The sequence below is a fragment of the Eschscholzia californica genome, unplaced genomic scaffold (genome assembly GCF_041429995.1).
Source record: "Eschscholzia californica isolate CP2 unplaced genomic scaffold, dmEscCali1.0.p SCAF_4, whole genome shotgun sequence".
Lineage (NCBI taxonomy): Eukaryota > Viridiplantae > Streptophyta > Magnoliopsida > Ranunculales > Papaveraceae > Eschscholzia > Eschscholzia californica.
In genome coordinates, this window is record NW_028238461.1 from 47,004,198 (window position 1) to 47,276,677 (window position 272,480).

Genomic DNA, 272,480 nt, shown 5'->3' on the forward strand with positions numbered 1-272,480 from the left:
GAAACATAAAAGTCAATTTTATTTTACTAATTTTAAGAAAAGGCTTTATTCCCCGGAGAATTTTCTTTATTCCCCAAAGTCGCGGCCTACTGTAATAGTGTAAAGTTGTAACTTATGTAACTTCTAATTTTGTATTTTTTTGGGCCTTTTCATGCTTATACCCGATATCCGACCGCCCGTTGCCCGACTGGTCCGAAAGCCTTAATCAGACACGGACATACATTTTGAGAAAGAAATTTTCGTTTAGTCCGTACATTTAGTCCGCCAGTCCGAACAGTCATAGTAGAGTTTTGTCTGGACCGTCTGAACTCGGAGAAATGGCTCTCAAATCCAATATCCAATTGTTTTAAGTCAAATTTATTAAAATACATTGAAATTTATACATAGAACGACTAAAATAAAATTTTGATATTTGTTAGTCTCACTCCAACAACATTTAAGATCCTTCAAAGCACGACTTTGGTTTGTACGTTCGTTAAAGTGTTCGTTAAATTTGTTTCAAAGAGTACCTCATTTTTTATCATCTCTAATAATCGTATCGGTGACGATATGTAAATAGTCGTTAACGAGCACAATATCATCTATTGGATTATGACGCTCAACAGAAACGAATGAGTGTTGTGTCTCACTAAAATCAAAAGTTTCCTAAACCTCATCATTTGATAAATCAACTTGAGGACAATTGTTTAACATATCTAAAAAAATCTACTGTTATCATTTAAATTGGGATTTGGATTAGCTATTGAGGTGAATAGAGATGAAGAGAGAAGATGGATTGATAGAGAGAAGATGGAGATGAAATGGGGTGGATCCCCTTTGGGAACTCCCAACGACTAATTTGGAACATGGAGTCCACGAGGGCGGGGCTCTCTGCTAGGAGAAGGTCTATGTTTTTTTTTTGTTGAAGGGGAGCAAGTCTATGTTGGCAATGGGTTTCGAAATTTGAATTTCAAATTTGGGTGCCCAACCCCATATACATTGGATTGCACTTGAATTTTTTTACTAATTTTGTTAAGAACATTAAAACAATGTTTCACGTTTCGAAAATCTATTATACAAAACAGATCAATGTGACTAGGAAATATTAATTACATAAAATGTGAGTAGGACAAATGAATAATGTGATTAGGATATTACTAATGGTATTAGGACATTAACAAATACATATGATTGAGAAGAACAGCTAGGAAGATGACACCTTGTCCCGACCCTCCATTACCTGACCGAACTATTGAAAAGAACATTAACTTTCACCTTTATCTCTGTGTGGCTCTTCAATTTCTTAAAGATGTTAAAATTTTCAGCTTCTTCAATTGCTTTATCTTCAATTTCTTAAAGAAGACCCTAAAAAGCTTAACAGCTTCAAACTGATACAGATAACCAATGTCTTTCTTAACAAAAAGTATTTGCTTTTCTGATATTGCTCCATCTATTAATATTTCTCTCAAAATCTGATCTATCTTCAATGGTCATCAATATACCCCACTCCAATCCCTTCACAACCTAATCCGACTAAAACCTTACATGAAAATCGCCCATTACGTTCTTTTGTTGAACCCACTTTGATCAATCTGATAGTGAGAAATTCGATCTTCTGGTGTTGTTGATTCAAGTGGAAGTCCACTTTCTATTGTTACATCAATGGTTGTTGTTTCTTTATTACAACAAGTTCTTTTTTAATATATTTATTCATCTTGGTTGTTAAGAAAGTTGTAGAATTGCTTGAAAGTTCTCAACATCAGCAGCAATAGGACTCAAATTTGGCAGATGGAAATCATAATCAGAATAAACAGGTAAATTTTGTGTAAAGGGTTTATGGTTTTCTTAGTAGAATGCAGATGGTTTCGGTTTAACTACCCTATAGCAACCAACTCCAAGAGCCAAAGGTACATGTTTTCTGTCCATATATATTATGCACTTAAAATTTCCAGGTTGCGGTATATAACTTATGAGGTAATCATATATATATTTGGGTAATTTTACTATCTGATTCTAAATTTTATTAGTTTTCCACAAATTTCCAGCTTCTTCAATTTCTTCATCTTAGCTAAACCCTAAGCTAAAGGTTTTTAATCTTACTCCAGTAAAGAGTTCTGATAGTTCAACTTTCTTCCATCTGTGACCAAAACAATCCTTGTTACATTAGCCCATCACGCTTTCAACGTAATTTGGATTTCCCCCTTATCTTTTTAATCTTATTTTCCTGAAATTTGTCTCAATCATTTTTTTCGTCTCCAAAATTTGAAGGAGTCATAAGAATTGAGGGTGGAAAATTAAACAGCTGAAGTCATATTAACAGTAAGATGAGTTTTCATTTCGAAAAGAACTTTCACTGCAAGAGTATGAGCTTCTCGTGAAGGACATTGAGGTAATAATAATTCATTCTTTACTTTTTCATTCCCCTTATTTGAATTTCTATTGAGAATACAGGTTGGTTCCTATGCTCAGTCGAAGTATTCAGCGAATCAAGTACCTAAAGAAATGGTTTGGTTACCTTCCAAAGGTTTCGTTCTCCTCCAATTCAATGTAAGGGTTGACGTTGTCTATATTTCTTTTACAGAGCAAAAGAGTTAGAGAAAGAGAGAAGAAGAAGAAGACAAGTTTGCTTTTAATGTTACATAGGTAAGAACAACCAAAGAATTTCTAATTTCCATCTTGAACTTTTTTTTATGGTATTATAATTTACTGATTCGTTTCACTTTTGTTGATTTCTAGGCTCAACGGATTCTAAATATTAGCTTTTTCTTGAATTCGATTTGTGGGTGTTTGTAAGGTTATCTAAAAATGATATTTATGAAGTGCCTATACTTGTTAAGATCTTATTTCTATTCTTAATTACTATCAATTGGAGTTTGCTATCTACTTTACTTGCAAGACCTAATTTTCATGTGGTAGATTAAATATATTCATTAGTTAGTTCTATTAACAATTCTCGACGTGCTTCATGATTAGCTTCTCTGATTTAAGTTCTTTTTCGTTCTATTGAAGTAAGATATAATAATAATGCAAACACAGAAATGAAGGCAAATAGAGTTTCTAGATAGTAGTTTATTCCTATGCTAGGGCGGTGTCAGAGAGCATTATTGTTGTTAACAGACAAAAGACTTTCGCAAAAAGTAGAAAAGCTACAATGGCATAGTTGTGGAACTGAGGGCGGGATTCCACTTTCATCAACTTCTATCCAATTACCCTTCTTCCAATTGTAACAATAAATAGACAGACATTTCTTATTCTCCACCAGACCAAAAGTAGATAATGTTACTAAAATCTTGTCATCAGATCCTACAAAAGAGTGAAACTTAATTCGGTGATCCTTTCCCATACAAAAAGGTAATGTGATACTACTTACTTCACTCCATCTTCCATTCTTCTTGCAAGAAGAACTAGTAGACGTTCCACATATCTCCTCCCCCTCCTTTATGTCCTTGTAACCATCATCTTCGTATATAAACATCTTGAACATACATTTGTGCACGCTAACTACCATTGCTAAATTTCCATTCACTTCGAGTAACTCGGCGATATTTTCGGATTTGAAATGGTCGTTAGGAACCTGAGTGTGACTAGTAATGAAATGAGGGATCGTTATTGTTTTGAACTTCTCACTTCCTACATCAAATGCCACAAAAGTTACTGGAAGGCGACGTGGTTGCACTACCCAATTAGGAGGATTCCAGTAAATAACACCTTTCACATAAACAGAATCATTTGTTAGTCCATTATATGGGACCCCTTTGATTCTTCTCCATATGTTATTATTCTTATTACCTAGGCGCCCAATGGTCAAAACCTCACAAATAAAATCCGTCTTGTGAGTATGTATCTCCATCCACATACATAACAATTTGTATTCATTAGTAACAGGATCAAACCCAAATCCATAGTTGGATGTTAATGAGTTATGGTTCAAGCGAAACCAAGGTGATACTTCTCCCGTACTGATATTGCATATACGAGCACCGGGTTCTATATACTTATCAATGTGACATACTAAGCCGTTTATAGGTTTTGAAATGGTATCATAAGAAGACGAGTTTATCTCCCTTACCGTGTCAACTACTAATTTCAGTTTTGTGGCACGACTACCACTGGTCTGGCTGCCAACATTGTAGTAAACTTGTTCTTCTTCAAACACTACGAGGTCAGCTGTAATGTGGAGTTCCTTATATGGCCAAGGATCCATATACAAGTAACTCTGTATTCTCTTTAGCCCTTCTTCTGGATTGTTTGTAGGCGGTAAGGGAACAACTATAAATAAACGAGTAGGAAGGCGTGTTTTCGAACGAGTAAAGTGTAAATCAATAAAGTGTTGATCTTTCTGAATTAAAGAACACCAACTTCTGCAAACAGATTTGAAACGGAAAAGGGATTTAACTGGAAGCCTAGTTAGTATCTCAACTACTAACCAATCTTCATCACCATTACTACTAGTACTACTAACCTTCTTATTATTATTATTATTTGGCTGCTCCCATTGTTTAGATTTCCTTTTTTTCAACATGGTGGGTGGATATTGAGAGAAAGAGAGAGGTGAATAGAATAAAGGAAAGAGAACGGTTTGGGGTTTTTATAAGCTAATTAAACCGACTTACTGCAGGGGAAAGAGGGAACTTAGAAAAAGAGAGAGGAAGTGGGCCCTAGGGATGGATGTCAACTAGACGGGTTTGAATGGTTCAGTAAACGGGTTTGGGTAATTTTAAAGGCACCCCTCTGAAGTGGTACCTCCCTCAACACAAATCTTGGAGAGAGTCTGAGGAGAAGGGGCGGCAATAAAACTTTGGAGGGGCGCTAAAATTGCCCTAGGAAAAATAAGGAGAGAAATAAGGAAGAGATATTAATCAACTTATAAATAAGATGTAATTGGTGGAACAAAAAATAAGGAGAGAAATATGTGGGAAGTAGTTATCGTAGAGATGTTCTAACTAATTTTGATAGATTTACGCTAATACCCTTTTTTGTTTTAAGTCAATTTACACGAAAAATAGCTCTATGTCAGTCGTCTGATGTAATCTATATCAAACGTGAGGTGAAGTCAAAGAAGTTATTCTTAAAATAATCCTGATACCCTTCATTTAATGTAGACTTACACGAGAAGATATTGTATCTGTCGTTGGATCAAAACTCCCAATAGTAAATAGACGGCTGACTTATGAGTGTGAGTGTGTAGTGAACAAATGAGGATATACTTTCTTTACAAAACCTATTTGCATGTGACCCAGAATATTGATAAGCTATTATTGTCAGATCTATTTTAATTGTGATTACTTTTTCTTTTCCCTCCCAACTGAAATTTGAAATTTATAAAAAAGACAAAATGAGAAAAAAAAAATTATAGAAACACAGATTGATTTTTGTCAATTCCTTTGAACTTTATTAGTTAAAAATAAGAAGAAGAAACAAAATGTAACTCTAAAAACCCTATCAAGTTCAGCTAGGAGACAAATTATAATGGATCCACAAAATACTCAAAATTCAAAATTAAAATACTTTACTACCTCACGTCGTCAAATCACACATATATCTTCCAATATATCCCAATTAAAAAATCATAGAGACTAATTGATCCTCATTTTTCTTTCTAACATTATGTTTGTGATGTAGCTGACAAAATAGTGTTAGGGTTTTATAATTAATGGAACCGTGACAAGTCTGGTTGGATGACCTAAAAGAAGATTTTCTATTTTTGGTAGTTTTCAAATTCTATAATTTCTTAATAGTTTCAGAATATTAGTTGCTTTAGAGGAGATTTTCTAGTTTTTACTAGTTTTCCGGTTTTAATTGTTTTAGCAGTATTCAAAATTATAGTTATTTTTTAGTTTTAGTAATTTTATACTTCTATTATTTCAGGGTTTCAAACCTATAAATATTCATTGTTAAGGGAATTAGTTTATTGAATACAATTTCGTTTAACTTAAACAATAATAGAGGAGCGATCTCTCTACTTTTTATCTCTGACCTACTAGGGGCTGCATTAGTTTGTTTTCTTTTCGGTAAAATCTTAAATCTGATTCGAGACCTGATCTGATTCAAATTAAATTTTTGTTTACTCCTTGTTTCACACTACTATAATGTCTGACTCATCTAATTTAAGTCGATTTTGGATCACGTTTTCAGTCAGATGAGTCTAAACCAAACCCCAAAGTGAGAGAACAAAAAAAATCCAGCCAATTTATAACGTAATCTTGTAGATTTACCAGATTTCCCCCTTTAAAATCTCCCTTTCTCCCTCCCCCCAAAATCAAACTCAAAAATCAAATCAGATTAGGGCAAAAGTTCGAGAGAGAGAGAGAAAGATGAAAGCTTCACTGAAATTCCGAGATGATCAAAAGCCATTATTTAGGGCAAAAGTTCCTTTGAGTGTATTAGGGTATCCATTTCAATCAGGAATTGAAGCTGGTGATTCAAAAGAATTCAGCTTAAATTTAAGTACTTTTTTTGAATCAGGTCCTTCTTTTAAATTCTCTTATCGTCCTAATGATTCTTTTAATCCTTTTAGTATAATTGTTAAAACTGGTATTGGTTCATTTGGATCACCAATTTCTGCTCCTATGTCTATGAGTGCTGAATTTAATTTACTTGGTGGTGGTACTGGTGGGTCTTCTGGAAACCCTAATTTTTTTCTCCATTTTAAACCTAAATTTGGGGATTTCTCAATCAAGAAATCTACTACTTCTTCATCTTTATTACCAAAAACCCAATCTTTATCTGGTTTAGTTCAACCCAAGGTCGTCAAGGTATCTCCTTCAAACCCTAACGATTTAGATTCAGACACTGAAGATCATCAAATTGACGGTAATGGCGGTGTTGAAGTTTCATTAGATAACGGCGTTTACCAGAATCTAAACGAAGGGTTATTTATTGGAAAGAAATTTAATGGTTATAACGCCGTTAATACGATTGACAAGGTATTATTCAACGGCGTAGAGATGAACGCGACAACAATTTTGCCGGTGAGAAATCAAGCAGTGGTGAAGTTCCGATGGGGAGTCAGATTTCCATCAGAGCTTAAGAATTCTTTCATGGAGGTCAATGGGGTAAAAAATCAAGTTACATCAATTTCATCATCGTCTTCGTTAATTCGTAAGATACCCTTTCTCGTGATGAGCAAGATCTCGTTCGAGCATTTGACGGAATCCATGAAATCAAAAGATTCAAGCAAAACAAAACGATCTGATAATTTGGGGGAAAATACTGACCTAGCTGCTATATTGTTGACCGTTAAACGCGATTTGGGAGATTTACAGGTAGAAAATGGATTACTGAGAAAAGCGACGGAGGAGCTCCGGTCAGAAATAGGTTCAGGGAATTTTGGTTTAATCGGGGGAAGTCAGGTTTCAGGTAAAAGCCGGGATGGGAAAAAGTACATGTTGGGGAAGAATGGATTTGCCGGGAAGAAGGTAGGTGAAGATGGTGGGAGTGAAGAGTTGAAGAAGGTTGGGTCGCCGGAAAATTGAGGGGGTGGTGGTAAAAATTAGGGCAACTATGATGGGTAACTTAGGGGTTTAGTCTGGGTAGTCTTTTATAATGATTATGTTTTTCTTAGGTTCCTTTTTGTTATGATAAGGTTATTATCCATCCTATAATCTATAATCTAGTATTTGAGAAGTTCCAAAAGATTTTGTAATTTTTTTTTTTTTTTTTTTTTTTTTTTTTTTCTGTTGTTAAAAAATCATAACTCAGATCTCAAATATGATGTGTCGAGTGTAAATTAGAGATATCTCAAGAGGACACTCTATTTAGATCTCAAATATGATGTGTCGAGTGTAGATTAGAGATATCTGAAGAGGACACTCTATAAATAGAGCGTCCTCTTGAGATATCTCTAATTGTGCAACTTATTAATATATAAATTTCAACCAATAGAAATCAAATTTTCGTGTACTTCTAAAATAACTAATTATTCTTTTACAAAAATAATCATGTCACATAGGTCAAAAAAACAAGTTTAAAGTTTTGCATTAGAGACATACAAGAATCGAATATTTAAGTGAGAATCTCAATTGGAACTTGACAAATAGGACGAATAGAGACTTTATGACCAGCTTACTGCCTATACCTTTACTTTATCAAAAATACTCAGATGACCAGTTACCGTTATATGTACGTTAACTAGTCATCACCTCTCTCTCATCCATCTCATCACCTCTCTGTCACCTCATTGTCTTCACCAACAGATGTCGTTGGTCAACTAATTTTCCGACCGAAAACCTTCAAACATGAAAAAAAATTTCTTTTTTTCTCACTATTCTTTTTCTTCCTCTCTCTTCTCTCAAATCTCTCTATCTCTAACTAAGAGCATCTCCAATGCAAAACTCAATCTTAGAAATTCCGAGTGCCACTTAGGATATTTAGAGTTTTTTCTTAAAAATCATCTCCAATGCAACACTCTATTTGGATCTCTAAGATGACGTGTCGAGGATTGAATAGAGATATCTCAAGAGGACACTCTAGAAATAAAGTGTCCTCTTGAGATATCTCTAATTGTCCAACTCATCAATATTTGATTTTCAACCAATAGAAATCGAGTCTTCTATATTCTCTAAAATAACTAATTATTTATTTACAAAAATAACTATGCCACATAAGTAAATAAGATAAGTTTAGATTTTTGCATTGGAGACACAAAAAAATTGAGGATCTCTATTAACGCCACCTAGGAGTGCGAATCTCAATTGGAACTTGACACCTAGGATGAATAGAGATTTTTCTGAGTTTTGCATTGGAGATGCTCTAATCTCTCTATCTCTAATCTCCCCTCTCTCTCTCTATAATCTCTCTCTATCTATCTAATCTCTCTATAATCTCTCTGTCTCTCTAATCTGTCTCTCTCTCATCTCAAAAGTTGTCGCAGCAGAACCCAGGAGTACCCCAAATGTAGCGGCAGCAGCAGCGTTGCTCCGGTGCATATGGCCACTCATATGGTAATGAGACCGGCATTGTGGAGCCAATTTTTATATTTTCTAAACAATCACTGCAAGTTAATCAATTTTTCTAATTAATTAAACCATTAACGATTTTCCCTCGCAAATCTGAGATTCAAATCCACCTGAATGCTAATGATCTGATTCAAATCTAACCTCAGATACTCTTAATACGAAGATATAGAAGCCATTTCCGATAAATCAAAGAGGAGAAATGAAGAAGTTAGTTACCAGATTCGATCCCAAATGATGCGTTTGTCCGTACCAGCCGGAATTAACAAGAATATTATTGCTATTCAGGTCTGGAATTAGCTTGAACGTTGTTGAAGCCAGATCCCGATCTGGTTTGAACCCAGACCGAGTCTCTCTCTCTCTCTAACTATCTCTCTCTCTCTAACTAATCTCTAGTTCTTTCTCTAATTTCTCTCTCATTCTCTAACTAATATTTGCACCAAGTGATGAAGCTTTTAAAGCTCCTGGATTACCAGATTTGACGAAATTAACGAATGTTGAAGTGGTTATGACTTACAGTATCATGCATTAATAGGTTATAATCCGATCGGAACTTTGAAATCTAGTAAAGATCCTATTAAAACTTCAGCTTCTAATGGTGCCGGTAAGTATGGTCTAACAATTACTACTGCTGGTGATTCAGTTACTTTAAATACTGGTGTTGATGCTTATATGATTTCTGGTACAGTTAATGATAATACACCTTTATGAGGTGGTCGATCGTTGACATTCGACGGTGAAGACGATGAGGTGGCGAAAGAATGAGGTGGCAGAGAGAGGTGACGAGATGGAAGAGAGAGGGGTGATGGCTAGTTAACGAACATATAACAGTAATTGAAAAAGGGGGTCATGTAAGTATTTTCGATAAAGTAGGGGGCTATACATGAAGCTGGTCATAAAGTTGAGGGCTATTCGAGAAATAACGCAATTTGGTTTTAGGACAAATAGAAAGTGTTTCTCCTAGGATGAGCTGAAGGTATCAATGTCTTTCATATTTTGTCATCCATGAATATGAAGAACTTTGAACTTAGTCGGGAAGACTCCACTTGCTTTAGTCCGTGACTATAGGTCATACATCTTTTTGGTTCTCTAACTTGAATGGGAGTTTTAGCTGACTGCCAGCAAAAGTTTCGAGACTGACGATCTGGTTGTTAATTATAATTTGAACAAAAATCATTGGAAGAGTCAACAGTTGGTAGGCCAAGTGGTTCCAAGGTGTTGACATAAACTCCAGAAATCCCTGGAGGTCTCAGGTTCAAATCCCAGAGAAGGTGGAATCTTTGGTTATTTGAATTGGGATTATTAGGGTGTAAATAATGTTGTTGGGCTTTAGGCCATGTCTTGTTGGGTTATAAGCCCGGTTCTGTTAGTGTTTGAGTGGGCGGTTATCGAGCTTATCACATCTATGATGTATCAAGTGTCAAATGTTACGACATACGTAGATCGTAGTCGACTTCCAAAAAAAAAAAAAAATCATTGGAAGAATTTTATAATGGAATAACCCATTCAGAGTTGCAAGAATATCCCCTCAGCAATAGATGTTTAGGAGCACATCCAAAGCTTTCGACTTTACAAATTTTTGAACATGATGCTAATTCACCCATCGGAAGTGATAGAATCACAAATATTTTGACAAAGAAAGTTACCCAGCTGATGTGGCGGTTATGATAATCATCTCTAAATGGTCCAGATTTAGTCAAACTTTCAAACCACAACCGCCTCATCAGCTGGGTAACTTCTTTTGTCAAATTTTTTTGTGATTTTAGCTTTTCTCTTCACCCATCTGGTACCTCCCCATCCCCTCCTCAGCTTTACATTGAATGGTAAGATTCCTGCGTAATAGATGATAGTAAATGAGGAAAAAGATGGGCCTGGATCTACCCAAATGGCTTGTCTAATATTAGAGCATCTCCAATGCAATACTCAACAAAAACTCAATTAATCCAATGTGTCAAGTATGAGTTGAGTTTCTCTTTCCTAGGTTGCATTATTGAGATACTCAATACAAAATTCATCTCCAATGCAACACTCAAAAAAACTCAACATTTACTTTAGATTTACTTTTGGTTCTTATTTTATTATATAAAATGTTGGTGTGGACCAATTGAGATACAACAATAAATGTTGAGATACTCAAAAGAAAACTCAACAATTGAGTTTTCTTTTGAGTATCTCAATATTTATTGTTGCCACATCACATTGAGACTCTAGTTGAGTGTTGCATTGGAGAGTGTTTTTTGTCAAAAACTCAAGTAATCCTATGTGTCAAATTGAGTTTTGTAAATTGAGTGTTGCATTGGAGATGCTCTTAGGCCACTTTTAGTTACACCTGCCAATTCTTGAGTGGGATGGTATTATTGGAAGATAAGAACTAATAAAATGTCACTTTCTACATTGAAGTTTGTGTTACCTAACTTGTGATCCAAAGCAAATGTTGAAACAAAATTTTAATTATTGAAAAGAAAAAAAATTATCTTATACCCTTAAGGTTATAAGTTACACTAAAGATCGGTTGGGGTGGGACTAGAGCTCAAAACGACATGTTATTAAACCCAACAAAAGAATGTCTTGGTTAAACACGCCTCAGAAGCAATTAGGGAGGACGAAAGTAACAAACTAACACATTTAAGTGTCAAATCCTCGTTTCTCTACAAATTCTCATTATTTATAGAAAAATCACTTCATTGGACAACAATGAGAGAGTTCAATATTTTTTTTATTGTGCTCTACTCATTGGATAGTTTTGTTGTACAGAAGCCACATTTTGTTACAATGTAAGGAGCTAAAGTTTGGTCACTAACTATTCTAGACTAGGGGATTGAGACATTGTTGTATGATGTCATGATTAAGTTGAGTTTGTGCTATGTTTAGTCCTAGTGAAGAAATCTAAAGAAGAATATTTGATTTATAACTAATTTTCTAAAACTAATTGAGTATTTATGGAGTTCTAAGGTGTTTTAGTGGCACACTATGCTTCAATCGCAGCTACTTAGTTACATAATACACATTATCTGTCTAGCTCTAGCGTTAATCTGCTCTTGCACTTAGACCGTTCAAATTAACCTCCGATAATTCGTAGAACATTGAGGATATTATTGTCAAAAAGTAAAATTTCCTAGAGGATGATCATCCTAATTGAGCATTATCTTTGACAGGTGTGTTTGTTTTACTTGAATCAAAACAAGGTAAAAGTGAAACTTATCAACTACTGTTACAATTTGGAGAAGCATGATGAATTGAGGGCACAAATGTTAAAGACGATACTCACATTTTGACACTACTCACTCATCATATACTAATACAAACATGGAAACCTAAAGTAGATGGCCACTTATATTTGCATACTCTCTGGCATAATCTGATTCGATTTTCAAAGGAATGGTAATCGCAATACAGTTTACTCTCAAAACTACTCCATAAATAATATCGAGTCAATCTTCCTTTAGCCCCCCCAACGTGTGACTAACTCGTCAATTTTAACCTACATTTCAACCGCCATGTGAGAAAATGGCAAATATTTTTTTTATTCAGTTTTATCATTCTCATTTCACACAGTTTCGTAAGTTCTCTATTTGCTCCTATTATCTCTTTCTCTTCCGTTTTCTTCTGTTTCTTTTTCTCTACAATTGAGGCCTCCATCAACGGAAGTTCAGTTGGTTTTTGGGCCAAACAGACCAGTTGGTAACCTGTTGGGGGCTAAATGAGAATGATCCGAATAATTTCCCCTTCCTATAAAACACCAAGTAAGATCATTTATATGAAGGCAGGGAAGGCAAAAAAAAATGGCCCATCTTCTTCTTCTTCTTTCCATGAGAACACTCACAGCATTTCTCATCCTCTCCTTTTTCTCACCCCTCAAACCACAAGCCACAATGTTTTCGGTTACCGACTACGGTGCCATCGGTGACGGAAAACACTATGACACCAACCACATTCAAGCCGCAATTGAAGCTTGTCATGCAGCCGGCGGTGGGCATGTCAGATTTCCAGCGGGAAATTATCTGACAGGGACAATATACCTAAGATCAGAGGTAATCTTACAAATTGAAGAGAACTCTACTCTTTTAGCAGGTACCAACATTGGTGACTATCCAACTGATTCACAGAGATGGTACCTTGTTTTGGGTGAGAATGTGAGCAATGTTGGAATAATAGGGGGTGGATTCGGTGGAACAATAGATGGACAAGGTCCAAAATTTGTACAAAAAATGGATAAAAGAGAGAGTTTGATGGTTAGCTGGAACACAACTGGTGCTTGTTCTGGTCTTGATTGTAGACCTAAGCTAGTTGGATTCTATGATTCTAGTAATATAACACTTCGTGACCTCGATCTCAGAGAACCTTCTTACTGGAAGTACGTACGTCTCTCGCTCTCTCTTATTTTGTAATAATACGTGTATTTCTCTACGGCTAAAAAAACGCTCTTAACTTTTTCTTATTGCAGTTTGCACATAGTCAGATGTGATAACACAAAACTTGATTTCGTAATAATCGAAGGAGATTATGATATTCAAAATCACTATGGTATACTGATAGAGGACTCGAATAATACAATCATCTCAAATGGTTGGGTTGACAATGCAGGAAATGCTATAACTCTAGTAGCTCGTACAGGTCCAATATATAACGTAACTGTAACTCAGATTTCTCTACGTAGTAGATCTTCCGCTATCAAATTTGGTCCAGCTTCTTCTTTCGATTTTAAACATATTTTATTTGATAATATTAGCATTGACGATTGTCATCGTGGGTTTTCATTGGATATACGCGATCAAGGTATAGTACTTTATAATCTAAAAAGTTAATAAAGTTTTCACTAAACATCTCAAAATTCTATCGTACTAATTTATTAAACTTAAATGCAGGAAGTGCAAATGATATAATTTTCTCAAATATAGATATAAACAAACAACTATTCGACGACAACAATTTTTTAGGATGGTGGGGAAGATTCGAACCAATTCATGTAATAACTCACCCCCAAGGATCGAATTCGAAAGTGGGTTCAGTATCTAACCTTCAGTTCATCAACATAGACTCTTATACAGAATATGGATCAGTATTATCTGGTTCAAGTGAAGGAATTCTGAGAAACTTGAAGTTCATTAATGTGAATTTTACTTATACTGGTTTTAATCGTTCGGAGTTTGATATGACCGATCATAAACCAGATTCAGGCAAAACAAAAATGAGTCAAAATCTTGTGAATAACAGAGCTGGGATTAGAATGGAATATGTTGATGGATTAGAGATCGAAAATATGAACATGAGATGGTATCAAAATGGTCACTTGAAAGAATGGAGAAATGCTTTGGAATTTAGTCCCACAAATGTCAATAACATTTCTCTACTTAGTTTCAGTTCTGCATTAATTACCCCTCAAGTCTGAAGACAAATGCGCGAATGTAATCAATTCTGCTGTTATCCTTAATTACTATATGTCATCTTTGGATTAATGGAAATTATATTGCTAACTACTCTATTGTCGCATTTGTGAGAAGAGTCCCACGTAGGAGAAGAATGATCTAGTAACCAAGAATACAATGTTTAAGTCCTCTTTACTCATTGTCAAATGGTTTTAAATTGAATTACTATAAACTTAACATGGTATCAAAGCTAGACCACACCGCCACACGTGATATGTTTAAAAGCGACACGCGCTCCAAGGGACAAAAAAAATGTTAAATTAAAAGAATACTATATGTGAGGGAACGTGCCAGAACACTTCCACTTGGAAGAATTATTATTTAGTAAACAATAATATAATATATGTGTCTTTTACAATCGTTGTCAATTGGTTAACGAGAAAAACTCTATAAGTCTATTTGCAATCTTTTTGCCCCCTATGGTGGTAGAATGTAGACTGCCTGGTCAAAATTGTTTGTGAAGTTTAGGAACGATAAGAGAAAGAAAGAGAACTTGAGTAAGGGGGAGATAGAAATAGATGCATAATTCTAACATATATTCAATCAAGCTCTGCCAAACCCATGAATTTTGTGAAATTCTATAAACACTAAAATTGTTATTCACTCGGTTATATGCACACAACACCCGTCTACTCCTTTTAACTATAAACACATACCACTTCTCCAATTTTGGTTGAAAAATTGTACTGGTGCATTCGGTCTCTCGAACCGTTGTGGCGGTGGTTAGGGGAACATCTCCTCCCTCGTTCTCTCTCTCTCATGCGCTACTGTTAAGGTCACTTATCAGACTGTTTATGGACATTTCGGTAACCAACTATCAAGCGCCCATCCACTTTCGAAATGATGGTGTGGGTGTAGGGTTTTACCACTACCTATTGTTGTTAGCGGAATCTCGGACATCTAATATGTCTAACACTAGGTTAACGTTTCTAGAATCACATGCATGAATTAATAATGAACTAAACTTGAAAAGAAAAATACCTTATTCGTTTTCCCTCGAACTAGATTCGTTGTCTTTTCGGAAGATCAAGAGCTTCAAAAGAGTAGCTCCTCTCCTTGAGACACCGAGTAGGTTGACTTGAACTCCCTACCTTTAAGTCAGCTAGGACCTTGATGAAGGCTACGATGTCTGAGAGAGTTGATTTTCCTTGAGAAAATTCCACACCTTTTTTGTTTGTCTAACTGGTCCATATATAGAGAAACCCTAATTAGAATCCCACTCATATTAGGTTACAATATGGGCTACAGAAAGATAATCAAACTTAAGGAATCCTAGATGGGATGGTTCTCATATAGGGTTTCTTTCTTATGTGGTCGGCCAGAGTAGTCTACTAATGGTCTTCTCCCACTCCTATTAGGTTTCAATATGGACTACAGAAAAGATAATCAGACTTAAGGAATCCTGGATGGGAGAGATTCCCATCTAGGATTTTTTTCTTATGTGGTCGACCAGAGTAGTCCACTAATGAGCTTGGCCCACTCCTATTAGATTTCAATATGGGATACAGAAAAGATAATCGGTCTTAAGGAATCCTAGATGGGAGGGATTCCCATATAGGGTTTCCTTCTTATGTAACCGGCCAGAGTAGCCCACTAATGGCTTGGCATGGCCGGCCATTACCTTGTTATGGCTGGTTCGATCAAGCCTTAAGTGGGCTTGATCTTCCCGACCTAAAACTCCCTTTAAACCTTTCCGGGCTTCCCTTTCGAGCCCGGTTTTTTTTTTCTATTTGGCACTATCAGACTGAATCACATCCATCTATAGGCAAGCTCCCACTAGTCAAGTCTCTTTGTTGAAGACACCACTCTTATGTGTAAGTCGTTGTAGGATTCGGTCTATGCTAGCAGGCCCGTGCGGTACCCAGTGCGGGCAGGGCGCCCGCACTGGGCCCCGCACAAATGAGGGGCCCAAAAAAAATTTTAATACTCTTGTAGTCTTGTGTTCCGTGTCCCATACTCCCATTAAAAAACAAAAAAAGAAGTTTGAACAAGTCAAACTCTATAAAAAAACCAGGGTATATATATTTAAGTAAATGAAGGGGCCCACTCTCCACTAACATTGACGCAAGAAGCCAAGAATATCTCTTTCTCTCTCTACTTTCTTTTTCCTGGCTAGTTACTAATTCTCTCTCTACTTTCTTTTCTAGATTATTACCCTTTCTCTCTCCAGATTCTTTTGGCAATTTTCTTTTACTCTTTCCTTTCCTTTCCTTTCCTTTCTTTTCCTTACAAGGGAATCAGCTTTTTTATATACTAAAATTGGTTAGCCGGTTTTTTTTCTTAGAAACCGGCTTGTCGGTTTAAGACTTTAAGTTAACTTTTCTTTTTATAAATTGTTGGTGCAAAATAATTTTTTCATTATTTTACTTAAGTCTTCTTCCAAATATCACCGGGTAACGTATCGTTTTTCCTATTTTCTCTTCTTGTTGTTATAATTTAGTTGTTAAATTTATGTTGAAGTTGAAATAATTGCATCAAAATCACCTTAATTTATTAACTATTAGAACAATAATTCATTGTGGGTACATCAGTCGCTTTAATTTAATCGTTTCTTTTTTTTTGGAATTGCTTTAATTTAATCGTTGTAATTGCTATATCAGATTAAGTCTTTAGAATTTTTGTAAAGAAATATCCAACTAGGTTTACGATTTTATATTTCAATAATTTTTATTATATTATTATTGATAAGCTATTTTATTCATGTAGTTATAATATATGGCACCAAAAAAACACAAATCTGGAAATTTCAAGAGGCAAGAGAAAAAAAAAGAAGAAAAATTGATTCAACCACAAAGAGGAGCTCTTGATAAATTCATTATAAGAGAACAACAACCGATTTTGACTGAAGAGGCAGTAGCTGAGCAAAATAATGAAGAATCAACTGAAGTTCGCGTTGAAGACGAAAGTAATGTTGATCATAATATGGTTCATGGGGGGAGTTCCGAAAACGTGGATGTTGATGAAGAGTTTGACGGTGGTATTCCTAATCATGATTTGAATGAGTCAGTTGACGAACCAACTGATGAAATTCCAGATAATATTTATGATCCCAAAATTTGGGATTGTCTTGCTGGAAAATGGAGAGATCTATTAGTTCAAAAAGGTCCAATTAGAGACTTATCACTAAAGAAAGGTCCTAAAGATAAGGCAAATAGATGTTTTTCGTCAAAATTTTACACTAGACAATTACCAAACGGAGAAAAACATGATAGAATTTGGCTAGTGTACTCAAAAGATGACGATAAAGTTTTCTGCTTTTGTTGCAAATTGTTCAAGAAAAAACTCTCAAAAAATCAGTTAGCAAATGATGGTTACGGAGACTGGAGACATCTTAGTGAGAGGCTTAAAGAACATGAGCTTAGCAGTGACCATATATCTAACATGGCCACCTGGATTGGATTGCAGCTTCGATTTCAAAATAAGCATACCATTGATCAAGCTATACAAGACTCAATTCAAAAAGAAAAGGATCATTGGAGATTCTTATTACAAAGGTTGATTTCAATAGTAAAATATCTTTCGAAGTATAATATCGCATTTCGTGGAAGCAACCACAAGATTGGTCAAGAATGCAACGGAAATTTTGTGGGTCTTGTTGAGATGTTGGCAGAACATGACCCGTTGATGAAAGAACATCTTCGTCGAATTCAAGACAATGAAATTCGACATCATTATCTTAGTAATCGTATTCAAAACGAATTGATTCAATTATTATCTTCTAAAGTTAGATATGCGATTCTTAAAAAGGTGAGAGAAGCAAAATATTATTCCGTTATACTTGATTGCACTCCTGATGTCAATCATCAAGAACAAATGACTTTAGTTTTGAGGTGTGTTGATATGTCTGCAAGTCTTGTGAAAATAGAAGAATACTTTGTACAATTTTTGATTGTCAATGATACATCTGGATCAGGACTCTTTGAAGAGTTACAAAAAGCATTAAAGAGTTTAGATCTTAAGATTGATGATGTGCGAGGTCAAGGATATGACAATGGATCAAATATGAAAGGGTGCAACCACGGTGTACAAAGAAGACTTCTAAATATAAATCCGCGAGCATTCTATACTGCATGTGGTTGTCATAGTCTGAACTTAACTCTTTGTGACATAGCTAATTCTCATGGTAAAGCGAAAGACTTATTCGGAGTAGTGCAACGAATTTATTCTTTGTTCGCAAATTCTACAAAGCGTTGGCAAATTTTAAAAGATAATTTGAAAGGCGTTACTCTGAAGTCATTGTCGACTACACGTTGGGAGAGTCGTGTTGAAAGTATTAAGGCAATCATAACCCAACCTCTACAAATTAGAGAAGCTTTACTTCAACTCGCAGAAAGTGACACTGAACCTAAAATAAGTAGTGAGGCAAGATCAATAGCAAGATTTGAATTTGATAATTTTGAATTTTTACTAAGTCTAACAATTTGGTACAACTTATTGGTAGCAGTTAATAAGGTAAGCAAACGTTTGCAGACAAAGGACATACATATTGACGTAGCTATAGAGTTAATAAAAGGTTTGATTGATTATCTGAAGATGTATAGAGAAACCGGATTCGAAGAGGCCATGGTTGATGCTAAGAGAATGGCTATTGAAATGCAAGTTGACCCAGTTTTTCCTGAGAGGCGTGAAATTCGTCGAAAAAGACATTTTGATGAGACTGGTGATGGATCATCACAATTAGTTCCACCATCAGGTAAAGAAAGTTTTAGAGTTCATTATTTCATCTTATTAGTAGATCAAGCATTCAAGCTATTGGTTCATTAGAGAGAAGATTTGAACAATATCAAAAATATGAGAAAATTTTTGGTTTTTTGTTGAGACCGGAAAAATTAAGTGGGTATGGTGTTGAAGAATTAAAATCTTCTTGTCATAATCTTTCAAATAGTTTCAAGAAAGAAGAACATTTTGATGTTGAAGCAGATGACTTGTTTGTGGAGTTAAAACTCTTGCAAACTATTTTGCCAAGAGAGATTACGAAAGCTACTGATGTATTAGATTTTTTGAAGAAGATGAATTGTTTTCCAGCTAGTAGCATTGCTTACAGAATTTTATTGACTATACCAGTAACAGTTGCATCAGCAGAAAGGAGTTTCTCAAAGTTAAAGCTCTTAAAATCATACTTGAGATCAAGCATGTCGCAAGACAGACTAAATGGATTAGCTTTGCTCAGCATTGAAAGTGGGTTCTTAGACAAGATTGATTACGAACATTTAGTTGATGATTTTGCTTCAAAAAATGCAAGGAGAACAAATTTTAAGTAATATTTTTTGCTTCAAATACTTTTTAAATACATTTTGAGTTTTTCTTTTATTAAATAATACATTTTGAGTTGATAAATAAACGATCAATTATCTTTATAGTCAAATTATTTTGAATTCGTTATCATTTTGTGCCTAATTTTTTTATATTTTGATTATACGAAGGGCCCAAACTAAACTTTTGCACTGGGCCCCCAAATTCTCAGGCACGGCCCTGTATGCTAGTCGTAGATAATCGTAGTGATCCAACGATCGTAAACGGCTTCTAGTTAAGCATTACGAAACCTAATTGGACCGAACTAGATGATCTTCCAGATAAGGTCATCGTCATCCTATTCGTAAAATTGCACGCATTGTTATATTGGTCGAAGGACAGTCATTCAGAAGGATATCTTCCTTCAGACTGAAGACATATATCCTTCAGTCTCTCACTTGTACTTTGAACAAGTGCAATGCTCGATTTCCATGTATTTTCATATCTCATCTGATACATCATGTTCATCAGACTTTCTTGATCTAGAGAACAAATTGTCAAATCAAATGATTAACTCTTAATCCATTTGAGCACGACCATGCATTTCCAATTGTTACTTTTCAAGTTGCCTAGAGATATTTTATCCTAATTTTACTTAGGAAGACATCTTTCATTCTTGTACTCCCACTCAACTTCTCTATCGTGCCTAACTCGATTTCCGTTTTTATAACCTCCTTTCACGTCGCGACGTTTAACAGAACCAGAGTTCGACGTTCTTTACATAAGATGAGCAGAACACTCATGTTTTGAGGAATCTCTCCAATTTGCTAAATGAGAGTTATGACGTTCATATCTTCAACTCTTGAAGTACTCTCACTTTGTGAATTTCCAGTATATTATGCACCATGAAGTCGACTCGAATACTCGTTATTCCTATAGTCCAAGAAACAACGCTACATGTCTATCACTCATGCTAGTCTTCATTAGTAATTATTGTTCAACTAATGACCTGGACTAGGGACAATCATAATGAAACGCACGTATCTAATAATCCTACCTGGAACATTCCATTATTTTGGATTGCCGTCTAAATTCTAAACAAAATTTAGATGACGAAATAAACTAATTTTATTTTAGGTTAACAAGAGTTCGTAAGAGGTGAGTACCCCACGTAAACTCCTTTACGTGCTCAACTTTACGAGTCTTTCAGGACATTTTCCTATGACCCTAATTCCTTAGATTCGTACTTCTTCCATGTTTGTTCTAAGGTGACAGTTTAGATGTGGATTCGGTTCATTTTTCACTTTGTTTATTATCTCGTTGAGGAACGCTTTCATCAACTTTTATGATGATATCAGTTTTTCAAACTGAAATTAGTACTTCCTAAGTTCTAAATTTACTTTCCTTTCTTAGTAGAGTTTGCAACAACTTCCAGCAAAAAACTTTTTTCATCCGGTTGTTCTTCCCTTTTCATATCTTTATTTTCGGAAGATTGCATTTTATGACTTTCTTCAACCTATGCTTTTAGAGTTTTTCTCCTAGACGCTCTCAGCATCCAAGGACGCTCTCTGTATAGTATTTCAAAGTGTCTATTTTGAAACTTATGGGCGACGGCATCTAATACTCCAAATATTTCTAGATGTTTAGGTAAATGTCAATCATCTCCATGATCGATCTCATGCTTCAAAACACAAGTGTTTCTCTCACGTGTGCTTTTGCTCATCTGGGCCTTTTCAGATTCGAAATCTTGCTAAGCAGTGTGCCATGAGAGATAGGTAAAATTTCTCTCAAAGAGTATTTCTAGTTAGACGTCTTCAAGATCCTCTTGAACGAATCCTATCATCTTCTTTATCTATTACAATAAACTTCGATGCCCAAATTATTTTACCTTCATCAGTGTCCTTTTATTGAGTCAGTTCTTTGATTGTTTCAACATTCCTAATGTTGTTCTCAAATTTTAGTATGTCTCACATACTTGAATATAAAATATTTTTGAAGAAGGCCCTCAGTTTTACATTGAACCGTAAGATTCCAATAGAGGATAGTAAATGAGGAAAAAGATGGGCCTATTGATCTACCCAAATGGTTTGTCTAATATTAGGCCACTTTTATTTACACCTGCTGCCAATTCTTGAGTGGGATAGCATTGGAAGATAAGAACCAATAACATGTCACTTTCTACAAAGAAGTTTGTGTTTCTTAACTTTTGATTGAATGGCAAATGTTGAACTAATTATTTTCTTTAAATTATTAAAATTTTGGAATTAGTAAAATCAATGAGAGTAGACTATGATATGCCCTTAAGGTACATCACAGAAGCATCGGTTGGAGTGGATAGTTTTTGTTGTACATAAGCCACATTTTGTTACTTTGTATAGTGCTAAAGTTTGTTCACTAACTATTCTAGACTACGGGATCGAGAAGCTGTTGTATGATGTCATGATTAAGTTAAGTTTGTGCTATCTTTAGTAGTAGTGAAGAAATCTAAAGAATAATATTTGATTTATAACTAATTTCTAAAAGTAATTGAGTGTTTATGGAGTTCTAGGGCATTTTAGTGGCACACTATGCTTCAATCACAGCTACTTAGTTACATAATACACATTATCCGTCTAGCTCTAGTGTAAATCTGCTCTTGCACTTAGACCGTTCAAATTAACCTCCGGTAATTCATAGAACATTGAGGATATTATTGTCCAAAAGTAAAACTTCCTAGAGGATGATTATCCTAATTGAGCATTATCTTGGACAGTTGTGCTTGTTCTACTTGAATCAAAACAAGGAAAAAAAGTAATACTTATCAACTACTGTTACAATTTGGGAAAAAGCATGATGAATTTAGGGCACAAATGTTAAAAACCATACTCACATTTTGACACTACTCACACTTTGGTATTACTCACTCATCATATACTAATACAAACAAATCTAAAGTAGATCACCACTTATTTCTGTATACTCATCTGACCTAATCTGAGTCAATTTTCGGAAGGGACAGTGGCTAAATTTACAAGTGTAGGGAAATCTTACTTCTTGAACTAGCTTAAGGGTAAGAAAGGCGCAAGACCACTCAACAAATTTCACTACAGAGAAAGGGATCCCTTTTTCGGAGTTCATGTGTTTCTTATTTTCGGGGCCAATTGGACGAGTTGGTCATTTGTTGAAAGCTAAATGAGACTGAGCCCAATAATTTGCACTTCCTATAAATAAAAGAATAAGATCATCATGAAGCTAGGTAGACAGGGGAAGTTAAGAACAAAAAATGGCACATCTTCTTCTTCTTTCCATGAGAACACTCACAGCATTTCTCCTCCTCTCCTTTCTCTCGTCTCTTAACCCACAAGCTTCATCAACTCAACACAAGCCCATCACCTTCTCTGTCACAGACTACGGTGCAGTCGGCGACGGAAAACACTATGACACCCGCCACATTCAAGCAGCTATTGAAGCTTGTCATGCAGCGGGCGGTGGACATGTCAGATTTCCAACCGGAGATTATCTGACAGGGACAATATACCTAAGATCAGGGGTAGTCCTAAATATTGAAGAGAAGTCCAATATATTAGCAGGTCTCAAATTGGGGGATTATCCATCTGAGTCACAGAGATGGTACCTTGTGTTGGGTGAGAATGTGAGTAATGTTGGAATAATGGGGGGTGGAACAATAGATGGGCAAGGTCCAAAATTTGTGAAAAAAATGGATAAAAGAGAGAATGTGATGGTTAGTTGGAACACAACTGGTGCTTGTTCTGGTCTTAATTGCAGACCTAAGCTTGTTGGATTCTTTGATTCTAGTAATATAACAATTCGTTACGTCGAGATGCGACAACCTGCTTACTGGAAGTACGTCTCTCTCTCTCTCTTTCTTTTACTTTCTCTCTCGTTGGGTGGTAACATGTGTATCTGTCCACATTTAAAAAAAAAAACTCGCTCTAACTTTGTCTATATTGCAGCTTGAACATAGTGAGATGTAAAAACACCGTACTCGATGGGGTAATAAATGAAGGATTTTTTGTAATCCAAAACTACCATGGTATACGAATAGAGGATTCAAATAACACAATTATCTCGAATGGTTGGATTGAAAATGCTGGAAATGCTATAACTCTAGAAACTCGTACAGGTCCAATATATAATGTAACTGTTACTCAAACATATATGCGTACTAGATCTTCTGCAATCAAACTTGGTCCAGGTTCTTCCTACGATATTAAACATCTACTATTTGATAATATCACCATTGATGATTGTCATCGTGGATTCTCACTGGATATACGCGATCAAGGTACTTTTTTAAATAAAATTCTTAAAATTTTGAAGTTTATTTTGTGAAATAGTTACATAGTTTTGGCTTAGGTCGGGACATTTTGTTTTTCGGTTTGAGTTTGGAATCTTTGGATTACGGGCTCACGTTTGACTGTTGATGATTTTGCACTACACCTACGTATGTGACCAAACTCACCATCTAGAACACTTTCTGGACTTGTTTGCAAAAAAAATCCAAACTAGAAGAGCATAGATAATTTGCAAATGATTTGTAGAAATGTTGTAGGCGATGGCTTTGGTTGGCAAAAACAATATAGTAGTTAAAATTGACGTCAACTTAACTGTTAAACGTGAATTGACGACCGAGACTTACAAAAACAAATATCATGTCCTAAACATAAATGGGCGGCGTAGGCAAAATTTTCCCATGTCGTCAGCAGTTTTGCCTGCCAAAAATTCTATTCACCCCTCCATTTTGATCCCTCTCCCAGCCCTCCGCTGATGTGGCGACATATCCTTGGGTATATTTTCTCACCATTCTCTCTTCAATTGCTCCACACTCAAGTGATATGTCGCCACATTGAGGGAGGGCTGAGAGAGGGACTAAAATGGAGGGATGAATAGAATTTCTCTTTGCCTGCGAGAGCCATTTCTCGTCATGTAGCATAGTTTTAAACATTTTAAAATTCTATGGCACTAATTTATTAAACTTCAATGCAGGAAGTGCAAATGATATCATTTTCTCAAATATAAATATAAACAAAAGAGACGAATTTGACACGTATTTGGGATGGTGGGGAAGATTCGAACCGATTCATGTAATAACTCGCACCCGGGGATCAAATTCAAAAGTGGGTTCTGTTTCTAACCTTCAATTCATTAACATAGACTCTTATACAGAATATGGATCAGTGTTATCTGGTTCGAGTGAAGGAATTCTGAGAAACTTGAAGTTCATTAATGTGAATTTTACTTATACTGGTTTTAATCGTTCGGAGGATTCTATGACTGATCATACACCAGATTCAGGCGAAAGCGAAAAGGGTCCAAATCTTGTGAATAACAGAGCTGGAATTAGAATGGAATATGTTGATGGATTAGAGATTGATAATATGAACATGAGATGGTATCAAAATGCCAATGGTCACTTGAAAGAATGGAGAAATGCTTTGGAGTTAAGTCCTTCAAATGTGAATGACATTTCCCTGCTTGGTTTCAGTTCTGCTCTTATTACCCCTCAAGTCTGAAGACAAATGCATGAATGTAATCAATTTGGCTGTTGTTATCTTTATTACTACTATGTGTCATCTTTGGGTTAATGGAAATTATATTGCCCTAAACTACTCTGTTCTCGCATCTGTGAGAATAGTCTCACATAGGAGAAGAGTGATCTAAGTAACCAAGAATACAATGTCTTAGTCTTCTTTACTCATTGCCAATCAGCTTTTAAATTAAATTATCACAAAATTAACATGGTATCAAAGGGAAGGTGTGAGAACACTTACACTTGGAAGAATGTAGACCGCCTAATCAAAATGGGTTGTGAAGTTTGCCAACTGTATGATAGAGATAGATGCAGAATTCTAACATATATTTAATCAAGCTCTGCCTAACCAATTTAAAGTAGCACTAGTCTTACAATGAATATTGTGAAATTCTATAAACACTATAACTGTTATTCACTCGATTATGTGCAAGAAAGATGAGGAATCAAGTTCGCACTTTTTTATTCACTGCGATATATCCTACAATGTATGGCGGTATTTCATTGTCTCGTTGGGGGTATCGTGGGTTACCCCAGCTTCAGTTTCAAATCTCTTGGCTGCTTGGGGAGGGTATAAAGGGAGAAATCCGATCATAAACATGATCCCTAAGGCTATTCTTTGGGCAATATGGAATTCTAGGAATTCAATAATTTTCTCCGACAAGACAGGGACTGTGGAAGATGTAATTTTTTCAGCTAAATGTTTTGTGTTTCATTGGAACCGAAACATTCCAAGGGCTAAATATAGATCGTTTTCGGACATAGTGGGGAATTGGGGGGCGTTTATTTCATCGATGTAATCTCGCTATTGTCGGGTCTTGTTTCTTGTTTTTTGTTTTTTTCTATTGGTGTGTCGGCTTGTGGGCTTTGTCTCCCCTGTCGTCGTTTTCGCCTTTTAGGCTTGTACATTCCTTTCCCTTTTCCTCTTAATTCAATCATCTTATTCAAAAAAAACACCCATCTATATACCCATATCACTGTGATAATAGTCTCACAAGAAAGACAGGGTAACTAGCAACCAAGAATATAATGTATAAGTCTTCTCCACTCATTCCCAATTAGTTTTGAGTTGGATGACCACAAATTTATCATGGTATGAGCGCTAGGTCATACGTGATAGGCTTAGAGCCACACGTGCTCCACGTCGCCCGAAAAAAACACGTGTTAGGCTAACCACGCCACACATGATGGGGCATGTGAGAATATAATGTGCGTTCTAAGTTGTGGTACAAGAATATAGTGTAACCTACTGATGAAATCTTAAGTAAAATCGTCAGTATGATGCTACCAAAACCTTAAAGGCCTTAAATAGCATCTTGCCGACGAGTTAACTTACCGTTACAGTAATTGGTTACCGAAATTTTAAAGGACTTGATAGAAACAAACTAGTGGAATCCACCAACACTATTCTTTCTTTTTCTGGTTTAGAAAGGATATAGAAAGAGGGAAAAACCGAACTCGGATAGAGAGAAACACGAATTTTTTCTACTGAGTATTTGGTCAAAATTAGGCAAAAATGGTACGAGAGTATAAGGAACTTATGCGTGGGTATATAATTTCCCTTTAAAATTTCAAGTCAATTTCAATTTAACTGTTAGGAACATATTTTTGTTAGTCAAACTTAACGCTCAATATTTATCTTCCCATTTTGCAAATTCTATAGTCTCAAGTCTGCAGGCAGGGTCATTGTTTCTTACATTTCTTCTACCGAAGGCGCAGATATAGTTCAAGTTGTAGTGTAACGTGTAATTGTTAGCTATGGCCAAGAAGATAAAAGATGCAGTTTTTTGGTAGGAGATCAAAGTTGATGATAGTAAATGAGGAAAAAGATGTCCCCAGATCTGCCCAAATGGTCTGTCTAATCTCAGGCTACTTTTTAAATAAACCTCACCATTTTTCAGATTGTCACAATCAGTGTTTATTGAGTGGGAATCTGGGGAAGGAATGAGAAAATGAGAACCAAATTCTGTATGTCACCTTCCATATTAAAGTTTAGGATTGAGAATTCTGAACTTACACATTATTACACCTAACAATCGAATCTGCAGTATTGACGAAACCCTTAAATAGTAGAACCCCTATTGCATATGCTGAATATAGTGATATGCCCATACCATTAGATTATGAGACGGATAAAAGAATCGGACTTTTTGTACACCAAACTACATGCCCTTGGAAGAGCTAGGTTTTTAGTGAAATTTTTTGGACGAAAAAGAAAACCTAGACAATGCTTCAAAAAAAATATACATTTTCTAACGTATAGAAAATTTTGAAGCTCTCTCAGACGCCTCGTTCCTATGTAGATTTGTCTTTCTGAGTTGAAATGGAAGAAAGGAGGATATTATTGTCTAAAAATAAAATTTCCTAGAGCATCATCCTAATTGAGCATTATCTTTGCCAGTTGTGTTTGTTCTACTTGATTCAAAACAAGGAAAAAGTGATAGTTATCAACTACTGTTACAATTTGGGAAAAAGCATGATGAATTTAGGGCACAAATGTTAAAGACCACATTCACATTTTGACACTACTCACTCATCATATACTAATACAAACAAATCTAAAGTAGATCGCCACTCATTTCTGTATACTCATCTGACCTAATACGAGTCTATCCTCAAGTCTTATTCGCAAGAGAAAATTCTGTTGAGATAATCCCACATTAGTTTTGGAAGGGACATTGGCAAAATTCATAAGTGGGGAGAAATTTTATTTATTGAGCTAACTTTTAGGGTAAGGTAAGAGAGACCCAAAACCACCCAGCAAATTCTACTGCAGAGAAGGGGAAATCCCTTTTTTTGAAAGTCCTTTGGGCCAAAGAGACGAATTGGTCACTTGTTGGAAGCTAAATTAGAATGACCCAATAATTTCGCCTTCCTATAAAAGAATAAGATCACCATGGGAGCTAGGTAGGCAGGGAAAATTAAGAACAAAAAATGGTTCATCTTCTTCTTCTTTCCATGAGAACACTCACAGCATTTCTCATCCTCTCCTTTCTCTCATCTCTGAAACCACAAGCCTTAACTCAACATAAACCCACCAACTTCTCCGTCACCGACTACGGTGCCGTCGGTGACGGAAAACACTATGATACCCGCCACATTCAAGCAGCTATTGAAGCTTGTCATGCAGCCGGCGGGGGACATGTCAGATTTCCGACCGGGAATTATTTGACAGGGACAATATACCTAAGATCAGGGGTAGTCTTAAATATGGAAGAGGAATCCTCTATTTTAGGAGGTACCAATTTGGGTGATTATCCATCTGAGTCAGAGAGATGGTACCTTGTTTTGGGTGAGAATGTGAGTAATGTTGGAATTGTGGGTGGAACAATAGATGGACAAGGTCTAAAATTTGTGAAAAAAATGGATAAAAGAGAGCATGTGATGGTTAGTTGGAATACAACTGGTGCTTGTTCTGGTCTTAATTGCAGACCTAAGCTTGTTGGATTCTTTGATTCTAGTAATGTAACACTTCAGGGCATCCAGATGCGGATTCCTGCTTACTGGAAGTACGTCTCTCTCTCTCTCTCTTACTGTCTCTCTGACTAGTTGGGTGGTAACATGTGTATCTCTCAGCATTTAAAAAAATATCTCTCTAACTTTGTCTGTGTTGCAGCTTGAACATAGTGAGATGTGAAAACACCATACTTGATTGGGTAACAAATGAAGGATTTTTTGAAATCCAAAATTACCATGGTATAAGGATAGAGGATTCAAATAACACAATTATCTCAAATGGTTGGATTGAAAATGCTGGAAATGCTATAACTCTAGAAACTCATACAGGTCCAATATACAATGTAACTGTCACTCATACGTATATACGTAGTAGATCTTCTGCAATCAAACTTGGTCCTGGTTCTTCCTACGATATCAAACATCTTGTATTTAATAATATCACCATTGAAGATTGTCATCGTGGGGTTTCACTGGAGATACGCGATCAAGGTACTATCATAGAAAAGCTTAATGAAGTTTTTAAAACTTTGAAGTTTATTTTGTGAAATAGTTACTGAGATTAGGCTTAGGTCGGGACTTTTTATTTTTCCTTTTGAGTTTGGAATCTTTGGATTATGGACTCGCGTTTGACTGTTAAGTTGAGTCTAAATTTTCACTGCACCTAATTTTGTGACCTAAACTCAACATCTGAAACATTTTCACGATTCGTTTGCAGAAAAATCTAAACTAGATGAACAAAGATAATTTGCAAATGAATCACAAAATTGTTCTAGGCTATGGGTTTGGACTACAAAACCAACAGTAGTTAAAGATTAACATCAACTTAACTGTTAAACGTGAGTTCATGACCCAAACTCATAAAAACAAAAATCATGACCTAAACATTAAATCTGCTTACCCTTTCACCAAGGGAAACGTCATTAGGCCCGGCAATAATATGGACCGAGAAGGCAAAAATTTTATCATAACGTCAACAATCTTTCCTGCTCGAGCCATTTCCGGGCATGTAACGTTGTTGTTTCACTAAACATTTCGAAATTCTTTGTCACTAAATTGTCTACTTATTAAACTTCAATGCAGGAAGTGCCAGTGAGATAATTTTCTCAAATATAAATTTAAACAAAAAACAGTACACCTATTTGAGATGGTGGGGAAGGTTCGAACCAATTCATGTAATAACTCGCCCCCGAGGATCGAATTCGAAAGTGGGTTCCATTTCAAACCTTAAATTCATTAACATAGACTCTTATACAGAATATGGATCGGTGTTATCTGGTTCAAGTGAAGGAATTCTAAGAAACTTGAAGTTCATCAACGTGAATTTTACTTATACTGGTTTTAATCGTTCCATGTATTATATGATTGATCATATACCAGACTCCGACAAAACCGAAAAGAGTAGAAATCTTGTGAATAACAAAGCTGGGATTAGACTGGAATATGTTGATGGATTAGAGATTAAAAATATGAACATGAGATGGTATCAAAATGGTCACTTGAAAGAATGGAAAAATGCTTTGGAATTTAGTCCTTCAAATGTGAATGACATTTCCGTGCTTGGTTTCAGTTCTGCCCTAATTTCCCCTTTAATCTAAAGACAAATGAATGAATGTAATAAATTCTGTTGTTATTTTTAATTACTGTAGTTCATATTGTCCTTGTTCTGTGATTATACTGAGAAAATTGAGAGGAAAAAAAATCTAAATGTTTAGCTATGTACATCGCTTCTCTTACATATTTTATATTTATGTAGCAAAATGCAGACTTTACCGAGATCGAACTATTATCTCATCTGATAATTAGTAGACGTTTATTATTTTAATATTATCATGATGGTCTAATAATTTAATATATTAGCACGGAGACTTTGGAAGATGTGACTATGACCTATAACATATCCATATGCCTTTCAATTCTTAAATCGACTAGATTGAACTGTTACAATAGTATACTCCGACCAACAAAATAAATGGCCGACGATGATCCTCTTCTTTTCCGATTCACTCTTCTTTTTCTCATCTTCTTTTTCTTATCCGTCTACCACCAATCAGAATCTACCACATCATCATCATCGGCCTCAATTACTACGGCAATATTTCCCCGGTCCCCACTGAATTTCTCCGTCACTGACTACGGTGCAGTCGGGGACGGTATACACTACGATACTCTACAGATTCAGGCAGCAATTGATGCTTGTTATTCCGCCGGCGGAGGGTTTGTTGTATTTCCGGCGGGGGATTACTTGACGGCTACAATTTACTTAAGATCAGGGGTGGTTTTGGATGTAAAAGAGAAGGCAACTATTTATGGGGGAACGAAGTTGGGCGATTATCCGGTGGAGTCACGGAGGTGGTACGTGGTGGTGGCGGAGAACGCGACGGAGGTTGGGATAGTGGGGAAAGGAATAATCGACGGTCAGGGTAGGAAATTTGTGGAGAAGTTAAATGATCGGAAGAACGTGATGGTTAGCTGGAATCGTACCGGAGCTTGCGATGGAGATGAGTGTAGGCCGAGGCTTGTTGGATTTCTTGATTGTCGTGACATTAGGGTTTTGGATGTCCATTTCAGAGATCCCGCTTACTGGTGGTGAGTATTTGTTTTCTTTCTGACTCAGATATGAAATATCATTTCAAGACCCAAGTTGAATCATGTTTAGAATGTTTGTTTCTAACTAATGATGTTTGACTCATCTGAATCGATTTTAGGTACACGAAGTTTACGCAATAGGTTGAGTATAGATGAAACATTCCCTAAAAGCTACAACCTCGCTAGAAAGATTACGGCCACCCATAAACTCGAACCAATAATATAATGAGTATCTGTCCTTAAAACTTGGAAGTGAAGATAATAACTATGACAAAGATAAAGAATCGGTAAACTTGTGACAAAATGAAATTTGTGGCGAACTAGTTTGAAGTCTAAGTTCGAGCATAATCATCGATGAGTTGCTTGACAGATCTTACTGTCACTAAGAGGGTTTCTGTAGCTCTATTCTCTTTCCTTTTGTTTTGTCCCTGTTTTCGATTTTATATATATTGTCAAGCTCACCGCCTCACATACAAAATATGTCATCTGTCATCTTTAAGAAGAGAAATCGACATAATCAATGGCAACATATATATTGTCTAAAAACCCAATCTTATGTTTGCAGCTTGCACATAGTGAGGTCTGAAAACACATTGATTGATGGTATATCAATAGATGGTGATTTTAATATCCCAAATAACGACGGAATCGATATTGAAGATTCTAACAATACATTCATTACAAGATGTAGAATCAACACAGGTGATGATGCTATCTGTCCAAAAACATCCACAGGTCCTGTATATAACTTGACTGTCACAAACTCTTGGATTCGAACAAAATCTTCTGCCATCAAACTTGGTAGTGCTAGTTTCTTTGATTTCAGAGGTTTCTTATTTGACAACATCACCATCGTCGATTCTCACCGAGGGCTTGCATTCCAACTACGTGATGGAGGTAATTACATGTACTCCTTGAATTTGCATATAGTGTATCTAGTTTTACGATTTAAAGAGGGATTTTATGTGAGCAATGGATTTACATGTGTCAATCGGCCCGAGCCAGGCCAGGCGAGGGGTGGTTGGTCTCATGACGGGCTTGGCCTGGCTAATAACATGACTAACTTGGTGCAGGAAATGCAAGTGATATAACATTTTCAAACATAAATATCAGCACGAGGTATTACGATCCTTCGTGGTGGGGAAGAGCAGAGCCGATTTACATAACAAGTTGCCCAAGAGACTCAAATTCGAGAGTGGGTTCTATCTCTAATCTAAACTTCATTAACATTTCGGCGAATTCAGAAAACGGAATGTTCTTATCTGGGTCAAGTGAAGGAATCCTAAACAACTTGAAGTTCATAAATGTTAATCTTTCCTACAGTAGATGGACGAAATTTGAGGATGGGTTGATCGATTATCGACCAGGATGCTCAGGACTTGTAAATCATAACACAGCTGGTATTATGATGGAGCATATTGAGGGTTTAGAGATTGAAAACATGAATATGAAGTGGTCGGATATTCGACAAAGAGGTTGGAATAACCCATTGGAGTTCAGATCTTCAACTGTGAACAAGATTTCTTTGAACGGGTTCAGTTCTGACCTCATCAGTGACACACAGAAATCATTGTAAGATTGTTTATTATTTGAAAAAGATAGATTGTTCTTCAATTTAAATAACTTTGCTAGATATGAAGGAAAGAGCAGAATAAATCTACTACCACTTGAACAAAAGTGAGACCATTTCATTTTCATAACTAGTTGAATGTGGATGTATATGTTAAGATAGAAATGAGTTGAGATGGTTTGAAACAATTCCAAGCTATTATTACAATGTTTTTCAAACTACACACATTCTAAGACATTCTTTTGCAGGCAATTTCTCGTTTTGTCTCATAGTTCATGACTAGTTTTCTGTTTTTCGCTCCATATATCTTTGCAAATGCTTGACCTCCTCTCGTGAGTCTTGACACCGTGACGGCTCTCTCCTATGGGTTCTCTCTTTAACATGTTTGCCTCTCTTATTTGCTTCTCTCTTCTCTTTGTCTATATCGTGTTCTTCTGCTTATTCTTTCTTTGTAGTCTCTTCTCAATCTGCAGAAATTTGCATTTGATGAAATTTTCCGCACAAAAGGAATGAAAAACGAAATATTTGAACGAGACTTCCTCAAAAATACTTGCCCAAGTTCGGGGAGAAAGAAGGTGGATGATGATTGATCTTATATTTAACCAAAAATGCTTTGCCACATGACACTTTCACCAATTTTCACTTAAAAAGTAAAAAAGAATGTACTAAATTCACATAAAAATTGTCATATTCGTTCAAATAGGCTATTGTTTACACCCTAAAGCAACTAAAAAGATGATTTAAGTAGGCACATGAGATATCAATCATGTACCTATTAAGACATACACGAACCGGCCAAGAATAAACTTTAACAAAAAAAAAAAGTAGTTGACACCCAAAATGACCAATTCTCCTTCTAGAGGGTTAGCTGCCGAATATAGTCCCACCATGTTTGACCGTTGACTTTCCTACCTTTTGGCTTCATACATTATACTACTATACAATTTTGGGTGACTTAAACATATGATGCGTGTCACAATGTGAACCCTTCCTCCCCCTTTTGATTGCCCTAACTCTCCTACACTTTAGTCAATCCAATTTAATTCAATCATACTTAAATTCACTCAATCCCACTAATTATAATCATGGAAGTTAATTGAAGTTAATGGAAGTTAATTGAGTACTACTTAGCTTAGAAGGAGAAGGAATTCGAGTAAAAGTTTTTCTTCAATTCAACAAAAAAAAAAAGAGTAAAAGTTTTTCTTCAGTGGTATGCTCTGGTTCTTTCTCTCTCCCCTAGGCGGTGTGTGTGTTTATAAGAATCTGAGTGTAGAGTCTGAATATAATTTGTGTCTAATTCTTGTGTTCTTCTATTCTAATAAAGTATGATGTTAAAACAATTTGTATACAATAAATGTATTTTCAAAGAAAAAGAATAAGTTTGAATTTGAGACAAAAAATTTGTTTTAAGATATGATTTTACTAAATAAGTAAATAAACACATTAACTCAAAGTATATAAATAAACTAGCCACAAATAAAACTCTCATTCCGGTTCAAATTTTGAAACGAAATACCAATTCACCCTCGTAACTTTTTACTTGTAAATACAAGAAGTTTCATATCTAAGTCTTTCATTTTCAAAAGTGTTTATTTCGTCCGTAGAAAAACCAACCTACTTAACTTCAATTTTAATAACTATTAAGGAATTACCTCAAACGTTACAATTTTATCAAAAGTAGAAGACAAATTTTTACGACGACTAACACGATAGATGAACATGGAACAAACAAATATCCATAAAACTGCACATATGGCATGAAATCTTGAAACTCTCTTTGGTAAGGTGGTAACATAAGGGGCGTTCAATCTTTGGTGGTGTTTTTTTTAGACGGATTACAAGAGTCATCATTACAAGACATTAATACGTCACGAAGAAATAATACAAAGATACATCAAGATTTGTGAATTGAATAAGCTTTATAATTGTCTAACCTGAAGCTTAAAGGTCGTTCCGGGTTCCAGAGTACGTGTCTAACCACTACAACAAGAGGGGATTCAATAAGAGGGGATGGGTTTTCGGTCAAGACATTCTAACAACACAAAAAGTTGGGTAGAGGTAAGTTTACCCCTTTCTCCAAACAAGAAGTGGGTGGGTGCCTAAAAAATTGGTAAGGTAGTTTGAAGGCTATTACCGTCCATTTCTATTGTTAGAGAAATAGTGTATGTTCATTTTCCACGATTGAGGAAAAAGAAGAAAAGAAGAGGGAGAAAAGAGGAGAGTTTATTCTCTCTCTCTTTTTCTCTGTTTAATCGTCAAGACATACAAGGAGAGAGAAACAAAGAAAGAGAAAAAGAGAGGAAGGTGGCTCGCCGGCAAGGAGAGATAGCTTTGACCATAAAATCACTAATAAATCTCCATGTTTGGTAAGTTTCATACCTAAAATTCTCTTACTTTTTAATATCTCTTCTTTGTATTTTTCTCTCATCTTCAAACTTTTGACATTTCCTTCCATTTTTGGTGATATAATCTCTAATAGTCAACCTTCTCCTTGATTTTGATTTCACCCTTTTTTGTATCTTTGATTCTTATTTTGGGTAACTACCCAAACTTGATTTTGTTGTTTTCTGATTAGGGGATCTGGTTTTTTAGATCAGAAGATTTGAAAGTTTGAAGCTTTTTGATCAGATGGGTAATTGTTGTGGAACTCCTGAAGTTTCGGGTGGGAAGAAAAAAGGGAAGAAAAAGCAAAACCCATTTTCAATTGATTATTCTGTGAATCATGGAACAGGAGGTGGTGGTGAAAATAAGTTTTTTGTTTTGAAAGATCCAACAGGTCGTGATATAGGAATCACATATGAATTAGGGAGAGAACTTGGTAGAGGTGAATTTGGGATAACTTATTTATGTACAGATAAAGAATCAGGTGATGTTTATGCTTGTAAATCTATCTCTAAGAAGAAGCTTAGAACAAATATTGATATTGAAGATGTGAGGAGAGAGGTTGAGATAATGAAGCATTTACCTCAACATCCTAATATTGTTACCCTTAAAGATACGTATGAAGACGATCATTCGGTACATATTGTTATGGAGCTTTGTGAAGGAGGTGAATTGTTTGATCGGATCGTTGCTAGGGGACATTATACGGAACGAGCTGCTGCGGGTGTTACTCGTACAATTGTCGAAGTTGTTCAGGTAAAGATATATGGGTAATAATGTTATCCGAATTATATTATGGTTTTGTGGCTAATTTATTTAATTTATCGCCTAGATCTCATTACGGATTTTCGGTAGCTTGTTAGCTTGAGTTGGATGGATTTGCTTCTGGTTAATTGCTTGCTTGATATATTTTGCTTGATTTTATTGTTACAACTCTAACAGCATCTCATTAATGATATTCAATACCAGAGTTTGAGTATTTCACTATTCGCTAGCTCAAAATATCTCAAAATGGTTTGCTTCATTTTGTTCTTAATAAATATGAACTCCAAATTTATTGGGCCGTTGACCAACTTTAGTGGTTGGTCTTTTTAACACGACAAGCTACGGGAAATAGTATTTGTCGTAAGCATCATTTATCCCAACTCCACGGAGTACTTTGTGGTAAAGGAATGCTAGTTTAGTTTCCATGGAAAGTTTTTCCTTGAATAGCTAACTATGCAAGTCTTAATTATGACTTTTTTCATTCGTTCATTCTCGCTTCTGTTCCCTTTCCAACTCTTTCTCAAACTGTTTCTTTTCCAGTTGCTGGTATCTTTCCTAAAAATGCACCCAAGTTTTATATGCTTTAACTGCTTGTAATTCGATTGCATGGGTATAAATTTAAAGTTGTTTTACCAGTTCTGCTAATGATCATTATTACTGCTATTATCACTTATACTCATTAAAAGTTTATTGTACTCTATTTCAGATGTGCCATGAACACGGAGTTATTCATCGAGACCTCAAACCCGAGAATTTTTTGTTTGCAAACAAGAAAGAAACAGCAGCTCTAAAAGCAATTGACTTCGGTTTATCTGTATTTTTTAAGCCTGGTAATGATCTCTACTGAATAATGCGTTTAATTTTCTTTACAAATATGGGTCCTAGTCTTCATTAGATACAGGCTTTTTAATCAAAACTCGTGCTTAAATATTTTTGCAGGTGAGAAATTCACTGAGATAGTTGGCAGCCCTTACTACATGGCACCAGAGGTCCTTAAACGGAATTATGGACCAGAGGTTGATGTTTGGAGCGCTGGAGTTATCCTTTACATCTTACTTTGTGGTGTCCCTCCGTTTTGGGCTGGTACGTTTCTATACTTCACGAGGACTTATATCATTTTTTGGCTCACGAACTCATCAATGGACCATCTTGACTTGGAAGTTTGAATTTTGAAAACCAATTTGGACCTTTACTCGCCTCGTATCTTATCCTCACTTGATTTGGAAGTACTACCTTTCTAGTTAAAACCCACAAGGGTAATGTTTGAATCCTTGATCCCAATTTAAACATGAGTTCAGAGTCTTTTCTTTCGAGGTTTTACCCTACCCTTGATGAATTGTTGTTTACGAAATTCATTCGGCTTATGTGCAGAAACTGAACAAGGAGTTGCGCAAGCAATTATCCGGTCAGTTATAGATTTCAAAAGAGACCCTTGGCCAAAAGTTTCTGATAATGCGAAAGATTTGGTCAGAGGAATGCTTGATCCCGACCCAAAGAAGCGGCTTACAGCTCAAGCAGTACTTGGTAACTCTTCATTTATATTTAAATAGATTTCTTATGCTTGGTTTCATGTAAATTTAAGCGTGATAATGAATTTTCTGTTTTTTCTCAGAACATCCTTGGATACTAAACGCCAAGAAAGCTCCAAATGTTAATTTGGGTGAAACTGTTAAAGCAAGGCTCAAACAATTCTCTGTGATGAACAAGCTCAAAAAGAGAGCTCTACAAGTAAGGCTGGAATATATTGACTTATGTGATTGAGTTATAAATTTTTTGTTTACGACTGACGAAAGTAACTTGCTCCGGAATTTCTCGTCTTTATAGGTAGTAGCTGCACATTTGTCCTCGGAGGAAGCGGCTGGCATAAGAGACACTTTTGATATGATGGATATTAACAAAAACGGCAAAATCACCCTTGGGGAGCTGAAAGCTGGTTTGCATAAAATTGGTCATCAGATTGCCGATGCAGATCTTCAGATTCTAATGGAAGCTGTGAGTAACAGTTTTCAATAGATTTTTTATACTGGTACCAAAATTTGAAGGATGTCTTACATTATGCAAGTGTGATCACATCATATGTCATGGTACATCATAATAATAGAATAAGCACATAACTGCCATGAAATAAATCCTAAAGCACCATGAAAAAGAATCTTTAATAGGATACCAGAAAGAACCCTAGCTGGGCCGTGAAACTACAGCTAGATGTCCTTTATTTAGTACAATACGAGATAAATCTTTAAGGTAAAGTGCGGTCCTCAAGATTCGAACCCACGACTTGATTTCGAAGGAATGCACAACCAACTGGCTACAACCACATGTTCGATAGTAGTCCTTTTCCTGAATAGTTTTTTCACATCTTAAATGTAATATAATACTTTCTTATTCTTCATCAATGTTTGCAATTTTTGGATGTGAACTGAATGCTGATTTATCAGGCTGACGTCGATCGAAATGGAACACTGGACTACGGAGAGTTTATTGCACTTGCAGTTCATATTAGGAAGATTGGAAATGATGATCACTTGCGCAAAGCATTTGAATTTTTTGATAAAAACCAGAGCGGGTACATAGAGATAGAAGAGCTACGTGAAGCTTTGGCTGATGAAGTGGATCCGAACAATGAGGAAGTTATCAATGCTATTATTCATGATGTTGACACGGATAAGGTTGGTGCTTTTCGTTGATATGTCCTCGTATATACACACACACATATATATATATATATATATATATATATATATCCTCTTACATAAACTAGAAAAAACACATTATGTACCTACTTGATTTGGGCCCCGTATCACCTTGGCAAACTCTTCCCATCTAACTTCTGTCATTGTGAAAAGTTGATTTCATAACTAACCACGTTTTGCTCTCCATCTCTCTCTCTAAGTTTTGTTATTCAAATGTATATGCTTTGTTTCCCATCTTAGTTTTCGTTTCACATTTGCAGGACGGACGCATAAGTTATGAGGAATTTGCTACAATGATGAAAGCTGGAACTGATTGGAGAAAAGCATCAAGGCAATATTCAAGAGAGCGATTTAATAGTCTGAGCTTAAAGTTGATGAAAGATGGGTCGTTACAGATCAAGAATGAGGGTAGATAAAAGAAACAACCACATTAAAAAAAAAAAAGTACATAATTTCTCCAGTTTTATCTTTATTTTTTACCCGATTCTTTCTGTACCCAACGTTTTTCTCTTTCCTTTTCTTTCTTGTTCTTTTAACTGTCTACGACTAGGATGATGGGTATTCAAGACTGGGAGGCACTTACTCCTGAATTCCTGATCGGGCACAGGCAATGGTGGCATCCCCAGTCATCACGACACAAACAATGCTTGCTTTATAAGTAGTAGTATATGAAATGAATGGTTGGGATGACGATGTTGAAATTTGTTCACAAATTTGCCATGTTTATCTCTTTTGTTTTGTGACTTTGCAGAGAAACAAGTGTATTGAGGTGAATATGAGAAAGTTGTTCTTATTTGTGGATGTAAATATAATATAATATAATTGATATCTATATTTATATGTTTCTACGCAAAAATTGCCTGAAAAATTGATTTATGTTCAAGTCCAAGCCAAAAGCAGGCTTCTACTTCTGTCTATATCGGCACGCAGCTACGAGATGGACAGAGGTTAATGTGATGGAATTGAGGGTTAGATACCATAGTACTAGTTAGTTACAGACTAAACAAAAAATCTTTATTGAACTAAGAACAAATCAAATGTACTTCTTAATACAGGCAATTCCTTTTGAAGTCTAGATTTCAGAATCAAAACCAATATTCCAAAACCCTTCAGGAGTAGATGGAGGAACAAACCTATACCTATGCCTAGAAACACCATCAAGATGTTCACAACGAAAATTACCATTATTGCCGTTGTTTTTATCTCCATTAGGAAGCACAGCATCATAGAACTTCTTGCATTGCTTGCATTCGATTCCTTTCAGATTCTCCCTATCAGCTTTCTTTCGAACAGGTTCTATATACTTGAAACCTCTGTCTTCGGGCCTTCCAATCGAGATGGGTTTCTTTGGAGGAGGTTCTCCATTCAGATCCTGTGTTTCTTCATCTGAATTGTCCAATTCCATGTCTTTTGGAGGTGGAACTGGATGGTGGTCTTCTGCTGCTTTTGGATCTCTGATCAAGTTTTCTCTAATATTCTCCAATGGAGTGTCCAGAAAATCATCATGTGGGTCTGCTCCCCCAGGTTCTTCACGAGAACGGGTAGCTCTCCAACAAGAACCTGTTTTCTTTTCGCTAGACGATGCTTCCGCCTTCAGACTAACAGGGGATTTGATATGGTGTGCAGATATGGAAGTAGGAGATTTAATGATCGAATGGGGGCTTGCCTTCTGAATAATTGTTGTTTTCTTTTCACTAGACGATGCTTCGGCCTTTATACTAACAGGAGATTTAATATGATGTGCAGATATGGAAGTAGGAGATTTGATGGTCGAATGGGGGCTTGTCTTCTGAATAATTGGCGTTCCTCCTTCGTAACAATTAACTTTTCCATGTAAACCGATATCGTCCTTCTGTTCGTCTGCCTTTGGGCTAATCTTACAGGTCTCTGGTACTCTATTTTCAGGACCTATATTATAATAAATAAGAGTTTTCGATAAAGGGTTCTACGTGAAACTTGAACTCATGAGATGAACTGCATATAAAGTAAACGAAAGATAAATGTAAGAGCATTACCATTGGAGGTTCCTGGAATCTGACAGGGTCTCGATGAATAGCTATTATCTTCCATCAAGTTGCTCGGCTTTTCAGTAGTAACACCAAACTTGTTACGGAGGAAGTTGTATTGTGATTTCAACCTTTTAAAAGAGTCGACTACGTCTCTGTTTTTCTTCTTCTGGAGCATCATCTCATAATCTTTCAATTCAACCTGGTGCAATAGTTTTTCATGTAATCTCTTTCCCTCAGCCATTTCTTCAGTTATCCGCTTGAGTTGCCCTTGAAGCTCACTAGCCTCTTCATGCTTCTTCTCCAGAGTTTCTACTCTACCCTGAAAAAGTTTCCTCTCGATTCCAAACTCATTCAATAACTGTTCCGTATTCATTAACTTTGTATTCTCCTGTTTAAGAGAAGCAACCAATTGCTGGTTTTCTGTGTGGACCTTGTGATTTTCAAGCTTAAGCTCATCTATTTGGATTAAGAGACTGTCTTCCTTCTTTCTCCAGACATCCTCTTTAGATTTGAAGGTATCCTGGTCCATAATTTTTTCAACCCGGAGCTCCTCTATTACTCTTAAATAGCGATTTTCCTTCTCACTCCACTCATTTTCAGCTTCTACCCTAGCTTCAATATACTTCTTATGAAGGTTCTTAGTTTCAGCCTGAAAAGTTGGGAAGAGCTGGCTGCAAAATATATATTCTATCTGTGAAATCCTATCTTTCGCTTCTTGGATAGTAGCCACGAGTACAGTGCTGAGCCCGGAAAAGGACTTCATGTCATGATTGTCGATGAAATGCCCTAGCTTTGGAGAAGTCTCTGGGTTTTTCGTCATCATTGAACGGACGAATGAACTGCACAAACACAAAAGTTAAGAACATCATCACCGACAAGTTACCAACAAGGGGAGATCCATGATGATTGATAAAATTGATCAATGAGAAAATCCCCCCAAAAGAACTGAATTGTACTTAATCCATAAAACAAACAATTCAGACCTTTCCGATATATACCACTTAAACGAAATTGAGATCTCTTGAAGTCAGATTAGTAGAAAACTTAGGTTTTTGAATATCCCAAAAGTTCCAAAATTTATACTTCAAACTACAGTAGAAAATGAATTTTCCTATTACATGGAGCTGAATCAACCATGAAAAGGTAGAAGAAAATTTTCTTAAAAGAAGAAGAACAAAATGAAAGTTATGGAAGTAATTTCACACAAAATAATTAAGATCAAATCAAAATCATTTTCTTCCTCATTATCTTTGTTTTTCTCTTCTTTTTCCCTTTTCCCAATCAGTAAACCTAATTTGGATAGTGAGCATAAGTAAGATTAACCCTTGATTAAAAAACATACAGGAATTGGAAATGGTACCATAATTTGGAACCCTATATCCCAATTTATCTTATTTATTAAACCCTTCAACTAATCAGCAAAGAAAAAACGGTGGATTCAAATAAGAGCAAAACTATCATAATGTTGTTCCAAAAATGAGGGTTTTTCAAATATGTAACACTGAGGGAAAGAGAGAATGCCAGTGAAAATCTCTAACCTTTGGGGTGTGGAAGACCTAACTTGATCAAATTTGTGGAAACAAAAACGTCATCGAGATCGCTGTTGCCTGCCGATGAAAACGAAAATCCCAGAGAGAGAAATGTCTTCAAACCTAAAAATGCAAATCACACAATGAACTCCCTCTCTCTCTCTCTCTCTAGGGTATTTGTCTGTCTTACTGAATAAGCCTTTTCAAGATTTCCCTCTCTAATCTCAAAAAGAAACTTGTTTTTCCCTCCATGGCTCTTTTGGGCGGTAAACATAAAATTTGGTCAAAATTATTTTGACTTCAGTCAAACAAAATTGGTATTGATTGCCAGAGCAAAAACGGGGTTCCCTATAGAAAGGAATCATTTTACCATTAGATTTCTGGGGTTAGGGTTTACGTTTCTTTCTCCACTACAGAAGTACAGAGAGAGAGAGAGAGAGAGACGATCAGGAAGTAAAAGAGTCCGTGAACGAGCCGAAGAATCCAAGATCTTAGAAGGTATTCTCATAATTCCTTCTTCTTCTTCTGTTCTCTTCACTTTCAGTAGCAGAAGATACTGGATAATATGTATAGAAGAGAGTACTTGATTTGCTGATACTAAAGACATAATTGATGATTTTTGGACTTGGAAGTTTCATATCGGTTTTGGTATAGGTGTCCTTTAAATTCATGAAAAAAATGTTAGGTTTAAGATAGGAATTAGATTAATTTTTTCTTGAAAAGTTTTAAACTATGATACTCTAGAAAGTTAGGTCATGAATTAGTTTAATGTTCTTGATTACACAAAATTTATATGATTCTGGTTTTTCATAGACATAATTTGGCTTGATCCTTCTAACTGTTGTATAACTCTGAATTGCTAATTGGTTTGATTATCGCCATTTTTAACAAGTATACTGACTTGCCCTTGTGTTGATTATTTGTAGGTATCGATCGGTACTAGTGAGGTTGGAAATATAGTTACTGGCTCAGTGATCAGTGCTGCTTAAAGAACATGGTAATCATTCATTCATTCGTTCTGTATGACGATTCACTAGTTTGTGATACTGCATCTTAGTGATACATAGGATTAGTTCAAGTTAGTTATCGAAAATTTTATCTACCAAAACAATGTGCAAAGTGCAAACGCCTTTTTTATTAGATTCCAGAACCTTTACCGTTAAAGAGTTTCTTGTTATTCTTTGTCAATAATCCCTAGGACAAAAAAATAAGTGGAAAAGACAGAAATTGAGAAGATAAAGAATTTACTTTTTGTTAGATGGAACCATTGCTTCCACAGGTCATGACACTGGTCAAGTCTGGGGTTGTAGCTTTAGTTGTTTTAAGCGGTCTCTTAAGAAAATCTCCTTATACCAGAAGCAAAAAATGTTTAGCTAAAATACGAGATAATGCATCTCCCTCCTAAATAAGAGAAACACTCGTTCGTAGCTACGAACTAGTTCGGCATTAAAGACCATTTCCAACATAGAACACCTTTAAAACCTATCGTAGATTGCTAGTATGGAGTACAAATGTGTTGTTAATATCCTAGGTGGATGCTAACAACACAGTCCTGGCTCGACTAAATATAAATAACCGCAAGGTGTTTACCAACCATGTCTATGTCTTCTTTGCACATAAACTCGGGTGAGTGATTTGACTCGGACTCGGGGCTAGTCTGGGCCGAGTTCCCGAGTCTAGGGTTTTCTCGAGTGATTCAGCTGACTCAGCCGTGTGACTCGAATACTCGGGTGTGAATCGGAATTTTAAGAGTACAAACAAGTCAATGACATAGTCGTTCTTCTACTTACCAACTCGTAGACAAAGTTGATGAAAATTGTTATAACTGTGAACTACATGTGGGACAAAGTGGAGTCAACATAGAATAAATTGATGATGGTGTCGATGGTGATGAAAATATGCTGACATTCAGTACCATGAATTTCTGCTTACACTGTTTTCTGTCTTTGTTGTTTCAGTCAGGCCGTAAAGAAACTGTATTAGATCTCGCGAAGTTTGTTGACAAGGGTGTGCAAGTAAAACTAACAGGTGGAAGACAAGGTGAGTCGTTATGTTTTAAAACTCAAATTTTCCTGGAAACAAAAGCAACTAAAACACAGCATGTTGCTTCTGTGAAATTACTTCTCATCAGTCTTTATTTTTGTGATAGAACATTTTCTTATCTATTGGTTATAAGAAAACGAAACTGTTGAACAAAATATTGAATCTATTACTCAACTAAGCAGTTGATTGCCATTTCGATTCCTCTTTGGATCAAGTCGCACCGAAACAAGTGAAATTGAACTTCGATTATGGCTAAAAGTAAAACTTCAGTTTATGATAAAAAAAAAAAGTTCAGAATAACTGAACAAGTGGTCTGACTTTGGCCTATGGTCTCCATATTGAATATCTTTTCAACCTTCACTAGAGTCACTACAGCTCGCCGGCTTCTTCCACACATAGGATAAACACTTCTCATCCTCTAGTCTCATTTATCACATTTTATTCCATAGACATCCTGTAAGGCAATATTAGCTTAGGTTTCTGACAGTACGTAATAAATTAGATATTGTATTCTGACTGTGTTGGTTAACTTTACAGTTACCGGAACTCTGAAAGGATATGATCAGTTGCTTAACCTTGTACTTGATGAAGCTATTGAGTTTATAAGAGGTATGGCATCAAAACTTACAAATAGAACGGTGTTGATTATCTCCAATCTATGTTCTTTTTTATGCAAAAAGTTTGAGCTATGCTGTTCTTTTTTCTTCTTGCAAAATATCATCACATTTCAACATCGTCGTTGGCTTCTCAACTTTGAAGCTGAGAAAACAACTTGTTTACACTTAATTTTTCCAAATAGATTTTTTTGTCAACAATATAATTGACAAAACAATTATGTATTTGGCCAACCAAATATATTTTTGACAAAATTTGCAAAGTTTAAAGTGTTCCGAACTTCATAAAACGAGCTCTAGTGAACATTTTCACTTGACCAAAATCGCATTTTTCTGTTCAGCACAACCTACTTTTGATGTTCGTTGAGTCTTTTTGCTAATTATCTTCAAATATTATCTACTAATGATTAGTGTCATTGTATTTCAGATCAAGATGATCCATTGAAGACTACAGATCAGACAAGGCGTCTTGGCTTAATAGTATGAACCTATCTGATATCATCTTGTTTAGCTTCTTTCATCCTTTCTTCTTTCTTTTGAATGGTCACCATTGGATGTTCTATTTAATACCTATAGTTTCTTCTCTGACTGCAATTAGTAATCTGCTGCTTTATCATTGAGAACATATTGAATTACCACTTGTCTGGATCCTGCAGTTTTGTGGTAGCATTATTGTCTCAGTAGGTGTAAACCCGTGTCTGTAGCACCGACAATTCCTTCGAGCACATTAGGTGTGTATACATATATCTCATATCAAGGTAGTTGATATAAAGATCTAGATAATTGATGTGGGATCATTAGAGGCCTTATTGCATAAATCTTTCCCTTTTGTCAAGAAACAAAAAGATGCCGTCCTGTTGTGTTAGATAGATTATTATTTTTCGTGCCAGTAAAACAAAAAAGCTGATGATTGTCAATAATTATATAAGTTTAGCTTCTGACTAACCCGTGGCTGCCTCTTCACAGGTTTGTAGGGGGACTGCTGTGATGCTTGTTTCCCCAACCGATGGTACTGACGAGATCGCTAACCCATTTCTCCAGCCAGATGGGGCTTAGTAAATACTCTTGTATGATCATTAGATTTGGTGAAGTACTAGGTGCTGTAATGAAGTAGATTAATGGGGTATCTTCTTCTGATTCTTGAAAGTGAATTTGGTTTATGTTATGAAATGTGTATTGATGATTTATAACTAAAACTAATCGATGGACGAATGAATGGACATGTTTTTTGTCATATTCAAGAATGATATATATTTGGAGTTTCTTGATTTATCATTGATATCATATAGAAGGTATTATATGATAAAAAAAAATCCATGTTCATGCCCAAAAGAGAGAAACATTTAGGTTTAATACGAATTAATTAAATTTTGAGATTTAATAATTTTAACTTTTGTTTGTTTAAATTTTGAGATTTAATACGAATTAATTACCTTTGGATGAACAAAAGAAACAACACGATCATTTGCACTTGAAGGATTAAAAGAATTATTTTTAATTATAGTCCCATGGCTTCAATAATTATTTTGTAAGTAGGAAAGTGGACAGAGACTGTATTACTATTCCTATTTAACACCGATTCAGACTAGTGATCCACTGATCCGTCTGGATTGATCCAAACCGATCCAATAGGATAGTCGGGCCATCTTCCGGTAACCCTAGTGAAGATGAAGGGTTGAGAAACTGATCCGTCTTAGGTCTCACCCTTGCCTAATTTTCAAAAGTTTGGCCAACAAAAAAGTAAATGTCTGTTGAAGGCGCGGCCAGTTCCATATTTTAAAATGATTAAAAAGGTATCCTCAAAACCCTAAATTTAAAAGATCTTTAAAATAAAGAAAGATTAGTGGGTTGGAAGTAATAATAGTGCCATGTGATCTGTCTACTTATTTAGACCCTTTGTGCTTATTAAATTAGACCTCTCATTCTTTCACAATTTAGTTTCACCTCCTTTGACCTAATATTATCAAAAGGTAACCCCTCAAAATAAGCAAAAACAAAAGTCTCTACAATTCATTCTCCACCATATTGTGCTTATTGCTTTTTTAATTGTTTAAGTACTTTTTCTTTTTTTTAATTAATGTAGTATGATATTAAGTCTCTAGTTCGTGTGCTCAGACACGAGCGAGGATTGGTAGAGATGTTAGCTTGAGCCCGCCCAATAAAACTTGGTGGTCCAGACAGGTTCTATCCCAAACTGGACAATGGGACCTATGGTCAGATATCGACTCAGGTGCTTGTGGCCATGATCGGACTAGTGAAAGAGTGCAATGGTGCCAGATAAATACGAATGAGAGGAAGTTACCCTAAATGATAACTCCTCAAAATTTATTTCGGAAAAAGATGCGTTCCGACAAAGAGTTAGGTTTGGAGGAAAAACTCATGTATTATATGGCCATGCATATACTAAGCTAATATTAGGTGCGAATGAATTTTCGAAACAAAAAAAAAAATGGGAAATTTGGTCAAAACATCTGATTCAAAAAATTGAGAATAGGTAGTTTGTGCAATCAAATTCAAAGGCAATCTTTAAAATTGCTAGTATTTAATTTTCCCAACTTCCATAGAACTACTAGGGGGTCGCACTCACATTCATTTCACTAATTTAAAATTTTGGAGGAGAGCGGTCTTTTTGAGATTTTCACTTTCAAATTTTCATTTTCAAAATTTTTTCAAATTTTAGAGAATCTTCTTCAAACCTATTTCTCTCCCACCAAAACCCCAAAAATTCCTCTTCTCATTTTCTCATTCTCACTGGAAATCTGAAATTCACCTAGTTTTCCACTTCCCCTTTTCCACTTTCTTATCAAGTATGGCAGAACCAAGAGACAGGTTAGTCAGAGATGAAAACCCATTAACACCGATGATGTTAGGTCGAAGATTTAGTGATGGAATCTGGCAAGATTTCAGTTTAGAAAGGAGTTCTCACTCATCATCTTCAACGTTCAGTGTGGGTAGTGGGCGTAATCTGTTCCGGTCATCGATTCAATCTGTACAAAGATCTACTATTATGTCATCTTCTTTAGGTATTCCGATGAGAAGAGGTACTTTATATAGTACTCCACAAATCAGTAGGAGTGGAAGTGGACGTAGGGAGAATTCAATGTTTTCCGGTAGCAGTCGTCGGCGTAACGGTAGTAGCACCAGCGGCCGGGGAGGGCGGAGAAACAATACCCCATTGCCGGAATGGTATCCGAGAACCCCACTTCGAGACATCTCTTCAGTAGTTTCTGTATGTGATCTCTCTCTCTCTCTCTCTCTCTCTGTTTAATTCATATTCATAGCTAAAATGGGGGGTTTTTAAAATGAAAAAAATGAAGTTTTTTAGTTCATTTCCATCAAACCCTGATAAGATGGCTCGAAAAACAAGCCAAATTCGCCCAATCCATCAATAGAGCCAAACTCCAATGGAAATCCGGCAGCCCACATCAGATTTCAGACGGATTTGGCCGGAGTTTTGTTGGCCATCCGAACATTATTCTTTTCATATTAGCTTTCCTTTATTATACTCCATAGGAAATCAGCTGTGCACTTTTGCATCTTGACTTGAAATCATTGGATAAAACATGATCATTAACAAAACATGATTTCCTGTCTACTTTTTTGTGACTCATGGGAATCAAAAGCAAGAATAGTGTGAGTATTGAGAAGTATATTCGTCACGAATCTGGCCTTGGATTATGATGAATCTGCATTTGTTTGTGTTTTTCACTTGACTTTTACCTTTCTTTCTTATGATTTAAATTTTGTTACCCTTTAGGCCATTGAAAGGAGAAGAAACCGATTGAGAGAGGCTAAACGTCACCGTCTTCCCGACCCTTCGCCACCAGAATCTAGTGCTTCCGTCGATCCTAATGTATCCTCTCTGACTACCCCGAATTTGAAGGCTTCAATCAAGTCTTCCTCATCAGAAGTCCCACTAAAGATTTTCCTTGGCACTAATGCTACTGATGGATCTGATTTCTTGACTCCACAAAAGAAGCTGCTGAATTCAATAGATGAAGTTGAGAGGATAGTACTGGATGAACTTCGGAGGATAAAGAGAACACCTTCGGCTAGGAGAGCTGAGAGAGAAAAGAAAGTACGCATATTAATGGCTATGCGTTGAATATCATCTACTAGTCTCGTTTTCAATTGGCAAAGAAACAGATGAAAAACGAACAAAAGAAACATAGTTTCCCGAAGATCAGAGAAACTGTATATCATCCACTGATGATTTGTTTAGGTTAGTTTGTAACTTGTTATTCATGTTCGATGAATCTGCAGAAGGTCTTGGTGTAAGATAAGTAAGCAATTTTGTTTGTTAATGTCTTCTGCTGAAGATCTTGGTGTAGTAGGATTAGTAGGCAACTTTTTTCTGTAACCCATGTATAGTGGAAGAACTCATAATAACTCAATGTATCATTTCTTCTCTAATGGAATAACAAAGGAAGGTTTTCAAGTTTGACTGGTCTGACTTGGGTTGATTTTGGATCAATTTGATTCAGACATTTAAATTCAAGAGAATAAAAAACACCACCTAAGATACAAATTAGTTGAATTTTAGCAATCATAGGACTGATTCAGTTACTTAAAATGTGAGGTTGGTAGCGAGTGTCTCCGGGCGATGAATATCAGGAGAGTATTTGGAATTTCAGAGAAGAAAAGTAAACTGAAATACTACTATGCACTAAGCATTTCAAAATTTATATAGACGCATTCCAGAAACAGTACAGAGATTGAACAACAGATACATACTGACAGAAGAATAATTCTCCCCTCTTGTTATACACGAAAGCACAACATTATACAAAATACTTCTCTTCCAAGTAGAACCCATTTCTCTGATAAAGAGGTTCGGCAACTTTCTCCTCTGGTTGTAGTCATGTCGGTTTGGCAACTTTCTCCGATAGCTCTAACTCCCTGACTCAAATGCAGTCACAGTAGCCACCGCAAAGAATAGATTGACACTAAAACAGCCATCCAAAATCTCAGCATTTGGAGCTCTAAACTTAGCAGCTCATGAGCAAGTAAGAATGAATTTGGGATCCTGAACCTTACCCAAGTTAAATTATGATGAATGATATCTTTCTGCATCTTTCATAAGATTATAGAGTCTCTACCATCAAGTTTGATTTAGAAGAAAGTGGCCATAGTGGTGATAGTGCAACAACCATTCCGATGATGATCAGTGTTGGTGATACGAGCTCTGCAGATGTTACTTCATCTACCAGATCCTTCAACTCTGCAAAAACCTGCATCCACACCAACAATACTTTAACTTGTTAACAGAAACTATATAAATGTAAGCTCAAAAAATGTTTGAGCAGCACTTTTCAGTGGTTTATATCTGCTTCATGTCTTTATGATGAGTCACATCAGTTTGTTTCACTCCCACTCTTTTACGGTTCCCATATCTGATTTTCCTAGGGTTTTATTTATATAAATGGAGTCAAAAGCCAGCGAAAGTAGTAGGTTCAAGTATCTGGAGTAGCAGTTAGTAGGACTACTCCTTGGGCTTTTAATTTCTTACTGCGACCATAAACCTTATGTTAATCCTACTGCCACACTGATTTCTAATAGGTTTTCGAAGATTATTTTCTCATGTAGTTGTCGAGGAAGCTGTATATTTTTCTCACAGTTGTTAGGAAGCTGGGGAAAAACCAACTGCCACGGCAACTTCATGATTCGAAACTGAAGTCCCGAAATTTGGAGTACAGGATTGTTTGAAAAGAGTTGGTCCTATGACTATCGTCAACATTTAGGGTATGGAAATCTGAAAAGTGTGTGAAGAGATAAAACTTGCTATGTATAATAGCATACAACATTGAGAAAGGCGATAATGATTTGATCTCACCCACCATCCGTTGTTGAGCAGTAGTCCCGCGTTCCACTGCAACAGCCGGGGTATCAGGTGGTAACCCGTGATGCATTAATTTCAGAGAAAGAGACGGAAGAGTTGACAATCCCATGTAAACAACCAAGGTTGAATCAGGGTCCGCTGCATTTTCCGCTACAAATAGAGGATCACTTCCTCCTTTCCTTGAATGCCCAGTCAAAAATCGAACACTATTTGCAACACCACGGTGAGTCAATGGTATTCCAAGCTCTGCTGCTATTCCTGAAGCAGCAGTTATTCCTGTACAATCGTGAAAACAAAATGATCACTCTTTTTGCTCCCACAAATTCTTATTTTCTTTTAGCCGGAGAACAAAAAACCTGGATGATCAAAACTGTATCATTAGTTTAAGTATACCTGGTATGACTTTAACTTGAATCCCTTTTTGTTGCAGAAAATCCATCTCTTCTCCACCCCTCCCAAATACCTATTAATCAACCGAAGCAATTTCAGGATATTAGCCTATGGTCGGAAACCAATTCTTAGAAAAGAGTAATATTTCATTAACTCTATTATCACTCGTATCATCTACTGCAAGCTCTCATTTACTAGTAAATATGCACGATAAACAGGAATAACAAAACAAAGCCATCGTTACATTAATTATCTGCTAAACCACAAAAGGTTTTGTGTATGCTGCTGATTTGTGGGTGAAATGGGTCTCGGAAAGTGCTTCGACAGATTGTGATATTTGAATGCCCAAATCGAAACGATTTCAAAATGATGAAAATTTCATAATGAGTTGGGGGTTTCTTAAATTTGTCAAATGGAAGTAGCAATATAGATGATATTAGACTAGTAGAAATTACTAACCAGTGGGTCTCCTCCTTTAAGCCTGACAACTGTAGCACCAGCTTCAGCAAAGCTCAGGAGCAATTCATGAATCTCCTCCTACAAGAACAATCAATCAATCTCATTTAGAAGATAACCCTTTTTTCCAATCCAATCCAAGACTAGTAAAATTGAAACCCCACAAACAAATAATAACTCTTCAAGTTTAGAAACCCAAATTGCAGAAATAGGTACTCCTAAAATCTGAAAACTCCCACTGTGAAATGACATAAATTTCTCAATCACAGACAACCCAATGTGCAGAAAACCCAACTGAGAATATGAGAATAAGAAACAATCATGAATTGGAAAAGAAATTTGGTAACTTTTGGATATGAAATTGTACCTGAGTTCGACTATGGTATCCAGCAGTTTTTCCAACATAAAGAAGCCTAGCATCATCTCTAACTAAATTCAAAACATCATTAGAAACCAATCTATCATATAAAAGAAGATCAGCACTCTCAATAGCTCTCAAAGCTTTCAATGTCAAAAGATCAGGATCCCCAGGACCAGTTCCAACTAAGAAAACATTACCAGGTCCTCTATTAGAAGAAGACCCATCTTCAATTTCCCTCTTCTCTTTCAAAACCTGAAGCAATTTCTTCAATTCAGGTAGTTGTAGAGCTATATCAGTCTCTCTAATTGAAGTTGGTTCAATTGGGAGAGAACAAGTAATAGTATTAAGAGATGATGATGATGGGTCGTCGTTAGATGAGTATAACCAATTATCTCTTTGGTATCTTTCAAATGAGTGTTTCTCTGTGAAAGGAGATGAGGTTGAAGAGGTGTAGGATAAGGAACAAGAAGAGGGTTGTAGAGAAAGAAAACGGGGTTTTCCAAAAGTGGGTGTTGTTGGATTAGAAGAAATTGGTAGAATTGAGGGAAATCGATTAGAGACAGCCATTAGAGAGTAGTAGGGGAGAAGAAGTCAAGAATGTGAAATATCTAGAGAGAGAAAGAGAGGATATTTAAGAGAGAGAAAAAGAGATGGGTAATGGGTATGAATGATGTTTAGAGAGGATGAAAAGGCAGATTAGCTATTTGAGTAGTGAGAGAGACAGATTCGATTTTGAGGGTTGAGAGATGTTTTCTGTCATTTTTTTTTTTTGTATTTGAGGAGGGTGGAGAAGAGTCATTTTGTTTTTGCTTGGATAAAGACTGAAATTACGTCTACCTACATAACTAGGGCTGACTACTATTTCTTAACCTGGGAGTCAGATAGCTATCTGAAAATGAAGTAGTCAAAACAAATTTTGTTTCTCTCGAACTCCACCGTTTTTCTTAGCCTCACTCAGGCTATGGTCTTTGGTGTGAAGAGGTATAAACCTCTATAGATGTTCGTCTCGGATGAAGCCGAGATAGAGAGGTGAACTCGCTGAAGCCGAGTGAGGTGGTGATGTGAGCTCGGATTGAAGCCGAGAAGGAAAGAGGGAGATTGAGATCGAGTGATAAGAGATGTAAACATAAAGTAAATAACACCATATTTTACGTGGTTCGGTCGGAGGATCACGACCTACATCAACGGAGAAAGTCATTAATGGCTACATTATATTATCTCCACAATCGTGGGATTGATTGGTTACAAACTCGAAGACTCAATGCAACTCAATTCAATGTAAAATACATAGAGGTCACTTCTATTTATAGAGTGATTCGGGTATCTTATTTTCCTAGGACTCTATCTAGGATAAGTATAAATAATATCTTCATATATCTTGGACGGTTGATACGGATATCTACGGATCTCGATTCATCTCGATCTTTGTACTCTAACATTTGGTAGACTATCATCGTCGGAGTTTCGAAAATTATCGTTTTCTTTCTCTTCTCCTCCCACCACTGCCTCCGATCACCATCATCATCTCTTTCTCTTTTGGCAAAAAAGATGACTTCTTCGATGGAAATCGTATTCTGGCTTGGAATCCCCAAGTCGGAACACGATCTGGATGGGGTAAACCTTAAAACAAAATCGGTATTCCAGTGCTCCGACGATTCTTTAAAAAAATTGTTATCATTTTCTTCCTCCTCTCCTACTACTACTACCTCAGATCATTATTTTATTCTCTCTATCTCTTCCGGCGAAGGAGACGTCCCTTTAAATCTCCAACCAGATCGATGCTTCAAAGGAAGCTCTCTTTTTTTGTCGGAAGAGAAAAAAAAAAGAAAAAGGAGGAGAGATACAAAGAGGAGAGGTAAATGGTGGTGATGTTGGTGGGAGGAGGAAAAAAATGATTTGATTTTTCGAAGTGTTGTCTATGATCGAAATTTGTCAACCATCCTTGCCAGTGTGAAGAGAAGTGGTGGTGGATTGAAGAAACAAAAAGAGGATTACATGCCCACATTTTGAAAGCCCCAAAAAGTTTTTCCTTTCCCGACTGGGAATAGTTTCAAGCTAACTGCAAATAAATATTTTGTGAGTTACATATAAATGTGCCATATAAGAAATGGTAAATACATTATGTTTTGTTATTAAAATATGTATTTATAACTACTAAAGAAATAAGCTTATAAAAGTAGTTAGGGTAGACTTTAGTGCAAAATATTTTCAATTTTGTTTGTCCCAGGCAGGAACAGAAAGTTGTAGTAGACCCATGGTGTGTTATGTGCCTTGTGACATTAAGAAAACATAGAGACCTTGTACATACCAAAAGTTTCATGAAATTTGAAGTCAAGCATCATCTTGATGGAATTTGCTTATAAGTGTCCTAAAGTTTTACACTTGTAAATGTTAAAACCCATTGGACTTTTGTTTACATCTTTAATAAAACAAATCAATAAACGATGAATTTCTACCTTCAACCAAGTATTGATCTTATAACCTCTAAATTTTTGGCGTGTGTGCACTATCACTTGAGCAAGACCCACGTGTTCTAGATTTTGTAGAATATGGATTACTTTGATGTAAGCATGTAAAATACTATTTCGGTTGGTGAAGTCATTGCATCAGCCTCCTGGAATCTAGTCTTTCAATGGGTGAAGAAATTACATACTTTTTAACACAATGGATTTGAAAATCCTATCTCAGAATTCAGAATCCATTGCGACTAAAACATCCTTCACCCTAAACACAACTTGTGGTTGTCAAACACATAGAGTTTGCCATGTAAACTTTCTTCATTTTGGTATAGATGAAGGGCAAATAAGTTGAAGACACATTTGAATATAACAATCTAGCTACTGACTCTCAGATCATTAGGTTTCAAAAACTTAGTATTTTTAGGTAACCAGCACAATCCCATCATGTGCTCTAGAGCTAGAGGAGTACATGCAACTCATTCCACTACAAAAAAAAATGAGAGACAGAAAGAGACTCCAAAGGAACATTTCTTGAACTAACCCTCATCATAACTGTATCTTAATGGTAACAACTGGGCCAAGCGAGGCCAGGCCAGGCCCACCCAAAACTCCTCGAGCGTGTTCAACCAAAGTAAACAAGTCATGCTAGACTGGCTTAAGCCACACGTAAATGGCACTTAGATCTCAGTGTTCAACCAAAGTTAAAGGATCTTGCTCCAACATTCATAGGCCAAACAGCAAATATAGTAAAATGTCAAAACCAATTTATTAACTTTGTGATACAGTAAAAGGAGGATGAAGAAGCAGATGAAGGTACCACCAAATCTAAAATACATGTCAAAACCTCTATCTTAAAACAAGACAACTAAAAGCCTGTTGATTTTTCTAGTATAGGTATAAAGATAAGTTAGAAGAAGCAACCATTGGTTAAAATTATGATAATAACTTAAGAGCTACCTGCTGCATATAAAGATATAGTTTAGGGCTTTATGTACAGTGCTTGCCGAACTGTGCAGTAATATGATTTCAAAGGGTCGCCTTTGCAAGTGTTGAAGTCGCCGATAAAGTGATATCACCATAAGGTTCATCTTGCTTAACTTCGACAAGTCCATGGCTCTTCAGCACCTATAACCAAATCAAGTATAAGTATTCACATGTCCATTAAAAACATAGATAATTAGATACCATCAATTTCCAGTTATATGTCCGAGAGCTATTCGACGACATGGTGAACTCGGGGACCTTTTTAGATTTCGGTGACTACAAAACCAAACCCAACCAAAAAACACGGAAAAGAAAGCCAATATATAACAAGAATGATAAGGAAATGAAGTATATGATGTGTGATTACCAATGTTTCAAAGAACATCCGAGCACATTGTTTCCTTGATTTCCCTTCTAAGATCTTGTTCAAACTTAGGTCGGCTGATTGATCCTCCAACATTCCAGGTGCAGGAGATTGCTTCTGTAAGTATTGAGCCACAGCTCTGCGAGATAAAAGATGTGAATCTTAATAAGCGGCAAAAATACTTGAACAAGAAGTACTAATGTAAATGTATTTACCTAGTCCTCACAGACAGGGAACCAACTTCTTCATTTTCACCATTACCTGCTATAGGAACAGATGTAAGTTCGTAAGAGGAATCATGTTTTGTTGTAAAATTGATTTAACCAAGAAGAAATGTTCTATGCAGATAGTATAATCCAATTTGTTTAGCTTACCTGTTGGCGTAGTATCTGCTTCCAGGAAACGAAGATCCTGAATAATGAAAAGAGCATCGTATTAGAATTAGACCATAGAGAAAATAGGAAATATTAGATGACTAGGTGAAGTGAGAAGGCAAAATGGGTTATGAAAGAAATCAGCTCTAGAGGAAGTGCGAAAACTAATGTGATGTCACTAAAAAAAAATACTGACTTCTGCTTCCGGAGATCTTGATTCAGGAATGTCTGAAAAGCCTGTTTCCTGTAAACCAATTTGCTCCTCCGACTGGAATGTTTGTGCTTCCGTCTCAAGGTCAACCTGCTGGGTAAGAGGTGTCTCTTCAAATGTAGGTATTGCTTCAGTTTCGACCACTTCACTCTGAGGCTCAGGTCCTGTTGGAAAGGTAGGAGTCTCTTCTCTTCCAGATGGAGAAGGCACAAAGACATGTCTAGGATAGTTGTCGGCATGGTGTTCCTCGTCTCTGGGAATCTCAATTTCCATATCAGGGTCAGGCATACGTGTAGGAGTTCTTTCATTCACAGGTTCATCCACAGAAGTTTTATGAAATTTTGAAGAAATGAACTCTTTATCAAACATAGCTTGGAGTATTGGAGACAGCCCTGCAACAGAAAAATGCGAGCAGTATTACGCAACTTGCTGTGCCGGAATGATGTAAAATACACGATTCATGCTCCATCCAAGAACCAAATGTACCTGATATTGTTCGTTCATTGAAAACATTATCCTTCTTCGACCTGTTGTTGAACTTCCAACAATCTAAAGCCGAGGTAGGAAGCTTATTTCGCTTGCACCTGAGATTGCTAGTATTATTCAGGCTTGCCCTGATGATTCTGGAAATGAACACACAGCCGTATCACTGAGTAACAACTAATTATAATAGTATAGATACCCACTAAAAACTCATGATAGTGATGATCTAAAATCAAACCGACTTACAAATTAGACAACACAATGGGCTGGTCAAAATATTGTTTTCTCTTCCTTAATTTAGGTCTTCTATTCTCAACCTGTGGAGTTGGTTGAACAGCCATCTCTGTTGAAACACCTCCTTAACAAAGCAGAAAGATAATCACAAAAGACATGAGATAGATTAATAACTAGCACAAATTCTTTGTTAGATCAAGAAGCCTGAAGCATGGGGATAGAAGTTGTCATTTGACATTGAAGGCATCCAAATGAGGAAAAATTTAAATAACTAAAAACAAGATATAGGAAAACAAACGCCGAAAAATTGTTCACAGACAAAGAAGAATGAAGAACAAGAAAGGAAATCACAATGAAAAAGATGAACTTACCCAATGAAGCATTTGAACGAGAATGAGGGAGAGACATTTCTGCTGCAACTGTTGTTGGATTTGAAAGCAACTGAAATTCTGCAGATTGTCCTCCAGAAATCGGCATATCCTGCCCCATCGGGGAAATGTTCTCCCTGTTTATGTTGTGTTCAAGGGGTGATTGTTGGTCACTGACATTGTATTGATCAGTAATTCCTAAAATGTTGTCTGAATTGAAATCATGGACTACATCGCGCATAACTTCAGTTTCTGGAAGGACATTATCATCAGAAAGTCTCTGAGTAGTTTCTGCTGATCGACTACTCTGCCCAGCTTCACGCATGATTTCGGGTTCTGGGAGGACATTATCATCAGAAAGTCTCTGGGTAGTTTCTGCTGATCGACTACTCTGCCCAGCTTCTGAAACGCCCACAACATTCTCTACTTGTACTGAAGAGGTACTGCGAGATAATAATATACTTTTTAGTTGAAATCCTCAAAGCATATATATGACAAAGCTCTTCACTGCGAAAATGAGGCTTACTCCATTTCCATTGGTGTAGGCCCGAATTCGGGAATGCCTTCAGGAGGAAATCTTTCAATATCAATATCCTGTATAAAGGAGAAATTTTACGAAATATGACAAGTTGGCATCAGTCCCAAGGCATTGAAGCATCAGACAAAATTAGAAGAAAAATTCAGAACATAGTCAAACCTCGTTAAGGAAGAAAGCAACATAAGGATCTCCTTCGACTGGGACCTGATCTGTACACATGACGAAGGTTGCATCAACTAATAAGTCCATATATATAGTCTTGAATTATTTGTAACTCATGAAGAAAGAAACTACTGTGAATCTAAAAACAACCAATGAACCAAACCTGTGATTGTAATTTCCTCTTCAGTCCTGAGATTGTTATCCATAATCCTGTTACATGATATGAACATAACATTATAATGTATACTTGGTCCCAGTGTGTCAAGAGCAAAAAGGTCTTACCCTCCCAAAAGTAAATCATCATCTAACTCCATGGAGTCCAAATCAAATGTCAGTGGCAAAGTTATATCCTGAGATTGCGCGCATCGTGCCTCCTCTGGTAGATTTACTTCTTTTGATGAGGCAAAGGTAGCAATTCTAGTTGAAATATCATTACAGTCTTGGTAAAGATAGTCAACCTTCTTTGAATATATTCGAACAACACCCAGCAGAAGGTGCCCTGACAACCGCAGTGCGATAGGTACTTCTGGGAACATAATGCTGTCTAAAAGGCAGAAGAGAATTTTAGAAGAGAAAAGAGATAATTTTAAGATTAGATTTTGGAGAGAACCAATCTTATCAAAATAGTTAGTAATTTGAAAACAAGGACTGAGAAGAGAGATAGGGGAACATAAAGACTGGATTTTGGAGAGAACTACTCTGATCAACACAAGCAATTCTGTGGAAGTAAAATTGCCGTATAAAGAAACCTTCAAGTACCATCTCAACTTATAATTGGAGAGGACAATATGGTAAGTAGTTTTTGACAACGACAAAAATAGTTAGAAACTACAAACAAATGGTATATATAGAATAGACAATTTTCTATTCTATTGACATTCATGCAACATGATACTACACTTAAGAATTATAGGCGTCCTAATACTACGAACCATTAGCTCATGTCGGGCACTTGGACACTAGTAGTAACTTCAATGAGAATAATGTGAGATTTTGTATGCACATTCATGTGTAGATTGCACCACAAATACCATTTCCCATTTAATGTCTTTTGCGTAGCGCAAAGAAGGTCAATCCCACAATATAAAAGATGTGTTTAAGAATAAAGAATCGGGTCTCTACGATAAGAAACAAGCATACAGTTGTATCCTTATTTTTGCCTTCTTTCAGGAGATATACTAAATAAGTCAATAGTTTGTGGTGGTATGTGTTGTCAGATATCGATAGTACGATAAATATATCCGTGCCGCAGACCAATGCCCACATATTATCCGGACTTACTGAACCGAACTCGGCCACCTCCTACATTAAAGAATTACCTCAAATTGTAGTGTTAACTCTTGAAAACTACATCATATTTTTGTAAAAACTTGAACTTGCCAATTGCCATACTTATCAAAAGGTAATTTTAGTTTTGTTGGCTTGGATACTTGGTTTCAACTAGAGACCTAAATCAGTATTGGGTATTGGTTATGATTTTTTGCTTTGAAAACAAATTTTATTTTACCAAGGCAATTCTAGGTCATGGGTTGGTCTAATTAACTACTTGTAATTAGTGAGAAATTTTCAGTTATAGGTCTAGAAACTTCAAACTCACAAAAACTCATAATCAATTAAAATTGAACAAAGATCCCACCTTTAAACAAATTCCAAAAACTAAATTAAAAAAAAAAAAAAAAAAAAAAATTGAAAAAGATTTCTACTAATACGATTACTTAACAACCCTGAATCTAAAAAATAAAATAGCATAAGGAGGAAGAACAAACCAACAGTTTTAGGGATATCAGTGACAGCAACTTGAGATTTCCGGAGCTTATGTTGAAGATGAGCAGCAATCCAAACAGTTCCAAGAGGGCTTTTCCGAGCAAGAAAAGTGTGAGAGTAGAACATTGTTAATCTCTCTCTTTATCTAATCTGTGATTAGATTTTCTATCAATACTACAACAATTATAAGTTTTAGAGAGAGAAAATAAATTAGTGATGATGATGATGATGAGGGTGTTTTAGGTTTTGCAGTTTCGGGCATACCCTATTTCAAATCTAGTACTAGTAGAAGATAAAATTCCAAACGAAATTCTAAAAATAAGAGCGGGAAGGGAAATACACAATCGGCGCCAAAATCATTCGTTTCAAGGAAGGAAATTGTGCCATATTTACCCAGTCAGTCCTAAAACTTCGAGTTAATTCCTATTTAGTCCTCTATTTCAGGTCCATGTGCCAGGGTATGGGTATGTCTACCTTGGACATCAGTTTAGAGAAGTACCTCATAGTGCCTATTTAGTCTGCTGCACTCTCGCCCGCCGTCGCCGGCTAACTCTGGCCGGCGACTTTAAGGGTATGTTTGGTTTATGCGTTTTGGGATTTTCATATTTTTTTCCGGATAATTTTCTTATTTCTTCAAATCAGTGACCTTTAAATGATTTTATTTTTCAACACGTTAATGAATTCTTTTGTTGTGGTCATGTGATTTTATAGAATCACATAACTAGTCATCTCATGAATTTGTCGACAACTATAGTCAACAAATTGTAAATAAAAAGATGAGTAGTAAATAGAAAGTGAAAAGTTATATGACTACGATTATTTAGTCTTCTTTTTTGTCAGGTGAACGTGATATGTATAAAAACTTAATTGTGCATTAAAACAATGAGCAAGTCTACTTTTACATTAGTTTTTTTTTATGAAATTACTTTTACATTAGTTGAGAGAAGTACCTTTATCATTCCCAAAAGTCCATTGGACCGGGAAACTTTGTTTCAATTTTCAATTCATTTTGAATGCTAAAATGTGTATGATTTCAGTCTCTATCTAATAAAATTTTGTTTTGGTGACAAATGGATCAAGTAATCATCAAATCTATTCACTTTGAACGCTAAATTGTGTATGATATCATAAAAGCAAATTGTCGAGATAACAAATATTAATTAAGGCTTGTCTAAATTTTGAACATGTTTAACATGCATTGATCAAAGATAAACGTCAAAAGTGAGAAAAATGAAAAAGATTGAGAAACCAAAATCATAAAAGTAAATAATTAAGATCGATCCAACCTGTTATTTTTTCCTTACAACTTTAAGTTACAACTTTAAGATTCAAACTCTGGTCTCTCGTCACCTGCTATCTCAAAACAAAGACTTAATCTCGAAATTTTTTCCTTTGTCAAGATAATGGCGATCAAAATGTTGAAACTCTTAGCCAGTTAGCCGCTATGTGTTCATGTAGAAGACGGTTTGGGACCAAAAAGCTAGGGAGGCATCTAATTAGAAAACCCTAACCCTGTATAGAGGTTCCAATAGTGTGGTTATGCGCATGTAGCTTACTCGTCTCCAAGTTTATAAACACAAAATAAGCAAAGGAATAAAGTTATACTCTTAGGATCTATAAGATTGAGGTATTAATAGTATTTTCTCGTACCAATATTAACCCGAACAAAATATTGCTCAGCATGGACATGTTTTATTACAAGAAACTAATATTGCAGCAAAATCGTCTACTACCATCAAAACTTGATCTGTATTAAAGTGAAATAAATTCCTAAGTTGATTTAATTTCATATCTGTCAATATCTACATCTAGGTATTTTGTAGTGAATCTTGCATTTATAGGTGCTTTTTATTTACTGGGAAATAATCTCTAGGCCATTTTCGACAACAATTTTATCCATATCTCTGTCATATTTCAAGCAAATTCCATCACTTCAATTTCTTGTTTGAAGGGGTGATTGTTGTCACCTCATTAAGCCTTCTCAAATACGACCCCTCGATACATTCGCACCCACGTGCAGGGGAGATGTGTCTATGGTTGATCAAAACCCATCAAGGTTGGAATCCTGGTGCAGGGGAGCTTAATGCTTGCAAAGCTCTTGGAGCATTGGCAAAATCATGAATTTACGTGGGGCAAAATGGAAGTTAGAAACCAACAAAAACACTTTCGATTTAGAGCTTCATTTAGATCATAGATAATATAGGTCGAACGTTTGATTTTTAGCATTGAGATTTTCAAATTACAGTTGTCATCCAGCATGTTAACAAGTGGTTGAGGAATGTTATAATCTGCGCATTACGAAGTACCCCATTGCAAACCTACCTCCCATTGGCAACCTCAAACAGTGTTTTGCCGGTGGCAGCAGAAACCATCACCAAGTAAAATTGACAAGATAAGAATTTCAACTAAAGTAGTAGCTGTCTAACTATTGCACAAGACATATAATCAAACGTGAACCTTTTTTCCTTTTCAATTTAGTAATACATGAGGAATTCACCACTTCCATAACTTAGAAACACATGGAAGTTTTATTCTTAAATTTTACGACTCACATCATTACTACTGCATGATAGTGGCATCTCGACTGAATACATATAGTCCAATGGTGTTACAGAATCGGGAAAATAACTTTTCAAGAAACAAAAAAAGAAAAGAAAAGATGTGATTTATCCCTCATACGTGACAACGGTAAAAACAAAAAACAACAAAAATATCGGAGAGAAAAGATGGAGAACCATACACCTTAATGTACAATCTTGAAACCTTATTAGTCAGCTTGTAGGCAATAAAGCTGACGGATATTACCTGAAGCTGCAACCACCAACAAAACCAACTCAGAATATGAACATTTTTTACTTGCTAACTTAATACAAATCCTACAAACAAATTTCAAACTATTTTAAGTGTTGGGTATTTGAATGTTGGGTAATCTAGTGATAAATGATAATCGTGAAAACAGGAACGTGATGGTATACGTGGTGGTAACCTAGTGGTCCTACTCCTAGGTTCTCAGATAGGAAATTTATATGCTTTTGTCTAACAAATATGAATGTCGAAGATTGTAAATAAAATATCAGAGAACATCAATCGGCACAGGAAAAAAGATGCAACTTCGTAACAAGCCTTACCGTATAGCCAGTCTTTGAAGAGTACATGGAGAGCACTTGATAACTCTTGTTTCCGGTTCTCTTCAAGAGGAGTATCTCGTAAAGCTTGTTTGATCTCCCCTAGACTCTCATGCTGGAGAAAATAAATACTTTTTTCAATTATATGAGGAAATAATAAGTTTCAGCTACAACATTGAAAATTATTGAAACTACGAAACAAAGACATGCAATCCTTGGCCTTGCTTAATTCAAGGAAAGGAATTCGCCTTTAGAGACAGTTTTGAGGCTTGTAAATGTATGTTCCCTATTTTTCCCTAATTAAATAAAAGTTAGTAAGATTATATGATTTTTATTATTTTGTAGCCCATATAAGTATAAAACAAATGTCACATAATCAAACCTATCTAGGCAAAAAGCAAACTGGGAAGGATTGGACTCGTCCATTACATGGATTACGGGTACTATATTTTAGATACTATTATAGAATTATATATGATTATGAATTGTATAAATTATAAATCATAGATTTCGCCAATTACATCGACAAATGAACAATATATTATCTGATTAGCAATTATAGTTATTTTAAGAACTAGATACTAAGGTTCACGGTGGTCATTCAGGAAGGCGTTAAATGTTTACTGGTTAAAACAACTACAAGGCAAAAATCTGTAGAAATGCACTTAACATTGCGAGAGTTAGTGGATCATGTAACCAACATATGTTAACTACATCATTACCGTGTTAGCAAGTTTCTATAGATCTACTTACATTTTTTTGCTGAGATGCCAGGTAATTGTCAGGCAATGCAAATGGGTTGTGTTTTGTTGAATTCGGTGGTTCATCTCCATACCAGTTAGGAATCTGTAAAATTGCAAGAAAGAAAGTTAGGACTTGGGATCAAAGCAATTAGATGACTCAAAACACTATAACAAATTATGGACCATTTGAAATAAAAGGGAAGCATCTTTCATGGTCCATTTGCCCAAATGTGTTTCAATATTTGACAACTAGAAGTACAACAAATGAGATGGGCCGCAAAAAAATTGTAGAAAAGTAAGAGCATTTGACCCTAAAAGACACCAAAAATAAAATTAGATCCGAGCATACCAAAAAGTTGGTGAATTGATCAGGGTTAAGACATGTAGCAGATTCAGCTTGAACACCAGACACTCCAGCTGGATGAGATAATGAATCGTGTGGATCCACCACGCCTAGAACAAGTGGGTCATTCCACCTATTAATAGCTGGATCAACGCCAACTTGAGCCATGTGTTCCTCCAACTGTGAATAAAATGTGTTGTATGGAGCCACCTGATGCAAGGAATACCATAACTTATTTCAACAATTCTCAGAATGAGAAGATAACTGATGGCCAAAGAATAGCATGATATCCATCCAACTGTAATTCTAATATAAGATTGGCAGCTTGAAGGCGGACTTCGAGGACTGTTAAAGGATTTAACACAAGGATTGTATATGGTTAAATAAACGGAAGATAACAGCAATATTCACCTGCAGTTTATGATTATCCCCGAGAATTAGTGGTCGCTGATTTACCCCTACAAAGAACATACACTCACGACAATTGGCGATGCAGATTCGTTTTGCTGCTGTAATCACTTGTACCCGCTCACAGTGCTCCACTCGTACAGCCTTTACAACACATCAAACCCCCTAATCAGTCAATGTATAGATTTATAGCATATAAACTCAAATAAAGTAATAACTTAAACAATAAATTAATGTAATTAATTTCTCAGATCCACCTGCTCGGTTATATATTTTACTACAATTACTTATCCAGAAATCAATCACATGGAGTACCGGTGATCACTCATAATTTACACATAGCATCGCTCTGAAGGAGAGGAAATGATTAATTAAAGCACGTTTGCCATGAGTGAGCCACAGAGTGTAAGAATCTAAAATTAATGGATCAAAAAGACTGGGGCACCAAGATGGTTATATTACATCTCATGTTATTGGATGTGGCTATTTGATAAACTCATATACATATTATAGTAATTTGAATCGTCAAACACCTAAGTTTCGAGCAGAGGCTCGTCACATTTGTCGAAATATAATTGAAATAACCAACCAGTGATACATTACTCCTATCAGAACAACTGACAACTGTACAACCTACTTGTTTTTTTCCTACACAATTCAAGGAACAAAGCAATACAAAGGGATGTGCAATCAGCTAGTGCCTAGTAGTATCCCCAAAAAAGGATGAATATCACTTTGGAGGAACTGCACTAATAAGGAGGCACTAGACTCAAAACATGTTACAACATGTTAAACCACTTGGTGGTTGCCAAGCCATAACAGCTAAAATAAAAAGTTTTATGGCGGAGTAAGCCAACCGTAGCATCGAGGAGAAATAGGATTAAAAATGCATTTAAAGTGAGTTGAGTTGTATATGCCACTATGCTAGAGTATCAATTACGGATACCAACACAACAAAACGATTTATACGTAGTTAATAAATAACCCTAACAAATTTGGGAACAAAAGAATCAACAGAAGCTACAATGAAGCACCAATGCTGGTCTAATGTTTAAAGTTGTTAACTTGACACTACTACTAAAATCATTTGGATGAGCGCGCCTACCAAAAGAATCAATGTCTGAAGACTAGGAAAGGCAAGCCAGCACCACAACCACAAAATCTAAAAGCTAACCAAAACAAATATAAATGTCGTGATACGTACATTGCCAACTGCTCCAAGAACTATAGTAGCATCAGAACATCCATAAACAGTAGCATATTTTAATGGTGCTAGTATGTAAACCACCGAGTCTTGACAATTTAGAACCTGCAGGAGAAATTGTATCTTGAGATATTAGAAATAACGTAATTTCAGATATTCACCAAGTTAAGGCTGCACATGGAACAATAATTATTCAAAATTCAAATGAAAACAGAGCTTGAGTAGATGGTCAGCAAACTCAATCAAAACTAAGTATCACAGAAGATATCCTTCTTAAGAGAAGCATATTGGTTCTGAACTAGACTAGATATTTTTCTTTTACCACTTCATTCAGCTTGATTGGTCTTGATTAGTTCCATATGAATATGATTTGAATCTTTCTAGACCTGGCTAAGATACTCCAAACTAGGAAGCAACTGAACAATTCAGTTGGTATTTACTCAATTTCCCATTCTGTTCACACAAACAATTTCCATTTAAATGAATGCAAGACTGCCTCTTCAAATCCAAGCATAAAAGTGGCAAAAAACAAAACCTTTAGAAATAAATAAAACACAAGTAAAAATAAGACAAAGAAACCATAACAATCACAATTTTTATCCAGTCGTGTTTCATGTGATTCACATTTAACTTGCACTAGCACATAGTAGCATCAAAAGTTATCATTTTCATCATTTTATTTCCTGAAGCTATAGATTCTTTAACCATGAGGCAAGTATTTACCTCAAAGCTATTGACATAGGAAGAACATAGAATATCACTTCAAATTATATTTTTGAAGTTTATAACATAGGAGACAGGCCTTTTCATCTTTAATGATCTTCTAGGATTGTTAAATAATTAGGTACCATTCTCGAATTAAAATTTCATTTCAATAAAATGTTTGGGACCTTTGGGTATGATGGAAAATCTGGCCCAGTTATCAGCAAACATTTGGATACAGCTGAGGCAAGCATGAATGAACAAGATCATATAGAACAGACTTAAACAGTTATATTCTGGTAAATATCAAACAGGATACGAATAGGCAAATAACTCCAAAGTATTTTTCAACCAGCTCCCAAAATGATTTTGTGTCCTACCCAAGGTAAAAAAAGATTGACGAAACTGAATCAGTTTTATTCTGGTACTACAAACTATAAAGGAAATCTAAAGAGGTTCAAAGTGTTTTGGCAATTTGAACCATGACATTGCTACCAAAATGTTTCATCTTCTTTGGGTGGCAATTTGAACCATAACATTTATGGAGATCTGTGATTGACAAAGTAAAATCCGACAAGAAAAATGCCTGAGTTATAGCTAGAACCAGATAATGAACAATAAACCACCAAATCTGAGAATATGGGTAAGAAAATTCGGTAAATTGGTGTATTTTCTTGACCTTACCTTTATAGATGAACCTTTAAGGTCAGATGCTTGCTTTACAACTGAAGTTTTGGAGATACCCTCCACAAAACTCGCAATCCTGGCCTCACCCAAACTTGTACCAGAATCAGCCATTGCAACATCAGGATCAGCATTGGGCGAGTTACCTTCTTTTGGAGAAACTTTTTGTTCTAAAGCAGCCTCTATACTCTGTAAGACCCAGTCATGAACTTGTCCAGCAGGAACAGGGACCGCAGGCATGTCTGGATCAGAGTTTGCAAAAAATGGAGTAGCCTGGCTCAACGGAATTCTGTCAGACCCCTTTTCCCCAAACTGAATAAGAAATCCAAGGCGCTCAAACCTTTCTGCTGTAAGAATCTGCATTCATGAGCAAGTATTAGCAACTTCTTGTCACTACTAGAGACAAGATAATCTTTTTATATTAACAAAAAATGCTGCAAGAGAGACAATTACTACAGAAAATCCCGATGACATGTGAATGAACGAAGTATATAGCATATTTTGATCCAATGTATGCTTACACAAAACAACAGATGATATCTACAATGTGAATATACAAAATTGAAGAATGGAACACTAAATTAACTTATTTCGTCAGAAAAATTAAGAGTATACTAGTTAACTAGAACAGGTTCTTAGAAATAGGCACGGAGGCAAAGTTAGCGATTAAGATATCCATGACATCGTACGCTTGATTTAGAAATGTTAAATAGTGAAAAACTTCCCACATCATCTTGTTCTTTATTTGAAATAACAATGGTCAATTGTCTTCTCTATTTGCCTCATCACTAAATGTATATTATAATATATTATACAACATATGATATGAGAAACGCGAGATTCATAACTATTAAAGGTACATAACAAGTCTCTCAGATGCATAAATACATTAGAAATAAGTTATTTTAATTTGCATCAAACCTTTGTTTACACAAAAACAACTAATAGAAAAACATTCAATTAATATAAATATCCAAAATTAGTCCACTTGTGAAATCCCTTCATGTACCTGCTCTTGTTTTTGAATTTACCATAACCTTTAAGAGTATCCCTAGTGAATGTATCGGGAATCAAAAGAGGATAAAACTCGGGAACAACTTAACGAAACAAATGAGCAAGTGTGCTAACCAGAGATTCCTCTTCCTCCCCTTCAACAGAATCTGCTAAAAGAGAAAGTATGTTGGCTAGGTGCTTCTGCAAATACGACAACTGATGAGCCTCCTCGTCAGACTGTGACGGCACAAACCGACGGCTGTTGCTACGTACGAGCTACAAATCAATGGACACATAGTTTAAATAAGTGTAACTCAACCAACATATTAGTAGCCCTAAGTTAGAATGCCCAAAACATATAAATCAGGTAAATAGTAGGTAGCCAACTTATTGCTTATCGCCAATGGCAACCTACATTTTAACGATACAAACATCGAACTTCAGTTAAAACAACATAAATCACATCCTTTCAGATAACAAAATTGAGGATAGATCACAACTATGAAAAGATCTCTGTGAAACTAACAGATAGCCATTATAAACAAGCTATCAGGAAGAAAAGTAAGTAAAGATTTGAATTTTACCTGTAATGGTGATAAAGCTGAAAGGCAACCATCAAATGCTGAAGTTGAAGGCCAAACATCAGAAACAGATGCAGAATCTTTGTGAGTTCTAGGCAAAAGCTTCTTATAAGACTGAATATAAAGAAATATAATCAGATCATAAACATCAACACCGATCGAACCGACATCATTAGAAGACTTGTTTTCTAAAATCGGATCGGAATCCGATGGGAGAACAGAAACAATAGTATCAATTACAAGATGAGCGTAATCAATGGAGATATTAAGAACTTCAGAAATTGATACTGCATCGATCCGTACTGAAGAAGATGAAGGAGAAGAAGAAGAAGATTTTTTAAGAAGTTTATCCTTGAGAAGACCTAATGTTACAGTTCCATCGGAGAAGATGAGTTTCGGGATTGGGAGAAGTCCGTATTCAAATGGTTCTCTTCTAATACGAAGCAAGATTTGTTGTTTTAATGATGAAGATTTGGGAGACGGTTCTGCTACTTCATTCATCTCTGATAGAGAGGGAATTAACGAGATCTCTGTTGAATGAGATTTTAGAGGGAGAGATGGAAGAAGAGATTATGCCTAATAAAAACGGGCCCCGGGTAGGGGTGGGAATCTGGCCCGCCGTCGGAGACGCCCGTCCGTCTGTCGTCCGAAGTGTCTATAGGCACCCGACGACCCAGTTGGACAAAATCCAAATAAAATATTGAAAATGATTTAGAAAGATTTGAGGTGACAACTGTGTGAAGGATATAGTCCACTACCCTTTGGTGTAACGGTTGTACACCCCTCTTATGCCCATGAGGTCGTGGGATCGAGTCTCGGTGGAAGCAGTTGGCATCAAGATTTATCCTATGTAATTTAGGCTATAAATATTGTAATAATTTGTCGGGCTTTAGGCCTCTTCGTTGTCGGGCTTTAGGCTTCTTTCATTCTCGGTTTTAATTAGGCGGTTATCGTGCTTATTACATCTCTATGATGCATCAATCCCTTGTAACGACGAATGTAAATCGTTGTCGAATTCTCAAAAAAAAAAAAAAAACTGTGTGAAGGATAATTTTGGAATAGAAAATCTGTGACCATTGGAGAATAACCCTTATAATTTTTTTTAGTGAGTGATCCATTAAAATAAGTGAACATCAATTAACATTTTAGCCCTCAAATTAACTGTCGGGTACGAAAGACAGAGTCGCTAGATTATGAGTGTCTTGATTGCCATTCCTGTAACAGTTAGAGAAATGAACGCGTGTCTGTTGTATCCTTCCATCAAAGTTGTTAGCCCATTTCGTAAATATCAGAGAAATTTTATATACATTCACTATTTTTACCTCTCACACTATGTTCGAGTTCACTTGATTTAATTTGCCTTGATCGAGTCAAATTTCACTCACGCTCACTACCGAGTCAATATTGCCTTGATTTAATAGCTTAAGTCTTCCTCCAATTCCATAACTTAGGAATTCCTTCATTAGTTCTTCAATTTACCACACTCACTGCCTCACCCACTTAAAGCTTTTTTGTGGACGAAAACATCTCGAAGTCAGACAATTATCTTCCTTTGAGATCATATCCATATTGAAGTTTTTTATTGACATTTAAATGGCAAAAATCATGAAAAAGGGAGAAATTTCAAATTCTTATTTCAATCCAGATAAAACTATAAGGATTAAAGAACCACCCCTTAGAAAAGTATATAAATATCAAATGAATATTTGTATCAAGTTTTTCTTTCAAATAAGTGATGTTATTTTTTAAAATAAAAAAAAGTTCACTGTTGTAACTAGGGGTGGGAAAAAGGCCCGTGAGTCCGGATCCCCGCGAACCGCCCGAGTCCGATGTGACCGTGGGCGCCCGGTGTCCGAGACGGACACTACTCGACCGGACCGGCAAATTTAGTCAGACGGACACGGACAAGGACAAGAAGTTCTAACCGGCATTCCGCCCGAGTCCGACAGATAAGCCTGACTGATTGATATTTTCGACTTACTTAGACATTTTAATCATATATAGATAGTTATAATCAATTAATATAGTTAACATTTAGACTACACACTTACACGTGTATGTGAATCAATTGATATAGTTAACATTTAGACTACATACTTACACGTATATGCATGGAAATACTAAGTTTACAATGTGGGATTATGTTTTATGGACTTTGCTTGGGTGAAATCTTAATAAATATCTTTTATAGGCATTCAAGTAAAAAAAGAAACATTGTGCCCGAGTCCGACCGATCGGGCACCCAGATTGCCCGACAATTTAGGCGGACACGGACGGGCAACGGACAACCAAATTTTGTCAAGTAACCGCCCGATTTGTCCGGATGTCCGAACGGATAAATCAAGAATTTGTCCGTTCCGCCCGGACCAGAAGAGTAAGTGACCGTGGACTACCCGTCCGGTCCGTTTCCCACCCCTAGCGGTAACCTATAGGATGAGCAGTCGGACATATTGCATTATAGGTAGACACGAATCTATCGATCTGTAATGAAACATATCAGTTTTATCTTTCCTACATAAAATTTGTCAAAATTTAGCTTTAAATATTGCTCTCTGTTATATGTTGACTGTACCGATGTCTAATGTTACACATTGGTTTCATCTTCCTGTCAGTGTGAGTATAACAACTGTTTCAACTTACCGACGAAAATTTATTAAAATTCTTTTTAAATGTTTCGCTTTGCTATTTGTCGGTATAACTGTACCGATGTCTTATGTTACACATCTGTTTCATCTTTCCAATAGTTTCAGTATAAAATTGGTTTATCTTTCTGACAGACACTGGTCAAGACATCATTTGACTCAAAAATGTGTTTGTATAGGAAGAGCGAGTGTGTTTAGATAAAAATAAGTTTAAGTGTGGATGTGAATAATTGTGGGTGTATCGAGTAAACATTTTAAGTATATATAACATATCCCTAATTATTACTTTTTTTTGGTTGAACTTATCCCTAAATATTACTAATTTTTTACATGTTTTTGGGGGAAAAATTTTCGAAGTACAAACTTTTGCGTGGAAACAATTTTTTCTTATAATTTCTTGTTTCTTCTAAACATCGCCTACTCTTGATGTCTTCCCAGTTTCTTTTTCCTCCATCTTCCCTCCCACCTTCTACCATCAGTTTCCGCGACCTTACCATCAACTCCGATAACTTCCACCAGCAACTCTGGTCGTCATCGTCGTTCTTTTCTTCCTCTCTTTCTCTTCTTCCCTCTTTATTTTTACCTCTTTCTAAGTTCCGGCGAGCAAAAGAAAAAGAAAGAAGTGAGAGAGAAAAAAAGAGAAAGACACGAGAGAGAATTAACATAAAAAAAAAGAGATAGAGGTGGTTGGCGGGAGATTTGCAGTTTGGACCCCCTTTCATATAATTGACTTGCTGTTTGGACTCCCTTTTTCCAAAGTTGCACTTTGGACTCCTTTTTAAAAAAAAAAAGTTAAATATAACAGTTTGAAAACACATGAGAGGTGAAAATACGATTTTACCCTAACAATATGTGAAAGTACGATTTTACCCTTTATGTAACCTAACCCAACCCTAGTAGTTAACTCATCAACCCACGTGATTACCCACCTCCTCCCCTTATCTCTTCTCTTCTGATTTTTCATCAAATTCTCACCTACACTATAAACAATAAAACACCAACAAGAAGTCATTCTTGAAAAACATACCCTCTCTCTCTCTCTCTCATTATTCCCTCACACTTCACCTTCCTTCCTGTACTTTTAATTCGATTTCATCAAAGGTGATTCTTTTCCTTTAGGTTGTAAAGATATATCTATATAAACCTATTTAAATTCCCTCCTATTTTTAGTTGATTTTGCTATCTACTGTAAATCTTTCTTAGACTTTAATTCATAATTTTCCCTTCATTTTCTTGGGCTTTCCTTGGTCTTCAGAACTCATTAGTGGTGGTTAAGCTTGGCCAAAGCATTATTAATACTAACACCCACAAAGTATATGGACTCATCACAAGAAATATTTTAGGAGAATCATGGATTGAATTACGAAGTCGAATGGTAATACGCCTATTTTTATTGCATAATTGAAGAACTACAGGTAGGGTTTCAAAAAATTGGTTACTGCTGAAGAGGTTTTGGCAAAAAAAAATTATTCTAGACTCCCATCATTTGTTCTCCATCACATTCTAGTTAGGGATGCCATGAAAGATCTAAAAAACAAGGATAAAAGAGAATGGCAGAAGTTCTACTACAATACTAAATTAATTGTTATAATGTTCTTAATTCATCACAGATTTATCATTCATGAATTTACTAAAGAAGCTTCTCTTAGCTTGTCCTGTAGTTTTACTCATAATTTGATTTCTATGGAGCTCACTCATGGAAACAAATCAGAGATAGAGACTTGCTGTGTGGGGTAATGTTGATTCTAGAGAGAGAGAGAGAGAGAGAACAGTTAAGTCGGTGAGTATAACTAAGGGGTGGAAAGTGCAAATATCGATTATACAAGGGTAAGCTGGGAATTTTATAAAGTATAACTTTAGAGACGGAATATTCTTGAGTGATTCCGTCAAAAGGGAGTCCAAAATGCAACTTTGGAAAAAGGAAGTCCAAACAGCAAGTCAATTATATGAAAGGGGGTCCAAACTGCAAATCTTCCATGGTTGGCTGAAAGGCGGCCGACATTCCGTGAAAAATTGTGTGTTTAAAGGATTTTTTTTTTTTTTCGAACTTTAAATCTTGTACATTGACCTTTAATTTGTCTAATCTAAAATGGAATACGTTTGCGACCATTAGACCCAAAAATGGATACGGAAATGTAAGGTGCCACCAAAATGGTCTAGCTCTCGACAGCTGAGTGCCCAACTCGGAGTTTCAAAATCAAGGTGGTTAGTATAGGGACATGGATAAATAGTATAGGGACATGGCCAAAACATCATATTTTTAGATTTAAAGTCCCTTTACCAATTAAAAGTAGACATTGTTTTTAGAGATTTAAATCGAATAAACTAATTTTTATTTGGATAAAAACTAAGATTAAAACAATACAAGTATCCAAGTTTTCTTTTATTTTCATGTCCTTCCTTAGATCCACAAATCTTAAAACAAAATTCTATTTTTAACCTAAAAACAACCATCATCTACAAACAACCTATTCTATAAAACAACCATCACCTATAAACACGACATTATTATTTACTTTTAAGATGTTCTCATCTCTTTCTTTCCTATGTAAGACATTTGTTATTTAATCCTATTAGTGTATAATGTTGATTAAATCTCTTAAAAAGTAAATATTTCGGCTACTATGTTTACTTATTTTTATTTGTCGCCAGAATTTCGGCCACTGTGGTCGAAATATTAAACATATTTCAACCATAGTGGTTGAAATATGCCCAAAATTTCGATCGATATTCATATTTCGACAATTATGGTCGAAATTTTGCGCATATTTCGACCATATTGGTCGAAATTTTGTCCAAATTTCGATTACGTTGTCCGAAATTTTTCTGTCAAATTTTATTTCATCATTTGTTCCGTGCTTTTAGATAGAGAAAGAGATTTTGACTATTAAAATATTTTATCTTTTTGTAGTTAATTTTAGATATGAAATTATTATCAATATTGTCATTCGAAAGTGAATATATGATGATTTATTTAGTTTTTCTGAGAAAAATGTCTACTTACTAAAAGGACTAATGTCCCTTTACTAATCGTGTCCCAATACACTAGAGACAGGTCCTTTTACCAAAGACCAAAATCAAGTCCCCAACAGCAGAGAGAGAGAGAGAGAGAGAGAGAGTGAGTGAAAAAGATGCTGAGCCATTTATCAACCGCCTCTCGTCCTTCTTCCCCTCTCTTCTTCTCCTTAACCTCATCAATTCGTCCTCTTCTCTCTTCCAACTTCTCACCCCCATCACTCACTTCTCGCCTGAATTTTCTCCCTTTCGTTCCCCGTCGCTTTACACCACAGAGAATCAACAAGTCTGGCTTCTCGACCACCGTTTCAATGGCTTCTTCTCAAAGAAACAGTACTTCTGTACCCTCTGGTTCAAAAAATCAGAGCTTGGAGAAGGATAGGAAGAGTTTAAAGCAACTTGAAGATCTGAATTGGGATCATTCTTTTGTTAGAGAGTTGCCTGGAGATCCACGAACTGATACAATTCCACGACAGGTAAGTTTCTTTTGATTTTTGGGTCAATTTTGTTGAATTTCACTGGTTTTTTATCCATGTTTCTGTTTCTTCTTATTATTTCTTCAAATCTTGCTTGAATTACATTTGAAGATTGATATTTGTGGAAGAGGAGGATTAATTAAATGATTAGTAAGTTATTGGTTAATAAAATGAGAGATGATATTATTGATTAATTGGTAAATTTTGTGATTCTATTTCATTCACAGTGATTAACTAGATGTGTCTAACTAATTTGCGGAAACCACTAAAGGTGTTCATGTGTGCTTAATGGGTATTTAGGGCAGACAATTGGCTTTCATCTTCTTTTCCTCTTGCATACTTTACTATCAAGTCAAGCGTGTGATTTTATGTTCATGCATCTATTCTTAAGGTTAGAAACAACATATGCAGGGTAATCACATTCTTAATTTTCACAATCCTAATTGAGTATTTGATAGTTACTGGTTCGCAGGTCTTTCATGCATGTTATACTAAAGTATCCCCCTCCGTTGAAGTCGAAAATCCTCAGCTTGTGGCCTGGTCTGGGTCGGTTGCTGAGTTACTTGATCTGGATCCTAAGGAGTGAGTACCCCTTTATTTATTTATTTTGAAACTTTAGTACCCCTTTATGCTTATCTGTGGAATAAGTAATTGAACATAGTAAAGACAAAAAACATGGAAGCGCTTTGTTAGTTGTAATCAATCATCAGTCAGACTTTTGCACATTTGGGGGATTTCGAGCTAGATGTTACTATACATCCCTTTCCGCCCCACCATACGATTTGCCATATTATAATCAAAATTGTTGTTGGACACTTTGAACTCTGGACACCCTTTAGGGGGATGTCAACCTATCAAATATCTTCTTGAAAGCTTTCCTTGTATGATTTATATTAATTTTCTATGCACTTCTTTATATTTGATAGTTGATTTCTTTTTACACGTGGCACATCAATGGTTCTGTAGCTAACACAAAGTTTTGGGCTTGCAGATTTGAAAGGCCAGATTTCCCAGCTATATTCTCAGGAGCAACCCCCTTTGCCGGAGGGTGAGTGTTAATATGTCAAGTCTTAGTTTTAGATCATCATGTCCGTTTGAGTCCATTTAGAAATTTCATATATACTGTTCACTTTTTGAAGTCAACCAATTACTATCCAAAAGGAATTTCACTTTTATAGGTTGTCATATGCGCAATGCTATGGCGGACATCAATTTGGCATGTGGGCTGGTCAGTTGGGTGATGGTCGTGCAATAACCATTGGAGAGCTTTTGAATTCTCAAGGAGAAAGATGGGAACTGCAGCTTAAAGGTGCTGGTAAAACTCCATACAGCCGATTTGCAGATGGCCTCGCTGTTCTACGTAGTAGTATCCGTGAATTCCTCTGCAGTGAAGCAATGCACGGCTTGGGAATTCCAACCACTCGTGCACTCTGTCTTGTCACGACAGGAAAATATGTTATACGAGACATGTTCTATGAGTATGTATTTGAAAATGTCAATTGTACCTGTGGAAATTCATCAATTGAGAAAGTCATGCCTATTTTAACTTGACATAACAATTTGCAGTGGGAATGCGAAGGAAGAACCTGGAGCTATTGTTTGTAGAGTTGCTCAATCTTTTCTGCGATTTGGTTCATTCCAACTACATGCCTCTAGAGGGAAAGAAGACCTGGGCATTGTTCAAGCGTTGGCAGACTACACTATTCGGCATCACTTCCGTCATCTTGAGAACACGAGTAAGAGTGTTTCTCTCGATTCAAGTGAAGAGAGTCCTTCGGCTGTGGAGATGAGTGCTAACAAGTATGCAGGTAGTTCTAATTAGAAGCTATAGTTCTGCAGAACCGTAAGACTGAGACTAATAAAATCTAAATTGTTAGAACTTAGAAATCAGTAAACTATGTCACTCTCCATTTATAACTGCCCCACATTTTATAAAGTATTTAATACTTGATATTCGGAAAACAATTATTTGGTCGTTTTCTTTGATGTGTCTTGCGACTATGACTCCTTATTTAATGTAAACGTAGTGGTGACGTTTTGACTAGTTATGGTCTATGCAACTGACTGCACATTATGCTTGTAATGATAACCTCTCACTGCAAAAAACATTGAAAAACTTATCAACATCTGATATTTTAACTTGATAACATCTTTTAACTTTTGTTTGTTGTGTATCACTTCAGCTTGGGCAGTTGAGGTTGCTGAGCGTACTGCTTCCTTGGTTGCGAGCTGGCAGGGTGTCGGGTTTACTCATGGTGTGCTTAACACTGATAACATGAGTGTATTGGGCCTCACCATTGATTATGGGCCTTTTGGGTTTCTAGATGCGTTTGATCCACGTTACACTCCAAATACAACTGATCTTCCAGGGAGAAGGTACTGCTATGCGAACCAGCCAGATGTTGGGTTGTGGAATATTGCACAGTTCACTTCACCACTATTAGCTGCCGAGTTAATCAATGAAGAGGAAGCTAATTATGTCATGGAAAGGTATCCCTTTTTCTTATTTTGCCTCGCATGAAACATATCGAAAGTTAGTAGCTGATATTGGCTCGCTGTATTTTAACAGATATGGAACTAAATTCATGGATGAGTACAAGTCTAGGATGACAAACAAAATTGGCTTGCCCAAGTATGATAAAGAGTTGATTAGCAAACTTCTTAACAACATGTCTGTTGATAAAGTTGATTATACGAACTTCTTCCGGTTGCTTTCTGATATCAAAGCTGATGTTAGCATTTCTGATGAGGAGCTACTAGCTCCACTTCGTGCTGTTTTACTAGACATTGGGAATGATAGGAAGGAAGCATGGGTTAGCTGGTTAAAGACTTACATATTACGGGTATGATCTATGTTCCTAAATAAGTTTTTGTTCCTTTGAACAGTTTTTCATTTCATAATCTGGATTTTCCGTTCATTTATCTTTGGGAATGGTTAGGGATTAGGCGTTCATACTGAATACATATGTGATTGATGACAAATCTATTTCCGATTGCTGTGGGAATGAAGTTACGAGTAAAACCAATTCCAAGGATCTGATATATCTACTTATAAATAGCTAGGACCGATGACTACATTTTCCAAGTTTATGTCATAGCGCCAAATAATAGATCATGTTATTGAGTTAGGAGACAGAGAGGGGGTGACAACCTACTCATTCATTGTCCGAAAGCCAATCCTTTTTGGGACTTTTTTGTCTCGTCTTGCGGTAGCATCTGGTGTAGTCCAAAGTCTATTGACCAGATTTTGGAGCAATGGAATGGGTTGTGTCCTAACCGGATCAAGAGGGACCTTTGGGCACTTGTTCCTTTCGCTATAGTTTGGGCTGTTTGGACGGATAGGAACAACCAAACCTTTAAAGAATCCCATGGCGTTTCTAGTCTGGAGATTGAGGATGTTCTTATCATTCTATTTCATTGGAGTAGGCAATTAGCTTGGGCGAGAGATAAATCCTGTTTCGATTTCATCTCTAAATGGGAGGATGTCTTGATGTAATTTTTGGGGCAGTTTTTTTGCTTTAGATTTTGTCCTGTCCTTGTAGTTTTCTTTTTTCTCTCTTAATATTAATTCAAATTATTCAAAAAAAAAGAGGGGGTGACAAAGTATGGAAATCTTTTCCATGATAAGAGAAGGAAGAGGTCTCGTTGAAATTGAGAAGACCAGGTGGACTATTTAGATGAACCTAATTTGCTTGAGTACTTGGGCTCAGGATCGATGTCGACTTCGCTTGTTGGGTAGGTTCGAGTTTGTATGTATATATATATATATATATATATGATACTTGATATGAACAACAAGAACTTACAAGAACTTGCAACAAAAAAGAAACAAGAAGAAGAAGACCACGCTCAAGCCTTCTCCGGAGTAGATAGTGAGTCCAACTACACTGCGTAAAGAAACCTCAAAAAAGGCTTTCTCTATATTTGGTGTTTTGACACGAATTTGTTATGAACTATTTCAATATCTCGAACGTCGAAGGTATAAGTAAAAATATGCTCTGTGAAACAGAGACACAGTATGAGGTTGACAAGATGGGTGGTGAAGGTCAAAATAGGAACTCTTTACATATTCTTATCCATAGCTGTTCTATTACCTGTTCTGGTCTCAGAATGCATTACTATTAAGTTTATATTTGGAACTAATTCCTTCACATCTTTTAAGCATTTTACATACTTCACAAAATATCTAATACTACTTCTATGTCCATCTAGTTGATTGAAAGTGGCGTTTCGGATGAGCAGAGAAAGACTGCAATGGATTCTGTAAATCCAAAGTTCATCCTCCGGAATTATCTATGCCAAAGTGCAATTGATGCAGCTGAACAAGGTGACTATGAGGAGGTCCGAAAGCTTCTGAAAGTAATGGAACGGCCATACGACGAGCAACCTGGAATGGAAAAATACGCACATTTACCTCCTGACTGGGCGAATCGGCCAGGCGTGTGCATGCTGTCTTGCTCTTCTTGATGAGGCTGGATGTTCCTTATTTATCACAGGAAAACTGTATAATAGTTGCTTGTATCGAAGTTGAATGACTTTTGCTTAAAGCCATAAGATATAGAAACAAATGTTGTTTTGGGAGTTTTGTACTAATTGTAATATTTCTGAGTTCAAATATGAAATGTTTTTTTCGAGCATCTGAATATACCTATTGTGACCAGACATGGCATTCACCTCCCACCACTTGATCCGTCCGGTGAGAGATTTCTATCCGACTTTAAAGGAGAAGGGATAGATAGCTATCCCTTTCTGCAACTTGAACATTCTCTCCACTGCCCAGGACTCGTACATTGGATCCTCATCGAACGGTGTTTCGAGAGAATGACTCTCTAGGAATACTCTTACCCGAACCTTATAGTCTCAGGAATATGTCAAGATTGAAAATGTCTCTCTACGAGAACTCTTAGTTCCCAATCATACAAGTTGGTTATACTGATTCTGCAAACAACTAAGGTTGCAAATTGGCTCAAGTAGTCTTATGAGACTTTTGAGCTTATATTATACCTTTAAAACACAAACACTTCTGTGTATTATTTCTCTATTCACAGGAATTTAGGATGACTGACCTTCATTTTTGTGCTAGTCTCGGTTAAATAGACATGTGGATGTTTTTAAACTTGAGATTTACGTGCATAAAAACCGGTGCAAATATGTGCTAATATTACGTAATAACGTAAAGTATGTGTGTATTTGTGCGGACTTTACTAGCGCATCTCTAAACGAATTTGTGCAAGCTTAACATATGAAGCTGAAGCAATTGGTTCTTTTCACAAAAGAAAACCTAGAAAGTTTTGAACAATTCCTCACTTGTTATATGATTATGCAACCCAACCTTTGAGGTGCTAGCGATACGGTCTACTTTGACATTTTAGAGCATTACGCCCTTAGAACATGGTGTTTTTAAAAAGGGTCACTTGAATATAATGTTTCAACCAAAAAAGAAATGTAATGCTTTAAAATAGTTCTATTCTTTTTTATCTTTTGAAATTGATTACGATCAACGGTAGCCGTTACAATAGCACTGATACGTCAAATATGTGATAAGCACGATAACCGCCTACACTTGTAATTAGAAGGGTTCAAAGAGAAATATGTTTGCAAATGAGGGATGTAATTGTGAATGTTCAGCAAAACAACCAAATCAATAAAACAACCCTTTCCAGAACCCAGATCCTCCTGAAGAACACGACTTTTACCAGTTTGATAAGGAAGAAAACCGACGAGCTTCAGTTGCGAGAAATTCATCTCAAAAGTAAAATTCTCTTGTTCTTATTATTATTAGTATAGATCCTTTCCTTTCTTTCAATTTCATTTTTAAAACCGAATTTGGTTAGGCCAATTCCTGTTAATTCCTGTAAAATTTGATAAACTCACAAATTTCGGATATCTTCTTAATCATTTGGTTAAAGATCCAATTTTAGTCAAGAATCGGGAAATTTTCCTCTTCTATTATCGTTGATTCTACTTTTTTTTTTTGCATTATTGACATGATTTTCATTTGGATCAGGGATTAAACAGGGATCGGCACGATGAGTGAGGTATTTGAAGGATACGAACGTCAGTATTGTGAGCTTTCTGCTAATTTGTCTAAAAAGTGTACCTCTGCTAGTCTTCTTGATGGAGGTAAAATAGATATGTTTGATTCCTTCTTGTGTTCTTCTAGGTTTCCTCTTTCAGATTTTCGTTTTCAAGCTCTTTTAGGGCTTTATTAACTGTATTAGGGTTTGCTTGTTTGCTTGGTACTTGCCTAATAACTTATGATGTTAACAGTACAATTATTAAGGATATTCCTTGGTTAGGGTTTTCATTTTTTGGAGAAGCACAAGTCTTGCATGAGAGTGCGACAAAGAGGTCTGACGATAAGGATTTTTCGATGATTATGTTTAAAACTAATCATGCAAAAGCACAAATAGTTTATAGGTTACAGCTAAATAATAGTTATGCGAGTAAAGCCAATGAACCAAAAATATGGGGAACTATATTTGATGTTAGATGTGGGCTGAAGCGGGTAATGCAGTACGTTTGAGTAAAGTCTCGTGTGGCCGACTCGCTTTGTTATGATTTCTGCTAGCTTGCACTTTGAGCACTTGACTGCACAAAATTGGGCGCCTTCTATACCTCGCCTTGTTGATTATCTCGCTTTCTTTGGCCAAATTTTACTTCTTCTTTTGTTTCACCCAGACAAATTTGATAGGTTGTGATTTTATATTTCACCTAGAAAGGAAATTATTCGTGTGAGACTGATATGCGAAATGGGTTATGTGTTTTTGACTTGTCCTGTTTGTGACTTAAACTTTTTGTTCAATTATGATGCCTGCGCAATGTTTATTGTAATCAGTTGCTTCATTGTTTGTTAATCGCAATCGACTTTTAGGCATAGCAGGAGTAACTATCATAAGATCTGTTGAAAGAAACATTGAAATTACGTTCACGTACTACGAAAGAGCTCTCCTCCTCGCTTGGCCTAGTGCTCCAGACCACATAGACGGGAAATAACAGAAACGATTATGCAATCCAAGAAATGCTATAACTAGGTTATCAAGTATGTTTATAGGGTTACCTAGGAGAAGTATTTCTTTTTTTGTTGAAACCTAGGAGAAGTATTTAGCAGCTTGATATTCTTGTTTAACAACTTCAGAGTGAAGGTGATAAATTCTGCCTGAGTTTGATTTGGCAGAACAGAAGAAGCAAAAGATTTCAGAAGTAAAAGCCGGATTGGAAGACGCTGAGGCTTTGGTACTCTTTATCTCCCTGCTTTCCTTTCATGGATTGTTGAAATCTGTTCCTACCATGTTATATATCGAATGTCCGATGTTTGTTGCATGAATCTTTCCAGATACGAAAAATGGACCTTGAAGCCAGAAGTTTGCAGCCAAGTATAAAGGCTATGCTTCTTGCGAAGCTAAGGGAATACAAGTCCGATCTGAACAATTTGAAAAGCGAGGTGAAAAGGATCACATCAGCCAATGTCAATGCAGCCGCCAGGGATGAACTGTTGGAGTCTGGGATGGCAGACACAAAAATGGTATCTCGATCAGTATAGTTTCTTTTGAATATTTCTTAGCCTGTAATGTTTTATGATGCCTATTTATTGGTGGAGACTTTTTGTGCTTATTTTAGGATCAATTAGAAGTATATGCACATCAGCTATAAATCTAGGATATGCCTCGTTTTACATTATTCTTGCCTTTTCTCTTTTCTGCTTGATTGTTTTTCCCAATATTTATGATTGAAGTTCTTGATCTATTTTTTGGATGACTATTTTTTCTGATGTTTATTCATTAAGTGAAGCAGGTTAGACGGTTAGACCCGCTATTTAAACTTTGTTGATTATAGTCGTTTGAGAGCTGTCCAGTTTTTACTAGAATGTGCCCAGTTTTTACCAGACAATTCTTTATCCTCCAATCATAGAGCTTTATCTCGTATTTATGTTCTTCAGATAGTTTCCATCAGCTTATTTGTGTTATTGAGCTTGAACCTGGTTGAAACACTAGACATTCCTATCAAAGCAGTCTAAGATTATCATGAACAGTTGATAGATAGACAGTTGCAAATGAGAAGGTTTGAGTAGATACTCTACTGTAAACTCGTTGGCAGAAACTTCAATAGAAGGTTGCATTTTGAAATAAAAATATAAAATTGTCACGTAAACATGGATAACAATGTAAATAACTGATATACCTGAAATAAATTGCATAACTCTGAAATACTTAATAATCTTCAACTAGAACTATTGAATAAACATGAAAAAAGTCAAGAACACGAATTACACTTTGCTTATGCTTGAAACATTGCTGAAAGCTAATGAAGAACCACAAAAGTAATCCTAAAATAAAAAACCGATTAAGTAGGAAACTATCTTATTAAATGCCTCAAAGGAATAAATAAAAATTAGGAACTCTTTAATCCGTTCATTTTGGCCGGCTCCTAGGGACTGCCTCTAAGGTTTCTCGGTTTACATCACTTATTGACTCTAAAATAAACAAAAGTATTTGAAAAAAATCTAGAACCTGACATATGATTATGTGCTGTAGCCAGTGAACAGACTCCCTGTAATTTAAATGAAAATGGTTCTTCGACTCAATGCTGTTTGGTCTGAAAATGTGAGGCATCACCTTGACTGTGTGCCTTAAGGCGTTCATAGATTTCGAAGAGAAAGACAGACGCCAAATATGTGAATAAAGAAAACATGACGTGGTTTATTTTGCTACCATAATATAAATTTAAAAGTGTCTAATAAACTACACATACTCCATCAATATCTCAGTGTTGCATAAACTCCAACTGGTAAAAAAACAGACAAATACTCAAAAGTAAAACCTGTTGCTTCTATGTTCTCCTTTACTTGAAAGAAAAAAGTTTATATGGTACTCATCTTTCTTATAATTGTTCCCCATAATGTGAGGCTTAAGCCTTAAATTGAAATGTGTACTCATGATTGAGCCTTAAGGTGTGTATGCGTTGAGGCAAAGAACGACTGCATTGCCTTAAGGTGCACCTTTACGCATTCGACTTGACTTATCTTTTAATCATTGATCTCTTGTACCATATAGACTATTAGCTTCTTTTGAATCTTCTGAGGAAAGTGCTTAATCATGGAAACAATCTTACTAACTGATTAATGATGGAGTAGGTCTCTGCTGATCAAAGAGGAAGACTAATGATGTCTACTGAGAGATTGAATCAATCCAGTGACAGAATTAAGGAGAGTAGAAGAACCATGCTTGAGACAGAAGAGCTTGGTGTTTCCATCCTTCAAGATTTGCATCAACAACGCCAGTCTCTCCTCCATGCACACGGCACGGTATGACTTATACAGACCCAAAATGCAAAATGCATATTATTTCGGTTTCTATTTCCTAGTCCTTTTTTTTTTCATTTTTGACGGAAACCTTATGCAGCAAGGACATTTGCTTCCATGAATATATCGATTGATCCTCATTTATTCCTGGCTTACTACTAAGTTCACACGATAATGTACTAATGTTCATATGATAAGTTCATACACCAAAACACGCAATGCAACTTCGAACAGTTTGGTATTGACTGGGTTGCTAATATTTCTCTAAGTGTAATCCTAGAAGAGTCACTCTAGTGACCAACCTCTCTCTTTCTTCTTTCTACTCAGGGTACTTAACTTGCGTGTTTTCTTATGGCAACTGTTCTCTATTCTTCTTGCAGCTTCATGGTGTGGATGATAATATTGGTAAGAGTAAGAAAATATTGACAGCCATGTCGAGAAGGATGAGCAGGAACAAATGGATGATTGGTGCCATAGTTGCAGCTTTGGTCCTCGCAATCATCATAATCCTTTACTTCAAGCTTTCTCATTAGCCGTCCATATTTGATGGGTTATTTTGTGTGCTCTGGTGTGCTGAATTGTATGAATGTCTGTCTGCAAATGAGACTGTTGTTTCATTACTTTCTGAGTCGCGTGTGTCGTTAATGTTCATAACATAATACATTTGTACTTTCTTTCCTATATCCTTCCTTGCCTCTGTTCAGTTGTTTGTCTAGTTCTCGTCTCAGTTGGTTTGAAAATAACGTCTGCCATTATTTTGCGTCCTCTCTTATATTCAACGGGTAATCTTTATTTTTCAGCCTGCTTAAGGTGGGTCCGTTACAGACCCAGCTAGGCCTTTCTCCCAAGTCTGTTGCCCGGGTCCAGACCCGGAGTTATGTTAAAAACATGTGCCACTTGAGAATCTACGTATTTATGCCTTCTCAAAATAACTGAAGTTCCACTTTTTCCGATGGCGTTTTTCACTAAATCCGTCAGAAATAGTCGGATTAAAAAAAAAATTATTTTTCCTGCTTTCTGCTGCTAGCATTATCAACTACACAATACGAACCTGCTGACAAATAACATAAAACAAGCTGACAATATAAAAATAAAACATTATAACTAAACATTTACGAGAATAGCAAATTAAAACTAGTGAATATTTCATTAACGAAGTCACACACATACAAAATAACAAAGTCAAAAGCCGACAATGTAAACAGTACTATTGGTTCCATACTTAGTATGAATTTTGTTCCGAAACTATTGAGATTGCAAAATTGTAGGAAGCTGGGACCTGTTGAACCTGTTTATACAAGATAATCTGGCAATTAAAAGGGAAAGGAAAAAAAAAGTGTTCTCCAAAGTTTTAAAGATAACTTGGGCAACCACGAAGGGCTCTACTCATTTCGATTTTACATACCCACGTAGGCAAAAAACAAGCAATATAGAGCAGCAATAATTGGTACGGGAATGGAAGCAAAGATTGCTCCGAATTTACCTATAGAGGCAACAATGTTCGAGTAAGCAAAAGGCGTAGTAACTAGCAATATTCATGAACAAGATGATAACAAGTGCTAGAATGTCACAAAAAATGAAGGAATTACCAAGAATCGAAAAGAATATCATGAATCCAGCTGATATTTGGACGACCTTCCGACTACCAACACGGGTCAAAGCTAACAAGCCAACATTCTCACTGTAGTACAAAACCCCCATGAGATTCTCGTGTCACTGGGGTATATCTAAATAGTATTATAATGGAAGGATAACATATTGGCTCGTACGGGACTTACACAGATACAGTTGATCCAGTTATGGTACCAAACAATCCAGAAAGCAATATCCCGACTCCCTGAATATAAGGGAAAAGAAGAAAAGAAAGCTTTTATTACTGATTGAAAGAATGGTGGCAAGGGAGTTGCACTTGCATATCTTGAGACTACAATGTACGTTCCAGTATACAGCGATCATGCAAATTTATAAGAAATAAGATTTTCGGAAGATAACACTTTTCATGTTCCTTTTTTTAATATGGGAAAGAATCTTCACAAGTATAAGTTAAGTTTGTAAACTGCAGAAGAAACTTATTCGGGTCAAGAACAACGCAAGTGAAGGGGCATATGAGAATAGTCCTACATGGGCTAAGGGAAGTCTCGTGTTTAAGTATAGAAATTGTATGGAATCTGCACCTATTGCCAATGTTCATAAGTAAGCTACTTGTTCCATTATGCATTATCCAAAATGACACCCAGATCATGCGAATGATGCGTTGATGACTCACAGTACCACCTAACATACTATAACTTGTAACTAACCAAACATATAACTCTTGAACTATATATTAATCTTTGATCAAAACTCACTTAAATCAAGCTATAAACCGTCTCAAAGAAAATAAAACTGACCTCTACAAGACCAACAAATGAAACCGCATCATTGCAAAGGCCTCGCCTGCTTGAAATGTAGGTTCCTAATATAACTAAGGTCAATCTTTCATATATATTTCTAGAAGCTCCTCTGTTTGCAACTCCCTGTTTCCACATCAAATGACATCGATACAATCATAAACTTAAGTAAAAAGTTACTAAAAAGTATTTAAGTTTTGGTCTATTTTGTAACAAAATGTGTGTTTATTATTCACGTGGGACTATTCTAACACTACTGGATATCCAAGAGGTAAAAGGGGTTTTAACAACTTGAGATGAACTTACCCAAGAGTAAGAATACTAGCAGTTTCATGGCGACCAGTTAACCTTCTCTCATTGCCCTCTCCATATGCTGCTATGTGCTGCTTGTGCTTGATACCTAGCTTCTCAATGGCCTTCTTTATCACATCAAATCCTCCATATTCCCTCATTGACTTTGTGCTAATATAATGAATTAATATCAAATACATTATAGATTAGCTTTTGCTTTATAAGTTCAAATTTCGAAAATAATATAATAAACTTGGAAGTTGAGATTTACTCTTACCTATAATTTGTGTGAGCACCAGCACCGTTCCAGTCTCCCTGATAAACATTTTTCAAGATAATGTTCGAAGAAACAACAAAATTTGGTCATTTTGATATTAAACAAATCAAAGTCATAAACTTGGGATGAAATTACTTAGAGTAGAATAATTACTAATGAATGTACATATAGAAAGCGAACCAGAATTGGTTTTGGATAAAGAGAACGAACCACGCCTGCGAGTTCTGTAATCCTCTGATTAACCAAAAAGAGAAAATACAATGAGAATTAGGAATTTTGATATATGGTCGCTACAAAGTGATCAAAAGATGGTTTTGCTATACCATTCCTACACACTTAAAAAGATTGCATCTTTCAACTTTAACGGAAAGGGCGGGAACTAATCTCTAGATTTTACTCAATTCTCTATTTATACCAAACATCGTCTTAACGGAAAGGACGATAACTAATGTCTAGATTTTATGCAACTGCGATTTCTCACAAAAGGAAACTCACCCTATATTCTCTAATTGGTTCTTCTCTCAGGATAATAGTCCAATGTTCATTAAGCAATAACCTAGCTCTCTATAATTCTTGAGTGCCCAATGCCCCAAATTAGGTCAAATACTAAAAAAAGAAATCTAACAAACTAACAACCAACTTACTAATTCGTCAATTTCAATAATAAAATGTGAAATCAACCCCAAATATATTGAAAAATTACAAACCTGATAGCAACATTTGAGAAGAACATCAAGATCAAACCCTCATTACCCATTCTTGTCTATATGCATCAGAAGTCTCCTCTTCTTCTCGGAATCAAACTGTTGATAAGACTTTGATTGCTCCACCAAATCATTCAACAATTCATACGCATCTTCAGTAACTAGAGTAACCACTAACCACCATTGATACATCAACCGTTTGTTGTCCTAATTTCGCCATGTTTCTTCTCTTTTTTCCAAATCTTTTCCAGTTATGAGTTCTAAATCATAACTAGGTCACAGAGAGAGAATGGAGAACATAGAGAGATGGAGAGAGAAAGTAGAGTTCGAGAGCGAGAGAGAATGGAGAGGGAGAGATAGAGAGAGCTAGGTCAAATTCAGTTTTGGGGAACTAGGTCATCTATTTTCGACGGACACGCCTGACGAAAATAGTTTTGGCGGAAAATATTTCCGCGCAAATTTGGCGAAAAATGTTCCCGCGATGAAATCATTCCTCTTCAGACGGAGAAAACTCTCCAACCGTCACAATAGGGACTTTTTCTGACGGCAACAAGAATCGTCCGAACAATGTAATTTTTCCAAATAACAAAGTAAGTATTTTCGTCGGTGGGCCAGTATAAATTCGTCGTTAGTACAAACCACTTTCGACGGAATCTAGACTATCCGTCAGAAGTAAACATATTTCCGACGGCATTTGACCACACCGTCGGAAAAACATGACTTTTTGCGACCATTTACAGTGATCCGTCGGAAAAAGCCCGTCACAAATACCACGAGTTTTTGTAGTGTGCAAAAGACTTTGTACTCGCCGAAGGAGGTGGAAAGAGGGTCGGTGCACCAAATGACTCTTGGTAAGCTTGAAGCGCACCTCGTGTCTCGATGGTCGTCGTGGGAGGAGGAAGATGGCTAGTCAAAGTTGCACCAAGGACGAAGTCCCACAAAGGAGTACCTGAAATAAGGGAATGGTTCAGAAGGTAGGCACAACTACTCCCTCGCTCGCGACAATCAGAGAGCTTGGAGATCCTCTCCTTCTAATCAGGAAGTCTCACAATGTTCTTGTTGTTGAACGTGCAATCTATCAAAGAAACAATACAAACTTAAGAAAAAACAACGTCAACACATGAGGTACTTGAAACAAACAACAACATACTTACAAGCATCTTGCTAGTGGGAAGGAATCTGACCTACCCCTCGATCACATAATACAAGGTCGTCGCGCGCAAGAAAATAACTAGTTTGGCGTTTTCGGTCAGTAGCTGGCAAGGCAGTGATTATTTGTGCACCAGGTTATCGTAATTTGAAACCATAACGACCATGATCCCTAGAATGGCTCGCCAAGTGATAAAAACGAATAACATCACTAGCTGAAAGCTCTACTTTCTGTAGGTAGGCCAACACTTCCAAGCATAGCAGAAGCCTCCACGCGCCAGACATAAGTTGCGAAGGAGCTATCTTGTAATGATTTAAAATCTCATGCACCATGCGGGGGACAGGAAACCTAGACCCCATGAAGAAGGGAATCATGTAAAACGCGGTCCAACCACCATGATCCTCATCAACTAGCTCGTCGGGTTGCGGAAGTCTAAGTTCTATTGACTCGGGAATATTAAACATAAATCGCATATCCCGTAGTCCGTCCTCTTTGATCGATGAAACCATATTTAGAGGCAAGCGCTTCAAGGATGTACGTTTGTGCACCATCCTTCGCTGGAATTCATAAGGCTCTGGCGCTTGAGCCGGTCTAGAAGAACTACCGTGTTGATAATGACTCATCTCGAAAGTCAAAGTTTGTAGGGCAAATGGACAAGGTTTCAAACCCTACAACGACTAATGCTAAAACACTACAAACGCCTTCAGGCTAAAGAATTATATCAGTAACTAGCTTGAGGGGTGCATTTGCAAACACACACTCCGACATTGAATATCAGTCTCAAAAACACATATCAACGAACATAAACCTAACAAGCCTAGCAGTAACTCACTCAAGGTATGCAATCTCAAAAACAAAAATCAGTAGATAAGATAACTAACTTCAAAGATCAAATACTGTGGATATTCAATATCAATCGAAGAACAATTCGGGAACAACTAAGATCACAAGTAAAAACTCCACAAAACCAATTAGGAGAGAGAAAAGTACCTGATCACAAATGAAGAATCCCCAAAATATCTCACCTCAAGCTTGAAATGGTAAGTAAACTAATGAACTCCACCCCTTTTATAGGGGTCCAAACAAAGGGGTGTCACCTACCTCCTTCCTGCTAAGGATACCCTTTCACGGATGCACTCGACCGTTATGTTACGAATACCATCCTAGCAGGATGTCTGACTCACGAACCTCAAACACACAGAAAGTAACTAGACGTCCCAAGGAACCTTAAAGTGTGTTAACGATCCCAGAACGCACGTGAGACGAACACAGGGACAAGCTGGGTTTCCCCGAGACACTCATGTCTATTAGAATAAGGTTGCGGGTCACAAAGACGTCCGGAGGCGCCACAAGTGGAGGCAATAACGCGCTGGTCGTCCCAGGGATGACCAATGCCCGCGCAAGAACGTGTTGGTCCTATCTGGGACGACCAACGATCGCCACCTGACACGCTTGCCACCATTAATGCCCTTGGAGCCCGTCCTTCAGGCGCACTCCCCTTCTTGCAAACACTCTCTTTTCGACGGGTTTTTCTGGAACTCTATGTCCGACCAGGCCTCCGAGATTATCCGCACTCACGGGCACCTCAAAAACTAGAACGAGACACTTCATCTCAAAACAACAATCGCCACGATACAAGGTGGCACTCCCATCAATAAAATATGATTGAGACGCGCACTCCCGCTGACACGGTCGTACCTCACTACTCTCCAACTCCACATACGGACTTAGAGAGTGGGGGCAAACTGTATGGGCAAATATTCGCCCGACGAGGTGCCCTTAAAATAAGAAAACAATCACTTCGTAAGGATAAAATCCGCGAGGCATGCACGACAACGGGTAGGCTGTCAATAGTAAGGTCCATAACAAGGTCGGGTAATGCTCCAAACCAAAACCCACACGCCTTATATAACCGCCAAATTCATACCCGCCTCGATACAAAGCATACGACAAATCCTATAACTAATACATTCAAAACCACTTTTTAAAACTCAGTCCACATCAGATGAGTCGACGACTATGTTCTTTATCCGATTTATTAGATGAGTTGGCAAAAGTTATTCTTTTCAGCGTTCTTTATCTGGTTTTTTTATTAGAGAAAAGAGGAAATTTTTGTCTTGGAAAGTGATGACGTGTACAAAAAAGGAAATTTTTATCTTAGAAAGTTATTGGTTGTTAACATTAACTGGGGGAAAGTAAGGTTAGTTTGGTATTTTTGGCTGTTGGGTTAAAAAAATCCAAATTAACCTTTGGTCTGTTGTATAATTTCTCAAAACAAGTAAGGTTAATTTGGTCTTTTTGACTGAAAATATCCAGTTTAACCTTTGGTCAGTTGTATAATTTCTCAAAAAAAGTAAGGTTAGTTTGGTCTTTAACCTTTGGTTTATTACTTATATAGAGTTTGATCAAGCGAAAAGAATACATTTGTTCCTCTCTCGACTTCCAACTCAAACAAATTTCCACAGACTCGTGGAGAGAGAAAGTTAATAGTGAGTGAGGTAGAGAGATAAACAAAGATGGGTAAGTTATCAGAACCATCATTAAGTTATAAGCTATACCACGAGCGACTATCAGAAGCGAATCACACACAAGAGACACACTTCTACCCCCTCTATATAAGAGAAGGATTGCAAAACATCACTTCATCCTCTACCAACTACAAGTTTGCAACAGAAAAAAAAAATTTGGTTGTTCAGGTTTCTTTTTGGCTTTCGGACTAAGAAACGTAATTACCCTCAGCAGCTTTAAGTCAGCCGTTCTAACTCTCTCCCCTCTCTGAGGGGATCTCGCAAAATGAGGGGATCTCGCAAAATGTGAGGGTGTAATTGGTTGTTCTCAAAATACTACATCCTAATGATCAGAGAATCTTATACATCCTCGGCAAGTGCAACGTATTCTTTCCTATCGTTGAGATGAGTAACACCGATCGAATTTTGTGGAGGGCTCCTGATGTACTAACTGTGAAATTCACGATTATATAATAATCAGAGATGTAAATTTAAATAGTGACACGATAATTCAACGTGGTTCGGTCGGATACTCAAGACCTACATCCACGAGACTAACTTCTTTATTAATAATCACCACATACAAATGTCAGTTGATCGGTTACATTGGTCGGACATAACTCGATGAGTTTGATTCCTACAACCCTCTCCTATTTATAGAGACATTAAGGTTTAGGGTTTCCTAGTTTCTCCTAACTAAACTAGGAATAATATAAAGTCTATCTAATAATAATATTAGATATATTACAAGGGATATTCCAAATATATTGTACTAAATATAATGGATCTTTACATATCTTGGAATTTCTGAATTCTTCTTGATTGTCAAGTCTCGTCTTCTCGTTCCGTCACGTACATACACGTGTTACACACGTATCTCTTTGCTTGGACACATCTTCATCGTCGGATCTCTTCATCTCGATCCTTCTTATATCACGTATCCTATTACCCCCCCCCCCCCTTCACTCCTGCAAGTTGGAGCACGTAAATTTTGAAGTGCCCGACTTGAAGAGAAAACTACTTATTGATTCTTCTTATTCATCTTCTTGTAACTCTCGGATTTTTTTATGCTTGATGAAGATAAGTGAATGATGATTAAGTGACAACAAAAACGTTGAAAATTCGGTCATAGATTGAACGAAAATCGATGACAACGACCTTTAATATATTGTTTTGTGTATGTTATGGTGGCCATTGTATGTACAATGTGAAATAAAATGTAAATTTTTTTTTTGTGATTATTAATGTCGACAAGAAAGTTATCGTCGGATAAAATATAAAGTATTTAACTTAATGAGTGTATGGGCAAATATTCCCCCGAGAAGGTGCCCGTAAAATAAGAGAATAATCGCTTCGTATGGATAAAATGCGTGAGGCACGACAAAGGGTCGGGTGTCAATAGCAAGGCCCATAACTAGGTCGGGTAATGGCCCAAACCAAAACCCACACGCCTTAACCGCCAAATCCATACCCGCCTCGATACAAAGCGTACGCGACAAGTGTCACACGATAGCCACCTACGAGTACTAAAATATCCTACGGCTAGAGAGTTATCGCATGGTCCGTAACTACGTTGCCGACACGTATCTCGTATTTACTATTTAAAGATTAAAGCCTGTAGTTTATCACACACACGCGGTAACATCCCATCCGTCCCCAAGGATATTTTAGCGTACATCTGCTGGTCAATCCACGAGATCGTCTGGGTTGGCGACACATCGCATAACGTATCAAGCCTTTATCGCTATCCCTTGATCTCCTCCCACGAGCAACAATTAGGAAATAAATACGTCTATTACCATCTGGTTGTCATGAAATCGACCTTCTCTCCGATACTATAAATAGTAGAGGCAACACACAGATCAAGGCATCCAACATTCGGCAACAACAATCTAGCCTACTCCATATTCTTTCTACTAACATACTCTCTGATAAACATCTCGCAAGAGCTTTTCATTCTTCCAAACTCTTTGACTAATCAAAGTAGAAGTTGGAAGATAAGAGCTTAACAATCTCAAATCTAGTAGTAGTGAGCTAGACGTATCAACACCATCCATATACAACCACCCCTTACCGCATCATATAGTTCTTCAGGTTTAATCCATCACCCATCTAGTAGTAAAGAGTTAGGTGTATCAACATGTTCATCTACGGAACCTTGCTGCTTGGTCTGTTTACGACCAAAACCTTACTGCCTGATCTATTTACGACTAGAAGCTTGCTGCTTGGTCTGTTTACGACTTTCTTTATCTTATTTGGCCAAGTATCTGACTTGACTATCAGAGCCCCCTTAGGCCTGCACCATCCCGGTGTCCCAGAGGCTTCACGATCTTTTGTCTCTTTTCCACACGTAGTCGGTTCTAGCAGCATCCGACCTTAGCCGACAAGACTTCTGAACGTCAACCTGTTGACTGTTGGACTTTTCGACCCGTAGACTTTTTACCGTGTACAATGAGTCACAACAAAATAAAAGTGTTGTGTTTAAAATTTACAAGGAAATCATTGTAAAGTTGCCAAAAATGTGTAGAATTAACAACCATAATGATGGTGTCAGAAAAAATGTCGAAAAAAAGATTTTTTGTCGTGAAAATGTCAAAGTCGCGGGTATAATTCGGCAGAAAGCGAAAAAAGATGAAACATGCCTAATTTGGAGAAAAATATAAGTCATACAAAGTATTATCCTAAAAATGTCACAGTTGAATCCGGAATTAAAGGTCAAAACAGAGATATTCTTTTCGTAGTCGAAAAACTCAATAATATAATTAGTAAGAAAGAAAAAATATACAACAACGTTTGAGCAAAACCTACCTCTCTGAATAACCCACTTCCTCTTCAAGTTGTTGGACGAAAATAGGAAATTTTTATTTTGGAAAGTGATGACGTTTAAAAAAAATGAAAATTTTTTCTTAGAAAGTTATTGGTTGTTAACTTTAACAGAGGGAAAGTAAGGTTAGTTTGGTCTTTTTGCTGTTGGGTTAAAAAAAAGTCCAGTTTAACCTTTGGTCTGTTGTATAATTTCTCAAAAAAGTAAGGTTAATTAGTCTTTTTGGTTGTTGGGTTAAAAAATACCGTTTAACCTTTGGTCTGTTGTATAATTTCTCTAAAAAAGTAAGGTTAGTTTTGTTCTTTAACCTTTGGTTTATTACTTATGTAGAGTTTGATCAAGCTAAAAGAATACCTTCGTTCCTCTCTCGACTTCCAACTCAAACAAATTTTCACGGACTCGTAGAGAGAGAAAGTTAACAATGAGTGAGATAGAGAAAAAAAACAAAGATAGGTAAGTTATCATAACCATCATTAAGCTATAAGCTATACTACGATCTACTGTCACAAGAGAATCACACACAAGAGACACACTTCTCCCCCCTCTATATAAGAGAAGGGTTGCAAACATCACTTCATCCTCTATTAACTACAAGTTTGCAACAGAATTAAATGTTTTGGTTGTTCAGGTTTCTCCTTGGCTTCCGGGCCAAGAAACGTAATTACCCTCAGCAGGTTCAAATTAGTCGTTCTAACTCTCTTCCCTATCTGTCTCTCACGACGAAGAAGATAGGTGTATCAACCATTACAGTCAATCAACATAAACGTGAGGAGATCTCGCAAAATGTGAGGGTACAATTGGTTATTCTCAAAATACTACAGTCTAACGATCAGAGAATCTTATACACCATCGGCAAGTGCAACGTATTCTTTCCTATCGTTAAGATGAGTAGCACCGATCGAATTTTGTGGAGGGCTCCTGATGTACTGACTGAAACTCACGATTATATAATAATCGTAGATGTAAATTTAAATAGTGACTCGGAAATTTAACGTAGTTCGGTCGTTCTCAATACCTACATCCACAGAGAATAACTTTTTATTAATAATTACCACATACAAATGTGGGTTGATCGGTTACATTGGTCATAACTCGATGAGTTTGATTCCTACGATCCTCTCTTATTTATAGAGACATTAAGGTTTCAGGTTTGTAAGTAAAATCAATCTACTAATAATATTAGATATATTACAAGAGATATTCAAAATATATTATAGATCATCACATATCTTGGAATATTCAGAATTCTTCTTGATCGTCGGATCTCGTCTTCTCGATCCGTCACGTACATACACGTGTTACACACGTACATACCATACACGTGTTACACACGTACATACCATACACGTGTTACACACGTATCTCTTTGCTTGGACACATCTTCATCGTCGGATCTCTTCATCTTGATTCTTCTTATATCACGTACATACACGTGTTACACACGCACATACACGTGTTACACACGCACATACACGTGTTACACTCGTACATACCATATAGTTTGTTCTTTAACCTTTAGTTTATTACTAATATAGAGTTTGATCAAGTTAAAAGAATACCTTCGTTCCTCTCTCGACTTCCAGCTCAAACAAATTTCCATGGACTCGTAGAGAGAGAAAGTTAACAATGAGTGAGATAGAGAAAAAAAACAAAGATGGGTAAATTATCATAACCATCATCAAGCTATAAGCTATACTACGATCTACTGTCACAAGAGAATCACACACAAGAGACACACTTCTCCCCCTCTATATAAGAGAAGGGTTGCAAACATCACTTCATCCTCTATCAACTAAAACTTTGCAACATAATTAAATGTTTTGGTTGTTTAGGTTTCTCCTTGGCTTCCGGGCCAAGAAACGTAATTACCCTCAACAACTTCAAGTTACCCGTTCTAACTCTCTTCCCTCTGTGTCTCTTACGACGAAGAAGATATGTGTATCAACCATTACCGTCAATCGACATCAACGTGAGGAGATCTCGCAACATGTGAGGGTGCAATTGGTTGTTCTCAAAATACTACAGCCTAATGATCAAAGAATCTTAGACACCATCGGCAAGTGCAACGTATTCTTTCCTATCGTTGAGATGAGTAGCACCGATCGAATTTTGTGGAGGGCTCCTGATATAATAATCAGAGATGTAAATTTAAATAGTAACACGATAATTTAACGTGGTTCGGTCGGATACTCAAGACCTACTTCTACAGAAAATAAAATTTTTATTTATAATCACCACATACAAATGTGGGTTGATCGGTTACATTGGCCAGACATAACTCGATGAGTTTGATTTCTACAACCCTCTCCTATTTATAGAGAAATTAAGGTTTAGGGTTTCCTAGTTTCTTTTAACTAAATTAGGAAATTATATAAAGTCGATCAAATAATAATATTAGATATATTACATGAGATACTCCAAATATATTTTACTAAATATTATGGATCTTTACATAGCTTGGAATATTCTGAATTCTTCTTGATCGTCGGATCTCGTCTTCTCGATTCGTCACGTACATACCATACACGTGTTACACACGCACATACCACACACGTGTTACACACGCACATACCACACACGTGTTACACACGCACATACCACACACGTGTTACACACGCACATACCACACACGTGTTACACACGCACATACCACACACGTGTTACACGTACAAAATTTTTTTGATGCTTGATGAAGATGAGTGAATGATGATTAAGTCACAACGAAAATGTTGGAAATTCAGTTATAGATTGAACGAAAATTGATGACAACGAACTTAAATGTATTGTTTCGTGTATGTAAAGGTGGCCATTGTATGTACAAGGTGAAAGAAAATGTCAAAAAAAGAAGTTGTGATTATTAATGTCAACAAGAAAGTTATCGTTGGATAAAAATATCAAGTATTTAATTTAATGAGTGTATGGGCAAATATCAAGTATTTAATTTAATGAGTGTATGGACGAAGAAGATATGTTTATTAACCATTACCGTCAATCGACATCAACGTGAGGAGATCTCGCAACATGTGAGGGTGCAATTGGTTGTTCTCAAAATACTACAGCCTAATGATCAAAGAATCTTAGACACCCTCGGCAAGTGCAACGTATCGTTGAGATGAGTAGCACCGATCGAATTTTGTGGAGGGCTCCTGATATAATAATCAGAGATGTAAATTTAAATAGTAACACGATAATTTAACGTGGTTCGGTCGGATACTCAAGACCTACTTCTAAAGAAAATAAATTTTTTATTTATAATCACCACATACAAATGTGGGTTGATCGAACCACATTGGCCAGACATAACTCGATGAGTTTGATTTCTACAACCCTCTCCTATTTATAGAGAAATGAAGGTTTAGGGTTTCCTAGTTTCTTTTAACTAAATTAGGAAATTATATAAAGTCGATCAAATAATAATATTAGATATATTACAGGAGATACTCCAAATATATTATACTAAATATTATGGATCTTTACATAGCTTGGAATATTCTGAATTCTTCATGATCGTCGGATCTCGTCTTCTCGATTCGTCACGTGTTACACACGCACATACCACACACGTGTTACGCACGCACATACCACACACGTGTTACGCACGCACATACCACACACGTGTTACACACGCACATACCACACACGTGTTACACGTACAAATTTTTTTTTGATGCTTGATGAAGATGAGTGAATGATGATTAAGTTACAACGAAAATGTTGGAAATTCAGTTATAGATTGAACGAAAATTGATGACAACGAACTTAAATGTATTGTTTCGTGTATGTAAAGGTGGCCATTGTATGTACAAGGTGAAAGAAAATGTCAAAAAAAGAAGCTGTGATTATTAATGTCAACAAGAAAGTTATCGTTGGATAAAAATATCAAGTATTTAATTTAATGAGTGTATGGGCAAATATTCGCCCGAGGAGGTGTCCTTAAAATAAGAGAACAATCGCTTCGTAAGGATAAAATCCGTGAGGCACGACAAAGGGTCGGGTGTTAATAACAAGGCCCATAACAAGGTCGGGTAATGACCCAAACCAAAAACTACACGCCTTGACCGCCAAATTCATACCCGCCTCGATACAAAGCGTACGTGACACGTGTCACACGATAGCCGCCTACGAGTAATAAAATATCCTATGGCTAGAGAGTTATCGCATGGTCTGTAACTACGCTAGCGACACGTGTCTCGTATTTACTATTCAAAGATTGAAGTTACCGACCAAAGTCGCGGGTACAATTCGGAAGAAAACCAATATATATGTAACAAGCCTAATTTGGAGTAAAATATAAGTCATACAAAGTACGATCCTGAAAATGTCACGGTTGAATCCAGAATTAAAGGTCAAAATAGAGATATTCTTTTCGTAGTCGAAAAAATCAATAATAAAATTAGTAAGAAAGAGAAAATATATAACAACGTTTGAGCAAAACCTACATATCTGAATAACCCACTTCTTCTTCAAGTTGTTGGACGAGTAAAAGGAAAATTCAAATGCCATCCGCTACAACACCTGTGCCAAGAAGAGATAACATGTCCGATCATCTCCATGATACATGTGAGGCAACGAAAGAAAAAATTTCATGGTTTCAGAAGGCAAATAATCTTCTACTTCAAGCATCCCCAAACGTTAAGATAGTAAAATGCTCCATTGTTTTGTTAGGAAAAATGGTCTAATTAATTACTTGTTCAGGAATACGAAGATAAAAGATGTGAAAGTATAAGCAAAGACACCAAGATTATTTAACGTGGACCCCTCCAAGGTAGAAGGTAAAAAATCACGGGAACTAGTCCAAAAATCTTCCACTATATATGATTAAATAATGTGTTACACAATTCTTCACCAAACCTATGGTGGATAAACCAATTCTTCAAGTTGTGTAGAAACACCCTTGGATAACAATTCTTCCCCAAACAAATAGAGTATTAACCAACTCTTCAAGATATGTCGAAACACTCTTGGATAACAACTCTTCCCTAAACAAATAGAGGATTACCCAACTCTTCAAGATGTGTGGAAACACTCTTGGATAACAACTCTTCCCTAAACAAACAGAGGATTAACCGATTCTTCAAGATGTGTGGAAACACACTTGGATAAACACACTTCTCTAAACAAATAGAGAATTAACCAACTCTTCAAGATGTGTGGAAACACTCTTGGATAACAACTCTTCACCAAAAACTACGGTGGATAAACTGAACAAGAAAGGGGAAATAGAAATCTCTTACTCCTTAGGATTTGAACAACTCCAAGATTACCAAAGGTTGAAGAAGTTTAACACAAACTAAATTGCTTCACAAGATTAATAATCTTCTTTTCTTCAAACCAATATTCTTCTCTTTCAATCTCTTTCAAAAGAACCACTTCAGAAATTTCTCTTTCTCCGACCACTCTCTATTCCATCTCTCTGATTTCTTTCTCTCTAATCTGAGAAGATATGATCTGAAAGGATTCTCTATATTCCTGTCTCATCTCTCTGATCTCTCTCTAACCAGAGAAGATATGATCTGAGAGGAGTCTCTCTCTCTGTCTCATCTCTCTGACATCTCTCTAATCAGAGAGAATATGGTCAGAGAATATTGAGAGGATACTCTCTGACTTGAGAGTATGAATAATTTCTTCCCTTTCATCCCTTTTATAATGATAATTAGGGAGGTATTCTACTAGAAATAGGATTCCTTTTCAGGCTTGAAATAGAAACTTCTATTTATCCCCAAATAAGGAATAAGGGAAATCCTATTTCAACTAGGAATCCTTTTTATATAAGGAAGGACCCCAACCCGTTTCCATACAAACAGCTAATAAGTCCTCTAACTACACCATAAAGGTCTACAAGATTGTCACGAATTTTGAAGCATCACTTCTCCATCCATCGAGTGACCGATACATATACAACGTCCCGATGGTAGAATCCCCAGAGTTTTCTTCGATGGCGTTATCATCTGTATCCTCTTCGTCTACATCCCTAATCACTTCTATTACCAGAGACGGCCTCTCTCGAGCAACCAACAGGAGAGAGTTTACAAGAGGACATCCAAAGAAACCTCATGTTGTAATAATGGCGAAGACCAGAGAGCGGAGATGCATTTCCAGTAACTTATGGCACCCTTGAAGAACATAAGTGAGCCCCACATCACCATCCCCAGCAAAAGAAACAGAAAGAGTTTGAACTAACTTCCCATACATCCCAATATAACGGAAAGCCTTATCCGTGAGCAAACCAGATATAGTAAGTCTTGTGAGCTTCTTACAGTTCCTAACTATAGCTCCAAACCCTCCGTCCATGGGTTCTCCAGTTATGTGGTCTGGCAGGCGTCGTCCCATTATACATAGACGGAAAACCACCAGCTCTGGACAATTTTTTGACATGGCCATAACCGCTGTGTTAGTCATCTGCTGGCAGAAATATAGAATGGATTAAGGCTTCCTATAACCCTCAGAAATTGCAAGAAGTCCAACTTCTGAAACTGGAGACTCACGATCCTCATGAGCATGCAAAGGAAATACTCAAGTTCACGAAGGTCTTTGCAAGTTTCAGCAACAGCTCGGAGTCCCTCATCACATACTGTGTCCAGGACCTGCATAGAAACAAACAGTAACAATCACGAGAGAGGGAGAGAGAGTTATAAGTTAGCATGGGATTCTTCTGTTATTTGTGTTTCTATTTGGTAATGATATTGTTAGAATCGGAGCCAATTTTGGCTCGACGGGCCTCGTCAAACTCAGAAATAGAACACGCCTTTGCGTTCGTCTCGTCGAGCTCTTAAACTTAGAGCCAAGAATCACTCGAATTCGATTCTGGATGAATGAGAAATTCAAGTTTAAAGTTTGGTCGAAGATCGGTGAAATTAGGGACTAAAGCGTCAAACCAGACAAGTCGGATTGAGGTCCATTTGAGCGAAGAGAACGCGTTCAGATCTGGACGGTGAGTGTTCCTTCCGCGGGATTGCGCCAGACCTGACGATTGCGCGATAATTCTCTCGGGACAGTGTTGGGAAGCGTCTAACAGCGTCGGATCAGATAGATCCAACAACCCGCGTGACTTCCGTGTCGGGCACCTGGTGGGATTTCTTCCGATCCTTCATCTAACGGTCGGATGTGTCACCTTTTGGGCATGTTTCGGGCCAGACTTATCTTCATCTAACGGTCGTCGTTCCCTCCGTGTTTTCTAGAGAAATCTGGCGGTCCAGATTACAACCGACTATATTAATCAGTTACTCTTCAAGTTGAGTCCCTAGTTCCGAACAGGTGTGTCCTTTTAACCCAATAGACACATGTATCCATTCAATTCCTATATAAACAACCCAAAACCATTCCAATTCTAATTCCATTCATTCTCTTCTTCTCTTCTCTTCTAACAATTAGTATTCTGTGTGTCTGGAATACTGATTGGGAAGTAATTCTAGTATATCTAGAAAAAGGAAGAAAGAAGTTTTGAGTGAAGTTATAATCTAAAGCGTCTAGAAGATTCAAGTCTATCCTTTTCTTCTCTTCTCTTCTAACAATTAGTATTCTGTGTGTCTGGAATACTAGTATCTCTAGAAAAAATGAAGAAAGAAGTTTTGAGTGAACTTATAATCTTAAAACGTCTAGAAGATCCAATCGCATCAGTCCAAGAGCTCATATTATTTACGAAGGTTCGCCCGCTTCCAGAATATAGAAGTACCATCTTAAAATTCTGAAAGGATAGTCGTTGTGTCCCAAAGGCATACACCCTAACGATTGGTACTGTTACGGGGGTGTAAAATGTCTTAAGGAAAGAGAATTTATTCTCGCCTCGACTCCATTATCTTTTGTCTATCTCGGTTAATCCGAAAGAAGGAACTATTGATAAAGTCGGTATTCGCTTCTCGTTTATCTCTCTATAACTTAGAGAAAGGAAGTTCCCTACTTCAACCCAGACTCTGGCTTAATCAAGACCAGACAGAGTTAAAGTAAACTCAAACCATAACCAGAGGAACAACAGATATCCGGTACATCATGTTTCCAAATTCTGTTTTGTTCTTTCTAAAACTACATCATATGGTTCCAAGTGAGTCGGATATGTTTTCAAGTCACATCATGTTTCCAAATTCTGTTTTGTTCTTTCTAAAACTACATCATATGGTTCCAAGTGACTCGGATTTCAAGTCATTAAGACTTCCCATCACATAAACTTGTAGAAGTACAATTATTCAGCTTAAAACAAAATGAGAATAAATCAGAGAAGATACATAGGCAGAATATCTAAAGCTTATGAGAGTGACAGATAATTGGTTTAAGTTGCCCAGCGTCGATACTAGCATAGCTGAAGTTTAGTGAAGTTAGGTTAGCACATACAGGATAGATAGAAGAAAAAAAATCCGGAAAATTGTCCCTGAATCGCCAGAGACAACTCAACGATCAGCAAGAATTGAATACCGATAACAGATTCGCTTTTTTGTCTACTAGAAGAATGGTATCCGTTGGACTTGGACAGAATGATCCAGTTCCTTAGTGTGTTAGCTGTGGAGCTCGGATCATTAGTCGGTGAAGTTTTGCAGTGGAGATATAGATGTTCAACCTGAGCTTTCTTAAAGAAGGAGATCGTACTACTAACCGCTCCAAAGCTTTATAATTTATAGGGAATTCCACACAATCAAAAGCAAGCGTTTCAAGACAAGTTCGAGTTTCAGGAAAACAAGATATCCAATCTATTTCGTCATCCATCACTTCCGAATCCATTAGATCAAGCACCCGAAGTTTTCTGAATATACCACATTATGCATACATCAATAAACTATAACAGTTTTCAGTCAATATATTCACATGACTTATTCATTTAATTAGGTTATATTCAAATCATCATGCATGCAGTTCTTATCTAAACAGTCATTTATTCAACATAACAGATCAAACTAAATGTTTTCAAGCGAGATCGAATCAAATGAAATAAAAACCCTAACAAGTAGATCTAATCTTCTATTTGAATGTATATAGACTACAACTTTAGGAGGGGATTGATTAAGCACAAATTGTGAGATGCCTCATTTGTAATTGGGCGGCCTATAACACTTTTGCGGGGTCACCCTACAACTTATATCAACTATTCTACTTTCTCTCTCCAGTCTCTACAACTAATACTAGTGTTCACTCACAAAACACAATAGTTATTGGTTGTCTAGTTACTTTGTTTTCATAGATGACCCATTTTTTTAATATCTTTTTGTTGAAAGGAAAGAAACCAAGCTAAACAATGCTCTGAAACTCTAGAGCGTCCTTCCAGATGCGTTTGCTATTATTCTTTCTGCTCCATTTGACTATAGCATCTGCCTGTTTGTTGTTGAGCCTAGAAGTGTAGGAGAATTCGGTTCCGATGAACGAGACCTTAAGATTGTTGATTTCATCTATGTGTTTCTTCGTCTGCCAATGCACTTGGTTCTTCTAGTTGAGAATGTGATGGATCACCTTTTAGACTGTCGTTTTCAATGTGTACGTGTTGAAATTGTAATTCTTTTGCCCGTTGCATAGTTTTGGGAATTGCTATGGATTCGCATTCTTCCGCATTTTGACCACGAACTCTCGTACAATTTGGTTCCCTAAGATAATTTTGCTATTTCGATATAAGTACATGTAAATGACTATATTTGAACTATAGCCCACAATTAAAAAACAATCATGAACAATATGACATGGTTATAGTTTACCTAATTAAACAGGATTAGCTAAGAAAATTTTAATGATTAAAGGTAATGTGATATTTAAAGTTAAATTATCTTTTTGTACTATTATTTGGAGCTACACTTTACTAATTTACCCGAAACCCGTCCACGACCGTACAAGTCTGAAGGGTTCGTAACCGTCTGATGTCCAAATTGGTTCGTACCCGCCCGATCGAAAGAGCTTCAGCGGACGGACGCGGACATAGGTCCTTACCCGGTGATCCGACCCGTCTGATTATATAGTAAAAATATATAACCCTAGAAATCATTTTTCTCAATCTTGTCTTCGTCCCTATACTTCTCTAGTCTCTCTCTCCTCCAAAATCTCAATATCTCATCAGTAACTCAAGAATCCACAATACACCGATCGTAATCCATGAGAAGAAGAATAGAACCGATTGTAATCCATGAGAAATCTCAATAATTATCTTTTAATTTTGTGTTCATTTACTTTTGAAATTGTAAAGTGTGAGTTTAGAAAGTTGTATTTAACTACTAAGCAATTTTAATTTCGAATAAAAAATTATTTATTTGTGCATTAGTGATCGATGCCCGACCGACCGATACCCGATTTGCCCTACTATCAAAACGGTCACGGACGGGCACTTTGTTGGAAAAAAATCTGAAATGCCCGCCAGTTTGGTCCGGATGTCTGAGTGGACACGTAGGACTTGTGTCCGTTCCGACCGGAACGGATAAGTTAGTGTGTGTTTCCGCCCGTCCGGACCGATTCCCACCCCTACTTTCTGCCCAGTCTGTTGGCGCGGTCGAGACCCCGGGTCAATGTTAAAAAAATGTGCCACTTGAGAATCAAGATATTGTATGTCATCTTAAGTTTTGTATTAATTGATCATTTACTAATAAGCAAAAGATCGTAAACAAATCAGAAAAAATGAAAAAAGATTTAAACCTAAACTAAGTAGGCAAAAAAGATCAAACCAACTCTTCTCTCTCCTCCTAAAAGCAATAAAAGATGAAGTTAAGGAATAAAGCAAAAAATTTGAGACAGATAAAAGACAGAAGCATCATCCTCTTTCTTATTTTCTTTTTAACTTTTTTCTTCTTCTAATTTACAGTCTAACCCTCTCAAAAAGTATGATTGACTGATTCTTGTTCTGATCCTTAATATGCCCAATGAACTCCAGTCTCAGCTTACAAGATAACTGACACTATCTAGTTTTACCTTGGGTTAGTTCCAATCTAATTTCATCCTACTTCTCTCATAAAATAGGATTGGGCTTATGAGTCCATTTCTGGTTAGCCATGGCTAGTGAAAGGAAAAAAAAATATGTTAAATTAGACCGAGTAAAAGTCGAAGTGTTATAACTAAAAGTCGCGGAAGCTATCGAACCTATCCTAGAAATTGATCCGATTATGAAGATTAATCGAAAAGCTAAGCCAAAATCAAATATGCGAACAGAATTTAACGAGGTTCGGCTTTAAAGCCTACGTCCTTGGGCGAACAAGAAATCTTTATTGAAGGATATATGAAGACGACTCACACAACCCGCAAGTTCGTCCCAAGATGGTACCGTATAGAAATTAACCTCTATACTAAATCTTCGACGACCGAGAAATTTAACACCGCTCAAAACTATGAACAAAAAATTTCTCTCTCACTTGCTCTCTCTCTTTAGCTCTCTCTAAAGAAGAGTTGTTGTTGCTTGTGTTGGTGTGTTGATTACAAAGCACTCAACCCCTATTTATATATATTATAAGCCAAAAAATTGGAAACTGCCTATTGAGCCAAAAAATTGGAAACCATCCCAATTTGGAAACTGCCTATTGCTGCCTCTTAAACCTCCTCTTCAATTTTTAGAAACTGCCTCTTACAATTCTCCACCTCGTACACAATTTGATATACTTCAAAGTTTGGACGAACACCAGGATACTCCTTGTAAGATATATCTTCTTTTTGTGACTTCATCCTACTGCGCCACATGACAATGGCTGCCTACGTACCCTTTTACAGGATCAAGCCTACCGTAGTTCTACCAACCCTTCACATAAAGAAAACCTTGTCGCCATTACAAAGCACTCAACCCCTATTTATATATATTATAAGCCAAAAAATTGGAAACTGCCTATTGAGCCAAAAAATTGGAAACCATCCCAATTTGGAAAATGCCTATTGCTGCCTCTTAAACCTCCTCTTCAATTTTTAGAAACTGCCTCTTACACGAAGCAATTCTATCATTCTCCTATTTTGATTCCCCAACTAGAGAAGACAATGTGATTTTTGGCAATATAACCCAACTCTGCCGCAAACATTAGGAGCTTAAAATTGCTGCATTAAAGTTTATTTTCATAGTACCCATAAAATATTAAGTTTCAATCTGATTTGAGGCAGGATGTGGAATTCTTATTACTCCAAATCCTGGGTATTCTGTTTTTTTTTTTTGTCATTATTGTCTTATTGCTTATGGTTTTGAATGCATGAGGACAGGATTTTGCTTTTGATAAGGGCCACCATTCAAATAGGACCATGAAATAAAGAAGATTTAAAGTCTCAAGTAAATAAAAAAACAAGAATGTGAATAAATCAAAAGAAACAAATAGTGAATTGGAACAAGTATACATGAGTGAGAAACAAAGGTGGTGGGTATTTCAAACAATGGGTTGTTGATTCAGACTAATTTTATGTATGAATAAAATGGAGTTAAAATCAATTTGAGTAAAATTCAGATGAATAGAGCACCACCAATCTGAAAAAAAAGACGTTCTTAAATCTGACTCGAGTCCATTTAATCTTTAAATTAGGTGTGGATGTGTTTGTTTTTTTGTGTCTAATTACGACTTGTTTTGGTTAGAAATACACTAGTCATTTTTGGATGTGTAAAGATAAAGAACTATTCGTTCAAACTTATTTCATGTCCGACTAAAATATGAACCCCCAAACAACTCAGTCGAGTCAGCCATTCATACGATCCTTAGATGAGTCATACAAAAAACTAACATTTTTTAAATCAATCAACATCCAACCATTCAACTGAGTCATATCTAAATTAAAAAGCGTACAACTTTACAAAAAAAAAAACACCAAGTGATCATAGTGATGTTCAAAACCAAATCTGAAATTTAACGTGAAGGCGTTCGAGTCGTATCCATATTTATTTATATCTAACTCGTGATATCTGATTCATGATTGATTTGCACTAATTTTGTTCGACTTGAGTCAGACGATTAAGATACAAACAAGTATGATTCCTACAAGAAGAAGAAGAAAAAAAGAACTCCAACAATAAGTAGAAGACTGAGTCAATTGAAATGAGAGAGAGAGAGAGAGGAGGGACCATTCAGGTGAAAGTAGCAGTTAATCCGTGATGTGCAGAGGATCATCAGTATAATGATATTCATGCATGCATGCATGCATCCCATGACATCATGGATTGTTGTCTGTTACAGACTAAATGTCACATGCATGTGATTCTTGTCATGAATGATCAACTTCCCAAATTTTCAAGATTTCACTTTTCATAAAGAGTAGGCCCCTTACTAACTAATTTTTACTTTTCTTTTCTTTATCTTTTTCTTTCTTTCATTCTTTCTCTTTTTTTTATTAACTTATTCTTGTACTAATTATTTGGATAACATTCCCTTCTCATAAACCCTAATTATGGACAAAACCATCTTTCTTGTTTAATCAACATTGCAAGTATATCTCTCAACAAAAAAAAAAACATTGAAAGTATATAAATTTACGTATGTGTTGTATTATTTATTTTCGATCTTATAGTGTTTCTGTAAACTCAACATAATCAGTTTACATGCAATATTCTAGTATGGTTAATTTATTAATGTATTAGGACCTAATGCTTAAGTAGTGCAAGATAAATTTTCCCATCATAGATTATATTTCACGTGTTGTAAAAATCAAATTTATTTGCGTGCAAATTAATGGGAATGTTATATATGATAACTAACAAATTTGTCCTTTCAACAAAAAAAAACAAACAAATATATGTATTAGCTAGTTTAAAATATATGATCAGTTATTAATTACTAAGACCAATTACAATTTGAGATCGAGACTAATCAAATCATTAGCTATAGGGTTAGTTATGTTAATTGAGTGTAGAAAAACTAGTAAAATATGAAACTTGCATCATCACCATTTAACCAAGAACTTATACAATATAATCCACCAAGTAAGAACAAAAGACTCATAAAATTAAAATTAAGAAGCTCATGAAGAGTAATAACAGATTCAAATCCCACTCTCTAATGACTAATTTCTTGTTAACCCTAGCTCACATACTTCTTGCTAACATTTCTTGGTACCTCCTGTAAGACTCTTGCTTCTCCAACCTGAATTTCTCATGAAAACTAGCAATGAACTTATCAGCTAGTCGATCAATCTCATCTATTTCTTCATCGACATCATAATTAGTACTAATAGTAGTAGAATTCTCCGTCGTTTGCTTCTCGTCGAGCCAATGTAGATAACCTGATAAATGTGAATCAAAATTATCTTGGTATTCCTCGGTTTGAACAACCGAGTTCCATGTCGAATCATAGTAGGCATGGGTCGAACCATCAAACCCATCGGTGAATACGGACTCGGGCATTGGTAATACATGTGATGAACACCAATTATAGTGTAATCTTATTGAACTAAACAACTTATTTTTCTTCTTCTTGAGTTTACTTTTCTTCATGAAGTTGTTGTCCAAGTAGTAGTTGTCCTTTTTCTTGTGAAGAATAAGCTCCATAAGAACGGATTTAGCTTTTGTTAGAGCTTGGACTAGTTGATAAACATGTCTAAAGAAATGAGAGTGAATTAGGGTTTTGATTTTCATGGAGTTTGGGGTGGTAGAAGGGGGATGACATGATGATTTCTTCATTGAGAAATTATTGGGAGAAGATTGTTTTGATTTTAGATGGGATGGATTAGACATTTGAGCTGTACAAAACTACTAGGTCTTGTTCAGCAAGTTCCTTTATAAAGAGTTAAGGTTACCAAACTGCCACTACTTGTGATCCAAAATAACCAAAGTAGGTAACCATTCAATTTTGAAAGTTAAGAGTGCAAGTGTGTCTCAAGTTGCCTTTTTTTTTTTGTGACACATGATAGGAATGAATTATATTTGGGGATGTTTGGGGTCCAGGCGAAAATGAGTTTCCAAAGGGCCAAAATGAGTTTAAACAAGGGAAGAAATGCCTCAAAACAATCTACTTCACAATTTTTAATGTCCAGACAATGTAAGAGTGCAAGAGCGTCCAAATAAAACTGATGTTACAAAGTCGATCTCAACTCATCACTGGAACACCAGACCCAATACTATGTTAGACTCAATTGAACCTAGCTCTCTTTAAAAACCAACTTGCTTGAAAATGATTACCGTGACGAGACTATGTACTCTACAAAACATCCAGTTGGCATGATAATGGTAATAGAAAGGTCATATCTATCTTTTATAAATAAATTGTTATGAATTCGAACCAACCAACTGAACAAATTGTTGTTTACAAACCTATTGTTATTTTCGATTATAATTGAACCAAAAAATTAGGACATCTGTACCATTTGGATTTCTTTGTCCAACAACAGAGTAGGAAAATTTTGATGATTTAAGATGTGCTTTTATTCTTTTTCATAGCAATGTGTCTAATAATTTATTTGAAGATAAGAGAATACAAAGACAAAAATAGCTATCTTACCCAAATCCAACTTTAGAACGTGTACAAGGAGATTTCATTCAAACAGAGTGAAGATTGGAGTTTACCACTTTTTGTCTTTTTATATTCTCTTAGAATCATTTGTCAACATCATGAAATGTCTTAACTATTTCATCAACTTTGGAAGGTTTCCATTTCTCTAAATACTCCTTAATCTTTTTAATTTCTTTTAATTTGTAGAGAAACACTTGTTAAGACGGCAGGCGTTATATAGATGTTTTTTTTTGTTATATAGAGGATCGTAATATCAAACAGGTTCCAGAGTGGGTGGTCAACCACTGTACCAAGATGTAATAGACTGTAATACAAACATTTACATTTTAATAGAAGTTGTAGTGATCATGTTCGCCTGTTATGTGTGAAATTAGTTCAGTGAACCTGTTAATGTTGTTGTCTCACATAATTAGAAAATTTTTAGCCTAACCATTTTAAAAGGTTTTAGTTACACTGATTATTCAGTATAGCTCGCCATGGTTCATGAACGAGAACACATTCACTAATCACTAGTTTACATATGGAATTAACTCAGAACATCTCGGTCATGCTGCTAACTCAAATAAAGAAACATGGGCCTAATAATTTGAACTTAGGAACTTTTTTTTTGTCACACCAATTTGTCAAAAATCTTCTCATCAAAAAAAAAAAAAATTTTGTCAAAAATCAGGTATCTAATGCCCTACAATTTTGTGGTGTACATCTTTCCATTTTGGTTCAAAATCACGTATCCGATGCCTAACAATTTTGATCACATTTTTTTTTATACATCTCTTCATCTTAACCTATAAAATGAGAGAAGATCCTTTAGTCAGTGTGGGTGTGTGAGAACCAAAGAGGGAGAAAGAGATGGTGGATTTGTTCAACTAAGCAAGAGAAGGAGTACTCACAGGCTCGACCTACTTGTCCTACCAAGCTAATGGGACTCATCGCCTCCAAAACACTGAAACACAACCTTGCTTGGGAAGTTGGCGCAGGAAGTGGTTAAGGCCGCCGGGCTGCTCTCTCTATGAGTACTCTGAATATTGACTCGCCCGGCTAAATAACCTAAAATATGATACTATTGTAATTTTTGTATTTGTCGATTTATTTTTCATGGATCAACTAGTTGAGATATACTATTGGTTTCTTTGGAAAGCTAGAAATAAATGTGTATTTGAAGGGGTGAAACCGAACTGCTATTCGGTCATTCGGGAAGCCCAAGCTATGCATAAAGATTTCTCTGGCTTAACTAGTTATCAAATGGTTACTGAAGACAATGAAAATGATGGGGCTCAAAAGTTTTGGATTCCACCCGATAATGATCGACTCAAAATTAATTTTGATGCAGCTTTTGTTGGGGAAAGAGCTGCTTTAGCGGCAGTATGTAGAGGAAAAGACGGAGCGTTTATTTTGGCAGCTACTTCTCTTACCGAGGCTTCGTCAGCCTTGGAAGCTGAAGCAAAGGCAGAGAAGCTGGCGATGAATCTAGCTTCCCGTATTCCTGAGTATGAGTGCACAATTGAGGGAGATGCTTTGTCGGTCATTAAAGCATGCTTGTCAAACCCTGAAGATGGACCTTGGAGAATCAGACCAATAATTATGGAGATAAAAAATGAAGCTCGGAAACTTAGAAATTGTTTGTTTTTGTTTTGTCCGCTACTGACAAATCAGGTAGCTCATTCGTTAGCTACGGATGCTTTTAATTTAAACTTAAACCAGACTACGGAGATCACTATGACTCCTAGATGTATTGTAAGTCAATCGACGAATGATAGAACAAATATTTCTCTGAGCTCGAGTAGCTAATAAATTTAGGCATTAGCCTCTTTTCATTAAAAAAAAAAAAAAAAAAAACTAGTTGAGATATACAAATATATTATAGCCATGGACGTAAGTCTAAACCAACTGAAATTTGCACTAAAACTTCCAAACATTCGACACCAACAAACCTCTTCCTGACTGAGCCTAGGGCATTGAATGTGTCTTGACTTAATTCCTTCTCTTCCGTTCTCCACGAAATTTTAAGTCGTCTGCTATTCCTATGCAATTGGTAAACCTCTCTCTCTCTCTCTCTCTAAAGTCTTTCTGATTTTCAGTATATTTCTCTATCTAGGTTTTAGGGTTTTGTAAAATAATCTCTCTTGTTTTATTTGGCAGACATGTTTGAGTAATGGAGGTGGATTTCACTTCCCGCCATGCTACATACTCAACCTATGTGGGTTTCAAATCTTACTCGATTTCCCGCTCGATCTTTCAGCTCTCTCAATCTTCTCTCCCATACTTACTGATTCCTCTGATTACAATACTTCAGATTTTTCATCTAAAGATTGTTCAATTTCAGATTCAAATGATCTCAAAAGAAGAAGAATTGATAAACCTCTCCAAGCAAAAGATTTAATTTTTGCAGAACCTTGGTATAAAACTGTTAATAACATTAACTTATGGGATTTATCTTTTATTGATTTGGTGTTGATATCTAGCCCAATGGGTATGCTTGGATTGCCATTTCTTACCAGAAATAATAGATTCAGGGCAAAGGTAAATACTAGTATTATAGTTGGTTTGTAAAACTTAGGGTTTCTTCAGTTATGGGTTTTGAATTTAGTTGTCTTGTTCGTTCAGATTTATGCTTCGGAAGCTTCAATGAAACTTGGGAAGCTTATGATGGAGGATCTTATTTCTATGCAAATGGAGTTCAGGCAATTTTATGGTCCTGTGGAATCTGATTTCCCCCAATGGATTAGATGGGAGGAGCTTGAACAAATTCATACTGTATTGAGGGAGATTATAATGGGTCAGGATGGAGCAGAAGTGGGTAGTTGGCAACCCTTGTACAGGTAAATATGCTCTTGTTTCTGTTTATTTTGAAGCAATACCATAAGAAAAGAGAACTTCAATATTTGATAAGTAAATTCACATACCATATTACCATGTTGACGCTTCCAGTCTTCCAGACACGAGTCAAAACTGTGAATTCTTGAATAGTGTTCTGGAAACTATTAGATTCAAACCCTGGTCTATCCACTCCAGTAGCCAGTAGGAGAAACACACATGTTACTAGCGCCCAACCATAGTGTGCTTCATTCTTCTTCTTCGTCTTTGATTCTGGACGCTGTTATGAATTTAAGAAAGTATGTATATCAGTGCAGAAAATGTGAAGGATTGCTTAGAGAAAGTACAAACACTCAAATATGCTGAAGAAGCATGCTATAACGGCACATTGATAATTAAACCGTTCAGTTCGGGACTGGAGATAGGGGCTTGTAATTGGACCATAAATGGTCCAAGAAGAAGTATTGCATACTTGTCAAGCTCCGTTTTTGAATCTTCTCACGCTATGGAGTTTGATTATCGCTCTCTTGAAGGGAATGATACAGTCTTATTTTCAGATTTGTCACTCTTGCATGGTGCTGATAAGAGTTCTGATGGCAAACTAAACTTACCTATTTATCAAGATCCAAACATTAATGAATTATCAGTTCTCAGGTAATATCTTCTATATTCCACTCTAATCCAATTAGGCTTCCCATTTTTTTTTAGTTGATTGTTGCTGTTTCGTTACATTAATTATCCTTTTTTTTCTCCAGTTACTTTCTATAGGATTGATTTTTAATGGTATATTGGTATTTTAGAAAATGCGGCAGGGATATAAATGATAATGAAGAACTCATTAGATCCTTAATTACCACCGATGATAGTTCAGAGGAGATGGATAAGCTAGCTTTCATATGTTCGCAAGCAATTGATTCCGTTAAATCTGGAGGTTCCATCCTTGTACCATTTGGCCGCCTTGGCATAGTGCTTCAATTATTGGAACAAATATCGCTATCCCTTGAATCTTCAAATATAAAGGTAGTTTGTTGCTTTTTATTTTGTTGTAGAATGGGAATTACAACACTGCAAAAAAAGGTATACCTTTTTGATAGGTAAATCTTCTTAGACCTTTTGTTAAGCATTAGGATCAAATATGGTTCAATAGATGTTGAAAAATTTCAGGGAGCATTCAAACTTGAGAGTCAACCCACAATTATTAAGCTAGTGACGATTACCTAAGATTAACCTTACACGTGTGCTAATATAGAAATAGAAGCTACCTTTAAGGTTATGCTTGAAAAGTTTCTTGCCGTTGTCCTTGTTATCATAGAAAGATTCTTTACATTATTGCATCTGAACACATGGTAGTTCGACTGTTGTGCAGGTTCCTATATTTATAATCTCTGCTGTGGGAGAAGAAACATTGGCGTTCACGAATGTAGTGCCGGAGTGGCTATGCAGGCAACGCCAAGAAAAGGTACTGCATCTTAAACTGATTTTCTTTTATTCTGGCGAGAGCGAAAGAGTGAAAGTTTGTTGATTTTTTCTTGCAGCTGTTTACTGGCGAGGCATTGTTTGGTCATGTAGAGCTCTTAAAAAGGAAAAACCTTTACATATTTCCCGCAATTCATTCACCAGATTTTTTGTAAGATATCTCCTTCTCTTGTTTTTCATGTTAGAAAATATCTATCTAGATAATTAGATGGTGCAACTCATTGACGCCATCTGCTAGTTTTCTGGGAAAATATAGTAATGTACTTACTGAAAATAGAAATCCTAGCCGTGACATTAGAAAACTCTGCAACTAAAGCACCTATGTAATGGTAAACCACATAATGGCTGCTTCACGACCTTTGTATGAGCATCTACCTGACAATTCGGAGCTCTTCGTGTTGCTTGTTGTTGTAGACCAGTATTTTGAAACTATTATTGAGGTTTTGTTCAGAGAAGCTAGAACTTCATTACATGAGAACCTATAACCTATATAACATGTACACCAGTAAAGGTATCAGTATCCTTAACTGGTACGACTTGTTGGATGTGGTGAGTGGAATAGGCGAATAAATGATACAATTTTATAGGTACTATATTTTAGTTAAATAGTGTTTTTTGATAGAAATTCATGATTGCTTTCACTTGAAATTTAAATAACAATGTTTCATGTATTCTTTTCTAAACTGTCCCATTCCAAAAATCCTGAGGAACAAGAACACCTCCGATCTTAAAATGGAGAAAGAAATAAAAATATATAACAGGAGGTTACTACTGATTGTACCACATATACATATATAGACAAAAGAAAAAACTTGATACAACTTCACTTCCACCTTGCTCCCTGCAAGATCAAGGCAACAATAACCAACAAAAAGAGCGAATGAGAAGCGAGTAATACTTGACGAGACAACAGGTGAGACGAGATATAGATATAGTTACCTGGTTCTCGGTTTCTCGATAATGGCAGTTCCTATAGTGGAAAAGAAGGAAAGAAAACAAAAAATGCAACCTGTGGTGCTTTAATAAAATTCACCACCATATGTGCCTACCATTATCCCGACTATTCTATATATGAAGGCCCGAAACTTGTTCCAAGAGCGAAATATTATCACATTCTATGATGACCCAAAATGAGGGCATGTATTTCATCCCAACTATCCACTGTGTAAAGAGTACCAGATAGCCCCTTCCAACCAGCAGACTCACCTCTTTGTCCGAATCCCTTCTGTTTCTTCACCGAACCTGGGAATAGAGGGACAAGACTAACTTCAAACTGTGTGGCTAATCTCCTAAGACTTTCACTTGACCCGATTACAATTCCTATATCTGCTTCTGGGAGGCAAAGTAAGTTGGCACAGAATTACCTATGTAAACTGTTACAAGCCTCTTGCTGTTTTCGTTCGTCTTCACTATGTCTTGAATGCTTCAACTTTCTCTTATGGAGACTCCACTTTCCCAAGAATTTCGCCTATCGAAACCCCATTTTCATATACAAACTCGTTTGCGTGAATATTAATTCCTCTAGACCTCCTGATGCAAAAGCTGATCTCATGAGATCAGCACACCAAAAATATGAAAGTACATTGATAGCTGCATTTAGCTTTTCATTCTTGACGACCCTCTTAAATAAGTCTTTACAACCATTTTGGAGTACCATAGTTTCAAAAAAATATGTTCGCCAGCCTGCTTTATGTCTTCGGAGTTTATACCTTTTAATGCACCTGAATCAATTACTCTTAGATTTGCCCGTTTCTCAAACTCCAATAGTTGCTCAAGTGCTTTGAGTAGGTGTTCATACTCTTCAGTCTTCAGTATATTGTGCAGAAATAAAGCCCCAAGTGTTTCTCAGATCGACTGATGACTTCGAGCAAGTCACTTTTCCTGCTCATCCTGATTAACTTTTTGGCGCAGTTCATCATCATCGGCATATTCTTCCGCCAATTCATAACCCTGAGCAAAAGCCTTGAGAAAATGAACATCTTGAGCTATAAATCTATATGATGGCGAAATGCTTCCATATTCAAATTTCCAGCAGCCAAACAAACAACAAAAGGTGTACACATAGCGTATACCAATTCCTTGGTGCATTTTAGCCATAATCGCTTCGCTGTTCCTTCTTCTGTAATTGCTTTAGTTACTTACGATGCTCATTGTTGATTTCTACAAGTTTTGGTTTTCGATCAATGGAGAAGTGGTGAATTTTTGAGAATCTAGCACCGGAGAAGGAGGAAGATTGATAGAGATCGGAGAACTTCAAACAGAGTAGTGAGACTGAGAGACGATATTAGGGGTTGTGATCAGATTCAGAGTAGAGACGGATCAAAACGGTTAAATAGTTATTAGCTTATTCAGATTATGGGCAAGCAAATATGTAAGTTAGCAAACTGAAATATTGGAATCCACTCCATAATTTGAAATCACGATTTTAAATGGTATCTCCTTAGAACAACTTTATTAAAGTAGATTCATATTGTCCTCTAACTAAAGATTGTATCACAACCATAACAAAGGAAGTTACTATTATGAATGTCTCTCTTAGTTGCTGTCTCCCGTTCTCCTTTAAACTCCACACCATACTACTAAAATAAAGCAGTGTACAGAATGATGTTGCAGGAACCTTGTGTAGTTTTTTGTCCTCACTGGAGCCTTCGAATTGGTCCTGTTGTCCACTTTCTGCGGCGATGGAGCGGGGATCAGAATAGCTTACTTGTTCTAGAGGTATGCTTTCTTCCGTGATATTTGTAACATATACATATAGCATATCATCTAGTTGCAACTGGTATAACTTTGGCAAATTTCTTCCTCTATATATCCGCACTTTTAGTCGAATAAAACATATTAAGTTATTTTGGCATTGTTAAGGAGCTAATGGATATTTGATTTGCAGCAAGGAGTAGATACTGATCTAGCTTTATTGCCTTTCAAGCCAGTTGCAATGAAGGTCCTTCAATGTTCATTCATCTCTGGAATAAAGTAAGTATATTTTTTATGCTGTCAGTTGAAAATCTCAGTTTCCTCAGTTAACTTCTTAATGCTCTAATCATCTTTGTTAAGTGACTATATAGATTATTGTTATATAAGGCAATGATTAGGAAATTATTTTACTGCCTCAACCCAGTTTTCCTTGACATTGCAAGGCTGTATGAAATTTGGTGTTTAATGCACGCTAAAACTTAATGTCATCTTTCCCGTTATATAAGGCAATAATACACAACATGAATATTTGATTGCTTTTGTAATCCCATTCCCAACCAAATCATTTCTTTTCTTCGTAGGGTTGAGAAAATTCGACCTCTGCTGAAGATGCTAAAGCCGAAGCTGGTTCTGGTATGTTCTGTACGATCTCTATCAAAGTTTATTAACTTCAATCTATTATCTTGGTATTAATTGGATCTTTATCATAACCAGCATCTATCTTGGTTATCTTTTGGTTTCATCTAGGCTTTCGAGTACTTCTCATTTTAAGTTGATTGATCAGTTATCTTTTGGCTTGAAACAGTTCCCGGATGATCTGAGGCTGCATATTCCGAGCTCAGATACAAATTCATTTTCATTTCTTCATTACTCATTGAATCAAACACTACATATACCAAATTTGAGGGAGGATTTTGAAGCAAACTTAGCTACAGATTTGGCGTTCCAGCTCAAACCTAGAAGAACAAAACTAGAAAATATGGCAATTGCAAGATTAGGTGGTAAGCTTGTAGTCGATAATGGGAAGTATATGTTAGTTTCTGCAAACAAAGAGGAGATAGAAGAAAGTGTGATACCATTCAGATGGGGGTCCCCTGATCCGAAGCTCCTGCTGGAGGCATTACGCGAAAAGGGCATTAACGGTTATCTAGACCAAGACAGAAGTGTGTTAGATATCTATGAGCCAAACAAAGCGTTGGTAGAAATCCATTCGACACATACTGTTATCAGTACAGATGAAGAGACTCTAGCTAATCAAATCTTTGAAGTCATGGGCTGTGTCATGGATGAAATTTAAGAGCTTCTATTATGGTTCTTGGCATGACAAATATATTGCTTAGAGCATTTGGTTTGATCCTTTGAGAACTGACTTCTCAGTGTTGAGTAGAAACAGATCGACATGTTTGAAAATTCAAGCTACTGCAGATCTGGAGTACCCAAGTGCCATGGGCGGTTTCCCATTTCTCTCACGCAGTAAGTTCTCTTCGACGAAGATCATTTGCAGTGAATGCTTGCAGGTGTGTGCAAGTGATTCTATGCGGCTGGTGTAAATATTCAGACCCGTACTATGGAGGCATAACTCAAGATTTTCCATATGCACATTGGTTTCGTATGTTTATTAGGAAAAAAGTATTAAGATGCCTGAAAATTGTATGTAAATCAACAGCCCTTGTGTTTATGGGTAATGGGTATGACACTCTTGGATTTTGTCTAATAAATCATTTGGTCCTCCAAGTGCAGAGTTTTGTTCATTGCCTATTAGATGGCTCTATTTTCCTTTCATCCTTAGTTTGTTTTTATCTCCCATTATCTCCATCACATCTTAATCTCAACGGATATTCCTTAATGCAAGTCTAATTTTGTAACTGGATTGATTCATTTTCTTAATTGACATTATTTACTTTTTTTGTATAATTATTTTCATATTTTGATTATTGACCAATCCCTTGTGGCCTTATTGAAGCTCTTCCCCATTGAAGATTTATATCTGTTGGGGTTGTGACTGGTGGAGTGTCTCTTTCGGTACAGCGAGAGAGGGCCTTCTCTCTCTCTCTCTCCCTACTAGACTCTAGATTGGACGGAGGAGAAATTTCCACTCTTCTTCATCAGATTTTTTTTATCATGGTTTCAATCGTGATTGCGCATTGGTGATGATGATGGTATTTGTGATGCTTATATTTATTTGGAGTTACTTTACAGTGATGGTTAGAAAGGCCATGAATTTGATTGTTCATTTAGATAAACAATAGCTACATATCCAATGAAAGGAACAACTAGTGTATATGGAATAAACTGCATACTAAAGAAACCCTAATTTATATGTAGGGAATTTATATGGTATCACCTTGAGATCTAGCAACAAGTTGATATGGCCGAGTTGGTCTAAGGCGCCAGATTAAGGTTCTGGTCCGAAAGGGCGTGGGTTCAAATCCCACTGTCAACATTACTCTTTTTTTTTTCACTTCAATAATGACCCAAATTGGTGGCCAAGTGGTTGACAATGTTGACATAAACTCCAAAACAAATAATGTAATCGTGTTTATCGCATATGTATCAACGTGTAGTGGAATCTCAAGAAAAAAAACAAATTGGATGCACTCATTTGTATCAACTAGAACACTTTTATCTAGCGTGAGCAAAATCTGAATCAATCGGCTGAACCAAACGAAGTCAACCGGACCGCTCAGTTTTCTGGCCGAATAAATCATTGTTCGAGTGGTTCGGCTGGTTAACCAATCAACCCAAACCGGTTTGATTTCGGCTTGGGTTTCTAGAAATCGCCCAAGCCGAACCGACCAAATCCTAAGGATTTTATCTTAATAAAATATCATACATAAGGAATAGAGAGTAAGAAATACTAAACTTTAGTAATAAGTTCCGAATTATTCTGGTCTTTAAGTTAATAATTATTTAATAAAGTTTAAAAGTGTTAAATTAAGACCGTAAGACGGAAAAGATTTGAAAAATCCTAATAAAGAATAAGGAATTTAATCCTTATCAAATGAAATGAATAACATTACTTTAACATTTTTTCTAAATTATGTTCGGTTAAACCGATCAACCGAACTCAACTGAGTCGAACCAAATCGAACCAAACTATATTGACCGGTCAGAATGATCGGCTCGACCGATAATTTAGCCACTCCACTACTTATCCAGTTTTTTTTTTTCTATCATGGTGTTAATCGTGATTGCACAATGGTGATGATAATGGTATTTGTGATGCTTATATTTATTTGGAGTTACTTTACAGTGATGGTTAGAAAGGCCATGAATTTGGTTATCCATTAAGATAAAACAATTGAGATCGTATAAACAAATAACTAAAATGTAAGGCAAAGTTCTGGGTAAGAAATAGACACCTATCCAATGGAAGGAACAACAAGTTTCAGGACAGAATTGTATATGGGACAGAACTGGAGACCAAAGATAAAAACCCTGATTCATATGTAGCGAATCTATATGATATCACCATGTGATCTAACAACAAGTTGATATGGCCGAGTTGGTCTAAGGCGCCAGATTAAGGTTCTGGTCCGAAAGGGCGTGGGTTCAAATCCCACTGTCAACATTACATTTTTTTTCACTTCAATAATAACCCAATTGGTTCAGGTTCGATCTCAAAATGGAATCCATAGTTACTTTTTTTGAAACCAAGCGAAACAAATTTTCATTCATAAGTGATTAAATCACAATGTTCCATGGATGATCATAATTATTTCTCTCATCTGAGAACTTCATGAGAGTTACATACCTTTAAATGCAAAGTGCGTCATGAAGAAAAAGAAATGGGACTAGACACCGACTCAATAAAATGATCCTAAAGGTCGAAAGATGAAAGGATCCTAAAGATCACGGATGAAAGGACCCTAAAGATCAACAAAAAAACAAGAAAAAAACTAAAAGAACCACCGCCGCTGTCACCGGAAAACAGCCGGTGACGGGGGCATTTTTCCGGTGACGAAGGCGGAATCCATAGTTATTGAGTTCGAGTTATTAAAGGTATAAATAATGTAATAAGTTTGTCGGGTTGTAGGCATTTTTCATTATTGGTTTAACTTAAACGGTTATCGTGCTTATCACATCTTCATGATATATTCTTTTTTTGGAAATCAAACTTCATTTCAAGGCCAAAAGGCTAATGAAAATTACATCATGAAATTTAAAATAACAAAGACACAACCAAAATCGGACAAACAAGACAAGTTATGCCCACTTGGGGTGCCTCTAGAGCTGCAAAATCATGCCTTGTAACAACTAACGTTGTTCATGCCTTGTAACAACTAACGTAGATCATGCCTTGTAACAACTAACGTAGATCATGCCTTGTAACAACTAACGTAGATGGTAATCGATTTCTCAAAAAATAAAAAAATAATTACCCAAATTGGGGCACTCATTATGTATCAACTAAAACACTTTGATTTTGCAAAAAAAGAAACTAGAACACTTTTATCTAGGGGTGAGCAAAATCCGAACCAATCGGCCGAACCAAACCAAGTCGAACCGGACCACTCGATTTTCAGGCCAAATCGAGTAATCGACCATTGTTCGACTCGATTCGGCTGGTGAATCGATCAAACAAAACCGGTTTAGTTTGTCTTCGGCTTGAGTTTCTAGAAACCGCCCAGGCTGAGCCGACCAAATCCTAAGGGTTTTATCATAATAAAATATCATAAATATATATAAAAGGTAGAAAGTAAGAAATACTAAACTTTAGTAATAAGTTCGAATTATCCTGGTCATCTTAAATTAATAATTATTTAATAAAGTTTAAAGGTGATTAAACTAAGACGAATTTTTTTTTGAAAAATCTCTGTAAAAAATAAAGAATTTAATCGTTATGCATTGAAATGAATAACATTACTTTAACATTTTCTCTAAATTGTGTTCGGCTAAAACGATTAACCGAACTCAACTGAGCCAAACTAAACTGGACAAACTATATTGGCCGCCAGATTGATCGGTTCGGCTTCAACCGATAATTTAGCCAAACCGTCACTTATTGGTTCGACTTCACTTCGAACCAAAGTCGAAAAAAACCTATCGTTACTCAACCCTACATTTATCCTTTCATTTTACAACAAAATTCTGATAACTTCCTTTAGGAAAATTATATTAATTACATATCCAAAATCTTAAAACACATATTGATCATGTAAAGGATGTAGATCTTTCAACAAAAAAAAAAGTAAAGGATGTAGATAACATAGCTAACCCTTAGAGCAAATCCAATGGGGAGGAGTCCCGGGCCCTTAATTTGAATTAAGGGCCCGGGACACCCCTTCCTCCCCATTGGACTCCAGCCGGTCCCGGGATGAGGGCGGAGGCAAATAAGGGGCGGCCCCTTATTAGGGGCCGGCCCTTTGCTCCCCAAGGGACCGTTGGGGCTCCCCAACGGTCACATTGGGGAGCAAATCCCACCGTTGGATCACATCCAACGGTGATCCAACGGTGGGATTATTTTTTTTCTTTTATTTTTTTTTTTGTAAAAAGAAAATAAAAATAAATAAAATAACTCATTAATTTAAAAACATAAAAAAACTTAAATAAAAAAACTTAAACAAAAAAAACTTAAACTTAAAAAACTTGAATAAAAAAACTTAAATTTAAAAAACTTGAATAAAAAAACTTAAATAAACTTCAAATTTAAGGGCCCGGGACCGCTCCCCATTGGAGCTGATTTTGAGGGTCTGAGCCCGGGCCCTTAAATTTGAATGAAAAGGTGAAATAAGGGCCCTGGGACCGCTCCCCATTGGACTTGCTCTTAGAACTCATAAAAATACCAATACTGGTTTAGGCCCTAACATTAGGAAGAAAAAGGATAGTCTTAAAATTAATTAGCAATTCACAGGAAGAACTTAATTACACTAGGTTTATTTGATTATTAAACTTTGAACAACATCTTCACTTACTTTTACCCAACTGTAGAAGATGATGAATACCTAATTATTAACATCCTCACTCCACTTGATCAAGGTCTGAACAAAGTCATCCAAAGCACGAGATGATGACCCTTCTTCTTCCATAGAAACTGCTTTCTTCATCTCCTTCCCCAAATTTTCAACTTTCCTCCTCATCTCCTTCCCTTTCTCACCTTCTCCCAACACAATTCTCACTTTCTCAGCCACTTCTTCACTCTTAATTTTTGCACCAAATCCTCTCCCCAATTCTATACAAACCCCTAATTCTTCTTCCAAAAGCTTTGAATTATAAAATTGCTCTGATCCAAGAGGCCATCCAATCATTGGAACTCCTCTGCTCAAACTCTCCAAAACTGAATTCCACCCACAATGAGTTAAGAACCCACCCACTGATTCATGAGATAGAATCTCAATTTGTGGAGCCCAATTCTTTACTAATAATCCTCTTCCATTTTCTCTGCAAATTCTATCTTCAAATCCTTTTGGTAACCATTCTGTTCTAAATTCATCATTTACATCAAATCCAGTTGGATTTCTAAATACCCATATGAAAAATTTCTCACTTTCTTCTAAACCCTTTGCGAATTCAATCATTTGATCGATTGGGATACTATTTTGAGACCCAAATGAAACATAAAGAACAGATTTTGATGGGTATTGATTAAGCCACTCTATACATTTTAATGGTGATAGACCTGGATCTTTTCCACCTCGTTCTAATTCTTTAGAAGAAATTGGAAGTAAAGGACCAATTGCCCAAACTGGTTTCCCACTTGATTTCTTCCAAAAATCAAGACTTGATTTTTCGATGATCTCGACTGTATTCCATAAACTTCCATCTGATTTTTTACAGTATTCAGCTTGTCTAGCAGCAAAGGTAGGAGATTGAGATTGAGGTTTCTCTTGGTATGAAATTGCAGCTTTAATCATATTATCTGAGAGTTGGGTACGAGAAATTTTGATTTCCGGCGGAAGATCCGGTAAAGTAATAATATCATCATCATCGTCGTCGTCACCATCACCGGCGGTTAGTCTGTGAGGAAGATGAGTCCAGATTGAGTTATAAATAGACATGGCGTATGGTCCAGAGGTATATAGAGGAACATGACGAGATCCGAATGAATGAGCAACGTCGACGGCGAAACCCAAGAACATATCGGAGATGATACAGATGGGTGGACGACCATTGTTGGATTCAGTGATTTGGGAGATGAGATTATGGAAAGAGGGTTGAAGTGATTCAGAGGCATGGTAGAAGGTGGAGATGGCGGAAAGAGAAGAAAGGGTATCTGTGTTTTCAGTTTTGTGGTGGAAAGGAGGGAGATCGGTGAAATTGATGGTTGGGTAAGAGAGGAAACGTGGGCGGAGGGAAAGAACGTTGGCGGTGGTGCTGACGACGGTGATAGTGATAGAAGTGGTGGTGGTACGGGAAGCGAGGTGGCGAGCTAGATCAAGGAATGGATTGAGATGACCTTGTGCCATGAAAGGGAAGAGTACTATAACATTATTACCAGTGGCTCCTCTAACTTCCTTCATCTCCATCTTTGTGGGATTTGTTTACTCTGTTTTCTGCCGGCCGGTCGTATCTCTCTCTGATCAACTCTCTCTAGTAATTACCCATGGCCCCCCTAAACAAGTAGTATTATAGAGAAAAAGTGTTAAACACAAAACATTTGCGGGCAGATTTCACTTGAATCTCATGTGAGAGAAACAAACAAGAGTTCTCTCTCTTCTTACATGTCCAGTCACGTGAAAAGAAAAACTTTTGTTTTTTTTCCACATACTATTCAAGTGGAAGTTCGAAGAAACGAATTGTATAACCTTATTGAATGTTAATTATGACGTTGAAATCAAGAAATTAGGTCAAAAGGTTTTATGGACATACTCGATTCATAGTTAGAAGTGTGATCAATTTCCACTTAATTATTCTAATGAGATTAGCTAGGTAAGATTGTTCTATGTTAGTTTTAAAATAGATTTTAGATCTCGATTTTAAACCATATTGAAGAGTATCCTATGTTGAAACTTGGAAATGGTCACTCAAAATCATCAAACTGAGTCAATTATTTATTTCAACAAAAAAAATTAAAGAGTCAATTATTAATTGGGGATCTAAACGGTAAGTTAGACAAATTTAAAAGTTAGCCCTAATACGCTGTTAGACAAATTTAAAAGTTAGCCCTAATACGCTAAACATTAGACCCAAATTCTAGGTCTATGGAGCCATCAACTTAACATATAAACACCCGTGTTGATAAAATCAATATTTGATCTTTTTAAAGTTTCGTGGTGTTCAAAGTAATCACCCAACTTCTTGAGTACTTCCGTCACGGCATATATTACCACCACACAGGATCACCACCATCACATCACAATCATATGTCATCACTATCGCCACTGCCACCATCAAGTGTCACTACCACTACATCAGTACACCGCCATTCCGAACTCTTCATCAAGTAAGTGTTTCTTCACTGCGACCCCAAAATTATATGTAACATAAGTTTTTTTTTTTAACAGAAAATAACATTAAACTGAAAGGGGTTACAAAGTTTTAGTCCAATACACGGACGAACCATGGTACTAAGGACCAAAAAAGTAACGAAAGTTAACAACACAGGGATTAAAATGACAAACCGTCATTTCTTAAGTTGTGCTGTTAAAGTAAACTAATGAACTTAAAACAGACAAAAGCTTATGGGAGGATTCATCCACCATAACCCAATGTATGCTTTCCCATATGCATAATACTTCCACTACCTTCTCTTTCTTCCTCTTTACTACAATATTATCTATTCCTTTTCATTTTTCAATTGTTTTACTCAAGAATCTAGGGCATGGACGGTGACACATGTCGATATTTCATTCAAGGACATCTCTTTTGAAGTTGAGACCATATTAATTTATCTACAACTCAAAGTAAAGGCATCAAACCCACTTCTTTAGTAAAGTTGTAGTTCTCCAAAGTCTTCTCTTACTTGTATATATATATTAACAACTTACTCATCTTCAAACCCAACCCAACTTCATCCAAATTAAGTTTAATATCACATAAACATGGATTCTAGTTACTATTCTTCTTCTTTTTCTCAATATCAACCTTCTTTGATGTCATTTCAGTTATATTTCTTAGTGTTTGTAGTGTTTTCATGTGTAGGACTCACATTTTACATGAACTATGAGTCTATGCTTGAGAGTTTCATGGATCAGTTTAAGATTGTATTGATTCTCTTACCTCTAATTTTGTTACTTTTGGTTTACTATTGGTCTTGGAATAGAGATGGACAATGGATTCCCGATTTGGTTCCGATGGGCGATAAGAATTCCCTTCATAGGGCTGGTGGATCTCCATGGGGTCTTGGTGTTCTTCTTGTTTTTCTTACATTTCTTATCTCGTATCGATCTGATATCCATGAAACTTGGTTTCCTTTGCTAAGAAGAGGATGATATGTTTTACTCCTTAGAGCATAAGAGTGGGAAACTGGGAATCAGACTAGGGGAGGGGCTACCTGCCCACTCGAAATGTACATATATTATTAACCTAGCTATTTCATCTTAAGCGTAAGTTCTTTTAGAGTTTATGGTTTTCTAGTTTTAATTTGTAATTAGTTCCAATTAACATAAAATGAAGTGACTTTCTTATATATTACAATATGTTTCAATCTCTCTTAAGATGAATTCGCCTGCCGACAACTCTGGTAAGGAATCTGTATGGGTCACTCTCTTGCTCACCGTTTTAGAACAAGACAAGAGATATTATTGTCTTCACATCTATCGTAAATGTGTGAAAAGACCAAAATATCCTCCGTCCCATTAGCCAAACATGTGTGAAAAGACCAAAATATCCTTCATCCCATTAGTCAAAACAAGGGTGGCCAAGAGAGTGACATAGTGGGATCCTTTTTCATTTTCCACTCACCAAAGCTCTACAAGCAATTAGCCAAAACAAGGGTGGCCAAAAGAGTGACATAGTGGGATCCTTTTTCATTTTCCACTCACCAAAGCTCTACAAGCAATAAACCAATCTTGGTTCATTATCTTATACCTGGTGGGCTGGTGGTTGAACTTGGAAAACTGTGGGTCCATCCATTGTTTGGCTCAATACCAACCATCTTAATGTCGACAAAATGATAAGTATATGGGGTTCATCCATTTTGGTCCCTAAAGGTGATTAAATAGCCATTTTGGCCTTTGTGGATAACACTTTTGTTAACTGACAGGTAATTTTTCTTTACCTTCGTCCTTCTAAGTTTGTCTGTTTATTTTTCTCTATTCGGTTTCTCGTTTTTCCTCCATCGGACCTCCATAAATGGAGCTCCTTTCGTTGAAGGGGAAGTCCTCTTTGTCAATTGCGTGAAAATCTAAACGGAGAATGGAGGAGACCGTATTTCCTTCTCATGTTTGACGAGGGCACTCGGTCAAACAGTCACCGATTATTTTTTTGCTCAACCGATGCAGAATCAATTAAGGCTTCAATCGGTAAGTTCGATTTAGTTTGGCTTGGTTCGATTGGTTTGTCCAACCGAGTCAAAATATTAAATTCTTCTTGAAATTCGTATCATTCACTGATGCACCTAAATCTCACCAAACTATTTCTTCCATACTCTTACCTCAAAAGATATTACCATTACAAGAATAATATAATCGTAAAATGCATAATGATTTAACTTTATGACAAAATCTCAACTCGTTCAGTACGTAAAACTATAATAAACCAGTAACAATATCAGTTTATCTTAATTTGTACAACATATAGTCGGTTCGGTGTGAGCGGTTTAAAAATGCTCATGCCAACGTCAAACCAAATCGATGAAGTTTTGTTATATTTGACCTAAAAACATCCAGTTTTGGTCAAACAGTTCAATTTGATCGATTCAACTACTTTTGCTCATCCCTAATTAGAATTGTGGGAGACTAAATAAAGTTTGTTAACTAAATAAAGTTAAACGTTCATTTGACGGTTAATTGAGAGGGCCAAAATTACATGTTGGACAATGTTAGGCGTTAAAAAGGGTTGTTTGGTCATATCTGGGGGACAGGAGTTGTTTGGTCATATCTCGGGGGCCAAAACAAGGACACAAATATATGAGGATAATGATCCATAAATAAAGACCTAAAAATCAGAATAATTTCAAGGGCACCTGAGAGAAAAAGAGTTTTAGAGAGAGAAAGAGAATGGGAGTAGTGATATTGGATGGATCGACAGTGAGAGCATTTATAGGAGACGAATCGTTGTTCAACAAAAGCGTAGATGAACGATTTAAATCGGTCGATCTCAACGGAGACGGAGTTTTATCTCGATCAGAGCTTCGTAAAGCGTTTGAATCGTTCCGACTTCTTGAGTCTCACTTTGGAATCGATACAGTTACACCACCAGAACAACTGACTCAGTTATACGATTCGATATTTGAGAAATTTGATTGTGATCATAATGGAACTATAGATTTGGAAGAGTTTAGAAGTGAGATGAAGAAGATTATGATGGCAATTGCTGATGGACTTGGTTCATCACCTATTCAGATGGCTATTGAAGATGATGATGATAGTTTAATTAAGAAAGCTGTTGATCTTGAAGCCTCGAAAATTGCGCATGCTTGATCTTGTGTATCGAACGGACAAGATGATATGATGATAAATGGTTTTGGGTTTTACTCTTGATGGCTGTTTGTACCTCTCTATAGATCTACAGTTGTACCTTGCTTAGTTTGTCTTGTTTTTCTTGTTCTCCTACATTTTTTTTTTGATAGTGTGTCTCGTTTTTCTTGTTCTCCTACATTTTTTTTTTTGATAGTGTGTCTCGTTTTTCTTGTTCTCCTACATTTTTCCACAATAATATATGAGAAACTATGTATATATTCACCACTCACATTCCACATTTCTGAGAGTGCTTCTAAAAGTATCGGGCCAAAAGGCTGTTAGTGGACGGATATTTCGTTGATTCTAGTCAACGATCGTTGATCCGAATTCTCTATAAGCACCAGTTGTTAACGTGGATGACTTTCATCTTCGTTTTATTCTTCGATCTTCCCAAAAAAGAAAGCCAATTCACTTTGGGATCCATTCACTTTTCTTCCAAAACAAAACTCTAGAAAAGAGTGCAAATTCTCCGCACGGACATCTATCAGCGGCCACTCTCTTTCACGGGGGTTGTCGTAATTCATTGTTTTGTAATCAAAATCATTAAGCAACACTCATAAAATTTACTTTAATCACAACAATACTCATAAAATTTGTATACAGAGTCTGTCTCCTTTTTCTTGTTGGTGACACTATATATATACTTTCACCTTTTCACCATTTTTGCTTGTTGTACTCACATTTCACTTGACACTTGGCTAATTTACTTTAATAAGTTATGTTTCACTTACATTTACAATCACTTTCCAAGGGCAGGATTCATTCCATTAACTCTTATATTAACCACATTCTATCCCACCATTTCAAGCTAGAAATACCAAAATCATCTCAGGAAGGATAAATACAAAAATCTGAAACCCTTGAAAGAAGGTTTCCACAAAATCCTCCTAGATGAAGCAGAGAGAGAGAGTGACAGGGGAGAGAGTGAGAGAGAATAGAGAGAGACTGAGAGAGAAAAGAGAGAGTGAGAGAGAAAAGAGGTGCAATGGCAGCTGGTGGTAGGAATAGTGGTGGTGGTAGAGGGGAAGAGAAGATGAAGATGAAGATTACGAGACAAAATACAACTTAGTAAATTTTTTCTCTAAAAATAAAAATACCTCCTAAGTCAATCTTGATTAACTAAGTCTTTATTTTTCGGACACTTCTACGGATGCCCCAGCCTCTAAAGAACCCAACTTTAAACTAATGATCTCCGTAACTGTCACTTGTGTTTAATACTAAAAAACCTACAGGGAAAATTATAACTTCGTAGTAATATGAGACTAATAATGAGCTTAACAAATAACAATGCTAGACAACTGCGTCTTATGCAGCATCCTAGACCACTTCTAACAATCTCAACTTTTATTTTTCCCCTAATGCACCAAAAGGTACATATTGTAGCGCAAAAGGTACATATTGTTCCATCAATGTCTTTTCACGAGAGCTTACTATCTTCATACAGTAAAAAAAAAAAAGAGATTTAATCAACTTGGGAGGATAATGACTCAACAAATAAGGAAGGATTGAAATCGAACTCGTGTTAATTTAAATCTGATAAAGGAATGCCTCCTAAGTCTAGAAGAATAAACTTAGGAACTTAAAGCTGTTCTTTAAAGTGGGCACTCACAGAACATGTTGAAGTCACAAAAAATTGCATACTGGGACGATTACTTCAACTATAGAAAGAATAAAAAGGAAGATCACCTCTCTAGAAAATAAAACCTTCAAACCTTGTATATCACTCAGCACAATAAAATAGTAAAGATAAAGACACAATGAGAATTTCATATAAAATTAGGATGATTCCCGAAGAGTAGATTTATTTGTCTCTAACAAATGACTCTAAAGCATTTTTGCACTTTCAGAAGAACGAAAACAGTGTCCTATTATTACCCGAAGAGAATAAGCTGTATTCTTCGATTTTCGTATCCAAAGAAATATCAACCTGAGAAGCATGACTTGTTTTTTGTGGATTATTAGAACCTGTTCTTGCTGCTGTTGGCAAGCCGAAATGGAACAACGAGAAGTTTTCGGTTTCATTTCCACTCTTCACATTACCAGATCTTGTGGTGCAACCATTTTGTTCGTTTGCTGATGCTGCTTCTGGTCGAGTTCTATTGCTTGAAACTGGCCTATCAATGGGATGTTGTTTCTCTACTTTTACTGCATCTGCTGCTTCTTGAAAAGGCCCCACTCGTTTAACATTCTTGGCTTCTTCATCTGAGCTGCTTCTGTTAATGGGCTGGTAAACTGGAACTTGGCCCATGTTAAACATGGAAGTCGTCAATGGTTGCAGAGGACTATACCGTATTGCATACTGTGAGGGTTGGTTCAGGGACACACCATAGCCGAAGGAGTTAGTGAAGAGGTAAGAGTGATTGGGCTGGTGAGGATACTGCATAAACCCATTTTCTACTGGAGCTGCAGACCAAGAAGCTGGATTTTGATGGTAATATGCCATTGTTGAAGGTGCTGGAAAAATTGGCAACTGGATACCTTGTGTATTATGAACCGATTGAAATGTTTGATGCTGTTGCAAACCCATTTCCATAGAAATCTTACCATTATGATCGAACAAATGCACATTTTGAGCTGGTGGGTCAACTGTTGGAGGTTTAAAATCAGTTTTCTTTTCGGTTATAAGCGTCTCTCCTCCATTTGGTTTGTGAATTTCGTCCACCTCAAAATCCTGGTATTTCTTGTGATTTTCGTCTACCTCAAAATCCTGGTATTTCATAAAGTCGTTCATTCCACGTGAAGAAGTTTGTTTCTCTTCAGATTGTGGGCTAGCATCTTCTGAATCTGAAGTTGACCAAGATTCTGCAGTTTGCGTACTTGAAGAAGAGGCTTTACTACTGTCTGCTTCACTAAGACATGACGAGCAGTTGTCTGAACTCGAAGTGCTCTTCAAAACGGTACTAGACACATCATTTACTGTACAAGTATTTGTCATAGGACATGATTCTGCAGTTTCTTTCAAGTAGTAAGAAGAATTTGTGCCCAAAATAAAACCATTACTATGGTCGGAATCCCTTTCTTCTTTCCCATTATTTTTCAGTCCAGAGATCTTGTCTTCCACTAGATCCCCATAAGGTTCATGAATTTGAAGTTCTGCTACTGAGTCATCCTCGTTACTGGGTCCACCTTCCTCGCATTCATCAACCTTGGAGGTAGAGGATTTAGACGCAACATAAGAATCGGGATTGCTTCTGACATATCTTTTACGTGACTCAATAGGCTCCCAGACTTTCTTAACATCTCTACTGATCGTAGTTCGTATAGCTCCATTCGGTCTGGCAGTAGTAACATGTGAGCCGTCCTTTGATCTGTACTCACTCTGTGTGTTGTAACAGCTGCAGAACTTCTCACTAAGATTATGACCATAATTTCTACTATTGGACCTTGCAGGATTGCTTCTCGTATGCTTCGTCACTCCATTTACGCACCTCGGCGGGATCCCTGTGTATCCACCATTTGATTTTTGGTCATCAACTGGTGGACTGTTGTCTTGAAATTCTTTTCTGGCCTTTGACTTTCGGCGAGAAAAATTGAACTGCTCACTCGAGATAAAACCACCTCCATCCCTTGAACTGGGCTCCCCGTTACCAAAGTTCTGTAGACTGTCGTCTTTATAGCTGCTTGATGATTGCTCATCTTGAATATCTGGAGAAAGAGGCCTTGATAGAGCAAGATCCCCTGTCTCACTAATTGATTCCCCTGAATTAGAAGCATTATGAGCTTCCTCGTGAACAGTTGAAGATGATTCTTCTTCGTTGGAGACACAGTGTAATTGATTTTGATCGACAAAATCCTTTTCTATCTCCTTCTCTTTCCCTTTTAATCTCTCTTTTCTTCTGAGCTTTTTCTCTCTTTCTTTTGTTCGTCTTCTCTCCTTTCTCTCTTCTTCTTCACGCTTTTCTTTCTCTTCTTCTTCAAGAAGCTTACTCTGTAGAGGCAAATGTTATGAGTAATCACAGTATTTCTAGGGAGATGAGGTGCAGATACTCTTCTCCATGGAAAATCTTAACCTAAAGGAAAGTTCCCACAGAGTTACAGATATCAGAAGTACCTGTTTTTCTAAAGTAATGATTTCTTTGCATGCAACATGAACACGTTCTTCGAGCAGTTTTAGTGCAAGACAAACAAATATGCTATGCGCATTTTGACGAGCTGTTCCTTCTCTGAAAGCCTTCTCTACCTGAATAGGCTTTCCACCATTAGTTGTGGGAAATTCAAATATGGAAGTTCTCCTTAATACTAACAAAAATGTTGGTAGTTAATTAAGAAAAATTGTGTCAACATAGTGCTCATGGAATGTAAACCAACGTGAGCAGATCCCTATCCGTATCAATAACAAAATAGGCTACTCAATAACTTCTAAATTGATGTTTTCCTTCTATGTAGCTTACAGTATCACTCTCAATCTCAGATATAATTATCGAAACAATCAGCTAGCTTGTTTAGAGTCACAGCTTATCCTGTGACCAAAAACAACGAGAAATTGCAACAACTCTAAATTACGTTTTCTCGTCATAAGAAACATAGCATGTGAGCATCTTTGCTGGAATACAAAGCATAACTCAAATCTAAAATGTACCTGTTCTTTAAATATAACAGTTGCAGCATCCAGAAGAAATTCTCGAGCAAGTTCAGGACTCTTCGCATGCTTTTGAGGACGGGTGCTTTCTCCATCCACCTCATTTCCATCCTTATCCATGGAATCATCATCCTGGAAATGCATGCAAAATGGATAACCATATCAACAACTAAAGAAATTTGCAAATTTGTTAGAGATGGAGAAATAGCTACATAACCAATGCCAACAATAAGCATTCAGAACCCCTGAATTACCTCTTCTTCTTCAGCTTCTTCAGCATGCTCAAAAAATCTTCTAATACTTTCTCCTTTTGATATAGTCACATAACCATCGCCAACAACCAGCCTCCGATGGACACAAGGTTGACCCTTCACAGCGTGGGCCTTAACAGAAAGTTCAGTGCAACGGCCGTCTAGTTTCCAAGCTCTCAATGTAATAAAACATGCACTTAAATCACTAAGATCGAGACCATCAATTTCAACACTTCCAGTCATGCCAACATCTTCAAACTCCAGAATGTCAGATTTTCCTTCCCCGGTTCCAATAGCCCATTCGAAGTGATGATACGTCCCAACAATGTCTGAGAAAGATTCGTACCAACTAGCTTGAACTGTGTCATCAGATACCTGAAAACGGTACAAAAAATTAGAATTCTATGACAAAGATGATGATCAGGACTTTGCAACTTCAAGCAATGACTGCATCCGCATAAATGCATACACAGATGAGAACCCAAAAATACATACAAGCTCACACTATCAAGCAACAGTAAACATAAAAGAGTTTCTTGAGAAATGGGCATCACATCACCTCGTATTCAAATGCTGTATCCGCAGCGCAAAACCAACTGTTACACCGAGGTTCTCTGCGCATACGTTTTAGCTCCTTCAGTTCCTTGAATTCACGGATAACATTTCTTCTGCAATCTCTGCAAAACCTCTTGCTGTCAAACCTGTGACAGGGACATCAAATTTTTAAGACCAAACCAAGCTCATGTGGCCTTTGGAAGAAAATCAATGGTGGAAATAAATCGTGCCACAAGCCCAGAGATGAGCTGCAATTGAGTTTCAATTCCAACCCAGTAGTAGCTAATTCTTAGATCCTCAAAATTTTAGTTGTTCAGAAGACTTCATAATAATTTTAATTGAATCAGAAAACTCAGATATGAAAAATGGTGAAAGTTCTGATTGTTACTGCAAACTTATTTACTCTAACATATTGAAAATACACAAAAACACTTTTTAATGATTTAAGAAAGTGGAGTCTTTTGGTGGAAAATCTAAGAAAAACCTCGGAAAAAAACAGATGTTTAAGCCTATATAAAATAAGAAGAAAGCAGGTAGCGTTAGCTGCTCTTGGTAAGTTGATATTATATCTCAGATTCGACAAGCTGGATAGAATAATTGAAGTAAAATCAGAACTTAATGGTTACCTCATATTTCAAGAAATGCAACCTATGTAGTTGCTACTGTACCTATCGATCCTGACATCGTAAATATAATCGGCTGAGTCTACCAATCAGATATAGTGAGTTCGTCATCTGTGGAATTATCCTATAGGATTGTCTAATAAATTTCTTGTCCATCATAGATCCAACTAAAATATTTTTCATTCAGTATACAAATCGCTTTGATTCTAAACGCCTGCCACAGCTAGGCTCTTACTCTATTGAAAGTACATAGTACTCACATAAGAATTTAACAAATTTAACACACCTGAACATGAGTCTCTCTATGAAATCTTCTTCCTTCATACGTAAAAGAGACTTCCGGGTCTCATCTCCTAGTGCTGACCAGAAATCCACCAGTGTGTCACAGGAGAGCCTGGCAGTATGCAGAGCACATGTTTCCCTTGTTCCATGCCCTCTCCCATAATTAGCCATTCCTAGGCTTATCCACCCCCGACCTCCACCACCACATGCATCAGGGTAGAGCAATTCACGTTCACGTTCCCTTGCACGTGCACTGTCAAACACCTATACGAAACAAAAACAAATATTATAATAAGACAACAAAAGAAATGATAAAATGAAACAGCTTGCTGATTGAAGGATCGAGATGTACTACAACACTAACATTTTGGAGCGCCTTGAGTGATTTTGCACCTAAAAAGCAGTCCAAAAGTGTAAGAATACCATCTCTAGTTGCAGCCAAACCTCCCCAAGGGTGCACAGATGGATCTTGTGTGTCATCTTGACAGCTCGAAAGCATTACATTTGATTTGCAATCATTTTGATTCTTCAGGTTTTCTGAATTACCAACCGGAAGTTGCCCACTAAAAGCACCTTCCTGATGCAAAGACTTCCCATACATAACAATCTGCGAAAACCCTTCAAGCAGCAAACCGTTACATCTAGAGCAGTAAAGGTTTTTCCGAGCTTGCTCCAATAGTGTCTGCTTATCAATCCTCAGGAGCTTCTGTCGGGCATGAGGCGACAACCCACTCCAGAACTACAATAAAGGTGCAAAGGGAGAGGCAATTTGTATGTTAGTAATCTGCATTTGGCCTACATATGACCATTTCGCAGCTGTTTTTTTCTTCGTTTCGGAGTACATGAATATCGATTCCTATCTCAGATGAAATCAAACTAAAATATATTCTATAAATGGATCTGATAAATCAAAATTCATCAAAAATTCAGATGAAATCCCCCAAAATTAAAACTTTTTCATCATTAAACTCATAATTCAATTTACCTATATATAATTATTAAATCCTAACTCGATTTAACAACATGATGAAAATTTTATTAAAGTTGAAATCTGCTAGTACCTTCTGAAGTTGATCAAATGTGATATCATCCCGATGCTTCGACCAGATTCCATTAGAAAAATCGGATCCGGCAGAGCATGAAGATGAATGAGAATTACATAATTGAACATTTCTTTGCGGTAAACCAGGCATATCTTCACGTTCTTGAAGATCTATTACTCAATCCTTCCATCGCCTTATCCGATTCAAACCTTCCGTGAAACCAAAAAAACAATCCTCTGATGAATTAGTAATCGGAAAAAACCTAATTCAATAATGCATAAACACGAAAATCAATTCCAAATCAAGTTCAGATTAAACACAATTCAATCAATCTAAATCAAATTGATAGAAATCTGACGGTAAATCCGAATGATTTTATCAGATCAGATGATTATTTTGGATCTGATGAATTTGTTAATTAGGAGGAGGATTTTGGGGCAAAAATGGAGGAGGCGACGGAGAGGTTTTTGTTTGTTGATCAGAAGATTATGTGATTTGTCTCTATATTTAGAGAGAGAAATAGAAAAAGTGGGCTCACGGTTAAAAAGCTGAAACAGAGAGACTTGGATTTATTCCTTTTTTAACTGTTTGTAAAAAGGGAATTGAGGAAGTAAAATGATTCCGTTTGGCACCCTACATTTTGATCACTTTTTTTACTTTAGCCCCTTTTGTAACACTTTAGTTAGAGTTGCGTTAGTATTAGTTTTTCTATTCCTAATTTACCCTTTCTTTTTCTTATTTTTCTTTGTCTCACGTGAAAGAACAAATATTGGGGGTACCTATATTCCTCTCCATCTTTGTCGTCATATCCCTTTCTTCTTCTTCCTTTATCTCATTCAAGTCAAGTGGTTTATTTCTGAGATGCTAGAATCCACGAAATGGTTTTTTGATCCTTCTTAGGAAGATCGCTTGCTTGATCCTTCTACTAACACAAGTTATATAGTTCTATCTTGAGAGACATAACACTCATCAGTTGTCCAACTAAAAGTCTTTATTAGCTCAATTAATCTTCTTTCTTTCGTGCTTCAACAAGTCTTCAACATAATTCTATGATCACAGTTTGCTCTATCATACTATACACAACACAAGTATGCCATACGCAATAATTTTACAGACTTATTGTACAAATTTGATTAGTTTAGGAAGGAGCCACTCAATTCCAATGATTTTAGAAGGAAACACTTGAATTGAACGAAGTGGTGGAAATAGATCAAAAGAAAGGGAGATGAAAAAAGAAGAAGAAAGGCGGAGATTGAGAGAGAGATAGAAAAACCTTAAAAAATATACGAAGAGAGAAGGAGAAAAGGGGAGATGAAAAAACCGCTAAACAATAGCCATCATTTTATATCTCGTCGAGAAGTGGGAGTAAGAAAAAGGAAGGAGATTTAAAACGTAGAAGAAAATAAAAATCAAATTATGAATAAAAAATACAACACCAACTGAACCTCAACTGAAGTGTCAAAAGGAGGCCCAAAGTATGAGTTTGTCAAAACATAGGGGCCAAACGAACAATTTGGATATCTCAGGCAGCTAATTTGGAGTTAATCTAAAACTTAGATAGGATAAAAAGAAATTCAAGGAAACATTTTCTTAGAGAAATGATTCTTAAGAATTTCTTAAATATCCTCACATTTTTTCTATTTCCGAATTGTCTTTGTTGCCGTGTTACATTATCAACATATTTTTTAACATATTCTCAATGTTTTCCTGGGAGAACACGATCAAAGATGTGAAGATGAAGCGAGAAAGTTCAATTGGTATTAGAGAGGGTAGTCTGGTCACATATATACACATTTAACTATTTGTTAGCTATTGAGGGTTAGTTCAGGTACCATTAAAAAATGGGGCACCTTTGATAATGTGTGTCCCCGGTGGGTAAGTCAAAAGAACCATATAAATATTTATGGCCACATTTTAAATCAATGATGGCGATATGTTGTAATAGTGTGGTCATTATATATTTTGTTTTATTTTCTTCCATTTCTATTTAGAAAGTGTGGTCATTCTGTCTTTGTACCAGGTAAGATCGGATTAAAGAAGTATTATAGGCGCTCCATGTGTAAGGGGGTGCCTATAGCACTAACCTTTCACTACCTCTTCTTTGGACGTTTCACCAAAGCCCGCCATTTCTTCTTCAATCCCCTATATACAACCGTTGAACCCATGGAAGCAAGACCTGACAAAGAAAACGAGAAAACTGCTTTTGATTCTTACCCTAATGGATGTTGAAAGTCTGAAAACCCTAATGGATGTAAACATTCAAGACCAGAAAACTGATGAAGCAATCTCAATCTTGAATAAATTGATCAAAGTCAAGACTATTAGTGTTTTACTTTAAAAAAAAGAGACTATTAATTAGTGTTTCGCGCCCATTTGATGTGTGTAGGGTTGAACTAATTTTGCGAACCAGAACGATTCAATCACACCGATTTTGGGCCAAACACAATGTTGAGAGGGCTTGTTTTGTGAGAGGATGCTTCGATTTACGTCTTCTTTCCTTTGAATTACTTTGAAGTTCCCTTTTTCTCCAGATTTGTATAATTTCTTCTATTTTCGTGCGATAATGACAAAGATCTACTTTTATATGTAATTTATTGATTTGTTTCGTTTTTTTCAAGGATGATAAGTAGATCATCTTCTATATATGAGCTTTAAATCTTGTGAAATCTTCTCACCTGTTGTTTTCCTTTTTTTTCTTCATATCTACTAAAATCTCAATGCCATTATGGTGAAGACAGATATGCACATATTTGATTTTTATACTTTTCTAATTTCCAATTTTCTCTTCTAATTTTTCAATTTTCTCTCCATTCATCGCAAGTGCTAAAAGCGCATCCTATAAGTGTTAATGGCTTATATTTCGGGACAAATTTTATGGAGAACACCTAAAAAACGGAACACCGTTGCAAAAGTGAAGGCATTTTACTCCCTTTTGCTCTACCCGTTCCCAACCCACCCGTCGTCTGGTCGGCCCATGAAGCTCGTTGAGGGGCACTACCCATAGTGAGCCCTATCCAAAAATGTTTTGAATTCGTCGGGCCTAAGCCTGCCCATGAAGTTTGTTGATGTTTGAAATATGCTACCTGAAAGCTTTGAGTCCGAACTACTCTTGGGGGTTCAAACATGTCTTTAATAGTTTTGACAAAAAATCTAAATTTCAAGAAAGTTAGCTCAATTACCAATTATTGACAGGGCCGGCCCTACATAGGGGTCTGTGGGGGCACGTGCCCCTACGAACCCGGAGTTAAAAGTGTTCTAAACTTCTAGTGGAGTACTCAAAGTTAAAGTGTTTTTAGTACACGTATTGTTGTCAAATATAGTCAAACACATGTATTTCATGCAAAACAATGTTTGGCTTCTTGGTTGAAGGATGGTAGGCCAGACTTGTTTGATAGAGGTTTGAATGCTCCCACCTGCCAATTTTCCTTTATAGTGTATTTGGATGGCGGAATCATGAATCCGCGGATTCATGATTCCAAGTAATATCTTTTGGCTTGTTTGGCAACTAAGAATCTTATGATTTACTATTATTTGAGTATTTTTAAACGTCTTTAAAAAAAAAATATGATTTTTAAAAAGAATAATGATTTTGAAAAAAAATATTGATTTTGTAGAAGGAAATATTTTTTTTGTTGATTTTAAGTTTGAAATTTAGGTTCATTAATCCAAAATCCTAGCAAATCCTAAGGGGTAGGGTGGGATTTTGGTCCAATACAAATTTTAGAATTAGGAATCCTTAGGATTCAAGAGTTATAGGATTCTTGGTAGCCAAACAGACCAAGGATTCATGATTCCTACCAAATTTCAATTTTGATAGGAATCCTGCAACCAAACACATCATTATTTTATTTTTCGTTTTGGCCCCCGATTTGTGACCAACTGGCCGGTTTAGCCCCCATAAGTGTCCGACAGTTCGTTTTGGCCCCAAAAATTTCTTAATTGGCCCCAAATTTTTTCCAACCTCACAATTCTACCCCCATGGCATTTCTGTAATTTATTTTTTTCTTTTTCTTTGTCCACCTCATATAACAATTACTACATCACCTTTGTCCACCTCACCTCTGTCCACCTCACCCTTCTTCTCCAGCGAAAGGTTGCCGGCCAGAATTTTTTATTCCGGTCGCAACCTTTCGCCGGAGAAGAAGGGTAAGGTGGTGTGATGGAGGAGAGATAAGGTAAAGTAGATGATAAAGAAAGGGGTGATGTGGCTTTTTTTGTTTTTACCCTTTTCCAGAAATAATTCTATTTTGGTCCCCGAGGATAATTTCGTCAAAAATTTGGCCCTTGGGGCCAAAACGAACTGCCGGACACTTACGGGGGATAAAACGGCCAATTGACCACAAATCCGGGGCCAAAACGGAATTACCCTTTTATTTTTTATAAGTACTCCACTTAAATCTTTTTGCCCTTAATTTTTTTGGCATGTATCTTTATAATCAACATTCGATCTTTTGAGCTATTTCTTTGTCTCCATATTACTTTTATGTCTCTTATTTATCTTTGATTTTTCCGAAATCAATCTTCTCTGATTCTTATCTCTCCTTTTAGCATCTCCAATGCAACACTCAAACTCTAAATCTTAGAGTCACATAGGATTTGTAGAGTTTCTTTTCAAAATTCATTTCGAACGCAACACTTAACTTGGATCTCTAGAATGAGGTGGCGGTAGATATTTTAGAGATCTTTAAGAGGACACTCTAAATTCAGAGTGTCTTCTTAAGGATCTAAGTGACACATAAGCAAATCAATTAATTTTACAATAAAAAATAGGTTTTCAAAGTTTCTCTTTAGTGTTGCATTAAAGAAAACTTTCCAATAGAGTATCTTTAAATAGCGAAATAGAAAACAAACCATTTAGAGATCTATTTTTCACACTTGACACATAAGATTTTTAGAATTTTTCTTAAGTCTTGCATTAGAGATGCCGTTAGGCTCTTCGACTAACATAAATTATGAAAATTATGTTTTAGGTAAAAAAGAATATCATGTTTTTTTACATAATCTTTTTTTATGTAATTTAAATAGTAAGACTAATTATCTATGTTGAGATTTATTAAAATACTTGACAAGTTAGTAACATGAAATTCGTTGAGAATGTCGCCATAAGGTTACTAATATGAACACCAATAAAATTTGGACAATTTATTTATAACACAATAATCTATGTAATTTTGACGGATGTTGGTAATGTAATTTGACAACCGATACTATTTATTATAACTAAAGTGTGCCCTTATAAAACCAAATTTTTTTGAGACACTGAAGTCCCCTTATGGTTCAACCCCCAGTTTTTTATTTATTTCTGCTTTTGGTGGTATAAGTAATATTATACGTAAAATCTTTTTTTTTTTAAGTGAACTGTTCCATTAAACGGAAAGAAACCAAAACACATTAACAGTTCATCAACAAGTTTGGCCTATTCAATCGCCAATCTTGAGAGCATTTGGATATTCTAGTTGCTTCGCAAGCTCATTGGCTTTGCTATTAGCTAACCTGGTTACATAATTACAAGAGAAGGTATCAAAAGAGGGTCGGAGAGCATTGATGGAGTGTATTAGACTTTGGCTTGTCCAGTGAGCAGCCTTAAATTCTCCGTTGATAGCTCTTATTATGTTTCTTGAATCTCCTTCCAAAATTAAGTTAACAAAATTTAAGTCTTTGGCCATAGATAGAGCTTGAAAAGCAGTCAAGGCTTCACCTTCATCTACTGTTCTACACCTGATAATTGAGGCCTTTCCTGCAATACATTTAGATGATGAATCATAAAACACAATTCCTACTGCTGCATCATCCATTGTCTTAGTGAAAGACACATCAAAATTGCATTTGATTATGTTTGGTGGAGGGGGAATCCATTCTTTGTTGGTGGGAGAGGAATGGTCTTTCTGATTCAATGGGATGCCATTCAACTGAGCACCAATAAGGCTGAGAATATTCACAATACAATTAGAAATCGGTAATGCTACTGTGCCCAGCTGGGTGACCAGTAAATTGCCCAGTCCAGTCACCCTGCTGACGTGGCACAGTAGTTGAATTTGTTGACCTAGATCTTGGCCGTTCAATCTTGAACGGCCAGGATTATTTTAAAAAAAAAAATTTCAAAACCCCCCCAAATTAAAAATCAGACTCGGGCTGCCTCTCATCTCTCCCTCCCTCTCGTCTCCTCCTCCCTCTCAATCTCTAAACAAATTCGAACCCTAACATCAAAAACTTACTCATCTCTCCTATCTCTCTCTCTATTTTGAATTTTCTTACACAAATTTTGATGTATTGTCCTCAACTCAAATTCAAAATAAAAAACCCTAGATGACAACTTCTGACTTTGAACCTGAAAATCAAAGGGAATCTCTATTATTTGGAGGTGAATCTCAAAGATATTTATCAAATTTTGAAGATGAAAGGTTTTCAAATGGTGGAAGTGAATATGAAAAAGATTTTTCGAATTTGGGTTGTGAAACTCAAACACCTAACTCTGAATTTGAAGGTCAGTAAGCATCATTATTTTTCTTATTCATCCTTTACTTTTTAGATTGATATATATATATATATATATATTATATATATATATATATATATGTTATAGTTATTTTGTTTAAGATTTTATTTGACTTGATTTAATAATAAATTACTGTAGTTGAAGAAGAGTTTCACACTGATCAACATGTTGAACAAGCCACAGACAAAGAACCAATAGTTCCACCTGAAATTGGAATGAAATTCAGTACTGAAGATGAGGTGTTCGAGTTTTTCAAAAAATATGCTAAGATAAAAGGATTTTCAATTAAGAAGAGATCAAAAGTGAAAAACCTCGATGGGCATGCCACTTATATAACAATTTCGTGTTGTAGAGAAGGCAGCAAAAATGCTAAGACTACCAAGTCATTGAATCCTAGGCCAAGTTGTCGATTAGGTTGTCAAGTGAAGATATGTGCAAAATTTGAATTAAACGGATTTTGGAAGATTTCAAAAGTTCAGCTAGGCCACAACCACGACATTACTCCTACATCATCTCGGTACTTCAAATGTAATAGAACTATTAGTAATCCCGTGAAAAGACAACTTGAGTTGTGTGATAAAGCAGGCATCACAGCGAATAAAAATTTTCATCGACTCGTTGTTGAAGCTGGTGGGTACGATAATGTCCCATTTACAGAAAAAGATGTTCGAAATTACTTAGATGAAAAAAGAAGGGAACGATTTGGTAAAGGTGATGCAGAATCATTAAACAATTTTTTCTTAAAAATGGTTGAACAAAGAAATGGGTTCTTCTTCCAAACTGATTTGGATGAAGATGGTCGGCTAAAAAATGTGTTTTGGACGGATGGGCGAAATAGAGAAGCATATAAAGAATTTGGTGATGTTATCACATTTGACACCACCTACAAGACAAATAGATATGAGATGCCATTTGCGCCATTTGTAGGGGTTAATCACCATGGGCAATCGATCCTTTTTGGTTTTGGCTTAATCACAAAAGAAGATACTGAATCATTTGTTTGGCTCTTTACCGCTTGGCTTGAGTGTATGGATAATGTTGCCCCTAAAGGTATCATTACTGATCAGGATGCAGCTATGAAACTCGCAATTGAGAAAGTATTTCCCAATACTAGACATAGATGGTGTCTGTGGCATATAATGAAAAAATTGTCTAACAAGTTTGGTAGTTACACCAATTACGAGGCAATAACTACAGCTTTAAAAAGATTGGTATTTGACATCCAAATAGGAGAAGAGTTTGAGAAAAAATGGTATGAGATGATCAATACCTTTCAGTTGCAAAATAATGAATGGTTACAAGGATTATACGGAGAGAGACGAAGATGGGTTCCGTGCTTTGTGAAACCATATTTTTGGGCAGGTATGTCTAGCACTCAGAGAAGTGAGGGAATTAATGCTTTTTTTGATGGCTATCTAAACTCAAAGACGACACTAAAACAATTTGTGGAACAATGTGTTTATGCTTCCAAGAAAAAAATTGAAAATGAGAAATTTGCTGACTTCAAGTCTTTCTCGCAAATGGTTCCATGTTTGACTACATTACCAATGGAGAAACAAATTCAAAATGTATATACTATAGCAAAATTTCAAGAGTTTCAGTCAGAGACTACTGGAAAGATATATTGTTATTCGATTTCAACCCGTGAGACGCACATAGGGGTAGAGCATAAGATAGGAGAGGAAATTTCGGTGGGTGGTTATTCAAAGAATGTGACATTTATTGTGCTCTTCATGAAACCTACTACTGAAGTTCGGTGTTCTTGTCATTTGTTCGAGTTCAAGGGGATAGTATGTAGGCATGCCCTTCTAGTGTTACAACAAAACCGAATCTCTTTATTACCCGAAATTTATATTGTTAGACGATGGAGAAAAGATGTACGTAGGTCTCACACAAAGATGGTGATTGAAGTGGATGGTCAAAAGGGGACTGTAGAGGAATTGCGATACAATATATTGTGTCGCAAACTTAATGAACTTGCAGACTTTGCTTCTGAGCATGAAGACCATTTCTTGAGTCTTTCGGAATGGGTTGATAATGCGTTGGAGATGTATAAGACGAGTCAACCAATTGCTTCAAGTGTGAATGAGAAGATAGATGAGCCATTTGAAGAAAGTAACGGAAACATTAATATCCATGATCCAGTAGTTACTACTCGCAAAGGACGTCCACGAGAAAAAAGATTAAAACCGATAAAGAGGACGAGTAGGAAAACAGCAAAGGGCGACACTCTCCCAAATACCCAATGATCCGGTGGACAAGAATATTTGTATGTTGTTGTTTGTGATTGTCTTAGTATATTTGAACTTGGACAATTTTTTTTGTTTATGAAACTAAGTCTATGATTTTCTATGTGCCAGGTGAATCTTCGAAGCAAAATGAGTCAAGGAGATGAAAAAATATCACAGAAACTTGAGGACTATGTAAACTTCCTCACTCTTTCACTTTCATTTCAACTTGTATTATTTGAACTTGTTACAAAATTTCTTAGTTCTTTCATATACTAATGCAGGACTAAGTTATTCATGGGGGTCTATAACTGAAAGAAAGAGGAAAACGAATTTTGTCAAAGCTGAACAGAAGTTATTTAGCTGAACAGAAGTTATTTAGTTATATCTTTTATACATCAATTACTTATCTTTAAAACTTGGCATTTTGAGATTGATTTGTGTTGAAAACAGATCTGTATCCGTCGAATTTTGTCAAAGCTTGAATGTGTTTATCAATTGTCTTGAGCATTTCAATGATTCGATCAATGTGTTTATCAATGTGTTTATCAATTGTCAAAGCTTGAATGTGTTTATCAATGTGTTTATCAATTATTTTGGAGCTATTTGATATGGATCATGTTGAAATATGTTGGCTGCATTTGAATTACAAAACCGAGGTTACTTCCATGGTTGAGCAGATAAAAAATATGTTGGCTGCATTTGCTCCTAATCCAGCTGAGAATTGGAAGGAGAAGGATCGTGCTATATACTTGGTTGTGATACCAAAGCAACTGAGAATTGGAAGGAGAAAGATCGTGCTATATACTTGGTTGTGATACCAAAGCATGTCGCAGTTGGGCTGATGCCTGATGTTTATGCAGTCGTATTTTATTCGCTTTCGGTACCGAAAGTTCTAATCATGAATTAGAACAACAAATGACTCAGGTTTAGGTGAAATAGAATGTTCACTCATACACATAAGAACTGGGTATTTCAATATATTAAGCATCACAACCTATTTCAATATATTAAGCATCACATAAGAATGTTCACCCGAATTTGTTTCTAGTGTTCATGATTTCCAGAGTAACTTAGATTTATTTGAGCAGCGAAAAAACCCATTACTCTTTTCATAGACTCCATAACTTTTTCCGAGTTGAAGGTTCCTTGAAATAAGAACAAAGAATAGCGAAGAGAAATTGTAATATCTAATACAGAACCATGCAACAGTTCTGTATCTCTGCTTCCAAATGGTATAAATATTGCTGATTATCATTGAATTTAGAACAAAAGAATAAAAGACTTTATCTTCAAAGAACAAAAGAATTTTTATACACACATTGTCTAACAAAGAACAAAAGAATTTTTCAAACTTGTAAAGGAACAAAGAACAAAAGACTGTATCTCTTTGACGGTTATACTTTTCAGCTTCTCTGGCGGTTTGAATATCAGACGGAAATACATATTGACTGATAGCCGTTATAACGAAACGAGGAACTAATGCTGCGATTAGGATGGAAAATAGGCAAAACCATAACCGCTTGTCTTCCCTCTTGACCACTGATGCCAATTCCCACATCAGCCATTTGGATCATCGAAACATCATTAGCACCTGCAGGAAAGTAATTAGAATGACCAAATGAATTGCATATCGATCAACTTTCTTGAGACTTGAGAGTAATATAAACAATGATAGCAACTAAATGAATGCTTACCATCTCCAATGGCAAGGGTCATGTCATCGGTTCTGTTCTTTATGAGGGAAACAATGGCAAGGGTCATGTCATTTAGAATGACCAAATGAATTGCATATCGATCAGCTTTTTAAATGGTATGATCAAAACCTGAATCTTTATGTATCAATTTGTTATGAACAAACCCTAAATAAGTTATGAACAAACCAAGTCAAATAAAATCTTAAACAAGATAACTATAACACACACACACACACACACATATATATATATATCAATCTAAAAAGTAAAGGATGAATAAGAAAAATAATGATGCTTACTGACCTTCAAATTCAGAATTAGGTGTTTGAGTTTCACAACCCAAATTCGAAAAATCTTTTTCATATTCACTTCCACCATTTGAAAACCTTTCATCTTCAAAATCTGATAAATATCTTTGAGATTCACCTCCAAATAATAGAGATTCCCTTTGATTTTCAGGTTCAAAGTCAGAAGTTGTCATCTAGGGTTTTTTATTTTGAATTTGAGTTGAGAACAATACATCAAAGTTTGTGTAAGAAAATTCAAAATAGAGAGAGAGATAGGAGAGATGAATAAGTTTTTGATGTTAGGGTTCGAATTAGTTTAGAGATTGAGAGGGAGAAGAGAGGGAGGGAGAGATGAGAGGCAGCCCGAGTCTGATTTTTAATTTGGGGGGGGTTTTGAAATTTTCTTTTTTAAAAATAATCCTAGCCGTTCAAGATTGAACGGCCAAGATCTAGGTCAACAAATTCAACTACTGTGCCACGTCAGCAGGGTGACTGGACTGGGCAATTTACTGGTCACCCAGCTGGGCACAGTAGCATTACCGATTAGAAATAGAGGGCATGGTTCTGAAATAGAGCTTCGAATCGGGTTTTCCAGATTTGCCACCAAGCTGTTGTGATGTGTAAAGTGATATGTCGGTGATCTTCTTCCAGGGCCAATAATGCTTTCAGACTATCAATGAAGTTAACTTTTTTCAGAACATCAATTCTAAAAGATATTGGTAAGGCAAAACATACAGCTCGGGTGAAAGGACAATCAAAGAAGAGATGTTCCCAATCTTCCTGTTGTTTGCTACATAACATACAAGTCCTGCTGCTTAATTTAATGAACTTGGAAATAATATCAGATGTAGGCAACGAATGATTAGATAATTTCCAAAGGAATAGTTGTATTCTAAGAATACAATTCAGCTTCCAAATCTTTTTCCAGAAATCAGTTTCTTGCATTTCATATTGATGGTGCTTTGTTAACACGTTATACATGGACTTCACTGAAAAACTTCCTGATTTAGTAAGATTCCAATGAAGTTTGTCTGCTGAATTCAAATGTATGGGAATAGAAATGATATTGTTAACTAACTCTTCTGAGAACAATTCATGTAACAAGCTCAGATTCCATTCAGCCCTATCAGTGAACTGAATCAGCTGATTAACTGTTTGAACAACATTAGCTGAGGGGGTTATATTAAGGGGTTCTGTGTTTGGTATCCATCTATCCAACCAAACATTAATATTTTGGCCATCACCCACCTCCCAAACAGATTCTTTAGTTCTCTTTACATATTGACTATGATTATAAAAACATTGATACCTCAATAAGATGTGATAAGCACTATAATCTCCGAATTTGAAATCTTTCTTTAGTCAGAAAGTTTAAAATTTAGGCAGTTATCGTGCTTATCTGATTTTGAAGATGTATAGTTCCAGTCTATTCTATTGTGTACTACCAATAAGACTGAGCTAAATCTTTCAAGAAAAAAGAAAAACTGAGCTAAATCTTGGAATTGATTAGACATAAGAATCTACCACTTTATATCAAATATCAATAAGATAAGACTTTTTCAGATACCAATAAGACTACACAACAAATTGGTACCTACAAATAGACACAAGTTAAGAGTGATCATCCATCCATCACTCTCTTAACACATCTCTACAACCATGAATAATATTGGGAGCTTACTATCATATAAACCTAACTATGATCCATATAAGGAACTCGACAAAGAAGTTAAAGAAGAACTGGAGGAAAACCTACAAATTCTTAGGTATATGATTGTGAGGGACGATGCTCTCATGAATTATTTTATGAAAGTAGATAGAGAATCGGTAGATTCAGATCTGCAGTCTGATGAAGCTATCTCTGGTGGTGGTGGTGGTACATCAAGAAAGAAAGCAGAGAGAAAGAAAAAGAAAAAGGGGAAGCTTCAAAAATGATTAGGGCAAGTTTTTATTAGATCTGTCAATTATGTTGTTATTTTCGTATGTTTTTGTTGAGATTAATTGTCATTAGAGACTCTGATTAGTTGCTTAATTTGTTCTAATTAATGAAAGAGAGACTCTCTAATTAGTTCCTTTTCTAATCAACAAAAAAGAATAAAATCAATCAAAATGATAGAGAAGAAGAAAAAGCCTCAGAAATTTGGATATGTGGTAACATCAAGGAGTCTTCTAGTTAAAGAAGATGTCTCAGATGGTACGGACAATTTCTAACATCATTGGCTAAATTGAAAGAGATTGAACAAAGAGATAGATGGAAGAATGCAAGAAAACCATGATAATCAATTGAGTGAGATGAGATTGAGGTTTAAGGTGTTAAAAAGAGCTTATATAATGACATATTCACAGTAATGAACCATACTTTATGTTGGAGAGAAACCCTAAATTAGTTTATGTTGAAAACAAACCCTAATTTTTCTCTTCAATTTTAATTGCCACAAATACCCCTCTCTTTTTGGAGATTTCTTGTTCCATTCTCAAGAAAGGGAGGGGGGGCCTTTAATACATTTGTAGTTCAAAAGAGTGACACATCGTAATGTAGTTATCGTATTTATAAAATCTCCCATATCGTATTAGTAGAGATATGATTATAACATTGGAACAAAGAACATCCATCCAACCATTTGAGCATGCATTTCGATCCATCTTCTCATTGCAAATTGTTGGAATTTGGCTAAGGGTGCTTCTAAAGGCACCGGGCCAAAAAGTTGTTAGCATCCATCTCTATTAGCATCAGGCTCAACCGCTCAATTCTCTGTTAGCACCGTATAACTATGTAGGCACCGGTCAAAGACAACTTAAACCTAACCCCAGCATCCATCTCTTCACAAAGGTTGGATTCTGATCTATTATCCCTCTCATTTATTGGCCTTCTAAGGATGGACCAGTATTGAATCAGTCTAGTCCCGATTCTACTCCCTCACATCGAAAGTAAGAAATAAAGAAAAAAATGTTTATGGACCAGTGAACTCTCTCAGTCACTACCCTTTGGAATCTACCTACTTAACTACCCCCTTTGGATCTAACAAACCTCTTTCCACCAACGGCTAGAGTTTAAAATGGTGTACTTTAGTCCTATTTCTGCCTATGACTTTAATAATCAATGGCTTCTACTTGCTAATTTCAAAATGGGTAGTTCCTTAAATTGACAATTGATTTGAGAAGTTTCTAACTAATGATCCAGTGACCAGTAAAACCCTTAACAAGCAGCTGAGATTTCCCCCAAAAATATTTAAACAACACTAAAACTTGTAAACCAATAAAATGCCCAGCTAGTAGAGAGAGAAAGAGGGTACCTGAAAGGATGTTTAAGAGCCATGAAGGCTTGCTGTTACTCTTACAAGTTCGAAATGAAACAATACTACTGTTGGTTGGATTTCCTAAAAATTTGAGGTCTTATAGTAAGGCTGTATCACAGGTGAATTCTAAGAATAAAGATGACCTAGATAGTTCCTAATTTGAACAACCATAGAAGAAGTAAAAAAGAACTAACGAAGGTGAACATCACCCACATTAAAAATCGGTGCTTATAGAGAATTCAGGTCAATGACCATTGACCCGAGTCAATAAAATTTCCGGATGCTAACAGCCTTTTGGCCCGGTGCCTTTAGAAGCACCCTTTGGCTAATTGCAAGGGACTCATTGGGTACTTTTATTGTAGGTAGGTCATCGTATTACACAACCTAGGAAGGAGAAACCATTGCTACACTTAAAAAGATGTTTCTTGGCCCATGGAAAATGACTACTAGAGAGTGGTGGTCAAAGGTGACTTTCCGTTGGTGTCAGACAAGCTTAATGAAAAATTATCAGCATTCCATTGGACCTCAAATCATGTGTTCGCGTAGTTTTCTTGAGATTTCTCAGATCTTCTTTGTATGTGTAAACAGAAATTGCACAACCTTGTGTAGCTGAATTCTGATTTGCTAAGCTACAATCCTTTATAATGGATATTGTAATATTGTTAATCAATAGTTGCAATTTTTCATTGAATATGAACTTGTGATTGATTGATTACCTAGCTACCTCTTTTCACAAACCACTTTTATTTAAGTTAAAAAACTAATAAGATGTTTAGAGACGATATCATCAATTGGCCTATTAGCTCAGTTGGTTAGAGCGTCGTGCTAATAACGCGAAGGTCGCAGGTTCGAGACCTGCATAGGCCATATTTTTACTTTTTCTTTTTTTTCTCGAGAAATTTTAAAAGCCCACAATTTTACTAATGGAGGCGCCACATTTACAAATGAAAGCCAAATTTGTCAACTGTGTGTGTCAGGGCGCCTACAGCGATAACACGGGGCGTCTATAAAACCACCCTTTTTGAGTTTTTTCCCTCCACATTTGCATTTAAAAACACTTGTAGTATTTCTTGAACAAGTAATGTGATTGTAGTTTCACTCCAAACTGAAAAAAATACACATTTAAGTGATTTTCTTTCTGTTTTCAAATTTTCGAGATCAATGTCAGCTTGTAACTGCTCTATTTGAAATCAAAATTATGATCACAAACTAAAGGAGAAGACCGAGAGAAATATATATATCTTACAATTTAAGTTCGATTGAAAATACTAATATAATTGAGCTTCTTATATGACGAACTCCTCATTATCCTCTCCATCATGTATAACGGAAACAAACACATACAACAAGTTTTCAATAGCTAAGCGATATTGTGGATGGGGAAAACAGAAAATCAAACTAGTTGTTGGGTAATCTACTAAGAACAGAATGTTCAGGCTTATGATCACACTCGAAATCAAGATGAACAAAGGCCCTTTCTACTTCTGGAAGTTCCTCTATCTTTATCTGTAAAGACTCACCGATGGCGTGTGCTTCTTTCAATGGCAAATCTTCTGGTAGCTCAATATCAACCTGTCAAATCAGAAACGAAGTTGTACAAATTGTCGTTCGTTACTTTTTCTCCTAGTTTTGAAGATTTTAGTACAAACCCATTACTCTAATTGGATTTCTTGACCAAGATTTACTTCAATTTTTCATGACTAACCTCAACGAAGTAAAGTACACCGAAGGTATACGCACGAACTGTGTCAACTCGCTTGATTTGAGGATGGTGTCTTATAACAAGATATGTCAATTTCTGTAGAACTTCAGGTGGCGCTGATTGTCCTACCAGAGAAACTGCATAAACAAGAACACATAAGAGAGTTGATACGGTTAGCCGTTTCTTGCTTCCGAATTATACTACGAAACGGAATTTTGTTGACACATTCGAATAAGAAAATTTTCGTATTAGGAGAAAAAGAGAAGTTATTTTTTCCGCAGAAGAGAGATTAGTGAATTCAGATTGAAATAGTATACCTGCATTTTCTATTACAGTGCCAGACCAATTAGTAATAGTATAGACAGCAAGAGCAATAGCACCAGCCGGATCAATCCACCAGTAAAATTTATCACCAAGAACAGCTGCAACTAATCCTACCACATTGGTTACCACGTCGAAATAGTGATCCTGCATTCACATATCATGGTCATTGGAGGAAAGAATTGAAGTATCTAAATCTTAGTTTGGGGTGGTCGAAAAAATAGGATTTGAATAAGATGTTTAGAGGTGAACCTTGGCATAGGCACGAACTATGTCGTTTGGTGAACTTTTGCAGTATAGCCAAAGGGCAAGTTTTACTACAGTGGCCGACAACATAATTGAATACAACCAGATTAATTGACTCGAATCCATCTTCGCCGATGGTTCATCTTTGACAAGTTCTTCTACTGCCTGAATCAGTACCTGAAAACCTGTCGCCATATAAATTAATATCAAGATGGAAGTCTATTCTAGTCTATCGATTGTAGAAGCGAAATGATAAAAGAGTTTTGTTCGTTTGGACGGAATTGGACCCGTATTAGTACGTACCAAGAGTAGCCATGACAGCTGCGAATATGATAATGCCTACTGGTTGTACCCGTAATTTCCCGATCGGATATTTGTAAATATTTATATTCTTCATAGACAAGTGAGTGAACCAAAGAATTCCACCAGCCATTAGATCTAGTAATGAGTCTAGTGTTGAAGCAGCAATGGCTAATGAACCACTCCTTATCGTAGCATAAAGCTGCATTTTCATTCACATGTTTTCGGAAAATATGCTTAGTGATATATATCGAAAATAATCTTGAAAAGAGGATGATGAATTTACCTTGAAAGCTAATAAAATAATGTTTGCATAGTTAGAGATTCTCATAGCTTTTTCATGTTTCGCTTGTTCTTCATTTTCTTGATCCTCATCAATACTATTTGCTCTTTCTAATGAATCAACTTCTTCAAATGATCTTAATGTAGCAAACTGTCTTTCATAGTATTCCTTTTCCCCTATTAAGACCAACATGAACAAAAGTTATTGGAATTGAAAACTGTTAAGTTTGTGGCCATCCAACTCAAAACCAATTGGCAATGAGTGGAGAGGACCTTGACCTTATATTCTTGGTTACTAGAATCCCATTGTCCAATGTGGGACTATTCTCACACGCCCCCTCACGTGTAGGGTTCTTTGACCCTAACACGTGTATTTCTTCGGGCGACGTGGAGCACGTGTGGCTTTTTACCTATCACGTGTGGGCCTAGCTCTGATACCATGTTAAGTTTGTGGCCATCCAACTCAAAACCAATTGGCAATGAGTGGAGAGGACCTTGACCTTATATTCTTGGTTACTAGAATCCCATTGTCCAATGTGGGACTATTCTCACAAAAACAAATAATACAAACTTAAAGGTAGAATCATTATAACCATTGATACATAGCTAACTTCCATTTAATCTACATGGGTATGCAAATTTTTGGGGCGAGGGATGCTTAAGACCGCCCAATACTGGTATCAGAGTCCAGGACACTACAAGTCTCGGTCCAATAGTCGACCGAAATTATAGCTAAATGAGTGATGAGAGGGGAGACTAATGGGATTATCCCACATAGATTGTGGAAAGGGCACGCCTTTCCGTTCATAAGTACGAAGGAAAGCCCTTGCACTAGGGTTTAGGGTGAGAGAGGCCCAAGACCACCGAAATAATTTCGGTTATTTTCTCTAACTTCTTTTTGGAAGAACATAAACAACAATGAAGGGGGTTACCTTGAATCAAACCTTTAGTTTTAGATAGGTCAATTTTGAAAGGATTCTCAGGATCAATAACAGACTTAATCTTGTGAGGCAATCTAGAGACAAGATCTTCTCTAAAGGTATTCACAGAGTTACGAAGACACCAAATCGGTCCCCGCCCCCTACTAGTTTGAGGCTTATGATTATTATCTTCCACCACCATTAATGGCGTTATAAGTTCTGAACTTTCACTCTCCATTTAGAAAGCAAAGGAGAGGGTTGTAAAGTAGGGAAAAGTGGGTTTCCAGTAGTCTAAATTATGGATGGCAGTTTTAACTACCTAGCTAGTGGGGTTGATTTTGACATCCAGTGACCAAGACTTGCCTTTCCTACCTGTTTTTAGAGAGTGGATGATGATTTTTTTCTTAATGAAGAATGATCATCTGCCTGGCCAATATGGTAATTGACTCCTTTACTGGTTGATAAGCATCCATTTTAGACCCATAAATTGATTATAGGAGCAAGAGAATCTCTTTCTATATATGCATATAGCAACATAAGACAAATATGTTTTATTGCCAATGACTACGATGTATATAATAAAGCAACTGATAGTCCCAAATTTACTAACATAGGTATATCTTTTGCGCATCGTTGTAATCATCGATCAAGATACTAGATATAGACGACGCAAACACAGGATGTACTCAATACATTTGTCTGCACAATAGACGTACGTTATTTATGCAGTATATATAATATATTTATAAGTCTTAAGGGTCAATATATGTTTATATAGACGTGTCTGGTTCAATTGTGTTGCCCCAGTACAAAGACATCGAAAGAAGATTAGAGCTGAAACTTGCCAACTAGGCATAGTAGAGTTATTCTAAAATCTTACAGATTCCTAGGTGTCAGATCACTATTGAGTCGTGAGTTCTCTACTCACAAGATAATCGTCCGACTAGTGAGAATATTACAAACAGAAGACACCAATGATATGCAAATAAGAATTCTCCTAAATAAAGCAATAAATGGTCCCAAGAGAAAGAAAGAAGAAATAGAGACAATTCACTAGTAGCTATTGGAAAGCCATTACCATCCAAACATTCATGATATGTGAATGAGTCAAATTACTCAGTCCTCGGTTTATTAGTGAACTATCTCTTCAGGAATGGTGACAGATGCTAAATTGTTTGTTATTCTTTCCAAAAGGCAATATTGTATTAAATGGCCTTTAAGGTAAACAACGTGTACAAGATTGACGAAAAAAATTTACATCCTTCACTTGCCTCAGGACGGTTCAACCTGATAGTTGCTAGGTTCTTTCCTTGCAAGAAATGTGGAGGTAGAATAATATGCCAAATGGATTAGTATTTATTTTGTACAAGAGACATTTTATGTAGACTTACCAAAGAGTAACTCTTAGTATTATTTATATTCTTATCATCTAACAATAACAAAGCACTAGGATCCACTTCCCAAACCCTAATACCTCTTTCCATTTCATTCCTAATGTCCCCAATGTCCTCATCCACTACCCCCCTAAATAAAAACCCAACTTTATTTTCTCCTTGTCATCTTTATCTTTATCTTGTGGAGTAGCTAACTGCATTGATTTGCTTACCTGACAAAAAAATAACTCATCCATTACCTATTGTATTAGAATCTTGAGATCCTGTACTCCATGATGTTGGGTAATAACCTAACTCCAGTTTATTATGTGCCAGCAAGGGGGGTATTTGTGGGTTTCAGTGCTCTGGGATTACTTATAACCCCCCTATGTGTCGAAATAGTAGAGGTGGGGTTATGTACCAATCATACTCCTGGATTATGGCATCCAACCTCACTTGTTACTAAAACTGTAAAAAGGACAAAAAAATCTGCCTTACCTTGTATTTTTGTCCTTGTGGCTAACAAACTCTAATAGTCATATCCAAAATTGAAAATATTTATTCCTCAGCGAGCCAGGACGGAAAAATAACAGAAATATTATTTGACCCAAAATTTGAGGTCGACCATAGTGAAGGTTGATGTGGGTGGTCGCAGGTCGCTCATTGGTCAAGCTACGTGGAGAGAGAAATGCCCTAATTAATGTGAGTGGTCCACATCAACCTTGGCCAATTGAGTCTCAAATATCGGGTCAAATAACATTACTAAAAAAATATCAACTTCACTTATTTTTTTTAAATCTCTTTCGTTTTCTAATTATGCCTTCTTCTTTGGATTCTTTTACACAATGGAGGGACCAAAATGATAAATATAATTGTCGAGATTGTTGAACGATGGTTAATCTACCTATTCCTACGTGATTGTTTTACATTAGTTATATCTGCATATTGTCCTCAAGACTTTAATAATATGCAGATATGAATCAAATGGTTGAAATTGTTCAAAGAATTGTAAAACGGGAAGAATGTCGTTACTTGATATTTATGGTCAATTAATTGGTCTAGACATATCTCAAGCTTAGCTATAAAATCATACTCCCTCCGTCCCAAATTAAGAGTCCCATATTGGGAATCCAACTTATTTTCACATTTTCTCTTCTTCCATGTTTACCCTTATTTATTTGATAATTTTTCTTGAACTAATTCAAAGATTACAATTTTTATTCTAGAAATACATATAACCATATTAATTTCTCACTTGGTTAATCTAAAAATGAATGAATTTGTTCATTGGAAAACAAATTTTTGTATTGGAAATAATCAAATGTCTTAATTAGCTTAATTAATGCACCACATATTGGAAACATATAAGAAAGGGTATTTATGGAAAAGTAAGGGATTTTATGTGATAAAAAAGGAATGTGACTCTTAATTTGGAGCATCTAAAAAAGGAAGGACTCTTAATTTGGGACAGAGGGAGTAGTATATTTTTGCCTTTGTAAGAGGATCAAATATCTTTTAAAACCAAGTGAACAAATTATTCCATCAAAAAAAAAAAACCAAATGAAAAAATAAAAATGATCGAAAGACAGAAAAATCAAAAGAAAATGTACATATTTCGAAATCTAATCGGAGGAGAAAATTTCATCTTAGAGAGAAAAATAGATCCTCTCATTGTACTAGTCTAGACTATTTGGGTCCATATTGGGCTTTTTTGTGATTGTCCAAGGATGAAGGAGTTAGAAAGAAGAGAGAGAAAGGTACTAGTGACTGACCTTGAATCAATCCTTTAGTAGAAGAGAGATCGATGTTGAGAGGATCCTCTGGATCCAAAACTCCACTCAATACTTTGTTGGGTAAATTCCCAAAGAAGTTCCCTCTCAGTACACTCACCAATATACTATCCTCCGGCCTTCTCCTTGCTGCCCCTGCCCCGACAGCCACCTCTGACGACGACATTCCTCTTTCCACCATCAACGGAGTTCTCACGTCCATCTTCTCCGGCTGCCGGAACCCATCCCCCAATTTCATTTCCTTCATATATATTATTAGCTCTCTCTCTCTCTCTGTCTCTGTCTCTCTCAGTCTGTCTGAGTATCAGATTATGAAGTGTGGTATATCCTTATAATTTAAGGCCTGCCCAAGGCTGACTCCACTGTTGAATTGTCCTTGGAATTATTGATTCCTAAAAAACTACTCCATCAAAAATGGTAGAAAGGCCAAAAAAGGACAAGATTTTGGGGGGTATCTTAGAAAGTGAAAAATCATTATTGGGAGAGAAAAATGACCAAAAGATCACGACAAACTAATTGTGTGAATTTTGGTTTTAGACTCTTATATAATAATTTTGGAGATTAATATATTGATTGTCAATTTGTCATAATGAAGGATGAGATCAAAATAGGAATAATGATAGGTAGATAAACAAAGAAATTACTAATTTAGCATTGTTGCGTTCCTTCTATATTAGAGAGAGAAATATTTGATCAAAAAAAAAAGAGAGAAAAAGACAAGCATGTGATGAAGTTGAAGATATCAAAGTCAAATCATTTGCTCGTGACTTCGGTATTTGTCTACTAACGATTTATTTAATATTTCGACAAAAAAAGAACGATTTATTTAATGTGACACCACACTCTCTAAATATGATTGCGATTTCATCATTGAGTTTTTTATGTTAACAAATGTATTTGGTTAGAAAGTTAGAGCCGATCACGTATTGAATGCTGATATAGTCGAGTCCAATTGGTCTAGTCTTTTATCTCTATACCCCAATCATTAGAGTTTACTACATTAGCAATTGACCTGCAGTAGACTTTAATTTTTTTTTTTTTGACAAAAAAGCATATTTCTTTAGTCAATACCAGAATATTTGTAAGCAAAATCAAAATGGATGAGAGTTATGGCCAAATATAGGACAATAGGAAGAAATCAAGGGTTAACTATATTTGGGAAAGAATAGGAATGTGGTAAGCAGTGACGTTTGCTTAATATGTGTTTTTATTTCCTTGCCAAGCCTTCCTCTTTTGCTTAGCCTCTACTCATTTTCTTCTCAAATTGGAGAGTTTCATGGCAGTTCCCCAACAATGTCAAATACTTTATTTATTAATATCTAGGACTAGTTCTACTATATTCGTGTGGCGTAATTATGTATAATTTGTCTAGTCATGTCATCGGACATTTACTTAGTTGAAAGGTATTAGTTACATCTTTGTTCATGAATTATCGTTTCTATGTAATAACTAAAACAAAATTAAGAGTCAAAATGAACACGAAGGTGTGTTATACCACATTTATATCACTTAACAAATCTAAAATCCCAACTATATTTTAAATTTGATCTTAAACACCCCAATATTGATAGAGTCAAAGCCACCTAGGGGCCCTAGGGTTACACTCAAGTAAATTGAGATGCATCATCTAATGCTGATCCTTCATCTTTTAATCAAGGAGGCAAACATTTTGTCTGAATTACCCATGATACAAGTCAAACATTTTGTATAATTCACACACTAATAACTACATCATAGTTAAAGAGTATATACATGAAATATTCCTAACAATGTCAGTTTAATGTCTAACGAGCTCAGACGTTGTCAAGTTATATCCAGAATGAGCCCTTAAGTAGTTAAGTAGTCGAGCCAGAAAAGTTTGAGACTCTATGTTTAAATGTATAGTGGACGGAGATCCCAAACCATGAGTCTAATCAAATTTGTGGATAGCAAGAATCCTGAGCATTACATAATGAATGGTTGACCCAACCACATCTCTTATCCTTACAAATTTTTTAGGTTGATTCAATTGTACACTTACCTAACCCTATAATTACATGGTAGTATGATTTTTGTCACCCTATAAGGACAGGGGCAAACCACCTCCGGCCACATTCACGGTTCTAGTGTCTCTTCCTATTTCATTTCTTTCAATTCCTGTCTTCCCCTTTTTCAACTTTTCCATCTTTTTTTTCTCATGGAAAGTAATCTTTTATATGTTAGGATATTACTAAAGCATTAAGTTTTCGATAAATTTATTTGATTCCCAAAACCTTCTAAATGAATCGATGCTTTGGTCTTGGAAAAGAGAGAATGCATCTAGTACTCCTACTTGCAACCAATAGAGTTTGTGTATTATAAAGTTGAAAGAATGGGGAGACGACTAGTAGAATAATTTCAGAGTACAAATCCAAAAGTTCACTCAAAATTACTATTTATGGAGAGAGAGACAGAGATAGAATAAGATATATGAAAACAGTGAATTAGTGATTATGATGCTGCTGGTTTCGGACTGTTAAGAAGTGGTTGAATAGCTTTCACAACAATTGTCATATTCGGCCGAAAATCTGCCTCATATTGAACACATAGTGCCGCAACTGCTGCCATCTGATCATAGAATAAGATACCCATTAGAGCTCAAAATATTAATGTAACTTCTTACAAACCGCTAACACGTTTGATACGAACTAATTTGAGCTCTTTATGGCCAGAATTCCTTCTCAAACTATTTTAAATGTTACCCTTTTCATATTTGTGGAGCTGATATAAATATGTAATCCGTTTTACTAGTTTTAGCAGCTACTGTCATCTCTGAGAGCCTGGGCAATAGGTGTGTGGTCAAGCTTAGTAAGTACCGCGACCTTTTGTGTGGGCTCAAGGAGCCTTGCCAGAGCCAAAACCCTACAATTATCGGGCTTAGGCTCAGGGCGGCAAAAGCAAGGTAATATCGTTAACCACTGAGGCTTCGGTCATTACAAGTTCGAGAGTACCTTTGCGACAGCCTTTTGTGGGAATTGGTCACCTAGCTTTGGATCTACGCACTGCTTCACTTTGTCTTCACTCAACCTCGGAGTTGCCTATATCGATTCAACAATAATTTAGAGATACATAGAAAAAAAATGGGAAGTTTAAATTTCGGATTGATTTAAGGGAAAACGAAAAATTACCCAAGTAACAAGACTCTGTTGTCCTTTAGGCATGGTGTGATCTACTGGCTTTCTTCCTGTCAAGAGCTCTAGAAGAATAACACCAAAACTGTACACATCACTTTTCAGAGTCAATTGCCCTGTCATTGCGTACCTGAAATCGACAAAATATGACACTACTTAGAATTTTGATCGTATAAGAGATCAGAAGCTTCCACTATGAACAGTTGAAAATCAAACAAAGAAGTAGATTGAATATGTTGTGTTGGCTGAAAGGAGCAATTTTACTTACTCTGGAGCATGGTATCCAAATGTTCCTAAGACACGAGTAGAATGTAAACGAGCAGCTGTCTCTGGTGACTGATTTGTCAAATTGAAATCGGCAATTTTTGCCAAGAAATCATCAAAAAGAAGAACATTACTCGATCTGATATCTCTATGAACGATAGGTGGTTGGACCTTTTCGTGAAGGTACTCAAGACCTTTTGCTGCTCCAAAAGCAATTTTAACTCGTTGAGCCCAAGTAAGATTTGGACCTGGTTCAGCTCCCTGGACTCCTTTCCTCCCTATACCACAAAAGGTTAAAAAAAAGAAGCAACCAGCAATATCATTCTCCGAAAAACTATAGCTTTGAGAATCAAAGGAATTAACAAGTATAAAAGGAAGACCTACCATGTAAAACATCATGTAGAGAACCCATAGTTGCGAATTGATAAGCCAGGATTCGATTATTTCCCTCCAAACAATACCCAAGTAACTCTAGGAAATGGTCGTTTTTCAGTCTCGAAATGATTGATAACTGAATCACAAGAATTGAACCCGATCTGTCAGTGGCATTATCTTCCGAGACTAATTAAAGTTTTTGGAAAATTAACTTACTTGAGCTGCAAAATCAGAATCTGGCTCTTGTGAAGAACTAGTATCTAGCTTCTTTATCGCTGCAACTTCACCGGTGCTTAAGGTTGCACGAAAAACACGACCATAAGATCCTTCACCAACCAAAGCCTTTGGCCCGAAATTACCAGTCAATTTATTTAGCTCATCCATGGATAAGGCTGGTGTTTCAATGGGTAAAATCTTCGGGGGTGCCCCACTCCTATTTGCCTGAGAAGTCCTTGGCTCTTCTCTCTGACTCCCTAAAATAATCAAACAATTTAACTAGTAATCGTAAATGACTCGAGGAATATGCGAATAATGCTAGTCTTTAACATACCTACAGAAGAAACAATTACAAAATGTTGAGGAACCAACCGTTCATTCATTTCGGTTTGTTGTTTTTACAAACGTGCTTATACCAACTTTTTCAAGACTCTCAAGGTGGCGATCCTTTAAGTACAGATAAAGAATGGATCGTGTTTATTGACACATGCCTTCACATCTTTGTCTTTTCTTTACCAGACGGGTTTAAGCAACATTGGCATATAATCCTCACCATTAAGAACCCAATCAATTAGAACAGAAATGCGACTCTCGTACCAACTCACGATCCGAAATTTCAATAATTTAACAGTTCTAACCCATCAATCCTCACAAGAGATCGATCGACCTACCAATGCATTCATGAATCCAAAAGGTATTCTAGACAACGCCCACAGACTAAAGCGAAGATGTAAAATAACTGTCTAAGATAATCGAATAAGTTATAATGGTAACAAGCGAAAAAAAAACATAGCTTGAAGAAATTATAGATTCACCATTGAACAAAGAAAAACCATATGAATTTCTATAACTATCTCTTCATATACTCAAAAGATCGATCACATGGTAATCGATTCACATAAAAAAATTATAAGATAAACATAAGAACTTGAAATCATAATAGTGAAGAAGATTATATTACCAAATTGATTTCTAGGTGGAGCTGTATACTGATTAACAGGCGGTCCGCCGAAGTTTTCTTCCTCCACTCCCCCACAACACAACATTTTGGAGTTTTCAAACACAAAAAGGAGATAAATATTCACAGGAGATTTAATTGCCCATCTCAACCAAATTTACCCAAATGATTTCAATCTGAAATGAGGCAAAAATTAAGCCCTAATTTTTATATCTTTGTAGGGAAGAACATGGATTTAAATCTTTATTAAACTAACATCAAGAACGACCAAAGAAGCCTTTTTTATGACATTAGCAAAAGAAATTGGGGAAAACAAAACCCTCAAAATAATCAATGGAACTATTCAAAATTTGAAGGAGTACCCAGACCGATCAAGATCAGATGGGAGATCAAACCTAATCGGCAAGAAAACAAGGAGAGAAGGAGAAGAGGTAGATAGATGAATTGGGGGAAGAAAAGTAGAGAGAGAAAGAGAGAGAGAAAGAGTGGTTGCAATTCGCGGGAAAATCGTTTTGACATCTCAACCGCATTTAACTAACTAACTAGTAACTAGTCATCGTTTTCTTCAGATGGAGACCACGGGCCGGGTTAGCCCATTATAATTGACCCAAGTTCTGTGGAACTAATTTACATCACTATATGCAAAATAAACGTATAACTCCCATTATGAAGCTGCCCACCACTCTTTGGTGTAACAGTTGGACACCCCTCTTAAGTCCATGAGGTCGTGGGACTTGTCGGATTTTATGTCTCTTTCATTATAGTTTAAATTAGGCGGTTATCGTGCTCATCACATCTTCATGATGTATCTGGAAATACTACCACTAGATTTTACAGCTCGGGAAAGAATTTGTAGCTATTTCTTTTCTGTTTGTATTTAGATTAGATCAAAAAAATCTTGCTGCAAATACTATCGCTAAAAATGCACGATCTTCGTATTCTGCCTTTACTTGTGATCAAAGGCCTGTTTTTTGTCTCACTTTAAAGAAGGTTTAGCAAAAGACAAAAAAAAAACTGCCCTAAAGCCATCACAAAGAACTTTAGACAGGCCATTACATCCTGGGTGCCATGTGTTAGTACTAAAATTTCGCGGAAGCTATCGAACCTATCATAGAAATTGATCCGATTATGAAAATTAATCGAAAAGCTATGCCAAAACTAATTATGCAAACAGAATTAACGAGGTTTAGCTTAAAACCTACGTCCTCGGGCGAACAAGAAATCTTTATTGAAGGATAGAACAACACAACACAACACAAATAACTATTCAACATAGAGTGAGAGCAAGTGAGAGAGAAATTTTATTCATTGTTTTGAGCGGTGTTTAATTTCTCGGTCGTCGAAGATCTAGTATAAAAGGTTAATTTCTATACGGTACCATCTCGGGACGAACTTGCGGGTTGTGTGAGTCGTCTTCATCTATCCTTCAATATAGATTTTTTGTTCGCCCGAGGACGTAGGCTTTAAGCCGAACCTCGTTAAGTTCTGTTTGCATATTTAATTTTGGCTTAGCTTTTCGATTAATTTTCATAATCAGATCAATTTCTAGGATAGGTTCGATAGCTTCCGCGAACTTTTAGTACCAACACCATGAATCCAACTACTTCACAGGGACGGATCTACATGCAGGCTAAAGGGGGCCATGGCCCCCCTTGACTTGCCGTAAAATTGTTTTAGAAATGCTGATTGCTCTCTGATTTATCGCATAAATAAAGTTCGAGTCATACTCATAACATATATGTAGTGTGGGTGAGATGGTAGAGGTCCGAGTTTCGTATGTGAGAGACTTCGGTTCGAGCACTGGTAGACTTAGATTTTTCACTTTTTTTTTTTGGTTCGGCCCCCCTTGACTACTACTCCTAGTTCCGTCCCTGCTACTTCATACATTACTTGAGAGTTGAGTCTCTGTTATGTTAGTTATTATATTTTTTACCGTAAGAAACAAAAGGTTATTATGTTAGTTATAATGTTAGTTATTATATTTTGGCTTAGCTTTTCGATTAATTTTCATAATCGGATCAATTTCTAGGATAGGTTCGATAGCTTCCGCGAACTTTTAGTACCAACACCATGAATCCAACTACTTCATACATTACTTGAGAGTTGAGTCTGTGTTATATTAGTTATTATATTTTTTACCCTAAGAAACAAAAGGTAATATTTCAACAAAAAAAGAAAAAGGTAAATGTGTACTTAGTTGTATATTAGTTAGAAGATGTTAACCCTAACAATTTTTTCTATTTAGTTATTTTTTTAAATTCCAAAATCATACGATTCTGTCATTAGGCGGTTATCGTGCTGTTAAATAGAGTTCTCAAATTTTATTTGACGCATATAACTCTTGAAAGAAACGTGTAAAACGGAATATATCTTAATTGAACCTGAATTTGTATTAGGAGCTCTTTATACAGATAGCTTAATAACAAAGACTTCCTAACCTAAAACTCCTAAAACTCATCTAATTTTGACCACTTTGTTACTCTTAAAACTGTAAGACATCTATAGAGAGAAAATAGAAACACAAATTTTAGTTCAACAAATTGCTAACATAAATTGGTTCCAAAGACCATTCCCTCCAATAGAAATTTTTCATTCATACATACCCTTATCTACTATAGTATATAGAGAGGATTTTCTTCTATAGCTTGATGTTTGAGGACTAACCGTTGAACTTTCCGGCTCAATCATGCTCTTCGTCTCACTGTATTTTTTGTTTCTCTTTCATCGGTTTAGTTGATGTTTCTCAAGCAATCTTTTGGTAAACCAAAATTCTTCTGTGAAGAGTTAAATTTACGCCTCCACGGATCGTTGTGTAACTTATACTGTAGTATCTGTTCACATCAGTAAATAGTTTATAGTGTATACATATTGTACGTACCGTAATCAAAAGGGTAATTAGTTGGGATAATTGGTAGTGTGTAGAGAAAAACCTGTATGAATGTAGCGAATACGTCATCTTCATTCAACCTTAGAAACTCTATAGCCCAATCCTCCAGATAACCAAAAGTACTTTTTTGTCTCTCAGCCTCGAGGAGAACGGAGTCACGATATATGAACCTTTGCCAGATCATCTTAATATTTTCCCTCATGGATTCTAACTTTGTCTGATCGAATCCCTACAAAATTTAGATCACATAACGAAATAATGTCAGTATTGATTGTTGTTGTCATGGAGTCTTAATTTACTGAGGTAGTGTTTGTCATTTTGTAAGTTAGATATAAAATCTGACTTGAGAAGTTAAGTGACTCTTGATTCGAATTTTAGATTGTTTGTTTTTGTCTGACTCGTTTGAATAGCTGATATGGGCTGAGTTTAGATTCACTTGATTAAGACAGTCAGACTCAAACAATGAAAAAGAGAAACACCACCCTGGTCTATCTAAATGAGGTTCTAAAGTTTTAGAAGTTAGAACAATTACCCGCAGAATTTGAATCAAGTTAGGAATCTCCTCCTCTTTAATTCGTATAACAAAACTGTCATAGTTGAGAACATTTTCATATGGCAAGAAGATGCCATCCTGAGAAGTGAAACGAGAGCAACAAGTTAACAAAGCTTATAACTCTGCTTATTACGGATGATTGGAAAGAAGAAAGCATCAAGAGTCGTAAAACCTGAATGACCACAGGAATGCACCCATGCAAGATACTATCTTCCATTCTTCCACTCCATCCATCTCCGGGTAATACACCACAGAAGACCGAACTTGCTAATTCCTTATTATAGTTAGGAGAACGTATTGAGGTAACAATTACATCTTCGGAATGTTGTCTACCAAGTTTTTCATCCATGTCAGGAGTTGACCCAAACTCTTCGGCCAGTTTTTCCCTAATACCCATGCTATACCTGAATAATTCTCACGACATGAATGTATTAGATTGCCAAAACCAGGAAGAAAGTAATTGATCACTTGAGGATATATTTCAGATTTACGTACGTTGGTTCTCGTCTGCCACCTCGGTAAGCTGGTCCTAGGTTCCCGTTGAAGTAAAAAAGCGTCTTCCGATCCTTGAGAGGCCTGCACGGATAAACCCTCAACAGGTTTAATTCACATTCAAGTTTTTCTTATTTGAGTATCGTAACAAGAAACACCAAGGAAAGGATCAACGTTATTTTATACATTCCATAAAAGTTTAATGGACTCAAAATTTAGCCTGGGATACTTACCTGGACCAGAGTTTTGATGCTAAGGACTCTGGGTCAGGTTGTTTCCAAGCAGGAAGAACGAGATCCTTCTCGGGGTCAAAACATGGATGTTTTCCTCTCTTATGAGAAGGAATGGGATCCCAATTGTCTGCCCAATATGCCGTTGTCGAGTGATTATGTTTCGTATTTGTGTTTCCCCAGTGAACTAACATCATGCTAGTCCATATCTCCTTGGGGGCATAGCAAGCACCTTCATCCCATGCAAATGACTGCAATCAAATATGATTTAGCATTGCCATTAAAGAAATTCATATTCTCTTTCAACTGAACTTCTATAATAATGCAACTTATAAGCTCTGCAACCGACATCATACCCAAATGTGATCTCTTCCTGACGATCGGTTCCAGAAAGGGTATTTTTCCACAATATGATCATATGCTTTCTTATAGAATTCCAATGTAAGTAAACTCCTCAAACCCTTGTGTTCCTGATAAAGAATCATATCTTTAAGGTCAGTTGAACTTTACGATTTTGGGAATCTTTCCTAACTTTTTCGACTGAAATTCTCTTATAATGCAACCTATAAAGCTCTGCTACCTACATCATACCCAAATGTGATCTCTTCCCAACGAGCGGTTCCAGAAAGGGTATTTTTCCACAATATGATCATATGCTTTCTTATAGAATTCCAATGTAAGTGAACTCCTCAAACCCTTGTGTTCCTGATAAAGACACATATGGTTAAGGTCAGTTGAAGATTGTGATTTGGGAATCTTTTCGAACATAGATGTTCGTACGTGTGATTTCAAACACGTGTGTGTGTGTATACAGAATGATTACCTCCAAGCTCAAGTGAGGTGCATCACCTGCACGAGTTATAATGCATTGATCAAGAACTGGAACAAAGAAATAGTCTGCTTCTTCACCATTTAAGGTTCGATAAGGGCTAGCAAGGATGCTTTCAAGGAGTGCCATCTGCCAAAGAATTGCTAGTATTACAAGATAGCGAAGACTTAAATTTACTTGCGAGGAAAAAAGAAACGGCTTTCGGAGCAAACTATTGTTGAAAAAAAAAAATTGTTTACGAAAAAAAATTGGAAAAACGGTTCTCGAAAAAAAATTATGAAGAAAACGGAGGGTTCTCGAAAAAAACGATATTTGGAAAAACGAGTTTCGAGAACAAGGTTTCTTCAATATTTTTTTTTAAGATGCATTTAAAAATACTCAAATAATAATAAATCATAGGATTCTTATTAGTTGCCAAACAAACCGAAAAATATTACTTGCGGATTCATGATTCCGTCATCCAAACACACCATAAATTTACTTTCGATTAGCATCAAACTGAAGTTAACTGGCACCTGTGATCCGTATAAGTGATCAGTCCATAACGTCCTGTTCTGTTCATTGTAGACTCTGTTTACGCATTCAAGCTTGTAATGCCGTCCCTAAAATACCCATCAAGATAAACAAGTCGAGAAGTCAGATCAGTCGATAGTTTAGGGTATAAAGTCATCAATAGTAATTGACTGACCTCAAGAAGGTGACTATTGAACTCCGGGGGCAAATCGTAAACATATACCAAAGGTCGTTTCTTTTTCAATGTAAACCTGCCGAGATTATCTCTCGGAAGATATCCAGTATCAGGTAAATCAATTGTGGCAGGTCTGAGCCATTGAGGCCACTCTTGAACCAATGAAAATACAGTTGGGATGCTGCAATCGATTCCATACCAGCCTTCCTTGCACTGAAATTATTTATAATTTGTTAGTGTGAGATCACTTCAATGAGATAAGTAGATACATATATATATCGACTACAAAAATTCCAATTACCTACCTGGCAGAATCCACCTCGACAATACCCATGGCTGGAGCACTGATTGATACAAGTAGACAGCACTGGAACCTCACAGAACCGTCCCCCGAGACCATCATAGTTACACCTACATTCGTACTTGAATTTCACCTTGTAAGAGTAAGCTTCATGTGGGTCTACATTACACCAACCTGGTTTGCTACTATTTGTTGTTAATATATTATCTAGATCGGACTTTTCCCAATTAGCAAGTTGGTAAAGAAAGGGTTTAGACGGCGTGCTGAAACAGATAAATCGAAGTTGGATTAATTTTATATAAGAGTAAGGGCAAGTAAAGAACCGGTTTTCTAATTCTTGAGTGCCTCGGTAATAACACAAGGAGATCCTTACATTATTTGAAACCCACATTCTTCAGCAACGGGACGATTTGGGTACTTAGTTCCGTTTCCGCAGAAACACATCGCCCTTGTAGTATCACAATAGGTAGGGCAAATCGAGATCACCTTTTGTCCATAAGGTTCCCTCGGTGTTCCTGGATAATTGCATATCAGTTCCAGTTTCTCTGAGCATCCTTCCCCTGATCAAATACATGTGCATAGTCAATTATTAGTATTAATTATACATTCTAACAACACCGAAACGGTCCAATTGAAGTTAAATAGTTGGAGCAAAATCGATAAAATGCTGCTAACTCACCTACTTAAGAAATACACAAATTTTAAATCATGTTTCGTTTAGTCAAAAATCAATAAAAAATACTTGTAAACAAAGCGATATTGACCTGCATATCCGTGAAAACACCTACACTCGCCCAATTCCAGGTTACAAATTCCTCGTCCATTGCAGTCATCCTTGCACGCCTTCCCACTGATTCTCTGCAAGCAAACAAATAGCTATTAGGCCGAGCATAATGACTAAAAATTTGGGTAGACTCTTACTATTTTTCCATCTCTTACATATTAAAAAATTCTCTAGTACCCAAAGAAATAGACCAACAAACCTTGACAAGGCATTAAATATTAGCCCTCAAATTTATATGCAAGTAGGATATTTCGCAACGAAAAAGAATTCTTGTTAAGTCATTCTCGAAGTTCAAATCGACTAAAAAAATCTTCAAATTGACATACCTCAACTATGCTGACTGGCTTCGAGATTGAACCACAAGCAGATAACCACCGACCAATTTCCGCCTTCCATGGTGTATTCCGGTAAACGACAGCATTGTGTGAGTCAGTCGGAAACCTAAGATCCAAACTATGTTCTACTACCAATGGATTCTTAACCAAAAGATCATTAACTCGTTGCGGAGTACTGAAGAAATTGAGAGAAGATGGAAATAATAAATTAACAATTAAAGCTACCCCTATGATATAAGAAACAATTAATCCTATTAGATACCAGCTAGAACAGTACTTCAATGGCCGCCAATTAACCATTGTTTCTAAATCCCAAGAAGAAGAACAACAACAACAACAAACTCTACAAGTTAACTCAAACTAGTTACTCAACATTAGCACTAATCCCAATACAAAAATGATGCGCCCGCAATCTTTTCCCCACCGACCTTAACTGCTCCATTCTTTTTGTGGTCTTTTTTTTTTCTTTTGACTTACTGACCCTACCTTTTGACAATTCTTCTCTTTTCCTTCCATATGGTTAGTTAGTAGCTCTGTTGACTGAAGAAAAGATGCCTTTTATGGGACTTCATATGCTAATCTACAAATGGACATAAATTCATGCATGGGTTTACTTCATTACCATCACCAATGAAGATGAAGATGAAAATGAGGGAAGATGGAAATATCCCAACTCCTACAACCACCATTATTAGTGGTCTTCTCTATCATTTTTGTTAAAAGTATGTGATCTTTAGCTATCAGTTTTCTTTTCCTCATGAAAATTTTGATGTAACGAAAATTTTATTTGATTGCGATATTTTTGCCAAGAATAGATCGCTTGTTTTTTTGAAGTTGATTTGATCGTTATATGTTCGTCATCTTGTTTATTTAACTATTTAACTAATATTTATGAAGATAGTTAGATTCACCTTTTGTAATTTGAATTTGCAACCACTTGTTTGCAAAAATTCAATTTTGTTTTTGCAATATTTGGAAACCGTTATTGCACATATTTGTGCCCAATGACTCTTCGTAATACTTCCATTTTGTAGATAGATGTTTGTGAGACTTCGATTCTGCAAACGTTTATTTGCAAAAGTTCAATTTTTTTTTTAAATATATACTGAAAGTAGTTTATATTGAAAAGAAAATGATTTTTTTTCAAATATAAAAAAAATCATCAATTCTCAAATTTCGACGAAAAACCAAAGTAATGGTCCAAACCGCTACATTGGGAGTAGCAATGCTACTTACCATAGCTGGGACACAAATGACCTCTTTCAGGCTCTCCTAGATTATATATGCTACTTACCAAGTTACCATAGCTTGGCACTCGCCTCGGTTCTTGCATTTTCTTCTTCTATCCTCTGGTAGATTTTTTTACAGGACAAACATTATTAAATAAAATCCTATCAGTCTATCTCCATTAGAAAAGAAAACAATATGTTTATCAATGTTAAATACACACAATAGTAAGAGAGTTAATATAATAAATCAAATTATTGATCACTAGTGAATCAGTAAACCTTGAGAACTACATGAACCATTCTTTCTGTATTGTGTAACTGAATCTCCAAACAAATGAAAAACATATATTTTAACTAAAAAAATTATATATATATATATATATATGAGGATTTTCTATTATAGCTTGAGGTTTGAGGACCTTTAACTACTTGTATAATGTGTTTGTGGAATTGATCTTCGCTGATTCAGAGTACACGATTATGAATCACTTACCGTTGAACTTCCCAACTAAATCATGCTCTTTGTCTCACTGTATTTCTTGTTTCTCTTCATCTGTTTAGTTGATGTTTCTCGAGCAATCTTTTGGTAAACCAAAATTCTTCTGCGAAGAGTTAAATTTACGCCTCCACGAATCGTTGTGTAACTTATAGTGTAGTATCTGTTCACATCAGTAAATAGTTTAGCGAAATCAGTCTATATATATATATATATATTATATGTAAATTTCGTGATCAAAAGCTAGATCGTTGGGATAATTGGAAGTGTGTGGGAACAAACCTGTATGAATGTAGCAAAGACGTCATCTTCACTCAATCTTAGAAACTCTATACCCCAATCCTCCACATAACCAAAAGTACTTTTTTGTCTCTCAGCCTCGAGGAGAACAGAGTCACGATATATGAACCTTTGCCAGATCGAGTTAATATTTTCCCTCATGAATTGTAACTCTGTCTTATTGAATCCCTACATAATTTAGATAACATAACAAAATTATGTCAGTAGTGATTGTTGTTGTCACGGAGTCTTAATTTACAAAGGTAGTGTTTGTCATTCTGTAAGTTAGATCCGAATTTACTCAATTTGGATTCCTGAATGTTTGTTTTTGTCTGACCTCGTGATGTATGACTCGTTTGAATAGCTGATATGGGCTGAGTTTAGGTCCACTTGATTAAGACGAGTAAGATTCAGACAATAAGAAAATACAACCACCACCTCAGTATATCTAAATGAGGTTGTAAAGTTTTAGAAGTTAGAACAATTACCCGAAGAATTTGAATCAAGTTAGGAATCTCCTCCTCTTTAATTCGTATAACAAAACTGTCATAGTTGAGAAAATTTTCATATGGCAAGAAGATGCCATCCTGAAAAGTAAAACCAGAGCAACAAATTAACACAAAGAGGAAGATAGCTTATAACTTTGCTTATTAGGAGAGCTTGGAACGAAAAAACTGTCAAGAGTCGTAAAACCTGAACGATCACAGGAATGCACCCATGCAAGATACTATCTTCCATTCTACCACTCCATCCATCTCCGGGTAATACACCACAGAAGATCGAACTCGCTAAATCCTTATTATAGTTAGTAGAACGTATTGAGCTAACAATCACATCTTCGGAATATTGTCTACCAAGTTTTTCATCCATGTCAGGAGTTGATCCAAACTCTTTGGCCAGTTTTTGCCTAATACCCATGCTATACCTGAATAATTCTCACAATTTGAATATATTAGATATGCTCAAACCTGTAAGAAAATAACTGATCACTTGAGGATATATTTCAGATTTACGTACGTTGATTCTGGTCTTCCACCTCGGTAAGCTGGTCCTAAGTCCCCGTTGAAGTAAAAAAATGTCTTCCGATCCTCGAGAGGCCTGCACGGATAAACATTTAATACATTTCATCCATATTCGAGTTTCACTTATTTGAGTATCGTAACAAGAAACACCAAGGAAAGGACCAACCTTATTTAATACTATATTTCATAGTAGTATAATAGACCCAGAATTTAGTTTTGACATACTTACGTGGACCAGAGTTTTGAACTTAAGGACTCCGGTTCTGGTAGTTTCCAAGCAGGAAGAACGAGATCCTTCTCGGGGTCAAAACATGGATGTTTCCCTCTCTTACGAGAAGAAATGGGATCCCAGTTGTCTGCCCAATATGCCGTTGTCGAGTGATTATGTTTCGTATTTGTGTTTCCCCAGTGAACTAACATCATGCTAGTCCATATCTCCTTGGGGGCATAGCAAGCACCTTCATCCCATGCAAATGACTGCCATCAGATATACAAGAACTTCATTAGAATGGCCATTAAGAAATTCATATTCTTTTTAGACTGAAATTCTCTTATAATGCAACCTATAAAGCTCTGCTACCTACATCATACCCAAATGTGATCTCTTCCCAACGAGCGGTTCCAGAAAGGGTATTTTTCCACAATATGATCATATGCTTTCTTATAGAATTCCAATGTAAGTGAACTCCTCAAACCCTTGTGTTCCTGATAAAGACACATATGGTTAAGGTCAGTTGAAGATCATGATTTTGGGAATCTTTTCGAACATAGATGTTCGTACATATGATTTCAAACACGTGTGTGTGTGTATACAGAATGATTACCTCCAAGCTCAAGTGAGGTGCATCACCTGCACGAGTTATAATGCATTGATCAAGAACTGGAACAAAGAAATAGTCTGCTTCTTCACCATTTAAGGTTCGATAAGGGCTAGCAAGGATGCTTTCAAGGAGTGCCATCTGCCAAAGACTTGCTAGTATTACAAGATAGTGAGGACTTAAATTTACTTTCAATTAGCATCAAACTGAAGTTAACTGGCACCTGTGATCCGTATAAGTGATCAGTCCATAACGTCCCATTCTGGTCATTATAGATTCTGTTTACGCATTCAAGCTTGAAATGCCGTCCCTAAAATACCCAAGAAGATTAACGAGTGGAGAAGCTAGATTAGTCTATAGTTTAGCGAATAATGTCACAGTGATTGACTGACCTCAAGAAGGTGACTATTGAACTCCGGGGGCAAATCGTAAACATATATCAAAGGTCGTTTCTTTTTCACCATAGCCCTAATGCCAAGATTATATTTCGGAAGATATTCACTATCAGGTAAATCAATTGTGGCAGGTCTGAGCCATTGAGGCCACTCTTGAACCGACAATAATACAGTTGGGATGCTGCAATCAATTCCATACCATCCTTCGTTGCACTGAAATTATTTATGAATTGTTAGAGTAGAATAACACAATCACCAAATTAAAGTCCCCGTTCGGGATGCAACAAAATTTAGATTTTATCTTTGAAGTATGACAACACAAGTAGTAGAGGAAAACCTAACCAGAGCTTCACATACGAAAATTGTATCATCTACCTGGCAAAATCCACCTCGACAGTACCCATGGCTAGAGCACTGATTGATACAAGTAGACAGCACCGGAACCTCACAGAACCGCCCCGAGAGACCATCATATTTACAATCACATTCCTCCTTAAATTTCACTTTGGAAGCATAAGCTTCATGTGGGTCTACATTACACCAACCCGGTTTGCTACTATTTGTTGTTAATATGTTATCTAGATCGGATTTGTCCCACTCAGCCAACTTGGAAAGTAAAGGTTCAGGCGGCAAGCTGTAACAGATAAATCGAAGTTAGACTAATTTTATGAAGAGTAAAGGCAAGTAAATAACCATTTTTCAATTTCTTGAATAGTTTGGTAATAACGCGAGGAGATTCTTACATTATTTGAAACCCACATTCTTCGGCAACGGGTCGATTTGGGTACTTAGTTCCGTTTCCGCAGAAACACATCGCCCTTGTAGTATCACAATAGGTAGGGCAAATCGAGATCACCCATCCTCCATAAGGATCCTTCGGTGTTTCTGGAAGATTGCATTTCATTTCCAGTTTCTCAGAGCATCCTTCACCTGATAAAAGACATTTGTATAGTCAATTATTAGTAATAAGTAGACATTCTAACAACAGAGGAACTGTCCAATTGCAGTAACAATGCTGCAAACTCACCTAAGTAAGAAATACACGAATATTGTAACTAAAACGGTCAGTTAGTGTATGAATGTTAAATCATGTGTCGTTTAGTCAAACATCACGAAATACTAATAAAGAAAACGATATTGACCTGCATATCCGTGAAAACACCTGCACTCGCCCAATTCCTGGTTACAAATGCCTCGCCCATTGCAGTCATCCTTGCACGCCTTCCCACTGATTCTCTGCAAGCAAACAAATAGCTATTTAGGCCGAGCATAATGACTAAAAATCGGTTAGACTCTTACTATTTTTCCATCTCTTACATATTAAAAAATTCACTAGTACCCGAAGAAATTGACCAACAAACCTTGACAACAACTCATTAGACCTCAAATTTATATGCAAGTAAGATATTTCGAAACGAAAAAGAATTCTTATTAAGTCATTTTCCAAGTTCAAATCGACATACCTCAACTATGCTGACTGGCTCAGAGATTGAATCACAGCCAGATAACCACCGACCGATTTCCGCCTTCCATGGTGCATCCCGATAAACGACAGCATTGTGTGAGTCAGCCGGAAACCTAAGATCTAAACTATGTCCTACTACCAATGGATTCTCAACCAAAAGATCATTAGCTTGTTGCCGAGTACTGAAGAAATTGAGAGAAGAGGGTGCTAATGGAAACAGAAATAAATGAACAACTGAAACTAGTCCTATGATAGAAGAAACAGTTCCTATTAGATACCATGAACAGTTAATTGGCTGAGTATTAACCATTGTTTCTAAATCCCAAGAACAACAACAACAAACTCTACAATTTAACACAAACTAATTTACCCATTAACCTTTGATTATAAGTGATCAATTGGGGTTCATCAGAATACCTATCAAATAAACATTAATCAGTGAAAAAAGACAATTAGAAATCTGTATACAAAACTTCCATAGATTAATAACCAATTCCATCTAAATAAATAAAAACAACCCAAAAAAGAGAAAATTTCCATTAAGGGTAAGAAAAGAGAGAGAAAATAAAGTTAATTCTCTATCTGGGTATTAGCCTAAATGATCAAATTCATTGATTCAAGGAGGAATTGTTTTCTAGAATTCAAGTAATGGGGAAGAGATTGATTGACTTACCTTCATTTGAATCTGATGAAGTGTGAGAAATTGAGAGGAGGATAGGTTAGAGAGAGAGAGACCCAATGTAGAAGAAACTGATGGGAAAACCAATTTTAAACGATTTCTCTGTAATTTCATAACGTCCTCTTCATTAAGTTTAATAAACTCCTTTTTAATTAGAAAATAAAAAGAACACTAACACCCCATTAGCACTAATCCCACACCCCTATTATCCTCAATAGAAAAAGTGTGGCCTTTTGCCATCTGTTTTTTATTTGCTCATGAAGATTTTGATGTAATTTATTTGACGTAAATTTAGTGACGATTTTATTTGATTGTGATGTGTTCCTGATATTGTTTATGTAACGAAAATTTGTGAAGATTAAATTGAAGATCTTTAGACTTGCCTTGTCTAATATTAATTTGCAACCCGTTATTTGCAAGATTCAATTTTTTTACAAACATTTGTACTTGAAATATTTGCAAATGGTTGCTTTCAAAATTCAATATTGCAAATATTTGTGCCAAACGACTCTCTGCTAGACATTGATTTTGCAAAAGTTCAATTTTGCATGTTCATACAAAAAAGTGTTTTTTCTAGGTGTCTTTGAAAAAAAATGTATACTAAAAATTAATTCGGTCGAAAAGAAAATGTATACTAAATTCTTAGAGTTGTATATAAACAACTTGGCTGTTTGCACATAAATAGAAATTTGTTTCAAGTTTCTTTTAAAAGAGTGGTAGTGGAAGTAGTTATAGTTGAGCTTTCACTTTTGATTCCTTCACTAGTGAGATGACCAAGTCCCACAGACTGCCAAGCAACCTATCAAAGGCCCAAGTTTTCTAGAAACTATGGAAACCAACAAATTGCAGATTAACTTGTGCAACCTGTATGATTGCACATAAACATGTGCAACCTGCTTGGTTGCACAAATACATATAATATAGAGCAATATTTAGAAGTTTTTGTAATATTATCAAGGATATGCGAACAAAAGGTACGTACACTTGTTTACTTCCTACAAGATAATTACAAAAGAAAACCGAACCAGACAAATAAGAAAAAGAAGGTTCTTTCTCCGATCTTGAATCAACTGGCTAATTGGATCTTTGTCGAGCAGTAGTGAACATAAAACACGTTGGCGGATGTGTATATACTCTGTTATTCATTCCCACTATATATATATATGCTCCTGTGGTTGCTTTTCTGGCTTCGAATTCGCAGCTGCTATATAACTTCTTCCGAATCTATAAATCAGGGTATTCTAAGAGTGTTTTTGGGAGCACTTATCCATGGGTTACCGGCAATTGCAAACCTCCATAGTGCAGTTACGTGCTCGGGCGATGCATACTCAATGCCAACACGTGGACCTATCAGTATCTTCTCTGGCTCAGGACCGTCCAGAACTTCTAAGTCACCTACCAAGCAACAAAAAACTAGGGATTTACTTTCTTTTTACCCAAAAACTAAGGATGCGTTTACTAGAACTACCGAACTTTCATGCTCAAAATAGAATTTGGTTCAACTAAAATCTCAAATCCATAAGCATCGAGCACCGACTAGTAAATCATAGGGAAAGCATATGTTAATTGTTACCAGGTGTATAAAGAGGATGTCCTGACCAATCTGTTGAAATTCCGAGCGCTTGACCAACCTAGCAAAATAATGTAAAGAAGTGTTAATGAAGGCATGACACTTATCGTTGAAACAGTATTTTTACCATTTAAATAGCGAATAATCTTGCCAACCACTCTCTTAGACTATGTAAACAATTTGCGTGAATACGATTGTACAAACTATCATGGAAAAAAATACAATCAATAATAAGTTAGCTCTGGCCTGTGTGCCTTATCTAACTCTGTAACTTGTTGCAAGAAAACACATTCACAAGCTTATGTCAATACTGAAGTACCGTCTTTTCGGTGCTAGTACCATCACAAAAAAGCAAGCAGATTCAAGATAACTATTTTGATTTACCTACTTTAGTTTCAAAAACATTATCATAAATTATGCTAATACAAGTGTGTATTTGTTCAGATACTTAATTACAAACATAATACTTCAATCCACACGCTTATACTAGTCAAAAGTATAAGTTATTGATGGTGTTCAATCCAACAATCTTACATTCTATCTACGAAATTAAAATACGGTTACCACTCAAAACAAAGAAATGAAGGGGGTGGGATTCTATTTGTACTGTATCTGAAATGAATTTTGAAAACAAGAAATGTTAACAAACTAACCTTCCCAGGTCCAGCAAGAAGTACAGGCTTCTCTGTCACCATACCACGACGTTGCTGAATAGTTTCTAGCCCTGTATTTTTCACATCAACATAAGAAAACAGAAGATAATCGAATTTATTACTTACTTCTATAATAAACCACTCCAATAATTCAGCTTCATAAGGAATGACAAAGATTTCGTGAATATATTTTGGTTACTACCGAAATAACAAGATTAGGAAAATATGCAGAATAATTATGCTATGATATCTCAATATTGGCAACCACGAACCACCTATCTTAATATTACTCTACAATGATAAGATGTGCGCTTTAGGAACTTCTAGATTAGTGAAGAAGAAAGAATAAAAAACTTTACCACTGACTGGAGCACAAGAACGTATCAAAACGGCAGCCCCAGCTCCTTCTTTGTCCGCAACAATATTAAGCATCGTATGAAGCCCGTAGCATAAATATACATATGCATGCCCTCCAGGTCCTAACTATGTCACACATTTTACCCAATTCAATCACAAAATGATAATTGTGGGAAAAAGAAAAACGAATTCCATATTACTCCATATATTTGACGACCATTTTTATCAAGCGAATTGGTGGTGTTTTTTTTTGTTTGTATGAATCTGATTCGTCTCACTCATCTGAATCAGAATCGTCTGACTCGATCATGCATTCTGAAATCCGATAAAGAATATTATTTCTAGAATTTAGAAAGTTCTTTTTTTGATTGAAAATTCGGAAAGTTAAGAGAGGGAAAAACGAATTACTCACATAAATGAGTGATTTTTTGCAGATATACCATGTTAAGTTATAAAATTGATAGGAAGGAGGGAGAATAATTAGGGCTTACAAGTGGAGCAGTTCTTGGTGTAATCCCAAACCGACCGTGACAAGCTGAATCATTCTGCCTATAAGCTTCTACCTGTCGTTAATTTAATCAAAATCTAGGGTTTGCTATAATATTTGAAGAACTACAGATACAATATACCAACTTCTCAAATCAAGGATATATTCATATTTACCTCTGTAATTTGAAGAACAACGTCATCTCTGCGGAGAAACTTGCCGAGAAGACGAGGAGCAAGATCTACAGCATCGATTTGAAAGAAATCTTGACTGAGAATAGGGTTTTGTTCAAAAGAGATGATTGGTAATGGAGATTTGGGGATTTGGGGTTTTGAAATCTTAACCCTAGTAGTAATTGAAGTGGATATAGAAGGCAAGATCATCATAGAAGTTGTTTCAGGATCATCTGTGCCGTTAAATTGAATTGATTTCTTCAGTTTAGTTGATCGTTTAAACCGTTGATTTTTCTTCATTTCATGATTCTTTTTTACCGCCCTAATTTAACGGTTAAACCCTAGGATACATATGGGAGGATGCTTTAGAATAGTTTCTCGTGTGAGCCTCCTCATGTGGTGTTCTTTTTTGAATTCTGAATCTGACTCGTCTGAACTAAATAGATAACCTGAGTCAGCTATTCAGGCTATTCCAACAAAACACCATTCTCAAATTTTACTCTAATCAATTCAAATTTCCGAGTCATTCCAAAAATTAATTTTTCTTACAAAAAACACAATAACTACCTAAGGACTAAGGTAGTATTTGCTTGCTTCTAATAATTAGAATGGAAGTGTATATGTTTATATATGACTTATTCCTCCATTCCAACACTACCCCCAAGATGTATCGTGATATAATCATGGCCTACACGACTAATATTTCATAGAAGACAAACAATTATATTGTACCCAAATGTCATTTTTTATTGATATTGTTAACTCCAACCATAGGAGATAATCCATCATATTTTATCCAAAAAGTCATACGTATTTTAGTTGATATTGTAAACTCCGCAAAGTAGACAAATGCAATTAAAAATGATAAATTACGTACAAGAAGTTAGGAGTTCTTACCTTTCAAGTGCACAACCCATTCATCAAATAAATCCCACATAAATTTAAAACGTATTGCAGGTCAAAGTTAGATCTTGACGCTGAAATATAAAAATATTAGAATAATTTTGTATCTCTGAGAAATAAATTCTCAAACATAAATAATCGACTTTCATATTTTCTGTTGGGTAGTCTACAAATGTGTGAAAGAATAAGATGTATAACTTATTTCCATTCCAATTTTGTACCCCAACTTATTAACATCAATTTTGTTGAGTTGTTAAACAAGAGTCCTTTTCCTTTTTCATAGTGTATTACTAATCACTACTATTAATGGTTTTGACTTCATTCAATTCGTACAATAATCCCTACCTTGAAATTGCAATCTTGTACTTGTCTACTTTGTCCTCACTACAACTATTAGCTCCTGTCTTTTATTCATTTTAGAATTCCACTTGTTCTGTGGGACACTTAATTTATTCTTGCAAGACTTTTTTGAAGAGGAGAATTTCACAACAAACCTCTCTCTCTCTCTCTCTCTCTCTCTCTCTCTCTCTCTCTCTCTCTCTCTCTCTCTCTCTCTCCTAACAACTACTCATCTAAATGTCAATGGGTATCAATCACTATTCCAACAATCCAAACTAAAAACTCAATTTCCATTAACAAACTCATAAACCCAAGTTGTTAATTTCAGTTCTCATAAAAAAAACAGAGATATGTCTCATATGATTCATTTCTTCTGCTTTTTGCTACTAAATCTCTTGGTTGGTGATTTTGTTGTTCAAGTGGGTAGTTTGAACTTCAACTATTCAACCTTCCCCAAATCAGTCATACCAAATTTCACATATACAGAGCATTCACAAATAGTTGAAAATGCTCTTCAAATAACAACTGATGCAAACGGTGCTAATATGTCGAATTTGTCCGGCCGTGTTTGCTTTAAAGAAAAACTAAAGCTATGGAGATGGGAAAACAACACCAAGGATGTAGCTTCCTTCAATACAAAATTCACAATGAACATTAAAGCCATGACTCAACCTGGAGGAGAAGGACTTGCTTTCATTCTAACACAAGATTCATCTGTTCCTAATAACAGTGAAGGCCACTGGCTTGGTATAGTAAATTCAACTACAAATGGGTCTTCTCCAATAGTTGCTATAGAATTTGATACTAGGAAAAGTTATATGGAGGATATTGATAGTAACCACCTTGGTTTGAATGTGAATAGTATCAACTCAATAGTTCAATACCCACTAAGTAGCTATGGAGTTGAGAATATTTCATCTGGGTCCGATGTGGTCGTTAATATTCAATACGATGGGAAGAAAAAGAAGGTTGATATCTTTGTTTTTATGATCAATAACAAAACTTATAATCCGAGCATTCGTCTACCCATTTCAATACCTATTGATCTTTCTAGTTCCCTCCCGGAGGATGTTTATGTAGGTTTTTCTGCTTCTACAAGTAGTTTTATTGAGCTTAATTGTGTGAAGTCATGGAGTTTTGTTTCTACGGATATGGAAAGTGGAAGTTCAACGAATAACGGAAGTTCAATGAATAATGGAAGTTCAAAGGAGAACGGTAAAGTATGGCTATGGATAACGATAGCGATAGTGATTCTATTTCTTTTGAGTGGGTTCATAGGTTATTTATATTGGAAGAAGAGACAGGCAGAAAATATAAATTCACGTCCGGATCCTTACATAGTTGACAGGATAAGTAGTACAACATCCCACCACAACTTTTCGCTAAAAGAACTTAAATCGGCAACCAACGATTTTAGTAGCACAAACAAGCTTGGAAAGGGAGGGTTCGGGACAGTCTATAAAGGATTCTTGAAGGACATAAACACCGAGGTTGCTATAAAACGAGTATCAAAGGACTCGCGTCAAGGAAAAAGGGAATTTATAGCGGAAGTTACAACAATTAGTCATCTCGAACACAAGAATCTCGTAAAATTACTTGGATGGTGCTATGAAAGCAATGAACTCCTTCTAGTATACAAGTTAATGCCTAATGGAAGCTTAGATAAGTTCATATTTCCCAATGAGTGCAAGGATAAGATCACACCTAATATTGGTTTGATACTAAGTTGGGAGAAAAGACATAATATAATTTGTGGAGTAGCTTCTGCACTAGAATATCTTCATGATGGGTGTGAAGAGAGAGTGTTACATCGAGACGTAAAAGCAAGCAATGTTATGTTGGATTCAGAGTTTAACGCTCGGTTAGGGGACTTTGGATTGGCTCGAACTTTACAAAATAATGGGAAGACTCATCATTCGACTAAAGAAATTGCTGGTACACCAGGGTATATGGCTCCAGAATGTTTCCATACTGGTAGGGCAAGTATTGAGACAGATGTTTATGGGTTTGGTATATTTGTACTTGAAGTTGTTTGTGGAAGAAGGCCTGGTAACAATATACAGAATGATTACTATATCGAAAGCACTATTGTCGAATGGGTGTGGGGTTTGTATGGTAAAGAGAGGATAGGTGAAGTGATAGATCCTCGGTTGGAAGACAAGTTCGACAAGGATCAGATGGAAAGGGTGCTTAAGTTGGGTTTGGGTTGTTGTCATCCGAACCCAACCGAAAGACCTTCTATGAGAGTGGCGTTGCAAGTACTTAGTGGTGAAACGGATCCTCCGCTCTTGCCTAATGAGAAGCCCGCTTTTGTGTGGCCGGTCATGTCTTTCTCACACGAAGATTCGACTATTTCTTTCGGTGGAGGGAGACTATCTCAAAGTACGGATATTAGTGGTAGATAACGACAAATCATATCTAAATCAAGAAGAAGACTAATCCAAGCTTTGAAATGTCTGTAATTTGTGCCCTTGACCTAGAAAGATTCTCAAAAAAGTAAATTTATATTTTAGCATAAACTCTATATTTTAAGCGATTGTAAACTGTCTAAAGAATGATATTAATTTTTCTTTTTGAGTTATATAAGTAATTTGTAACAAAAATATTGGTATTCATGATCCTATAAAATAATGGGGTAGATAATACAACTCTTATCTATGTAAGAGAAGGATCAATTGATGTAATATTTGTCCCACTCAGTTGATCTCTTCCCTAAAGAGAGGGTCATTGTAAAAGGAGATCAATGTTAGTACCCACGTTATCTATAAAGCCTCCATTTTTTTTTTCCACCCATTCTCAAATCAAATGAGTACAGAGTTTTGTTCCTCGATGGGACTCCAAAAACTCACTCAAAAGGCCTTTAGATTTACTAAATTTGAGGTTGCATCTATAGTTTAAGTTAGCGACATTCTCCCAAACGATTGGAGACTATTATAGTCAACCTTGTTTAAGACTTAACTTTTATTGTGGACGGCCAATTTAGACTAGTATGAATTATTATTTTTGTGACGCATTAGCTTGACGAGAGTGCCCTTGTCCTTCACGGTGAAGTTAACTTATACTGACGGAATAAACCATAAATTCTTAAAAAAATTCTTTCATTATAGTGATACGTTTCAATATTTGTAAAACGTTTCAAATGTGTAAAAACCTTTGACGGTCCTACCTTATAAGGGACCCAAAATCACATAAACTATGATTCCTAGATCGACATGTGACTTTGGATTCCGACGATTTTATAAAGGACAACGTTTCTCTCCTGTGAAAATAATCCTCAATCGGAGAAAAATAGTCTCTTAATCGTAATATAATGTTTAGGTCATCCCACTGAGGTGACCACAAAAACTTAACAAGAGAATGTCAAGTTATGACCATGAAGACCAAGTAAGGTGGGGTTGTCCAATTCTGGTGGCGGTTGAAAAGGAAGGAGTAGGGCTCACGATCCACATCCTGTGTGGGACATCAAAACGACATCCCGACATGATCTCCCTCCTTATTGGAAATTTTAAAATCACCAGAATCTAACATAATAAACGGTTGGATTTTCAAACTAAAATTGTGGGTCTGATTTCTAAAACGAAATTCAATTTGGTCCAGTAATCAGTCTCTTATAAGAACAAGAATAGGACAACCCATCTTCTTCTCTTCTTTTACAAAGAGATAGAGAGAGAGATAAGTAAACCAAAAAACCCATTCATTATAGGTAGAGAGAGAAGAGAAGGTTTGGCATCTTACTAATCCGAAATCTACCCAAACAAGCTCTAAAGGTACCTAATTTCATTTGTTTCTGTCCTTTATTTGGTTGGGGTTTGGATTTATTTGATCTAATTTCATTTCTTTGTAAAAGATCCTTTGATTTGCTAGCTTCATAGTATCTCATTTTTCTTTATATTATTTTAGATAAGTTTTGTTGGAAAATGTGGTTCTATTTCAACCAATTTGCAGAAAATTATTATGATGGCTTTTAATTGATTTTACTTCTAGACTTGTTCAATGAAAACATTTGAAAAAGAACCCTTGAGTTAGGGTTATTAGCTATTGTTTATGGGTTTCCTTCCACATTTTGGATGATCTCTATTGAGATATGAGACAAATGGAGAAGAAGAGATCTGACGATCAAGATGAGTTCAAGATATTGGAAGATATATTTAACAATTTACGTGTTTTATTAATAGTCACCACAATCGTGGGTTCAATTCATAATTAACAATTTGAACTAGTATATAATTCTCCTTCAAATCATTATAAGTGTGAAGAATAACATTTTCTCATAAAAGAGGGATATTTTGTCTTCATTAGTTATTTGATTGTTGAAGCTTGGAATTGATTTTCACATGTTTTCAGCAAGCAGTAGAAGATGGCAGACGCTGAAGATATTCAGCCACTCGTCTGTGACAACGGAACGGGAATGGTCAAGGTAAAATACTTTAAGTTCTTGAATCGAGATCCCTTCTATTAGACCAACAATAACACTGTGGTGTGTCTGGATCTGACTCGGATGACTATGAATTGTCGGACTCAAATGCACCCAAAATCAGCCCAAATAAACATTAAGACGAGTCACACAAAGACAAACAATTTGAAATCTGACTCAAGTCAATTCAGACCTCAAGTCGGATTCAGATCTACCTTGGAGAAAAAAAAATACTACCTTTTTCTGTTGTTGCTTAACTCTTCTCCGTTATAATCTTTTTGAGTTGTTCTTTGGTTATGTTAGGCTGGTTTTGCTGGAGATGATGCTCCGAGAGCTGTTTTCCCTAGCATTGTAGGTCGTCCTCGTCACACTGGTGTGATGGTTGGTATGGGTCAGAAAGATGCCTATGTTGGAGACGAGGCTCAATCCAAGCGTGGTATTTTAACCTTGAAATACCCGATCGAGCACGGTATAGTGAGCAATTGGGATGACATGGAGAAGATCTGGCATCACACTTTCTATAATGAGCTTCGTGTAGCTCCCGAAGAACACCCAGTTCTCCTTACTGAGGCACCTCTTAACCCTAAGGCTAACCGTGAGAAAATGACCCAGATCATGTTCGAGACCTTCAATGCTCCTGCTATGTATGTTGCTATTCAGGCTGTTCTTTCCCTCTACGCCAGTGGTCGAACAACTGGTAACCAACTCTGTTACATATATCTTGATTTTCAACTAGATTTTTGACCAAAATTCGTTAATTTTCTCATGTTTAGAACACGATGTGATTGGGTAGTTCATATAGTAAGGGTTTTTCGTGTTTATGTCGTATAAATCCTATGATTTTACATGATTGTTGTGTAGGTATTGTTCTTGATTCTGGGGATGGTGTTAGCCACACGGTTCCCATTTACGAAGGATATGCTCTCCCTCATGCCATCCTCCGTCTTGACCTTGCCGGGCGTGATCTTACAGACGCTCTAATGAAAATTTTGACCGAACGTGGTTACTCTTTCACCACTACAGCCGAGCGAGAAATTGTGAGAGACATGAAGGAGAAGTTGGCGTACATTGCTCTTGACTACGAGCAGGAATTAGAGACGTCCAAGACAAGCTCGTCAGTGGAGAAGAGCTATGAGCTACCTGATGGGCAGGTGATCACAATAGGAGCAGAGCGTTTCCGTTGCCCAGAGGTTCTGTTCCAGCCATCCATGATTGGGATGGAAGCTGCTGGTATTCATGAGACCACTTATAACTCCATCATGAAATGTGACGTCGATATCAGAAAGGATCTGTACGGAAATATTGTACTTAGTGGTGGTACTACTATGTTCCCCGGAATTGCCGACAGAATGAGCAAGGAGATTACAGCATTAGCTCCAAGCAGCATGAAGATCAAGGTCGTTGCTCCTCCGGAGAGGAAGTACAGTGTGTGGATTGGAGGATCCATCTTGGCATCCCTCAGTACTTTCCAGCAGGTAATTTTTCTTCTTTCAGCATTGTTATCATATATATGTGTGTGTGGATTTGTCTATGATTTCGAGAATGTGGGTTGTCATCCTGTTGCCCGTGACTTAAAATCGTCAAAGTCAAATGGTGGAACTCGATTGTTTGAGTCGCCTCCCATAAGATATACTGAACAATGATGAACAAAATTCGCACTTATTCAGATCACACAGCACACAGAGCCATTGTGAAATATTGAGTATTTTGACTATAGTTGTGTTAACCGAAGAAATTTGTGAATGTGAGTGCAGATGTGGATTGCAAAGGCGGAATATGACGAGTCTGGGCCGTCCATTGTTCATCGAAAATGCTTCTAATTCTTGTTTTTTTGGTGTGTTGATTATAAATAGAAGGCTGGTGTTGTGAATGAAGAGAGATCTTTCTTTCCTACCCAAATAACTTTCTTTTTGCTCTATGTTTCTCTGAGTCTCAGTATAACTCACTTGGAGGGGTTTACTGAGGTGTTGTTACCTGTCAAGAATATAAAATTTTCATTTATTTTCATCAATTAGATGTTGTGTATTTACTAATTCATTAAATAATATGGTTTGTTTTGGATTGGATTGGATTGAATCTCAATGGGGTCTTGGCTATAAAGCAATTCTACTTCATCAAAATCAATTTGATTAGTTTTATTTGTACTTTCTTTATTAAGATTTAGCCAACCACAATAAGAGTATTTAACCTTGGTTGTTTAGAGTGATTGTTAACTATACAAGTTCTTATATGGATTGAAACATGCTCTGAGATCCGGTATGGGAAGCTAGCTTGGTGAGGCTTGGTAGAACCTGGGTTTTATAAGTCTTTCTAAGATTCGTATTTGTTCTAGTATACGTTGACGAAATTTTAGTTACGTTGACCCATCAATATAAAATTATGTTAGTCCTTACTCTTTTATTTTGTTGAAATAGTCCTTACTGTTAAGTAATTCTTTTCCTATCTTTGACATGAAGGAATCCTAAATTCACATATAACTGTTGAATAATCTTTAATTTTCTTATGACTACCTACTCTATATGATAGTCCCGCATATGTCGCGAGAGAGCCCAGAACCTAAATTATAAGTGTACACTTAAAGTCCACTGTCCTTTGGTGCAGTGGTTGGACACTCCCTCTTAAATCAATGAGAACGTGAGATCGAATCTCAGTGGAAACAATTTGCTATCAAGATTTATCTCATGTAATTTATACAATAAATGATGTAAAGGTGAAAGTAGACGGACTTTCAGACCCCACATAGAATGACCTCAAAAGTATTCGTATGGCTTTTAGGGCCCAAGATGTCTTAATTGGCGGTTATAGTGTTTATCCAAATTCATGATGTATCAATGTCATTGAGATGGAATGATCTTGGAGTTCAATCTTCAACAAAAAAAATGTGCACTTAAATTTAGTATGCAACGAGGTCATTTGGAATGGCTCGTGAAGCCTTCTCCAAGAACAAATCCTCCTAACTATTGGACTTAGACGTTAGTGTCTAAAAAGGGGACAATATCACTAACTACTAAAACATGAGCGTGACAAATGGCATTAAAGTCGATTATGGCTGCCGCATCTTTTGGATGGGCCCGTGGAACCTTCCACGAGAACAACGCCACATACCTATTAGGCTTGGGCCTAGGCATCTAAAGCGGAGGTGTCCCGGTTAGTTTCTCTACTTGGATCCTCATTATATAATCTTGTTCGAACCCACTTAAAAGAGGAGGCTATAATTCCTTAACAAGTTCGGAAGGAAATCAATAACAAAATGCAGAAATCATAACAAAGAAAACTACATCCACTATTCAAATTTAAATTAGAATAAGATGTCAAATATTACATTTTTTGTCACATGTCATTTCCCTCACAAAAAAGCTAACATAATATAGCAATCACAACACCTCTCACTAAATACACATACAGATTAGCTGTGTCAGTAAATTAAGCTCACTAAATTAGGCATACAAATAATATTAGATTCATTATAATCCGGTGTTTGGGTTGTTCCCGGCAAGAATGAGAGAAATCTCCAACCCTCTACTGAATGCTTGGTTGAACATTAGCCGTGTCTGGAACGTCGACACAAATGGGAACCATGAAAAGATGGCAATTGGAACAAAAATAATCATCCCCATCCCGGCATCATACAGACGAGCAATTGAGCGTATTGATTTCCAAAATCCAATCTTCTTCATCACTGGTTTCCAGGCTGCAGCTATCTGAAATTTGTATCACACTGAAAGTTTAGCCATGAATGAATGAATATTTTACTTAGATCCAGTATTTATGTATATCCATGGAGCAGCAAACTACCACCTCTGGTGTTACAGATTAAATGTCTACCCGTACAAGTGAAAAAAAAGCCTTCATCAAAAAAAAAAAAGTGAAAAAAAGATTTTCAACAAAAAAAAAAGATGTAAAGAGAAACTCACGGAAATAATACCCCACCCAGTGGGTATAAATGCCAGGATGCTGGCGAAGACGTCTGGAAGGGTTAGATCGGTTAAAATCACTGCAACCGTTAAACCAGCCATGGCTATCACAAATGATACCCCTTGTATAAACCGCAACACCAGTTGGAAATTGACAGATATCTTCTGGCTAAAGGTAAAAACCTGTAAAAGCCCAATCACATAGGGGATGATAAGACTGATGTATCCGTATTAAAGCCATCTTTTATACCCCTCCCTCCCCCCCACCCCCACCCCCACCCCAAAATATTAGAAGAAGAAAAACAGAAAGTTCGGTTTACCTTGAAAAGTAGTACAAGTACAGCGAGTACCGCCCACGATAGACCGTAGACCTATAAAATAATACAAACTGAGTAAACACAAATATCACGGTTGCATCTTTCCTCAAGCCCACATGTTAACTTATTCCTATGAAAAACTAAATAAATATTTTAACAATTAAGCAAGACAAGTTTCAAATCCTAATATCACAGTTTACACTATCAGAGATTGTTTAAAGGCTTAAATAATGTTTCTCTTATTTTATCCAAAATCAGGTAAAGAGATCAAAGCGCAAAAATGATAAAATGGTTGCAAGAATTTCTAAGTGCAGGATTTTCTGGTGGACTACCTGGAGTAAATTGTTTGTAATCCTGACATGTTAGAAGTTTAAGAATGAAATCCCGTGGTTCTTTTGTATTTGAATACCACAGTTCCACCAATGTTAACATGCTTATGTCATCTCACATCAAGGTTTTGAGAAATGAAAAATCAACATGTGAAAGCAATAGATAGAAATTTGAACCAGCTTTCGGGAGACAAGTGTCATATCCTCTATTAAGGATTCAAGATTAAGGGCACCGTAAGGAAACTTGAAGCAATTCTTAAAGACAAAGCAAAGAAGTAGCACATATATACCGTCAAAGAAGTACTATCCCCTGACACCTTCAGCTTGTAAACAATGCCATACTGAAATATAAAGAATCTCAAGCTCAGAATAGTCTCCATTATCCTGGATCTTATTGACCGTATATGTGCCTGCAAATGTTACGTATTGCTGTTATTGAACAAATGGAGATAACACCAAATCAAGTGACAAAGTAGCATAGGAGAAATCCAACTAGTTAACTTATGACGCCAACCAATGTGACACAAGTTTGTAGATATAAAAAATATTAGTCGTGTAGTGTATTAGACATTATACAGAAGTACATATTTTATGGACTTCTTTGGTTCAGACGTTCAGTATCCAAACTAATAAACCAATCCAACGAAGTATGCTCTGTTTTGGTAATTGAACAAAACCATGAGCAGTTGGTTTGGTTGAATTTTTTTTATTAACCTAAAATTTTGAATTGGTCAGCGGATGACCACAAAGTACAGGATACCAAACAAATGCACACCATTACATGCAAGGATGAAAAAACAGAAGGAATACCAGTTCATCATCCCACCAAGCTTCCCAGCTCTCCTCACCCTTAACTCCAATACCACCTCGGTAAAGGAGCCAATTTGTCCATTCTTTGAAATCTTCCACCGTCCTGGAAGAAAAAAGGGCACAATTAGCGTTCCAGAAGGCTACAATAGTTAACTACTAGGGCTCAAAGTGAAAAATGCTTACTTTTGCCACTCGAAACCAGATGGGTTGAAGACATAAGGAGCAAAAAGCCAAGAAAGGGCCATGAACCAACTGCTAACAGTAAGAAGAATATAGGATATTGCACCGCCTTCACTGTATCCGTATGCTGCGTATACCACAAGCAAAAGTGCAACCTCTAATCTGCAATATTTCAGACAAGAAAAAGAATTAAAGAAAATTCTAATTTGATGGTATCATTAAGATTAAAGAACCAGATTACAAACCCTTTAACAAAATGACTTCGGGAGTAAAGCCTGTAATTTTCTGAAAATTTTATATGCCGTACCACAAACCCCCTACCAGTTGCTTGATACTGTTTAACAGATAAAACCCGAATTAGTAATTTATCTTCTACTCTTCTGAAAGAAAAATATTTCACAAGAATAAAAGTAAAAACATACCCTTGCACCGCCATGGAGAATAGTTCGACCAAAATAATGAGTCCTTGTGCCGAGAGAAAAGGTAAAGAAGACAGAACAAAGTTGAAGTTGCATTGTGATAAAATTGACGACTGCCTGTAGGAAGCATCAGTTAACATATAAGATGCAAGGGCAGGTCATATCAACATTGAGAATATCAAAAATTGAGTATGCAAGACCGACTCATTTATTAATGCAGGTGCATAGAGTGAAAATGGGTAGACTACTACACGTCTACACGAGTATCAAAACTTCAGGAAATCACTAGATATACTTGGTTAGTGCTCCTGAATATGCTGCCAAATGTTTCAAACAGAAAAACAGAAAACAAACCAAGCACACAACAAACTAGTCTCACAATAAATTCTTTCACTCAAACAATCGCACAAACTATAAATGTTCTATTGTTCTTCTATCAAATCAAAGAGAATAGAAGTAGAAGAAAAAAAGATTCATAGAACTAGAAACCATACGATATGTTTGTCAGTGAGAGGTAGCATCTAATCAAAGACAGGCAAAGGACTTGAGTTATAGTGTCCTAGAATTTAGATTACCCTTAAAAATCCTTGCTCCAAAATGAATCCCAAAATCATCGGGACAGCAGTAAAGATACCAATTTGGAAAAGGAACTGTGTGTTGAGAGCAGCAGTCAAGGCCGTGTTTTGCAATACATCAGCTTTGTCTCTAATAGATTCACCAACTCCAGATAGTGCCTGGAACAAACATCTCAATTAGCTAGGATGTCATACTGGGGGAAGAAGCTCGATAGTGAAACAAATTATAAATATGTATTATACAATTCCTGTCCAATTAGACAGAAGAAAAGAAATGAAAGAACTTAGACTTCACTAAAATCGTTGTCTATCGTCAACTGAAACCTGTTAATATCAAATATTGCAGTTAAAAGCTAGAAACCCTCAATGGAAATGTGAAATTCCAACTCACCAAATATATCTTTCCATAAAGAAATGCGTATACTGTCAGCACCGTGAGCTGCATAAACATGAAATCAGTCAATCAGTGGTCTACAGGCTTTTAATATCATATGATTACATATCACTGCAGAGAAATTGAAACCGAACTCATTCCTTGTTCTCAACTGCACATCATATGATTATGAGAACTAGTAGATAACATGGGCATTAACAAGATCCAACTATCTATAACAAATGAACTACAGAAAACTTGAAAGTTAAGCAAGTATCACAACTGAGCAGATTGGCGCACATGTGCATACTCCACTCCTAGACTTTCAGTTGACAACTACTTCATGAAGAGTTAATAAAATATTAATAATCTTTATGAAAGTCAATACTGCTCTTCTAACTGCAGTTACAGAACATACATCTAACATAAAACAGTGTTGAAACTTCACTGAAAACATAAGAACTCCGGGTAAAAACAAAAGCACAATTATGAAAGCAGAAATCGACTTTTCTATGCTAATTGTGTAGCAGAATATATTATCGAAAAGTAGTATCATACCATAGTACAGAAATAGAAACCAACTGTAGTGTAATAGAATGACAGCATGCGGAAGAAATCAAAGAGTTGCCCAAGTCTGTAAATATCCCTACTAAGAACTTGTTCACCATTACCGCCAGCTACCTTCCCCTCAAACAATGCAATCTGATTCAGTCCAACATCTCGACCTTTTCCAACCTGTATAAAGATGATATAAGCAAATCTGGTCAGTACAACCACGTTCAAAAATATTCTTCAAATAAGCTCTCTAATACGCTTATCTCCAATAATACCTGAATGTATTCATGATGAGTTATGTTGCCTTGACGCAGAGTTGAATTGAAGCCTGCATAAAAAGATTAAGTCGAAGATAATGTGATGTATGCCAAATTGAAGTTTTGTTCTTTAAAATTTCTTAGAAAATAGTAAAGAGGAAGCAATTGTGCAAGATTACTCGCATCACATAATCCACTAGCTCAACTGTTAATATTAGTAGTTAGGTTTCGCTACGACTGTGTAGTCATAAAGCATATACTCCGGCATCTAGCTACATGTTACAACTGAACATACTATACATTATGTGATGAAACACACGTAGAAGCAGATACGGAGGTTTACACATGATGATTTATCTAGTTTTCCAACTAGAACCAGGATGGAATTCAACAAATTAAATGGATATACAAATCACTACAAAATTGTAATTCAAACTCTTTTCTGAACAGATAATCTCTAAAAGCTGTGGTCGGATGTCTCCCTTTCATGTCTATACCCTAATTCACATCACGAAATTACAAAAGGTACTTCCACAGGGTAACTGTAGATAAGTTAAGGATATGTATTCAGATGAACTTACCAGCATATATATCTTCACTAATGTTAATAACGCGTGAAGCCTTGCTGATACCACCTCTTGTTATGTGGAAAATCCTATCAAAGACATCCGGATGACCATAATGCATGCGGACCCTGTATTTTGGGAGTCAATACATATCAGACCATGTCGAAACCTTACTTGAGATTGTTACAGGGAAAGAACGGAACTGGCAGACTTACTTCAGAGGACTTGCTAAAACACGCTGACCTAAAGTCACAAAACTTGTCTCTTGGTTCGACATAAATGACGCTAAAGAAGATACACTGCAATTAATACAGAGAAGATACTTTATATAACAACAAAAAGCCATTAAAAAAGTAAAACTACAAAAACAAACATTACTATTGGATAGCAATACTAATAGAAATAAGAAAGATGCATAAAGAGGTTCAAATATTCACAAACAGAACTGCAGATAAAGAGTTGACCTTCCCGTGAAGACATGTTCCCGAACACCAAGAATTGTTGCAGGACGAATGCCATGATCACAATTGAACTCCTCAAGCAGATTTCTCATCTTCAAAGCTTCCTCAAAGTAATTATCCTATAAAACGGAAATTCAGATGAAAAAGGGTTCATACTACAATGTGAAAATGAGACACTGCATCTAACTACCAACACAACAATATAGTCATATCACAAGCACCTCTTGTTAACTTACATTTTTCAAGGACCAACAGATAATTCACGCATATAATTCCAAGCAAATATACATACCCTCAACCATATGTTAGTTATACAGGCAACAGAAGATGAAGAGATTTGAGCAGATGATGGTGTCTTGGATTTTGCAAAGTGATATTTATGAACAATGTCTACACTATGGTAAGTAGAATTTTAATCTCACACTATAAGTGTTCTATCGCAATGATAACCCAAAACTCTTTCATGACAACTGTAGTATGTGAAGGAGACTTAGTAAAATGAACGATGAACCTGACAGCTATTAACAGGGTTTGATCTGATATATTACACTAATAAGCGTAATCAGGAATACTTTCACGCTGCATGAAAGCTAGTTTCCGTTAGATGAATGCTTGACTTAAAAAAATGATTTGACCGAGAAAGCTAGTTTTACTTTTTTATAAGTTGTGGCACTGTTTTTCACGAAGGATTTAAAATTCTAAAAGTAACTTTCTTGGTTATAGGAATGCTCAGTTCAAATAGCTCCTCCACCAACGGAGATTCAAAAAACAAAAATTTAAATACAAATGGAAGATGTCCAAAGAGCTCAATAATGGATCTCTTGCTCAAATCCACGTAAGTCGTGGCAGTTGGTTTTCATTTTCAAAATTGTTGAAGGAACCCACTTGATAATTAAAAGTCAACTCCGTCGAGAAAAACTTGCAGATACAATATCAGATTTTTTATTTTCCCATAATATATCGTCCATAGCCAAAATTATAGTTCCCTATAGTGTTTCCCGAGGAATAAAAGAGTTCATTTGCAGAACAAAACACTGTAATAGTTTCACCTGATTCATATCAATTGTCTGAACTGCGTTTCCCCGAGTAAAAACGATGGCATGGTTCTGATTTTCCGGCTTTCCTTCACCAAGTTTTGGATTTCCCGGCAATTTTATAGAGTAAATTTCCTACAAAAAAGAAGAACCATTTGTTATGATGAATAATAAGCTTCACAAATTCAAGCTGAAAAATCAAGCAATTCAAAGTAGATGTAAACCTTATCTTTTCCCTGGTCATCTGCCTTCACAAGTTTTGAGTAGAACTCTGTGTGAACTCTATCCCCCTTTAGAGTCTCAACAACATCAATAAAAGCAACTCTAAGGGCCTCGTGCCTAATAGCCAAAGTAACAAGAAAAAAACTTGAGATAAATAACTAGCAATTGATAGTGCTCCACCAACAAAACACAAGATTGAAATGAATGCATGATTATAGCTCAAGAATTCGTCAAGGATTTTCAGACCGTTGCATTAATAAGGCAATGTCTGCAGCCTCAGGTTTTTGTTCCTCTTTTTGTTTCCCATAAATTTGACAAGTAACAACATAGGTGAACTTCAGATCTGCCTGAGCACGAGCTTCAGGTGACAACTCAAAATCTTGAGTATCAACGGTGTCAATACCAGAAAGTGGAGCTTCTACATCTGTTCATTTCAAGCACTAATTTAGCATCTCACCCATACACTAGTCCAATAAATAAAAGGAAAGGAGAGTTAGCAACCTGCAGAAGCATTCCTTTCCAAATAGCTCTGTAGCATTAAGGCCTTCCTGTAGTACATCATTCCACGGACTGCATCAAGTAATAAGTTAGAAGTATCAAAATATGCAATATGACTGAAAAGTTTCCAAACTACACATCATGCACGTAGCACCATACACCTAAAGGTTATATCTTAACAAATGAAAATAACTGCCATTTTCAATTTGACCTGGACACAGTCAAATATCAACACCAATCTGAGCGCAGCAGACGAGGAGACAAGAAAAGCCAAAATAGGGACAGACATAACATATATAAATTGTTTCAAACTCTCAGTTGTTAGGCCCTCAAATTACTTAAACAATTTTTGACGTATGGATCAACCATTATAACATTATACATCACAACTAATCTAAGCCTAAGTGCTATTCTTTGGTCCTACATGAGTTTGGTCAAATAGAGACAAGATTAGCATGTAAAATCTCAAATTTTGTCCAATGAAGTTACCACTATTTCTAACAAACGCATTTCAAGTAGCCAAGTTAGATCCCATCTCGGACAAAAATCTAAAAAAAAAGCATCCATATTACGAATTTTATTCATGTATTTGAATAGAAATTCTAAACCTAGACATTATCGCCCTTATCCAAGTGTTCTAAATCGAAGTGCCAACTAACAAAGACAATCTTAGTACAAATCATCAAACTGAATAATGGTATTCAAAATGGGTATCGTAGTTTCATTACTAACCGCTGAATTAAATTTTTGACTGGCTAATATTCAAATGAAAGAACCTTCTTAACAGATGATGCATGCTTTGATGATTAGGAATAGAAACCCAACAAATAGAGCTTGAATATTTATATTACGAAAAAAGATATTCTACCTCAAGTTAGTAAAGACATAGGATTTACCAGTTCTGCATAGTGTTTGACCACGGTAAGAAGCCCAAAACCTTAGTTCCAGGATATCACTAGGATTGTCAAAAAGTTCTGTATCAAGAGCATTTTCTTCTCGCCCTATTCGAGCCAAAAAGTTCTTCCATTCATCTGTAATCATCAAATAACATCATCAATCATAACAATGTCAAACTAACATGATAGTTTCTGACAATACAAATATTATCTAGGTTAAATGATGTAGCAGGCAGCACATGGGGTGCCCATATTAAATCATTATTGTTATCATTAGAATCACTGTTTTTGTTTCATTAAACTCGTACTACATATATTTAGTTTCTCTAAGATTACAAATTAGAACAAACAAGTGGTTTAGCAACATTAAAGCTTATCTCTGCATGCTGTAACAAAACCCTATAAAAGGCCTCTCTTCTGTTATTATGATCATGTGTTGAATGAATATACCAACTCTAGGTCGCACTTTAACTACTTTATCATGATTATTAAGGGTTTTTAAATCAATTTATTTGCCTTAGTAAGCTGGGTAACTTCCACAGCGTCTAAATCATTACACATTTTCTAGATATACAATTCATTTAGCACCAGAAAGAAAGGAAAAAAAATAAGGAGGTACAGAAAGAGGAAAGAGAAACTGCCATGAGCTGAAGAGGCACAGGCAGAAGCCTTTTGTTCTCCTCATCATCATCATTACCAAATTCATTTCTCTCATAATCCTCTTTCATTTTAATTAATCTGAATAAGGTGCTCTTTTTGGCACTTGTGTTCTTGGCATCGGGTTGTCGGGTAGCTTAACTAACAGCTTCTGATGTTGTATGGGGCTTAACAAGGACTAGTTCAAATGGGCTCTCATCATCGTCAAAGGTAAACCTCGCGGGCTGGTGGGTGACTCAATAGATGAGGAAGATGATGGACTCACAGATCAAGAATACATATTTATTTTATTTAAACTTGAAAAATACTTCAGTATGGTGTATTAGAGAAGAAAATGTCTTGCAGAAGAACAGGAGCTTCTGACTATGATTGTACAAGAGCACCAGATTAATTCTCATAGAAGGGGTTGCATTGCCATTACTCATCAGCAGACGCACATAAAATGAAGTAATTAACAACAAAAGTTTGCATTTTTACATCATTGCATTATTGCATATACATACAGAGGAGGTGTGCGCACACACACATGATTAGTGGGAGAGAGAGAGAGTGAATAAATTGCAGTTTGGTTGTATTACGATGATGATCAAATTCAATCCCTTTATCACTGTAATTATTCTTCTTTTTTCTATTTTTATCTTTGTAGTTACTCATTTACATCTTCAATCATCTAAACCTTTTTTTATTTCCATTTCTTAGTAGAAAAAATCACCACGAGCTTCAACTTCAACTCAATATGATCCACAGGAACAAAATAATAAACGGGATTTGATAAAGGAAATTACCTGGAAATATCTTTTGGAGATAAAACAATATTGAAATTCCATCCTCATTTTTCTTCAATAGGTCGGCCATACTATAAAGTACAACCTCGGAATAATATGGAGTGAACACACTGCGAGTTACAAATCCCAAAAGATAAGTTTATACCTAATGTCGACTCAGACGTAGAAGCCCGGCCCCAGAAATACAAATAAAAATTATAAAAAATATAACCTGAAGGACAACATTTCACGAACTGGTTTAGGGGTAGGCATCTCCATGAAGAGTGAATTTGTAAAGAATTGCAGTCTCCGTCGTGCCTCCAGATTCTTTGGAACATTTGCAGCCGAATCTTTGATAGTTAAGAGTGAATGTAATCTCTTAACTTGTGCTTTCTGCATTTATTGTCATATCATATTATCTCGTATAGAGTAAGATGAATAAACAATGAGAATGGGTGTTCTATAGCTTCTTTTTTTTTGTTAAAAGGGTGTCCTATAACTTGAAGGAAGAAAGATGACTCAATTTATAAGATTCGTAGATATACCAATTCGTTATCTTTGGGCCACTTCAAATTTGAAAAGAGCCGACCCTCGCTCCTTGCATTTGATAACATATTCCATGTTTCATAGTGCTCTCTGCAATATATTTATGTAAGAACCATGTAACAGTGAAAAATGGACTGGCAAAAGTTGTAGATAATAACTACCTCATATTAACAGAAAGAATATCGAGCCGAATAACATCATAGAGATCTTGTGCAGCACTAACAGCTGTCTTTATCATTTCAGGTGACTCTGTACCTTTCTGTGGAAGTAAAGATCGTAGAACATTAGTTTTACATTCATCAATCTATTCACTCTGCTTTGTTTATAACAATATGCAAATGTCCTTGTCTGTGACATGCTATGAAGTATGAATGCATAACTTCTCCAAGTTAGTTTGTGTTGCGAGGTTACATCCTTTGCAAGTTTAGAAATGCTAATGTCATATCTTAGTCTAGATACATGCATCATGACAGAAAGAACTAATAATCTCTTATAATATCAATATCGTATCTGGTACAAAAGAAACGAATAAGGAATACCGTATCGAAGGGTTAGTCCCCGAAAACCCTTGACATTTTCTGGCATTGTTGCTACAAGGCGAATAAAAAGTTGAGCCCTCTACATATAGTTTCCAAAATTGAAAACTTAATTGACAAACTCTATTTCTGTGTCTATGCATTCAACAAAATGGTCAGTTGGTTATAATAATAAGTAATGCTCTATCCAGAGGGGCAAAAACGCTCATCAAGGGGTTTTTTGTAATCAAGAGTTCAATGAGCAAAAATTAACTGGAAAAGTCAAAAAAAGACCCTAACATAGATAGGAAGATGACAGAACTCCACTCAACTGAACCAAGATCTTTCATTAATTAGCTTACACTTTTCTTCATTGAATCCAAGAATCGAACATCATTCTTATACTCACTGAAGGTTAATCAAATAATCCAATCTCCAAAACTATTTAAATGAAGTGACTAGCACCAATCATAAATGCAAATCGACTTCATGCAACTAATATTATAATGCAACCCTGTGGCCAAATAAACAATTCCTGGATAAATGAAGTCAAGTCCTGGACAGAGAATAAAATTGAACAGAAACCTTTAAGTACCTCGAAACTATGTCATGTAAACAAGAAACTGTGGAATTTCAAACAAGTCATCAGAAGTAACTGACTCAACTCACCAGTATCCAAGTCAGTGCAGTAACTCTGGATATCACAAGAGATAGCTTACTCAGCTGAAAATTTACACAAAACTCCTTCTTCCTGATACTCTCAGATATATCGTCATATATCCTCTCCACCCTATCAACATTGCAACATCATAATCATGGTATTATTTATTTGTATTCATAAAAATAGCGAGAATAGGAACTAACGTAGAACTTTTCACCACAAAAAGTTGAGAGCTGCTTCGCTAAATAATATGTTAAAAATGCCTCATAACTTTAGCCCCTGTAAATGCAGAACCCCTTAGGTATTTATATATTACGTTAATATGCTACCATGGAGAGGTAAGTTTGATAGGTATGAACGATGATGAGAGTGGTGATATCGGGTTTTGCTGGACTTAGACCGGGCTGAACGATGATGAAAAACAGAGACATTAAGATGGTCGTAATGGAGAATTTGTTGTATATATTTTATAAACACCTGAGTTCCAAGTAGTCATTTTTATGTTTCCAAACTGGCTATTGATGTGGCTAACAGATAGTGAGGTACTGCATAGAGTTTTTATGAATATATCAGATGTGTTCAGACTTCAGACATGCCAATGCAGCTACAATATAGTCAAATGGGATCTGCAAGACTTACATAGAAAGGGAAGATACAAAAATGCAAAGAGAAAGAACGAAAAAGGAGATGGCCAAATGGAAGAATACATACCACATCCTTCCCTCATTATCTAGAATCTCTGTCAATATATGTTTAATAGTGTAGTAGCACTCCTCAACAGCATACTTCATGTAATCATCCACTGAAATCCTATCCCATAACTCGTCTTGGGAATCCTTGCACTCAACAGCGATATCTTTGGCCATAAATATCTGTGTACAGAAGAAAGTGGGAAACCAGAAAATGTGAGAAAACCCGAATAAAAAGATGGGCATTCAAATCGTGGTCACAAACAGTTGGACATCATACTGTATCCAAACATGAAACAAAAGGTTTAACCTTGCTAGCTAGAAGAAATAAGGGCCATTGCACCATGGGAAGATTTCCAGAATTTTTTGGCATTTGAAGCAGCTCCATCTCTCTACAATCAGTAAAAAGAATAACTAAAGAACATTAATCGATCAGATGTGAGTATGCTAGATAGAAATTGTATAGAAGTTGTGAGACTCACAAATTAGTTAAGTAATCTTCTTCACGTAGATTCTTTACAATTTCATTCCAAAAGGGAGAAAATCGAGCAGCATCTGCTTTGTTCTTCTCATACACCTTGAGTAGAAGTCACATAACAATTTAGTTACTTTATCTAGCTGCTAAAATGTGATAGAAGGGAAGCAACTACCATTAAGTTGATAAAACATGTCTAATAGACAATGATTAATTTTGGGATTCATGTGCAGAAACGGTGGACAAACTAACTCCGTGGCAACTGCGTACTCAGGATACATGTGTGAGCCAAAGGTTTTTTTAACTGATTGTTAATGTTAATTTCGGCAAGAGATTCATCTACAAACAGAGCAACTATTTCCAATTCCTGTTACGTATGCTTCATTGGAGTTTTATTACTTCCTTCTGTTCTTCGGAAAAAAGACTAACAGGAGAGAGTACCTTAAATACGTCTTCTTAAAATTTCGTTTTTATAAGTATCAAATTTAAAAAATAAGTCGGATCGGACGGTTGTCAGACCACCCAGCCACTTTGTTTGTATTTAGGATATTGCTGACTAAGAAAATCTTGGTTCTAGTCAGCAACAACTCAAAACAAACTACCCCTCGAAAATTGATGTTAGAGAGTTCAAGAACCCATACTCCATCATGTCGCTCATCACAAACCCAGCTTCTATACCAAATTAATTGTCAATCTGGTATGCGTATAAAAACACATCCAAGGACACATCTATTAGATCTTCTTTGGCAAACTTACTATCGCTTGCATAACCAACTCTAAGGATTAGTTGATTATCATGAAGGTGTTAATGTTGTGGTAAGCAAGTTTCTCAATTTAGAAAGTATTCTAGGTTTCCTTGCAACCTCTTGATCCATCATGTAATGCGGTCAATAGATTTCTTGTACCTATCCTCCATTTCATACTCTGGCCGAGGTACATTCACTACTTTAACACCAAGGCTTCCCTACTTTTATTCTATCCTAGCCAAAACCCATTTACTTGTTGTCGAGGGGTGTCTAGGTGTGAATTTCTTTCTAAACTTTGTGCACATAAAAAAACCTGTCCTTTTTGCTCCCAAGGCTGTCCTTAGTGGACTTACAGATACCCCTCATTCCTGCTACTTTGGTACATAAAACCCCCTCAAGAGTGGGATGAACATGTTACAGTTGTTGAAACTTGAACGTACAACAAATGTTCAATTTAGAGTCTATGTTGCTGTTTGCCAAGAAAAATTTGATGGATCCTTTTTGGCAAAAGAAAACTCGGTGTAGGAAGTTTTGGCATTTTTTGTTACAACTGTTTGTCAGATGGACCATTCGAGCACTAATTGTTAATTTGATTAATATCAACAACCGCAACCTCCTTTGAAGCTTTCACCACAAGCTTACGTAACTCGGTATGTTTGTAGTTCGCATATTTGAAGGGTATAGGCAGTTAGGTTAAGAGTTTTATCATAAGCTTCAATAAAATGAAGTAACTCTAAAGGAGGACATGAGTTGCAGCCATTTTACAGCATATATTTTTCTTCTTTCCTTTGTGGTGTCCACAGAAAACCCATGTCGATATTACAAACATTGGGACATCACTTATCCATATTACACATGATAATAAAGGTCTTGAAATGAATAATGACCAACGGAAAACTTCATGTGAAATGACTAAATGCCTAAGACTTTCGATTTAGCTTGGTATTATGTGATGTTGGTGAAGGCCTGTGTGGTATGTATTTGTCTGCAAGCCACTAGAACCTTCTTATAATGAATAGAAGATTACGGAACATCAACTAACTGACAACAGCTCCATATCACCTTAGGAAGTGGATATATAAATACAACAAATGAGAATATTTATTTTGGAAAGCTGGTAACAACTTCATCATAGAGACTTATCAATCTAATAGCTTTCCTAAGCAAAACATGATCGGTGCATGGATGTTCAATGCATAGTTCTTACCTGATTGGAGTTCTGGAGGTAAGTCCTGCAACAGACAACACACATTCAGATACCACAAGAAATAACAGATTAGCCCAATTTAGAGAATGCAAATTTTGGACCTAACAATGTCAGATATAACAAAGAAAACTCAAAACCTTTTAGGAAGAGGGACGTGAAGAGTCTCCATAAAAGCATGGGGAAACTTCTCAAAGAGCTTATGGACTGCATCCAATGACCTAATCTGGAGAACAGAAAACGTAGAAATATCACATAATATTGCACATTAACGTTCAATCGAGAACGATTTCTTATAGAACTTGAATTAACAATAGCAAAAATATTACGTAGGCCTAGGAACTTTACAGAAAGCTAGTTGCGCAAATTCAAAGTTCAGACATTGACTAAAACTTACCTCCCCTAGGCGATCTCTTGCTCCCATCAGGAACCCAACAATAGCCGAGATAACGGTATAGAAGACATGAATGTCTAAGAGATAGATCTGCAGAACATCAAATTTACCAAGGTAAATGGCTAGAAAATATCTCCAATGGCATAGCTGCTTTTTTCTTTTAGTGGAACTAGAATAAAATTTTGTATTTCTTGCTTCCATTTAGCTCTCTAGAAAAATTAGATCGTTTAACAAGTTCTGATTAAGCATCTGAAATATTATCAGCTTGAAATGCATTTGACATGGAAGCTCATTTTAGAATCTAACTCCGTTATAGAGATAAAAGCATAAAAAAACTTATGCTGAACAATTGCACATGAATATAATACATATGGCCATAAGCAACCTGGACAGAATACTTCAGTATCCAACAACAATACAAGGTAATGCATACATTGAGCGAATTGTGAGGAAGTCTAAAAATCTCACTTTAAACTTTGTTATGTGATTGGAGCATTTTACAAGTGAATCCCAGTGTCCCAACACGATTATCGGAGTACATGATATGGCAAAAATTTCTTAGGTCTGTAACATGGGAATTATTGAACATTCCTAAGGGGAAATATACAACTCAAAATCCTCTTACATCGCATTACATAAATGTATAATTATTGGTTTCAAACGGGCAAACTACATGACCCCATATTATATAGACATATAGACTTTACACCTTACCTCATGTCAAACAATTTGGCTATTTGATACATTATATATGATAAATTAGTGAATCAGTCAATAAGAAATGATATATTACTCTGTTTGTGTAGAATGTACTTGAATGACCAGGCATCGAAGTCTTTTCTATGACTCAAAAATGAGGGGCACCAAAATATAAGAATAGAGTCTTTTCTACGTTTTTTAGGGTGGCGAGCATTGTAATCCCATACGGGTTTCCAGCAACAGACTCTGGCCTCCGGTCTCCATTTGGAAAAACACAGATAAAACCAAATTGCCCACCCAGAGAGAGTCCACCATAAGGGGTACTTGAGCACTGGTACCAAACCCAGTCAGTTGATACGAATTAGGGTCACTTGAACGAATTTCCAGTTAAATAACACTTAATCACTCTCCGGAAAGTCAATCAACAGCCAAGACAACTTGGATAGTCTGCGGCGTCTCTCTCAATTCCAGAGCTCGCGGGGGATCAGACAGGGGGGCCCCATTTCCCCCCTCTTATTCCTGTTGGAGGGTGAAGTGCTGAGTCAATGTATGCAACAGGCGGAAGAAAAAGAATGGATTTCAGGTTTTCAGGTAGCAGCTCACAGTAGAAAGATAAACCATCTCCAGTTAGCAGATGATACGCTATTTTTCCTTGACGAAGACATGGGTCAGATTAATAAATTAAGAGATATTTTGATTTGGTATGAGTTATGCTCAGGGCTGAAGGTGAACCTCAACAAGTCAGTTATCTATGAAGCTACCAAGATAGGAGATGGGAATAGTAATCACGAACTCTTGAGGGGATTCGGATGCCCGTTGGGAAGCTTCCCTTCGGCCTACCTGGGACTTCCCCTAGGTCATCGATACAAGGCGAAATCCTTATGGTATCCGGTGATGGAGAGACTGAGTAGAAAGCTGGCATCTTGGAAAGGTCATGTGCTTTCTAGAGGCGGCAAAATTACCCTTCTGAAATCAGTAATTCAAGCCCTTCCTACGTATTATCTATCCCTCTTCTCCATCCCCAAGGGAGTATTGAAGGAGATCGATTCTAAAATGTGTAAGTTTCTCTGGAACGGAAAGTCGGAGTCCAAAAGACTTCATTGGGCTTCATGGAATCTGGTTAGGACTTCCAGAAACAAAGGAGGATTGGGAGTAAAAAACTTGAAGCTCATGAATCAGGCTCTTCTAACTAAATGGCTTTGGAGATTCGACCAGGAGTCAGGCAAACTTGGAAGGAAGTTATTGGAGATAAATTTGAGACCGATCCAGACGAGTGGGTGCAAAAGGTCAAAAACTCCCCATATGGCTGTGGAGTTTGGAAAGGCATTCAAAGCAACTTGTACAAATTCAGAAACCTTACCAAGTGGAAATTGGGCAATAGGCAGAAGATCAAGTTCTGGGAGGATATCTGGCTGGGTAATATGGCTCTAAAGGATCACTTCCCGTTAATATTCTCAATAGCCCTGGACAAGAAGGTGGCAGTGAAGACCATGTGTAATCCTGAGACAGGGGTTTGGGAAATCAAAACCAGAAGAGGTCTAAACGATTGGGAGATAAACTCTTATGCGGAACTGTTAGAGTCTCTTCAAATGGTACGCCTGAACAGTAATCCAGACAGTAGGGTTTGGAGGCAAGAGGAGAAAGAGAAGATGTCAGTAAAGCAGTGCTACACGTTGCTAGAGTCAGGTGACCAAATCATGCATCCAACACTAGGTAAAATTCTAGGGAGGATGGGTATCCCTCCGAGAGTTGGATTTATGCTTTGGGCAACCTTTATCGATAGGATCCCCACGGTGGACGCTCTAAAACGTAGGTGCTTCATGATCACCAATCGGTGCACCATGTGCAAGGAGGAAGAGGAAACAAGTAGCCATATGTTCCTTCATTGCAAGGTTGCGCAGGACCTTTGGACGTATTTTCTCAAGTCCCGGGAAATTAATTGCTGCATGCCAACTTCGGTGACAGGCTTATTCGAACAATGGGAGAGTTCACCCAAGCTAAGAGGCAAGAAGGAGATATGGAACCTAATCCCCCCGGCTATAGTCTGGTGCATCTGGACGGACCGTAATAATAAGATTTTTAAGGACGCTAATGTGAACTCTAGATTAGACGTGGATGATGTAAAAGCGGTAATCTTTGGTTGGGCAAGAAGTCTACCTTCTTATAGCATCTCTTTCGTAGATGTTGTTTGTAATTGGGAGGCATGGATATCGTGAGATATTCATTGTTTCCCCAACTTCTTCTTTTGTATAGTTCCTTTTCGTTTTAATATTAATTCAAAGTTTCAAAAAAAAAAATAAAAAAATCTTCCCTTCCCTATCTTTTAACCAGTTCTAACTTCTAGGTTTAGCCCCAATATAAAAGGGCTGAAGCATTCCATTCTTCACCCATTACAATAAAGCCATGTTTGGTGCGCGGGAACCGAATGCGATTACCAGGACTCACATTCCCGAATGGTTTTTGGTGCAAAGGAATGCCTAAAGAATCACAATCCGAGGGGAAATGGCATTTCTCCTCAAGAGGGAATTCCAAACCCTCCTCGTCTGCAACCTCCATGCTTAACAAGTTGACGACTAAATATTATTTGGATTTTGTGAAGAACCAAAAGAAAAATCCAATGGACACATTTGAAGCATGGAAGAGAAAAAATTACAGATTGCTGTATCACTCATAGACTATATCCATGAAGACTTTCTTCACTCGCTATACTAAAAATTTCTCAGATTCACCGATCTATGGGTTACTTGGATCTTGGTGTCAGTTGATTTCCATCCGACGAGAAAACCCACAAAATTAAACAAGTTGGTTTTAATTAATATTTTCTTTACCTGAGCAATAAAAAACGCCAAAATTAAATTTGACGTGACCCAGAGTGGTAGGAAAATTCAAGACAAATGCCATACAAACTCAATCTGATACAAACCCAACATTAGATTAACCAAGAAAATAACATTTGAGATGAAATAGTTAAATACTCACAAAAATTACTGGTGCCCACAAGCTAGCGATGGTCAAAGCATTATGGTTATCTGCAAGCACATTAGCAGTTCGGTTATCTGAAGTATTGAAGTTAAAAATGGAAATACACAATCCAACTCACTCGAGATGCTTGTCTGATGCTGAGAAATTAGATAATATCACATGAATCAAAGAGCATACCGATAAATAAATGTTTAAAAGAAAATGATTTGGACTTTGATCAACTTGCACAGGAAAATACTGAATTGCAATTATATTTCTACATAAATTTTATGTAAAGGTTTCATAAATGATAGAGCAAAGAAAATATAAGGTTTCACAAACGATAAAGATAACCCTTCTCCATCCTGAGTTGCAATTATATTACTCAATTGTCCTTTGTGGAAGCCCCCTGCCCTCCTCTACCCAGTTTTAGAGAACCCTTCTCCACCCTGAGTTGGAAGGTTCGTGTTCTTGGATATCCAGCTTTCCTCAAGGGTAAGGTCGAGGGAATGAACCAACGTTAAAGTCAACTTGTGTGTATGTCGGGCAACCAATGGTGCTTTTCGAAGCAAATACACTATGTTATAGCTCAAGGGCAGAAACTCAAGGTCAAGTAGTCAAGAAGAGGGTTTTGGTTCATGATCCCATTAGAGATCTTGTGGGTATTTCAGAAAGATAGAAACGATAAATTATTCGACGTGTTTAATCCCCACAGTAGTGGCAGCGGAGGATGTGTCAGCCATACATTTCCACTGGAAATGGAAGTCAGTTTAGGCCAAATTTTTCTTTTTTGGGCTGTGTCTATCTAGGAGGCTATCATGATGTAACATTAGGCTGTTATTAGATGTCTGCCTCCTTTTTATTTTTTTCATTTGTATATCCCTTTTTTTCTTCCTTTTAATATTAATTCAAATTATTCAAACAAAAAGAACCCTTCTCCATCAAAAATTACAACATTGAATGCCCTCCACCTGGTTGTACATGGCACCCATCGTCATCGTTATTTGTTCACTCTTGGAAAGTCAGGGGGGATGCTCACTTGTCCTGCAGCCTGCCAAAGTCTCTGATTATGTCCCCTCAACTCCTATTGGTTCTTTGGAAATCCCTCATCCCATTCATATTACTGATCAAATTCCAAACATATAACCATACCGCTCCCTCGACTTGCTTGGGTCCGAAATGAAGTCCCCACCAACCATTTTGCCTCGATAATCCCATCTTCATGAATAGTTTTTGTTCCAGACAAATCTCCACAATTATTTTGCCCTAATATCTCCACGAAGTGTTATTTTTCCTTCTTCATTTGGTTTGCAAACTTTCACATGTTTGACATCATCAAATTTCTTCTTATCTCCCCTTCGAGCACCAAAGAAAGTTTCTCATCAATTTTTTTATTCTCTACCACATCACCATAAGTTCTTTAGCAAATAATTTCCCATAACATAAAGAAACTAAAATTTATGAGGTGATTGTTAAAATCATTTCTTTGTTTTATCACGGGTTGAAAGAAATTCTGGGGAGGGGGTTGTAACCTCTCCGTCCAGCTCCATGAACATTCTCAAAACTTCACATCTCAAAATACCATTGGAAACAAATAGCCTATGATATAGTGAACTTTCTACGCACTATTTCCAAGTATCGAACGAGCCGTATTGTTCGTCTAGATATTTCCGCTTTTTAATCAAAATATACATGGGGGAACTGCAAGAATTCCCCGTTGACGGAGTCTAAGACAAAACTACGCTGACTCCAATGAAAATGTCATATTGTAGTATTGGCTCACAAACCAGAAACATATGAATACAGAATGTAGCACACGGGTTAAAGAGTTTTGACTTACGCCTGGACACGATATCATGCCAAGAATATTGGATTCCGTTAAGACCTACAATAATTTTTGTTGGTACTACCAATGGCCTAATCTGCAATGAAATAGTATAATATGTACATCAGGAATAATGTTAGGGGATATGTCAGGAAAAATGAAGAATGAAACTTGCCTGGAGGAAATAAGCAAATGCAAATTTTCCGCCCAAAATGACAAGCCAAAAAAGCATATACCTGCCACAATAATATTTAACAATATCACAAACAAGGGAACTGAGAAAATGTTGTATGAATCTGTTACATATATTCGATCACAGTTTCAATAGAAAGAGAAAATACATATGTAATTCGTATATCTATCAAACTTCGTACAAGAAAATATTCTAAGTATATTTGCAAATGAATGATGGCTAATGCTTTTCGCAGTCCTCACTAGCATCTGGTAATAATTATTTGTACTCACCACGATGGGAACAAGTGCAGTGCTAAATATGCACTTTGATCCTCCTCATAAGGCAAGCTTTCTTGTAAGGACAAAATGTCCTTAAATGCTAGGGTAAAGAAATGCATCCAATGTCATTTCAATTCTAACACATAAAATGACATGCAGGCCGATAAGGGGGTGGTTGTTCAAAATCAGTAGGAGTTTTTATAAAGGGCAAGCAGGAAAATGCCAAACAGGTACTACATCAAACAATACTACCCTAATGTCTAAGTTATTGAGTCATTCTTGATGAAAAAGCATCTAAGGTCCAAGACTCTACCCAAGCTAACCCAGCAGAGCTAGGGTTAGATAAGGGGTATGTGGGGTGCGTAGGTCTTTTGTTATGTTATTAGTTACTTATTCGGGTGATATAAACTCGGTATGCAAGTAGAGTGTTCATTCGCTCATGGCTTGCTTCTAAAGGAAAGGGGTGCATGCACTCCACAACTTTCATATTTTATTTTTTCCACCACTTTGGCATGTATGCAAAATTATAGTGGCATTCCAATTTACTTCGTGAATCTTTAAGCAATAGTTTAAATATTCATATGGCTTGTTTCTTTCGAATAAAGAAAAAATAATACATCAATATTGGAACAGTTTCTGGTAAGTCCCAGTTTAACTCTTAATGAGGTATGAGGCCTATCTGGTTAGCTACAGCAGGTAGTTGATCAAGTACTGAATAAAGCAAATATTAGGAGGTATTTAATATCAACTTTTATCATAAATGTCTGACTTCCTGAAATATTTTATGTGGTTTTTATGTGTTTATTACTTAATTTACATCTCTCTAGCTATAGTTTTAGTTCATCTCTCTAGCTATAAATTGTTACTCGAGGATTATCCATTTTACAGGTACATGAGTAACTACGAGTTCCCTACGTCTGTCTCTTTAGCAGAATTCGGTCGCAGATTTGGGAGACTTCTTAAGGAAAATAACTTATTTTTCTGCAACCCAATTTACAAACTAGGGAATTCCAAATCCAACCTCCTCACTCAGATCAATCTAGTTTTTCCACAAACCAAAATCTAAAACGGATTGAGGATTTTTTTTCAAACAATTTTTAGATCAGATCCTATGTACATTCCCCTAATTTACAAATATATCATACCGAACACACCCTAAATGCTTTGTTTATACAGAAATCATGGTGATATCATTCTAACAAAAGATCATCTTTATACAAATATTTATTTTTATGTGGGAAAGGAGAGTTTAACCACGCTTACTTGATAAAATCAGTAGTCCTCTCATACATTCCACGCCCGAGGTAATACCGTTCCTTTGAAATTATAAAAGGCAATAAATATGTTAAGCCACTATTGATTTTAAAAACCTCTCTACATTAGCACGTATAATATAAATTTCGGCGAACATATAGCTAATAAAGTTTAACAGAAGACAAACCTGATGCATCCACTTAAAAAAGCTAATTACGGAGAAACGATCACAACGATTAGTCAGGGTGTGGCAAGCAGGAAATCGCATTAGCAAACTAACAAAAAGTTGGAACCCAGCATAAATCCCTATCACAAAGGTATAAATCCTGAAAATAACAGTATTTTGCTCCTGAAGAGCTTTCCTGAAAATAACATAAAAGACAACATCATCTCTTGCCGCAGCCAGCAATATCCTTTCTTCGGGATATGTGATGCAATTAAATGCAAAAAGTAATTCCTATCAAAAATAAATAGAACAACCAAAAGAGGAGAAAAATATGGACCAGTCATCCAATTCTACAGCGGTAATAAGAACTTACACATAGAGATAGGATATGACGACAGACGCACCAGTGTACCACAGAAAACGGAGAAAGATTCGAGAAACAGCTACGTGCCGCGAGGTAGTATATGCTCCATACATCATGAGAATGTCCAGTAAACCTATGTCACAAAAAAATCAGGATAACGGAGAGTCCAAAGCAAAATCTGTTACTTAGTCAAACTTTTTGCATCTCTAATTCTCCTTCTGTATACCTCCAACACATCATTGTAGTTCCTCAACGTCCATGAGGATACAGGCATCCTTCTCTTAAATAAGTATCATTTAGGTACATAACATAACTTGTCAAAATAAGAAAGGGGGGAGCGGCAAAAGATGCAATAACCAGAAAGTGCTGTGCTTCTCACTTCTCCTGAACCAGTTTAAGTTGGGATATTGGATGAAAAAGGTACCTAGTGGTCATACTTGGATGTGTCTTTTGATGTTACTTTAATCTATGCACCAAAGCAATGACAAGGCAGCACCGCGGAAACTACATCATTAAGATTTTTATAACTGACTTTGAGCTAGCAATGGTAGAGTCTAACGAAGAAAGGCAATATAGATAAATTTAGATAGATGTGATATGGCCTATGGGTTGTGGAGGTTGAAAGTTTAGTGTTAGTACATGGTAAATAACAATTTACATGTGGTGATGTATAAGTCATGAGAAGTATATTATCAGGCTTGGTATGGGTGATAACACTCAACTTCTCATCTTGATCCCTCCTTAACCTAGTCTGCTTTGCAATCTCAGCCAGAAACCAACCTGAAGTTAGGAACTTCGGCCATAATTGGACAGACTCGAGGTTTAAGACAGCCAAAGGGCAACCTGATACGTAGCACGGAAAGAAAATAATCTACTAATCAACAGAACCTAAATAGTTAACGCTAAGAAGAAAGGGTACTGGGAACCTACTTTCAACAAACTTCATAATGACAAATGTTGGGCCAAGGCTCAGAAGTTCTCTTATGGTCTTTGAATTAAACTTTTCGTTGTTGAAGGCAATGATGGTCAGTCCCTGAAAATTCAATAAAAGAGGTGTAAAAGGACCGTAACCACAATTTCGTTTACTTTGTTTTTACAAAATGATCACTAGGTTCTAATCAACAACATATTTACATCCAGAAGTAAAATAAATTATAGAAAAGCAGAATGAAAAAAAAAATAGTAACACAGACATGCAAAGCAATTAGAAAAACATAATTATAAAGAGTCAATTGCTTGATGCACAAAAAATACCATCAGCATCATATGCAGAATGAGTTACTTTACATACATACAAATCTTCACAGATAAGTACATGTGTATGCCTCGAGAAACTGTCCTTTTTGTCTTCACTGTGAAACTGGCTTTGGAGGGGTTCCAATAATGGGTATATCATTTGCAAAGGATGAATATATGGCTCGGTTGCTACAGGTGATTTGTTTCTTGAAACCTAGCATTCAATTGGGTACGAGAGAGGCATTGAGTCCAGCACTCAAGCACCGTTGCTTTTGGTGGGGTTCGGCAGACAATAAGTTGCTCCCTTCTTAATAATTGAAACTTAAATCAATCCCTTCTAAAAGGCCTTCGTAATTTGTGGGCTACTCATAGCCAAAGAGAACCGAAAAACATTTAACCACTCTCTTAGAAATAAGTCAACCATTTTGGTTGGTCCGATGGACACCATATCTCGGACTTTTTTTTTTTGAAAGTTTGAATTGATTGTGAACAATTTACCAACGGATATGCATCCTATATGTTGTTAAAAACCAGCAACAACAAAAGGTACATGATATCCACTACGGCTTCCATTTCAATACAAAGTCTGTAAACAATAACATGTTAGATCTCCTATGTATATTACTTGAGCGGTATAGTGTCCCAGTATTGAGCTAAAAGCTTTCAAATAATTAAAACTTGTATTATAACTAAAAGATAAAATAAAAGAGAAGAACAAATAAGCTACCGCAACCAAAGGAATGAGACTATTTTAACTTAGACGATTATGGGGCTCGGACAGCACTTACATAGGCTACAGTCATGGAAATTGCCACATATCTGATATCCTAGATAACTGCTACATTATTACTCTAATTTTCAGCAAAATTTCAGAAAGTCCTTATCCTTGGTTGCAACTACTAGTACCTCCTTTAAAGGGGACTGCCTAGTCCAAAGCCTAAGATGGTCCTTGTTCGAATTATTCTCGATGAACTCGATTAATTTACCTTAATTGAGTGACCACTATCTATGACTGGTGACCACTATCTATTTACTGGTGACCACTATCCAACTCCCGAGTCAGCCATTCTTTATGCGGATCGGGATTGGTAGGCGACAATGCGACATGCCCCATTACTTTATGACGTGAAATCTTGACCAGTTCATTGTGACAAGAATACTCGAGTGTTCGTATCTATTGACACCATTACTATCTTTGACATGTGTTAACATGGCTGACAACCATGAGTGTATGTCTGTATGACAGCATGCATGAACTAGTACTTGGCATGAAACTAAGAATACTAAATAACAACAAACTGGCGATAGTTGAAGTGCTTAAAGAATGAAGTATTCAGACGCATAGTTGCCAATGATAAAGGCCCATGTCAGCAAAATCAAACCTGGAACATCATAAACAGAAATATCCACAGTCGATGGAAACTATGATAAAGATGGAAAAATGTCCTGTGCTCTACGAAAGAAGTCTTCCCACGGTGCTGACCTCCACCACATGCAAATACTCCCTGCAACCAATTCTTCCGATATCAAACCATGCAAAATTATAAGAAACAAACGGTAGAGAGGAAGCCCCAAAAGAACTAAGTGTACGAAGAACCAACAGCCGACTTCCCAAGATTCAAGGAAATTGTACCCCCGAAATATAGAAACAAAAATGCAACTTGAGAGTAAATTTCTTTCGAAGCAAAAAAATAGACATGTCCACTAATAACAAGATATCATACCATTTCAGAAATAGGAAGATGTCGATACGATAACAAGATCAACTTGGTCACGAGGAAAATCAAACATGTGCCAAAGATATGCTCATGTGGTACTGGATCGTGAAACCACCCAAAAACGGAAGAGGAAATCTGGTATGTGGTACGTAAGGAGGTATAGTATCTCTTGCAACAAAAAGGAAAGAGGTATAGTATCTGGGAACAATGGTCATGGCCAATTTGGGCATGTATACACTAATTGTGTCCAGCACCTCGCACTGGTCATGGATACTGATGCCGCAAGATATCCACCCTATGAGAGAGAATGTACGTTAACAAGTTATGCGAATCAAGCTCCCTTAGTCTTCTCCCCACCTCCACCCCCTCCTGTCAGCTACTTAAGGATTACAAGTTATTTTCTTAAATTACTTCTATTAGTTTCTACTTTTTCTAGCTCTTGTTAGGTGACATCTGAAATTATCATTGATTTGTATATTTCAGGTATCTCATGGTTTAAAAGAGGGCATTGGTATTACAGATAACATCTTTTAGGAGGTAATTAGGTTTAGAGTCTTGCTGATGGAGTTATCTGTCTATATAGAGAGATCCTTCCACAATTTGAACTTAGAGCTAAATGTTTTAATTTATTTTGATCGAAAATTATTAACACTTGATGCTTCCTCCGGCGTTCACATCAAAATTTGATATTCAGAGATTTTACTATTCTAGGAATCAAGGGTTGGTGCCCCTGCAGTGCTTGTTCGGCATTCACCTTGCTGTTAGCTCACAAAACAACAGCAACAGGAGTGGAACTGCCTCTGCTGAGAGCTCCATTAGAGAAGAAAGAAAAAGAGGCAGCCATGATGTTTGAACTTAGAAGAGGAGCTCCACTAAATATACTGGTTCGTCAAAGAATATGCTTCTACAAATCTTTCTTTAGTCAGACGTCCTTGCCTTCTAACTCACATTTGATATGCTGATGTATTATAGTTTTAACTACTTCAGTCGAGATATATAAATAACCAAATGTTTGATAAAAGAGTAGCTCGTTGCTACCATCTGCTCAAGAAGCTTAGAGAACTCTCAATTTATCATGATATTGATTCTCTACATACACTGAATGTAAAAGTGATGGTAGGAATTGTGGAGAGCTTGGTTGTCTTCTATCTAAGGTAAATCTCTCACAGCCTCATTTCATGTCTATTAATGAAAATCTACTTATGACGATACGCAACCGGCTAAAACATAAAAGCAGATGCTACTCTTAAGTGATGTGTTTTCAATATTAACATCAAGAACCATTTAGAGACCTTCTCCATGCTAAATTGCAATCATCAGATCAACTGCAAACATATCATGGCTGTGGCACTTATCCTAAAACTGATGGTTTAAAATCATGCTAAAAGAGTACCTAAATTCTAACGTTAAACGACATGTAATAGAAGACAAAATTGGATAACAGGGCATTAGCATAAACAAAACTACACGTTTTATGAAGAGAATGACAGCACTGCCACAAACCTTAGACCTGGGTTTGGGCTTCATAAAAAATAATGAGCTTTTGCGCCATGGCCAGCCAAGCTCTAAACAATGAAGTGACCTGAAAAAAGAAACATTGAGTGCCACCCCTTTTTCTATTATATTTTGCTCCTTTGGTAGAAAACAAACTTCGGGGTACTAATCCTTTACCAGAAATACTCGTTGAAATCATCATAATTTCTCCATGCAGAATGAGGAGCTTTTCCGTTGTCATTGTTAGCAGCTTCCTGCATGTTATTACCACGAAAGTTGCCAAATCATAATAGCTAAAGTGAAATATAAATTTCGGCAGAGATGCCCTCTCACAATAATTGTTTTTTATCCAGTATTATTAGAAGTGTACCAAGGTAAGCTATTCTACACGACCAAGAAAAACTACCAACTACATGGACGAGACTACCTTAAGAGTCAAGTACAGGTGCAAGGAGATACGGCAATGGTTAAAGAAAAAGTCAAAAGAATGCTAGGAAAATGGAAGGGAGACCTGCTACCGGAAGCTAGACACGTGACACTGACCCTCCCTCAAGAGTGTACCCCTTAATAGTGTAGTTCTATTTTACTTATCATTATTCTTGCTAGCAACTAGAGAATAAAGCACTTTCAAGCATTATTATTAAGGTTTTGCAAAAGGAAAGACCCTGAGAAGGCCAACCTTTATGAGGGCATTCTTGTAGTCTTTTCTCAGTCAAGTTAAGACGAAAAGGGTGGATGGGATCACAAAATCACCAAATCTTCATACGGTTGGGGTGTATGGAAAGGAATTCAAGGCAGGGTGAAAGATTTTAATACAATTACGAGATGGAATTTGGGAGATGGTAGGAGTATCAGCTTCTGGGACGACGTATGGTATCACACAATCTCATCAAAAGACAGGTTTCCAGCAATATTCCATCTATCTACAGCCAAGGAAGCGACAGTTCATCAAACTTTTAAACGGAACCTTGCTACGTGGGAGATTACATTGAGGATCGAAGAGAAACCTGAATGATTGGGAAATTTCAATCTTCGCTCAGCTATTGGATGTCATTGATGTATTTCGGCCAATAGAGGAAGAGACAGACAGGAAAGTTTGGAGATTAGAGCAGAAAGAGAACCTTTCAGTTAAGCACTGCTATAAGAGATTGAGTAGAGCAGAGATGGTCTCGAACTCGGATGTCCATAAGCCCATTTGAAAGCTAACATCCCACCAAGGATCAGTTTTGTGGTATGGGCGGCCACAAAGAACAAGGTTCCAACCGTGGACACTCTTAAGAGACGAGGAATGCCTATTCCAAATAGGTGCCATTAGATGCAGAAACGCGGAGGATGCAGCTGAATACCGATTTCTCTGTTGTGATAAGGCAAGAGTCTTATGGGATTTCTTCATAGTTAAATCAGGCAGGCGCTCCCCTAAGGAAATAACACAGACTATTGAGCATTGGCAACACCTAAAATTTAAAAAGGCGAAAAAGGAACTGTGGAATCTCATACCACCAGGAATTAGCTGGGGCTCTGGGCAGTATGAAAGGACATACACGGTAAAATTTTCAAAGACTCAAACACCGACAGCGTCCTCAAGGTGGAAGACATACTTGCACTCCCTTATCATTGGGGTAGGAAAATTCCTTGGGATAAGTCATATTGTGATTTTGTGCTTAAGTGGGACTTGATGATGTAAGTTACGTAACATATTCCCAATATCCGTTTTTTACAACTCTTGTACGTCTTTCTCTTTTCCTAATATTAATTCAAAGTTAAAAAAAAGTTATGACAAAAAGGAACCATACCGCAGCCACAACTTCATATAAAGGCGATATAACTTGATCAAGAAAGGATACACCAGTCTGAGATTTGCAACTAGCGGCTGGCTGCGCAATCTGCTGGCGTAATAACTCTTCCACTTCTCTTACCATCTGCGCATGAACCAAATACAATCAAGAAAATCTTTGAAGAAGGAAGCAAGCACCGTCTGTGCAATGCAATCCAAGATTAAAAAAAATTTGAATAATTTGAATGAATATATTGGAAAAAAAAACAATGAATACTTCAGCAACTACAAGTCTAAAATTGTTCAAGAGAGCTACTCATTAATACACTACACAGTTTCAGTTGCCAAAAAGAAAAACAAGATTAGAAGAGGAAATGAATAATAGTAGCCACCAGTAACGTGGAGACATATATCTTAGAGAATGACCAACGGAAAATAATCATGTGGAAATAACTGCTTTGTGGTAACATTATCAGGAAACCTAGCTTCCCAGGTATATACTAGTTTGCAAAAGATCTTCTACAATCGAATGGCATAAAGCCAGATAGATTTTAGGCATTTTCATCACGCCACGCATACCTTAATTCTTATCAAGAGCTTATACGTTAGCCCACATTTTTCCTATATGCCCATCGCAAAGACACAGTACTAATTTGAATTCGAAGCAGGATAAAGATATAATTCAATACAAATTTTCAGTTCAGGCACTCCGTTAATATTTTCCACCTCTTACCTCTAAAGGTAATGGGTAAAGATTAAATCTAGTATTGGCAAAAAGAAGTTATGGTCATGGTTGTTGTAGACATTCTAACACAATTTTCTACCAAGTACCTAATCTTTTTACACCTGGTTGAACTATTAAATGCCCCTATGCATTTGATAGTCCTAAAGAATTGTGAAAATTAAGCCACGATATTTAGTTCTTAAAAGAAGCAAATCTATGAGAGAGACTAAAGAACTTTTCAATTTAAATTGACTGTAACAAGATAAAGAAGCTTTTAGTTGCACTAAGAATCTACAGAAATATACTGAACTCCAAGACGCATATATTTATACGAAAAATAATTCATTGTTTGCGATAACTGACTAACTAGTGAACATTGAATTTGAAACATATCAAAGATAAAATAGGCCACGTACATGATGAAAAATGTAGCACAAACATTCAGGAAGAAACCTAATATTGGCAGCCTCTCCCCAAATGAGAAAGTATAAAGAAACAAACAGTAACTTCTTTTCCTTGCTCAAAGCTCCCAAACTGCACAAGATGATACTTGAAATTTTAACTATCGATTTTTTCCTAAATTGTCGCAACAACTGTTACGAAGATGAAAAAAAAAGCAATAAATACATCACAGGTAGAAGGAAGTACTTGCTCCAAGCTGGCTGCAGAATCAAGTAGTCACACCATTTCGTGTAGTTGTCAAGTGACTTGACAAAGACTTTTTGTACAGCAGCCTCGTCTAGTTTCTGCACCAGAAGCCATAGATAGGTAATGACAGAAGCATGACAGAAGAAAATGCAAAGGACTTCTCAGCAGCGGTTGAACTTCAACATATCCACCTTCTTAGAGAAGCAAAATGGACTGATCATAGTTTGAATTTTATGCAATTTAAATTTAATTAATGTGATTGACGGACAACCCTTGTCCTGAATCTTATTTCTTTCTTTCAAAATCTTGTCCTACTAATAAATAAATGGAATCAGATTGAGGACCAAATCTCGTGTTGATCTTGGTCAGAAAGACATGCCAATACTTTTTGGCTTTTGCTCTTGTTCAATATTTTTTACGCTTGGGCTCCACACAAAAGCTCATGCTAAACATATGTAATTTTGTGCAAACCTTACTCTGACAAACCCTGGCAAAGCTGTGCAAACCTTCATAGGGAGTTGAATCCTTAAAAAAATTGGTGAACCTTTTTCACAATAGAAAATTTGGCATAGGGAAATTTTGAACAACTTTCTCTTAAAAAAAGCCAGATACCATATGCTATTAAAGTCTTGATTATTCTTGACTACTCCAAGCTTCACGCATGAGCTACCCGACTCAGCTAACTATATGTCCAATTCCTAAAGTGTTATTAAAGTACATTTTCTTCTTTCATTATTTTAATAGTTAAACTTGTCTTATTAATACCACCGTAAATATGTACATGGATTCCATGAAGTGATGAGGTAGCACGTAGCTTTTTTTTAGAACTTATAAAAGGATGAAAATAATTACACTCCTGATGAATCAGGCATGCAGCAAAGCTGCTCAAAAACCTTAAAGCTGTATTGTTACATAACAACTACTGTAATTACATAACAATTTAATATATAACTATATACGACTCTAGTTCTTTGAATTCACTCTTATGGTAACTCTCAACTCCTGTAATTGCATAACAATTATAATATATAACTATATACAACTCTAGTTGTTTGAATTCACTCTTATGGTAAATCTCAATTATAAGGACACCACGTGTATGCATAATTATAGTCAATTATAATATATGTATACATATACCCTACTAGTTCCACCACACCCTCTACCAACTAAGCCTAGTCTTCGTCCCTAGATAGAATAAAACTATAGAGCAATATAAGTAAATAGAATTATCCGTAATTATGTTTCATTACATATATGTGAACCGACAAGTTCCAACTAGTCCTCGACTAGTCGGGCCTACTCCTAGCACCTAGATAGGATGCAAACAAAGTGATAATCCAAATACATGGAAAAAGAGATATAAAAGAAAATTAGGTGGTTTCGAATGAAGTTCAACTCATTAAGGAAGGTAAACGTGACACTTACTGGTTCAGCTTCCTCGGAAACGCTAAGTCGGGATTGCTCATTAGCAAGTAGGTGAACGACATGTTCCCGCTGGTTACACACATTGTCCTTCTGTGAAGCAACAAAATTAGGTGTTAGAACTCCGGATGTGTGCTACCAATGAGACAAATCATGCTTGGAAATTAAGCAAAAGGTAATTATATTCCGCATAAAAATAGGGAGTATCAAATCTTTCCACGCTGACTACTGTCTTGGGAAATGCAATTACTAGAGGAGTTAATGAATACCCACTAATTATATAAATCAAACAATGTATCTACTAAGAAAATACGTCAAAGTCCATCAGAATACCTGGAACCCAAAAACGTACTGCAGAAAATCAAACATATCTGCATTTCTTGTCTGAGAAACAGAAAAGTCATCGGGCAACTTTGGCAGACCCCTAAAGTACGATAATGCGGAGACTGCTGCTCGTACCTGATGATCAGTAAGATAGTCAACTAACAAGTAGAATCAGAAACTAAGAACAACTATTACTTTACCTCAGCAAAAGACATAATTGCATTTGTTGTAGTAGGAGCATCCAGCGGTATAATATTATAAGCAATTAGATCCTCCGTCATTGCTGCATCTGATTTTATCACCCGTTTCAGCTGAAAAATAAAGCAACCTAATTAGTCAGGTACGAACATTTTACTTAAATTATGTAAGCCTTATATAAACAGATTCTGGTCAAGAGAAAAGTGATATGAAATAAAGATTTAATATAGAGGAGAAACGATGTAATGAGAAGTACAGAACAAGGATCCAACCTCTTCAGAGATCAAAAGGTCTGCATCTTCTGGAGATACCTCCCTACTTAGCTCCTCGATTACTGCACCTAAAACCTTCAGCGTGGCAAAAACCCTTTTCCTTTTAAGAGTTTTGCGCTCCAGCCTGTATCAGCAGTTATTCAACAACTATAACGCGGCAAATAAGGAAATCGCAAATGATTAAAAAAAAAAAAGGGCTTCGAAGTAAACTAGAACTAGCCTAATAGGGTTGACCGACTGCTATAAAAAAAACACTCTTCAATATTGTTTGTGATCTTAATATCATGAAAACTGCTTATTGCTTAATTATGTTTATTTACTGTTCTATATGATTTTTTCAAAGGTCTATGGTGCATAGTCCTTTGTCTGCCACTAGCATTATGTCAGGGATACTTGGAGTTTTGAAAAACAATCCACAAGGCAAAGCAGAAAACAGGAACTTAGCATTTCGCAAGTGTGTTCACTGTTCAGAGAATACAGTAGACACTGAAATGCTTAGTTGTTAAATAGAATACCACAGTGACAATAAAAAAAAAATATGCCAATGATAGTTATAGAACACATACTCTCCAAGGTCACCAGTGAAAACACCTGACTCCCTCAACTTCATTTCATCCTCACGTAGCTCGTCTACTTTGTGCTTCTCTCTGTACAGCTTGTAGAATTCCTGTAAGCGAGCAATATCGTTGCTCCTATCTATGCTTCGACCTTCCCTCTTTGCAAGTTTTTGCTGAAAGTTTGCTCAGGCATGAGAAGCGAAAAAAACACAGAGCAGATCATAACAATAATTTCCTTATAGAACATTAATACATGTCATTTGTCACCCAACAATTTGATTTAAGTTATAGGGTTTAAAAGCGGAGCATGAAACAGGCAGAACATATTGAATACTCCTCGAGCATAAAGTTTACCTTGATGACAGACATTAAACCTGTCTTGAACTGTAACACACCTCTGCCTTCACTATTAGGATCCAAGTTTTGCGCCAATGAGTAAGCATGCTCACATACTGCAATACATAAACACAGACCAAAAGAACATATCAACCCTAAAAAGTGAGAAGTGAGAACTCTGCTTCTTGACAATGTAGGATATAGTTGCCTCCCTTGGGTGAACACACCCTATGCCTTGATATGAAAACTTTATGTATATGTAGCATGGTCCTATATGACATCGTCATGCAAAGTGATGTGCATCCACACCCCCATTTCGAAAACCGGGTAATGTGGTTCACCAAAGCTCATTCAGGTCTAGGAAATTATCTCAAGTTGCTAAAGATCAAGGCCATTCAGAGTCATCTAAATTTCATGCACAACTTTGAAGAGTCTTTCAGTTTGAAGGAAAGCAAATGATCCTTGGATAAAGAGATGGAGATCCTTAAAGTTTCACACAAAGCACGTAACTAATTCATGGATACGGTCTTATTGCACCCTCTAGCCAGCCATTTCCCGAGTAAATTGCTTGTTTTAAACCGAACTAAGGACCGAGTTCAACAATAAAAGAATGAACTCTCTATTAGCAAATGAAGCAAACCCCACAAAAGAGTACATTTAGTATGAACCAACCCCTAGAGTTGACAGTATACTCGCGATTAGCAAATGAAGCAAAGATTACACGAAAAAACAGGAGGAAATAGATAGAACTTACATATTCTAGAGATATTAGGGTCATCATCTTGAATTTCATCGGCAGCTCTAAGAATTGTATCTATATCCCTGTTGTTCTCAAGCGATGAAGGAACAAATCCAGCAATTCCTGTAGCAGGCCGACCATGTGCATCACTACCAGTTCTTTCCCTCCGAAGTGCAGCACGCACTAACCGCTCCCAATTCTGTTCTACTCGAGACATCTCCTGCAAAACAAAATTGTACACCATTTTTACCAATAAAGCTTGTCTTTTAACCTCAACAACTTGAATCTAAGTTATTTAAGCTCAGTTACTAAAACCAAGCTTAGAAAGAAACTCAGAAATTAATATAGTCATTATCAAAAACTCTTAGCAGCTGAACTGTTACTCAAGTTCAATGAACAAGCTATAGTTACTTGAATTGCATGACAAAATCACAAAACCCTAAAAACTTAAAAAAAAAAAAAAAAATAATAACCAGGCAAACAAGATCGACTCCTTCTAATCTTCCACCAAAACGAAAAACAGAAGACATTGAACAAATAATACGAGGAATCAAAAACTAAAAACGATGATTCGTCAAGGTTAGAACAGAAGAAAAAGTTTAGAGAGAGAGAATGAGGTAAAAAAAAAATTACTTACGAGTAGAGTTGATAACGATGAGATTCAGGAACTTTTTGTATTAGTGAAGCCAGGACCAAATCCGAAGCGATCGTTCGAAAAAGAAATGTATGAAATGCTCGTGAATCTGAGGTTTTAGATCTTCAAATAATAAGTCGCTTTTCTGTTTGATGCAGGAGAAAGGAATGATTTTTCTCCCACACAGACAGATGAAATAGAGAGAGAGAGAGAGAGAGAGAGAGAGAGGGGAAAGTAACGTCCGATGCTCGGGTTACGCGTTTGCGGAAGTTTATCAATCTTCTTCTGTTTACTTTGGACGAATTGATGGTAAAATGAGGCAAGCTTTTGGCCTATTTGTCAAACATTTGACATTAATTTTTGTCCCAATTATAATACAACATGATTTAAACGGATAAACCTTCCAATATCGACTAAAGTTCTGGTTAAGGGAGGTGTAGCATAATGGTTGTAGGCATATAAATGAGGGATTTTTTTGACTATGGTTGTAAAATGAATTTGTAAGAAACGAAATTTGACTGTTTTTACAAGACATATTCACGGTTAATTCATTTGCGTTTTCAACTAATGGTGTGTTTGGATGGCGGAATCATGAATCCGCGGATTCATGAGTCCTTGGAATTCATGATTCCACGGATTCATGAATCCTAGTAATATTTTTTGGCTTGTTTGGCAACTAAGAATCATATGATTTATTATTATTTGAGTATTTTTAAACGTCTTTAGAAAGAAAATGATTTTTGAAAAAAATAATGACTTTGAAAAAAAATAATGATTTTGTAGAAGGAAATACTTTTTTGTTGATTTTAAGTTTGAAATTTAGGTTCATTAATCCAAAATTCTAGCAAATCCTAGGGGGTAGGGTGGGATTTTGGTCCAAAACAAATTTTGGAATTAGAAATCCTTAGGATTCAAGAGTCCTAGGATTCTTGGTAGCCAAACAGACCAAGGATTCATGATTCCTACCAAATCCCACTTTTGATAGGAATCCTACTTAGGAATCCTGCAACCAAACACACCATTCCTATACTCACTTTTTAAAACACTCACATTTTTGCAAAAAACGTCGCTTCAATAACATGACTACTGACGTCATTTGAGTTAAATCAAATAAATATCTCTGATTTAGATGTTCGACCGTTCGTACTCGTCTTACTAAGGGATAACTAAGAGCATTATTTTAAAAGGGTAGTCTCGATTTTTCATCGGTAAGACGATTACCCGACATCATTTGAACTAAATCGAAAACATGCATTTAACTTTAAGTTTTGGACGTTGATACTCATCCTAACGACGGAAAACGAGAGTAAATTGTAGCTCTCTGTTTTCTGTCAATAAGATGACAACCGACTTCATATGAACTAAATCAGTAAGACCCCTCCGACTTTTATTTTTTGCTCATCGGTACTCATTGAAGAAAAAACTGACATCAATGTGAAAAAATTATTCATCTATATTTGTGAATTATATATAGCTTACCCGTATATGTACAACTTTGATTAGAGTCATGGAATAAAAAAGAATGTCTAGATTTTTAATTTGCTACTTACTCGACTAATGCGTTTCACTGTTTTAATAAACTAGAGCATTTAGGTCGAGGAACCACTCCTTTCACAATTAAGTCGAAGATTGATTCTTTCAACAACAAAACAAGTCAGAGATTGATTAGTTTCGCTTGAAGATGACACATTCACGTTTTCAGACTACGCATTTTCGTTTAAAACGAGACATTTACACTCCCTCAAACAAATATAAGAGTCTCTTGTTGATGAATTTATTAGCATCCTCATCTAAATATTCTTCACCAACGATATCTCTGATCCAGTGAAGAGAACTGAATGTCTGGGATACTTCACAAGTGATTATCCTACACAATTTATACAAAAAAACATTAGTTATTCACAGTTAAAGTTCGGAAGCAACAAGCCGGCATGGTTATTAACCAACTAGTGAAAAACACACCCATGAGCTCTATGACAAATCGATGTGTAGTTCATCAAATGTTCTCCTGGTCGTCTGAAGCGTCGGGTTGATGGACCTATGTAGGAGTAGAACTGGTACGCTCGATAGTTTACCTTGATGAAGTATTTTGCTTCACAACCAAAACCTCACTTTCTTTGGGAAAAACTTGATACAAAGATCGTGGAATGTACTTGTACTTTTTGAGAAGGTGATTCTTCTATATTCACAGTTTTGTTTGATTAAAATAAGAAATTGAATTTTTTTCTCGTTTTCATGAATTTCACATTAAAACACCAACGGAGATACTTCAACAATTAGAAGATGATATTGAAGAAAAATGACGGTGTGATTTCGATGTTCCTACGACTACCGACTAATAAGTTTAAAGTGATACGTATAACGTGGTTAATGGAGAAGTTTTTTTTTCTTTTTGAGAAATCGACTACGATCTACGTTAGTCGTTAGAAGACATCGATACATCATGAAGATGTGATGAGCACGATAACCGCCCAATTTAAACCATAATGAAAGAGACCTAAAGCCCGACAACAATGAAAGAGGTCTAAAACCCGACAAATTTATTATATTATTTACTTTATATATTGCCTAAATTACATGGGATAAATTTTGATGGAAAACTGCTTCCACCAAAACCCGATCTCACGACTTCATGGGCTCAAGAGGGGTATCCAACCGTTGCACCAAAGGCTAGTGGACGGTTAATGGAAAGGTTTCAAAGTTTCAAGTGGTGGAGGATCTTGGATTTTTATCAGTTTGACTCTTATTGGCCAAGTCATATTCAACTTGGTCAAAATAAATTGATCAAGTCAAGCAAATTGTCAATGTGGCAACTAAAAACGGTGAGTGTATATATAATTTCTCCCACAACAATATTAAGGGCCTTTACACTTTCTTTCCAATAAATATTTCAATCCACTTTGGGTGTATAACAATGGTACCCTGGGAAATTTTAAATGCACTCACTATATTTGTATTTAACTTGTGAACGAGGACATGGCCTCCGGGATATAGAAATCATGAACATTGCAATGAATCTCAGACGTGTGTGGGATATTATTAGCGACAAAAATACAATATGGGTTAGATTGTGAAACAAAATTTAATTCGGAAGAACAATTTCTGGACTATGAAGGTGCCAACCTCATGCTCTTGGTGCTGGAGACGGATACTCGATTGCAGGGACTTGGTCAAAGGCATGGTCCAATATCTTATACATGACGCCACGAGGACTACGTTCGGAGGGACGTTTGGCACCCCTAGAGCTCATTGACAGAATACTTTGCCCCCAATCACAAGATCGGTTCAAGCATGAGGAAGGATATCTTGGTCACAAATTTTTTTTTATTTAAAGGTAATTGGGTCTTCTTTGAACAGTTTCGGCATTCTTTCGAAGAGGTCTTTGATACCTTGCAACGGGTTGACGTAAGGGGTTGGAGAGGGACACTGTGGTATGGAAGGTAGCAAGCTCCGGTGAGTACACGGTGAAAGAAACTTATTTGTCTGGCGTAAAGGGAGCACTGTTCCATGGTGTAATCTAGTTTGGTGTCAGGGATTCCACAACACTAATTTATTACGTGGATTGTGGTGAAGCGCGGATTAAGAATAAAATTCAAACTTCAGACATAGGGTCTCGATGCAGATGATATTTGTCATTTGTGTCTTTCAACAATGGAGACCGACGAACACATCTTTCAATGCACTTATTGAGTAAAGATCTGGTCAGAAATATTACTTTTGTTGGGAATTCGTAGAAATCTGACCGGGATTTGGTCTGATGAAATCGAATGGCGTGTGGCTACTTTCTACGGTAACTCTATACTCGGTAGTATCAGAAGTCTGGTATTCAACGGATTCTTCTATCATATATTGACAGAGCAAAATAATCGAATATGTTACCTAAATTTTAGGTAACAAAATCTTTATTTATTATTTATACATTTTATTTCCTCCCATATCTGAGTTATCTTGGTTGTTTCAAGTCTATATGTTTTCTATAGTCCGAGAAAATAGTATCTAAAGGTATTTGTCTCATGTACGCATGTCGATGCATAACCCTTTGGGTAAGACATAAATGATATCGTTGAGTATTGTATAGGGAAGATGGTATAAAAAATCTACAATAGTGATTGAGATGACTAAGACTAGATAATGACACTTTTTGATTTTTGTTGAAAGGGACACTTTATCTTAATGTAAATGAGTAACATACTATATGCAAAGATAATTGTGAAAGTGTAAATTAGTATAAGAAATACCAAACCACCCAGCAAAATGTAACATTTGCCAAATAATATATCCTCAAGGACCTCAACTGTGTTTTCATATTGGGGAAGTTGGTGTTAACCCGAGAATCTTGTCAAAACAAGCCTATGATTACCAAACAATATTTCCCTGTTAAATATAACAAGATACAAGGATATCATCAGAAGAAACAATACCTATAACTTGTTATTACATCAGACCTAGAGCAGAAGGACACACTGATTTTTGTTAGTTTGACTCGCAAGGCCACTGTTACAAAAAGTTAGACTTCTCAAGAAAAAATTAAGAAAAAATTGCTACCCTTTAACATAATTTAGATACTGATGCCCTAAATTTCACAATGATCAAAATTTCATACATTATTCTAGATTAATCAGCACTCCATCTCAAACACTCTCACCGTATGATCAGCTCCACAAGAAGCAAGCTGTATTGTCCTCCTGGAACTATTATTATTGTCTCTCTCCTCCTGAGAGTTGTTTCTTCTCCATGCCAAGCGGTGCACCATAGAAACATGACAGATGAACGGATCGAGCTGCATTAGAAGAGAAGCACTGAACTGAGAAGGACCTACCGAAGCACCAGCGGTCATTACTTTCTTTGAAAGAGACCAGATTTCGATGAGTCCACTCTCCATTCCAATTGCGAGAAGCCCATCATCGCTCGCCCCTTTATCATTCAAACCCAACCAAGATAGAGCAGTTACACTACTTTTGAACTGTGGTAAAGTCGAGAGATGCTTAACCGAATAAGAACCTTTCTCTACTTCTACAACACCCCATATTTTTACAGTCTTGTCTCTTGAACCTGTCGCAAATTCATGACCACATGGATTCCATGAACATGTCCATATTATTCTCTTATGTGCTTCCTCTTTCGCCACAAGATCACAGATGACTTCATCCACTCCATCTGGTTATATCATAGAATAAGATCAGAGGTTTGTAGTTCACTGAGATCTTTAATCAAACTCCACCGTATAAATTGAAAACTAGTAAATGTCAATCAAAAGGAACGGGACATGAAAAGTCTCCTGTATCAAAATGGAAACAGTTCCTTGACGTGGCTCCCACGTTAAATCAGTTTTAAGAGTGTTATACCTGTTCTTTTAATGGAGAAGACAGAGAACTGACGATCCCTCGAAACAGACAAAAGAAAAGAGTCATCATGAGAGAAATCCATCTGCGTCACTGTAAGGGTATGAGAATGCAAGCGACCAACTGCCTTCCATGATCCCACTTGCCATAGCCATATATCGGCGACAGCTGCGGATTGAGCCTGCATAATATAACGAGTAAAGAAGTTATGTTATGTACTGGTCATTGTTTTTTCAGTCTTTTCAGGTTTCGGCTCTAAGAACAAGAACACAAAATCTCATTATAAAACTAATATGTTAAGAAACCATAACCGATTGATGGATAACTAGTGAGATCATCTCTGGGTACTTGATGATAATCAACCGACAAAGATATTTTTAATCGGGTCATAATCCAACAATACCTGACAAGTCAATTGATGGAATATACATTTTTTTTGAAATTATGCTACACCGCATCCCTATGTGTTATACACACAAATTTTTGCAGAAAATTGAGTTGCTTAAGTTTTTTTGATCTAGGGACCTAAAAAATAGAAGTACGACCATCACTTTGAATGAATATATAAGGAAAGAGAAAACTGTACAAGAGAGGGGAAGAGGGAGGGGAGATGTGACAAATAGACTTCTCACATCATAGTATCATACAGGCCTCCCAATTTACCACCACCTCATGAAAAGGAACAAACTTAAAACTCTCAATATTTTTAATCCATAAGAAAATTGTGCTTTTCACATCCTCCACATCCACCTTTGTCGTTAAGTTCTCCTCTTTAAAGATCTTATTATTCCTATCCTTCCAAATGTTCCATAGGTTTGCTGCCGGCACCATACTCCAAACTAGTCTTCTGTTCTGTTTCTTCCATAGACCATCCCATTGATTGATCATCATGTAGATACTATTGGGCTTGCACCACTGGATATTCAGGGAGGAAGTGAAGTAGTCCCAAAGGGTGGCCGACACTGTGCACCGAAAAAAAATAGATGATCTGTTAACTCTTCCTCGTTCATACACAGTATGCATCTGCTAGGGAGTACGAAGCCTCTGTTCTTCAAGTTCTTAACGGTGGGGATTTAATTTAGAAATTAGAACCACAACCCACAAGAAGAAAACTATTCTTGGAGGGATTGCCTTCTTCCAGATAGACTTGATGATGCTAGGTTCCAAGAGCTGCTCATCATGGCGAGCATAACATTGATTAACCGAAAGCGTATCTGACCTCTTATGTTTCCACACCCTTGTGTCTTGGCCCTCAGAGAGGCTAACTGGTTGGAGCTCTTCAAGAATCAGCATATATTGCTGAATTTCCCAGTCGTTTAGGTTTCTTCTGGACCTTATTCCCCACACTTCGCTAACCTGATCGTAGTATGCTGAAACTGTGGCTTCCTTATCCACCGCCACAACATATATCTCAGGATATCTGTCCTTAAGTGGTGCATCTCCTAGCCAGAGCTCCGACCAGAAATTTATGCTCTCACCATATCGCACTTCCCATCTCGTAATACTTTTGAATTTGTCACACAATACCTGAATGCCTTTCCACTGCATCCACATGTACTCCTCTTACTAAAAGCAGCCCACTCGTTCATATTTTGTTCATATTTATCGGCAATCAGATTCCTCCAAAGACTCCGCTGTTCTTGAGTAAAACGCCATATCCATTTCATTAGAAGTGCTTGGTTCATGATTTTGAGTTTCTTAATCCCTAAACCCCCTTTCTTTCGACTGATACAGACCGATGTCCAGGCCACCAAGTGCAAGCTCTTGTGATCCTTGGTCCCATCCCATAAGAAATTTGCCATTTTTCTCCTTCAAAACCCCCATTGGCACAGCAAAGAGGGATAAGTAATATACCAGAAGAGCTTGAAGGACTGACTTAATCAAAGTTACCTTGCCTCCTTTGGAAAGTAAGTTAGATTTCCAAGCAGCCAACTTCTTGTTAATTCTTTCAATGACTGGATTCCAGAGATGTTTAGCTTTGTATTGTTCCCCCAAAGGTAATCCGAAGTAGGACGTTGGGAGAGACCCCCCCCCCCCCCCCCCCCCCCCCCCCCCCTGTCCCCCAAATTCCTTAGTGAGCTCATGGTTAATGTTGTTTTCCCCGACCTTACCCACCTTGAAGATATAGGTTTTATCCATATTTACTTTTAAACCAGAGGCTACTTCGTACCAAATGAGGATATCCCTCAATCTTCTGACTTGGGAAATGTCTTCCTTGATAAAAAATAAAGTGTCATCGGCGAATTGTAGATGGTTTATACTCTGACCTGAGCTGGAGGCTCTAAAACCATTTAACCATCCACTACTCTCAGCTTGTTGGAGACTTTGACTAAGCACCCCCACCAGTAAAAATAGGAGGGGGATAGGGGATCCCTTGCCTGATCCCTCTAGACTTTGAAAAACAGTAGAGGGCCTACCATTCAAAAGGATGGAGAAAGTAGCAGTAGAAATACATGAGAAAATCCAACTCCTCCATTTGTATCCAAAACCCATCCCTCTAGAGCTTTGAAAAAACAGTAGAGGGCCTACCATTCAAAAGGATGGAGAAAGTAGCAGTAGAAATACATGAGAAAATCCAACTCCTCCATTTGTATCCAAAACCCATCCGTTCCATAGCTTGGTATAAGAAGTCCCAGTTAATCCTATCACACGCCTTCTCTAGGTCTGCCTTAGTGACCAGGCATTTGCCGTCCTTTTTCCTCCTAGAGTCAATCAACTCATTAGCAATAAGTACCCCATTCAGGATCTGCCTTCCACCCACAAAAACTCCTAGAAATGGAGATATGAGCTGATTCAAGCATTGTGCCAGTCTCGAGGCCGAAACCTTCGTAAGAATTTTATAAGGACCTCCTACTAAGCTAATTGGTCTGAATTCTGAGAATTTAGAGCTCTTCACTTTCTTAGGAATAAGTACTATAAACGTATGGTTCAATCTCCATTGAAAAGAAGTTGTGTTAAAGAATTCCCTGTACATCTCCATCATATCATCCTTGATTATGTCCCAACATTTTCTGAAGAAAGAGATGGGGAAACCATCCGGCCCAGGGGCCTTGTCACAAGCAAAATGCTGCATTGCCTCACGAATCTCTTCTTCAGAGATGTCTTTCTCAAGAGATTCAGCTGACTCTGAGGAGATAGAGGGGAGATGCATACCTTCAATCCCTGGCCTCCATTGTCTAGGCTCACAGTACAGATCACTGAAATATCTGATGGCCTCTACAGCTATATCTTCTTCATCTGTCAGCACCTCATTCTCTTTCAAAATGATGCTAAGTCTATTCTGACGGTTTCTGCACTTGAGGATTGTATGGAAATATGCTGAATTCCTATCACCTGCCTTCAACCAATGGGTACGCGACTTTTGCCTAATGCTTACCTCCTCCAGGTTCATGAGCTTTTCCAATTCACTCTTCATGTTTCTTCTGATGTTGAATTCCTCAGTATTTAGAGTTTGTGTTTCTTCTTTCTGGTCCAACTGACTGATATCCCGTTGATGCTTAGCAAAATTAAGGTTAAAAATTTTAAATTTATCTCTTGACCAAACCTTCAGTTTATCCTTAGTGTGCTGAAGTTTATTCCAAATCGATTGACCTGCTGTGATAGCTGATGGAGCCTCCGACCACCAACACCTGATATTGTCCATAAAGTCACTCTCAAGCATCCATCTTTCCCCCAGGCGAAAAGGTGGGGGATTGGAAGTTTCAATATCAGTTCTCAATAGGATTGGAGTGTGATCGGGCGTAGGTCTAGGAAGAACTATCTGCTCCACTTTGGGGTACTTGTCTTCCCAGCTACTGTTGATTAGAAACCTGTCCAAAACACTCAGCACAGGATTCTCTTGATTATTCGTCCAAGTGAAGTCCAAACTTTGCTTGGGTAAATCCAAGAGGCTATTTCTATCCACCCAAAACCTCTCATACTCGAGGTAATTTTTCTCCCATTCTTCTTCTCATGAAGAAATCTGATAACATTAAAATCCCCAAAACCTCTCATACTCGAGGTAATTTTACTCCCATTCTTTATTCTTATGAAAAAATCTGATAACATTAAAATCCCCTCCCACACACCAAGGGAGATGCCACTTATTAGCCATAGCATCAAGCTCCTCCCAAAAACCGGTTCTCCTAGCTTTTAGACAAGGCCCATACACTCCAGTGAACACCCAAGAGAAACCATCTATTTCGTTCTTCATTAATAGAGATAAACAAAATACACCCTTAGAGACATCAAGAACATCCAAAATATTTATTATTTTTGGATGTCTTATAGAACCGCAGTTTATATTAGCTACATGGAGCAGACAACTGAACTAGGCCAAGAATCTTTCATTTTTAGACTTCACTTGAACTGGGAGGCTTTCATGAAAACAATGCAATCTTGGTTTTTTGTGCAGACTGAGTTGCAGACAACTGAACTAGGCCAAGAATCTTTCATTTTTAGACTTCACTTGAACTGGGAGGCTTTCATGTAAACAATGTAATCTTGGCTTTCTGTGCAGACTGAGTTTGCGATGTCAGGGTCCACCTTTAATAGGACCCTGATTTCTTTGAAATCCTTCTCACTTTTAATAAAATCAAATTGTCCAAAAAAAAATATTAGCTGCATGGAGTTCAAGTAACAAGAAAATTCGCATGTCATGTGATCTTCTACTAGGAAATTTTTGCTACTCAAGAAATTGAGGAAACAAAACCGAAAGAGCACAAGGACCAGAACCATATACCTTACATGCTGAAGCAACAATGTTCCCTTCATGATCAGAGCATAAAGAAAATAGTTCGTTTCCATGACCATACAGCTTGTGTGATTCCGGCCACAGTGTATGCCATGAAAGTCGATCTTCAATTGGAGGTTCTGTCAAAACAGTTGGAAGAGCTTCTGGAAAATTTTCCAGGCTGTCAACAGCACCATTACCAGATTTCTTCGGCACCTCACTCCGAGCTGCATAAACAAGTAACATTCATTATATCAATCTCAATCTTCCCAACACGACAATGGATACAAATGTATGAATAGATCAAAGAAACTTAATCGTTGTAAACGAAATTGCAGCATCAGTAATTCATGCATTTCCAGTTTTACCAATATAGTAATATTGATGCAGGTAAGAGAATCAAGAAACTACACAAAGAGCTGTAAATATGGAGTTAAGTGAAAGCTGCATCAGCTTATAAGAGGAAGAAGACCTTAGTCAAAGAGGAGTCAAATACCCAAACAAGCTTTTATAAAAACAAAAGAAACATACAATACATGTATTTTTTTTTATGCTCCTTTTGTCCTTATTGTTCAATGTCAACACATAAATACAGGAATGGAACTTTGTTTCTTCACTGAAGCAATTCAATAACTCGTTGGCAGGATCTGGATTCTTGGTTGACTGAGTCGATGTAATGCCAACCTCTTGAGTAATTTGGCATACTAATATCCGCAGCCTTTTGTCGTTATTGCGCACTGTCAACACATAAATACAGGAATGGAACTTTGCTTCTCCACTGAAGCAATTCAATAACTCGTTGACAGGATCTGGATTCTGGGTCGACTGAGTCGATACAATGCCAACCTCTGGAGTAATTTGGCATACTAAAACCTCAGTCTTAGTTTACCCATTTTTATTAGGAATATATGTGATTAACTAGTAGCTGTTATCTCAAGATTTTCTGTTTATCTAGTTAAAATGGTTAGGATTTTACAATTTATAAAGAGTATATATTGCATATGCATCACTAAATAAATAACTGTGTAGGAAGAGGGATTTTACACCCACAGTATCATATGATAGAAATATGCACGAAGCACACCACTAAAGAAAACAGTGTACAGGGTTATGTACCCCGAACTATGTAATCAGTGAGCTTTCCAAGTAACACCAAATTAGAACAAAAATAGAACAAAATACGAACTTCCTGCACAGTTTTGGTCTAAATGTGATTTTCACACATGAGAAAGTCAAGCTGCAACATTAACCAATTCATTCATCGATCCAAAATTAAATACACAAACACACGCATAATGAACTCATACTCACCCTGCAGATAAATAGGTTTCTGTGAGAGGCCAAGAGCAGACATATTTGCACCCAAAACTTGAACTTCTTCTTGAACATCGTCGGTAAAACTAGATTTTTGGAAAGCAGTGTGACTCAGTGTTCTCAAAAATGACAAAGGAGCCTCGAAAACTCGAGCCACTTTTTCGTCAGCTCCACTGATAAAACGTTGGTTACCCTTCCCTTGAATGAGTGTAGCACAGTTAATATCATGACCATGAACTTGAGGGCGAGCTATTTCATGCCACGAATAAGAATTGCTTGAACCAGTTTCGGGTTTCCACGGTGCGAAAATTCGAGTAGTCTGCGCTAGTTCAACATGCTAAAGTTAGCAAGTCCCTTCAGCTTAATGAAACTAACAGGAACTTAATATCATATAAAACTTATCAAAAACAGAATTTTATGATGCAAAAAACAAGCTTATTTCGGGGTTCAACAATAAACCAGGAACCAATAGGCCCATTTAAATTATGTCAGAGTTAGAATTTTACAAAATCTATAACTTTACTCTTGAAAATATCATTGGTTTTAGTTTTTTTTGTTCGAAATAATCTGCAACTCTGGCATTTAGGTTTATTAATGATCCATTAGCTGCAACAAATACAAATTCATCACTTGTTACCAGTTCCGTTCAAATAAAAATTACTCTCGAGTTTAATTTTCAGGAGGAGGTCAGTCTAGCACTTCTGCACAAATAACAACATCTTATCAAGATATAAGTTTTTAGAACTGACTTCCTTTCTCAAATTCCAAAAGTTGATCTTAACAATTGTTCTACGTCGAGCTGAAAGAGAATGGAAGTTTTGCATCCCAAACCTGGTCAAAATAAACTTCTTATGAGTTTCAAGAATATTGAAGTAAACAGTCACATTTCCACATTATTACAATCAAGCATACCTTAGTTCTCATGTTTTCCTCTCATTAATTACATTATTCGGAATAAGTTATAGATTCAAGGTTTAGGCTAAACATCCAAATCACAGCAGTTGGCATATACTACCTAACCCTGGACTGGCAGATAATACCCGCCACAAAGATCCCGGATCAACTGCGAACATTGAGAAGAGTAGCAATTGAAATTTAAAATGGGTCGAGCTCAATTAGAAAATACCAAGTTTATGAAGCCAGGGTTTGTATCACTATTTCTCGTGTCCAGGTTAATTTCACAATGGCACATGTACCAAGAACAAAGAGGCCCCAGAGAATTAAATTTTGAAACACACCTAACGAGACTTTTGTTGTGAATCCATAACTTAAGACTCCTTTCTGAATATATACTGAAAATCAATTCATGGAACAATAAAACTTTCTCCGCACAGCAGAAACACGAGACTTGTAAGAAAACCAGTTTTAAAACTTCACTAATTAAATAAGACTAACAAAGATATATTACCTGATCATGACTAACTGATAACAAATAATCCCCAGAATGAGCCCAGGCAATATCTGTGACGGTCGAAAAGTGACCAGATGGAACATTTCGAGGTAGCCAGTCATCGAAGTCTACGCCAACATTTTTCCATAGATGGAAGGATCCTCCATATCCATGAGCAAGAATTGAATCCCCAGATGGACTCCAATGGCCCCCATAAAACCCTAAAGCACACTGAGATTCACCAACAGTAACAACATCCATCCAGATTCCAGTAGTCCTTTCAGGTTCCCAGATGATCATTTTCTTGTCAATAGATGCAGATAAGATTCTTTGCGATTGATAAGTATCATCACGCCATGAACTTGAGGGCGGTTTCCACTCCACTGAATATACCCAATCTTCATGTCCAATAAGCAATGATTCTACAGAGATCTGATAGGTCTTTGAACCAGCTCGAAGGACAGGACCTTCAATATAAGATGCCAAGCTTGTTGTTGTTTTCTTGTCTGGTATATCAAGATTTGCTGAAGATTTCTGCAAAGCCAGCTTCCATAGGCGTATGCTTCTGTCTTGAGATGAACTTACGAGGAGAAGGCTGTCTTTCTCGCCGTCAGTGGAAATAGGCAATGAAAAATCCAAACATCTGATCCAATCTGTGTGCCCTTTCAACTCACATGCATGCGCAAACTGGACCAAGAAAAATTGAATCAAGCTACATAAAGGAAAATGGTGCAGGGGAGGGAAAGTAAATATATATATGTGTGTGTGTGTGTGTGTGTGTGTGTGTGTGTGTGTGATCTATCTAGATATGTGTATAATACACACACAGAGACAGACAAGTAACATACGAATATAAGATCACAAACCTTCCCTGTCCTCTCTCCGCAGTAAAGGTGCACCTTATTATCCAAGCCCCCGATTGCTATGACTATATGCCCAGATGAACCTGGCAATTCTGCTAAAGAGAGAGCAACCATGGACTTCGAACCCACAAATAGAGTATCTAGGAGAAACAATTTACACTCACCTACATTAATCACATTACAGACTCAATACCATATAGAATGCTCAATCATACTAACTGAGGATAAAATACTAACAACTCAATGAGTGTGTACATCAAACAATGATGCTTAGTGCCTAATAAAGAAATACGTTATATGCAGTAAAAAAAATTCAAATGTGTCATACAGTAGAAAAGGAAAGCCAAATCTCATTAGATTAGCCAAAACATTCTTCTGCTAAATTACACTCTGACTCTGTAAGTTCTTACAAAGGATTTACTTGCACACGTATAATTAATGACCTATCTTGTCATTTGACATGAAACTTTTACTCCTATCACCTATCCAGGGAAGGACGTCCGGGGATCTAAGCTGTTAAACTCGGAAGCGGCTCGGAGTCGGCCCGAGCCAAGTCATTTGGCGGAGTCAAGTGTAAGTGAGAAATTTTAGATGTCTTTACATGTTCCAAGAATTCAAAACAGCAATAAAATATAACATGCATCAAATCAGATTTTAATTCCAAAATACTCTTAAAATTCCAAGTCAGTTCCGAGTTTCCGAGTCAGCCAGGTCAGACCAACACTCCGCCTAGTCAGACGAGTCACTCGGGAAAACCCTAGACTCGAGAACTCGACCGCACTCGGCTAGGACTTCCCACGAGTCTGAGCCGAGTCCCGAGTCACTCGGCTGACTCGACCGACTGTAACTGCATAGCCGAAGATTGTACATATAGACAAGCACCTAATAAGCGTTGTGGAACTAATCGAGGTCTTCTAAGTGACCTCCACGCATGTACATCTCATACACATATCTTCACCACCCTTGGACTCAATGCCCTTGTATACAGTATGCATGCCGCAGGCATGGCATAAATATACTACTACAATGGCATTAAAACCACCCTAATAAACATAATTAAGCATTGCAGTAAGGCTTGGGATTATAAAGGAATGAGAGGAAAGGCAAGTAGTTTCCAGTAGGAGAAACCGGCTCAACACAATCTAAGATAAGATAATAGTACAAGAGAACCGAGCAAAACCTAGTAACCGGCAGAGTTATGATAAGAAGTTCTGCTGATGGACAAAAGGTAAAACTGGTAGAAGAAACAGAGATTATAAAGAGGTGCTGTATTTGTTGATGGGTGCAGTAAGCTGTACATTATAGACTGTGGTACAGTTGTACAGCAATAATGACTGAATCTCGCTGCTGCACTGCAGTAATAACTTGCTTCCAGTTAAACCTCAGCATTGAAACAGGAAGAGGAAAACAGAAAGAGAAAACAGAGAGAAATAAAGATAGAAGAAGAAGATCGAAGAAAAGAAGTAGAAGAAGAAAACAGAAGGAGAAGAAGACAGAGAAAACAAAGAGGGAAGAAGGCAAAAAAGAAAAGCATAGGTTCCTCTCTCTCTCAGAAGCATAAAAGAAGAAGAAGCAAGGGACCCTAACTTGGTGGATCGGCAACAAATCAGCTCGGGATCCCCCGAGCCAATTCTCGAGTTACCCTGCTGTGTAACTGCATAGGGACAGACACCGCAAGGGAACCAGCTTAAACAGTGCTATAAGTGTATCATTGGTATGCAAGATTGAGACACTAAGATGAAGGGCATCTGGAATAAGTGGATCCCCATCAGAATCTCCTTCACCTTATGGGCAGCGGTTCTGAACAGATTACTGACAGCAGACACGCAAAGCAGAAAAGGCATAGCAGGGACTAACTGGTGCCCCAATGTAAACAGGCTGGCGAGACAAATCGACATCTTCTGCTGCATCCCAAGCAAGTTTAAGCTATTTGGAATTTTTTGGTCCAGTCAATGGACATCAGGTGGGTGTTGCCTGCGGATATAGGTCAGTGTATCATGCAACGGGAGGGCCTCAGCTCGCCTGAGAAAGAAAAGGAGCTCTGTAGTATCATCCCTCATGCAATCTTGTGGGGGGTATGAAAGAAGAAAGATCGTTACAGACTAATCTTGTCTTGGCTTCCCCATCTCTTGATTAAAACGGTGTAGTTCTTGTTTTCCAAACCAAGTTCGCTAGGTAAGGGTCCACAGTAATAGGACCCTAGCCCCCTTGTTAAGCTTTGAAATTGTTCAAATAAAAATATTACAAAAATTTGACTTGCCTCCAGCTTTCAATGGAAGGATCATTTCCCATACACGGACACTTCCATCAGAAGAGGTAGATGCCAATATTGCCACAGTTTGAGAAACCATAATCCCGCTAATGCACGTAACACCTTTCTTGTGTGGTTCTGATATTTGAAGGACACGTCTCCACTGCAAAGTAAATTAAATAAGAAAGTAAGAACGTTAGAATAGGGAGATTCGAGCTGCGATAAATCACTTGACCAATTACATGAGTAAATTATAGGATTGCAAATCCAATAGATAATTCAAAGGTTTGTAAAAAGTATAGATCCAAGAAAACTGACCAGACCTTTCCATCTTTAAGTGTATATTCCCACAAAATAATGACACCGTCAGTGTCTCCTGATAGAAGAAAATGGCTCTCCAACAATTGAGCTGCAAGAGAGAGAGGGAGGGGTTCATCTTTTTGGTAAAGATAGAGACTCACTCATGCAGAAACCCTTTATTATAAAAGACAATATAACTCTAGATACAATAATTATTTATTATATACTATATGTATATATATATACAAATGTGTGTGTATATATATGGCCGACCAGTCCAACTAGTCCTTGACACCTCCCTCCTAATCCCTACTTCCCCAGTCAACCAAATAGCTTTTATTCCAACTTCAAAGGCATAGATAACCAGCCAATGTTATAAAAAAAAGGTTCTGTCTTCAGCTTCTTATACACGAGAAAACGATCTTATGTTACCTCCTTAACAAAAAAGTGCATTATAGTATCTCTTTAAAAATGTACCAAACACTGAAGAGACTATAGGTACAATCAATAGATTGGCTTAAGGCATTATTGCAGGGATTCTAGACTGCATAAACCTAACCATCAGTTGGTCATCCTTCCACCCTGAAGAGACTCTTAAATTCATTGCGTTACTAATCAATGTTTTCTATGTTGTGTTAGTGTCTAACTGTATAGATTTCAGACACTCTGGGGTGCAGCCTAGACCTTCTGTCTTAGATCACTGAGGTGCATCTCTCACTCCTCGCTAATCGCCATTAACAAATTCCTTTCCCACTCTAAACTCTAGAGAAAAAAAGGAAATATCTGGGATGATACCAACCAAGAACTCTGTTGTAATGGGTATGAAACTTATGTACCTTTGGGAAAATCCTTGGTGGTGGGAAGCCACTTGGTGCAATTAACTACTGCCTTATGTCCAGGAAGTGTCGTCAAAATCTGGGCTGTCTGCAATGAGAGAAACAAAAGGAGAGGAGACGAAAATATCTCAATCTACAAGAACACATTTATATATATATATATATATATATATATAGAGAGAGAGAGAGAGAGAGAGAGAGAGAGAGAGAGAGAGAGAGAGAGAGAGAGAATTACATTGGGGCAAAACACAGCAACTGCATTCTGGGATCCAAATGTAACAAGACCAGAGGCACCCCATGAAACATTATGAACAATTCTATTACAACCAGCTCCGATGAACACTTTCTCCATTTGAACTCTTGTATCTGTTGTAGCTGGAGACATTACTGCCATTTGCAAAAGGGGTTTTATCAATTTACACCATGTTTTAGAAATTGAATTACATATTTTCCCATGTGTTTTTCGAACTTTTCATTCTCCACAGATTCCATCATATTTAACACCACAAACAGTTAAACTTTTAAATATGACTGTACTACCCATCTGAGTTTAACCCCAAAATATATATATATAGACAAAATCATGATCTGGGTTTTTCTACTTGAGCATTCAGTGTTATATAGAACTAAACAAAATCCAAAAAAAAAAGATACAGTGATAAGTTCAAATGAAGAAGACCCGAACTAAGAAAAGCTTCAAAATGATAATGGGTACTATTAACAGTAATTGATTGATATTATAGCCTTCATCATAAGTTACCAATTTCATAATTTGGGTACTATTAAATTAACCATTAAAACATAAAAACTGTAACAACTTAATGAAATACAAACTATTAACAGTAATTGATTAGAGAGAGAAAATTCTGAACTGTTCAAATGAGATAAACCATGAAAAGTGAAGAATTCTTAACAGGTTCAGAGCAATTGATTGATATTATAGCTATCCATGAAAAGTTTCAAAAAAAACTCACAATTACAAAGTATGTCAACCTGATTTTTGGTAATTGATTAGAGAGAGAAAATTCGTTTCAATGTTGATCGCCGGAGTCCTCCGTGATCGTCCGTGAAGGAGTAGAGAGAGAAAGTCGACTGCTTGGTGGTTCCCTCACCCGGTTCTGCTCGTTCAGAGATGGCGATTGGTAAGGGGGCTGGAAATTGTTGTTGGGGAGCTGTAGTATAAAACCAGTTTTTTTTTGTACTACAGCTCCCCATACCAATTTAGTATTAGGAGCTATTTTTTCGGATTTGAAAATAAATAATGAAATGGAGAGGGATTAAAAAAAGTAGTTACGATTAAAAAATTGTAATAGTTTTTTTTCTTTTCTTTCCTATTTTTTCTTAAATCCTAAATATGTCAACAACAATACCTCTCTTTTCTTCTCCACAATCAAGTTACAAAGCAACCATTACCAATATCGCAAGATATTAATGATGTTGCTTCTTTAATGGAGGAAAAAATATTTTTCAATCGAACCAACAACCACCAACCCAATCAAACAGTGTTAGTATAGATGAAGATCTCTCTCAAGATGTAAGGAATTCGAAGACAAATATTTTCGGTTAAATTTTATTTCTCTTTTTCCTTCAACTTTAAAAATTTGCCCAAAAAGAGGCAAACTATTTCTGTTCGTTCAACAATTTCCCTAGGAAAATTTTTGTAAAATTTCCCCCCAGGTAAGGGGAAAAATCAAATAGTTTCTCTATTTGTGAAATTTCTCTATTTAGAAAAAAGTAAAATAGTTTCTCGATTTTGGTTGATGTCTTCTTCATTGGGGAAAATACTTGGGTAGAAGTCGCCGTAAATTTGTAGTTGATGAAGGAAAAAGATTGCAAGAGGGATATTTAGGAGATTCGGATTCAGAAGAGAGAACGAGTGAAAGAGGAAGAAAGCGTTTTCTTTTTGTTATTTCTGAGATATATGACTATATTACACTTGAGTCCTTCAAATTATGAGTTTGACATTTAAAATCCGTAACATTAAAGGTCTTTAAAATAATAATCCAAAAGTCTTATCTCCCCTTACTAATCTTTATAGCTCCCCAACCATAATAGCTCCCCAACAACAATTTCCAGCTCCCTTTACCAATTGATTCAGAGATTTGGGTCTAAGGGATTTCAAATAGGAAATGACTAAATCACCCCTCATGTTTATTGAAATTGGTTTAAGGACGTAAAATGACTTTTGACATGCACTTAGGGTCCGTTTGATACGTTGGAATGTGTGAGTAAGAAAATCATCATTTTTCTGATGGGAAAAAAAACAAGTGTTTTAGTGTTTTCACATCAGAAAGCCAAGTTAGAGTGTTTGGTAAGACTCTAAGAAATTATGGGGTGCCTTTAAAGAAGTATTATATTTGTTGGACTTCTTCAAAGTGCTCTTAAAAACAATGCAATTAGAGGACTTCTTTGTGGTGCCTTTAGAAAAGTGCACTTCTCTTCTTCCAAACGATCTAGAGAGAGAATCATGGAATGATCTCTATCCCTACTCAGGAACAACTCTCTCACTCGATCTTACCATGGTTCATATGGAGCAAACCGATTGCTTCAACTTCGACGGAATTTATTCCTTCATTTTCTATTCGTATCCTTGTTGAGAATACAATCAAGTCTCTTGATCTACCTCAAAGATCTTTCCTTTCCAGATTACCTGGTATGCCTTTTCAATTTCTCTCTCCTTCCTAACCCTCATTCCTTTCCAACTTTATTTATCACCTTTGAAACATGGTGAATTCTTCATTTCTTCTTCAATCAACTTGATCCATTTCCAACATCTTCTTCCGAACTATTAAAACCTTTCATTACTTGTTCTAATTTCACCTGTTTATTTCTTTGATTTATAATCGATTCCTTCAAATTACTCTATCCAAGCAAAAACTAATCTCCCTGCAAACTCATCTCACTATATTGGCATGGAAATGATTGGATATACTGATTTACTAGGATAAGAGAGAATCTCATATCCTCTTTCCATAGTTTAGAGATTCTGTAATCTTGTGAATTTCTAAGATAATTCTCTATATCTCATAATATATGGTTTCTTAGTACTGTTTAAATTGTATCTTGTAAATCAAGTAACAACCCTAATTAGGGTCTATTGTATATCTATAAATATAGATTGATTTATGTGTTCTTCATCAAGTGAAGACACAATAAGTTTTGTGCTCTATAGTTTATTGTTTAGTAGTTCAATTGTTCAACAGTTCACTATTCAACATGGTAGCAGAGCAGCGTACAGAATCCATGGGAGAAATTGTCCCACCCTCAAATACTATCTTATCCCTCCCTTTTACTCAACCCCATTCATTCGTCAACATTAAATTGGATTCTACTAATTATTTGTTGTGGAAAGCTCAATTTCTACCGTCCCTTCAAAGCTTTGATCTTGAAGATATTATTGATGGTTCGAAGTCGCCACCATCTCCACTACTAAGTGATGGATTTGTTAATCCAATGTTTCCGCTGTGGCAAAAGAAGGACAAGTTAGTCCTTGCGTGGTTATTATCGTCTCTCTCCGAACCAGTTCTTCGTCAAGTTATCCGTTGTCAAACCGCATCTGCTGTTTGGACTTCCTTGGAGCAACAGTTTGCTTCCAAATCTTCAGCTCATTTACTACATTTCAAACGTGAGCTTAACGCTATTAAAAAGGGTAATCGAACCATGCGCGAGTTTATTTCTCACGCCCGATTCTTAGCCGATACTCTTGCAGCATCCGATTATGCTATCTCCACACTTGAACTTCAACATGCCATTCTCGATGGTTTGGATAGCTCATATGATTCCATTGTTTCCTCTTTAACAACAACTATGCACCAGTTTAACTTTGATGATTTTGCATCTTTTTTATACACTTATGAATTAAGATTGGATACACAAAATTTTGTTCTAGTTTCTCATCCACAGGCACATTACACAAATGCATCTCGTTCTCAGCCTGACCATAGTCGTGGCAGTGGTAATATCTCTCGAGGTCGTGGTGGTGGTAGAGGAAGGGGTCGATCCTTCCAGTTGCAATCTACTGCTGATCCTAATGAAAATGTATGCCAACTTTGTGGTAGAGGTAATCATCAAGCATGGCAATGCTGGAACAGATTTGACAAAAATTTCAGGCCACAGAAAAATAAACCACCCTCCCACTTTCGTCCACCAATGGCTTATGTAGCTCAAAATTCCGGCGGATATACATATGATTGGACTGCCACTGCTGACACAGGAGCTACCAATTATATGACGAATAACCTTGCTGACATCCAACACCATTATGACTACAACGGCCCAAATCAGGTAAAGGTGGGAGACGGTAACACTTTACCCATTTCTCACGTCGGTTCCTCCACTTTTCCCACTCCCACCCGTAAGTTTCATCTCTCTGAAATGCTTCATGTTCCATCTTTAACACAATGTCTTTTATCTGTATCTCGTTTTGCTCGTGATAACAATGTATTTTTTGAGTTTCACCCGAATTTTTGTATTGTGAAGGACCGATGGACAGGGAAGGAGGTCCTTCGCGGGCCGGCTGATTTGGAAGGACTCTACCATCTTACGTTCTCCTCTCGTTCTCCTATTAAAGCATTCGTTAGAGAACGTACATCTCTTCATGGTTGGCATCACCGTCTTGGTCACCCTATGCTTAACACTGTCAAATCTGTCGTTTCGCGACACAGTCTGCCTAGTTCTAATAATACTTTTTCATTTTGTTCTTCATGTTGTGAAAATAAAAGTCATAAGTTGTCCTTCAACAAAAGTACCACTACTTATTATAGTCCGTTGGATTTAGTCGTATCAGATGTTTGGGGGTCCATCTCCAGTTTATTCTAATGAAGGGTATCGCTATTATATCATTTTTATTGACGCATTTAGTCGCTTCACATGGATTTACCCTATGTCTGCAAAATCTGATGCTTTCACTATTTTCAATGTCTTTTATAAACATGTGCAAAACTTATTTGGCACTAAAATAAAAATATTTCAATCCGACAATGGCGGAGAATTTAAGCGTTTCACGACTCTTTTACATGAAAATGGAACTGAACACAGATTCACGTGTCCTCACACGTCTGAACAAAATGGGCTCGCTGAAAGGCGTCATAGACATATTATTGAAACTGCACTTGCATTAATGTCCACGGCTTCTCTACCTAATCGATTTTGGTATGATGCATGTCACACAGCTTGTTTTCTAATTAATCGTGTTCCTACCTCCCCGACTGGTCTTTCTTCTCCATATGAACTATTATTCAAACGACCACCAAACTATCTCTCTCTTCGTACCTTTGGTTGTCTTTGTTATCCTCACCTTCGTCCATACAGGTCTAACAAGCTTCAGCCACGCTCCTCCCCTTGCCTCTTTTTAGGCTACAGTTCGTCTCAAAAAGGGTACAAATGTTTACATCTACCCTCAAACCGGATTTACATTTCACAGCATGTTGTCTTTGTTGAAGATTCCTTCCCTTATGCAGTCGCCCAAGGATCTCCTTCATCGCCATCGACTACTTCTCAGGTAAACTCTCCCCCTCCTTTTATTCATATGCCATCCAATACTGAATCTCATGTTACTCCAAGCATAATGTCCCCAAACCCAACTACTAATGTGTCAAACCCTCCTCCAAGTCCACCTCCAAGTCCACCTCCAAGCCCACCTCCAAGCCCACCAACCCATAGCTCTGACCAAAGTCTAGAACCCACAGTCGTCTCTTTAACCACCTTTTTACCACCTCAACCCACTAAACCTAGATCTAGACGTATCACTGTCCCTAACCCCAATTGTCTTCAAACTCCTCTACCACCACCACCTTTCCCACCACTTGATCGTGTAGTTACTCGTTCAATGAATGGTATATTTAAACCAAAGGCTTTACAAGCTTCAAAACACACACTAGTAACTGACAACATGTTTGAGCCTTCTTGTTTCACTCAGGCAAACAGTGATCCATCTTGGAGGAAAGCAATGGATGACGAGGTCAATGCCCTTTTAAAGAATAATACTTGGTCCTTAGTTCCTCCACATCCCCAAATGAACTTAGTTGGTTGCAAATGGGTTTTTCGAATAAAAAGAAATGCCGATGGCTCTATTCAACGCCATAAAGCTCGCCTTGTCGCGAAGGGTTACAATCAGCAATAAGGGATCGACTACGGTGAAACCTTCAGTCCCGTGGTTAAACCTTGCACTATCAGAGTTGTTCTCACACTTGCACTCACTTACAATTGGGTTATTCGTCAACTGGATGTTCAGAATGCATTCTTGCATGGGTTTCTTGATGAGGTTGTCTACATGAAACAACCTCCAGGGTTTGTAGATCATCGCTTTCCTGATTATGTGTGCAAACTTCATCGTTCATTATATGGCCTTAAACAGGCCCCTCGTGCTTGGTATCACCGTCTTAGCGCATACCTTCATCGTGTTGGCTTTACATCATCTAAGTCGGATTCCTCTCTGTTTATCCGTCGGTCTTCTGATGGCATTATATATCTCTTGGTCTATGTCGATGATATTATTGTGACGGCATCATCTGAATCATGCATTTCTTCTTTAATATCCTTATTGCAGTCTGAATTTGCCATTAAGGATCTTGGTGAACTGTTATATTTTTTAGGCATAGAGGCAGTTAAAGTCTCAGGTGGTCTTTTTCTAACTCAACGACGATATATTGAGGACTTGTTAACTCGGGCCAACATGCTCGGTGCGAAACCAGTTACAACACCTATGGCGACTACCCCTCCAAGTGACCTTATTGCTAGTTCGATACTTACTGATTCGACGTTATATCGCAGTCTTGTAGGGGGTCTTCAATATTTGATGTTCACTAGACCCGAGATTGCCTTCTCTGTGAATAAAGTCTGCCAACACATGCAAAATCCTACTGAAACTCATATGGGTCTTGTCAAACGCATTTTGCGTTATCTACATCACACCTCGACCTACGGTATCCTTCTACAACCTGCACCGTCATTGTATTTTTCAGTCCAGACTTATACTGATGCGGACTAGGCAGGAGACCCTGTCGATCGTCGGTCTACTAGCGGTTATTGTGTGTACTTAGGAAATAACCTTATTTCTTGGAGTGCTCGCAAACAAAAGACCGTTTCTAAGTCCAGCACTGAGGCAGAATATAGAGGTCTTGTTATTGCTGCAGCAGAACTAATGTGGGTAGAATCGCTTCTTAAAGAACTTAAGGTCACCTTGTCTGCAACCCCACTTTTATGGTGTGATAATTTGGGAGCCACATATCTCACAATGAATCCAGTATTTCATGGTCGTACAAAGCACATTGAGATCGATTACCATTTTGTTCGGGAACGAGTAACGAATGGTCAATTGGATGTTCGGTTTGTCTCCTCGAAGGATCAAGTTGCTGATATCTTTACCAAACCTCTACCCAAAGATCGATTCTGTTTTCTTCGAGACAAGTTGACGGTGGTTCAACCCCCGCCCACTTGAGGGGGGATATTGGATATACTGATTTACTAGGATAAGAGATAATCTCATATCCTCTTTCCATAGTTTAGTGATTCTGTAATCTTGTGGATTTCTAAGATAATTCTCTATATCTCATAATATATGGTTTCTTAGTACTGTTTAAATTGTATCTTGTAAATCAAGTAACAACCCTAATTAGGGTCTATTGTATATCTATAAATATAGATTGATTTATGTCTTCTTCATCAAGTGAAGACACAATAAGTTTTGTGCTTTATAGTTTATTGTTTAGTAGTTCAATTGTTCAACAGTTCACTATTCAACAGAAATATCTCTAAACCTTCTTCCCTAATTTGATCCGATGAACAATCCATCACACAAAAAAATACTTAACAAAATTCAACTGTTAAAAGAACCAACTCTTTTAAAAACCTTCCAAAATAGAAGATGCCATGAGTTCTTCTGGTCGATTAAGAGTAGTTTATGGCTCCTCCCACTGAATAATTACTCGAGAGATTAAGGCTCCTTTTGTATCCAACCTGGGATAGAGCAGTTTCGAGAGAGAAATAGAGAGTTTGTTGGATATGGGAGGAGAGAGAACGCAATTTTGACAACTAGAGTGGGAAAACGATTTTACCACCTCTTTGGTGGTAAAATTTTATTGGTCTTTTTCCCACGTTTTTCTCTCATGACAAAGTGATTTTCTTACATATTTGTCAAATCAGACAGCAAAAAACGATTTTCTTACTCTATTTTCCCACGTATCAAACGGACCCTTAAGTTTTTTTTTTGTTGAAAGAACGTAAAATGCACTTAAGTTGTTGTGGTGTTAAATATGATGGACGTTGTGGAGAATTTTTTTTTTTTTTTGTTGAGAAAATAAGAAACAAGGACTGGGAAACAAAGATAAAAGAAAGGTCTTGAACGGAGTGTCAGGTGCGTCTGCATCAGTTTTTCTTCCCCCATTTAGCTAATTTATCTGCTTTCTCATTGTAATGCCTCGGAGTATAAGAGAAGATTAGACTGTCAAACTCGTTTCTGAGCTTGGAAATGTTTTCCATATGTTTTCCTGATTGCCATTGGATCGACGAGGAGTTGTTGTTAAGATAGCGGATTAAGTTCTGGTTGTCACTTTCGATATGAATATGCTGAATTTTGAGTTCCGCTGCCCATTGGAGGGCCCATAGAATTGCCTAATATTCACACTCTTCTGCATTTTGGCCTCTGGTGGTGTCTGCTAGTGTTGCTATGAAAATTGTTTGGTCATCGTGCATGATACATCCGATGCCTGCTGGATCATCTAACGTAGTAAAGGAAACATCAAAGTTAATTTTGATGTATGGCCTTTCAGGTGGTGTCTACTCGCTTTTGTTCTTGTTGTTTGTGCCGTTTTTATTACGGGTGATGCTTGTCATGGTGTTCATGGTTCTTGTTATAACCTGCATGGGAGACTGGTCTCTCGAGGAAAATAATTTGTCACATCTAGCTTTCGATATAGACCACAAATTTTTTTGCAAATAGAGTTACCTTTTCCGCTTCCATATCTTTTCATTGAACAATCCATTCTCTTAAATTGGTGATATTCTCTGTCATCACGTTAAAGTGGAACCATATAGGGTGTACGTAGTAGCAATGAAGTAAAACATGCAAAGTAGTTTCAGTGTTGTCACAGTAAGTACAGTTGAAGATATTACCAATATATTTGTCAATCAATATATTTGTCAATTTTGTCTCGCACAGGTAAGCTATTGGTGCAACATTTCCATAAGAATTGTTTGATTCTAGGAGTAGTATTAATGTTCCAGATAAATTTACATTTAATCGTTTCATAAGCATGGTTGTGATGTGTTCTCGTATAATGATACATAGATCGTATAGTGAAATTAACTTATTTGGTCAGTGTCCATCTTATTGAATCTTCTTGGAGTTCTTGCAGATTGATACTCAGGATAGCATTCCACGTATTATTATTAATAAGTTGAGCCACCGTGGTAAGAGTACAGTTTCTATCGTTTGTGATGGGTGGGGGTGATTAGGGATCCAGTAATTATGTCAAATGTCGATATTAGTACCTTTATTAGCATCCCAAAAAATCAGACTGGAGACCAGGTCAAACTGTTTCACAAGGAGCTTCCAAAGCCAGGAGTGGTTAGGTTTAGCAGAGTTGGGTTTGGAGTCCTTGGAAAAATATTTAGCTTTGAGAATTTGAGCCCAAGGAGAGTCTGGGTTTTTAGAGTCCTCCAAACAAGTTTACTGAGGAAGGCTTGATTATCAAGAGAGGGAAGTCTGAAACCTAGGCCACCAAGATTGCGGGGAAGACAAATTTTGGACCAGTTGATTGTGTGAATGGATTTGGATTTTCCCCACCAGAAAGACCGCCGAAGGGTCTCAATGCGATTACTTATGCCTTTGTGGAGAATGAAAGTTGAAAAAAACATGGGGAAATATGTAATTCAATTTCTAAAACATGGTGTAAAGTGATAAAAACAATAGTGACGGAAGTTGAGAAAGATAATCAAATGCTGATGTATACGAGGATATATTCCGTGCAATGAACAGTTGTATCAATCAAATTTGGCAAAATTCTAATCCAGTGCTTCTATAGGTGGCTCATATGCTCTAGCCGCTCTCTCCAAACATGCCATCAGAATTTCCATATTTATTATTGCTATATTTATTTTCTTTTCTTTCTTTTTTTCTTAAATTAGTTATTTTATTGAGAGAGAAAGATGAAGATTTTAAATAGGTATTTATATAGATTATCTATTTCCTTTATTATAGATAATTTTTTTCTTAAATAAGTTTTTTTTTTTTTTTTACCAAGTGAAACCATATTTCATTCATAAGTGATACAATCACAATGTTACAAGGATGATAATTTATTCCTTTGAGAACTACATGAGAGTTACATACGTTCAAATGTAAAATGTCTCGTGAAGGGGAAGGAATTGACTAGACACAGACACAAAAATCCTATAGATTGAGAATAAAATACCCTAAAGGTCGATAAAAAGATCCTATAGATCGTGAACAAAAGACCTTGAAGCTCGACAAATATAACTAAGACTGAAAGTGCCCCAGTCAAGACAGTTGTCGCCGCCATTACCAAGGTGTCGCCGCCATTACCAAGGTGTCGCCGCCACCGCTGAGGAACCGTCAATTTTATTGAACTAAATATAGTGAAATACTAAATAACCTCTCTATTCTACCTTTCTCCGCACCACCACCACGGAACACACTACCGAAAACACCACCATTACTAAACACCACAGACCACACCACAAGACCCACCGCCACCACACCACAAAAATTTCTAAGGACCATATTAAAAATTTGGAGAAGATGTGCTAGACATTATCCATAATTAAAAAAAGATGTTTGTCCCAGTCAGCATTTCCCCTTATGTTTTATTATATAGATATACCTGATGATTATTGTTTATTTTATTGTAATCTAGACATATAAAGTAGGTCGCTTTCTTCGGCTAGATTAGAACTAACTTTAAATGAGAACGTTGTTCTTTTAGTTAGGAGATTAAACCTCCCCAAAATCCCAATCTTCTGATCAATGACTCTATCTGTACTGAATATTTGCTCTAAAACAAACGAATCGCTTGTAACCTGCAGCGTTAACTTCTAAAACCTCAAAACTTTGATTTCTCTAGACTCTAGTCGCCTTCTTCTTTGAACCGCCGCAGCTGTATAAACCCTATTTCCCAGTCATTTTCGGGAGAGAGTTGAAACTTTGGTTGAGAATTTAAGATTAGGTACTTACGAACTATGGTAACTACAAAATCATCCCTGCTCTAATGACATTAGCAGACATACTCCCAATAAGGGAATTGGGCCAAATTAGTAAAGGCCAACGGGGCGTGTCGGCCCGGACAGGGACCGACACGACCCATTTATAAAGCAACACGACACGACACGAAACGTCGTGTACCGTGCCGACCCGTCATGAGTCAAGCGGGTCGTGGCGGATCTTGGATTTTAAGCTCCCATACCCGTCAATCACGGCACGTTAGGAACGGAAACACGATCTGCCACGGCCCGTGGTGTTCCTAACCCGCCACGCCACGCTAACTCGTTAGAAACGGGTATTTAATTTACAAGATATTAATTTTATTTTGTTAAAAGTAGTTATTAATTAGTAAAATTAATAGTTAATAAAATTATTAATTAATAAAATAAATATAGGTTTAGAAGTTTAAACAAATATCACAATGTTTGACTTGAAAATTATTTAATGTTTTCATTTGTTACATTTTTTGTTCACAATTAAATAAATAAAACATTCGTGAATGGGCCGACAACATCTGACCCATTAGCCACGACCCGACCACTGCAACGCCTGGAACTGCCACGACAAAGGCACGGGAACGGTTGGACCGTTGTCACGGGGCGTTTCTGTGCCCACACCTTGTGGTCTTGGCACGACACGACTCAAAGTCGTGCCCATGCGTGTCTACCACTCCACGGCTACCAAAAGGGTCGTGCCGCCACGCCACGGCCCGTTGGTCACAATTAGGCCAAATACCCCTAATTTGGTACATTAAAAAAAATGTAATAAGCAGCGAGCGATGATAATATACCCGACCAATATCCCGACCGAATCCTGACGAGGTACTTGGCTGGTGCAGATCTAGTGAGAGAAAGTGTTAGGCTTTCTCTCACTAGATCTTGCCCGTCCAAGTACCCAAGTCGGGATTCGGTCAGGATATTGGTCGGGCATAGGATCATTAATGTTCTTAGTTATCGTCGGAAATGAACTGGAAACATGCATTTTACTTTGATTTTTTGGTATCGGTACTCATCCTAGCGACGGAATAAAGAGAATACATGTAGCTCTCGGTTTCTCGTCAGTAAAACGACTACAGACTCCATTGAAACTAAATCGGAAAGATGCTTCCCATTTTAGTTTTTGTTCATTGGTGCTCATTGTGCTGACAAAAACTGTTATTAATGTGAGCAAAATAAGAAAATATTTAACTTCTTATTCATATTCATTTGTCAATTATAAAACGGTTACTTGTATGTATAGTTTTGATTAAAAGCGAAATAAAAAAGAATGTCTAGATATGTTATTCACTACTTAATCGACTAATACGATCCCACGTTTTTAACAAACTAGAGCATTTGGGTGGAGCAACCACTTCTTTCACAACTAAGTCTGAGATGGATTAGTTTCGCTTGAAGAGGACATCTTCACATTTAAAGATTACACATTTTCGTTTACAAACGAGACATTTACACTCCTTTGAAGAAACTTGGGAGTTTCCATGTTGATGAACTTATTGACACCCTCATACAATTATTCTTCGCCAATGGTACTTCTGGAGAATCCATAGAAGAAAATTGAGTGACTCTGATACTTGACAAATGATCATCCTACATAATATGGAAAAAAAAATTAAATCATCAAAGTTCGGAACGAACAAGCCGACAGGGTTATTAGCCAACCAGTGAAAACACACACATAGGTTCTTTAACATATCGGTGTGTAGTTCACCAAATGATCTCATATCCATCTGAAGCTTCGGGTCGATGGTTTGTGTAATTGTAGAACTGATACGCTCGATAAGTTACCTTCATGAAGTATTTTGCTTTACATCTAAAGCATCACTTTCATTGGGAAAAAATTGAAAAAAAGATTGTGGAATGCATTTGTACATTTTGAGTAGGTGATTCTTCTGTGTTCACAGTTTTGTTTGGATTAAAATAAAAAATTTGGATTTTTTTTTTCTCGCGATTTACGTAACCGTTTCAACAAAAAAAACTCCTATAGTAGTTAACCTTAGGAATATGAAGAGAGTTAAAAGAAACAAAAAGCACCCAAATGTTAGGAAAAAATAGCATAGCTTGTAAATTACTTAAAATTGGTAGGTATGTGCATTAGGAGGAAGGATACAACAAGATTAGTATTAGACAATTGTAAGATGATATGAACAAATAGAGAAATGGTCCAAATGGAACACCATTTATATAATAAATACAGACATAGTTAACGGTTACGTACATCTTAAGAGATCATAATTCTCAATTTTAGATTAGGAAATTCTCAATTGATTAGTGATCGATGTAAATTTCTGTCATATCTAATACAAAATGACCACATTGCACACCATGGTTTAACCAACCTGAAAGTATTCAAACCCTCCAAACTTTTGTAAAGATTCCAAAACTTCAACCTATCATAAAGCCCACATTCCCTCACTTCCATTCCAATCTGAACTCCTCCACAGAGGCAAGACCCTCTCTTCTCACCTACAAACATATATGGGGTCTCTGATAGGTCATGTTTTACCAGGTATAGGTTTTCTAGTAATAGGCCTATGGCACTTATTTAACCACATCAGTCTTTATACTTCACAACCTAATTCATACACATCTTCACCTTGGTTTAAAGCACCATTTACAAACTACTTAGAACTTTACATAATCATTGGAGGGAGTATTGCTTCAATAACCATGGAACTTTTCATAGGCCCGGATAGACACCAACCATTCGATCCAGATGGTACAATCCCATCGAGCCATCTACGTAGCTTCGAACACTCTATGATATCCATGTCATTATTTATATATGCGATTTTCGCCATCATCTTAGACCGAATTCGACCCAAAAAATCGTCTTTCCACGATGGTCTAGAGTGCATTCTCGGGGCGTTTGCTTTCGGTCAACAATTTCTCCTCTTCCACCTTCATTCTACTGATCATGTTGGTGTTGAAGGTCAATACCACTATCTTCTACAACTTGTAGTCTTTGTTTCTTTAGTTACAACTCTTATGGGAATTGGTTATCCTAGGAGTTTCTTAGTAAGCTTTGTTAGGTCTATTAGTATTTTCTTTCAAGGTATGTGGTTTATTGTCATGGGAATTATGCTCTATATACCTAAGTTTATTGCCAAAGGGTGCTTCTTGAACTTAGGAGAAGATCACTTAGTAGTCCAGTGTCGCACCGATGAAGCACTCCATCGAGCGAAATCGCTCGTAAATCTCCAATTTAGTTTGTTTTTGTCCTCAATTGTTGTTTTTTCGATGATTATGTACTTAATTTTTAGTAAAAATCATGGAGAGAAGGAAGACTATTCTTCTATAAGTAAGATTGAGGGTGAAGAAGAAGAAGAAAATGAGACTAACAATCAAGATGTTGAAATGCAAATGAAGGCGTTCCATGAATCACAAAGTTCAGTTCACATTGGGATGGCCATGACACCTATTAGAATGGAAGGGTAAAAAGAAAGTTCATTATAAATTGGTGTCTGTTATTGTCTAGTGGTGATAAAATCTTACTAAAATTTGTCTTATTTTGGGTTGTATCCTCGTTAACTTTTTTAATTTACAATGAAAAAGTTGAATTTGCTTTTAAATAAAGTTGTCGTTAAATATATATTAATGGGTATTATTGGAAAGAGCGAAATTTTTTTTTCTTTATTTTTAGAAATAAGACACTAAAAATGGAACAACCCAAAGTAGAAATTAGGTCATTCAATTTGAGACGGAGGGTGTATTTTTTATGTGAACAACTTATACATCTCGAAATGGAGTCATCACTTTTCAAAAACATGGACCACAATGAGCTTGTCTTGAAATCATGACGATCTTCGGTTGTTGCCACCACCACCACCACCACCATCATCATCATCATCATCATCATCATCATCAAAATGGAGTCATGAATGTGTTATTTGCGCTGCAGATTTGTAAACTGCTTTTCAGTCAGATCGCCGCCTAAGGGGCTGGTTTGTATGTGCATTTTACGAGACTTGTTGTGATCTTAAGCCGAAGAGTTTCCCTCTTTTTTTCTCTCTCCCTCTAACTTTGCTTGTTAGGGTAGTTATTCTATTTCAATTATGGGACATTTTTTTTATTTTGATTATTTAGAAGTGACACCCATATTTTTTTATGGTTGATGTGATTTTTAAGATGTATTAAATTAATTAATTATATATTTGAGATACTAAAGGACTAACTTTTCAATGGTGATAAATGGCTCATTAATGGTTCGAATGTTCAAGAGAGACCGGAAAAAACTGTTGCTGCTTAAAAACTTACTAATATCTCGTATGAACTTCGCTGCTGCTTTCTTATATTGAAAGGCCGGTGTTACGGGGAAATAAAGAAATTTTCCGGGGTGTGAAGTTTTGGGTGGAAACAAAAAAAAATTACAATTTTTTCCGGCGAACCTCCATTTCCGGCGACCTTCTATTTCCGACGACAATTTTTTTTTTTTTTTTTTTCTGTCCTCTTCATCTCCGGCGAAGCCCCTTTGCCGGAGGTTTCCAGATTCGTCTCGAAACCAAACCAGACGAACAGATCTAGTTTGAACAAACCTCTTTGTTCCTTTTTTATTGATGTAGCGTCGTTAGGAGTGGGAATAAAACCCGCGGGCCCGAACCCGCTCGCGGGTATCCGTGGCCCGACATACAAACCGGGTCCCGTTGCCCGATTATGTATACTATCCGCCCGTACTGGTTGGACAAATGGGCGGGATTCAGAGAGTAACCTTGCGCCGACTACCTGCCCGAATATTTCAAACCCGATGATACCCACACTCTACCCGCCCCTCAACTTACCCGACCAAACATATCCTATTAGGTCTAGGTCGATGAAGCCATATAAAAATATCTTCTAAAACCTAAACTCTCTCTTTTCTCTATCTTCTCAAGTTTTTAGCAGACTCAAGTCTCAACCCAACAACTCAAGTTCTTTGTTCTCTACTCTTGTCTCTTAGGTGTTGTTTGTGTTTTTTGGATCTGAATCTGAATTGGCTTAATCTGAATTGACTGAACTGAATTGACTGAACTGAATTGACTGAACTGAATTGGTTGAATTAGTTAAAAAGTGAGATGTTTGTGTTTATAAATCTAAAGTATTAGAGCTGATGTAAAATTTTGACATTTATACCCCTATTTGATGTTTGGACAACCAAAACCTTAATCTCTATTTACTCCTCCTTTGTTTAGAAAACCCTAATCCCTCTCCCCTTCTTTCTCTATCTCTCTTAGAGACAAAAAATCGTAAGTAGATCTCCAACAGTCGTTCTCTCTCACTCAATTGTTCTCTCTTACTCAGTCGCCCCCTCTCTAGCAGAAGATCGACAAAGGGTTTCATCTCGCCCTCTCTCTCTAACAGTGGATTGGCAAAGGGCTTCGTCTCGCTCTCTCTAACAGTTGATTGGTGAGGGGTTTGTCTCGCTCTCTCTCTAATTGTAGATCGACAAAGGGTTTCATCTCGCTCTCTTTCTCAGTCACTTTCTATCTCTAACAGTATAACGGTGAAGGGTTTCGTATCTCTCTCACAGTCGCCTTCTCTCTCTAATAGTAGATCGACGAAGGATTCACTTTCTCTTGCAGTAGTAGATTGACAAAGGGACATTTAGGGGGGGGGGTAGTGGTTCAGGACATTGGAGGACACTCAGAGACAAAATGTTCCAGAGACATTTCAAGACATTTCGGGACATTTGTCCGTAGACAAAATGTCTTTATGGACATTTCAGGACATTTGATTCATAGACAAAATGTCTCAAAGACATTTCAAGACATTTGGTTCATGGACAAAATGTCCTGGGGACATTTCAACATATTGAATCCATGGACAAAATGTGTAGTAGATATTATTATTATTATTATTATTATTATTATTATTATTATTATTATTATTATTATTATCTCATCATTGAAGGATAATTGGTAGACATTTATTATTTTAATATTATCATTATTGTCAAACTATATGAAATAATATATTTGTACTCATATTTCAATAATATATTTTTCGACTTTTCTGGACATCTGTGGATATCTGAGGACATTGATGGCAGTTGGTAGACATTTATTATTTTAATGTAATCATTATTGTCTAATCATACGAAATAAATTTGCCCTACTACTTTGAAAATATATTTTTCGACTTTCGTAGACATCCGTGAATATCTGTGGACATTGATAGATATTTAGTTGATATTTATTATTTTAATATTATTACTGTCTTACCATATGAAATAAAAAAAATTAATTAATATTTCTAAATATATTTTTTTCTGCTTTCGTAGACATCTGTAGATATCTGTGGACATTGATGGACAATTGGTAATATTTATTATTTAATATAGTTAAATATTAATATAATAATAATATAATATAATATAATACAATATAATATAATATAATAGTGATATAATATAATAATAATAATAATACAATAGTAATATAATATAATATAATATAATATAATATAATATAATATAATATAATATAATATAATATAATATAATAATATAGTAATATAATAATAAGATAATATTATAATAATATGATTTGATAATAATAAAATTTTATTACCTTCCTCAAATATATAATATAATAATAATAATAATAGTAATAATAATAATAATAATAATAACTAAAAGTTATAGAACTTAACTAAAAGTTCTATATCTACATATTCTAACTATCATTACCACTAGCTTTAAAATTATATTCAGACTATTGGTAGTCAATTAATCAGAATTGAAGATACTATTCATAATCAATTGAGTAGTATTGAAGAAAAACTTAAGGATATACCTAAAGTTTTATCTACCAAGGTTGAATCCACTTCAAAAAATAAAGACAAAGAAATTGTTGAAGTAGATGTTAAACCTAGCCCAGAAATCAAAGACTTTAAACTGTCTGATAAACAGGATGTAGACTTTGCTAATTTAATCATTGAAAGAATGAAAAATTTAAAGATTAATATTATTAGCCAAGATTCTAGTACTGAAAACTCTGATCTTGAGTCTGGACCAGATATCAGTAAAATTCAAACCATGTTATATAAACTTGGTAATGAACCTAATACAGGTTTTAAGACCTATTATAAAAGACCTACTCCTCAAGATCTCCTCTTTGAAGAAGACTTTTATCAAAATCAGAATTCTTATAATGGTCGTTCCATTTATGAATGGAATATTGATGGTCTTTCAGAATATCAAATTTATGAAGTTGTTCATAAAATGTTAATGTATGCCAGCATTTGCAAAGCTAGTGGTAATGATGATTCGGCTGTGGCTAAATTTATTGTTACTGGTTTTGTTGGTGCCTTAAAAGGATGGTGGGATAATGTTCTCACTGTTGCCCAGCAGACTGAAATTTTCACAGCTACAAAACCTGAACCAAATATTGCACAAGTTAAACCTGATGCAGTTTATACTTTACTTCAGACTATTCTTTTGCATTTTGTGGGAAGTCATCCTCAAAGACAAGAGAAAAGTCGAGAACTTTTACAGAACCTTAGATGTCCATCTTTAACCCATTTTAGATGGTATAAAGATGTCTTTATCTGTAAAGTTATGCAACGCAATGATGCTAATTCTGAATATTGGAAGGCTAAGTTCATTGATGGACTTCCTCCTCTTTTTGCTGAAAAAGTTAGACAAAGACTAAGAGATCAAAATAATGAAAACATCATCTCTTATAGTTATCTAACTTATGGACATATAATTACTACTTGTGTTCAAACTGGATTAGAAATTTGTAATGATATGAAATTACAATACCAATTGAAAAAACAGAATTTGCATGGGAAAAAAGAAATTGGTGAATTCTGTAGTCAATTTGCATATGATATGAAAATTGATTATCCAAAATCTCATAAAAGGAATTCTAGAGATTCGAAAGAGTATTCTCGAAAATCTTATTATAAGAAAAGAAGAAAATACAAACAGAATAAAGAAATTTATTATCAGAAGCCTCGACATAAGAAAAGATTTAAAGGAAATTATATTCCTAATAAATCTGAAATAAAATCAGGACAAAAAACAAGTAATAAAACTTGTTTTAAATGCGGAAAAATAGGGCATTATGCTAATAAATGTTCTACCAAAAGAAAACTGAATGAATTAAAAATTGATGACAATCTAAAAGCTGAATTAAGCAAAGTTTTCCTGACCTCTAATACTGAAGAAGAATCTTCATCTTCTAGTGACTCTGAGGATGTCAATGAAATTGACTTTCTATCTTCTAGTCAATCAGAAGATATATCTGAAAAGGAACCTTGTTCAGGACAATGTTCCAAAAACCAAGACTATTGGAAAGCCATTGTAGAAATGAATGGCTTGAGTATTAATGTTTTAACGGATACTCAATCAGAAATAATATCTATGATAGATAAAATAACAGACCCTCTGCTAAAAAGTAAAATATTACAATTTTGCTTAGAACAGACAAAAAACTCTCCTAGTTCCTTTGAGAAACCGAATATTACTAAACATTACAGTATGAAAGAAGTACTTCAAAGACTTGAAGGAAAACCAGAAACTTCTTTAAAACCTTCTACTTCTCAAGATTTAAGAAGTGAGGTAAATATAGTTAAATCTGAAATAAAACTCATCAGACAAGAGTTAGATAACCAGAATATCAGACTTACTCAATTAGAAAGTCTAGCTGAAAAACATCAATCAAAAGATAAATCGATTACTATTCTAAACACAGAACCATCTAGTATTTTAGATAATAATCTTATCTTTTTAAATACTATGCAGAAAATTACCTATCAGAAATGGTATATAAGTATTAATATTGTTATCAACAAAGAATATACCATTACTAATGCAGTAGCATTGGTGGATAGCGGAGCTGACATGAACTGTATTAGAGAAGGTTTAGTTCCGACTAAATACTTCGAAAAAACCGTACAATCTCTACATTCTGCAAGTGGAGATAGAATGCCAATTAATTATAAGCTACCTGAAGCTTATATTTGTAATAAAGGAATCTGTATTCCACAAACCTTTATTTTAATCCGAAATTTATCTCAAGAAGTTATTCTGGGAACTCCATTTATTAATTTATTTTTCCCTTATGACAAGATAGATGAAACCGGATTATATGCTAGTTTTCAGAATCATAAAATACATTTTGAATTTATTACTAGCCCTGAAACCAGGACTTTAAATGAGTTAGAATATTTAATTAATTCTAAAACTGCTCATTTAAACTTCTTACAAGAAGAAATACATAATTTGAATATTTCCGAGAAATTGAACTCCCCAGAAATAAAACTAAAAATCAAAGAAATTGAAAATCAATTTCTAACCGAAGTTTGTAGCAATATTCCCAATGCTTTTTGGGAAAGGAAAAAATATATTGTATCTTTACCTTATAAACCTGAATTTGATGAAAAAACTCAGATTCCGACTAAGGCTCGTCCTAGTCAAATGAATGCTGAATATCTTGAACTTTGTAAGAAAGAAATCCAAGATTTATTAGAAAAGAAGCTTATCAGAAAAAGTTATTCACCATGGAGTTGTACCGCTTTCTATGTGAATAAAGCAGCTGAAAAGGAAAGAGGTGTTCCAAGGCTTGTAGTAAATTACAAACCTTTGAATGATGCTCTGAAATGGATTAGATATCCTATTCCAAACAAAAAAGATCTTTTAGATAGATTGCATTCTGCAAAAATATTTTCTAAATTTGATCTTAAATCTGGATACTATCAGATTCAACTAACTGAAGAAGATAGATATAAAACTGCATTTACTGTACCCTTTGGGCATTATGAATGGAATGTTATGCCATTCGGTTTAAAAAATGCCCCTTCAGAATTTCAAAATATTATGAACGATATTTTTATTCCGTATTCAAATTTTACTATTGTCTATATAGATGATATATTAGTATTTTCATCTAATATAGATCAACATTTTAGACATCTTAGAATTACAAAAGATGTGATCAGAAAAAATGGTTTAGTCATATCTGCACCTAAAATGAAACTCTTTCAAACTGAAGTTAGATTTCTAGGACAGAATATTAGTCAAGGGACAATAATCCCTATTGACAGAAGCATTGAATTTGCCTCTAAATTTCCTGATGAAATTAGAGACAAAAATCAATTGCAAAGATTTTTAGGAAGTCTTAATTATATAGCAGACTATTATCAGAATATAGCAATGGATAGTGCTATTTTATATGATAGGCTTAAAAAGAATCCATTACCTTGGGATGATCAGCATACCCAAGCAGTCCGAAAAATCAAACTTAGAGTAAAACAATTACCATGTTTAGGGTTAGCAAACCCTCAATGGTTCAAAATTGTTGAAACGGATGCCTCTGATATTGGTTATGGAGGTATTCTAAAACAGAAAAACCCTTCTACCAATAAAGAAGAATTACTTAGATTCGCATCTGGACTGTGGAAGAATGCTCAGAAAAACTATTCCACCATCAAAAAAGAAATGTTATCAATAGTTAAATGCATTTCTAAATTTCAAGATGATTTATTAAATCAATCTTTTCTACTCCGTATTGACTGTAGTGCTGCAAAAGATATTTTGCAAAAGGATGTTAAAAATTTAGTTTCTAAACAAATTTTTGCAAGATGGCAATCTGAATTATCGGCATTCGATTTTAAAATTGAATATATTAAAGGAAATCAGAACTCTCTTCCTGATTTCTTAACCCGTGAATTTTTGCAGAATAAAGATGGAACCACCTGATAAAGGAGCAGGAGGATTCAGATATCCGAAGAAAGTAAATCAGAAAAAAGGGAAGTTTTCTTCTCTATCAGAATTCCCTGTAGTAGGATCATCCTCTCAGGATAAACCTAATCCGAAACTAACTGCTAAAGATATCCTAAAAAAGGAAATCATTTATGCTAAAAAGTTAGTAACTGAAAAAATTCTATCTGTATCCTTAGAAGATGTCCAGTGGAAACATGATCCATGGCACATCAAGGAACGGTACTTAGGAGTACAAAACTATCCTATCCAAGATGGCAAGCATAGATATATCTATGAAGCCATTTTGAATGAAACAGAATCTGTACAAATGGTACACCACCATTATAATCTGAAAGACAGTAAGTCTCCTATAACACATTCTAAGTGTTATATAGTAAAAGTCTTACATATAACAGAATGGGCTCTTGACCCCTCAAGACCCAGAAGCCTGAAATTGAATGGTCAAAACTATAATTATTGGGATTATGTTTTGGCATGGTCATTCATGTTCTATTATCAGAATCCGATCAGGAAACACTCCTGGTTTATCAGTATTAACCCTGAAATTGTTAAGGGAAAAGGTTTCCCTCTCTGGTTTCTGCATTGGTGGGAGAAATTCGGTCCAGAACTGAGTTTCTTACCAGATACACTGAAAGACCCTTGGCTAAAATGGTATGAGTGTCATCCAAAGCTCAAGGGAAAAACTGCAGAAAAAACCCCAAAAGGGTTATCAGCACTCTGTTATATGGCAGAGTTCAAAATACCATGGATATGGAGATGGGATCTAGAATTTCACTTTGATGATCTCTTAATTCCATGTATCAGCAGAACTTTTCATTACAAATGGTGGGATGGGTTTTCTATTACAGATACCCATAAACTCATTTGTCAAACTGTAATTGAGTATGAAAATGCCTATAAGGCTACTCAAAAATCCGTACCTATTTCGCCTTCTGATAATATTTTCCAATTTTTATTGGATGATATTCAGAAAAAATATCCGAACCTTTCATCTGTAGATCAACAGATTAAAGCTATGGAAATAATTAAAAATCAATTCCTAGCTCATCATCAGAAGCAAGATATAGAGGCGGAAATGCTAGATGACTCGTCATCTCAAGAAAATCAGTATGCTGTATTGGCTGGAGAAAGCCAAGATCCGAATGAGGATTTCGATGACTCAAAATCAGCAAAATCGGATACCTCAATGGCAGATTACTGGGATGCTATCATCGAAGTGCATTCTCAGAAGTTACTAAAATCTGCAAAAGGCAAACAAAAAGATCAGTAGTTTGCTACAGTTACTGTACAATTGTACAGTAAATCCGTATTTCAGTATTATTTTTCAACAGTATCAGCATCTAGAAGACACTATTCAAAAAAGTGATTGTCGGCTTAAACAGTAAAGGTCAAGACTATTTCGACAGGAAGAGTCAAGAACTATTTCGACAGGAAGAGTCAAGAACTATTCTCAACAGTAGAAGGCGGCTTACTGTGGCAAATAGTAAAAGGCAAATAGTAAAAGTCAATTTTACTATTCACTATTCATCAGAAGACGACGAAGTAGACCTGGAAACCGGAACTGTTCCGGTCATCTAAAAATTTTTATAAATACCGAATGTTGGTTCATCCTGAACCTAAGTAATTTCTACTAAGTTTTTCCTTTTCAAGTTTTTAGTTTCTTCTCTCTTTCTCTGTCAAGCTCTGTAATAATAAGATTGTAATAAAGCTTTTGAAGATTAAGTCTGGTTTCTGCTCTCCCATCTTTGTAAGTTTTCTCTTTATCTCTTATGTTAAACGATCCTTCTTAATTTGGTATCAGAGCCATGTTAGCTTAAATCCGAATTAGAGGAGAATATGTAGATATAGACTAAATCCGAATTATGATAGTTAGAAATTTCCTTTTAGAAATTTGTTCTTAAAAATAATTTATTATAATCCTTGAATTATGGTACGTCACCCAAGTCGCGTATGGGTTTAGATCCGTTGTTGCCGGGTAGGCGTTGAGGATCGTTTGATACCCTTTAAACCGTTGACAGACGTGTAATTTAATGATTATATATAAATATTTTTAAGAATATAATTTTAAAGGAAATTACTAAAAATCATAATCTGCTATTTATGCTAAGTCTATATGATTTCCTCTAATTTAATTCAATGAATCAATTGGATTCTCGAGACTTAACTGAAAGTTCTATAAAGAACTCAGTAATTGAAGAGTTTGACCAAACTCAACAATTAAATCAATGGACCATACCCGCAATAAAATCAAATAAAATCTATAAAAAAGGATTTTTTGATTTCATTAGTCAAAATAATATCAAGACTCTTGAACAGTCAATCGGACTTGACCAAGAAGTCAAAACTCTTAGACTTTTGAGTCTTAAAGATATTGAAAAGTATTTAAAATCTAAATACAACTACCTGCACGTTGGATGCATTCAAATAGCATTCAAACCTTTGACTTTGGCCGGATTAAATGCCAGTATCTTATCCTATTTGCGAGAGGCTAGGTGTTTGGATTTCTTACCATCTTTAATGGGAATAATCCAAACTAGTTTATGCCATGGACCGGTTTATTTTAATGTTTACCCGAATTTGACCTTATCTTTGACAGATAGAAATCTGTTTGAGGCCGTGTCCCTGCATATTCAAACACAGGGATATAATTATCTCCCTGGATCTGAGACAATATCAGTAATATATAGGATTCATTATAAGGTAATGAATACCTTGACTCCTAACGCAATACTGCGTAGTGAACCAGGCAAGACTATAGTAATAGATAGTAATTGCTTGACTACTAATATTGCAATTCCGAAGTTAATTAAATGGGAAGAAATTGATTTTCCACATGAATGGGTTGTACAGGATGCTGTACCACCTGTCAATATTATGAACAGGAATTTAAATCAAATAACCCAAACACCTGAGGGAGATGTTGAAATAACATTTGCCCCTAATAAAATCAGTAAACTAAGCTTAACTAAAAGTTCTTCTGCCAAAAGGATAGAAGACTATAAAGTCTCATATCCTAGTAGTTTATCTAGATACTCTGTATCAAATGATGAACTTAAAGAGCAGATCATCCGAGGATTAAAGATTTCTGATCAACAAATTTCACATGGAGTCTATGTTGAACAGACAACTGAACAGGAGAAAGAGCAAAGGACTTCTCCGACTCAATCTGAAATGAGTTTCCATTTATAAAATTTTATGGATTATAGTCCAGGATCAATACCTAGACAGTGGCTTAATCAGGAGCTCATGATGACAAAACATGAAGCTTTCCGAAATTGGTTTTTTGAAGCCTTTAATAGTAGGACTCTTGAAAATATTAAAAATATTTATTATCAAGAGTTAGAAAGGGATCAAAAAATGACAACCTTTACTATTTGGTTTCATAATTGGTACCCTAATCAGAAAACTATCCATGTTTTAGAAGATTATACAAAAATGTGGACTAAGAGTGATGGAACTAAGATTAATTCTATTCATCCTCCACCTGAAGCCTTGACTCTTAAAAATGACAATGAAAGTAAAGCACTAGAAGCAGTTCCATATGCTATACCTAGTGAATCAGTAACTACCGTCATAAAACAGCACAATCAGTCATCCTCAAAGACAAGAGAAAAGTCGAGAACTTTTACAGAACCTTAGATGTCCATCTTTAACCCATTTTAGATGGTATAAAGATGTCTTTATCTGTAAAGTTATGCAACGCAATGATGCTAATTCTGAATATTGGAAGGCTAAGTTCATTGATGGACTTCCTCCTCTTTTTGCTGAAAAAGTTAGACAAAGACTAAGAGATCAAAATAATGAAAACATCATCTGTTGGTTCATCCTGAACCTAAGTAATTTCTTCTAAGTTTTTCCTTTTCAAGTTTTTAGTTTCTTCTCTCTTTCTCTGTCAAGCTCTGTAATAATAAGATTGTAATAAAGCTTTTGAAGATTAAGTCTGGTTTCTGGTTTTCCTTCAAGTCTTTGAAGTACTTCTTTCATACTGTAATGTTTAGTAATATTCGGTTTCTCAAAGGAACTAGGAGAGTTTTTTGTCTGTTCTAAGCAAAATTGTAATATTTTACTTTTTAGCAGAGGGTCTGTTATTTTATCTATCATAGATATTATTTCTGATTGAGTATCCGTTAAAACATTAATACTCAAGCCATTCATTTCTACAATGGCTTTCCAATAGTCTTGGTTTTTGGAACATTGTCCTGAACAAGGTTCCTTTTCAGATATATCTTCTGATTGACTAGAAGATAGAAAGTCAATTTCATTGACATCCTCAGAGTCACTAGAAGATGAAGATTCTTCTTCAGTATTAGAGGTCAGGAAAACTTTGCTTAATTCAGCTTTTAGATTGTCATCAATTTTTAATTCATTCAGTTTTCTTTTGGTAGAACATTTATTAGCATAATGCCCTATTTTTCCGCATTTAAAACAAGTTTTATTACTTATTTTTTGTCCTGATTTTATTTCAGATTTATTAGGAATATAATTTCCTTTAAATCTTTTCTTATGTCGAGGCTTCTGATAATAAATTTCTTTATTCTGTTTGTATTTTCTTCTTTTCTTATAATAAGATTTTCGAGAATACTCTTTCGAATCTCTAGAATTCCTTTTATGAGATTTTGGATAATCAATTTTCATATCATATGCAAATTGACTACAGAATTCACCAATTTCTTTTTTCCCATGCAAATTCTGTTTTTTCAATTGGTATTGTAATTTCATATCATTACAAATTTCTAATCCAGTTTGAACACAAGTAGTAATTATATGTCCATAAGTTAGATAACTATAAGAGATGATGTTTTCATTATTTTGATCTCTTAGTCTTTGTCTAACTTTTTCAGCAAAAAGAGGAGGAAGTCCATCAATGAACTTAGCCTTCCAATATTCAGAATTAGCATCATTGCGTTGCATAACTTTACAGATAAAGACATCTTTATACCATCTAAAATGGGTTAAAGATGGACATCTAAGGTTCTGTAAAAGTTCTCGACTTTTCTCTTGTCTTTGAGGATGACTCCCCACAAAATGCAAAAGAATAGTCTGAAGTAAAGTATAAACTGCATCAGGTTTAACTTGTGCAGTATTTGGTTCAGGTTTTGTAGCTGTGAAAATTTCAGTCTGCTGGGCAACAGTGAGAACATTATCCCACCATCCTTTTAAGGCACCAACAAAACCAGTAACAATGAATTTAGCCACAGCCGAATCATCATTACCACTAGCTTTGCAAATGCTGGCATACATTAACATTTTATGAACAACTTCATAAATTTGATATTCTGAAAGACCATCAATATTCCATTCATAAATGGAACGACCATTATAAGAATTCTGATTTTGATAAAAGTCTTCTTCAAAGAGGAGATCTTGAGGAGTAGGTCTTTTATAATAGGTCTTAAAACCTGTATTAGGTTCATTACCAAGTTTATATAACATGGTTTGAATTTTACTGATATCTGGTCCAGACTCAAGATCAGAGTTTTCAGTACTAGAATCTTGGCTAATAATATTAATCTTTAAATTTTTCATTCTTTCAATGATTAAATTAGCAAAGTCTACATCCTGTTTATCAGACAGTTTAAAGTCTTTGATTTCTGGGCTAGGTTTAACATCTACTTCAACAATTTCTTTGTCTTTATTTTTTGAAGTGGATTCAACCTTGGTAGATAAAACTTTAGGTATATCCTTAAGTTTTTCTTCAATACTACTCAATTGATTATGAATAGTATCTTCAATTCTGATTAATTGACTACCAATAGTCTGAAGACTTAGATTGGTATGATTGTGCTGTTTTATGACGGTAGTTACTGATTCACTAGGTATAGCATATGGAACTGCTTCTAGTGCTTTACTTTCATTGTCATTTTTAAGAGTCAAGGCTTCAGGTGGAGGATGAATAGAATTAATCTTAGTTCCATCACTCTTAGTCCACATTTTTGTATAATCTTCTAAAACATGGATAGTTTTCTGATTAGGGTACCAATTATGAAACCAAATAGTAAAGGTTGTCATTTTTTGATCCCTTTCTAACTCTTGATAATAAATATTTTTAATATTTTCAAGAGTCCTACTATTAAAGGCTTCAAAAAACCAATTTCGGAAAGCTTCATGTTTTGTCATCATGAGCTCCTGATTAAGCCACTGTCTAGGTATTGATCCTGGACTATAATCCATAAAATTTTATAAATGGAAACTCATTTCAGATTGAGTCGGAGAAGTCCTTTGCTCTTTCTCCTGTTCAGTTGTCTGTTCAACATAGACTCCATGTGGAATTTGTTGATCAGAAATCTTTAATCCTCGGATGATCTGCTCTTTAAGTTCATCATTTGATACAGAGTATCTAGATAAACTACTAGGATATGAGACTTTATAGTCTTCTATCCTTTTGGCAGAAGAATTTTTAGTTAAGCTTAGTTTACTGATTTTATTAGGGGCAAATGTTATTTCAACATCTCCCTCAGGTGTTTGGGTTATTTGATTTAAATTCCTGTTCATAATATTGACAGGTGGTACAGCATCCTGTACAACCCATTCATGTGGAAAATCAATTTCTTCCCATTTAATTAACTTCGGAATTGCAATATTAGTAGTCAAGCAATTACTATCTATTACTATAGTCTTGCCTGGTTCACTACGCAGTATTGCGTTAGGAGTCAAGGTATTCATTACCTTATAATGAATCCTATATATTACTGATATTGTCTCAGATCCAGGGAGATAATTATATCCCTGTGTTTGAATATGCAGGGACACGGCCTCAAACAGATTTCTATCTGTCAAAGATAAGGTCAAATTCGGGTAAACATTAAAATAAACCGGTCCATGGCATAAACTAGTTTGGATTATTCCCATTAAAGATGGTAAGAAATCCAAACACCTAGCATCTCGCAAATAGGATAAGATACTGGCATTTAATCCGGCCAAAGTCAAAGGTTTGAATGCTATTTGAATGCATCCAACGTGCAGGTAGTTGTATTTAGATTTTAAATACTTTTCAATATCTTTAAGACTCAAAAGTCTAAGGGTTTTGACTTCTTGGTCAAGTCCGATTGACTGTTCAAGAGTCTTGATATTATTTTGACTAATGAAATCAAAAAATCCTTTTTTATAGATTTTATTTGATTTTATTGCGGGTATGGTCCATTGATTTAATTGTTGAGTTTGGTCAAACTCTTCAATTACGGAGTTCTTTATAGAACTTTCAGTTAAGTCTCGAGAATCCAATTGATTCATTGAATTAAATTAGAGGAAATCATATAGACTTAGCATAAATAGCAGATTATGATTTTTAGTAATTTCCTTTAAAATTATATTCTTAAAAATATTTATATATAATCATTAAATTACACGTCTGTCAACGGTTTAAAGGGTATCAAACGATCCTCAACGCCTACCCGGCAACAACGGATCTAAACCCATACGCGACTTGGGTGACGTACCATAATTCAAGGATTATAATAAATTATTTTTAAGAACAAATTTCTAAAAGGAAATTTCTAACTATCATAATTCGGATTTAGTCTATATCTACATATTCTCCTCTAATTCGGATTTAAGCTATCATGGCTCTGATACCAAATTAAGTAGGATCGTTTAACATAAGAGATAAAGAGAAAACTTACAAAGATGGGAGAGCAGAAACCAGAAACCAGACTTAATCTTCAAAAGCTTTATTACAATCTTATTATTACAGAGCTTGACAGAGAAAGAGAGAAGAAACTAAAAACTTGAAAAGGAAAAACTTAGAAGAAATTACTTAGGTTCAGGATGAACCAACATTCGGTATTTATAAAAATTTTTAGATGACCGGAACAGTTCCGGTTTCCAGGTCTACTTCGTCGTCTTCTGATGAATAGTGAATAGTAAAATTGACTTTTACTATTTGCCTTTTACTATTTGCCACAGTAAGCCGCCTTCTACTGTTGAGAATAGTTCTTGACTCTTCCTGTCGAAATAGTTCTTGACTCTTCCTGTCGAAATAGTCTTGACCTTTACTGTTTAAGCCGACAATCACTTTTTTGAATAGTGTCTTCTAGATGCTGATACTGTTGAAAAATAATACTGAAATACGGATTTACTGTACAATTGTACAGTAACTGTAGCAAACTACTGATCTTTTTGTTTGCCTTTTGCAGATTTTAGTAACTTCTGAGAATGCACTTCGATGATAGCATCCCAGTAATCTGCCATTGAGGTATCTGATTTTGCTGATTTTGAGTCATCGAAATCCTCATTCGGATCTTGGCTTTCTCCAGCCAATACAGCATACTGATTTTCTTGAGATGACGAGTCATCTAGCATTTCCGCCTCTATATCTTGCTTCTGATGATGAGCTAGGAATTGATTTTTAATTATTTCCATAGCTTTAATCTGTTGATCTACAGATGAAAGGTTCGGATATTTTTTCTGAATATCATCCAATAAAAATTGGAAAATATTATCAGAAGGCGAAACAGGTACGGATTTTTGAGTAGCCTTATAGGCATTTTCATACTCAATTACAGTTTGACAAATGAGTTTATGGGTATCTGTAATAGAAAACCCATCCCACCATTTGTAATGAAAAGTTCTGCTGATACATGGAATTAAGAGATCATCAAAGTGAAATTCTAGATCCCATCTCCATATCCATGGTATTTTGAACTCTGCCATATAACAGAGTGCTGATAACCCTTTTGGGGTTTTTTCTGCAGTTTTTCCCTTGAGCTTTGGATGACACTCATACCATTTTAGCCAAGGGTCTTTCAGTGTATCTGGTAAGAAACTCAGTTCTGGACCGAATTTCTCCCACCAATGCAGAAACCAGAGAGGGAAACCTTTTCCCTTAACAATTTCAGGGTTAATACTGATAAACCAGGAGTGTTTCCTGATCGGATTCTGATAATAGAACATGAATGACCATGCCAAAACATAATCCCAATAATTATAGTTTTGACCATTCAATTTCAGGCTTCTGGGTCTTGAGGGGTCAAGAGCCCATTCTGTTATATGTAAGACTTTTACTATATAACACTTAGAATGTGTTATAGGAGACTTACTGTCTTTCAGATTATAATGGTGGTGTACCATTTGTACAGATTCTGTTTCATTCAAAATGGCTTCATAGATATATCTATGCTTGCCATCTTGGATAGGATAGTTTTGTACTCCTAAGTACCGTTCCTTGATGTGCCATGGATCATGTTTCCACTGGACATCTTCTAAGGATACAGATAGAATTTTTTCAGTTACTAACTTTTTAGCATAAATGATTTCCTTTTTTAGGATATCTTTAGCAGTTAGTTTCGGATTAGGTTTATCCTGAGAGGATGATCCTACTACAGGGAATTCTGATAGAGAAGAAAACTTCCCTTTTTTCTGATTTACTTTCTTCGGATATCTGAATCCTCCTGCTCCTTTATCAGGTGGTTCCATCTTTATTCTGCAAAAATTCACGGGTTAAGAAATCAGGAAGAGAGTTCTGATTTCCTTTAATATATTCAATTTTAAAATCGAATGCCGATAATTCAGATTGCCATCTTGCAAAAATTTGTTTAGAAACTAAATTTTTAACATCCTTTTGCAAAATATCTTTTGCAGCACTACAGTCAATACGGAGTAGAAAAGATTGATTTAATAAATCATCTTGAAATTTAGAAATGCATTTAACTATTGATAACATTTCTTTTTTGATGGTGGAATAGTTTTTCTGAGCATTCTTCCACAGTCCAGATGCGAATCTAAGTAATTCTTCTTTATTGGTAGAAGGGTTTTTCTGTTTTAGAATACCTCCATAACCAATATCAGAGGCATCCGTTTCAACAATTTTGAACCATTGAGGGTTTGCTAACCCTAAACATGGTAATTGTTTTACTCTAAGTTTGATTTTTCGGACTGCTTGGGTATGCTGATCATCCCAAGGTAATGGATTCTTTTTAAGCCTATCATATAAAATAGCACTATCCATTGCTATATTCTGATAATAGTCTGCTATATAATTAAGACTTCCTAAAAATCTTTGCAATTGATTTTTGTCTCTAATTTCATCAGGAAATTTAGAGGCAAATTCAATGCTTCTGTCAATAGGGATTATTGTCCCTTGACTAATATTCTGTCCTAGAAATCTAACTTCAGTTTGAAAGAGTTTCATTTTAGGTGCAGATATGACTAAACCATTTTTTCTGATAACATCTTTTGTAATTCTAAGATGTCTAAAATGTTGATCTATATTAGATGAAAATACTAATATATCATCTATATAGACAATAGTAAAATTTGAATACGGAATAAAAATATCGTTCATAATATTTTGAAATTCTGAAGGGGCATTTTTTAAACCAAATGGCATAACATTCCATTCATAATGCCCAAAGGGTACAGTAAATGCAGTTTTATATCTATCTTCTTCAGTTAGTTGAATCTGATAGTATCCAGATTTAAGATCAAATTTAGAAAATATTTTTGCAGAATGCAATCTATCTAAAAGATCTTTTTTGTTTGGAATAGGATATCTAATCCATTTCAGAGCATCATTCAAAGGTTTGTAATTTACTACAAGCCTTGGAACACCTCTTTCCTTTTCAGCTGCTTTATTCACATAGAAAGCGGTACAACTCCATGGTGAATAACTTTTTCTGATAAGCTTCTTTTCTAATAAATCTTGAATTTCTTTCTTACAAAGTTCAAGATATTCAGCATTCATTTGACTAGGACGAGCCTTAGTCGGAATCTGAGTTTTTTCATCAAATTCAGGTTTATAAGGTAAAGATACAATATATTTTTTCCTTTCCCAAAAAGCATTGGGAATATTGCTACAAACTTCGGTTAGAAATTGATTTTCAATTTCTTTGATTTTTAGTTTTATTTCTGGGGAGTTCAATTTCTCGGAAATATTCAAATTATGTATTTCTTCTTGTAAGAAGTTTAAATGAGCAGTTTTAGAATTAATTAAATATTCTAACTCATTTAAAGTCCTGGTTTCAGGGCTAGTAATAAATTCAAAATGTATTTTATGATTCTGAAAACTAGCATATAATCCGGTTTCATCTATCTTGTCATAAGGGAAAAATAAATTAATAAATGGAGTTCCCAGAATAACTTCTTGAGATAAATTTCGGATTAAAATAAAGGTTTGTGGAATACAGATTCCTTTATTACAAATATAAGCTTCAGGTAGCTTATAATTAATTGGCATTCTATCTCCACTTGCAGAATGTAGAGATTGTACGGTTTTTTCGAAGTATTTAGTCGGAACTAAACCTTCTCTAATACAGTTCATGTCAGCTCCGCTATCCACCAATGCTACTGCATTAGTAATGGTATATTCTTTGTTGATAACAATATTAATACTTATATACCATTTCTGATAGGTAATTTTCTGCATAGTATTTAAAAAGATAAGATTATTATCTAAAATACTAGATGGTTCTGTGTTTAGAATAGTAATCGATTTATCTTTTGATTGATGTTTTTCAGCTAGACTTTCTAATTGAGTAAGTCTGATATTCTGGTTATCTAACTCTTGTCTGATGAGTTTTATTTCAGATTTAACTATATTTACCTCACTTCTTAAATCTTGAGAAGTAGAAGGTTTTAAAGAAGTTTCTGGACAATGTTCTAACTATCATAATAATAATAATAATAATAATAGTAATAGTAATAGTAATAATAATGATAATAAATTATTATTATTATTATTATTATTATTATTATTATTATTATTATTATTATTATATAATAATAATATAATAATAATAATAATAATAATAATAATAATAATAATAATAATAATAATAATAATAATAATGTAGTAATATAATAATAAGATAATATTATTATAATATGATTGGATAATAATAATTATTTTTATTACCTTCTTTACTCAAATATATAATAATAATATAATAATAATAGTAATAATAATAATAATAATAATAATATAATAATAATAATAATATAATAATAATAATAATATAATAATAATATAATAATTTAGTAATATAATAATAAGATAATATTATTATAATATGATTTGATAATAATAATTATTTTTATTATCTTCCTTACTCAAATGTCCCCAAGTGTCTT

The 272,480-nt window shown here is 36.3% G+C and overlaps 30 protein-coding genes, 2 long non-coding RNA genes, 4 other non-coding genes and 2 pseudogenes across 63 annotated transcripts; 21 read left to right on the forward strand and 17 right to left on the reverse strand.

The window, feature by feature from the left end:
* The first annotated feature begins 1,231 nt into the window (after positions 1 to 1,231).
* LOC147545344 (uncharacterized) lies at positions 1,232 to 2,887 on the forward strand. 2 transcript variants are annotated; one of them, XR_015223885.1, is made up of 4 exons: positions 1,232 to 1,793; positions 2,248 to 2,368; positions 2,561 to 2,622; positions 2,716 to 2,887. It is a non-coding gene; the product is annotated as an uncharacterized LOC147545344 (long non-coding RNA). The 2 variants fall into 2 exon arrangements; XR_015223884.1 differs by having other exon boundaries at positions 2,561 to 2,887.
* A 3,011-nt stretch (positions 2,888 to 5,898) lies between these two features.
* On the forward strand, positions 5,899 to 7,614 carry LOC147545345 (uncharacterized). Its single transcript, XM_086637978.1, has one exon. The coding sequence runs from the start codon at positions 6,294 to 6,296 to the stop codon at positions 7,452 to 7,454; it is 1,161 nt and encodes a 386-aa protein (XP_086494104.1). The 5' UTR covers positions 5,899 to 6,293; the 3' UTR covers positions 7,455 to 7,614.
* A 4,865-nt stretch (positions 7,615 to 12,479) lies between these two features.
* LOC147545346 (polygalacturonase ADPG2-like) lies at positions 12,480 to 14,408 on the forward strand. Its single transcript, XM_086635990.1, has 3 exons — positions 12,480 to 13,287; positions 13,378 to 13,709; positions 13,799 to 14,408. Exons 1-3 carry the CDS (start codon positions 12,716 to 12,718, stop codon positions 14,320 to 14,322), a joined length of 1,428 nt encoding a protein of 475 aa, XP_086492116.1. The 5' UTR covers positions 12,480 to 12,715; the 3' UTR covers positions 14,323 to 14,408.
* Positions 14,409 to 17,074: 2,666 nt separating this feature from the next.
* On the forward strand, positions 17,075 to 19,620 carry LOC147545347 (uncharacterized). Its single transcript, XM_086635819.1, has 2 exons — positions 17,075 to 19,052; positions 19,385 to 19,620. The coding sequence occupies exons 1-2, from the start codon at positions 17,075 to 17,077 to the stop codon at positions 19,618 to 19,620; spliced, it is 2,214 nt and encodes a 737-aa protein (XP_086491945.1).
* Positions 19,621 to 22,568: 2,948 nt separating this feature from the next.
* On the forward strand, positions 22,569 to 25,296 carry LOC147545348 (polygalacturonase ADPG2-like). The gene is made up of 3 exons (XM_086673192.1): positions 22,569 to 23,434; positions 23,545 to 23,876; positions 24,578 to 25,296. Exons 1-3 carry the CDS (start codon positions 22,854 to 22,856, stop codon positions 25,102 to 25,104), a joined length of 1,440 nt encoding a protein of 479 aa, XP_086529318.1. The 5' UTR covers positions 22,569 to 22,853; the 3' UTR covers positions 25,105 to 25,296.
* Positions 25,297 to 27,691: 2,395 nt separating this feature from the next.
* LOC147545349 (polygalacturonase ADPG2-like) lies at positions 27,692 to 30,297 on the forward strand. The gene is made up of 3 exons (XM_086673193.1): positions 27,692 to 28,630; positions 28,738 to 29,069; positions 29,661 to 30,297. Exons 1-3 carry the CDS (start codon positions 28,056 to 28,058, stop codon positions 30,173 to 30,175), a joined length of 1,422 nt encoding a protein of 473 aa, XP_086529319.1. The 5' UTR covers positions 27,692 to 28,055; the 3' UTR covers positions 30,176 to 30,297.
* Positions 30,298 to 30,356: 59 nt separating this feature from the next.
* On the forward strand, positions 30,357 to 32,924 carry LOC147545350 (uncharacterized). The gene is made up of 3 exons (XM_086673197.1): positions 30,357 to 31,166; positions 31,732 to 32,063; positions 32,240 to 32,924. Exons 1-3 carry the CDS (start codon positions 30,550 to 30,552, stop codon positions 32,740 to 32,742), a joined length of 1,452 nt encoding a protein of 483 aa, XP_086529323.1. The 5' UTR covers positions 30,357 to 30,549; the 3' UTR covers positions 32,743 to 32,924.
* Positions 32,925 to 32,984: 60 nt separating this feature from the next.
* On the forward strand, positions 32,985 to 39,432 carry LOC147545351 (calcium-dependent protein kinase 20-like). Of its 2 annotated transcripts, XM_086673196.1 has the most exons (10): positions 32,985 to 33,311; positions 34,742 to 35,102; positions 35,329 to 35,874; positions 36,590 to 36,713; positions 36,823 to 36,966; positions 37,255 to 37,407; positions 37,496 to 37,611; positions 37,708 to 37,875; positions 38,322 to 38,552; positions 38,837 to 39,432. In XM_086673196.1, the coding sequence occupies exons 3-10, from the start codon at positions 35,365 to 35,367 to the stop codon at positions 38,990 to 38,992; spliced, it is 1,602 nt and encodes a 533-aa protein (XP_086529322.1). In that variant the 5' UTR covers positions 32,985 to 33,311; positions 34,742 to 35,102; positions 35,329 to 35,364; the 3' UTR covers positions 38,993 to 39,432. The 2 variants fall into 2 exon arrangements, with proteins under 2 accessions (XP_086529322.1, XP_086529321.1); XM_086673195.1 differs by lacking the exon at positions 32,985 to 33,311 and having other exon boundaries at positions 33,842 to 35,102; positions 35,312 to 35,874.
* Positions 39,433 to 39,568: 136 nt separating this feature from the next.
* LOC147545352 (protein gamma response 1) lies at positions 39,569 to 42,340 on the reverse strand. Its single transcript, XM_086673194.1, has 3 exons — positions 42,124 to 42,340; positions 40,592 to 41,424; positions 39,569 to 40,484 (listed from the first exon to the last, which is right to left on the reverse strand). The coding sequence occupies exons 2-3, from the start codon at positions 41,406 to 41,408 to the stop codon at positions 39,649 to 39,651; spliced, it is 1,653 nt and encodes a 550-aa protein (XP_086529320.1). The 5' UTR covers positions 41,409 to 41,424; positions 42,124 to 42,340; the 3' UTR covers positions 39,569 to 39,648.
* A 141-nt stretch (positions 42,341 to 42,481) lies between these two features.
* On the forward strand, positions 42,482 to 46,005 carry EMB2816 (Small nuclear ribonucleoprotein family protein). Its single transcript, XM_086673199.1, has 6 exons — positions 42,482 to 42,612; positions 43,041 to 43,111; positions 44,073 to 44,154; positions 44,695 to 44,766; positions 45,199 to 45,251; positions 45,738 to 46,005. Exons 2-6 carry the CDS (start codon positions 43,109 to 43,111, stop codon positions 45,825 to 45,827), a joined length of 300 nt encoding a protein of 99 aa, XP_086529325.1. The 5' UTR covers positions 42,482 to 42,612; positions 43,041 to 43,108; the 3' UTR covers positions 45,828 to 46,005.
* Positions 46,006 to 47,342: 1,337 nt separating this feature from the next.
* Positions 47,343 to 49,209, forward strand: LOC147545354 (protein POLYCHOME-like). Its single transcript, XM_086673202.1, has 2 exons — positions 47,343 to 48,000; positions 48,529 to 49,209. Exons 1-2 carry the CDS (start codon positions 47,581 to 47,583, stop codon positions 48,874 to 48,876), a joined length of 768 nt encoding a protein of 255 aa, XP_086529328.1. The 5' UTR covers positions 47,343 to 47,580; the 3' UTR covers positions 48,877 to 49,209.
* A 224-nt stretch (positions 49,210 to 49,433) lies between these two features.
* UPM1 (urophorphyrin methylase 1) lies at positions 49,434 to 53,856 on the reverse strand. 2 transcript variants are annotated; one of them, XM_086673201.1, is made up of 6 exons: positions 51,824 to 53,092; positions 51,460 to 51,537; positions 51,004 to 51,073; positions 50,609 to 50,886; positions 49,809 to 50,002; positions 49,434 to 49,717 (listed from the first exon to the last, which is right to left on the reverse strand). In XM_086673201.1, exons 1-5 carry the CDS (start codon positions 52,382 to 52,384, stop codon positions 49,856 to 49,858), a joined length of 1,134 nt encoding a protein of 377 aa, XP_086529327.1. In that variant the 5' UTR covers positions 52,385 to 53,092; the 3' UTR covers positions 49,434 to 49,717; positions 49,809 to 49,855. The 2 variants fall into 2 exon arrangements, with proteins under 2 accessions (XP_086529327.1, XP_086529326.1); XM_086673200.1 differs by having other exon boundaries at positions 49,434 to 50,002; positions 51,824 to 53,856.
* Positions 53,857 to 55,020: 1,164 nt separating this feature from the next.
* On the reverse strand, positions 55,021 to 60,242 carry LOC147545356 (sister chromatid cohesion 1 protein 3-like). Of its 2 annotated transcripts, none has more exons than XM_086632706.1 (13): positions 59,761 to 60,242; positions 58,277 to 58,538; positions 58,158 to 58,204; positions 57,992 to 58,041; positions 57,821 to 57,888; positions 57,298 to 57,737; positions 56,939 to 57,050; positions 56,696 to 56,832; positions 56,195 to 56,601; positions 55,999 to 56,035; positions 55,840 to 55,885; positions 55,628 to 55,763; positions 55,021 to 55,401 (listed from the first exon to the last, which is right to left on the reverse strand). In XM_086632706.1, exons 1-13 carry the CDS (start codon positions 59,882 to 59,884, stop codon positions 55,303 to 55,305), a joined length of 1,965 nt encoding a protein of 654 aa, XP_086488832.1. In that variant the 5' UTR covers positions 59,885 to 60,242; the 3' UTR covers positions 55,021 to 55,302. The 2 variants fall into 2 exon arrangements, with proteins under 2 accessions (XP_086488832.1, XP_086488831.1); XM_086632705.1 differs by having other exon boundaries at positions 55,840 to 55,888.
* Positions 60,243 to 62,200: 1,958 nt separating this feature from the next.
* On the reverse strand, positions 62,201 to 69,174 carry LOC147545357 (uncharacterized). Its single transcript, XM_086635096.1, has 9 exons — positions 68,545 to 69,174; positions 68,096 to 68,236; positions 66,968 to 67,324; positions 65,582 to 65,686; positions 64,381 to 64,521; positions 63,976 to 64,179; positions 63,637 to 63,729; positions 62,887 to 62,998; positions 62,201 to 62,569 (listed from the first exon to the last, which is right to left on the reverse strand). The coding sequence occupies exons 1-9, from the start codon at positions 69,040 to 69,042 to the stop codon at positions 62,526 to 62,528; spliced, it is 1,695 nt and encodes a 564-aa protein (XP_086491222.1). The 5' UTR covers positions 69,043 to 69,174; the 3' UTR covers positions 62,201 to 62,525.
* Positions 69,175 to 73,212: 4,038 nt separating this feature from the next.
* On the forward strand, positions 73,213 to 79,311 carry LOC147545358 (uncharacterized). The gene is made up of 9 exons (XM_086632707.1): positions 73,213 to 73,385; positions 74,266 to 74,674; positions 75,147 to 75,256; positions 75,666 to 75,722; positions 75,853 to 76,152; positions 76,241 to 76,482; positions 76,858 to 77,164; positions 77,244 to 77,517; positions 78,887 to 79,311. Exons 2-9 carry the CDS (start codon positions 74,315 to 74,317, stop codon positions 79,139 to 79,141), a joined length of 1,905 nt encoding a protein of 634 aa, XP_086488833.1. The 5' UTR covers positions 73,213 to 73,385; positions 74,266 to 74,314; the 3' UTR covers positions 79,142 to 79,311.
* An 852-nt stretch (positions 79,312 to 80,163) lies between these two features.
* On the forward strand, positions 80,164 to 84,656 carry LOC147545359 (vesicle transport v-SNARE 11-like). The gene is made up of 6 exons (XM_086634405.1): positions 80,164 to 80,426; positions 80,682 to 80,797; positions 81,852 to 81,910; positions 82,011 to 82,199; positions 83,808 to 83,978; positions 84,356 to 84,656. Exons 2-6 carry the CDS (start codon positions 80,704 to 80,706, stop codon positions 84,506 to 84,508), a joined length of 666 nt encoding a protein of 221 aa, XP_086490531.1. The 5' UTR covers positions 80,164 to 80,426; positions 80,682 to 80,703; the 3' UTR covers positions 84,509 to 84,656.
* Positions 84,657 to 84,967: 311 nt separating this feature from the next.
* LOC147545360 (uncharacterized) lies at positions 84,968 to 88,093 on the reverse strand. The gene is made up of 8 exons (XR_015223363.1): positions 87,641 to 88,093; positions 87,114 to 87,167; positions 86,934 to 86,971; positions 86,672 to 86,827; positions 86,366 to 86,491; positions 85,754 to 85,812; positions 85,565 to 85,656; positions 84,968 to 85,458 (listed from the first exon to the last, which is right to left on the reverse strand). It is a non-coding gene; the product is annotated as an uncharacterized LOC147545360 (long non-coding RNA).
* Positions 88,094 to 99,953: 11,860 nt separating this feature from the next.
* LOC147545361 (transport inhibitor response 1-like protein pseudogene) lies at positions 99,954 to 103,133 on the reverse strand (annotated as a pseudogene).
* A 4,763-nt stretch (positions 103,134 to 107,896) lies between these two features.
* LOC147545362 (uncharacterized) lies at positions 107,897 to 108,729 on the reverse strand. Its single transcript, XM_086638321.1, has one exon. It carries the CDS (start codon positions 108,700 to 108,702, stop codon positions 108,055 to 108,057), a length of 648 nt encoding a protein of 215 aa, XP_086494447.1. The 5' UTR covers positions 108,703 to 108,729; the 3' UTR covers positions 107,897 to 108,054.
* Positions 108,730 to 110,227: 1,498 nt separating this feature from the next.
* On the forward strand, positions 110,228 to 118,195 carry LOC147545363 (integrator complex subunit). 4 transcript variants are annotated; one of them, XM_086632763.1, is made up of 12 exons: positions 110,228 to 110,627; positions 111,282 to 111,509; positions 111,617 to 111,997; positions 112,082 to 112,296; positions 112,604 to 112,945; positions 113,092 to 113,311; positions 113,658 to 113,750; positions 113,827 to 113,918; positions 116,368 to 116,485; positions 116,655 to 116,740; positions 117,043 to 117,094; positions 117,267 to 118,195. In XM_086632763.1, exons 2-12 carry the CDS (start codon positions 111,501 to 111,503, stop codon positions 117,756 to 117,758), a joined length of 2,100 nt encoding a protein of 699 aa, XP_086488889.1. In that variant the 5' UTR covers positions 110,228 to 110,627; positions 111,282 to 111,500; the 3' UTR covers positions 117,759 to 118,195. The 4 variants fall into 4 exon arrangements, with proteins under 4 accessions (XP_086488889.1, XP_086488892.1, XP_086488890.1 ...); XM_086632766.1 differs by having other exon boundaries at positions 110,228 to 110,490; positions 111,318 to 111,509; XM_086632764.1 differs by having other exon boundaries at positions 110,291 to 110,627; positions 111,275 to 111,509.
* A 628-nt stretch (positions 118,196 to 118,823) lies between these two features.
* On the forward strand, positions 118,824 to 118,904 carry TRNAL-AAG (transfer RNA leucine (anticodon AAG)). Its single transcript has one exon. It is a non-coding gene; the product is annotated as a tRNA-Leu (tRNA).
* Positions 118,905 to 119,951: 1,047 nt separating this feature from the next.
* On the forward strand, positions 119,952 to 120,032 carry TRNAL-AAG (transfer RNA leucine (anticodon AAG)). The gene has a single exon. It is a non-coding gene; the product is annotated as a tRNA-Leu (tRNA).
* Positions 120,033 to 122,231: 2,199 nt separating this feature from the next.
* Positions 122,232 to 126,023, reverse strand: LOC147545366 (UDP-glycosyltransferase 92A1 pseudogene; annotated as a pseudogene). The gene has a single exon (XR_015239733.1). The product of XR_015239733.1 is annotated as a UDP-glycosyltransferase 92A1 pseudogene (transcript).
* A 1,471-nt stretch (positions 126,024 to 127,494) lies between these two features.
* LOC147545367 (Calcium-binding EF-hand family protein) lies at positions 127,495 to 128,251 on the forward strand. Its single transcript, XM_086673291.1, has one exon. The coding sequence runs from the start codon at positions 127,561 to 127,563 to the stop codon at positions 127,981 to 127,983; it is 423 nt and encodes a 140-aa protein (XP_086529417.1). The 5' UTR covers positions 127,495 to 127,560; the 3' UTR covers positions 127,984 to 128,251.
* A 1,462-nt stretch (positions 128,252 to 129,713) lies between these two features.
* LOC147545368 (uncharacterized) lies at positions 129,714 to 135,920 on the reverse strand. The gene is made up of 8 exons (XM_086673290.1): positions 135,374 to 135,920; positions 134,677 to 135,051; positions 134,317 to 134,576; positions 133,412 to 133,553; positions 132,856 to 133,227; positions 132,602 to 132,733; positions 132,074 to 132,202; positions 129,714 to 131,950 (listed from the first exon to the last, which is right to left on the reverse strand). The coding sequence occupies exons 1-8, from the start codon at positions 135,503 to 135,505 to the stop codon at positions 129,866 to 129,868; spliced, it is 3,627 nt and encodes a 1,208-aa protein (XP_086529416.1). The 5' UTR covers positions 135,506 to 135,920; the 3' UTR covers positions 129,714 to 129,865.
* A 5,540-nt stretch (positions 135,921 to 141,460) lies between these two features.
* On the forward strand, positions 141,461 to 144,628 carry LOC147545369 (protein FAR1-RELATED SEQUENCE 5-like). Its single transcript, XM_086634406.1, has 4 exons — positions 141,461 to 141,839; positions 141,990 to 144,120; positions 144,212 to 144,274; positions 144,364 to 144,628. The coding sequence occupies exons 1-2, from the start codon at positions 141,662 to 141,664 to the stop codon at positions 144,098 to 144,100; spliced, it is 2,289 nt and encodes a 762-aa protein (XP_086490532.1). The 5' UTR covers positions 141,461 to 141,661; the 3' UTR covers positions 144,101 to 144,120; positions 144,212 to 144,274; positions 144,364 to 144,628.
* A 3,562-nt stretch (positions 144,629 to 148,190) lies between these two features.
* On the reverse strand, positions 148,191 to 148,285 carry LOC147545370 (small nucleolar RNA snoR117). Its single transcript, XR_015224434.1, has one exon. It is a non-coding gene; the product is annotated as a small nucleolar RNA snoR117 (small nucleolar RNA).
* Positions 148,286 to 150,152: 1,867 nt separating this feature from the next.
* Positions 150,153 to 150,226, forward strand: TRNAI-AAU (transfer RNA isoleucine (anticodon AAU)). The gene has a single exon. It is a non-coding gene; the product is annotated as a tRNA-Ile (tRNA).
* Positions 150,227 to 150,583: 357 nt separating this feature from the next.
* LOC147545372 (metal tolerance protein 4-like) lies at positions 150,584 to 156,568 on the reverse strand. 4 transcript variants are annotated; one of them, XM_086634726.1, is made up of 8 exons: positions 156,349 to 156,568; positions 153,143 to 153,212; positions 152,215 to 152,387; positions 151,932 to 152,130; positions 151,635 to 151,813; positions 151,379 to 151,529; positions 151,065 to 151,198; positions 150,584 to 150,931 (listed from the first exon to the last, which is right to left on the reverse strand). In XM_086634726.1, the coding sequence occupies exons 1-8, from the start codon at positions 156,538 to 156,540 to the stop codon at positions 150,758 to 150,760; spliced, it is 1,272 nt and encodes a 423-aa protein (XP_086490852.1). In that variant the 5' UTR covers positions 156,541 to 156,568; the 3' UTR covers positions 150,584 to 150,757. The 4 variants fall into 4 exon arrangements, with proteins under 4 accessions (XP_086490852.1, XP_086490849.1, XP_086490851.1 ...); XM_086634723.1 differs by lacking the exon at positions 153,143 to 153,212 and having other exon boundaries at positions 156,276 to 156,568; XM_086634725.1 differs by lacking the exon at positions 156,349 to 156,568 and having other exon boundaries at positions 152,215 to 152,428; positions 152,763 to 154,832.
* A 2,036-nt stretch (positions 156,569 to 158,604) lies between these two features.
* Positions 158,605 to 161,791, reverse strand: LOC147545373 (protein CYTOSOLIC ABA RECEPTOR KINASE 4-like). 2 transcript variants are annotated; one of them, XM_086637477.1, is made up of 7 exons: positions 161,259 to 161,791; positions 160,298 to 160,554; positions 160,091 to 160,217; positions 159,711 to 159,984; positions 159,440 to 159,572; positions 159,263 to 159,349; positions 158,605 to 158,879 (listed from the first exon to the last, which is right to left on the reverse strand). In XM_086637477.1, exons 1-7 carry the CDS (start codon positions 161,341 to 161,343, stop codon positions 158,763 to 158,765), a joined length of 1,080 nt encoding a protein of 359 aa, XP_086493603.1. In that variant the 5' UTR covers positions 161,344 to 161,791; the 3' UTR covers positions 158,605 to 158,762. The 2 variants fall into 2 exon arrangements, with proteins under 2 accessions (XP_086493603.1, XP_086493604.1); XM_086637478.1 differs by lacking the exons at positions 158,605 to 158,879; positions 159,263 to 159,349; positions 159,440 to 159,572 and having other exon boundaries at positions 159,707 to 159,984; positions 161,259 to 161,659.
* A 1,817-nt stretch (positions 161,792 to 163,608) lies between these two features.
* On the reverse strand, positions 163,609 to 168,872 carry LOC147545374 (uncharacterized). 2 transcript variants are annotated; one of them, XM_086633957.1, is made up of 15 exons: positions 168,346 to 168,872; positions 168,000 to 168,093; positions 167,609 to 167,795; positions 167,240 to 167,498; positions 166,935 to 167,147; positions 166,762 to 166,848; positions 166,241 to 166,375; positions 166,009 to 166,122; positions 165,774 to 165,887; positions 165,421 to 165,668; positions 165,191 to 165,271; positions 164,868 to 165,099; positions 164,675 to 164,773; positions 164,186 to 164,371; positions 163,609 to 164,086 (listed from the first exon to the last, which is right to left on the reverse strand). In XM_086633957.1, exons 1-15 carry the CDS (start codon positions 168,652 to 168,654, stop codon positions 163,985 to 163,987), a joined length of 2,460 nt encoding a protein of 819 aa, XP_086490083.1. In that variant the 5' UTR covers positions 168,655 to 168,872; the 3' UTR covers positions 163,609 to 163,984. The 2 variants fall into 2 exon arrangements, with proteins under 2 accessions (XP_086490083.1, XP_086490085.1); XM_086633959.1 differs by lacking the exon at positions 165,774 to 165,887.
* Positions 168,873 to 169,811: 939 nt separating this feature from the next.
* LOC147545375 (uncharacterized) lies at positions 169,812 to 174,984 on the reverse strand. The gene is made up of 15 exons (XM_086673941.1): positions 174,732 to 174,984; positions 174,057 to 174,475; positions 173,736 to 173,829; positions 173,337 to 173,523; positions 172,969 to 173,227; positions 172,591 to 172,806; positions 172,422 to 172,508; positions 172,205 to 172,339; positions 171,972 to 172,085; positions 171,610 to 171,857; positions 171,376 to 171,456; positions 171,052 to 171,283; positions 170,847 to 170,945; positions 170,362 to 170,547; positions 169,812 to 170,242 (listed from the first exon to the last, which is right to left on the reverse strand). The coding sequence occupies exons 2-15, from the start codon at positions 174,366 to 174,368 to the stop codon at positions 170,141 to 170,143; spliced, it is 2,352 nt and encodes a 783-aa protein (XP_086530067.1). The 5' UTR covers positions 174,369 to 174,475; positions 174,732 to 174,984; the 3' UTR covers positions 169,812 to 170,140.
* A 684-nt stretch (positions 174,985 to 175,668) lies between these two features.
* Positions 175,669 to 178,574, reverse strand: LOC147545376 (DNA-3-methyladenine glycosylase (MAG)). Its single transcript, XM_086673942.1, has 6 exons — positions 177,981 to 178,574; positions 177,809 to 177,880; positions 177,320 to 177,443; positions 176,961 to 177,031; positions 176,311 to 176,368; positions 175,669 to 176,132 (listed from the first exon to the last, which is right to left on the reverse strand). Exons 1-6 carry the CDS (start codon positions 178,275 to 178,277, stop codon positions 175,969 to 175,971), a joined length of 786 nt encoding a protein of 261 aa, XP_086530068.1. The 5' UTR covers positions 178,278 to 178,574; the 3' UTR covers positions 175,669 to 175,968.
* An 846-nt stretch (positions 178,575 to 179,420) lies between these two features.
* LOC147545377 (Concanavalin A-like lectin protein kinase family protein) lies at positions 179,421 to 181,873 on the forward strand. Its single transcript, XM_086637427.1, has one exon. The coding sequence runs from the start codon at positions 179,570 to 179,572 to the stop codon at positions 181,622 to 181,624; it is 2,055 nt and encodes a 684-aa protein (XP_086493553.1). The 5' UTR covers positions 179,421 to 179,569; the 3' UTR covers positions 181,625 to 181,873.
* Positions 181,874 to 182,580: 707 nt separating this feature from the next.
* On the forward strand, positions 182,581 to 185,694 carry LOC147545378 (actin). Its single transcript, XM_086634875.1, has 5 exons — positions 182,581 to 182,986; positions 183,564 to 183,636; positions 183,937 to 184,330; positions 184,495 to 185,108; positions 185,388 to 185,694. Exons 2-5 carry the CDS (start codon positions 183,577 to 183,579, stop codon positions 185,451 to 185,453), a joined length of 1,134 nt encoding a protein of 377 aa, XP_086491001.1. The 5' UTR covers positions 182,581 to 182,986; positions 183,564 to 183,576; the 3' UTR covers positions 185,454 to 185,694.
* A 1,198-nt stretch (positions 185,695 to 186,892) lies between these two features.
* Positions 186,893 to 221,925, reverse strand: GSL10 (glucan synthase-like 10). Its single transcript, XM_086673943.1, has 52 exons — positions 221,495 to 221,925; positions 220,873 to 221,077; positions 220,137 to 220,234; positions 219,792 to 219,955; positions 219,226 to 219,349; positions 218,956 to 219,066; positions 218,765 to 218,890; positions 218,435 to 218,524; positions 217,007 to 217,104; positions 216,775 to 216,892; positions 215,654 to 215,779; positions 214,038 to 214,114; positions 213,870 to 213,948; positions 212,031 to 212,153; positions 210,343 to 210,445; positions 209,422 to 209,545; positions 209,070 to 209,244; positions 208,892 to 208,944; positions 207,351 to 207,411; positions 207,191 to 207,272; positions 205,369 to 205,418; positions 201,694 to 201,780; positions 201,437 to 201,522; positions 201,300 to 201,324; positions 199,354 to 199,448; positions 199,182 to 199,263; positions 198,894 to 199,054; positions 198,191 to 198,311; positions 197,168 to 197,265; positions 197,006 to 197,096; positions 196,693 to 196,853; positions 196,482 to 196,591; positions 195,040 to 195,174; positions 194,147 to 194,215; positions 193,892 to 194,069; positions 193,648 to 193,762; positions 193,439 to 193,558; positions 192,393 to 192,508; positions 192,144 to 192,227; positions 191,944 to 192,056; positions 191,381 to 191,433; positions 191,109 to 191,285; positions 190,569 to 190,616; positions 190,178 to 190,336; positions 189,606 to 189,719; positions 189,429 to 189,517; positions 189,187 to 189,345; positions 189,004 to 189,106; positions 188,484 to 188,603; positions 187,868 to 187,918; positions 187,548 to 187,730; positions 186,893 to 187,334 (listed from the first exon to the last, which is right to left on the reverse strand). The coding sequence occupies exons 2-52, from the start codon at positions 221,072 to 221,074 to the stop codon at positions 187,098 to 187,100; spliced, it is 5,724 nt and encodes a 1,907-aa protein (XP_086530069.1). The 5' UTR covers positions 221,075 to 221,077; positions 221,495 to 221,925; the 3' UTR covers positions 186,893 to 187,097.
* A 3,926-nt stretch (positions 221,926 to 225,851) lies between these two features.
* Positions 225,852 to 239,727, reverse strand: LOC147545380 (elongator complex protein 2-like). Of its 15 annotated transcripts, none has more exons than XM_086673945.1 (11): positions 239,492 to 239,727; positions 238,734 to 238,885; positions 238,499 to 238,586; positions 237,686 to 237,771; positions 237,372 to 237,525; positions 235,115 to 235,275; positions 234,267 to 234,935; positions 232,856 to 233,177; positions 231,554 to 231,771; positions 226,837 to 227,014; positions 225,852 to 226,648 (listed from the first exon to the last, which is right to left on the reverse strand). In XM_086673945.1, the coding sequence occupies exons 2-11, from the start codon at positions 238,881 to 238,883 to the stop codon at positions 226,110 to 226,112; spliced, it is 2,565 nt and encodes an 854-aa protein (XP_086530071.1). In that variant the 5' UTR covers positions 238,884 to 238,885; positions 239,492 to 239,727; the 3' UTR covers positions 225,852 to 226,109. The 15 variants fall into 15 exon arrangements, with proteins under 15 accessions (XP_086530071.1, XP_086530078.1, XP_086530079.1 ...); XM_086673952.1 differs by having other exon boundaries at positions 237,681 to 237,771; positions 239,492 to 239,691; XM_086673953.1 differs by having other exon boundaries at positions 237,681 to 237,771; positions 239,473 to 239,653.
* Positions 239,728 to 252,163: 12,436 nt separating this feature from the next.
* On the forward strand, positions 252,164 to 253,150 carry LOC147545381 (uncharacterized). The gene has a single exon (XM_086674101.1). It carries the CDS (start codon positions 252,191 to 252,193, stop codon positions 253,148 to 253,150), a length of 960 nt encoding a protein of 319 aa, XP_086530227.1. The 5' UTR covers positions 252,164 to 252,190.
* Positions 253,151 to 272,480: the final 19,330 nt, after the last annotated feature.

Excerpts from the sequence above, each read along its gene's own strand:
- LOC147545345 (XM_086637978.1), top strand. The coding sequence starts at position 6,294 with ATGAAAGCTTCACTGAAATTCCGAGATGATCAAAAGCCATTATTTAGG.
- LOC147545347 (XM_086635819.1), top strand. The coding sequence starts at position 17,075 with ATGGCACCAAAAAAACACAAATCTGGAAATTTCAAGAGGCAAGAGAAA. Across the intron at positions 19,053-19,384 it reads ACAATTAGTTCCACCATCAG|CTAGTAGCATTGCTTACAGA; the intron begins GTAAAGAAAGTT and ends ATTGTTTTCCAG.
- LOC147545380 (XM_086673944.1), bottom strand. The coding sequence starts at position 238,892 with ATGGCAGTAATGTCTCCAGCTACAACAGATACAAGAGTTCAAATGGAG. Across the intron at positions 233,178-234,266 it reads TATCAGTTAGTCATGATCAG|ACTACTCGAATTTTCGCACC; the intron begins GTAATATATCTT and ends GAACTAGCGCAG. Across the intron at positions 227,015-231,553 it reads TTGTTGCTTCAGCATGTAAG|GCTCAATCCGCAGCTGTCGC; the intron begins GTATATGGTTCT and ends TATATTATGCAG.
- LOC147545362 (XM_086638321.1), bottom strand. The coding sequence starts at position 108,702 with ATGTCTAATCCATCCCATCTAAAATCAAAACAATCTTCTCCCAATAAT.
- LOC147545363 (XM_086632763.1), top strand. Across the intron at positions 116,741-117,042 it reads TCATTCATCTCTGGAATAAA|GGTTGAGAAAATTCGACCTC; the intron begins GTAAGTATATTT and ends TTTTCTTCGTAG. Across the intron at positions 117,095-117,266 it reads TAAAGCCGAAGCTGGTTCTG|TTCCCGGATGATCTGAGGCT; the intron begins GTATGTTCTGTA and ends GGCTTGAAACAG.
- LOC147545350 (XM_086673197.1), top strand. The coding sequence starts at position 30,550 with ATGGCCGACGATGATCCTCTTCTTTTCCGATTCACTCTTCTTTTTCTC. Across the intron at positions 31,167-31,731 it reads AGAGATCCCGCTTACTGGTG|CTTGCACATAGTGAGGTCTG; the intron begins GTGAGTATTTGT and ends TTATGTTTGCAG. Across the intron at positions 32,064-32,239 it reads ATTCCAACTACGTGATGGAG|GAAATGCAAGTGATATAACA; the intron begins GTAATTACATGT and ends AACTTGGTGCAG.
- LOC147545373 (XM_086637477.1), bottom strand. The coding sequence starts at position 161,343 with ATGTTGTGTTGTGGGGGAGTGGAGGAAGAAAACTTCGGCGGACCGCCT. Across the intron at positions 160,218-160,297 it reads ATTCTGATTTTGCAGCTCAA|TTATCAATCATTTCGAGACT; the intron begins GTAAGTTAATTT and ends CTTGTGATTCAG. Across the intron at positions 159,985-160,090 it reads TCTACATGATGTTTTACATG|GGAGGAAAGGAGTCCAGGGA; the intron begins GTAGGTCTTCCT and ends TTTGTGGTATAG.
- LOC147545349 (XM_086673193.1), top strand. The coding sequence starts at position 28,056 with ATGGTTCATCTTCTTCTTCTTTCCATGAGAACACTCACAGCATTTCTC. Across the intron at positions 28,631-28,737 it reads CGGATTCCTGCTTACTGGAA|CTTGAACATAGTGAGATGTG; the intron begins GTACGTCTCTCT and ends TCTGTGTTGCAG. Across the intron at positions 29,070-29,660 it reads ACTGGAGATACGCGATCAAG|GAAGTGCCAGTGAGATAATT; the intron begins GTACTATCATAG and ends ACTTCAATGCAG.
- LOC147545367 (XM_086673291.1), top strand. The coding sequence starts at position 127,561 with ATGGGAGTAGTGATATTGGATGGATCGACAGTGAGAGCATTTATAGGA.
- LOC147545346 (XM_086635990.1), top strand. The coding sequence starts at position 12,716 with ATGGCCCATCTTCTTCTTCTTCTTTCCATGAGAACACTCACAGCATTT. Across the intron at positions 13,288-13,377 it reads AGAGAACCTTCTTACTGGAA|TTTGCACATAGTCAGATGTG; the intron begins GTACGTACGTCT and ends TTCTTATTGCAG. Across the intron at positions 13,710-13,798 it reads ATTGGATATACGCGATCAAG|GAAGTGCAAATGATATAATT; the intron begins GTATAGTACTTT and ends ACTTAAATGCAG.
- LOC147545377 (XM_086637427.1), top strand. The coding sequence starts at position 179,570 with ATGTCTCATATGATTCATTTCTTCTGCTTTTTGCTACTAAATCTCTTG.
- LOC147545352 (XM_086673194.1), bottom strand. The coding sequence starts at position 41,408 with ATGATGACGAAAAACCCAGAGACTTCTCCAAAGCTAGGGCATTTCATC. Across the intron at positions 40,485-40,591 it reads GATTCCAGGAACCTCCAATG|GTCCTGAAAATAGAGTACCA; the intron begins GTAATGCTCTTA and ends ATTATAATATAG.
- LOC147545369 (XM_086634406.1), top strand. The coding sequence starts at position 141,662 with ATGACAACTTCTGACTTTGAACCTGAAAATCAAAGGGAATCTCTATTA. Across the intron at positions 141,840-141,989 it reads ACCTAACTCTGAATTTGAAG|TTGAAGAAGAGTTTCACACT; the intron begins GTCAGTAAGCAT and ends AAATTACTGTAG.
- GSL10 (XM_086673943.1), bottom strand. The coding sequence starts at position 221,074 with ATGTCTCGAGTAGAACAGAATTGGGAGCGGTTAGTGCGTGCTGCACTT. Across the intron at positions 207,273-207,350 it reads CATTTGCTTATTTCCTCCAG|ATTAGGCCATTGGTAGTACC; the intron begins GCAAGTTTCATT and ends ATTTCATTGCAG. Across the intron at positions 188,604-189,003 it reads CTTGGTGGGATGATGAACTG|GCACATATACGGTCAATAAG; the intron begins GTATTCCTTCTG and ends TAACATTTGCAG.
- LOC147545351 (XM_086673196.1), top strand. The coding sequence starts at position 35,365 with ATGGGTAATTGTTGTGGAACTCCTGAAGTTTCGGGTGGGAAGAAAAAA. Across the intron at positions 36,714-36,822 it reads ATCTGTATTTTTTAAGCCTG|GTGAGAAATTCACTGAGATA; the intron begins GTAATGATCTCT and ends ATATTTTTGCAG. Across the intron at positions 37,612-37,707 it reads TCAAAAAGAGAGCTCTACAA|GTAGTAGCTGCACATTTGTC; the intron begins GTAAGGCTGGAA and ends TCGTCTTTATAG.
- UPM1 (XM_086673200.1), bottom strand. The coding sequence starts at position 52,384 with ATGGCTGTCTCTAATCGATTTCCCTCAATTCTACCAATTTCTTCTAAT. Across the intron at positions 51,538-51,823 it reads GATACCATAGTCGAACTCAG|GAGGAGATTCATGAATTGCT; the intron begins GTACAATTTCAT and ends TTGTTCTTGTAG. Across the intron at positions 51,074-51,459 it reads TTAAAGGAGGAGACCCACTG|GTATTTGGGAGGGGTGGAGA; the intron begins GTTAGTAATTTC and ends GTTGATTAATAG.
- EMB2816 (XM_086673199.1), top strand. Across the intron at positions 44,155-44,694 it reads ACTAACAGGTGGAAGACAAG|TTACCGGAACTCTGAAAGGA; the intron begins GTGAGTCGTTAT and ends TTAACTTTACAG. Across the intron at positions 45,252-45,737 it reads CAAGGCGTCTTGGCTTAATA|GTTTGTAGGGGGACTGCTGT; the intron begins GTATGAACCTAT and ends GCCTCTTCACAG.
- LOC147545357 (XM_086635096.1), bottom strand. The coding sequence starts at position 69,042 with ATGAATGAAGTAGCAGAACCGTCTCCCAAATCTTCATCATTAAAACAA. Across the intron at positions 68,237-68,544 it reads CAGCTTTATCACCATTACAG|CTCGTACGTAGCAACAGCCG; the intron begins GTAAAATTCAAA and ends ATTGATTTGTAG. Across the intron at positions 63,730-63,975 it reads ATCAATTCACCAACTTTTTG|ATTCCTAACTGGTATGGAGA; the intron begins GTATGCTCGGAT and ends GCAATTTTACAG.
- LOC147545375 (XM_086673941.1), bottom strand. The coding sequence starts at position 174,368 with ATGGTTAATACTCAGCCAATTAACTGTTCATGGTATCTAATAGGAACT. Across the intron at positions 171,284-171,375 it reads GGTGGAAGACCAGAATCAAC|GTATAGCATGGGTATTAGGC; the intron begins GTACGTAAATCT and ends AGAATTATTCAG. Across the intron at positions 170,243-170,361 it reads TCTTTGCTACATTCATACAG|ATACTACACTATAAGTTACA; the intron begins GTTTGTTCCCAC and ends TGATGTGAACAG.
- LOC147545374 (XM_086633957.1), bottom strand. The coding sequence starts at position 168,654 with ATGGTTAATTGGCGGCCATTGAAGTACTGTTCTAGCTGGTATCTAATA. Across the intron at positions 166,123-166,240 it reads CACCTCACTTGAGCTTGGAG|GAACACAAGGGTTTGAGGAG; the intron begins GTAATCATTCTG and ends TGTCTTTATCAG. Across the intron at positions 165,272-165,420 it reads GCATCAAAACTCTGGTCCAG|GCCTCTCAAGGATCGGAAGA; the intron begins GTAAGTATCCCA and ends TTATCCGTGCAG.
- LOC147545368 (XM_086673290.1), bottom strand. The coding sequence starts at position 135,505 with ATGCCTGGTTTACCGCAAAGAAATGTTCAATTATGTAATTCTCATTCA. Across the intron at positions 133,554-134,316 it reads ATAGAGAGACTCATGTTCAG|GTTTGACAGCAAGAGGTTTT; the intron begins GTGTGTTAAATT and ends TCCCTGTCACAG. Across the intron at positions 131,951-132,073 it reads TCATTACTTTAGAAAAACAG|AGTAAGCTTCTTGAAGAAGA; the intron begins GTACTTCTGATA and ends TTGCCTCTACAG.
- LOC147545372 (XM_086634723.1), bottom strand. The coding sequence starts at position 156,540 with ATGAAGGAAATGAAATTGGGGGATGGGTTCCGGCAGCCGGAGAAGATG. Across the intron at positions 151,814-151,931 it reads AGCTGTCATGGCTACTCTTG|GTTTTCAGGTACTGATTCAG; the intron begins GTACGTACTAAT and ends ATATGGCGACAG. Across the intron at positions 150,932-151,064 it reads GTGTACTTTACTTCGTTGAG|GTTGATATTGAGCTACCAGA; the intron begins GTTAGTCATGAA and ends CTGATTTGACAG.
- LOC147545359 (XM_086634405.1), top strand. The coding sequence starts at position 80,704 with ATGAGTGAGGTATTTGAAGGATACGAACGTCAGTATTGTGAGCTTTCT. Across the intron at positions 82,200-83,807 it reads GGATGGCAGACACAAAAATG|GTCTCTGCTGATCAAAGAGG; the intron begins GTATCTCGATCA and ends ATGATGGAGTAG. Across the intron at positions 83,979-84,355 it reads TCCTCCATGCACACGGCACG|CTTCATGGTGTGGATGATAA; the intron begins GTATGACTTATA and ends TTCTTCTTGCAG.
- LOC147545376 (XM_086673942.1), bottom strand. The coding sequence starts at position 178,277 with ATGAAGAAAAATCAACGGTTTAAACGATCAACTAAACTGAAGAAATCA. Across the intron at positions 177,444-177,808 it reads CACCAAGAACTGCTCCACTT|TTAGGACCTGGAGGGCATGC; the intron begins GTAAGCCCTAAT and ends TGTGTGACATAG. Across the intron at positions 177,032-177,319 it reads TTCTTGTGCTCCAGTCAGTG|GGCTAGAAACTATTCAGCAA; the intron begins GTAAAGTTTTTT and ends TGAAAAATACAG.
- LOC147545378 (XM_086634875.1), top strand. The coding sequence starts at position 183,577 with ATGGCAGACGCTGAAGATATTCAGCCACTCGTCTGTGACAACGGAACG. Across the intron at positions 184,331-184,494 it reads CGCCAGTGGTCGAACAACTG|GTATTGTTCTTGATTCTGGG; the intron begins GTAACCAACTCT and ends ATTGTTGTGTAG. Across the intron at positions 185,109-185,387 it reads CCCTCAGTACTTTCCAGCAG|ATGTGGATTGCAAAGGCGGA; the intron begins GTAATTTTTCTT and ends ATGTGAGTGCAG.
- LOC147545354 (XM_086673202.1), top strand. The coding sequence starts at position 47,581 with ATGGCAGAACCAAGAGACAGGTTAGTCAGAGATGAAAACCCATTAACA. Across the intron at positions 48,001-48,528 it reads ACATCTCTTCAGTAGTTTCT|GCCATTGAAAGGAGAAGAAA; the intron begins GTATGTGATCTC and ends GTTACCCTTTAG.
- LOC147545356 (XM_086632705.1), bottom strand. The coding sequence starts at position 59,884 with ATGTTCTACTCTCACACTTTTCTTGCTCGGAAAAGCCCTCTTGGAACT. Across the intron at positions 58,042-58,157 it reads AGAGGAAATTACAATCACAG|ATCAGGTCCCAGTCGAAGGA; the intron begins GTTTGGTTCATT and ends TCATGTGTACAG. Across the intron at positions 55,402-55,627 it reads GGATGTTCTTTGAAACATTG|GTGCTGAAGAGCCATGGACT; the intron begins GTAATCACACAT and ends ATTTGGTTATAG.
- LOC147545358 (XM_086632707.1), top strand. The coding sequence starts at position 74,315 with ATGCTGAGCCATTTATCAACCGCCTCTCGTCCTTCTTCCCCTCTCTTC. Across the intron at positions 75,723-75,852 it reads GCAACCCCCTTTGCCGGAGG|GTTGTCATATGCGCAATGCT; the intron begins GTGAGTGTTAAT and ends TCACTTTTATAG. Across the intron at positions 77,518-78,886 it reads TAAAGACTTACATATTACGG|TTGATTGAAAGTGGCGTTTC; the intron begins GTATGATCTATG and ends ATGTCCATCTAG.
- LOC147545381 (XM_086674101.1), top strand. The coding sequence starts at position 252,191 with ATGGGGTCTCTGATAGGTCATGTTTTACCAGGTATAGGTTTTCTAGTA.
- LOC147545348 (XM_086673192.1), top strand. The coding sequence starts at position 22,854 with ATGGCACATCTTCTTCTTCTTTCCATGAGAACACTCACAGCATTTCTC. Across the intron at positions 23,435-23,544 it reads CGACAACCTGCTTACTGGAA|CTTGAACATAGTGAGATGTA; the intron begins GTACGTCTCTCT and ends TCTATATTGCAG. Across the intron at positions 23,877-24,577 it reads ACTGGATATACGCGATCAAG|GAAGTGCAAATGATATCATT; the intron begins GTACTTTTTTAA and ends ACTTCAATGCAG.